The sequence below is a fragment of the Prinia subflava genome, chromosome 5 (genome assembly GCF_021018805.1).
Source record: "Prinia subflava isolate CZ2003 ecotype Zambia chromosome 5, Cam_Psub_1.2, whole genome shotgun sequence".
Classification (NCBI taxonomy): domain Eukaryota; kingdom Metazoa; phylum Chordata; class Aves; order Passeriformes; family Cisticolidae; genus Prinia; species Prinia subflava.
The window spans coordinates 61,049,455-61,284,419 of NC_086251.1; the positions used below are offsets into that span (position 1 = coordinate 61,049,455).

The window sequence follows — 234,965 nt, forward strand, 5'->3', positions numbered from 1 at the left end:
TGGATCTTTGCCCTCAGAGCTGCCTCTGCCTGAGGTATTTATGATGTGGATGGCACATGTGGGAGCTGCAGAGGCTGAACTGCAGTTAAAATAGCCAAAAGCTGGGGCTGTGGTGTGGGAGAATCGTGTTCTGGGTGTAAACAGATGTGGCAGCCCCAGCCTAGAACAGTGGCTGGAGCTGTGGGAACCCCAGAGGTCCCTGGCTGGGGGAGAGGGTGGCTCTTCTCCCAAATTATATTTATTTGGGCTGCTCCTTCTGTGAAGGCATTGGGAGTTAGGATTCTCTGCCGGAGTTAGGGATTTAGGAATAATTCTGTAGGGGGAAAAACAAAGAAAAAGAGAAGGGAAGAGTGGAGGGAAAACAACACAAACAGCCCTGCAGTGAACCAATATCCAACCTTCAGATGGTGGAAAGGACCTTGCTTCAGAGTGGATCTGTGAAAAATTCCATCTGGCCTCTGGAGGTCTCCTGCCTGACCTGTTTACCCTGGTGGATGAGCAATCCCAGGAAAGGAAAATAACCCCCTGAGAGGAGGAAGCCTCTGCTCCAGCAAACGGCCTCGTGTTTACAGCACTGCGCTCTCCAGATAAGTTGTTTAATCAGCTCCTCCTAATGAGGACAACCTAAACACAAAAAGGAGAATCTCTTTTTACATTTAGAACGTGCAAAACGTTTCCAAATGTGCATGGTTGGTGTTTCAGGGCTTTGAGCTGGGTTGTGGCGCTGCTGCCTCCTCCCTTTCCACCACTGGATCCACACTGGATCCTTTTTTAAGGGCTGTAAACAAAAGGGGTTAATTCCTGCAATTCTTGTGGTCTGTGGAAACCCTGCTGTTGTCCAGGACATGTTTCAGATTTATGGAATAGCTGTTCCCCTGGCCTCAGAACATGCTGGTACTTGCTGACTGCTCTCCATATAAGGGAGGAGATCCGACTCTCAGGTCTGTGCCCCTTGGAAAATCGGGGAGAAGGCAGAGCTGAGGAGTAAATCATACTGCTGGGAGGAGAGGGATAATGAGAGCCAATACCTGATGATCCCTTTGTGTCTTTCCCGAGTTAATGGGTGTGTTTATTTGTGATTCTCTCCTAATTAGCAGCTCCCCGGACCACCTACTAATCTCCCAAGCGAAATTCCGAACATAAAACACACCTTGGAAGAATCAGTGGAGATTTATTCTAAATTGTATGCAGGGATGTTAAACAGGTTTTCGTCTTTCTAATCCTCAAAAAATACCCCTCATCCTGCTGCAAAGGTGAAATCCTCTTTGCAAAGCAGATGGTGAAGGTGGTGGAAGGGTTGCCCCTTTTCTGTTGCCTGGTGCAGCACAGAATTCAAGTAGGGTCACGTCTGCTGCCTCAAACTTTCTGGTCAGATGCTCTGTGGCATAATATGGAGCTGGAATGTCCTGGCTGCCAATTACTGACTTGTTTTCCTCTGCAAGGATGATGTTGAGCTTTCCAAGCTGTGTTGACTGGTGGTTTTTCTTGAGAAACCAAGATAAGGGCAATGCTCCTCGCTGCTGTCACTCTCCTGCCTGATACCGACCTGTTTTCCAAACTTGGCCTTGAGGTCTTTGTCCAACTTTGTTGCTTACAATGGTTTTGCTTCAAGGTCATTTTTGCAGATAATGAGCATGAATTTTATTATTTTTCTTAATTCTGTCCCTTTGCTCCTAATTATTCTGTCCTGGTTGTGCTGCAGCTTCCTCTCCATTTGCATTCACTCCCTCCCTGCTTCAGTGCCAGATCCTGGAGTCAGACATCCTTTGCTTTATTTCACTGTGGACAGTCTGGCTGGCCAACTTCAATTATTTTATATCCTTTCCTAATTAGTAGTATCAGGCTGAGCTGAAACATATTTCACATTCCCATACTTACATTTTCCTGGTTGCCACCTGTTTTTCCTGGTTTCCTGCTGTCCTGGTGCTCCTTTCCCACGTGCTTGGCTCTTGAGCTGATTCTGCTGTACCTGAATTGTTGGGAATTGATTTTTTTTTTTCAAGCTGAGTTCATGAATCACTGTGTCAACTGTTTGCACTGAGTTAGTTAATGTCTATTTGTGTGCCCTCTGCCAGGCGAGTTTATTTGGGATTCCTTGTTCCCCATTTTTCTGTTATTAGCTTGGAGATGAGATTTCTGCTTCCACACATCATTTTCTGCTGAATTTGGACTGCAGGTGATTGACCTGTCCAGGGTCACCTGCCCAGGCTCTGCTGAACATCTTCAGTCACCATCAAAAACTTCTACACACCAAGGCCCAGTTTGAGCTGTATTTAATAATTTTCCTCCCCACAAAAAATCCCCCCATTTCTCTTGGTTTGGCTTTGCCCTCCCTCTTCCACAGGTGGTTTTTGTGCTTTTGTCTCTTCCCCACTGCACTCCAGCCTGTTCTGAAGTGCTGGGATTTCATTCCTGCTGGATTCCTGCCTGCTGGAATCAGCGTCGGTTTCGTGCTTGTCTGAGCATCCTCAAGACTTTTTGGGGAAGTCTTGGAACCCGTTTGAACCCCAAGAAGCCTGTCCCACCACTGTGACCCCCAAGACTTGTGCTGAAAGCTCAGCATCAGCAGATCCCATCTGGACGTGTTCAGCCCCCAGGATGGCTTTGCAATGTTCTCCCTGGCTGCCTTTGTGTCGCTCTGGCTGCTGCTGTCAGCTCAACCCCGGCACTGACAAAGCACTTTCTGTCCTTGTCAATGAATTCTGGCACTCCAGCCAGCAGTGGAGCTGGGCTGGGCTCTCCCAGGGCCGATTCCTTGCTCCTCGTGTTTCTCCTGCATCCCTGGGGACCCATTTGACCCCCACTTTGCTATAGAAATCCAGTGGTTTGTGTTTCCCTGCGTGCCTTTGCAGAAGCTCCAAAACTGGCAGCGCAGCTCAGAGTGTGTCAACACTTCTCCTCTTGCAGGAGAAGTCCCAATCCATGCACAGAAATACCTGGCTGTGAAGTTTCAGGTCACCCTGGGGGTCAGTGCTCTGGGAAGCAAATTCCAGCATCAGCCTCTCTCCCTCTGCAGCTCTCCAGCAAACCTTGGCCAGTCCTTCCCCTTCAGAAGTGAGGAGCTCCCTCAAAAACAAGCTGTCCCAGGGGCCATCTCTCATGGTTTTGAAATCCTCGATGATTTATCCAAAAAGAGAGGGGCTTCATTTGATGGTTCTGCGAGCATCTGCCACGGATTAACTCCTCTCTTTGTTTCCTAAATGAAATAGCAGTTCTTGCAGCCACGCTGCCCGTTCCCTGGGGCCTCACTGATTGTGGGCATGGCCAGAGAATCCCAGAATGGTTTGGGAAGGGACCTTAAGGATGATCTGATTCCAACCCCCAGTGGGGCTGAGATGGGAGAGGGGAAGCCCAGACTTCTCTAGCACACTCCAGCTCCAAGGACTCCACATCCAGTCTGTTGTTTTTGCTCATTTTATGGCTCTTCCAGTATCTCCAGAAAGTCAGGATTTCATCTCAGACCGGTCCCAGACTGAGCTCTTAAAGGGCAGCTCTGTCTCACCATTTCACTGCTCCATTCTGGTTTTCTGTTCCTGTTCCTCTGCCTGCAAAGCTCAGACTGGTTGGAAACCAAAGCCACGGGAAGAGGGGAAGGAGAGAAACTCTGCTGACCGTGGATTTGTGGTCTCCTTCACCTGCTGGTGTCTCTCACACCTTCCCACAGCTAAAATTGAGGTTGTGCTGCACCAGAGAATCCCAGAATGGACTGAGTTGGAAAGAACCTTAAATCCCATCTCATTCCAAAGGCAGGGACACCTCCCACTATCCCAGGCTGCTCCAAGCCTTGTCCAGCATGGCCTTGGACACTTCCAGGGATCCAGGGGCAGCCACAGCTTCTCTGGGCACCCTGTGCCAGGGCCTGCCCACCCTCCCAGCTGCGAATTTCTCCCCAGTATCTAAACTAACCCTCCTCTTGTGAAACCTGGCCGTGGTTTGGCGCGGGGCTGCCCCGATCCCTGCCCTCTGTCACTGAGTCCAGCTGGGCAGGAAGAGCCCCCCCAGCTCCCGGGACAGGGGTTTCCTGTTGGAAATGCAAAATGGCAAAAAAGCCCTGAAAGATGAGAGGAGCCAAAACACGCACAGATGTTTTATCTGCCCACCTTCCCATCCCACTCCTGCCGTGCTGAGCTGCAGGTCCAGATGAGGAACTTTGAGTCTTGCAATGCCAATGTCCTGCTCTGATGACTTTCCAGGATGTTTATGACTGCAGGATTTGTCAGAAATTTACACATTCGTAATTGCTTTTAAGTGAACACTACCGAAGTTTAAAAATAACTGTACTTTCAGCTTTGCAAGAAGCACTTTCAGTATGGAAATTAAGTTAGAGTAATTTGCAAAGAGGGACAGACCACTTCCAAAACAAACTCCACTTTCTAAGACAAAGGGGAAGGGTCTTCAAGAGGAGAGATTTAGATTGGATATTGAGAAGGAATTTCTGGCTGTGAGGGTGGGCAGGCCCTGGCACAGGGTGCCCAGAGAAGCTGTGGCTGCCCCTGGATCCCTGGCAGTGCCCAAGGCCAGGCTGGACAGGGCTTGGAGCAGCCTGGGATGGTGGAAAGAGTCCCTGCCATGGCATGGGGTGGGACTGGATGGTTTTTAAACCATCCAACCCAAACCCTTCTGCAGTTCTGTGATTTCATCTTCCAGTTGCTTCTTTACAGCCCTTTGTTCCAGCAATCCCACCGCTACATTCCACCAGTGTTTTCCCAAATAGTTTCACAGCTTCTGGGCTCCGTGCTTTGGACAAGGTGAGATCCTGTTGGAAAAGCAATCCTTGAGAGCCTGGGATGTGGAACTGGTGTGTAGCCCTGAGTGCTCTGCAGGGAGGGCTCACACTGAGACAGCAGCTGAATATTTTGTGTTTCCGAAGCCTGTTCAGATGGGATGTCTCTGTCTCTTGGCAAGCTCCTTGGGAATTCTCCTTTCTGCCTTCCAGGCTGCCCCTCCTCGCATGCAACTGAGTGGGGGGGGTGGTTATTTTTGTATAAAACTGAGATATTAAAAAGCAGCAGGAGACGGGGAGGGAGGTGAGGCTGCTTTGTGGTGGCTGCAGGAAAGGGAAGAGGGCAGAAATGTTCCTCTGTCACGGATCCACCTTGGCGTGTGAGACACCACATCTGCCCGGGGAGGGGAGGAGGGGGAGGCAGCCCAGGCAGGAGAGGAGCTGATTAAATCAAGGAGCAGTTTGGCAGCGCTGGGGAATGGCCTGGTGGGGAGCAGCACGTGTGCAACACATGTCAGAGCTTGATGCTCCCAGCCGGGGCTGTGGGCAGGGAGCAGGGTGGAAGCCACGGGCCTCCCTCCCACCAGGGCTCAGATCTGCCCACAGCACCTCTTACTCCTGGAATCCTGGAATGGTTTGGCTCGGAAGGGACCTTAAAGCCCATCCAGTGCCACCCCTGCCATGGCAGGGACACCTTCCACTGTCCCAGGCTGCTCCAAGCCCTGTCCAGCCTGGCCTTGGGCACTGCCAGGGATCCAGGGGCGGCCACAGCTTCTCTGGGCACCCTGTGCCAGGGCCTGCCCACCCTGTCAGGGAAGAATCTCTTCTCAATATCTAATCTAAACCACTCCTTTTTCTTCAAATCCATCACCCTTTGTCCCACAAATTATTCCTCTGTTATTCTACCCACCGTGAGCCCACCTGAGCAAAGGAACTCACCCAAATCGTGGCTATCTCAAGGCTTGTCCTGGTGGGATTTAACTCCTCCAGTGACCACCCTTGGCCCAGGCACGGTCCTGCACAGCAGCTTAGGTCCTGGCAGCTTAGATGGGATCTCCCAGGGCCCACAGCACAATCTGTGTCCAGGGAAGTGCTGGTGGCTGCTCCCAGAGAACAAGGGACAGGACAAGAGGAAACAGCCTCAAGTTGCACCAGGGGAGGTTCAGATTGGATATTAGGGAAAATTTCTCCATGGGAAAAGTTGTCCAGCCCTGGCACAGCTGCCCAGGGCAGTGATGGGGTCACCATCCCTGGAGGGATTTAAAAGCCACGTGGATGTGGCACTTGGGGACATGGGCCAGTGGTGGCCTGGGTGGACTTGGGGAATGGTTTCGCTTGACCTTAGAAGGGTTTTCCAACCTAAACAATTCCATGATTCTGGGCCTGTCCCAGCCTTGCTGCCCATTTTCAGTGGGCAGCCTCCAAGGAGCAGCTGATTCCTGTCCCAGAGCCACCTAAACCCAGGCTCTGATGGATGCCTTCATCCAGAAGGGGCTGCTGTGGCAGCTCCCACCCAGCATCCCCAGGCTGCTTTCTAGGCATTATTCACTCCCTGAGAGTTACAGCTTTGCCATCTGCAGCCACAGAGCCTTGGGGGGAAAAAAAGGTTGAGGTTTCACAGCTTCTTCCTGCAGTGGATTTCAATTCCAAGTGGCCTCAGGCAGTGCCTGGGGATTCCCGGGAAATGTGCAGCCCCTGTCAGCCCCGAGCCCTGCACTGCGTCCCCAAAGAAAAGCAGAGTCATGTGGACTTTGCTGCCAGTTTCTAGTTCTCCTTCACAATCCTGATGGCATCCTTGGCCTCCTTGGCTCCAGGATTTATGGGGACACGTTCCCAGCCTCCTGGGGGAGGCAGGAGCTCTGGCTGCAAGCTGTTCCCAGGTTGGGATCAGGCTGCTCCTGGGTTCAGCCTGTGCTCTCAGGAGAAGCTGTGCATGGAATCTGAGCAGGGATGGATTTATTTTGTGCACCAGTCACATCTGCAGCACCCACTTGTCACTCCACAGCCAAAGCTGTGTTTAAATCAGGCCTTTTAAAGCCTAAAACCTGCTGCAAGATTTCCCCCTCTCCAAACAATTTAGTTAATTAACCAGCTAACTCAGCTCTGGCTGGCTCTCCCTGCAAATGCCCCGTCCTGAAGGAGATTTTTCCTTAGATTTGGATGAAATGCAATGATTGAGTCATGATTTTTTTTCCCTGGCTGGGTTGCTGGAGCAGGGAGTGTTGCTCACAATACTGCCTGTTGCCATATGCTTTTTTCATCAAGTTAAAGGGTGCAACTTTCTTTTTTGCTTCCCCCTCCTCTGACTCATTCCCCAAATATGTTTCTGGTTAGGATGCCTTGTGACTTCTTCCTGACATCAGGTTTTCTAGTTTGCAGGCAGCTTTGGGAATCGTCTCTGTGAGTTCTGAGAGGTCCCAGCTCCCGGGAGAAGGGTCCTGGAGAGAAGGAGTAGCGAGATGCTTGCCTGGACTTTGGGTGCTTGCAGTCTTTGGGAGCTCTCCTGCTCCAGAAATGGTTTTCCAGAAGCCTGGAAGTCCCACTGCGATGCCCTTTGCGTGAGGAATGTTGTGCCTGGGGAATGCCTGAGGGAATTCTGAAGGAGATCTCTCTTCTGGATGCTGTGCAGAGCCAGGATTTGGGCTGGACGATCCTTGTGAGCCCCTTCCAGCTCAGGATATTCTGTGATTAGGTGAACTTGGCCTTTCATCTGTTTGCTTTCAGGAATGCTGGGAGTGAAGGATGGGAGATGCTGCCTGAGAATGACCTTGGAGGGACAGACAGACAGACGTGGCCCTCCTGGAGTTCCTCTTTAAGGCCTTGCCTTCAGGCCACTCTTTGCTGACCCCCTGATGCCAAATTCCCTTGGAGAAGGTGAGTGAGGAGCCATCCCTGTCTCCCAGCTCCCATCACATGGCCAAGGGAAGGAAACAGCTCCCCAAAAATAAGGAGGCTACAAATCATTCCAGAGGAGTTTCCTGAGGCTGACCCTGCCCCTGTGAGCAGGGGACTGCCTGGCTGAACACCACACTTGAGGATGTGCATCCCAAAGTCCTCACAGCCCAGGAGATGCCAGAGCCTGGGAGGAAAATCCTGCCTCTCTCCAGCTGCAGGAACTGAGATGCTGAGAGTTAAGCGGCTGGCCTGAAGCCAGAGTGCCTGGAAAGGAGCCCAAATCTTCCCTGTATTAGCTGGGATATGACCCTGCAGCGTTCCTTGCCCTGCTGGAAATGTCACCCATGATCTCTGGAGCAGCTATCCTGCTAAGAACATCTCCTGCCTTTTTTTTTTTTTTTTTTTTTCCTTTTGGAATTGCTTTTCCTCCCAGGACAGCCCCCATCTGTTTGATCTTGTGGGATGCAGGAGGGCAGGGATGCGCCAGCCTCTCCCTTGTAGCACTTCTCATTTCCTACAGCCTTGCCTGGAAAGTTGACTCCGGGCTCCTCCACACTGGGAATGCTCCAGAGAAAGTTGTTCCAGCTGAGTGACTCTCCAGCAGCGTGTCCCTGGGTGGCTTGGTGGCAGAAGACACAGCAGGACACAGCAGGGTGGCCCTGCCTGATCCTGACACCTCTCTCAGGGGACAGAAATTTGGGTTCTCCTTCTCCCTGCACCTCCTCAGAACATGGAAGCTGCTCTTCCCTGTGCCACCCGGGGTGTCACCTGCCACAGCCACCAGCAGGTCGGGTGTGGAAGGTGGCAGCTGTGGTGTCACCTGCCAAAGCCACCTGAGGTGCCAGTGCTGCTCCCAGGGTTTGGGTTCTCCTCAGGAGGGGCTGGTTCTGCTGGACAGCAGGTCCCACCTTTCCACTGGGGTCTCTTCCAGGAAGAACAGGTCATTTATGACCAGCCCTCCACATGGAGGCCTCTCCTTGGAGCTCCAGGGGTGAATCCTGCAAGGTGCTGCCTAATTTCCATGTGATTTGATGGAATTTTGGGGGGTTTTACTGTGTTTATTTTTTCCTTATTCTTTCCAGTGCTGCTATCACTGTCTTTTTCTTGTCCTGGCTCTGTCACCATCCAGTGTCATCACTTGGGAGATGGAGGGGGAGGCAGAGGTGTTTCCTTGCAAGGAACAAATGTTGGAATAACCCATCCTCGTTCAGCTGGCAGCATCTCCACTGTCCCAAACACTCTGGAGAGCTGGAAGCAAAGCCTGGCCACTCCACAGCCCTGCAAGGAAGGACAGAGGTTGGAAAAAATACTCTGACAGTACAACCTCATGGATTTTCCCTTGAGGAAAAAAAAATCTGGACGTGTCAGGATTTTGGTTGTTGGATGGGGTGTCACTAAGGCAGCCAGTGATTGGTGCAGAGAGTTTTGGGAGCCAAACAAGGTGATAAATCCCTGCCTGTTCATCATTGACATTCCAAGGTGGGAAAGCAGCAAGAGCCTGGGTTGGGATCCCAAATCTGCCCAGTGCCCCCCTGGTGGCACTGAACTTCCCACTTGCTCCTTCAGTCCCTGGTCCCCGGGAACTTGCAGATCCCAGCTGAAAGCACGACATCCATCATGGGGAATAACCATTCTCCGTTCTGATGGGCCGAGGGGTGATGGTTTTACACTGCCAGAGGGCAGGGTCAGATGGGAGATCAGGAAGGATTTCTTCCCTGGGAGGGTGGGGAAGCCCTGGCACAGGGTGCCCAGAGAAGCTGTGGCTGGCCCATCCCTGGAAGTGTTCCATGCCATGGTGGTCATGGCTTGGAGCAACCTGGGCTAGTGGAAGGTGTCACCCATGGCAGGTGTGGAACAAGATGGGATTTAAGGTCCTTTCCAGCCGAAACCATTCCAGGATCCTACAATTCCATGATCTCTGCCATGATGGCCTCGTCTCACCTGAACCAATTCTCCTCTCTGTGCCATTCCCCTTCCCAAAAGCTTCCTGATGGCTGCTAAGCCACTCCAGAGCATTGACCTGATTTTCTCCCTGTCTCCAGGATGTTTCCTATCCTGCTGCCGTGGGCCTTGGCTTCTCCTCCCACCCTCCCACGGCCGCACGGCCGCGTCTCGCGGCGCATTCCTCCGCGTCGGAGTCTCCGCCTTGCTATCTAAGGAGCTGAAGGATATTTCCAACCCAGCACTGCCAGAAAATGCTGGCATCCACCTCCATCTCCCGTCCTCCTGCACACACAGCCAGCTCCTGGAGCGCTCTGATTCTCTGCCATGTTTCAACAGCCATCACTGACAGGCAGCTCTCCATCCAGCAGGTTATTTTCTTTCCTGGCTGGAGGGTTTTTTCCCCCCTTTTCCAAGCCTCAGCTGGTTCCTGCAGTTTCCTCTCCTAGTGACTGGGTTGGATTCTTCCTGCTGTGTGTCCATGCTGAGATCTACCTGCAAGTGGGACTGGAGCGAGGCTGTGCCTGGCATTAACCTCAACCCACCTTTGCAGAGAATCGCAGAATCACAGAATGGTCTAGAAAGGACCTTAAAGATCACCTGGTTCCACCCCTGCTGCCAAGGGAGGGCTGCCACACGAAGCTGGAATGAAGCTGTTGCAGCTCCAGCATCCTCCAGTTCAAGCAATGAGCTGTCAAAAGGTTTTTTTGGACAGAGAAAGTGGGAGAGTCCTGCTGGCACAGAGTGGGCACAGCGACCATCCAGGACTCCTCTTTCTGGCTTTCAAAACCCTCTGATGGTGGGGTCACCCCGTCACTCCCTCACATCTGAACAGCCTCCCCAAAGAACCAGTCTGAGTCTTTCTCCAGGTGATTTGTCCACTGCTTTTTGCCCATCCCTTGTGGAAAGGCAGAACAGGGCATTTCTTCCCTCTTCCATCCCTCCCTCCTTGGATAAACCCTCCTTTATCTACCTGAAGATGTTATCATCATTCTTTCTTTCTCTAGGGTAAACAGCCTGAATTCTTTCAGCCTTTCCTCATTGGTCACTCTGCTGTCCCACCAGGATCTGCTGAGGAACTGGGGCTCCTCAGTGGGGCCCTCCAGGAGCCCACCTGACCCTGATTTTGCAGGGAATTTTGGGGCTGCACCAGGAGCACTGCAGGACCCTTGGCCACAGATACCAGGAGCTCACCAATCACCTCCACTTCATGGGATTTGGGGGATTCCCAACATGATTCCCCATTCCCAGCCAGCTGAGAGCCCACCTCCCTTTCCTAGGGGAGCAGCTGATCGCTCCAGAGTGCTCTGCTCTGAGACAAAGTTCATACCACCCGGCTGATTCAATCACATCGACCTCATTAAACCACTCTGCCCTGCTCTGGCTCTATTTTTCCAGCACTAACTGCATTACCAGCCCACTCGCATCCGATCTTTCCGGTGAGGCTGGAGCTGGAGAAGCACAAAGCCATGCAGCTGTCTGGGCATCATCCATCTCCCCTTTCCCCCAGCACCACAGCTTCCCAAATGTGCTGCAGCTTCTCGGGGCATCTCAGGTGTCTGAGGGGCAAAAAAAAGGTATCAACCCCATCCATAGATGGATTTGTTTTCTGATTGTGTTCCCCAAATCCCTTTTTTCAGCTCTGAACACCTCTCTGAGAGCCAAAGCAATCCACGGTGGGGAGATGGGGATGTGACCAGGAAATCTGAGCTTGGTGTCCATCAGGGCACAACCCCCCTGTTTCCCTGCAGCCTCTTGGTGTTAATTTCCCTTCAAAAGGAAGCAATTTGGGGTTATTTTTTAACCAGTGCTGCACACAGGGGCTGTTGTGCTTTTTCACCACCCCAGCCATCCTGGGCAGTGTGATCCCTGCTCCGGTCGGGATCTGCATCCTCAGGGCTTGTAAGTCACTGCCGTGTGTCCAGCCTGGACTTCTCCATCTGGAAAATGGGAGAAAATTGCTGTGATTCCCTTGGCTGCAGCCATTCATTGCAGGATATGATCAGGGAATTAATTTGGGTGACCTGTGCTCACACACACCCCCAACACGGCAAGAAGAGCCAGGGTATAGAATCCCAAAATCCCAGAATGGTTTGGGCTGGAAGGGACCTTGAAGATCATCTCATTCCAACTCCCCTCCTATGGGCAGATATCATTGATTGTGGTTAAAAATGAGACAGCAGAGATTTTGGGGGGCTTGAGAGCCCCATGGACACCTCAGTGAAGAGGTTGTAGGGGACAATGCCGAGTCACTCCCCCCAGACCTGCGGCTTGGGATCTGGGGCAAATTTGGGTGCCTCACACAGGGTGAAAGTGTCTCTCTCCATCAGGGCTGTGCCCCCAGACACCCCAGGGAGCCCCGTGGTGTCAGTGCTTTGCTCAGAGACCTGCTCTGAGCCAGCTCTCACAGAGCTCTGATGTGGGAATCAATAAAAACTCTCCTTCGGTGCTTTTCGGTCTTGGGCAGCGCATGAGCACAGGCAGCCAAAGCCCAGCGGCTCCGTCCTTGGTGCCCTCCTCCTCCTCTTCTCCTCTCCTCCTCCTCCTCTCCTCCTCTCCTCCTCCTCTCCTTCTTTCCTCCTCCTCCAGCCTCACAGCTTCCCACAGCAGGGGTGGGATTTATCCGGAGGGTGTGATTTATAGGACAGGGGTGATTTATGGGGCTGCTGCTACACTCGGGGGGCTTTGCAGCCTTGGAGAGCTCCCTGCACCGTGGCTTCCTTCAAGTCCCTTATTCCCAAGGTTTTGGAAGTTTCTGGGATCAGGCAATGGGAACAAGAGGTGGTGTTCATGCTGCCAGCCTCTCCTTCCTTCTGGCTGGGCTCGGGGGGCAGCTCCCATCCTTAGGGAGCTCGAGGCCACATGTGTCCCTCTCAGGATGCCACATGAAAGGGAGATGTGGGATTTTGAGGGATAACTGATCCACAAGTGTGTCCCAACTGCTCTCCACAGCTGAGTGTTCCCATTCCCCTCCCTGAGCTGCTGCTGTCATACCCCTGGTCATGGGGGTGAAGAATAAACCCAGCTCAGAGCATTTGGGGGGCTGTGGGGTGGGGACAGGACCCAAGCACCAAGTGGAGCCAGCATGGAACATCCCAGTTCCATCCAGAGGGGATGGGTGGCCCAGGCTGGTGCTTCTGGGGGTTCCACAGGAAAATCCATCCCCATCCTCATGTCCCCTCAGCACCGCTGGGGATTTCCTTCTTCATTCCACAATTTTGGGATTTTTGCCAAGCTCCAGAGCAACACCAGAGCGCATCCATAGAGTGAGAGTTGTCTCAGGGATGCCCCAGGCCTCAGTTCCCTAAAAAAGCCTGTCAGAGCAGCTTCACCTCCCCCTCAGAGAGGGAAAACTGATGGGCTGGGAGCCAATTTCCCGAACCGTTGGGGAGGGAAGAGCTGGGGCTGGGGAGATAACGGGAGGTGTCAGTGCCAGGGCTGGGCTGCTGCTGCAGCACTCGGCGGTGCCAGCTCTGGGGCTGTCCCTCTGCAGTCACACAGGCTGCTGGGGACACTTTTCCTCCCCTCCTTCATGACCTGGGAGACCTGCAGGGTGCTGGGTGCCAGGGTGAGTCCCCACAGCTCCACTTCCCATCAAGTGGCTTCCCCCCTGAAGAGCAGCTGTGAATAACTGCTGCTGGAATTTGGGTTTTTTTATTTTATGTTTTTTATTTTTCCCTCCAGTAAATCACTCCCAAATAGATGTTTCCCACTATCCGCCCAGAGAAATGTCAGATCCATCAGATGAATTATTTGGGATTTTTGATGTTTCTTCTTGCTGACTAACAGTGGATAAATGATTCAGGGTGTTACTTCTGACACCCCAGAGCTGCCAGCCCCAGGGATGATGATTGAGTGTTGCCTGACATTTGGATTTGCTTTGAGCCCCAGCTCCAGGGGAGAAGTCCAGCCTCTCCAGCCTTCCAGCCTGGACTTGGTATTTGAAAAGGCAGAAGAATAGGAGGCCTTCTGGAGGTGGAGAAAAGCCAGAACGGGAGTGGCAAAGGCTCAAAAAATCTGATGGACAATAGAAAGTGGTTTAATATGTTGCACATTGTGGGAGAAGGGGGGGGTGTGGGAGATGTTTGAGCCTTTGGGCTGGATGGAGGCAATGGTCCAACATCCCTGAGGGTTCTGGAGATATCTGGGGACACCTCTTTGTCCTGAGAGGGACAAATTCCTGCATCCCTGTGCAGCATTTCCCACGGGAAGTCACAAGGTGAGGATGATGAGTGGTCTCAAAACCCCCAGTCAGGCACAGGTGATGCAGAGGAAGATCAGAAATGGGAGGAATTCCTGGGCATGGCTCTTGGGACACACTCAGACACCAGGCAGGAAGGTGCAGGGATATTTTGCAGCCCTGGGAATCAGCTTTAGGAGAATTTACCTGGGATTTATCCAAATTCTCCATCACATGGACTCAAGTGTTCAGCTAACAACTCCCTTTGACTCGAAGTGATGTTTTAGGATGATCTAGAAACTGCCAGCCCTTCCAGAAGGACAGAAAATTCAAGGACACTTCTGACACTGGGGACAACCAACCAGAAATTGATTTGGGGCACGTTGCTTCCTGTGAGGGCCAAAACAAGAGTCACACTCAGTGGAGGTCACTCCTGGCAGCTGGAAACATCAGAAGGACACAGAAAAAGGCTGAAAGATAAATGACAGCACAGGAATTAATGTCAGCAGGAAACCAATGCCTGACACAGGCCCAGCCAGAGAACCAGTGGAGTGCTGTGTTATGAAGAGCTGATTGCAGAGGAGAAACCCTCCCAGCCTGAGGCTTTCAGAGCTTAATTAACCCAAATACCTGGAAAGAAGGTGAACAGGGGACAGAGAAGAGCCCTGCAGGGAGGTTTGTCCTGCAGCACAAGCCTGGCAGGCTCCAGTGCACCGTGGCTGATTTCAGGAGCTAGAAGCAGGAAAATAAGAGGGAATTTGTAGCTGTAGGGCCTCGAAATCTCAGCTTGACTTGCCAAGGAGGAGGCAGCTCAATCCACCTCGGTGCCTCTTATCTCAGCATAGCTATCTCTTCCAGCCTAGGATTTATTCCAGATCCTGCCAGGGAAGCTGTAGATGCCCTGGAGGTGTTCCAGGCCAGGTTGGATGGGGATTGGAGTGACCTGGCCTATGGAAGGTGTCCCTGCCCATGGCAGGGTGGGATAGAGATTATTTATAAAGTCCCTTCCAACCCAAGCTATTCCAGGATTCTGTTCTATGATTCTGTAACCCTTGGGCATGAAGGAGCAGGCTGGATGGTGGTGACAGTGTTGAGTCCTGGTCCCTGGCTTCGTCCCATGTGGCCTTGGCCATCAGGAAAGGGGCATAGACAGGGGATGGAGTGACAGGATGAGAGAAAGGGCTTCCCACTGCCAGAGGACAGGGTTAGGTGGGATACTGGGATGGAATTCCTGGCTCTGAGGATGGGAAGGCACAGGATGCTCAGAGCAGCTGTGGCTGCCGCTGGATCCCTGGAGGTGTTCAAGGCCAGGTTGGACAGGGCTTGGAGCGACCAAATCACAATCACAACCTAGGAAGACTAAACCTCCCCATCTCCTGTGCCTCTTCAAGATCCTCACCACAAATATCCTTCATCCTTTCATGACGGGAATACTGGATTAACTCCATGCACGACCCAGTGGTGGCACATTTGTAGGACACCCAGCCACGACAGCGTCAATGCTCTGCCTTTACTTCCAGAAAAATAGAAGAGCCACGTCGTGTGGATGTTTCTGAAATGACAAAATCAGGGAAGAACTAATGTAGCCAGGAATAAACAAGGAAGCAGAGTTACCCAGTATGTTTCCTTTGGCAGGAGTGTGACCTTGTCCCTGCTGGGAAATGGTCATTTGTGAAAAGGGAGCCTTGGCTGCCTCCAAAAGACACTGGGAGGCAGAAGGGGATGAAGAGTTTAGGGACTGGAAGGAGATGGTCTTTAAGGTCTCTTCCAACCCAAACTATCCTGCAATTCCACGATTTTGTGCAGTAAAGAGCTTGCAAACCCCACGTGAAGAGTGGTACCAGTGGCAGTGGTTTGGAAGGGAGACTATGGGCTGGGAAGTGTTGGAGACACAAAAAGTGGAGGGAATAACAAGCATCTGCATTTCTCCTTTTTGGTTGGTTTTTTTTTCCTCAAACCTCATCCTTTTTAAGGAAGAAGCTGCAGACAGGGAATATCAAGACCCAGGTGAAGCAGAGAGGTGACAGGAGCCTGCTCACCACCAGGTCAGAGCACGTTGTGCTCATAGCATTTGAGGAAACGGAGCATTTGTTTACACCGAGATTCGGGGAATTTCTCTGTCTCTGTGTATGGAGACAGGCCGGGCACTCAGTCCTGCTGCTTTCCCAGCTCCAGTCACCCAGCACAGGCCCTGAGTTGCAGAGTTCCATGGCTGGTCACCCTGGGAAGAGCCAGTCTGACCGGCTAGCCCGGAGCAGCCAAGCAGGAACACAGGCAGGGAACGCCAGCTGCTTTCAACAACTGCCCATAACACTCTAAAAATCAAAATAGAAGTCACGAGCTAAAAAAAAAAAAGGGACTAAACTAATCGGGGACAGGGAAATTGTCACGCAGCTTCATCGCTGGTTTCCCAAGGATGCCCATGGAGCTGTTTCACTGGAAAAGGATCCTGATTTCCACGAAGGGGCAGACGGGCCGGGAGCTGCGGCGTGGGCAGGTCTGGTAGGTATCATCCCGATCCCGATGGAAGCAGCCACGCGTTTCGGCACCTTATTTGGCTATGGCTGCTCGTAGGGAGCGAGGACTTGTTGCAAACACTGGGAAGAGCCCTGGGGATGCTTGGCTGGCTCTGACGCAAGAGCTGCGCCGGTGCATTTTTGACCTTGCTTTGCCTCTCGGCCGAGCGCTGCAGCTCAAGGAGCCTCTCCTTCTGCATAGGAAGGGAGCCCCGGGATGGAGAGGGCAGGGAGAGGGGCATCCTCAGGGAAAGGGAAACTCCGCGAGTGGGTTTAGGAGCAGAAGGAGGCGGCAGCCTCTCCTCAGCGCGCAGCCAGCTGTACTGAAAGGTTACCAGCTCCGCGGGGCCGTATCCAATTGCATCAGCTGGGAACCTCGTCCAACACGCCGGGCCGAGAGTAACCCTTTCTATTTATTGCCCTATTGTTTGAGGCTGGAGGAACACGGAGATACCATCTGGGAAAGCTTTGTTGTCACAGACCGGCTCTCGCCGGCGCTCCAGAGCCACCCTGGAAATCACGCTCCGGCTTCCACTTTTGGGGGCATGGAATGGGGGCTCCTCTGAGCAGGGACTGAGGCCCCTGGAGGGTTTGAGGGGGAGGTCACCTGCTGCAGCATCACCCAATTTCCCTCTGGCAGCATCAGCCACGTTAGCAAAAACCCTTGGATAGAGCCCTGCTAAGTCTGCCCAGAGTGACTCAGGAAAGGTTTTATTGGTATTAAAGGTATATTAGGTATTAAAGGTATATTAGGTATTAAAGCAGAGGAATAGCCTTTGTAAATATCTCCATTATAACAGCAAAGTGAAAAGTGGAAAAATTTTACCATCCTGCTAAGAGGTTTTGTTGCCTCTATGGTGCCAAAGCAACCTGGTCTAGTGGAAGCTGTCCCTGCCCACGGCAGGGGGCTGGCACTGGATGGTCTTTAAGGTCCCTTCCATCCCAAACCATGCCATGATTCCATGGCCCTAAAGCTCCCACCGGGAATGTGGGAATGGTGTTCACGGAGACAGTGCTGGGCTGGCTGGCAGGGCCATCCCCGAGGCTGCCAGGGCGGGCACAGCTCGGCCGGGATGTGATTCCCATCACCTGGAGAGGGGCAGGACACATCCACAGCGCCGGAGCTCAAAGCAGAGCCCCTTCCGCGGGCTGGATTTTCAGGAAGCGCGCTTGCTTGGCGGGATGTGTGTATCACTGGGTGGAGGAGCTACAGGAAGCGGATAATATTTTTTTTCCTCCATTTGTGCCGGTTCAGACCCTTTTATTTAAATACAGTTCCCATTTCCCATATTCACACGGATTATGAGGATGGAGGGAACCAGCCTATCTCCCAGCCTCAACGGGGGCACAAGCTACTATGCCCAGGTAGGGTTTTGCCGAACGGGAAGGATTTTTCCTGTGAATTTGGGTATTAAAAAAACACCGCAAAGGGTGCAGAGGGGGCACGGCTGCCGTGGAACCCACGCGTGTTTAGGATGCCAAGCACTAATGGATGCTCTCCGGGCTGGCTCCCGAATTTCCCTCTCGGGATGTCCTGGGACCAGTGGCCACGATCTGGGCAGGGCTGAGCAAAACCGGGCACAGCCGGGCCGGGGTGAGATAAACCGGGATGAGCTGAGGCGGGATTACGTGGGCCGGGCTGGGCAGAGCTGGGCCGGGCTGAGCCGGGCCGAGCCGCGCAGAGCCAAGGCGGGATAAGCCGAGCTGGGATGAACCGGGCCGAGCCGGGATGGGAAGAGCCGAACCGGAATGAGCCAGGCAGAGCTGAGCCGGGACGAGCCGAGCTGGGCTGAGCCGAGCTGTGTAGAGCCGGGCTGGGCCGGGCCGAACCGGGACAATCCCAAGCCGGGCCGGACCGATCCCGGCCGGGCCGCCCCCCGGCGATTCCCGGATGTTGGAGCGGCCCCACTTTCCCCGTCCTTCGCTTCCATAAAAGGCCAGGTGCCCGGCAACCACAGGCGCGCGTTTTTCCTTTAATTATTATCCCCCTCCTCCTCCTCCTCCCCCTCTCTCCTCTCTCCTCCCTCCCCTCCCTCGCCGCGCTCCCTCCGCCTCCCGCTCTGCCCGCCCGCGCTGCTCCTCCCGCGGCGGCCCCTCAGGAGCGGCGGCGGCGGCGGCGCGGCCCCGATCCCGCCCCACCGCGCCCCCAGCCCTGCCCCGGGCCGCGGAGCGGGCACAGCCGGGCCCATCCCGCTGCCGCTGCCGCTCTGAGCCCGCTCCCGCTCCGTCCGGCGCAGGAGGCCGGGGCCATGGCGCTGGACGGGATCCGCATGCCGGACGGCTGCTACGCCGACGGGACGTGGGAGCTGAGCGTCCATGTCACCGACCTGGGCCGCGACGTCACCCTGCGGGTCACCGGCGAGATCCACATCGGCGGCGTCATGCTGCGCCTGGTCGAGAAGCTCGGTGAGTGTCCCGGGACCCCCCGGCCAGCCCGGCATCCTCCCAGTGCTCAGCACCCTGCTGCAGTGCTGGGCTGTTGACTCCCAGCACCCTGCTCCAGGACTGTGCCCCAGCCCCCAGCACTGTGCTCCAGCCCCCAGCACCCAGCTCCAGGACTGTGCCCCAGCCCCCAGCACCCTGCTCCAGGACTGTGCTTCAGCTCCCAGCACCCTGCCCAGTGCAGTGCCCAGCTCCCAGCACCCTGCTCCAGTGCAGTGCCCAGCTCCCAGCACCCTGCTCCAGGACTGTGCTGTTGACTCCCAGCACCCTGCTCCAGGACTGTGCTGTTGACTCCCAGCACCCTGCTCCAGGACTGTGCTGTTGACTCCCAGCACCCTGCTCCAGGACTGTGCTGTTGACTCCCAGCACCCTGCTCCAGGACTGTGCTGTTGACTCCCAGCACCCTGCTCCAGGACTGTGCTGTTGACTCCCAGCACCCTGCCCAGTGCTGTGCTGTTGACTCCCAGCACTCTGCTCCAGGACTGTGCTCCAGTGCAGTGCCCAGCACCCTGCTCCAGTGCAGTGCCCAGCTCCCAGCACCCAGCTCCAGGACTGTGCTGTTGACTCCCAGCACTCTGCTCCAGGACTGTGCTCCAGCCCCCAGCACCCTGCCCAGTGCAGTGCCCAGCTCCAGGACTGTGCTGTTGATTCCCAGCACCCTGCCCAGTGCAGTGCCTGAGTACCCCAGTTTAGCCCCCAGCACTCTGCTCCAGTACTCTGCTTCAGCTCCCAGCACCCTGACCCAGCACCCTGACCCAGTACCCTGCTTTAGCTCCCCTGCTCCAGTACAGTGCTCCAGCCCCCCGCTCCAGGACTGTACTTTTGTCTCCCAGCACCCTCTCCCAGTACTGTGCTTTAGCTCCCAGCACCCTGCCCCGGTACAGTGCCCGAGCACCCAGTGCTGTGCTCCAGCACCCTGCTCCAGTATTGCAGTTTAGCTCCCAGCACCCTCTCCCAGCAGTGTGCCCCAGCACCCTGTCCCAGTGCTTTGGCTCCCAGCACCCTGCCTCAGAACTGTGTTTTAGCTCCAGCACCCTCTCCCAGTAGTCTGCCTTAGCTCCCAGCACCAGCGAGCACGCCAGATCCCCACACCCTGCCCTAGCCCCCCATCCCAGCCCCTCTCCCCCTGCACCCTTGCAGGTTCTCCCTCTCACCAGCCAGACCTCAGCCCCCCGGGGCCTCAGCCCCATCCACCGGCTGCTTCACACCCGGGATTTCACCCAGAGCTAGGAAACAGCTCCCTGCTCGCCTTGGGGGTGGGGAGGGTTTGTGGGCGCTCCACGCTTCACAGCAAAACTTCATCCTGAGGTTCCGTGCGAGCAAAGCGCTGCCGTGGGGCGATCCGTGGGGTGATGCGGGCGAGGGGACCTTGGGGACAGGGCGGTGTGCGGTGGCTTCGGGCGCACACCTGGACAAAGAGCGCGTTTGTGCGGGACGCGTGGGAACAAGGGGGGGACGCGGCCGGGGCTCGGTCCCCGCCGAACCTCCCTCCCCCTTGTCTCTTTATCGGCTCTTTATGGCTCTGTGTTGACTCAGCGGTGCAGCCCGGGTATTGGTGGCTGTAATTGCTCAAATAAAATATTAATTGCGAGGTCCCGCGCGTGCCTGCGGCTGTGGGAGTAGCGGAGCTGTCAGCTGCAGGTCCCGCTCCGCTGCGGAGCCCGCCTGTGGCTCCAGGAGAGCCCTTCTCCCTTCGGCTGTGATTTATTAATTATCTGCAGTCGCAGGAAGGAAGGGATGGATATAAATGCGCCGGGTTTCGAAAGGAAGCGAGCGCTCGCATCCAAGGTCTCATGCTGGAGGTAGCCTGAACTCCCCGAAAACTTTATTCTGGTTTGTTGTTTTGTTGTTTCTTTGTTTTTTTTACTTTAACGCTGGAGGTGCAGAAAGTTTAGCTGAACTTGAGCGCTCTGTGGCTAAGGAAAAAGCGAACCAGCTTTCTAGAGGTGATAAAAAATCCACCCGTGAGTGAAGGAGCGATGCTGGGAGCCGGGAGATGCCGGAGCAGATCCAGTGTGTGGAAAGCCAGGCATGTGCGCGGGGCCGGAGCCCGGCGAGGACCTAAATTAGCTCCTGACGTAATCCATCCCCCCCGAAATGTTTGCCCGGATCCTCTCCACTTGTTAAATTAGGGATTGTATGAGAGGGAAGGAATGCGGCGGCCGCGGCAGCGTGGGGAGAGGGGCTGGAGCTCCCGGGGGGCTCAGCCCCAGTGCCTCCCTTCCCGGGATGGTCACATCCATGGATGTCTCTGGCTGTTGCCTTCCCTTTCCCCTTGGCTTTCGTCGCCCAGCCGAGCTATACGTATTTAGTTCCTTTTAATCTTCCTGCGTGTCAGCTCTTCCAGCCCTCTCATTATTTTTATGGCTCCTTTGAGCTCCTGCCAGTTGAGCGGGGTCGGGTTGAGCGGAGCGGGGTGGGACGGGGCTCGTTCCTCATCCTCTCCTCAATGCCTCCCTTCATCCAGCCTCTGCCTTGCCTCGGCTCCACATTAATTCATTTTGCAATTTTTCCACATTGAAACCCTTTCCCTGCATTTTTAACCTTTTCCTCCCTGTCATTGCTCTGTTTTAATTCCTTACTTCAACAACTTCCAGTGTTTAAAAAAAAAATTATTCTTCTCCTGCCAAGCAGGTTTTCTGCGGTGAGTTTTAAGGAAATTTCCTAAAAATAAAGTTTCCTTGCAGTTCTGTGTTTCCCTGTGGGCTGTTCCACTTGCACACTGTTGGGGAAGGAAGGAGGGTCAGTGCCTTGGGCTGGGGTTTGCCTGCTCCATCCTTTGGGACAAATCCTGCAGGCTTTGGAAAGGAGCCTTCTGTGGCCTGCCTGGAGGAGTTTCAGGGAGGTTTAAGACATCAGTGGGGATCTGCAGCAGATCAGCCACTCTGTGGATGTAGAGTGCTGGTAGGAGCTCTTCACCATCAGTGAACAGGGGGGAAAAATGCCTTCCCTCCTCCCAGCAGCAAGGAGAGCTCGGAAAAGGAAAAAACCTTGATTTACATCAGCATTTATTGATGCTTATAGGAAAAAGAGTGCAGTAAATATCCCGCTGGGATGAAGCAGGAGTCCAGCAAAGTCTCTCCTCCTTAACCTCAGGGCTGCAGGTATCCATAAATCCCCTGGGCTCGGTCCCTGCCTGCGCAGAGCGGCTGCAGTCGGACTCTTTGGGAACAGGCAATTAAAATCCGTGGCTGATGCAGGGATTGGAGGCAGCCCAAGCAGCAGATAGGGATTCTGGTAACTCAAGTGAATTGCAATGACCTGTTGGCTCCCCTGTTATTCATCACCCGCTGGATTAAGCCACTCCGTTAATTGAGCTGTGCCAAGTTCTTGGCAAAGTCACCCCTGAAAAATAAGCAAAAAAAAAAAAAAAAGTGCTGAGGTTTTAAGAGCAGCAGCATTTCATTGCTCCGTGAGGGCTGGGGTCTGTATTGGAAACTCCTGGTGCTCTCTCAGGGTTTTTTAGGAATTTTGCCACTATTGACTTACAAACAAAAAAAAAATAAAGCCAGGCTTAAAGTCACTGGGAGCAGAGGAAGGAAGGAAGTGAACGCAGGTTATTGTTGTTGTCAACTTGAGGCTGTTTTAAACACATGGAATTAAAAAAATTCAGCTTTTTTTGAAAGGAGCTCTGTGGGGTTTGTGGAATTCCGTGGGATATATGGGGGATGCTCTGTCTGGTCATGGGAATAAAGAATAACTGACAGAAACAGGGCAGGGGGGACAAATGGTGTCTGGCAGAGGCACAGCCTAAGACAGATGACCTAAATGTGCACTGAGCAGATTCAGAAAGTCCGTGGATAGAAGTTTTGTGATGGACATGTGGATTTCTCTCCAGGGATTCTTTTACAGGCAGGATATGGGTGACAGGCAATTCCAGCTCCTGGGGTTTGCTGGGAGCACTGAGAACTTTTTGGGGTTGTACCTCAGGCAAATAGATAAGTGGTGAGTGAAAAAAACCCGGCAAGATTTGGAATTATAGGTGTCCTTGTGGACCAAAAGGGGTTAAGGATGGGTAGTGTGGTGGCAGCCCTATTTTAGTGACCTGGGCTGGGCAGGAGAACTGATAAATGGATAAATGTCAGAGCAACCCCCCCTCTGCCCTCAGAGAGGCTGACAATGGCAGGCAGTGATGGCATCTCCTGAAGCCTTGGGGTTTTTTTGTGAATTGAAGCTGGGATAAGGGTTTGTGCAACTGGTTTAACCTCCATTGTTCCCTTTGGCAGCTCCTCCTCCGTCTCCTTTGTGTCACCTGGGTGAGGGTGGGATGTCACCTGAGGACTGGCACAGGAATTGTCCATGCAGATTTGGTTGTAGCACTTAAGGCTCTTTTTTAAAGTGGTTTCAGCCTGCAAATGTGTCTGGGATTCACCCCAGGGCCTCTTTGCACCATCAAATAGGCTTTGCTGTGTTATCTTCCAAGGATTTCAACCCCATTCCTTGTAAGATCAATTCTAAATATTAGTGTTGTTCTGCCTGTGAAGGTTTCCTCTCCTTAATGGACCCCTGAAAGGTTTATGAATAAAACACCAACAAAGTGCAGCGTCATTGATTTGCCCAGGTTTGTGTTTGAGGCTTTGCAGTGCTTATAAACACTCCAGGCCCTCGTGAGACTCACTGGGGAATTTTTTTTTTTGCCTTGCAACTGGAATGAACTCTTGGAAACAGCTTAAGGCTATGGGAGAGAATACAGAGTCCTTGTCCCTGCTCATTGCTGTTGTAAACACAAGGCAGGAGGAGGCTGCAGGGCTTGTCTTGGAGGTGGCTTGTTCCTTGTGCTTTGGAATTTGCTGGAATGCTGCATCCAGATCTGGGGACTCCAGCACAGGAAGGACATGGATATGCTATGGAGCAAATCCAGAGGAGGACCATGGAAATGCTCCAAAGGCTGGAGCCCCTCTGCTCTGGAGCCAGGCTGGGAGAGCTGGGGGTGGCTCACCTGGAGAGGAGAAGGCTCCAGGGAGAGCTCAGAGCCCCTGGCAGGGTCGGAAGGGGCTCCAGGAGAGCTGGAGAGGGACTGGGGACAAGGGCTGGAGGGACAGGACACAGGGAATGGCTCCCACTGCCAGAGGGCAGGGATGGATGGGAGATTGGGAAGGAATTCTTCTCTGTGAGTGACTGACCAAGGGTGCCCAGAGCAGCTGTGGCTTCCCCTGGATCCCTGCAAGTGTCCAAGGCCAGGCTGGACAGTGCTTGGAGCAGCCTGGGATGGTGGAAGCTGTCCCTGCCCATGGCATGAGATGAGCTTTAAGTTCCCTTCCAACCCAAACCATTCTGGGATTCTCTGATTGTGGCCATACCCAGAATTAGGTGGTCCTGAGCATCAGTACCTGGTGCCTAGGAATGACTCGGGGCGTTTCTCCAGCCTGTGCCCACGATGTCACCTGGGCACCTTCACCTGGGACATCCAAGGTGCTCATCTGCCCATCAGTTGGCCACCTGAGATGAGAAGGATTTTTTCCTTCAGAATCACCACTGGTCACTCTTCACTGTTGATTTCCAAGTGCATGAAGGCCATGAGAGGACTCCAAGTGCCATTCAATCCTCAGGGAGCTGTTTGTGTTCCCTGTGGGGCTGGGTGCCGAGAGCTCGTCCCAAATAATATCACAAAATGGGGGTGGTGTTTGCTGTGATTTGGGCAAGCACTGACCCCACTCCAGATTTCCCTGGAAAATTTCTTCCCAAGCTTTTAAACAGCAAAACTTGCACAGCTGGCACACGGTGGGATGGTGAGCACAGAGGGGGATCTGTCACTGCTGAGCACCAAAGTCCTCCTGCTCCAGATCCAGGCAGGATTTTGGGCTGTTCTCAGTTGGAATTGGTGCCCTGCTGATGCTTCCACTTCAGCAGCATCCTCAAGGAGACCAGCAGAGCTGCTCCTGTTCCCTGCATTTCTGTATTGCCACTTGATTAATCCCTTCACTTGTGGCCTGTGTGCTGATCCTCACCCTCCAAACAGCACATTTTTGATGACATTTAAGTTCCTTTCCTTTCCTTTCCTTTCCTTTCCTTTCCTTTCCTTTCCTTTCCTCTTTCCTTTCCTTTCCTTTCCTTTCCTTTCCTTTTCCTTCTTTCCTTTCCTTTCCTTTCCTTTCCTTCTTCCTTTCCTTTTCTTCCTTTCCTTTCCTTTCCTTTCCTTTCCTCTTCCTTTCCTTTTCTTTCCTTTCCTTTCCTTTCCTTTCCTTTCCTTTCCTTTCCTTTACTTTCCTTTCCTTTCCTTTCTTTTTCTTTCCTTTTCCTTTCTTTCCTTTCCTTTTTTCCTTTTCCTTTCCTTTCCTTTCCTTTCCTTTCCTTTCCTTTCCTTTCCTTTTTCTCCTTCTTTTTCCCCCTCTTTTTTTCCTTTTTTTTCCTGTTTCCCTTCTTCATTTACATCCAGCTTTGGACTCCAGGAAGCTCCTACGTGGGCTCAGATTGATCGTGGCTCAAATAAAGTCCTCTTTGTGAGCCTGAGTGGAATATTCAGCTGAGCTGCCAATGACAGAGGAATCAGGGTGGGGGGAAGGTAAAAGCCACATAAAGGCAGCTCCAAGCTGCCAGTTCACGGCAATTAATATTTGTACTCAGAGCAGTGACAGTTCTTTAGGGGGTTGAGACAATTAAGATTTTATTTTATTTTTTTTAATTCTGTTGGTTGTGAGCCATCTGATTTGGCTGGAGAGAGAGCCCAGCCGAGCTCGCAGGGGTCCCGGTGGGAGGGGAAGGAGCGCGGGGGTGGGGAGGAGGTGTTGGTGCTCCTGCAGATCCCAGGGCCTGGGTTTGTCCACACCACAGACAGGAAATTGTTGGGTTTGCTGCTCCCACCCAGCCCAAATCAGTAGTTTCCTCTCTTCCAGCTCCCTCAGGTTTCGATTTGACATAAGGCACGTGGGGAAGCCGGTGTGGGGAGCTGAAAAATCATAGAAAATCATCACATTCACACACTTGCCCTTTTTTTCATCCTTTCTTTTTTTCCTTTCTCTTTTTCTTCCATTTTCCTCCCCGTCAGGGCTTGTGTTTCACCCAGGCATCAGCTGAGTCTGTCTAAACCATACAAAAACTCAGAGAAATTGTACTCAGAATAGAATCCCTGGAAATGTTCAAGGCCGTGTTGGGCTTGGAGCACCGTGGTCCACTGGAAGGTGTCTCTTGGGGTGGAATTAAATGGTTTTTTAGGGTCCCTTCCCACCCCAGCCACTCTGTGATTCCATGATTCAGCAAACCAGGCACCTGGATTTTAACCCTTGGTCTTTGATGTGATTAAAAAAAAAAAGATTGTGGATAACTGCCTGAAATTGTGGATGTGGGGAATGTTTACTGAGTTGGGAAAGATGAGGGATTGTTTGCACTGCAAACTTCAGTTGTTTCAACATCACCAGGGATACCAACACCACCAGCTCCTGGTTTGGGTGTTGGGGGAGGTTTTTTAGTGGTGGTTTTTCTGACAGATGAGGGGAAGGAAGGAGATTTACAGCCCTTGTGGAGCTCACTGACTTCAACCCAGCATCCAGCCCTGGGTGTGCTTAGGGGGAGAAGTCTGGTGGTGTGAAAACATCTTGAAGAAGCTGCATTTCCTCATTCTCATTCTGAAATGTGAATTAGCTGATTGCTTGGAAAGGGGCAGAGAAACAAAACTGAGCAAAACTCAACTGGCAGGATTCAGTTCTGAATGTTCCAGTGGCTTTCAGGTGTGTAACGTGGAAAAAATGCTGAGATCCTTGCCCCCTAAATTCCTGTTGGATTGAATTTTAGCAGAGTTGCTGTAATTTAGTTTTCTTGCCCAGGTTTGCTTTTGACACATTGCTCTCATCCAGGCTAAAGCAGTTAGAACTGTTGGGACAGACAGTGAGAAGTGCCCAGAAAACCAGAGGAAAGCGTCTTTATTTATTCATTCTTTTTATTTCTGGAGAACTGATCTTGGTTTTTCTTTCACTCACCCATTTTCCAGCGAGGCTGCAACACCTCTGGGTGCAGCTCCCGCTCTGTGGCCATTCAGATGTGAACCCTCAGCTGGGAGCTGTGTGCATGGCATGGCCCCAATCCCACTCTTCCACACTAGGAGGGATTTTGGGAGACCTCCACTTTTTGGTAAAACGTGGCTGAATTTGGCCAACAGGTTGTGAACAGTTCTGGGAGGGGATGCACATAAAAATCTACCCACACCAGCAGCTGCAGAAACCTTCCCCTTTACACCTCAGCTGATTTTTAGCTTGCAGAACATCCTGACAGCACCCAGAAAATCCATCTTGCCAATGGATTTTAAATCTCTTCCCAGCCCATTACACCTGCCTGACTGGTGGTGGTTTTCTTTCTTTTCCCCTGCTGCCTGCAGGCGGGTGTATTTTGGGAAGGGTTAATTGCTGAAAGTCCAATTCAGTTAGAAAGTTGGGGCTTTTTGAAGTTCCCTGGAAGAAGCTTTGTCCCTGTCCCTTCCTGGCTGGTGCTCCACAAAGGTTTGTGGAGCTTTTTCCAGCTCCAGAGCTCCTGCAGCAGGAATTGTCCCCATCCCTCATGTCCTGCCCCAGGGCTTTAGTGCCAGGACTTGGGCCCGTGATGGGTGAGGCAGGTCCAGGCTCAAGGCTGGAAGTGTTAAAGTCCTTTAAAAGTGTTTTGTGTTCATTATGAGCTTGGGGCAGCATGCAGAACCAAAAAGGAATCATGGAATGCTTTGGGTTGGAAGGGACCACCTCATTCCACCCCTTCCATGGGCATGGACACCTTCCACTATCCCAGGGTGCTCCAAACCTTTTCCAGCCTGGCCTTGGACACTTCCAGGGATCCAGGGGCAGCCACAGCTTCTCTGGGCACCCTGTGCCAGGGCCTTGTTCTTCCAACCATGATCCCACGTGGATCTGTAAGAGGACCAACACTGACAATTATGGAGTGAGATGTCCTCAGGGCTCCACACATCACCTTCCAGGGATCTAAGCTTTAACCAGGGATCAACCATCATTAAAGCACTTGGGGAATTGCCTGGTGAGAGGTTGGGAATTCAAGGTTGGGAATTCAGGTTGCCCATCATCCTCCTTTCCCTGCCTGATGCATCATCCCTCCCAGTATACATCCTCTGGCTCCCTTACTGGGTGTGATGTCTTTTTGGCAGGACCAGCTCCTCTGGCTTGCACATTCCTTGGGGATGAGTCAGGGCTGCAGGCTGCTGTCACCCTGGGACACTTGTCCTTTTCGGAGAGGGAAGGAAGGGTGAGGGAGGCTGGGCTGCTCCTCAGGACAGCTCCCTGGAGAAGTGCTGTGCTTTTCCTTCCTTCCTTCTTCCCTTCCTCCCTTCCCTGCTGCATTTCTGCCCGACGCTTCCTATTTTGTGCTGGATGAATCATGGAAACCACACTCCTTAATCGAGTTTTCTGCCATTTCTCATGATTCCATGGAGGCAGGAGAAGCCAGTGAAAGCCTCCCTCCTCTGGAGGGCTGCTTGATGAATGGGGGAACAGTTGGCAAAATCAGGTTGGGAAGATCCTGTTTCAAAAAAAATCCAATTAAAAAAATACTAATCCACCCTTGGTTTCCTTTGTTCCATGGCACAGAAAAATGAGTAATCCACATTTCTCTGAGGTGCTGGTGCAGGGATTTAAAGGAATTCTGCACAGCACTGGCAAAGACCTTCCCGAGCCCCTGGGGGTGTTGGGGAGCTGAGGTGGCCTCAGCTTTCGGCTCCTCTGGAGAGTTTCCCGATATTCCAGCTGGATTCAGCATCACTGGAAAACCTCTCTGCCTACTCAGGTGTTTAGATAGGAGTGGGTATGGCTGTGCAAACATTTAAATGGAACATAAAGGTACCAAATACCCAGAAAGCTGAAAATTACAGGGAAGATTTTGCAGGAAAATGTGATGCCACATCCATGGAAGTGTTTCAGGCCAGGCTGGACAGGGCTTGGAGCAACCTGGGATAGTGGAAGGTGTCCCTGCCCATGGCAGGAGGGTGGAACAAGATACAATCCAAGTTAATAAACTTTCAAGTAAGCTAATTGAGCAATCCTATTAATGCTGGGAAGAGCTTCCTTCCTCGAGTTTACTTTAGAAAAACAGTGGCTTTCAGGCTTGTTAGGATTTGGTCTTCCTCCTGTATCCCATGGGCTGAGCATCTCGAGCCCTGCACGGCCAGGAGCAGCATTTGGGGATAGTTGGAGTTGATGTATCAGCTCTTCAGGACTCCAGTTACCACCCCTGCCTCGTCCAGACATGGATTTTCCATTGCAAAGCTCCCTTAGAATCCCAATAAAAGGCAATCAAAGAATCCCACTTGTTTCTCCAGCAGCGCGCTCCCTCATTAGCAGCAGACGCTCCGTAATTTCTCTGAGCAAGGACAGACACATGGAACATCCACATGCAGCATTGCATCCCAATGTGCTCAGTCTCTTCCACTGGGCTTTTTTTTTTTTTTCTTTCCCCTCCCTCCTCCTTTATTCCTTGCCCTTGAATCACTCTGTGCCACTACACGGGGGCTTTGACGTCAGGACTTCGCCACGAGTGTGTGCCCTGGCACACAGGGATAAGAGGGAGCTCTCCTGAACTGGGTCGTGCTCATGGAATCACAGAGTTGGGAACAAGGCTCTTTTTGTCCCTGTTTGTTTGGTGGTTGGTTTTTTACTTTATTAAATCAAACTATTTTTCATGCAAGAAAAATTCTTCTCAGGCTGAAATTCCAGCTCAGGTCCACCCTTTTTTGGGCACCTCCGTGGATGGGTGTGGGGCTTCTCCTGAACATTTGTTTTCCTGAAAATAAAGTAGGATGAAATTTTTGCAGGGGCAGAAAGGACAAGCGGGAATGATTTTGAAGAGAGATTTTTAGTCCCAGCTCATTCCTGTTGTAAACACAAGGCAGGAGGAGGCTGCAGGTGTCTTGTTCCTTGTGCTTTGCACTTTGCTGAATCCAGATCTGGGATTCTCATGGGAAGGTCATGGAGCTGCTGGAGCAAATCCAGAGGAGGCTACAGAGATGCCCAAAGGGCTGGAGCCCCTCTGCTCTGGAGCCAGCCTGGGAGAGCTGGGAATGTTCCCCTGGAGAGGAGAAGGCTCCAGGGAGAGCTCAGAGCCCCTGGCAGGGCCTGAAGGGGCTCCAGGAGAGCTGCAGAGGGACTGGGGACAAGGGCTGGAGGGACAGGACACAGGGAATGGCTCCCACTGCCAGAGGGCAGGGATGGGTGGGAGATTGGGAATTGGGAATTCCTGGTTGTGATGGTGGAGAGGGGCTGGAATTCCCAGAGCAGCTGTGGCTGCCCCTGGATCCCTGCAAGTGTCCAAGGCCAGGCTGGACAGGGCTTGGAGCAGCCTGGGATGGTGGAAGGTGTCCCTGCCCATGGGGGACTGGATGAGCTTTAAGTTCCCTTCCAACCCAAACCATTCCCGGATTTCACGAAAATAATGGTGAGGTTTGCCCATGGTGGCAGATCCAGGAGAATTTCAGGTACCATTCTGTGTTATCCATGGATAAAATCCCTTCCACAGGGTGTTTTCCATTGCATGTGTCACATTCATGTGGGAGATGTGATTAAAACTCCTCTCAAGTCCCCTTAGCTCTGGGAGCATCAGCTTGTCATGGCTGCAGCTTTACTGCATCAACCTGATGATAATTTTATGGGCTGTTTATCTCCCATTTCAAAGTATGATTTTTCAAGTGTTGTGACCACAGGCTGGAGGGATTTTTGTTCCATTTTGAACTTTGCTCTGCAATTAAATCCCCGTTGGGGAATGGAGGGGACTCTACAACAGTGCACTCCACAAAGACTCATATTTTCCTAAAATTATAGATTTTGCCCCAGGACAGTGACTGTGTCACCCAGCAAACACATCAGCATTTCTGCTGGACTCATGATAAATGAAAATAGCTCTGTTTTCACTTTTTTTTTTTTTTCTCCATAATTATCCTGGAAGGAGTGGCTTTGGCATGTTTAAAGGAATCTGGGTTTCCAGAGGTCAGTGGGAGCAGGGAGGAGGTTGGAGGGAGGGAGCAATGGGTTCAGCTACACAGATATATGAGTGTTAACACTTGATAGACATATGTATTCATATAAAATAAATATATAACCAATATGAATAAATACAAATTTAAAAATATATATGTATTTTTAAGAAAGATCTTCAGCACCTTTGGGACATTCAGTAACTCTCTTGGCTGTTGTGGTGTCCAGGACCAGGAGTTGGGCTTGATGATCTAGTTTGTCCCTGCCAACTCAGGATATCTTTTTCCTTTCCTTTCCTTTCCTTTCCTTTCCTTTCCTTTCCTTCCCTTCCCTTCCCTTCCCTTCCCTTCCCTTCCCTTCCCTTCCCTTCCCTTCCCTTCCCTTCCCTTCCCTTCCCTTCCCTTCCCTTCCCTTCCCTTCCCTTCCCTTCCCTTCCCTTCCCTTCCCTTCCCTTCCCTTCCCTTCCCTTCCCTTCCCTTCCCTTCCCTTCCCTTCCCTTCCCTTCCCTTCCCTTTCCCCCCTGTTCCCCTTTTTCCCCCTTTTCCCCCTTTTCCTCCTCGTTATCCTTGCCCTTCCCCATCACTGCTGTCCTGCTCCATGCACCAAATTAGCTTCTTTTTTAGTATTTCTGAATGTTTTAGGAATATTTGCCCTCCTCCCTGATTTTTTTTAGTGCTGTGAGGCTTTGCCTTCCCCCCTCCTGCACAAACAGAAAAGGAAAACCCACCAGAGCAACCACATGAGGTTCTGTGCAATGAATTTTGATGGTTGGTTGTGGAGGATTTTTCTCTTTTTTTTCACTTTCAGCCTCAAATTTCTCTCCTTCCCAAGGTTTTTTAATAACTTTACCTCATTTTCCATGCTCAGTGGGCATGCACTGCATCCCGAGGGAGCAGGAGAGGGTATCCCCCATCCTTGAGCTCACCCAGGGCATTCCCAGCTATTTATTGCTGGAAGTCTCTTTTCTTCTGAAGGACTTTTTCTCCTCCTCCAGCTTCCCGAGAGGGGTGTGGATGCAGCCAACACCCAGCCTGGGCCTTGGAGAGCCCCTTGGAGCTGTGGGGGCTGGATTAAGGTGTTATCAGCAGGAATTTGTGTTTAAAGGTGCTTTAATCAGCTGCCTGCACTCAGGGCTTTTTGTCCACATCTGTGTTTTTTCAATTCAGTGTGAAGTGCATATCAATTTTAAAATCCAAAACTCACCAAAAAAAATATATAACCACTTTCATTTTAATTTTTCATATAAAACCCCTCGAGGAGTTTCAGCCCATCTGCACCAAACTCAGTGAAAAGCTGAAAAACTTGGGGTTGGTTTTGTGTAGGTTATCAAATACAAAAACAACTTTTTGGAAGAGGAAATGCTTGGCTTGTGACTTGGTCTCAGTCCCTGCACTGTATCTTAGATATACATATATCTATATATGTATACATACACACATATGTATATACACACGTGTGTATGTGTGTGTGGCATTTTTATATATATATGTATGTGTGTGTGTGGATATGTGGATATGTTTTATATGCAGTTATTTTGTGTGTTTATCTATAATTATATGTGTATAATTTGGGTTTGTCTCTCTTTTATATAGGCATATATATATATAGGGTAAATGTTTATGTGTATGTTTATATGCATTATACATCTTATATATTTCTTATATATGTATGTATAAAATATATGTTTAAACATATATATTTGTAATTTTAAAATTTTTATATATATAAATTTGAGATAATGGAAAGGCATTTTGCCACATCAGCTTCCCAAGTGTGCCTAGACCAGAGCAGGGATAATCCTGATTAACCCCACCCCTGGGAGAGAGCCAGGGAAATGCGGAGCTAATTCTGCTCCTGTGGAAAACCCCCCAGTGGGATGGATGGGCCTTGGCTCTGGCATCCTTTGCTCCAGAGGGGGATGGTCCCCGTGGATTGTTCCTGTGGGAATGCTGAAGGTTTGCATCCATTGCTCTAAAAGCCATCATTTATAATTAAGGAATGAGCTGCAGCCTCTGCTCCAGCTGCTTCCGCTGCCTCGCCAAAGGTGGAGAGAACTCCAGGGAAAGCAGTGTCAGCTGCAAACCCTCACTTTCCATAAATCCACCAAAAATCCATGCTCCAACCCAGGCAGGCTTGCAGAATTCCCACTGTGCCTCCTCAAGCTCATGCAGGAGCCTTTGAATTATTTGTTATTAGCCCCCAGTGTTAAGTGATGGAGGCATTTGCAGGATCTTGGCTGCCCTGTGGATTTAATCCTGGATGTGGCTGTGGAAGGGAACCTGGGAAACCCCAGGAAAGGCTCTCCCAGAGGTGGGAGCCACACTTGCCTTCCAGATACCCATCCAGTGGGATTTAACCATGGGAAAGGGGGAAAAAAAAGAGATTTATTTGGTCATATCAGGGCTCTGTCGTCCTGAGCAGTGCAGGGAGGGAGAGCCCATCTGCAACAGGGGATATCCCAAAATAACAAGGAAAATACAGTGTTTACACAGCACTGGAGACTTGTATCCTACTGCTTGTGAGTCCTAAGCTGGCCTGGAGAAGCTGCCAAGTGACGGCAGAGCTTCTGCAGGAAGGAGCTTCAATAGCTGCTGCAGCAGGAAAGGCACTTTAAAAAGCCATGGATTGGCAGAGGGAGAGGGTTTGGGAGCAGCCAGGTCCTGGAATAAATGGGATAAATGGGATAAATGGGCTATCAGGCAGGGCTGCCTTGATTCTCTTTGCCCTTCACCCAGATTCAGCCTTGCTGCTTGAATGCTGATTGTGTTTGTGAGTCTCTGTGAGACAGAGAGCCCAGAATTAAAACACACCCCGTGTGCATCTCAATTCAGAGTTATTGCTGCTTGGATTCTAGATGGGAACTTAGTGGTGGCTGCGGGAAGTAAAATCTGCAATTGTAATTCATGCTGGACAAGCTGGCGGGACGCGACTGCGGCCAGGCGCCAGCGAGGATTGAAAGCTGAGGATATTTCAGGTTTAAAACACTTTACAGAGCAGCCCTTCACTCCTTCTCTCACTGTCCTCTCCTCACAGAGGTCTCTGCAGCCTTTTTAATGTGATTTAAGATGCATTCCCAGGACTGTCTGAATGGCTTTCCAAGGGGAACAGCTCCGTGGGTTTAGCTGTACAAAACATCCTGAACGTCCCTTGTGCACGTCGCTGCCTCTTGGCACAGTTCTGGGAGGCAAATGCAACACCAGGTTCTGCCTGGAAAAAAAAATAAAATAAAAGCACTGCAGGGTTTGCCAGCCTTCCCAGGCTCCAGAGGTTTGGGTTCAGGCTGCAGGGAAAGCTGGGGGAAGCAGGAGTAGGGTTTATTTTTGAGGCAGGGAAGGAAGCGCAGTGCTTCCCTTTCCCGAGGGTGTTGCTGCTGGGGTTGGGCTCCTGGAACTCCCTGACCCAGCCCACACTCCAGCTGATGCTGACAGCTCCAGCTTCCACATCCCTGCTGCCTTCACCTGGGGGATTCCTTGCCTGGAAGGGTGGCAGTGATTTCTGGTGACCCTGACATGTGCAGCTCATCCTGGAAGGGTTTGGCTTGGAAGAGAGCTCAAAGCCCATCCAGTCCCATCCGCCCTCATGTGCAGGGACACCTTCCACTATCCCAGGGTGCTCCAAGCCCTGTCCAGCCTGGCCTTGGACACTTCCAGGGATCCAGGGGCAGCCACAGCTTCTCTGGGCATCCGGTGCCACCCTCAGAGGGAAGAATTTCAGGGGGAGTTTCTTCCCAGTCTCTCATCTATCCCTGCCTTCTGGCAGTGGGAAGCCATTCATCCTTGTCTTGTCACTCCACCCTTTGTCAGTGGTTTCTCCTCATCTTTCTTGTAGCTTCTTCAAGGACTGGAAGGTCACAATTAGGTTATCCCAAAGTTTCTCTTCTCCAGGCTGAACAATCCCAATTTTCCCAGTTTTTCCTCACAGCAGAGGTGCTCCATCCCTCTGATCATCTTGGTGACTCTCCTCTGGACTCGCTCCAGCAGCTCCATGTCCATCACATTCGAACATCACTAAGATTTGCAACCTGTAGTAAACTTCTAAATTACAGGTCTGGGACCTCTGAGATGAATTTGTACGTGGAGACTTACCTGAGCTCTGATAAATGAGTGGCCAGCTGATAAATTGATAATAATTGATAAATACCAATAAGTTGATGAATGTGATAGGTCGTATAATATGAAGTGTCCAGTGACTGATGAGAGTAGATGGGAAGAGCCTGAGCTGAAATACTCAGCCTTGTTGTGAAGCTGTAACCTCAACAAATCAGTAACTCATTAATTGGTACTCTGGTGAAGGTTTGTAAACCTTTGATCAGATTTAAGCAGGCAGCTGGCATTCCCTGGCCTGCAGGGATTGCTCCAAGCAATCCTGGATCCCTTGCAAAGCACCCAAGGCTCTTGTCAGCATGTAAAACTCAACTCCACAAAGCAGCTGCTAAACATTTGCCAGCCTCTTTTATATATAACCACCCCGTGGGACAGGCACAGACCTTCCCCTTCCTGCTAGAGCCAACATCTCACTGTTAATTGAAAGTGTTAATTACTCTCAGGCCCAGAGACTTGTTTTTGTGCTGTGGCCTGAATGGTTAATCTGCAATGTAAACCCAAATCTCCTTCTGTTAGGCATAAATGTTACTGATTCCAAATGCCTTTGGTTTTTTCCTCCCCCTGATTTTTGGTGCCAATTCGTTCAGCTTTCAGTAGGGCAGAAGTTGGACTTCATTACCAGAGTCCATTGTAATGATATCTTGGATTTTTTTCTGGGTAGACAAGGCTTGTGCAAGTTTGCATGCTTTTCTATATTTGGTTTTGTTTAATTTGATTGTACAAAGCTGTTGAAAAGTCCAGCTGAACGTTTCCACTTTCTGCAGTCCTGACTGTGCCATTAAACCAGGAGTTCATAGGGAAAATCCAGCTCCTGCTGGGTTTTCTCAATAACTCTGAGCTTGAGATCCTGGTTTGAGATAGGCACAGACAAAAGTTCATTTGTCATGTTCTCATCTCAGTTAAACTCAGATGTGGCTCATGGAGATAATCCTCACTTATCACAGGATCATGGAATATCCTGAGCTGGGAGGAACTACAAGGATCATCCAGTCCAGCTCCTGTACAGGACATCAAGAATCCCAGCATGATGCTGGAGCATCTTCCTTGGTACCTTCAGGCCTTTTGGCATTGTGTCTGCTGGGACTTTACCTAATCCTGGAAATCCTCCAGTTCTCTGGAATTGCTCCTTTCTGACTGGTGCCCTGCGGTGCTGAAGGATGGAGACAGGAGCTGTTGGAATAAATGTCAGTTCATGGTTTTAGTAGGGATTAAACTGGTGCTTCGTGATGGAAATCCAGGATCACAGGGGGATCTGGAGCTGAAAACTGAATTATTCTATTACTCAATATATTATTATATTATGTATCACTCCATTGTCTTTTCCCTGTGTGGTGGAAGGACCTGGCACTGTTAGTGGTTGTCAGAGTGGAAGGTGCTCTGCAGGAATGGCAGGGCCAGGTATTAGTGAAAAATATTCCAGGTATTAGTGGAAATGCTGCACAGGGTTTGTCTTTTGGAGTTGTCACCATAGATTCCCCAAAGGCTTCCCAACCTGGAGGTGACCTCCAAGGACCCCACAGTTCCATTCCCTGCTGGAAGGAGATGTGGCTGTTGAGTTTTCTTGGTCCTTTGGAGGGTAACTTTTCATTTCAGTTGGGAATTTTCAGGCTTTTTTTGTAGAAATTGAAGGTGCCATTGAATTCTCCTTGCAAACTTTCTCCCGGTTCTGTTTTCCATGTGTGCAAGGTGCTTGGGCTCACCTTTGGATAGCACAGGTATCCTGAGTGGTGGGGAAAAATCCAAGAATTGATAGTTAACCCCAAAAACTGTGCAAAATCCCTGCTGGGGGAGATGTTGGGTCACTCACGACCCCTTGGCTTCGTGTTCCAGGCGGGATCACTGCCAGGCTGGCGATCCACGGGCAGTTGTGTCTCATCCTCATTCCCCTTTGGTCCTTCCCTGCTTTTATATCCCATCAAAACAGCAGTGCAAACAAGCAGTTATTTGTATCCAGAAAGAGCTGTTGGAGTTTTTTGGATCGATAGTTCCCTCTCAGCCCTAAGCACATTTTAAAACTTCTTTTGTCCTCCGAAGGTCCCGCTTTTAACTGGGTTGAAAATGGGTTCTTTGTTGCAGATGTCAAGAAGGACTGGTCGGATCACGCGCTGTGGTGGGAAAAGAAGAAAACTTGGCTCCTTAAAACTCACTGGACGTTGGATAAATACGGGATCCAGGCGGATGCCAAGCTCCAGTTCACCCCTCAGCACAAGCTGCTGCGTCTGCAGCTGCCCAACATGAAGTACGTCAAGGTGAAAGTCAACTTCTCCGACAGGGTCTTCAAAGCTGTTTCTGACATCTGCAAAACCTTCAGTAAGTGCTGAAAACCCCCTCCCAGGAGGCTTCCTGATCACTCTGGCTCCTGCCTCTCCTCTGGTGCACGTGCTTGTCCTGTAAATTTGATAAATCCTCGGTGTTTTCTGGCTTGGAGCACCCAGGAGTCACTTGGACATCAAGCAGCCCATTCTTTTTCAAGGTCCATTCTTTTTCCCTTCCAGATCTACTCTTTTGTGTGTAAATACCTAAATAACAGAACTAATTGAGCCAAAAAGTGGTTTAAAAAATGCATTTTTTATGCTGAATTCTGTTTCATAGCAGAGCTGTCCTCGGGTTTGTCACAGGCGAAGCGGCACCAGCCCTGCTTGATATTCAGGTGTTGGGTTGTGATTTATTTATTTTTCCCCCTGCAAATTTATGTGTTGGATGAAAAGCAAACCCTGAAATGGGAAATCTGCCAGCCCTGTGGGTTCTCTTCTAGTGGAAAATCATATTAGAGGTTAAGTGGTGATGCTCCACTGTAGAACTGTCTGGTGGAAGGAAGGAACCAAGTTCTGCTATCTCCTCTTCACCCTCATTTCCTGGTGGAGGAGAAGTCCAGGAGAAAGCAGGGATCATTCCCTACCAGGCATAATTTTTCACCCATCTTCACAAATTCCTCATCCCAAAACCTGGTGTTTCTTCCTGCCCACCAAAAAAAAAAAAAACAACCCAATGAGGAGATGGCAGCTCCATCCCAAGGAAGCGCTCCATATTGGAATTCTCCCCTCCAAAAAGAGCCTGTAACCCACCCTCAGAGACAGCAAATGCATTCCTGCTCTCAGAAGGCAGCTGAGGTTACTCTTGGCTGACCCAGTTGTTTGGGGAGGTAGGAAGAGCTCATCCCTACGTGCCGTGTCCGGCGCACCCGTGGTGCAGTTGGTATTTTTAGCTGGTTATGGATCTTTGCTGTTCCTTTCCTGCTTCGTTGGGTTTTTTTTTAAACGCAAATATTGGGCAATTTCTCCTTAAAATAGAAGAGGCTTAGCCAGCGTTATTTCTGAGTGGGTTTTGCTTCCCCCACCCCCGTGTCCCACTGGCATTTGGGACGTCGTGCTAGACAGGGAGGTCCCAGGCTTGGACGCTGATGAATCTCCCCAGCAGTGACTCACGTCAGGAAATTCTGATATGGTTCATCACGGGACAGGAGATCTGTCACTGATGCTGTCAGAACCTTGCGTGGGCCTCAAGCAGCCTTTCCTTCCAACTGCAGAGCTTTTGGGGTATTTATGACCAAACCAGCAGAATTGCCCTGATATTTACAGGTTTGGGAGAGGGGAAAAGCCTCTGGGGTAGCAGAGGTTGGAGCTCTGAGCAGGCAGCAAGGACACGTCCATCAAGGGTGGTGCTGACTTCCTCCTGCAGCATCTGAAGTGCTGAAATGAAGTTCCTGATTTTGGGGAGAGCAGGGCTTTTACTGAAAATTTCACTTTCCTTTGAGTGACTCTAGGCAGCCTGAGCTGTTTGAGGACAGACACAAACTGCAATAAGTGATTGTTTAGCCCTCCCAGTTGTGTTTCCTGGGAGCCAGATGTTCAGCAGAGCTGCTGGGAAGATGATACATGAGCTTGGCATCAGCTTGAGGGAAGAGGGATTGGGATGTGGGGATGCAGAAGTGCTGGAGATGGAGGGGCTGGGATGCTCTTCCCAGGACCACAGAGGTATAAATACAAGTTATGTACAAATACATTTTATATGAGAGTTAAAATACCACTATTCATATCTAATGTATTTTAACATTTATATACTTAATATATATAATATAAAAGCATATATTATACATTAATATAAAAATGTATTATTAAAATATATATTACATATTAGGAATAAAATCTTGGCTATGAGAATGGTCCAGAGAAGCTGTGGCTGCCCCTGGATCCCTGGAAGTGTCCAAGGCCAGGCTGGACAGGCCTTGGAGCAGCCTGGGATAGTGGAAGGTGACCCTGCCATGGCAGAGGGTTGGATGGGATGATCTTTAAGGTCCCTTCCAACCCAGCCTAGTCTGTGATTTTGTGATTCTGTGATTCTCCTTTTCCCCTCCCCAGTTGAGTTTATCCTGCCCCGTTTTTCTCCGTTGCCTTTCCCTGCCCTCCTGAGCACCCCTGCACAGCGTGGCTGCAGAGGGCTCTCATATCCCATGTTAATCAAGCTGATTGTCTCTGCAAGGAAAACTGAGCAGTATTTCAAGGTGGAAGGGAAAAGTGATCCCAGCATAGTCCTTGTGTCTGAAATCCCTTGATTTCTGGGCTCCAGGGAAATTGGGACACAACTGTGCCTGGGAGTTGCTCATATTTTGTACCTGTTTGCTGTCATTGCCCTGGATCATTTAATTACACACCTCAGTAACTCCAGCACAAAGCATCATTAATGAGTAATTGGAGTAATTCCTGATGTTCTCAGGACTCTGGCTGGCTGCATTTTATAAAATCCTCGCTACACAAGCAGGAGCACTTGTGGATGGATTATTTAGAGCTGTCCTTTGCTTCTGTTCCCTTTAAATTGTTACCCAGAGGTGTGACCCTTGCAGAGCGTGGTTGATTTTTAAAGAGAAGTCTCTGTTCTTGTGCAGAGGGAGGTTACTCCAAAGGGCAGCTCCCCGGGGCTCCCAGGAGGTGCCTGTGGGAAGACGCTGGAGCCACTCACACATCCCTCACTCTCCTGGAGGTCGTGTGAAGCAGGAAAAAAACCCACTCTCATTCCCAGTGGCTGGATTGCAGCCCCTCGATTCCCACAGCAGCCAGTCAGGGGGGTTAAAGGCACGGATTGACCCCGGCACGCATGAGCAGAGGAGCGGGCAGTGCAGGGATGGGCAGCCCTCATCCAAAGGGCGGCCTGGAATCCTGCCCAGGAGCAGCTGCTGGCAGGCAGCTCCAGCCTGAAGGGCCAGCTTTGATCTGCAATTAAAGACCAGAGAAAGAGAAAGTAAAACTTCACTTGTTTTCTTTTTTTTTTTTCGGAGTGACAGGGATTTGTGCTTCCCGCCTGGAAGCAGGACACGAGGGTTGGGATGGGATGTCCCCTTGTGCCTCCCTGCTCTCATCATCCCACTGGGACATCATTCCAGAAATCTGCCCATCAAATATCCAACTGCAATTTGATGAGGCTCACTCAGCAGTTTAGTGGTGTGGGTGGGAATATCCTCATTGAAAGTGGGATTTGGGGAGGCAGGACATGCTCACACGTGATCTGACGTAACAACAAATGGAAAAATCCTCTTTTCCTACATGAATAGGAAGGAATTCCTGGCTGTGAGGGCAGTGAGACACAGGGTGCCCAGAGAAGCTGTGGCTGCTCCTGGATCCCTGGCAGTGTCCAAGGCCAGGCTGGATGGGACTTGGAGCAGCCTGGGATAGTGGAAGGTCCTTGCCTATGGCAGGGAACTGGATGATCTTTAAGGTCCCTTCCAACCCAAACCCATTCTGGGATTCTGGGATGGCTTCACTTGATTCCAGCCTTGCAGCTGCTTCCTTCCAGCATTCTGCCTGCATTTTTTTCCATGTATCCCAGGAGCTCCAAGGGATTTCAGGCAGGCTCTGCTGCTGCTCTGTGGGCACGTGGGACAGGAAAAGCAAACAGCAAGATGCGAGTGTGAGAGTTTTTTCCCAGGCCTCAGCGTTTCCTGCCCCGGCAATGTTCCTTCTCCTGGGGACACAACTTATGTTGGAGCTGCAGGGTGAGAGGAGATGCTGTGACAGCAGAAAAGCTCCTCTCCTTCTCCTCTTCCCCTGGCTGTGAAGATCTGGGACCTCTGCTGCCCTCCAGCCTGAGAAGAGGAGCAGGGGAAATTGTGGTTGATGTTCATGGGAGCACAGAGAGGACAGCTCAGCCCAGAGCTGGGAGGAGGCAGCGCTGGGAGGAAACACTCCAGAATTCATCCCCAATCCCTCCCTACCCACCCTGAGGCTGTGTAAGACACAGAAATTCCCTTCAGGCTCTTCTATTTCCCCAGAGCCTGGTGGAGCCTCACACCCAGCTCCTGCCTCATAATCCATGTGAATTAGTCACCTGTTTTGGAAAACCGAGTCTGGGGAGCGTCCTGTGCCCAGCTGTGGCACTTTCCATGCCCACATTCCATCTGGCTCCAGTCCCCAGCTCCCCTCCTTGCACAGGGTGAGGGTGCTCTGATCCTGGGGAGCTTGTGGAGCTGAGGCTGCAGAGTCCCATGAGGGTGAGGGGCTGCTTCCATCGTCCCAAAAATCAGGATGTTCCCGAGAGCCAGCGAGTGATGGGAAGGTGAAGCCAGCCTTCCCTGCCTCGGCCTCCAGCCACCAAATGCAACCTGAGCTGAGGTGGCAGTGGCATTTGGTGACAGTGGCATTTGGGAGTGGCAGGACGCCAGCCCAGCCCAGGGAAGGCGACACTGTCTGATCCCAGTGCCAAATGTGACCTTACCTTTTTTTTCCCCTTTCCAAACACTCCCTGCTCCAGGACAGAACGTCCTCTGACTCCTGAAATATTCGCAATATTTCCACGCCCTCCGTTGCCAAAAAGACTTCTATAAAAAGCCACTGTTTGTTGTTTTTTGGGGTTTTTCTTGTGGTTTGGGGTTTTTGTTGGTTTTTTTGTTGTGTGTTTTTGTTGGTTTTTTTTCTTTGCAAAACTGAAACCCTTTGGTGGATGATGTGCAGTGTTCCCAGGGCTCTGTGACAGGCACGTGGAGCTGCTTCCCTGGGCCAGCTGCTTTCCAGGAGGCAAAGCTGTCTGGAGTTTGTGGAATGATAGGATATCCTGATTGGAAGGGACCCACAAGGATCATCAAGTCCAACTCCTGGCCCTGCACAGGACAAGAATCCTGCCATCCCTGGCCACTGCAAATCTCCTAAGCCTTCTTTTCTTCCTTCACACCCTGCTGGTACATAAAGGAGTATTTTCCCTAAAATCATGGAGCTGAAATCATGGAGTCCTGGTAGATGCACATGAGCATCTCAGGGGGAATTTGGGGAGCAAGAACAGCATTCAGGAGGAATTTCTTTATGGAGAGGGTGGTCAGGCACTGGCAGGGGCTGCCCAGGGAGGTTTGGATTCCCCATCCCTGGAGGTGTCCAGGGAGGGACTGGACGTGGCACTCAGTGCTCTGGGCTGGGGACAAGGTGGGAATAAATCACAGGTTGGGCTTGATTATCCTGGATGTCTTTTCCAACCTAAAGGACCCTGGGATTTTGGGATACAGGCTGTGGATGCCCGGGAGCATCAGGAGGATGCTCAGGGATGACGTTCACGGGGAGACAGAGGCAGTGAAACACCGAGGATGGATTTGCTGCCTTTCCCTGCCACGAGCAGAGAGGTTTGGCAGTGGCACAGCTATTTCTAAATATGTCCAGGGAATGGGTGTGGAAGGAAATCTTCCCATTTCGAGAGCCGGCCAAATTGCAACGTCCTCAGCTTTTTCAACTGCAGGGCCCAAGTGTTCCACTGCCAGCTGCGGCGTTTTCCCCTTTTATTGCCTGCCCAGGCTCAGCTGTCGTGCAGGATCCAGACCAACCCCAGGAACTGGGGTCAGGGAAATAGCCAGATTTAATTACAACGTGTCTGAGATGGAGAAAAAAAAATCCTCTCCACTCAACCCCCCCATCCCCACCCCAGTCGTGTTCTGCGTATGGAGGAGCATCAGGTTTTATGTCACCGTGTGAGTCAGTGAATTTTTTCATCCTTACTCTGCTGTTGACTGAGACCCTTTAAATAGAATTCCATGCTGAAGACATTAGGACATGCTGGTCAAGCTTGGCCAAGTGCTGCTGCCTTCCTTGTAGTTGCATTGTTCTTTTTGGGATGATGCAGAGGGAAGGGTATAAGTGGATCCTCTTGTTTGTGGGATTAAATTAATGGAGTTTAATTGGACTGGAGCTGCAGTTCAGCCACTTCAGGGGCAAGGCTTGTAGTGCTGCCTGTGCTCCAAGAGGCATCCAGATAACGGGAGCCTGGGGATTTCATCCCACTTATGGAAAAAAACATCCAAACATTCATGTGTTTGTTGACTCTGCCTCTCCAGTGGCTCTTTTTATTGGCCTTGCAGTAATGCTTGGCTCCATCACCACTGCCTGCATCCTCCTGCTCCTCCTTTTCCTTCTCCTCCTGGGTCTTTCTGGGCTGGTGGTGCCCAGTTTCAGTTCTGGGAACCACTGCCACAAACATTCACACCCCTCCAAACCCCACTGACCCCATTCTTGGGTGATTTTTGCACATCATTGCTCCCTCGACAAATCCATAAGTCAACAGGCTCTTGGATTTTCCACCCACAATTTGGGAACACTCCAGCAAAACCTCTGCCAGGGTCAGCCCCATCTGATTTCACCCATAGCACTCCTTGGGCATCTCCAGAGGCTCTGTGGGATGCCCTGAGAGAGCTGCAGGGCCCCAGGCAGTGAGTGGAGAGCTTGGCTTTTGCCCAGATAAATATTTAAGTTCCTGGGCATCTGAAGAACCCATAATAAAATGTACTGAATGTACAAACCCAGCAAACTGTGCTGGGGGGTGAGGACTTGCTCCATCAGATACTGCCCAGCGCCAGCACAACCACAGCCTTATCTCCAGGCACTCCTCAACTTATGTAAGTCCTTCTTTAGTTTCTTTTTGGGTTTTTTTTTCCCCCTCTGGTCTGTTTTGCAGAACTTTATCTCCAGAGAATTTATGTTGCAGATAAGTCAGATGCTTCATTCTGTAAAATTACGCTGTGAAAAACCATCCACAGAATTCACTCATTCCAAGAAAAAAAAAAAAACCAATTTTGTTTTTGGTTTTAAGTCTGAAATGGAAGAAGAATGAGGTTTGAGGTCTCGTTTTTCTAAGACTCGTCAGGGTGATGCACAAAGGCTGTAATTTTTATGAGTCATTGGCTGGAGGGAGCAGTGATGGAGTGCAGAGAGATCCCACTTCCCAGAGATAGCCCACTTCAAAACACTCTTCCTGAAGGAGGGTGGCTGGATCAGCATTAAAGAGAGGATTTCCCCTCAGTGCTGTCTGTGCTACAAGTAAATTTATGGCGTTTTTATGTTCAAGAATTAAGGAGGTGAACCAGCCCTCTGGCCTTTGGGGAAGCCAGAAACAGGGAAGGAAATTGGATGCTGGAAGCCTCTTTGGAACATTAATTTTCTTTCTGCATCAAAATTTTCTTTGTATCTCATACTATTATCTGTAGTTATGAGAACGGAATACAGAAGGAAGTGTGATTTCCCATCATTTCAGTTTTGGGGGAAGTTGGTCCATACTCAGCCCTTCCAGTCAGTGATGTCATGTTCTATATGTGGGTAAGAAAACCATAAATCTGATTTCTTGTGGGAATGGGAGCCCCTGGATCCCTGGAAGTGTCCAAGGCGAGGTTGGATGGGGCTTGAAGCAACCTGGTATAATGGAAAGTGTTCCTGCCATGGCAGGGAGTTGGAATTGGATGAGCTTTAAGGTCCCTTCCAACCCAAACCCTTCTGGGATCCCCATCACAACACACCTTGGTGGATAAACACGCAGCAGCTGCAAGATTTACTTGGTGGATTTAGTGGAAAAGAGCATAAAATGGGAATTTTACACCCTGTGAGGAAGATTTTTTTTTTTAAGTCAGTTTGCAGAGTGCAGATGATGCTTGGTGAAGGAAGAGGGTTTAATCCCAGCTCTGGAGTTTGTCTCTGTGTGGGAGATAAATGAGCACAGCTGGGCTGGGTGAGCTGTACAGGGACTGGATGAGAATGAGGGATTAAACAGGAAAAAAAGGCCAAGGACTTCCCTTCAGCCAGAGACAGCAGACACGGGCAGGATCTTGCAGGCAAATGGAAGAGGAGATGCTGCAGGCAGCAAAATGGCTTCATCCAAGAGTAGGAAAAAATTCTCTTGGAGATTCAAAGCCGCCTTTCTGATCATATTTTGAGCTCCAAAATTCTTCCTTCCGGGCTCAGGCCATTCTGTCTCCTTCCCATAGAATCCCAGAATGGTTTGGGTTGGAAGGGATCTCAAATCCCATTCCACCCTTTCCATGGGCAGAGACACCTTCCACCATCCCAGACTGCTCCAAGTCCTGTCCAGCCTGGCCTTGGACACTTCCAGGGATCCAGGGGAAGCCACAGCTGCTCTGGGAATTCCTTCCCAGCCCCTCCCCACCCTCCCAGCCAGGCATTCCTTCCCAAGATCCCATCTAAACTTTCAGTTTAAAGCCATTCCCTCAGCTGCCTGGGTGGGTTTGTAAAGCCCTGGTGTCTGTGAATCCATCGGAATGCGGCGGGAGGAATTTGCCTCTCATCCATAGGATCCCTGCTGGGATGGATGTGCTGCTCCATGCCCTGCAGCCATGTGCTGCCTGGGAGCAGCTGCCCAAAACTCACCCTGGCTCCTCTGGATCCCGCCAGGAGCATCAGGAATAACTGAGGGGCTATAAATAGTCTCTTTGATATCAGATGGTCAAGCCCTGGGACGATTCCAGGATTGCTTCCAGAATCCGAGCCTGGCCCAGAGCCTTCTCCTGGCCTCCCTGAGAGCTTCCAGCTGAGAGGCTCCAGCAGTTGCTAATGCACCATAAATAAACCTCGGAGCCTCAACCTTGCTCCAAAATACCAGGGGAACTCCTCGATTTAGGCTGTGCTGCCTCTTGTCCCCTGTGCGTGGCCCCGGTTGTCCCAGCAGATTCCTGCTCCATGAGGTAAGCTGGCTGGGATAAATGGGAATGCGTGGAGCTGGCTGCACTCTGCTCGGGGTATTTATTGCTAGAAATGGTCAAAAAGTTGGACAGGGAAACTGGAAGGGTGAGGGATGCGGGTTAGTGGGATGATGTGTGTGGAGTGATAATAAATTAGGGTTAAATGAAAGCTGAAATTAGATAAAGCTTCTGTATAAAGAGGAATAAAAATAGACAAATAATATGGGAATAAATATCTCTAAATGCAGAAATAAAACTAAATTATAATGAAAAATTTATATATAAAATAAAATATATGTAAGTCTATATATTTTATATCTTTTTATAGATTTAAAATCCATATAGATATCCAAATCTGTATATTTTTAGCCTGCAAGAGTTCAAGGGCAGATTGGACAGGGCTTGGAGCAACCTGGGATAGTGGAAGTTGTCCCTGCCATGGCAGGGGGTAGAACAAGGTGAACTTTAAAGTTCCATCCAACCCAAACCATTCTGGGATTCAATGATATTAAATAAATAGATATAAATATAAATATAAATATAAATATAAATATAAATATAAATATAAAGCTTAAAATAAATGATGCTTTCTAAAAGTAAGTATCTATTGATATATACTATATATATAAATATATAAATAAAAATAAAGCTTAAAATAAATGATGCTTTCTAAAAATAAGTATATATCGATATATATACAATATCTCTCTAGATAAATATATATATATATAAATATCATGTGGAAGTAACTACAAGAATATAAATAAAAATAAATTAAAGCTAGATAATGGTTTGGGATGGGATACCTATAATATAAAAGATGGTTCAATCCAGAAGTGCACAGCCCCTGGATTCAGGAATGCCAGGGCAGTGGAATCCATTCCTGAAGATCCCCTGGATGGGGCGAGTTCCCAGTTTGTGTGCAGGAAGGAAAGATCCTGGTGTGGGTGGCAGTGTGGGGCTGTGTCCTGCTGGGGACCAAATTCCAGTGTTAATTATGATCCTGGGAGTGCTCGGGGAGCTCCCACTGCTGCCAGCACGTGGGGAGATCCCAGCCCTGGAAGTTCTCCTGGCTGGGATAAAGGCTGACTGTGTCCTGCAGCATTCCTGGGGTGGGAAAACCCAGCCTGGCTGCAGCCAGCTCCTGTCTCCATCTCTGCTGCAGCAGGGATGGGACCAGGGGCTGCTTTCCGTAGGGAATTCCAAAGGGAAGGCTTTGCACTGAGCATTTTGACAAGAAACAACACAGGAGCTTCAGCAGGGACGGCCAGCAACAGAGGAGACTCCAGAACTCCTTCCAGGCTCAGGCATGTCCGTGATCTCCATAGAATCATCAGAGAATCCCGGGATGGTTTGGACTGGAAAGGACCTTAAATCCCATCTCATTCCACCCCCTGCCATGGGCAGGGACACTTCCCACTGTCCCAGGCTGCTCCAAGCCCTGTCCAGCCTGGCCTTGGACACTGCCAGGGATCCAGGGGCAGCCACAGCTGCTCTGGCAATTCCAGCCCAGCCCCTCCCCACCCTCCCAGCCAGGAATTCCCAATTCCCAGTCTCCCATCCAGCCCTGCCCTCTGGCAGTGGGAGCCATTCCCTGTGTCCTGTCCCTCCAGCCCTTGTCCCCAGTCCCTCTCCAGCTCTCCTGGAGCCCCTTCAGGCCCTGCCAGGGGCTCTGAGCTCTCCCTGGAGCCTTCCCTTGTCCAGCTGAACACCCCCAACCCTCTCATCCAGTCTTTTCCCAATCCAGGCTGTATTCCAGAGCTCTCCAGGCTTTTTGCAGCCTTTCACTGCTGCAGTTGGATGGCTCCATGCCCTGGTGGATCCTTTTCCATGTCAGCTCCCACACACTGGCCGAGCACAGGGACTCCTGGTCCTGCTCCAGTCCCTCCGTGGTTTCAGTGGTACAACAGAGCAGGCTCTGCTTTCCCAGGAAACTCCTTCCCACTTGGAATTGGGTGCAGCAGGCCCAAAGCACTGCCTTGGTGGGAAATGAAAATTGTCTTTTTCCTTGCTCCCCATATTCCCATGGCTTGAAACACAAACACAGTGGGATGCTCCTGATTTGAAATGGGTTTTACATTGTTCAGGTTGGTCCCAGGCAGGAAAATGGGAGAGGTTTGCTGTGAAAAGGAAACACTTCGGCCAAAATCTCTTTAAAAAGTGGATAAATTACAGGCTTTAAACTTTTCAGTCTGATGTGTAAATAAATGGCTTAACTCTTGGATTGCTCCTGTGGAAGTGAGAGGGTCTGGCCTGTTACCTACATGGCTAAGTAGGGATTTGTGTGCTGAGTTCTATTTCTATTTCTCTATATTAATTATATATTATTTTGTATTTTTTATTATATATTATTTATAATTTCATATTATTAATGTGGAGAGTTATTGTTTTATCATTTATATTTAATGTATGAAGGTGTTACTAGGTTTCTGTCACAGGGCCTGCCAGTGCTCACATTTACATTTGAGTGGCTGTGCCTGGGAAATTCCACATTTTATCCAAATGTTGTGTTCCCTTTTCAGCCAAGGACAGTTCTTGTTTCCAACAGGCTTGCAGGGAAAATGTCCTCAACTTGATTTTTAACCATTACAGGGCAGGAAATTCATCCAAGGGAGATATTGGACACTGCTGGATGTTGTTCCTAATGGAAAGATATTCTTCTTTTTCTCCTTTTTTCCCATCCTGCCATTATAAAAGTGGTGCATTTTCCCCTCCAGACATCAGGCATCCAGAAGAACTCTCCCTTTTGAGGAAACCCAGAGATCCATCAAAGAAAAAAAAGAAGAAGTTGGACGATCAATGTGAAGACGACACCTTCGAGCTGGAGGGGCCGCTGATCACGCCGGGGTCCGGTGAGCTGGGGAAAAATGGGAGCAGGGGAAAAACTGGCACAGCAACGTGGGGCTGATGGAATTTCCTAAGGTCTGTGCAAGGAACAGACCCCAAATCCACGGCACAAGTCCTGGCAGGCTGCAGCACTCGGTGGCACGGATGCATGTCTGGAGCTGGAGCTGTCACGCATTCCCGGGAGCAGGGCAACCCCAGGCTGCACAGAGCAAACCAGAGCCCCAGCGTGGCCACTTGAACACTCAGATCGTGTTGCTGAGAGCTTTTCTTACCCTGCTGAGAAAGGAGTTAAATGGAAAATCGTTCCTAATGTCACATTCCTGGCGTGGTTTAGGCTGTGCCACCGTTCTGCTCCGTATTTGCAGCCCAGCAAGGGCAGTGTTTCATTAATTGCTTTAGTGTTGCCTTACATGAGCGGTGTAGCTGTAGATTGTGATGCTAAATAAATCCTTTTATTGCTGGGGGGTGGTTGGCCAGTGTGGATTCCAGATCCAGGGCAGGATGGGGAAGGGAATTTCTTTCTGGTGGAGTAACATCCCTGATGGAGTTACCACAGGCAGAAATTGGTGCAGTTGTCTGCAAGCAGAGAGGTTTTTCAGCTTTTTTCCGTGGCTGCTGGAAGTCTGGTGTCTGAAGGCAAATGGCAGGAGTCTAAACCATAATTTTGCCAAGTGGGAGCACTTTATCCCAAATGGATTTGTGGAGAAAGCTGCGGTGGTGAGCAGCAGAGACACGTCTGGCTGCCAAAGCTCTTGGGTCTAAATCCAGCAATCCAAGGGCAGCAGGGCAGCTTTAATTAAAAAAAACTACCTTGGAATTGTAAAGTTGTATTAATTGATGTTAAATCAGCTGCAGGGAAGGTTATGGAGTGTGGTTAATGCCAGTGGTGGCACAGGGCTTGCAGAAAGGAAGGTTTTGGCTGTGCAGGATGATGTGCCTACAGGTCTGGAACAAGGAAAAATAATCCTCCTTTTGCTCTGATCCTGCTCTTTCTCCTCTCAGCTACTTAAAAATACTTCTGAGCTTGTCCTCTTCCACTCCTGGCTCGGAGAATTTGGGCAAGGCTCCAGTCAATTTTCATTTCCATTTGGCATTTTCATCTTGAAAGTCCATTCTAAGCCTTTCCAACAGCCAGTGTTCACAGAGTGCATCTCTGTTAGATTAATAGGAGAGACTTGGCCTCCTTTGGGGGAAATGTATGCAAAAGCTGGGGTCTGTTTTAATTATTTATGGCTCTTCCAGTGAGTCACTTGGCTGGTTCTGCTCTCCTTGTGAATGAAATCACTCACAGCAGGTTGAATTCCTGCCTGTTCAGGTGCCATTCGATAAAAGTCGTGGGTTTCATCTGAATAAATCATTTCTAGTGTTGTTCCAACATCAGTTTGTGTGCTGAAAGCTTCTGGAAAACTAACTAATAATTCAGGAGGTGCTGATTTCAATGTCTTGGGAGTGTTTTGCCACTGAGCACCCCAAACCTGGCAGTGAAACCATTTAAATCCCGGTGGGCAGAGTTGTCAATACACCCACAGGATGTGTTGCCCAACACTTTCCATTAGAAGACCTGTAGTCACTTGTTTATATAAATTAGCCAAATTTGTAGCTATTTCTGCTGGAACTTTCCATGACACTGCCTGCCTGGGGCAAATTTTTTAAGGGAAGCTTCTTTTGAGATGTTTCAGGTGTTTGGAGAAAGAGATGAGGAGGACAGTGCAGGGGAAGCTTTACTGTGGTGGAGCAGACACTCAGCCAAGGAATGTGGGGGATATTCATGGAAAAACTTGCCCAAATTTTGGGGCAAAAAGTGGGATTTTCCTTTGTTGGTCCAGCTGATGCTCAGCCTTGTGTGCTCGAGCCATGTGAAGGCTGAAGCCGCAGCAAGGATGGATGGGGAGGAGGGAAGAGCTCTTGTGGGAAGTGGTTTATGGATGGTGATGGGGGTTTAGGGCTGATTTTTGTTGGAGTTCTCTGCTCCAGTGCTGTAACAATCCATGGGGAGGGCACCTTTTTGCTGCCTTTATAATCACAGCATAGCTCAAGTTGGAAGGGACCCTAAGGATCGTGGAGTCCCAGCTCCCAAAGTGCAAGTGCTTGGTCTAAAAACCTGGAAATCATCCCTGGCCTTTTCTTTGCAAATGGAGGTGGATTTTTCCATCCCTTGACCATTCCCACTGCTTTTTTGCTCATGCCTGGTTTGCTGGATCTGTCTTGGTGACAGGTACCCATGGTGGTGACAGGTACCCGTGGTGCTTACATGTCCCCAGATGATTCATCCAGACTGCAAAACGAGCAGGAGCATTAAAAGCATCCTTGTTTGCTGGTTTTCACTTACATTTTCCACCCTGCCAGGCAGTTTGGAATCAGGTTTGTAATTATTTGGAGTTTCTTAGCCATGATGTTGGCTGTCACTGATTCACACGATTCTTCCTGCTTCTTGAGATGCCCATTGTGAAAAATGAGGGTCCAGAGAGGTTTTTCCAATGGTTTGGTCTTGGACTTTTCCAGTCTAGCTCAGTTTTCTGTCATTCCTTGGCCATGAGGGTGAGGGGATGGTTGGAGCAAGGAGCTGGAGGTGGTGGCTCGGTGCAGCAGCAGGAGGTGGCACAGAAAGCCTCGTTGGTGGCACCTCAACTGTGTCACCATCTTCAACACCCTCAGCAGGGCTCTGGGAGGGAGAGCTTGGGTGCACTGAACTGCAGGCTCGTGATTTAGGAAGGACACAGCCCTTTCCCAGAAATGCAGTGTGGTGTTGGACCTGCTGGTTTTGGTGGTTGGATTTGTGCCCAGCAGGTGCTGCTGGGTGAGCTCCTTCCCTGATGTGTGTGCAATGTGTGTGCAGTGCAGTTCCTGGCATTAGGAGACAGTGCTTGGTCCTCCCTCACTCTGAAAATCTGGGGTTTATATAAAAATTCAGTGTTCCTGTGAGGTGGAGAGGGATGTTTCATTGCATGGTTTGGGATGGAAGGGACTTGAAAGGGACTTCTCATTCCACCCCCTGCCATGGGCAGGGACACCTTGCAGAGACCAGGTTGTCCAAGCCCCATCCAAGCTCTCCTGGAACACTTCCAGGGATGGGGCAGCCACAACCTCTCTGTTAAGCTCTCAGCTATTTTGAGCTATGAGATACCAAGCTGGATTTGGGGTTTTTTTCTCTTCAGATTAACAATTTTTGAACGTTTGGGTGTTTTCATGTCTGCTCTGAGTCGGTACGAGCTGTGAAGCTTCAAGAGGCTTGGGGGTAACATGTGCTTTGGGATCAGTCTGGCACCACATCGCACCACTCAGCACATTAATCCTGAATTTGTGTGGCCACCTCAGCAAGCTTTTCCATCCGGGAATGCCACGTTTCCACGCCCGGCTGCCCTCGTAACGCGAATAAAATAACGGGAGGTCACTTCAGTTGCTTTGCTGCCACCAGCGCTGCTGCAAACGCTCCATTACAGGGGTTCAACTTCACCTGTGCTGCTCTGCCCTCTTCCACAAACGCCCATTTTTGGCTTCTGTCCTTCTCCTGCTCTCCGGGTGACTTTCTCTCGCCTTCTCACTTCCCTCCTTTCTTTCCCTCTCTATAGGCACCGATATTCTTTACATCGGCCCCGTCAAAGGTGAGCTCCACCTCAATAGGACTTTTGCCCTCTGCCTGTGGTCTCTTTGGCTGCACCCTTAGTTTATTTTCCTGCTCCTCTAAAACTTTTGACTTCCAAAATCTTTAAGCAACAGGTAATACCGGTAAGTGGGGGGCCACTCATGTCCCAGGTGCCACAGAAACTCAGGGGGCAGGAGCTTCCCGGTGTGGGAGACCTGAGTCTTTTCCCATCATTTGGGCTGGAATGAGCTTTCCATCAGTTTTGCTCTTGGAGAAGAGCCAAGAAAGAGGCGAGGGACAGGTTTTCACGGGAGAACAAGCAGCGTTTTCCCATTGCAGAAAGATGAAAAGGGAAGGTTTTCCATCCGCCGGCTCTGGGTTTACGCGGAGCCGGTGCGGCCGGGAGCAGGCAGGGCTCGGCCCTAGGCTAATTCCCGGCTTTTATTCCCCTCACTGGTAGGAAATATCTATTCAAGCCCAGGACTCTATAGCAAAACGATGACGCCGACCTACGACGCCCACGACGGCAGCCCCCTGTCCCCCACGTCTGCCTGGTTCGGCGACAGCGCCCTGTCCGAGGGCAACCCGGGAATCCTGGCCGTGAGCCAGCCCGTCACCTCCCCGGAGTCCTTAGCCAAAATGTACAAGCCCCAGACGCTGCTCGATAAGGCCAAAATCAACCAAGGGTGAGTTCAGGAGCCGAGGATGTGGGAGGTTCTTTGGTGATTTTTAATTGTGCTCTCGAGAGCGTCGTGGCGGCTCCACCGGAGCATTCCCTGTGTGTTATCCCATGTTGGCAATTCACAGGTGGCTGGACTCGTCCCGATCCCTGATGGAGCAGGAGGTGAAAGAAAACGAGGCTTTGCTACTCCGGTTCAAGTACTACAGCTTTTTTGACCTGAATCCAAAGGTACAGAGCTCCTTGTTCTGCTTGCACTTTGAATTTTCTATCCTTTGGAGCAAAGGATGCCTGGATCTCTAATATGCTGTTCTGTTGGTAAATCTCCCAAAGAACGTGGAGGTTGGAAAATTGGTTCTGCAGGGATCAAACCCAGGATTTGTGCTCCTACATACCATCGTTTTTTAGGTGTTGCTAGTGGTGCTTAAATAGTTCTTAAAGCCACTCCTTGTCAGTGGCAGAGGATGTTTAATCTCAAATCAAGGTGTTGTGTTGAGAAAAGAGATCACAGAATTCCGGAATAGTTTGGGTTGGAATAGGCCTTAGAGACCATCTCATTCCAACGCCCTGCCATGGGCAGGGACAGCTCCAGTGGATGGGGAGGTTTGTGCTGAGCTGGGCTCCTGGTTTTCCACGCAGTACGATGCGATCAGGATCAACCAGCTGTACGAGCAGTCCAAGTGGGCGATCCTGCTGGAGGAGATCGAGTGCACGGAGGAGGAGATGATGATGTTTGCAGCACTGCAGGTGAGAGGCAGCCCCAGGCGCCCCTGGGCTGGGCTGGACTTGATGGTGTTCGCAGACTTCTCTGCTCATTAATCTCATAAACAAAATTATGGAGTCCTGGAATGGTTTGGGTTGGAAGAGACCACAAAGCCCATCCAGTTCCAATCCCCTTCCACTATCCCAGGGTGCTCCAACCTCGTCTTGGACACTTCCAATGGTGGGGCAGCCACAGCTTTTCTGGGCACCCTGTGCCAGGGCCTCCCCACCCTCACAGCCAAGAATTCCTTCCCAACATCCCATCTAAACCATCCCTCTTTCAGTTCAAATTTGTGTTTTAAGCCTCACCTTGTCTCTGGTGGGAGTTTGGCCTTCTCATGCTGGTGGAAGCTGGATCATTTCCCATCTCCAGATCCTCACTTGAGTTTATGAGATAATTTAAATATTTGCCACTGATAATCCCTCATGAAAAAGAGCTTGACCTGCTTTTACCAAACATGTTTATATCAATCTTAACTTTTAGTTTTGTCCTTCTTAACCCATCCCATACGAACACGGGGTTACTGAACTGTGCCTTTCTGGCTCTCTGCCCCCAAACCAGCTGGGGATAATCTGTGGCTTTCCCAGAACTATTTATTTATCTGGTTTATGAAATACTCAGTGTCATTTGGCAGAAATGCTCCACCTGCTATTGACTTCCATGAGAGGGATGGCAGGCATTTGTTCTGTGTGGTCTGGCACACCTTGGAGCTGTAGGATGCAGAAATATCCCCCTCAGGAGCAGGGCTGCCTGCTCCAAGGGCCCCTCCCAGGAAAAAGAAGAGAGGAAAGCAGAAGTATAATGACTCAGTTTACATCCAAGTGCTCCAGAGTGGGTTGGGCACGGTCCTTCCTGTGAGATTTTATGGATGTTGTGGTTTTCTGGGATGAAAACAGATGCAAAGGCGTAGAACCCTACAATGGTTTGGGTTGGGATGGGGTTTAAAGGTCATCTTGTTCCACCCCCTGCCATGGGCAGGGACACTTCCACTCTCCCAGGTAGCCTTGGACACTTCCAGGGATGGGGGATCTTACCTGGTGGGAGACAGGAAAGGGGGTGGACAGAGATGCCCAGTGGCAGGAGCAGAGGCCATGGGCACAGCCTGAACCACAGGAGGGTCCCTGTGCACATCAGGAAGCAGCTTCATACCAGGAGGTGACTGAGCACTGGCACAGTTTGCCCAGAGAGGCTGTGGAGTGTCCATCCCTGGATGTGGTCCTGGACATCAGCTCCAGGTGGCTCTGCTGGAGCAGGGAGTGGGACCAGGTGACCTCCAGAGGTCCCTTCCAACCTCAGCCCGGTGATAAGAGCAGCTCTGCCCTGTGGGGTCCAGAGATCTCCTTCAGGGATCAGGGCCTGGAGACTCCTTGGACTGGAAACATCCAAGATGGTCATTCCTGACCCAGCAAACTCTCCCAGTATTTGCTGGCCTCTGCTCCTGCTTTCCCACTCGGCTTCCCACGCGTGGCGGCTGTGTCACAGCGATCCCGTGGGATCCTGGGGTGACAGGAGCATCCAGGTGTGACCCTGGCCTTGCCTTCCAGTACCACATCAACAAGCTGTCCATCATGTCCTCGGAAAACCACCTGAACCACAGTGACAAGGACGTGGACGAGGTGGACGCTGCGCTCTCGGACCTGGAGATCACCCTGGAAGGTGGCAAGACATCCACAATCCTGGTGAGGGCTGCAGGGGGCTTTTCCAGGCATCCAACCTCAGTTATTTCCCTTCTTTTCTTCTAATTCTGATGAGAAAGTTGCCCACACCTCGATAATATTTTCTTTGAAATACAGGGATTTTAGATACCAAGGGATAGTTCTGGACAGAGGGAACCCTGGCAGCATCTGGGAAAGTCTTGGAGGAGCCAGGATTTTACTGATCCCCCCCTGCACCAAGCCACCCTCCTGATGAAATAATGGAAAACTAAATGGAAATTAAGTTATTTTTTATCCTCACTACTGACTTTCCCAAATAACTGAGTTTTTCACGTTGAGGTTCCTCTTCCACTGTTTCTAATTCACGTTTTACAGCACCTAAAGCAGCTGCTGGATTTTCAGAACTAATTTAGGCTCATGAAACCCTATTTTTATTAGGCTGGATTTTAGCCTAGGTCTATATTTCAGAGCATTCGGGGGTTTTTTCTTGATATTGAAGCCATTTTAACACTGGTTTTCCACCTTTAAAAATATAAAGCCTGAAAATTAAAGTGCATTAAAAGGACTCAGTCCTGTCAGCCTTGGCCCAGCACAGCTTTTCCAGGCATTTTGCACATTTAAACTGTCTCTTTCCAACCCTAAAATCTCTGAAATTTTCCACTTTTACACTTCATATAATTTTTTAAGTGTTTATGACAGGTCTTTTCGAAGCTACATCCATCCTTAGATGCTTTATTGGCATTAACAACAGCAGAGCTTTGCAGTATAAACCAGAAATAACAACAAATCTTTATCACCAAGACATATTTTCTAATTCCTTTTGCAAAACCAGATTTGGAACACATCACCGAGGAACAGTCCCTGCCAGACAGGAGCGAAGAGGACAATGATTCATCCAAAAAAACCCATCCCTTTCCGTAGGGCTTTGTAGCAGGAGCCATTTCCAGATGCATTCGAGTAATTGAATACGGATAATGGGCAATTACTGGATTGTTTGTTTAGATTCTGCATTTTTTTCCCTGTGGTGTCTGTAAACAGTTTCTCATTGCAGACTGAAAGTAAACTGTCCTGCTACTGGAAGCTCCTGGAGCAAAACTTCCTTTCCCTGTCCCCTGAATTTTTTTTTGACTTCCAGTTCCTGGGAATTGCAAGTGCCACCCTGATGCAAAAAAAAAAAAAAGGGAATTTAAACTCAAAAAAATCTGGGGAGAAAAGAAAATCTTTTTAGGCTTAGAAATCCCTTCCCCAGTCAGTTCTCTGCGGAGGTGCCTCTTCCCCTTTTGTTTGGAGCATCAGGAATAGCTGAAGGGAGGAGAAAATTCCCTGTGCAAACGCTGCTGCCGTGACCGCCGGTGACCCCGCGGCTGGGAATTGGCTCCAGGAGCAGCAGGAATTCCTCAAAGGAAAATCAAGCCTTGTCCTCTGCTTTCAAAACAGCAGAGCTGGGCCCTGGATTTTTCACTGCTCCTGGTTCCCTCTCCTGCACCACATCCCTTCCCTCCCGTCCCACTGCTCAGAGTGAATGGGATGATCTTTGATTTGCAGGGTGACATCACTTCCATCCCGGAGCTCGCCGACTACATTAAAGTCTTCAAGTAAGTGCTGATGGGAAGAGCTGCCTGTGGAACTGGTAATGGCTGTGAATAATTAATGGTCCTGCCTCTTCATTTCCTTTTTTTATTTATCTCCCCGGCCTTACGGTATTCAAACTATTCAGCACTTAAGTTGATCAGTTTTTAAATACAAAACTCAAGGTGTTTTCCTGCTCTGGTGCATCCCATAGGCAGCAGTGTGTGCTGGGATGTTTCTTTAACACATTTAATGCCCAGGAGAGAACAAACCATCCTAAAATGAGGAGTGAAACCTAAAAACCCCCCTCAGAGACTTCTCCTGGCCTGCAGGAGGCTGGAGGAATTCTACCCAGCCGGGGTCCCGGTCTCTCCGTGCCAAAAGGAGCAGGTTATGTTGACTCTGCCCCTCTCCCAGCTTGCTCAGGATTTAGGGGTTTTTTTAGCTTGCTTTGACTCGGTTGGTGGTTCATGGAATTGGGGAATGGCAGTGTCTGGACTTGGAGGAACATTTTTGGCAGCCACGACCGTCTTTTGCAATTTATTGCGTGCTGCAGTGAAAGTTCTGGAAGCTGGAAGCACTTGATGGGATTTCACAGCGGAGCTGTAGGATAGTGGGGGGGGGAAATGCTGCAGACAGTGAAGTAGCTCTGGAACAAGCCTTTATTTTATGAATTGTTTGGTTCTGGAGCCAGAACCTGGCACTCTCTGTTCTGAAAACTCCTTCTCCCTCTGCGGAGGTGAATTAACGAGGTCTCTGCCTCTGTCTGGGCTTGTGGTCTGGCTTAATTGGGGCAAAGTTTCCAGGCTGTGCCTCAGTGGGTGTTTCTTCCCTCCCTTGAACAAACAAACAAACAAAAAATCTTGTTCTTCCCCTTGATCTGCTGATTTGCCAATCAAATTAGGCACCACTCCGGGAGCTAATTGCCTGCAAATTGGAGCGCCAGGGGATGGAGCAGCCAGAAGCTGCTGGTTCCTCACTCAGTGCAAGCCCTGAACCTTGGGGCTGGGGTTTGAGGCAGTCAGACTAAACACAGAATTCCATTTGCTCCTAAAAGTGGGGCTCAGGTGGTATTTTAGTGCCAGAAATCCAATGTAAATGGTGCAATGTTTGGAGCTGTCCCAGCTTCGGATGTGCCTCTTGTCACACTTCAGCTGTGGAGGAGAAGTGGGGGAGCAGTGTGTGTCCCTTGTATTCCATATATTGAACTCCTATAAATGTGTCCCAGGATGTGCCTGGTGTGACTGTAGAGGTTTGGAATGGTTCTCTCTCCCCTGCCAGCCAGGTTACTGCCCTTGCCAGCTAAAATCACAGAATTCCAGAGTGTTTTGGGTTGGGGTGGACTTTAAAGAGCATCCTGTTCCAACCCCCTGCCATCAGCAGGGACACCTTCCACTATCCCAAGGTGCTCCAAGCCCCATCCAACCTGGCCTTGGACACTTCCAGGGATCCAGGGGCAGCCACAGCTTTTCTGGGCACCCTGTGCCAGGGCCTCCCCACCCTCACAGGGAAGGATTTCTTCCTAATATTCCATCTAAACTACTCTCAGCCACTGTTTCTGAGATGAAAATATGAGAAATGCATGAGAGGCTGCAGATCCAGCCTTAGAAAGATGTTTACAAACCAGGGAAGGTTAAAATATTCCAATACTTGGAGCTCTGTGAAGGCTCTGGGCTTGTGCTGGGATGAGTTCAGGGTGCTTCACTTTGCAGGGCCATCAGTTCTCCTGCAGAATCGAGCAAAATCCATGTTTTCTGTAGAAAAGAACAGAACCTTTTGTGCTGTGGAGTGTTTAAAAAGAAAACAAGGAGTGCACTCAGGCGTGTGCGTGACCGACACGTCCTTGGAAGTGCTGCTTCCCCTCGGAGCCTGAGCAGAGTGGTTCCAGTTTCATGTGGTGGCTGGAGAGGCAGATTTCGCAGTGGTTCATGGACTCCTCTGTTTTTGTAGCACAGTCCTCCAGCTCCCCCCACCTTGCCCCAAATTATCTCCCTGGGATTGAGCAGTCCAGACTTGGAACTGGAGCTCAACTCCTTGAGCCAGCAGTGAAGGGATGGCTGAGCCCCCAGGCAGGGGTGGGAAAAACCCTGACAGCAGCTTGTCAGGGCTGAAATTCTGAGGAAATACTGAGGTTTCCTGGGGAGCAGCTTGCTTTAGGAGCTCAGACCAAGTGAGATGTCCCTCCACGTGTCCTGCAGGCCCAAGAAGCTGACGTTGAAAGGCTACAAGCCCTACTGGTGCACCTTCAAAGATACCTCCATCTCCTGCTACAAAAGCAAAGAGGAATCCAACGGGACTCCTGCTCACCAGATGAACCTGAGAGGTAAGAAAAGCAGAAGAGAAGCTGCTTTTTATTCCAGGAATAGGCTGCTCCTCCTGCATCTTGTTTTCCCACTGCTTTATCGCCTCGGAATTCCATCCCAGGGTTGGGTAAAGGTGTGTAAAAGAATGAGGTGGCTGGGTTTGATATCGTGGCACAGACTTTAAGTGTGATTACATGTGATCCCATTGGGGAACCACCAGCCCCCCAATAGCTTGGGAAGAGAGCTTGGAGAGCCATGGAATGGTTTGGGTTGGAGGGGACCTTCCAAATCTTGTTCCAGCCTTCCACCTGCCCTTCTCCTTTTTGTCAGTTATCCAAAGGATTGCACTGACTCCCACAGCAGAAAATGGGAGGAACAAACCATTTTCTTCTGCTGCTGCCTTTATTTCTCCTCCTCTCCCTGCTGCTGCTTGGGAGCAGCCTCACTGGAGAGCTGAAATTCCTACGGTGGCCGCCTGTCCTTATGTCAAGTGAAACATTCCTGCTCTGGCAGCCACGGAGCTGCAGTGAGCTCGTCTGTTCTCCCCATGGAGGCAGGAACAGGGGGATGCCAGGTGACCTCAGGCTGCTGTGGGAGCAAGGCCTGGCCCCCAGGACCTTTCTGGGAGCTTTTGACAAATCTGCTGTGACGGCACTTTGCAGAAATCCGGGAGGCAGCGTTGGCTGTGGCTGGGTCAGTTCATCACCCCTTGTGTTTACACAACCACTTGGAATTCTCTCCAGGCACCGGGAGCAGGATGATCACACAGCCAAATCATGGAATCCCTGAATGGTTTGGCTTGGAAGGGACTTTAAAGCCCATCCAGTTCCACCTCACTCCCACGGGCAGGGACACCTTCCACTAAACCAGGATGGTCCAAGCCCCACCCAGCCTGGCCTGAAACACTTCATGGCATCCCATCATTCATAAATAACATTGAGGGGTTTCAGGGTGACACTCAACACCTGTACAGTCACCTTTTCCTATCCTTTCGTGAAGATTTTGGGGTGTTTGCCAGCCACTGGATCCATTTCTGATTCCAGGCACAATCCAGGAGTTCTGTGGGTGCACATTCACTTTGCCTTCACTACTTTCAGATCAGGTCTTGCTTTTCCCCCCCGTTTTCCTGATGCTTGGAAAAAGGGACATCTGACACAGGCTTTTTCTCTGCTGTGTGGAGTGTTCATCCCATTGGAGGTGTGGGACAAACCTTTGGCAGCACTGAGATGCCACCAGAGACCCTTGAGTCAGGGAGCTTTGCTCTTTCTTTTCCTATTTTCGCTTTCTTTGCCACTTTTTAAATCGTAGTTCTTCACACTCCTGCTAAACATCATCTCCCTCATTGCAGGATGTGAAGTTACCCCCGATGTGAACATCTCTGGTCAGAAGTTCAACATCAAACTCCTGATTCCGGTGGCGGAGGGGATGAATGAGATTTGGCTGCGCTGCGACAACGTAAGTTCATCTCTTGGACTGGCCACCTCTTTGCCCTTTGCCCACTGTCCTGCTCCTGTTCTTTAAAAGAGAAATAGAAAATGCTCTCACCTGTCTGATCTCAGCATTCCAGATGTGCTGCAAGTCACCTTGGAGCAGAAAATCAGCCTTGCCTTTGTCGTGTGGTTTTTGGCCACACCTGGGTTGGGTTTCTGCCCGTCTTTGTGCATGTTGGAGTCTCCTGAGGCTGGGAGGGGAATGGGGGCTCCACGGGGTGGTTTTTGAGGGGTCTGGTGGTCCCCCCGTGGCTGTGACAGACACATGTGCCTGTTTTGGGGGGCAGGAGACGCAGTACGCCAGCTGGATGGCCGCCTGCCGCCTGGCCTCCAAGGGCAAGACCATGGCCGACAGCTCCTACGGCATGGAGGTGCAGAACATCCTGTCCTTCCTGAAAATGCAGCATCTGAACCCGGACCCGCAGCTGATCCCGGAGCAGATCAACACCGACATCAACCCCGAGTGCCTGGTGTCTCCTCGCTACCTGAAGAAGTACAAGAACAAGCAGGTAGGTGCTGCAGTCGGCGTTGGTTGGGCTGGACGCGCGTCCCGGCAGCGGCTGGTGTTTAACACGGCGTGGTTTGGATGTTTTGGATGTCCTCACTCACCGGGATGCACGTGGTTACTAAAATGAGGTGGGACTGAAGGGTGTGGTTTGGATCCAGCACCTGGGGATGGCACCCAGCACCGGGATTCTGCCACGTGCGGTGCGAAACGCACGGACACGGCGGGGGACCTTCAATTGGAAACACATTTGAAATTGGTCTGTGTTTATTTTAAACACATTCTGGGAATGGTTTGGCCCCAGCTGCCCCATCTCTGCCCGGTGCTGGGGTTAAAACCCCTCCCCCTGCACAGAATCCATGGAGAAATCGCCGGGATCAGTGGAGTTGCAGTTGCTTGCAGTGCTTTATCCACACTTGGCTGTAACGTGGTTTGCATATTTCTATCTTTGCTTTTCCACCGCTTCCAAATGCCAGTCCTTGGAACACTGCTTCGGTTTTGAGTTGCTGTGACTCGTGCTTGAACTCCATCCACGCTCCATCCGATCCCTGCCTGACAGGGCTGAACTGTTCCGCACTGGGAATAAATGCAGGATTCTCTCAGAGAGAATTATATGTCAGAACAGCAGTGAAAATAAGGAAAGCATTGCTCCGTGGCCTTTTGGTGACTTAAATCCTTCAGGCTGTTGGCTGGGCCTGGATATGATTTCTCCAAGCCCAGAAGAAGGCTGCAAGTCAGAGAAGCCGGAAAAATATAACTTTTTATTGGCACAGCACGATGATTTCCTGGCAGTGGAGTTATATTTTATATAGCCCTTATTATTCTCCTGAATAAGCCTTTATATCCACTTGGATGGAGGAGAGGCTGCATAAATATACTATTTTAACATATATATAGATACATATATTTATATATATAAAAGACTTTCTAAGTTTCCGGTAAAAGAGAGGCACCTGGAAAAATATTAGCTTGGAAAACTTGCTTACTCTGCAGGTATCCTGGTTGTAAAAATAAAATCCGTGGAATGGGAGGGATGGGCATGATGGGGATGATCCCAGTCAGGACGTGGCCATGGTGTGGACACCAGGGCCCTCATAGGCATCAGCTAAGCAGTGGATTTAGGATTTTGCTTGGTGGCCAGAGGCAGAGCTTGGAGCAGCAGAGGATGTTTGCTGAGAGGAATGAGGGATGGAGGCTGCAGGAATGTCAGGAATCCGACCACAAGGGTCCTTCAGTGGCCCCAGCACAGGGAAGGAGGAGGAGGAGGAAGAGGGGGAGGAGAAGGCTGTGCAGCCCAAAGGAGGTGCTGCATGGGAATTGGCCATGGATTTATGGAGCCTCTGCGTCCTCACCAGCCCCAGACCCACTGGGGTGATGTTTGTCTCCACATTCAGCAGTGTAGGGTTGGCAGGTTGGGCTTGGAAGCACCAAATCCTAAATGAAAATAAACCAAAACCAACCCAAAATAAGGATTTTCAGACCTCTCAGGTGCCCTGCCAGAGAGGTGTCAGCCAGCAAGGGCAGACACATCCCTGGGAAGCACAGCTGATGTTCCCTTCATCTGCTTGTTATCCCAAACGGCATCCCAGTCATTTCTCCACATATCCCAAACAGAAAGATCTGCTGAGCTCAGAAGGAGCTCCTGAGATTCCTCTTGAGCTTCCCTAGCCAGAGAGCAGCCTTGAGTTTGTGCAGAGACATGGAGAGGAAAGTGAGGGCATGAACCCACCTCTGAGGTGGCAGCTTCACCCTCCCCTTCACCCCCCAGCAGGACCACAGAATCACAGAATATCCTGAGCTGGAAGGGACCCCCAAGGATCAGAGTCCAGCTCCAGCCCTGCACAGACCCCCAACAATCCCACCCTGGCAGAGCTGTCCAAAGGCTCCTGGAGCTCTGGCAGCCTCGGGAGTGTCACCATTCCCTGGGGAGCCTGGGCAGTGCCAGCAGCCTCTGGTGGAGGAATCTTTTCCTGAAACCCATCCTAAACCATCTCAGGACCAAAACCATCTCTCCACAACCCCAGAGCCCGGCTGGGATCACTCCAGTGCTCCAGCAGGGCCGGCATGAGTGGCCAATCTCTGCTCGCTTGTCCCTGCTCACATTCCCTTTGGCTGCTTTTCCACCTAAGGAATTGTGCATGTGGTTTGTTTTGGTTTGGTTTTATTTTTTTTTTTTGCTTGAACTTTGGTTTGCAGTTAATTTACACTTTTCTTTGCTTTATTGCCATATTTCTGATTGCTTTTTTTTTCTTTCTGCCTCCTTCTTTTTTTTTTTTTTCATTTCGCCTTGCCATCTTCAGCCAGGCTATGTAAGAGACTTGGTAAGTGACAGCAACAACAAAACTAAGATAAACTTAATCTAGAACCCCTTTGGTTTAGAGAGCAGCGGTGAAAGCACTAACAAAACCTGCATCCTCCCCGTGACACTTGGGCCCTGGTTGGTTCTTGTAACAGTCCCCAGTGATTTATGGGGTGAAACTAGAAACCCTACACCAGAAATTTGCCTTGTTGTTTGCTCACATCCTTAAAGTTCCTGAGAGCATGAGTGGCTCTTTGCCTCCAGACAGCTCTGATCTATATTTGCTTTCCTGTATCTGGAGATGGGAAGCTGCACGTGGGCTCTGAGCAGTCGGAGTGAAATAAAACCTCGGGGGAAGAATTATTGATTATCTGTGCTCGGATCCGCGGTGGCTCCTGAACGCCTCCGGAGCCGCTCCCGTGCGCGTGACACCGGAGGTGGCACCGCGGTCCCCGTCCCCTGACCCCGCTGTGTCTCGCCGCCCGCAGATCACGGCGCGCATCCTGGAGGCTCACCAGAACGTGGCCCAGATGAGCCTCATCGAGGCCAAGATGCGATTCATCCAAGCCTGGCAGTCGCTGCCGGAGTTCGGCATCACGCACTTCAACGCAAGGTGGGTGCGGCTGCGGAGCTGGGCTGGGGGAGTTTCCTTAGTGGGTACAGGGAGTGGGTTAAATGTCCTGGAATCATCGTGGAAGGGAGTGGGTTGGATTGGATTGGATTGGATCAGATTACGTTGGGTTGCGTTGGATTCGCTTTGGTTGTGTTGGATTGGGTTGGGTTGGATTCACTTGGGTTGCGTTGGATTGAGTTGGGTTGCATTAGGTTGGGTTGAATTCAGTTGGGTTGGGTTGGATTTGGGTTGGTTGCGTTGGATTGGATTGGGCTGGATTGGATTGGATTCGATTCGATTCGATTCAATTGGATTCGATTGGATCAGATTGGATTGGATTGCATTGGGTTGCGTTGGATTTGGTTTGGTTGTGTTGGATTGGGTTGGGTTGCATTAGGTTGGGTTGAATTCGGTTGGGTTGGGTTGGGTTGGATTGGGTTGGGTTGCATTGGATTGGGTTGGATTGGATTGGGTTGGATTGGATTGGATTGGATTGGATTGGATTGGGTTGGATTGGGTTGGGTTGGATTGGGTTGGGTTGGATTGGGTTGAGTTGGGTTGGGTTGGGTTGGGTTGGGTTGGGTTGGGTTGGGTTGGGTTGGGTTGGGTTGGGTTGGGTTGGGTTGCGTTGGAAGGGACCTCAAAGATCATCTCATTCCAACCCCGTGCCATGGGGAAGGGCATCCCTGTGCACATCCTTGGCTGGGGAAGCTGCGCTGCAGCTGAAATTGAAAACATGGGCTGCGCTGGTTTATGAAGATGATTTCACAAGTAAACTCTGCTGCTGGGTTTATCTCTCACAGAGCTGTTCTTATCAATCCCTCTGCCAGGTTCCAGGGCGGGAAGAAGGACGAGCTGATCGGCATCGCCTACAACCGCCTGATCCGCATGGACGCCAGCACGGGCGACGCCGTCAAGACCTGGCGCTTCAGCAACATGAAGCAGTGGAACGTGAACTGGGAGATCAAAATGGTGAGCTGGTGTCTGGCACCCCTCCTCTCCCTGCTCCTGTCAGTGGGACAGGCACCGCTCCCAGAGTCCTGGAATCCCAAATGGTTGGCTTGGAAGAGACCTTAAAGCTCCTCTCGTTCCAACCCCCTGCCATGGCAGGGACACCTTCCACTATCCCAGGTTGCTCCAAGCCTGGCCCAGCCTGGTCTTGGACACTTCCAGGGATCCAAGGGCAGCCACAGCTTCTCTGTGCCAGGGGCTCTCCCCTCTCACAGGGAAGAATTCCCAGTTCCCAATCTCCCATCCAGCCCTGCCCTCTGGCAGTGGAAGCCATTCCCCGTGTCCTGTCCCTCCATCCCTTGTCCCAAGTCCCTTTCCAGCTTCTCCTGGAGTCCGTTTAGGAACTGCTGAAGTTGTGGGTGACCCTCAAGAAAAAAACCTGAATCTTTCTGTCCTGGAGACAGGAATTATTTTTTCCATTCTCTGAACCCCACACAATTAAATGAGGTGAAACCTCAGCCCCGATGCTTGGGCTCCATCCTAACCCATAACACAAATACACAGGGCCTTATCCATACTAAAATTCCTTTCATTTGCTGTACTCAGACTTTCATGTAAGTAGCAAACAAACCTGAGTTACTTCCCCGGGCTCTGAGATGGGATTTTCCCCTGCTCTTGCATTTGGATGCACGAATATTTGGGCTCCTTTTTGGCAGAATACCCAATTAAAATTGCCAGGGATACATGAGGGCTGTTCTCCTGCAGTTTGCAGCTCATTAAGAGTTGCTGGAAAAGTTATTCAGCTTCCCCCTCTGCCTCAGAGTCATTGTTTTGACTCAGTTGCAAGCCCTGATATCCCAATTATCCAGCTTGGATACTCCGCTGGGAATCCCATCCCTCCTGCAGAGCTGTCAGTGACAGGGGGACAAAAAGAGAAAGAGCATCGATAAATGAATGGTTTGTTCAGTCACTCCAGAATTAACTCCCCCCAGCCCCCATAAAGTATTTCTATGGCCAAAATTCAACTTAGAAAACCAGGGAAAAGTGAAAAGAAAGCCCAGATTTCAACAGGTCTGTGCCCAATCCCTGTTTCTCTGGAAGCAGAGAAAGTGTGGCCACCATGGAGAGGTGGAAATACAGATGGGGATTGTTTCGGAGTCACAGGGGAATACAAGGGGTAATGGTAATTTAAATAAATAAATGAATGCATAAATAAACAGAAAACAGTGAAAAGGCAAGAAAAGGTATTTCAGCAGAGTCATAGGATATTTAAAGGGGGAAGGAACTCAAGGCCAAATCATCATTCAGAGAGTCCCAGAATGGTTTGGGTTGAGAGGGACCTTAAAGATCAGCTGATTCCAACCCCCTGCCATGGTCACACCTTCCACCATCCCAGGCTGCTCCAAGCCCTGTCCAGCCTGGCCTTGGACACTGCCAGGGATCCAGGGGCAGCCACAGCTGCTCTGGGCACCCTGTGCCTCCCCACCCTCACAGGGAAGAATTCCTTCCCAATCTCCCATCCATCCCTGCCCTCTGGCAGTGGGAGCCATTCCCTGTGTCCTGTCCCTCCAGCCCTTGTCCCCAGTCCCTCTCCAGCTCTCCTGGAGCCCCTTCAGGCCCTGCCAGGGGCTCTGAGCTCTCCCTGGAGCCTTCTCCTCTCCAGGTGAGCACCCCCAGCTCTCCCAGCCTGGCTCCAGAGCAGAGGGGCTCCAGCCCTCAGCCTCCTCTGGGCTCACTCCTTCACTGGCACCACAGAAAATCACCCAGACACGCAGGAATTTCAGGGAGAAGGGAAGGAGCAGCTCCCTGGGGCACTGCGGGCGGGGCTGAGCCGTGTGTGCCCCGCAGGTGACGGTGGAGTTCGCGGACGAGGTGCGGGTGTCGTTCATCTGCACCGAGGTGGATTGCAAGGTGGTGCACGAGTTCATCGGGGGCTACATCTTCCTGTCCACACGGGCCAAGGACCAGAACGAGAGCCTGGACGAGGAGATGTTCTACAAACTGACCAGCGGCTGGGTGTGAGCCCCACAGCCCGCCCCACAGGAACCCCACGGCCATACTCATCCTTAACTTTCCAAAGCTGTCCCTTGACATAATGCTGCTTAATAAAGTAAGCTTGAAATATATCTTTTTTTTTTTAATAATTGGGTTTTTAGTTGGTTTTTTCTTTTTTTTCCTCTCTTTTTTTTTTTCTTCTTTTTTTTCTTTTTTTTTCTCTTTTTTCTCTTTTTTTCTCTTCTTTTTTTTTTTTTTTTTTTTTTTTTTCTTTTTTGCATTACCAGACCAGTTAATCTGTGTGCACTAACGAGCACTTCTGTTAATTTGCTATAACCAGACCGTGTCTGGGCAGAGTGACCCGCAGATCCAGACTCCTATGGGCAGATCGGGATAAAGATTTAACTGACTTTAAAAAGCCAATTTTTGAAGAGAACTCTAAGCCATCTTCTTGTAAAGCCATCCAGGGCTAACCTATATGAAGTCTATTTATCATGTTTAATGCATGAGTGTTCTATTTCCTTTTTTTGTGTGTTTTTATTCTGTACATTTGACCTGTTTGAAGTCGTCCTGCTCCCGAGCAGAGCTGCCATCTCTCCTCTCACACTACACCAGGACTCTGAAGGTGCCTGACATGACTATGAGGATAGTTTTGTGTGGCCTCGAAGATGATCTTCTGTTAGTCTGTTACAGCTTGGTTTTGTTTAACTTGCCTTTTGATAATCATTTATATTGTCTTCTTTTTTTTTTTTAATTTTATTTGTACACCGTATTGTATTATGACACTTTTAGTATTCACCAGCATAGTCACTGTTCTGCCTCTGATATGCAAATTTTTTCATTATGATATGAAGTAAAAGGTTTATGAAGTAAAGGGTTTTGTGTAACTAATGTAAAGAACCACAAATTTTATAAAGTTGTACAGTTTTTGTAACTAGTCTCACAAGCCAGCTAGGATACTGCATAGACCAGCAGTAACTGTAGGATGTCTGCAAGGGGTACGGGGACAAACCAAGGAATAAAAAACCCGCAAAAAATACAATTTCAGTACGGTAAATTTTGATCTAAGTTCAAGGGGATGCCAGAGCTGTGCCACAACTCCCTCAGTAGCTGATCCCTGGGGCCAGGACTGCCAGGTTCATTAAGCCATTCCCGCATTAACGCTAACGAGGAGGGATCCCGTGCCCACCTAATGCCAAGGAATAACCAGTGTTGCGTTCCTGTAGTCCGTGGTATCAAGACTATGTTCAAATACATTTTATTTTAAATAAAAGTCAAATCTTTTATTTAACATTCAGCTGCCACTCCTGGTTTTTGGGGTCTAACTGTGCTATGGAAAGGCCATAAACAACTCCTGTAGGGTGGGGCCACCCCATGCCAGCCTTGGGCTCCCTCCTGCTGCCTTATTTGCTGGAACAAATGCCACCAAAAAGCAACAAAAAGTTATAAAATTGTGGAATGGTTTGGAAGGGACCTTAAAGATCAGCCAGTTCCACCTCCTGCCAAGGGTAGAGACTCCTTCTGCTATCCCAGGTTGCTCCAAGCCCTGTCCAGCCTGGCCTGGAACATTCCAGGGATGGGGCAGCCACAGCTTCTCTGGGCACCCTGTGCCAGGGCCTCCCCATCCACACAGGGAACAATTCCCAGTTCCCAATCTCCCATCCATCCCTGCCCTCTGGCAGTGGGAGCCATTCCCTGTGTCCTGTGACTCCAGGCCTTGTCCCCAGCCCCTCTCCAGCTCTCCTGGAGCCCCTTTCTGCCCCCTGCAGATGCCACTCCCTGGCCAAGCAGTGGGAATTGCCCAGGGATTCAGGGACACACAGGATCTAAGACCACTAAACTGTGTCCCCACACCCACCCAGGTTTTACACCCCTGCAGTGACTCCACTGCCACCCTGGGCAGCCTGTTCCAGTGCCTGACCATCCTTTCCAAAAGGGAATTTCCCCAAATATCCAATCTAAGCCTCCCCTGGCACAAATTCACCTCCCCATTTCTGCACCGATCCTTTCACACCCCGTGCCCCGGGACAGGCTGCACCCTTGCTCCATAAAATCCAGGATAAGGGGTGGCTTGGTGGGGCCGGGTGATTCCTCCCACTCCAACGGGAGCACAGCCAGGGTGGGGCAGCACCCAGGACGTGCCAGGGGTGCTCCCAGTCCTGCCCCACACCCGCGGGCTCGTTCCTTGGGATGCGGCAGGTCCGGGCAGCTCCAACACGCGGCGAGCACGCTCCTGGCAAGCAGCACCAGGATCAGCAGCCCTGGAACAGCTCCAAAGCTGGGGCTGTGATGGGGATGGCTCCCTGAGAAATCCTGACCTCCTCCTGCCCAGCCTGAGGTTAGGCAGGATGGGGAGGTGAAGATGGGGAGAAGATGGATCAAGTGCCCTCGGTCCATCTGTCCCAGGCTCGACCTGGACATGCAGCTGGGGGAGGAGATGAGGCAGGAAACGGAGCAGAAAGGCTCAGGGAGGTCGGGGAAGGGCCATGGGAAGGCAGAGGCTGCTGTCAACCACAGCCCTTCCCCACACGGCCCCCCGAGGGTGGGAGCTGGGACAAGCCGGGTGGGAAGCGGTGCTGGAGCTGCAGGAAACAGGGAAGAGGTCACGGGGGGTTCGAGGTGATCCTGCTGGGTTCTCCAGGATCTTTCCTAGATGAAAATGTCCTTTCTCCTTGGAGGAAAAGATGCAAGTGATAATGAGATGGAGCGGAGCAGGGTAAAAAAAATGATGTGGTTTTCCTAAAATCTGGAGGAACACCAGATAAAATATAGCACAGAAGGGAATGGCCACACGCTGAGGATGGACAGGGGGAGGAGGAAGCGTGAGGAGCACACTGGAAAAGGGATAAAGGGGGAAATGGAGGGGGGGAAAAAGGGGGAAAAAATTAAGGGTGAGAGCTGGAGCCCATGGGATGAAAGGTGGAGGGATGATCCACCTCAGGGCAGCAAGGACAAGGAGGTTTGTGGTTGTTGGTCCATGATCCTGAGCCAAAGGAAAACCAGGATGTGGTGGGCACAGAGGGTTTCCAGTGATGTGGAAATCACAGGCCTGGTGGGTTTGGGATGTTTGGGGATTAAATCCAACAGCAGAGGATGAGGAGGGTCTTGGCAGGACAAGGCACAGCCAACCCCAGATCCTGCAGCTCCAGCACTGCAAAAAGACACAGAGATTGATTTTGCTGACACAGGGAGATGTGGCTGTGGTTGTTTCTTTTGGGTAATCAAGGAGTAATTCAAATTAAAACCCAAAGCAAAACCCAGGAGAAGCCAGCCCGTGGGTGTCCCCTCGGGGTGACTCAGCCTGGCATCCACAAACCAGTGGCTGTGCTTGGGAAAGAGGAATTCTTTCCAACTTCCAGTGATAAGCACATGATGGGGAGGGAGATTCAAAGCCAACAGGGGTGCTCCAACCTCGCTTTAACAAAATAAGTGGCAGAGATGCCTGAATCTGGGACACCTCCAGCCCTCCAACAGCAGCAGGGCCAGGGGGATGATGTTCCTCCCTTGCTGACCCTGTCCAGGACCTTGAGGAGGGGAAAAGGAAAAAATAAATCACTTTTTGGCAAGCTACTGATGCAAACCGGCTGCCAGGCTGAAAATGCACTTCTTCCAATGCAGCAGGGGATTTGGATGCCTGTGTGAGCCAGGCATGGCCTGGGGGGTCGGTCGGGATTCCTACGGCGTTTTAAGCCCCGAGTAATTTAATACCGTGCAGATGGGCGAGTGCAGGAGCGGGCTGGGAGCGGGATCGGCGGGGTTTTGGATGCGGGAGAGGTTTGCAGGCACAGAGATATTTTAAAAACACAGCAATAAAAGAAACATCTCCCCAGCAGGGCTGTCCCCTGCAGCAGGGAGGGGGTGAGAGCTGGGTATGGAGACATCCTGCTGACAGGAATTGATGGAAAAGGAACATTTGAGGAAGCTTTGGTTTGTGGGGAGGGGGAGGACAATCATTCCCCATCCTTGGAAATTTTCAAGGCTGCGTGGATGGGGCCTGAAGCAACCTGGGGTAGTGGAAGGTGTCCCTGCCCATGGCAGGGGATTGGAAATAGATGATGTTTAAGGTCCTCTCCCACCCAAAACATTCCATGACTGTGATCCCCGAACGCAAACTGACCCCCAAGCACTCCAAAAGGAGCTGGGTTATTCCCTACACCCAGGACACGTGGGTTTCCAAAAGCCCTCCCGTTCCTCCTGCCCCAGGGGCTTTCCTTTGGTGGGCAGGGGCTGAAAAAAGCTCCTTAAATGAATCCATGGTAAACCCAAGGCGGATGAGTCACTGCAGTGTCTCGGGAAGCACACTGGAGACTTTCCAGCCCTCAGGCCGGGAAGGGGCTCCTGGGTGGCCACCAGCAGCATTCCCTGTGCACAGACACCTCCCAAATTCCCGGTGCTCGCACCAAGGGAGAATTGTGAGAGCTTTATCCGACCTTGCCCTGCCTTGTCCGGGCTCTCCAAGGCCCTCATGGGGTTGAGCAGCCCAGGGCTGGGATCAGCAGCATCTTCCACCCTCTGAGGGCACTCAGGACCTCCAGGGATTCTCCTGGAATCGATTGGGGATGCAGGAAAGGCAGACCTGGTGTCGCCAGAGCCAGGATCCAGGAACCACACACGGATGTGGCTGTGCCTGGCTCCATCTGGCTCAGACAACCCTCATTTCCCAGGTGTATTATCCCTCATCTGCGCTGCAGGAAGGGCTGGGGAGGATCCAGAGCCCTCCAGAGTGACGGCACCAGGAGTGGTGGAACGGGTCTAATCAAATTCAGGCGGATCAGTGACCGCGCTCATGCGGCTCCAAACCTTCCCAGACACCAGCGGGGGTTTTATTTGTTTGCTTTCAGTCTCACAAGAGCCCCGGGTGCTTTGATTTGCAGCCCCGAGGCACTGAAGAGATAAAAGATCCATAAATGGATGTTATAGATCTGAAACAAATAAAGTGAATAAAGTGCCCCCCCTGCCCGCAGCTCTTCCCGTAAGCAGCAGTGCCATGCGGCCCCTGCGCCTGCTCCCGTTTCCAAAGGCATCCCAGCCCTCCCTTTGAAATCCCCTGCATCCCTCCAGCTGTTCCACATATTTCAGGCTTCAGTCTCCCCCCAGGAACTGCTCCTTTAAGCTCTCCCGTCTGGTTTTCATCATGCCAGGATGCAAACGGGGACTTTTCCCAGGCCAAAGGTCTGCGATCCCTCGGGATGCAGACCTGGATCTTCCCCGTGTGGGAGCTGGAAACAGCCCTGCTGATGGGCTGTGGGGGCAGAGGATGGGAAACTCCAGTTTAAGAAGAACTCGAAATCCCAACATGCCAAATTCATCCCAGAAAAGCTGCGAGGGAGCTCACATCAGTGTGATCAGCATTTGGTCTGATCCGAGGAAGAGGCTGTGGAGCTGCATTTCAGGAGTTTTTCTTTTTTTAGTTTGACACAGGAGCAGCAAAACATTTCCCAAATTCCCAAGTGACTCAGAAAGGCCAATCCCATATTTCACAGCGGCTCAAATAGGCAGGAACCTGTCAGATACTGAAATCATTCAGAAAATTTTCCCTTTGATCCCCAGCTAAGACAAAGAGTTGGTAACAGAGCTCCCCTGTGCTGTCAGCTCCTGGTGAAGCTGCAGATTCCCAGCTGGTGGGAAGCCTCTGCTTGGAAAACTCCCACTCCCCCTCCTCTGAGAATGCAGCAGTTTGAGCAAATAAAGCATTTGCTCTGGGTTTTATTTTTGGCTTTTGGTCAACAGCTGGTCCGTCCCTAATGAGTGAGCTGGGCTTTGATTTCCTGCCTGGAGAAGGGGGTGAGAAATGAGAGAGGATCTGGGTTAGAAATTTGACTCACACCAGTGATCCCAGCTGGGATTTACTCCCATTAGTCCTTTGCCTGGGGACATGTCCCAAAGAGAGGCACTGGAACAGCTCAGGAACAAGCATTAGGGGCCACAGGGGAACTGCAGGGGTGCCCAGAGAAAGTGAAGCTGCTGATGCCAGGCTGTCCAAGGAAAGGCACTGCACTGCCCTCCGAACTGGGCTCAGGGAATGGGATGACAGTGGCTTTGTCGTTCCCTTTGTGCAATTTCTTAATCATCATCACAGAATCCCAGAATGGTTTGAGTTAGAAGTGGCCCTAAATCCCATTTTATTCCAATCCCCTGCCCTGGGCAGGGACACCTTCCACTGTCCTAGGTTGCTCAGAGCCCCATCTGACCTGGCACTGAAAACTCCCAGGGATGGGGCAGCCACAGCTTCTCTGGGAAACCTGTGCCAGGTCCTCACAACCCTCACAGCCAGGAATTCCTCCCTATTATCCCATCTAAACGTGCCCTCTTTTCCACATCTTCTCTTGTTTCAGAGCATTTGAGCCCACTCCCACCAGTGGGAGACGGGATGCTGGTCCCAGTGGAATGAGCCCATCTAATTCCTGCTCACCCAGGGGCAGGGATGGCCAGACCTCACCAGGGACACCAGGAAAAAGCAGGTTCCTGCTGTCCCTAATGGCTCCCAGCAGATTTAGGCAGGAGGGCAAAGAGCTGCTGTGACCCTGAGTTTTGTGCGTTTTGCTTTCCCCTGAGGAGGCAGCGAGGGCAAGGAGAGTTCTTGGGAATGGCAACCCTGGGAAGAAGCCTGCCCATCCTTCCAGAGGGACAGGGCTACCCCGAGGCCACCTCCAGCCCCCCTCCATGCTGTGTCCCACCCTGGGTGGCCCTCTGGAGGGACCACATCTGATTCACATCATCTCCCAGCTGAAAATCCCGTGTCAGGCATTTCCAAGGATGCAGCCTCACAGCCGGGGGCTCCCTGGGACTCAGGACGAGCCGCAGGGTCCGGCTGGCAGCCATGGGCAGCTGCTTCGTGTCCTGAATGTTTTTCCCCTTGCCATAAACAGGAGGAGAGGATGGGAATGTGTCTGAGATAGGGAAATGATGGCAGGGAGGGAGAGGGATGTAAATCTTGCAAAGCACTGAAGTGCTGCGTCCTGGAACTGGAGTGAGAACAGGGAATATCGCTGCTGGGGAAGGTGGAGGATGAAGAGCCAGGATGTCACAGCAAGGCAGGATGTGGCCCTGGCACAGCACGGAGCAAAGGGAAGAGCCCAGCACCCACATTGTCCCAGATGTCCACAGGGCCTGGAAATGAGAGCACCTGGAACCTTCAAGTCTCAAATTGTCCTTCAAGCCCTCTGTGACCAAGCCAATCCAAACGATGCTGTTAATTTGGCAGAGTTCAAGAACAACCCTGCGGGATTTCCTGCCTCTTCCTCCTTCCCTACAACAGTGCCACAAGGTGAGAGAAAGGAGGAAAAGCTCATAAAGCACAATTAAGGGAAGATGGAGCATCCCTGATTAATCATTTTCCTCTCATTTTGAGGGACTCCCATCCTCCCCTGGTCCACACACCCCCAAAGCACAGCTCACCTTTCCCATCCCATGCATGCAACACGTGTGAGCTCTCCGAGGTACACTGGGCTTCATTAAATTCAGGTCACTAAACTCCCGGGAAGCACTCAGGCAGTGGCAGGGATCCCTCACTGTCTGCACGGCTGCAGGAGCAGCTGCAGACACTGAGGGAGCTGAAATCTGATGTGTAATAACTCCACCTAGAGGGAAAAAGGACTGGGAGAGAAGGGCCGCGGGTGAGCACAGCAGGGCTGAGCACATTCCCAATCCTGGCACAGAGGAGGGATCGCTGCCTGGACACAGGGATGGCCACTGGGACAACAGTGGCATCATCACAGAACTGTGGTATCCAGGATGGTTTGGGTTGGAAGGGACTCCAAAGCCCATCCAGTGACACCCCTGCCATGGCAGGGACACTTCCCACTGTCCCAGGTTTCTCCAAGCCCCATCCAGCCTGGCCTTGGACACTTCCAGGGATCCAGGGCTTCTCTGGGCACCCTGAGCCAGGGCCTCCCCACCCTCACAGGGACAAGTTTCTTCCTAATCTCTAATCTAAACCTCTCCTTGTTCAGTTTAAATGCTCTGTCCCTTGGGTGTGTCTGAGACCATCCGTTCCCAGTGATCCCATGGCTGGCTCAGATCCCAAAGCCACCTGTCCCCTTCCAACCCCAGGAACAGCTGCCCCTCACTGGGGTCACACAGAAGATTCTTCAAGTCCTTCACTTCAGACACTTAAATACATCCCTTAAATATATCCCCCAATCCCCATGGAAGGGGAGGGCAAGGGATCAGGGCTGAATTTCCTTTGGAGAAGCTTCAATCCTGAATTTAATGGAGCTCATAGAAACACAACCTTTGGGAAACACAGCACTCCTTAAGTGTCCCACTGAGGGACATCAGGTGACAGCGTGTCTGGGCAAAAGCCATCTTGGTGCCACCTTGGTGGAAAGGAAGAAGGTAAAAGCTGCTATTTACTCACCAATCCAGGAAAAACAGCTTCTGGGATCCACAGTGTGCTCATGTTGTACAGGAACATCTGTCATCCTGAGTGCTCTGCCTGTGGCTGATGAGAAAATGTCCTTTTACCCCAAATCTCCGGAGTCAGCCCTGTACCTGCAGCACTTTGGGATCAGAAGCACCATTTGGGCTTCATCCCCCATTTCTCACTGTGCCAGATCTGATCCCAGCTCCAGTTTTTTGGGATAAGCAGATATTACTTTACTTCCTCTAAAACAGCCACATCCAAAGGAGGGTGAAAGCCATAATTAAGTTTCTTCTTAGACCTTTTTTTGTTTTATTTTTTAAGCCTTGACTTGGACTCTGAGCCAGGATATTGGAGCATTAATAAGGGGAGATGTTGTCAGCTTTAGGTAGGGATTTTCTCCATGAAAAAAAAAGTGGGTTTGGGACACAGGCAGGAAAGATGGGAACACCTGAAGACACCAAACACTTCCAGCCTCTGTGGATGGTAGGCTGGGGCTGCAACAGCCCTGTGGCTCTGAACACTTTCTGGGCAGTTAAATTACATTTGGCTGCTTGCTTAAAGATGGGATAATTATTTCTAGTGAGGCAGACACGGTCCAGATGCACTTCTCCTTCCATAACTGCACTAACACTATCCCAAACCCCAAGGAAATGCCATTTCCCAGGCCCAGGAGGCCATCTGGATGGCGGCAGAGCTTTGCCAGGTTTCCTCTTGACTTTATTAAGCTGCAGCAGGTATTTAGTTTCTCATTATGTGTCTGCAGGAAACACTTGGGGAGACACAGCAGCATCTTTCTCTCCAGGAGATAAACAGGCACCGGATCCTCTGCAAAATCCAGGTGCTGGAGCTGCTTTGTGCAGCTCTTCAGACATTTCCACCCCTCAGGATTTGTTTGTGGCTGGATACAGCCCTGTCCAGGAGATGTTAAAAGAACCAAAGGCTGATCCCTGGGTATTCCAAGCCCTGAGCATGTTTCCAAAACAGAACGTAAACACTTTTATTGTGGCAAAGTTTCCTCCGTTCTTCCCGCCTTGTGTCATGCAGCCAAAGGAAAAGGAGAGCACTTTTTCTCTCCTCATAAAGCAGGGTGTGTTCAGGCTCTGACATTTACATCAAACAAGTGCATGGCTCCCTTTCCCATCTTTCTGGCTCTCCTGCAGTCATGGATTTGCAATTTCCCTGCTGGAGCAGCCAAAGGAGATCGCTTTGCTGGAGTTTTGGGGTTTTTTCCCTGCTGCAATAGAAAATGCCCCAGTGGAACTGGCAGAGAGGAGATGTGGAAATGAGGAGAGAGAGGAAAGCTTGTTACTTCAACTTTCCCCTTGGTCTTCAACAGCCAAATCCTGGCCTCGGAGATAGCAGGGAGCTGTGGATTTTGTTAGCCTTGGAAAGAATTACAGAATATCCTGAGCTGGAAGAGACCCCCAAGGATCAGAGTCCAGCTCCAGGCCCTGCACAGACCCCCCAACAATCCCACCCTGGGCATCCCTGGCAGTGCTGTCCAAAGGCTCCTGGAGCTGTGGCAGCCTCGGGAGTGTCACCATTCCCTGGGGAGCCTGGGCAGTGCCAGCAGCCTCTGGGGGAGGAACCTTTCCTCATACCCAACCTAACCTCCCCTGGCACAGCTCCAGCCCTTCCCTGGGTCCTGTCCCTGCTCAGCAGAGAAGAAGCAAAGCCCATTTCAAGTGTGGACTCAGCAAAGTGGCTGATCCCTGATGCAGATTTTCACATTCTGGGAACACCAATCAATGTAATTGAGCTGTTGGAGTGAGTCCAGAGGCCACCAAGATGATCAGAGGGATGGGGCAGCTCTGCTACAAGGAAAAGCTGGAAGAATTGGGATTGTTCAGCCTGGAAAAGGCTTCAGGGTAACCTAACTGCAGCATCCAGTGCCTGAAGGAAGCCTACAAAAATCATGGAGAAAGACTATTTACAAGGGCCTGGAATGACAAGGAAGGTTTTCCCATCAGATCATTCCCCTGCTCTGGTTTAGACTCTTGCTGCTACAAAACCCACATGTAAAAAATTTTGCAGCACCTGTGGTGGGAAACAGGACAGCACTGGTCTCCAGGACTGACAAATTCAACCTTGCAGGGGAAGAGCACAAGTTTTAACCAAAGTAAAGGATTTTTCCCCTCATTTTTCAGCATTCCACTGCTGCACAGGAGCGCTGGAGGTCGGAAGCTGAGACACACACAGAGAGGACACTGCTCAGCTGTTAAATTCCAGATGCACCTTCTGGGTCGGGATGTCCCTCCACAACAACTGCTGCAATCTGGGATAAGGATTGTCCAAAAGTCTCTGCAATTCCAGGGCCTCTGCTCTGAGCCTCAGTGGGGAAAGCTGGGCTGACCCCATGTGGCCATGGCCTTGTTACAGTGTGGTTTTGGTTTTAAAAAACATTGACTTTCCACACTTACTTACACAAAGTTTAAAATCTACCTCAAACCCATAAAAATCTTCCCATGGAGGAGAAGGCACTGCTGAGGGAGTTAAGCTAAACCTCAGCCTGTCATTTTTCAAACCATGGAAATGTGGCCAGACTCCCAGTGTCCCTGTTCAAAGCAGAACAATTCATTTTTAGCATGGATGGGGGACATTCCCAGTCCTCTGAATCCCTCAAAACAAACGAGAAGGGATAGGAGGGGAAACTCACAGCCAGTTTGTGCCTTTCCCTTGCAATAAAAGGTTAAATATTGCAGTGGTTCTTCTGGCTGCAGTCTGGGAGCTTCGCCCCCAGATTTTGGGTGTGCCTGGACTGAGGGAGGTTGGTGTGTGTCATCTGGTCACTCTGGGCCTGAAGAAGTCAAAAATAAGGAATGTTGATTGTTTCCACGGTTACAGAATGATTCATTCTGATGGTAAAATAACAGGGGAGATTAATGGAAAAATGAGCATCATGTCTCAGAAGCATTTTGTGTCATTATTGCGTTCCTCAGTTCTCCTGCTGCAGGCTACACGCGTGCCCTGACCTCAGCTATTCATAAAACTGAGTCTTGAGATGATCCCAAAGTTGGGTTTATTATTGAAAAGGAATTGAAACCCTCACTTGTGGAGTCTGTCAGCCTTGGAGGCTGAGCAAGGCCCGTCCCAGCAGAACAAGTCTTGTCAAAGCATAAGAATGGAGCCTCCAAAAACAATCCCACTGAGATAAAAATTATCAAAGTGAGGGCCTGGGGGACCAGGACAAGGGGCAATGGCTTTAAATTGGAAGAGGATGGGTTTAGATGGGTTATTAGGAAGGAATTGTTCCCTGTGAGGGTGGGGAGGCCCAGGGTGCCCAGAGCAGCTGTGGCTGCCCCTGGATCCCTGCAGTGTCCAAGGCCAGGCTGGACAGGGCTTGGAGCAGCCTGAGATAGTGGAAGGTGTCCCTGCCATGGCAGGAGATGGAACAAGATGATCTTTAAAGGTCCTTTCTTACTCAACCCAGTCTGGAATTCCACGATTCCATAATTCCAAATCCATCAAAACCCTCAGCCTGAGGTGGCTGAGCCTCAGCCTGAGCCTCCACTCCTGAGGTGGAGCGAAGAGGGTGTGTGTGGGAGCTGAGGCCTGTCATGCCCCGCTGCCCTCGCCCTTCCCTCCGCAGAGCCCACTGCGGCTTCTCTGAGTGTGAAAAGCTCTTTCAGGCAGCGGGAAGAGCGGCGGGAGCCCCGAGCCAGGACACGACGCGCCATCACCACACGGCGCCCTCCGCCATCTTGGCGGAACCGTGAGGGCGGGCAGGGGCGTGGCCTCTCTGACGGAGGGGGCGTGTCCACACCGTCCCCGCCCAACCCGCGCGAGGGGGCGGGGCGGGACCCAAAGGGCGAGAGGCCGGCGGGGCTCTGATGTGGGCGTGGCCAGCCGGCTGAGGTCGGCGGCGATTGGCTGCGGTTGGCGGCGGTCGGCCGCGATTGGCTGTGCGCGGGTGGGCGGGCGCGCGCGCGCGCCGGGGCCGGCACGGCAAGGCACGGCCCCGCCCACCCTGCCACGTCCGTGCGGCGCGTGCGGCGGGGCCGGCGCGCGCGGGTGAGTGCGGCGAGGGGGCCCTGAGGGGCCGCGGCAGCGGAGCCCCGGGAGGGAAGGGTCGGTCTGGGGAGGGGTCCCAGCCCCGAGGGGTTGCTGCAGCTCAGGGGCGCTGTGGGGACGCCCCCGAGGGGCTGCGCCTGTGTGTGCGGTTGGTATGACCGCCCCGAAGGTCTGTGTGTGTGAGGAGACAGGATGCCCCTCCGCCGAGAGGCTGCGGATGGAGTGAGGGGGTGCCCTCCGTAGGCCATGTGTGAGTTGAGGGGGTGGTTTGGGGAAGGGTTCTACCCTGAGGGGCAGCTCCAGCTGAGGGGAACTGTGGGGACCTCCCGAGAGACCGTGTGTGGGGTGAGGGGGTGTGGGACCCCCCCAAGGTGCTGTGTGAGGTGTGGAGAGCCCCCCGAGGGCTGTGTGTGAGTGGAGGGGTTGAGGGGATCCCCTCGAGGGTGTGTGAGCGGGAGCCCCTCGGGAGGTTGTTCTGTCCCAAGGGGCTGCTTCAGCTGAGAAAAGCTGTGGGGACCTTCTAGATCTGGGCTCTGTAATCCCATCTCCTAAAAAGGGGAGAACTGGCAGAGGTTTGCCAAGCACCCACTGACCCTCCCAGGGGTTTGGGGGTGTCCCCCAGGATGGCAGCTCAGCTCAGGGGATCCCTGGCCATACCCTGCTCCCGGCACGTGGGGATCCCGGGATGCTCCAGGGAAACTTCAGCTGTGCTCCAGGCCAGAGCTTTTCTTCCCTGTACCTTAATCCTTTTTATTTCTAATTGACATTATCCTCAGTCATGTTCCTGCCTCAAGAAAATAGCTTGGAACTCCATTCTGCTCCAGCTGTGCCGGAAGTAGTTGGGAAAATGACTCTTAGTTGGTCACTAACTGCTCATAGAGCATCCAAAATTTTATTTTCTCTATGTGCTTTCACCTTGGTGTGCTGTGACGCTGAGCTGGAATTTGAGGTTTGCTTTATTCTGTACAGACACGGTTTGAATGTTGATATGGACACCTGGGAGTTCTGGGGGACAGAGGAAAAGTGACATTGGACTAGCTGAGCTGTAGGAACAGAGAAATCTGTGGAAATGTTTCTCTTTGCAATTTGTCTTTCTCGCTGTTTCATTTTGAAAGTTCACACAGGATGAGAGTTTGTGTTGCTGTTTAGTTGCTATAACCGCAATTTTTTTACTTTTATAGGCAAAATTAGGATGACAGCTGGGATTCCAAAGGCCAATGTGTGGCAGGTGGCATTAAAAAAAAAGATATTTGTATTGGGTTTTTTTTTTAGTTAAGAAGTTTCAGCTGGGTTTCTGGAGCCACTTTCACTTTTGAGGCTCATTACACTGTGATGCTTCTCAGCAAACATTCTGTTCTTTCTCTGGGCTGTGAGGTGTCTTGTTTTAAAATGTGTCATCCCAAACACTTTTTTCTTTCTGCTGTTTATTTGGCCTGACCATTCGTGTGTAATTGCTGTATCGTTCATGGTGCAGCTAAAGCTTTATAAGCTTTAAGTCTTTAAGATTTATCAAAAATTAGAAGTTTTCAGGAGCGCTGCTCATACCAGCACCCTAACCAGGTATTCCACAGGGGACAGAGTAAGAATTATTTTCCTTTATCATAGAATTCCAGGTTGGAAGGGACCTTAAAGCCTGTCTCATCTCACCCCCTGCCATGGGCAGTGTCACCTGCCACCATCCCAGGCTGCTCCAAGCCCTGTCCAGCCCGGCCTTGACTGCAATGAGGAAAATCATCCCTTTGTCCCCAGTCTCTTCAATCATTAACAGGTGTCTCCTGTCCCTTGGCACTGCTGCTTCCCCTGTTAATGGGCCCTGTGGGGCTGTGCTTGGCAGCTGGGCTCTGTCAACACACGGAGCAAACAGGACAGGCAGGCTGGGCTGTGGCTGGGCCATCTGCTGCTGTGGGATGTGGCTCCTCGTGCCCGAAAGATTAAATATTTGTGGGGTGGGAAAAGTGTGTTATTCCCACTGCAGGTTTTAAATTGAACAGGAGTGCCAATGATGGCTGGACAGGTTGTTGGGAGGTTCCTTTCCAGAGAAAGTTAAATGTCCTCCTCAAAGCCTTATCAGGTGGATTTTCCAGGATAAACACACAAACTGTGGGTGCTGACATGCGCCGTGTCCGGGTGCACACGCTCTGCTAACCCGGCAGGTGAAGGCTGAGCAGATAAAGTGAACAGCAGTGTATTCACCTCTCTCAAAACCCCCTGGCAGCCACAGGGGAACACTTTATTTGAGATTAAACTGTGCCTCACCCCTTCATTCCGCTCAGATCTCCGCTTGCAGCCATGATGCCCGTGGCCACCGTGATGCCCGATGACACGCCCATGTTTGACCCCAGGATCCTGCAGGAGCTCGACTGGAGTGAGAACACCGCCACCTTCTCTCCTGCTATTTCTCCACTGGACCCAGGGGATGGGCTGGTCCTCAGACCACTCTGCACTGCTGATTTAAATCGAGGTACAGTCCTGGTTTATCATCGCCAGAAATGACACCCAGGGCATGAGTTGGTAACTTTTTCTGCAGGAGCTCTCAGTAGAGACTGGGATTGTTCACTTTCTCTGATTTGGGTTTTTTTTATCAGTAAACAATTTGATGGAATTTTAGAACATTCTGAGTTGCAGGGAACCCACAGGAATCATTGAGTCCAGCTGCTGAACCTGCACAGGACACCCCAACAATCCCACCCTGTGCCTTGTCCTGACATCCTTTGGGCTCTGGTAGCTTTGGGGCTGTGATCACATCCCTGAACTTGAGCTTTTGGCATCATGGACTGGTGCTGTATTGGGTGACCCTGGAAATTTGGTTTACTGTTTTAATCCTAAAATTCAAGTAAAATCTTCCAAACAATCCACAAGTTCCCATTCACCATGGCTTTGGAGAGGGAGCACAGTTGTTCACACTGCACCCTTTAATACCAAAGCACCATGAACAAGCATCTTGGTGCATGAATGATCCTTTAGTTCTGGAATTTGGATAAAAAGGTTGGTTTGGATTCATTTTTCCCCCTCCTTCCCTGACAGGCTTTTTTAAGGTTCTGGGTCAGCTGACGGAAACAGGAGCTGTGAGCCCGGAGCAGTTCATCAGTGAGTACCTCATTATCCCATGGCATTTCCGTAGGGTTGCAGGGAATCAAAAGGATCCTGGTGCTGCCAGCAGAGCAGCTCAGGTGTGAGGCTCTGAGTGCCTGATGCCAGAGGGAGGGATTAGTTCAGCTCCCCTTGGCACTCAGCCTTGGATCCAGTTGCAGCTATCCCCAAGGGCTGCTTGGCTGGGAACAGCCTAAATTGTGAAACTCGTTTTTAGACTGAGCTTTAGATAGCTGGTAGGATGGATTATCTGGGCTACATTTGCTCCAGGGGTTGCTCCAAGTCCCTCCAACCTGGACTGGAACACTCCAGGATGGAGCAGCCACAGCTTCCCTGGACAACCTGTGCCAGCCCCTCATCATCCTCTCAGGGAAGGATTCCTTCCCAGTATCCCATCTAACCCTGCCCTCTGGCAGTGGGAAGCCATTCCCCTGGTGCTGTCCCTCCAAACCCTTGACCAAAATCCCTCTCCAGCTCTCTTTGAACCTACTTTAGGTCCCCTTTAGATCCTGCTCCCGGGCCAGACAGGCAGGGGAGAAGCATCCCAGGGATGCAGGGAATCACAAGATCCAAGCCAAACCCACCACTAATCCCTGTCCCCAAGTGTCACATCCACACAGCTTTTAAATCCCTCCAAGGATGGGATTGCACCACTGCCCTGGGCAGCTGTGCCATGGCTGGACAACTCTTCCCATGAAATCCTTCCCTGGGAGGGAGGTGAGGCCCTGGCACAGAGCAGCTGTGGCTGCCCCTGGATCCCTGGAAGGCTCCAAGGCCACGCTGGACAGGGCTTGGAGCAGCCTGGGATGCTGGCAGGTGTCCCTGCCATGGCAGGGGGTGGGATAGGATGAACTTTAGGGTTCCTCCAACCCAGAGCATTCCATGATTTGATGTTGTCACGGCCATGTGCACAGCTGCTCAGCAAGGAGGGTTCTCTGGGCAGATAAGGAAAAGGAATTTGTGCAATTCCTGCTTTTCCATGGCTTAGGCTGACTCTGGGGCTTTCATTTTCTGGTGTCTTGGGTGCATCGACCCTGTGACCCCACAGTGATTTGCAGTCAGAGACTGCTGCAAATATCAGATTGAACTGCGGTTTGCTGTGAGCCTGAATTGCCTGTTCCACTCTGTGCCTGCTCCCACAGAAACCTTTGAGCACATGAAGAGGTCTGGAGATTACTTCGTCACCGTGGTGGAGGACACAAACCTGGGGCAGATCGTTGCCACAGCAACACTGGTTATAGAACATAAATTCACTCACTCCTGTGCCAAGGTAAATGCTGCAGCTGGGAAGGAGGAAAAGATCCTCTCCTTCACTCTGGCCGTGCTGCTTTTATTGGTGTTACTGTGTGGTGACAACCTCAAGTTGTGTCACAGGAGGCTGAGGTTGGATATTGGGGAAAATTTCCTTGTGGCAAAGGGCAGTGGTGGAGTGCCCATCCCTGGAGGGATTTAAAAGCCATGTGGAGGTGGCACTTGGGGACACGGGGCAGTGGTGGCCTTGGCAGTGCTGGGGAACAACTGGGCTCAATGGTCTTGAAGGGCTTTTCCAACCTTAAAAATGTAAAGATTTTAAAAATACATTTTTTAAAAGATCGAGTATTTTGCGTATTTAAAAAATATATCACATCCTTGAGTGCTGAGCTGATAGAAAAAGCAAGCTTTGGCTTTTCCATAGGAGGATCTGTCCCATTGTCCCAGTGAGCTCTGAAGGAGTCAGACGTGGCTCTGACAGAGCAGATGGCTCAGGATCTCCGTGCTGGGAGCCCCAGGCAGGCTGTGAGCACGGGGAGCTGGAAGGGCAATTCCAGGGCTAACAAACACTTGTCTGTGTTTCAGAGGGGCAGGATAGAAGATGTGGTGGTCAGCGGGGAGTGCAGAGGGAAGCAGCTTGGAAAACTGTGAGTATTCCCTTTGCACCTCACACCAAGAGCTCAGCCAGCAGGGATCACCAGCTGGGCATAAAATGATCTGCAGGGAAACACAGAGAGCGCTGTCAGCCCTCTGTGATAACACAACTAATTAATTACTCACTGACCCAGCATTTAACTGCTGATTTTTTGTCTTTTCCAGATTAACGTCCACCCTCACCTTGCTAAGTAAGAGACTGAACTGTTACAAAATCACGCTCGAGTGTCTGCCCAAAAATGTGGATTTCTACAAGAAGTTTGGCTATTTGGTATCTGATGAAAACTACATGTTCCAACGGTTCTTTAATTAACAACTTCTGGGTGTTCTGGGTTCCTGGTTTTTTCTTGGAAGGACTGTTGGTAGAGGAGCTTGTGCTACAGACATTCTCTCCGTGGAAAATTTCTATAGTTTATTGCTGCATATATAACGATCCCTATAAATCACGAACATCAAATGTGTAAATCTTGGGGGAAAAAAATTACTGAGATTTTAGAAAGGGTCCTCTGTGTTAGGAAGTAAGTTTAGAACTAATTTTTGCTACTGTTGAGTCGAGGTGAAGCGTTTCTGTTCTAGCTAAGTTCCAGAGGACTCGTTAAAGAGATGGTTTTTAACCAAAGGTATATATTTTTATCTCAAATCTTTTCTTGCATTGTATTTTTCTAAAGGTTTGTGCTTCTTCTCTCAGCAGCCCAAGGACAGCCCCTGGGACTGTCCTGCTGGCTGTGCTGATGGAGGGATGACGTAGCTGGGGAAGGGCTGAGGCTTCTCTTGTGCAGAATTAGTGACACAGAACAGCCCTTAGCTCTGTTTTTTTCCATGACACCTCATGCAAGTGCTGGTGGTGCAGCAGAAGTTTTACAGGCACTGTTTTCCAGACTGGATTTGTTACTGTTGGTGCAGTTGGGGAGAATCCTTAAAGGCTGTGCTGAATTCCCAGTCTAAAGAATGGATGTGCCCTTCTCACTGCAGGGCTCCTGCACTTTAGCTGATAACTTGGTTTTCAGGGTAATTACTTTTTCCTCACGTAAATAAAAACCCCAAATGTGGTTTACAACAGGGCCGAGGGTACCTGGGAAGCTGGAATGTCTGAAGGAATTATATCCCATATGGAGTGGGGTTCTGGCAGTAATCAATGGGAAAGGGATTGGGATGGGCTGATGGAGATTCACCTGAGGGAGCTGGGAGTGTTCAGCCCAGAAAAGCCTCAGAGCCACTTCGGTACCTAAAAAGGAGGGAGAGGGACTTTTGTATGGACAGGACACAGGGAATGGCTCCCACTGCCAGAGGGCAGGGATGGATGGGAGATTGGGAAGGAATTGTTCCCTGTGAGGGTGGGCAGGCCCCTGGCACAGGATGCCCAGAGCAGCTGTGGCTGCCCCTGGATCCCTGGCAGTGTCCAAGGCCAGGCTGGACAGGGCTTGGAGCAGCCTGGGATGGTGGGAGGTGTCCCTGCTGGAATGAGATGAGCTTGAGGTCCCTTCCAACCCAAACCATTCTGGGATTTACTGAGCACCCCTGGCCCAGCCAATGAAGTTCCAGAGGGGCTCTGGTCTTGCCAGGAGGGATTTCCACCTGTGGCACTGCAAACCAGGAGAGAAATTCCCCCCTTCTGCTCCTGAAGGAATTGCTGCTGTTGCTGCAGTTTCTCTCTTGCTGCAAGACTGGATCGATGATTTTAGCGCTTCTGCCAGGGGTGAAAAGCGAATAACATCCCAAGCCCTGCTGCCAACAGTGGTGTTTTGTGTGGGGAGTGACAAATCCCACAGCCATGAATAGGGCATTATACCCAGCCAGGGCTGTTTGTGGGCAGCCAGGCCTTCCACACTGTCCTGCTTTGTGCTCTGGAGAGCAACTCCACAGCGCTGGGGGCTCTGCTTGATCTTCCTGAGGGTTCTCCACTCCATCCACTGTCTCCTTGGTGATGTCTGCTTTATTTATTGATTATTTTTTTAAAGAATGTCTTTGTTTAAGCTGAATAAATGATTGCCACCTGTATCTGGACTGTTTTTCATGGAGTGAGGATGTGCTTGTTGAGCAGCATCACCTGCTGCAGTTACCTGTTCCCCTTCCCTGGGCTGAAGAGAACACTTTGAGCAATTCCATGTGGATTTCTCCACATGGAGAAATTCATGGATTTCACAGGGATTTCTGTCCCAAGAGAAAGCAGCTGTGCTCCTCTGACAGCGTCTGCATGGCTCAGGCCCTGACTCTCATTCTGTAAAGCAGCTCCTGCTTTCTGCTGGCCCAAATGACTGAGGTGGATTTTCTTGCCTTTTACAGTTTTAATTCAGCATTTCCACCGATTTCAAGTGGATTATTTGAATTCCATGGTGTCTACAGCATGTGAAGAGCCGCAGGCCTTCATTAAGAGTTAATGAGAAGATGAGAGTGAGGAGCAGGTGCTCAGATCATTGTCAAACGCATGAATGGGGCTGGAAGCTGGGCCTGTGTCACAATGGCCCTGCCGGGCACCCTCAGGGCAGCTGCAGAGCTCTTTGTTCATCCCGGGGTGACATTCCCACCCCTGGAAAAACAGGGGCTGGAGAGCTGCGAGTGCCTGGGCTGAAACTGTCACAGGGACAGGGACAGTGCCACAAGGGCCAGCTCTGAGCGGCCACAGGGGAGGGAAACACAACTGCAGCAGTTCCTGGGAATTCACCCACAGTGCCCAAACACAGACCTGCAGCAGTTCCTGGGAATTCACCCACAGTGCCCAAACACAGACCTGCAGCAGTTCCTGGGAATTCACCCACAGTGCCCAAACACAGACCTGCAGCAGTTCCTGGGAATTCACCCACAGTGCCCAAACACAGACCTGCAGCAGATCCTGGGAATTCACCCACAGTGCCCAAACACAGAACTGCAGCAGTTCCTGGGAATTCACCCACAGTGCAACAGGCTGAAGAGGCCTCTATATATGTATTATGTATATATAAAAATAAAGCTAGAATATAGACATAAATATGTATATTATATATGTGCATATAATATATATGGATATCTATTTTATATCTATATAAAATCTAGAGATCTCCATATGACATATCATGTATACATATTTTTATACATATATACACATATATAGAGAAAGTATGTGTATGTATATATATATATATATATATATATATATATATATAAAATCAACCATGACCTCCTCGAGGCAAACACCAAACCTTGCACAAATAAATGTCTTCCCCCTGGGAAGCTCTTCCCTGGACCACAGAGGCACCTGGGTACCTCTGGTTTAGATCTATATAATTATATATAGCTATACAGATATCTTTATACATATATGTAAAATCAAATTATATATATATAAAAACAGCAGTATTTGGACACATAGTTGATTAATACTGGAGAATTCCAGACTGGTTTGGGTTGGAAGGGACCTCAAAACCCATTTCATTCCAGCCCTTGCCATGGCCAGGGCCACTTCCACTACCCCAGTTTGCTCCAAGCCTTGCCTGGAATACTATATATTTTTTTTGTCAGAATCAGCCCTAACAGCACTACCAGCATCTCCAGAGGTTGAATGTTACCTCTTCCCTGTGATTTAATTTTTTGGCTAAGCCCTTTCCCACCCTGAGGCAGAGATCTCCAGCTCCCTCACGCTGCCTCTCCTAAACTGGACAAGGCAATTTCAGCACCTCACTGAACAGCTGTGGATTCCCAAAGATTTGGGTGTTGCAGTTTTGTGTTTGAAGCTGGGAAATAAAAATAATAATTCACCCTTCCACTTCTCCTTCCAGCCCACAGTGAGGGACCCTGCTTCCAATTCCTGCCTTTAGTTCAACCCTCAAAGCCAAATATTGAAACACCTCCTGGCAGTGAAACTACAGCAGACAGACACAGGAAGTTTTAAATAGACGGCTTAGTAATAGAGCTGGGGAAAATTAAATCTCAGAATCCCTTAGGATCTGACAGGCAGACAGAGCAGAATGACTGTAAAAGGCACCAGGAGGGGGTAATGCCAGGAAAAAAACTGGATTGATTAAAAATCCTTAGTCATGGAGCTTGTCAGTAGGAAGGGAGTGTCCCCAGGACCCCAGGGAGAACAGACCCAGCACGGACCAGCCTGGAGGGATGAATCAGTGCCTTCCATCTGTGTTTCATCCCTCCCTTCCCCAGGGACCTGAAACAGAGAGGGATTCGATGCCTCCCAGCCCATTCCAGTGGCTGGCAGTGTCTGGGGGCTCTGCAGGGCCAGGCAATGCTGCCATGGGGGAGCCTCGTGCTCCCATGGCTGGGAATGCATTTCCCACCAGCCCCAGAGCGTTCCTGTGTGGAGGGTCAGTTCAGAGCAGAACAAACCCTCTGCAACTGCAGCACCACCGAGCTGGACACTGCCACAGTGCAGCTCTCCAGGAGATAAATCACTTCCTCTTTTCTGGCTGGAAAGTCCCTAACCAAGGCATCACACTATTTACTGCAGATTTTTTTCCCCCTGAAGGAATTACGCTGCTCCATTGCTGCTGTGGGTGGCAGAGGCCATCAGCAGGAACAGGAATGTGCTGCTGAATGCTCTGATCCCAAAATCCTCAGCCCGTTTTTTTCCCCTGTTAAAACAGTCTGCTAACCAAGCTCAGACTTCCCAAAGACACAAATCTTTCTAACAGCCTTGCTCAGTCACCACAGAGCTCCCAAATCATTCCAGCTGTAGCTTTTAGGCAACAAACATTGGGAAATAAAGCAGATGCAGAACCAGGATTGTGCTTGCACAACCTCTGTGCTGCTGAGACAGGAGAGTTACAGCTGCACAAACCACCCTGACAATGCCCAATAGGAAAAGCTTAAAGCACCAACAAGTGTTTCCTTAGCTGAGACTAAGGTTCTACAAAAGCTGAGGTGAATCCTTTAAGTCCTAATCCCATTATGGGCACTGCCCTGGGCCTCAGCTTTCAAAGACAAATCCAATTTTTACCTCAAATGATGCCATTACTGCCTTGCAACAGCAACTACTCCTTGAAAACCAGTTTGGGGATATTCTAGGTGGTTCCACTCGAATTAACCTTTATGTTCCTAAAGCACATATCTGCCATAATACATACTGAGAACAAAGTGAATTTTAGCAAACTTTTTCTTTACTAAAGTCTCTTGTTATAAATTACACAAATAACTTTATAAACAAATCCCCCCCCGCTTGCATTTTGTTTAAAGTAATAACTTTATATCATACAAATAAAGAAATTTCAAGTATGAAAAGTGCATTATTGCAATAATACCTCTTTGCAAGTCCAAAAATCTTGGTTTAGAATAAAACTGTAAAGTGTAAAAAAGGAGTAAAACAATCAGTGCCATCTATTCATTCAAGAAGTCCAACATCTTAAAAATGATGCTTAGTGTGTTGCAGAGGCAGACTTACATCTGAAAGCAACATGTAATTGAAAAGAAGCTATGTGTGTTCATTGTTTTGCATTAATTGTTTTGTGTTTTGTTTGTTTGTTTTCCCTAGTTTTCTTCACCTTTCTTGGCAGGAATTCTCACTACACCCAGTGCTTGTCCTCGGCCATCAGCTGTTCTGTGCTGCTGCCACCTGCATGGTGCCAAGATCTTCATCCTCCTCATGCATCCTCTTCAAACTCCCTGCAGGAGGCGAGAGGGAACTTCAGCCACGGCAAACCAGGAGATTTAAACACTTCACACTGAAGGTTAAACTCAGCTTGCACACCAGAAACCCTTCCCAAGAGTTTGGGATTCTGCTGGCTTAAAAATCACCTCACCCCCCAGCAGGAGAAGCTGCTCACCTGTGCTGCCAGGTGGGACTGAGAGGGATCTCTCCAGCTGCAGAGGTGACATCATCTGGATGGTTAATTTTGCTAGATAGATGGCTTCATATTCCTGCAAAGGTCCAAAAGCATTGATTGGAATTACTTTGGCATCAAACTTTGCTAATTCAGAGTGTGTCTCATATTCAGGCACAGATTTGGGAGGAGGAGAATTCTTTGTTGCTTTGACACGAATGACAAAAACCATCAGGAAGTCAGGGGAAAAGAAAAGTTCACGGATGACTAAAGAAATGGTTTTAAGGAACAAACAGCATTTCCTTTGCAGCTCCTTCAGCACCAGCCAAGACATTTCAGAGCCTCTTAATCACTGCACAAACCAGGATTTTTATTTCTCCTCCATTCCTGGATTTGCTTTGTCCAAAGCTTAAGTCTGAGGTGCCCACTCATCTTCCTCCCAAGCTTTACTCCAGCTCCTGACATTTCCTTGAAGCATATTTGTGTAAATGTCTGTTTGGCAGGAAGATGATTCATTAAATGGCTTTTCAGTTATGATCAGGAATATTAAAAAAAGTCACCTGAAGTTGATGGACAAATCCAGCATTAGGATTAATACAGAATCTTCTTTCTTGGACATATGTAAACGCATCCCTGAAAAAGAGGAGAAAACACTCGAGTGAAAAATATATCAAAGTCTCAGTGGTTTGAGTCTTCCTTCAGATTATCAGTTTTGCAGCACTACAGAACCTCTAAACTCTCCCCAGAACTGTTTTTTACAGCTGAAATTGCTTGGCCAAAGCAGGAAGCAGCAGCTGTACAATTCTGATTGCCCACCCAGTGCTCAGCTCCTGTTGAACCCAGGCTCAGCCCAGCCCCTGGGGCCTCTCCCAGGGTTTTATCCATGGATGGAGGCTGATGCCCTGATCCCCTGAGCAGCAGTTGCCTGATTCTTAAATAAAAAAAAGGTGTAAACACAACTGCAGTGACATAAAATGTAATAACCAGCCCCTGGTAAAGTCCTAGGTAAGGCACTGAGTGAAAACACAACAGTTTCTGTTCCCTCCAAAATCATTATTCACTCACACCACCTGAATTAAAACATGAATAGCTCTTCCTACCTGTACTTCACCCCAAATGTTTCCATTATGTATGCAATAACTAAGGCAGCACTGGAAAAACAAAAACCAAAAAACAAATACAAATCAGTAAAATATCTTTCAGTTGTTTAAAAGTATTGGTATCAGGATGGATCATTCCCTACCTTCTGGAAATCCCTGCATTCCCATGGACAAGAACTTTCCCTGAGAAGGAAAAAAAAACCCAAATTAACCATGTTTGTATAAAGTGAATAAAATTCTTTGGAATGTGGTTTTTCCTTGTGATGGAGAATGAAGCAGCTGCAAGGCACATCCAGGAAAAACAGGAGTTGTCTCCCTTCACCCTGAATTTCTGACTCCACCCTGTCCTTTGGGACACAGGAACTGGATTCCTGCTCCTGTGAGGACTCTGAGTGACAGAATGGCCCCGATGCAGATTTCAGGTCCCACATTAAAGAAGGGACAAGAAAACCTCATGCACACAACTCAGTTGTGTTTTGGGTGAAAAAACTCCAAAACCCAGAAGTTGATTTTCCAGTTAGAGGCAAAAGGAAACAATACTTTGCTCTGATTTTGCCTAACAGAGTTCAAACCAAGCATAATAAACCCCCAAATTTAAGAAAAGCTCATATTTAAGAGCCTCTAATATATACCCTAAGTTAGCTTTAAATCTTTAACAACACCTTAATAAATGAGGGAAAAGTTAATATAATTTTACCTCCACTTTGTAAACTTCCATCAATGAATTCTTTAGTCTGAAAAGAAAAAAAAATAGAAGGCTCAAACTTTCAGATTATTTTAAGTTCAAGTAGTAGTAACACCTAAATTTGGTATAATTTTGATATCAGTCTTTATTTACAGTAACAATAATGCACCTTTATGTAGACTTCAACCTCACTTCAACTGGACATTTGTGTTCCTTTTGTACTTTTAAACTCTTCCTAAAATTGCCAGTGTAAAATCAGTGAAGGCACTGTTGGGTGTTTTGGTGGAAGAATGAACAAAATCCTTTTGTTCAGTTGCAAACTGAATTAAAATAAAGATACATAGCTCAAAACCAGGTGTTTGTTCCAATAATGGGCACTGCTTAATTTACAAGTTACTTTTTAATCCCTCTGTAGCAAACAGGCTTTAAGAGACTGAAAAACTTAGTTACTATTTTGAATTTGATACAAGAAATGTAAATATTCGTGGGCTCAAAGAGGAATTTTTGCCAGGTCAAGGGCCCCATGACCAAATCTCTCTTTTTTGAGGCCAGCCTTTTTTAATTTTAATTTCCTTTTTTTTAATACCATAACAAGAAGCAGCTCTTACAACTCCACCTGTTTCCATACTTGTAAAAAGGAGTTAATTACACTTATGAAAGTGTCAATAATAAAGTCAAGAGCTGGCAGCACTTCCAGGTGTTTCAGGCTGAGTATCCCAAATGTGTAACTGATATTTGTTAGTCCAGAAAACTCCTGGGCAATTCCCAATCCATCCACTCACCATAGGGAAAAAACGGATTATATTCTCCACTGGATTATCTGCTATATCCAAGACTAAATACCTGCAATGAAAATTTCCTGTGAGTTCACAACACCACAGAGCTGCTCCAACCCCTCCAGCTGCAGGAGGAACCCAGCACAACCCCCTGGCTTTAATTCCTGCTCTGAACTCCAGAAATTCCATCAGGAACCTCTACCCACACCCCCTGACAGATTTCCCCTCTCAGAAACCACTTTACACCTAAAACAATCACTGCAAAAAATGGATAATTCCAATTTACAGACTCATTCAGGATGAATAAAATTCATGGTTTGCATTTCAAGTCTTTCTGCACTTCAGCACATTTTTCAAATGATTCTGACAACGTGAAAATATTTGGAAAGAACACATTCACACACACACAAAGGAATCTTGATCATTTCTCACCTAAATAACTGCTGGAAGTTTGGTTTAATAAAATTTGCTTCAATGTTTTGCCGTATGCATATTACATGGGTTATTCCATGTTTCTGGAGTATAGGTAGCTGTGGAGAAAAGAAAAAAAAATCTTTTTAAAATTACAGATTCACCTATTAGACAGTAATAAAAAGAAAAGCTGCACTTAGATACAAAATAGGGCTACATTAGGGAAAATCTGAGCTGGTTTTCTAGAATTCAGAGGGTGCAAATGTTGTTTTTCCAGAAGAAAAACCGAGAAAAAAGGAAGATATTCAATGAACTTGTTTGTCTCTCCCCAGCTTTCACTTTGCCTAAAATTTCAAGTCCCTACATGAGGGAGGAATTTGCAGCCAGTACTGGATTCTTGCTGGAATCAGACCATGAAAATAAGATCATTTAAACCAGGAGGCAAATTTGCAGAGCCAAGCTGTGCCTGAGCAGTGTTTGACTTTATTGAAGATTTAATTTTCCTTATTTTAATGTCTGTGTGTAAGTGACCAATTCTATTTGTCTTGCAACACTTAGCAAAGGAAACAGACACTGGTGAAGTGTCTCAAATGGATTAAATTTTCTAAGAATAATTATATTTAAGACTCAATTTTAATACTAATAGCTCAGACCATCCCACAAAAAGCACCACATATTCCTTCCACTCTGGCATTTTTCACATTCCAGTTCAGAACTGCAACCAAATTTACACCTCTATAGATAAACTTGAGCAGATCTCCACAGTAACAAATCAAATCACCACAGCAAAAGCTTCCCTGAGAGAGAATATTCTGAAAATCATACCTTGCTTTTCATAGCTGAAGAATATGGGCCTAAAAATAACCCAGGTAAGATTTCCTAGGGGGTAGGAGAAGAACAGACATTTAATACCAACTCCAAATGATTTGAAATAACACATTTCACTCACCTCACAACACGGCCATGGACACAAATAATTTACGTATTCCTGAAATGTGTAATCAGTCTCATTTATAGCAGGACAAGGGGAAAAAATGGTTTGGCAAGATAAAAGAAACATGATCCTGGTGCTGGAGATCTTATTTTGGTGCAGGAACAAAGTCCTTGATTTGGACTAAGCTCCAGGTTGACTCCTGCATCTCACCCAGCCCCAGATCAAGTGAACTCTTCACTTGGTTTCCAATCCTGTCTTGTAATTATTCCAAATTGCTCTCATGAAAAGAGACACACGTGGAAATTCTTCAGGCTTTGGCCTAGCAGTGGGAAAATAGCAGTTTTTAACCATTTATCTCCCCACCAACGAAGACATGCAGGTGTGTAGATTTTATCTTGTGTGAAGGCCTGACTGACACCGTGGTGGAAAAATTTTAATTGTCCATCCCACTGGAGAACAATTCCAAGTTTAAGGTGCGAGGCAAAGCTCTGCTACATTTTTAGGAATCATCTAAAAACATTCAGAAAGACAAAAATGTAATATTTGGGGGATTTCTGTTTTAGTATCTGCACAACAGAGATGCAAACACACCTGTATTCCAAGCTGGAAAAGCCTCACCTTAATTAACTAATTAATTCTGTCTCCTCCTATGGTGCTGCCTGACACTTTACAGGTAAAGATTGATTTTGATACCAGCTCTTTTTTCTCCTTATTAAATGCTCCATGGGTTTGGCCTCAAACAATAAATAAAAGTGTCCTACCTGCATCTCTCTCCTCATGGGATAGGTCCAATCCTTAAAAAAAAAAAAAAAAAAAAAAAAAATTATATATACAACAAACATTCAGGCAAAGGTGTGTACATGCATTTTATAAAAAATAATCACAAGTTCTGTACAAGCTCCCTGCTACCTTTCCACATGGATGCCAGCACCACCCAAGTGCAAGGAACAGTATTTGGAAAGTTAATGTGAAGAAACCTCAAGTATTCTACAAAGAATCCTTAAGGCTGGAAAAGATCCTAATACCTCGACAAACTTCCCTCTGAAGTGAGGAGGGGAAAAAAAAGAAAGGAAAAAAGCTTTAGAACATTCTGTACTGGTCAGGGAAGCAAAAGAATTCCTTTGGCTGATGCATTCCTGCAGCCACTGAAATAACAGAAGATAACAAGTGGAGCAGGTAACTCCCTTAAAATCCACACTGCCTCACCTAATCTGCTGTGAGTGAATATTCAGGATTCAGCTTGAACAGTTCCAGAAATTTGTGCTCTCCATGACCACAGCAATTCCCCATCCCACAGTGGAAGAGGGAAGGTTCCTCACACAGTAAATAAAACACTCTGTCCTTGATGGTTTTGGTCATTTACAGCCCTTGCACACAAGCCCAGAGCCCGGGACTGGGAGGGTTCAGCTCCCATTCACCAGCAGCAGTGCCCAGAGCAGGCGCCAGGATCAACATTTCCACCCTCTGCTCCACTCTGCAGCTCTGCCAAAGCTGCACAGAAACTGCTCAGGCACAGACTATTCCTGTCTTCCCTTCCCTGCAACTCCCACTGGCCTCTATTAACAGGCTCTTACTCATTCCTTGACCCTCACACACGAAGGAGTTGGAGCTGAGATCCCAGTTACCATCTGGAGGTAAAAAAAAACCAGGGACTAGTCAAATATATCCAATGGGCTGCATACATTTGTTTACATAACTCTGTTGTTTGATTCACACACACACACCAGCAGCTAAGAAAAAAACTTCCCCTATGTTCTGATGTTAAACTCCAAATATTCCAGCTGGGAAGGGAAGTCTGGATTACAGCAGGAAGGATCCCTCAAACTGCAGCACTGTTCACCTGAGCACCTACACTTGTCCCAGTAGCATTAATTTCACATTAAACCTCTTTTTACCAACACAATAAAAATCCTGTGCTTCCCTCAGACACCCCCACAGTGCACAGGGAGGATTTTCCAGCTCTTGGAAGTGGAATTAAGAAGGATTTTAGTATCAGTAAGGTTATTCTGGAAAAGAAAGCAAACAAACATTAAGCCACTCCAGACAACCCTTTGCATAGCACCTAAAGTGGCAGCACAAACAGGGAAATAAAATGCACTGAAATGGGCTTTGCTGAAGACAGAAGTAGCTAAATTACTTCTGCATGTTCCAGCTGGAATAATAAACTCCTGGAAGCAGAAAGGAGAAATGCTGTGACAAAAGGATGATATTTACAGAGCTGCAGCCTTTGAAGGGTGACCTGAGAGAGTTCAGCACAACTTTCTCTGTACACAAAAGCATCATTCAGCCCTCAAAAATCCAGAAAACCCAAGGTTTGTCCAAGTTTAAAACCAAGCCTAAGAGCAATAAACTGAAAAGCTTAAACTGCATTCCAGGAATATACAAGCACTTTAGTGGGTTTATTATTCTGTTTGTAGAATTTAGAAATCTTAATCTGGAGCACAATGAAAACACAAATTCATCACTGTTTAGGCTTAACAACACATTGCAAATATTCCTTTCAAACATATCAGAGGCAGGAATTTTTTAGCCCCAATAGCTGTAAACTGTGCAAAATAAATAGGCAAGAATTGAGCAATGCAAGTCCAAAGGGAGCCAAATCCCAAAAGACAGCACAGATGTTCTGAAGAAGAAAAAAATATCACTACAGGCCTCAGACATTGGTCTTCAGTGCCCTCCAAGAAGCCAGAAAGGTACAGTGTCCAATGGGATTTAATCTGCAAAATAACTCTCTGAAAGACAGCCTTTAAGGAAATCATTTAATCTGAGACAAGTACACAAACTACTGAAAGAGTGATTTTGGTGACTGCTGGCAGCCCTTCAAGGCTTTCAAAATCAACAATGCCAGATTATTCAAATGTTATGCAAAGTTATGTAAAAAACCCAATCTATTAATGGAGGCTGAAGCCAAGCACAGGTTCCATTTTAAGGAATTCATTCACCAGCCAGGTTTTCCACAGTCTGGAGCAAATAACAGCTGAAAGCTTCTCTTTTGATCAGATCAAATGCAAGAATTTTGCTAAGAAAACAAAGGGTGATGCCAGAGGTGGAGGGAAGAACAGCATTCCTTGCTGCCAAGGATTTGGGAGGTTCTCCAGAACAAGTGACAACTCACTGGAAGACTCAATCATCAATATTTGCAAGACACCAAAGAGGTGGAGTGGGAAAAACAACCCCTAGAACTCCAAAGGTTTAAAGGTGAGCCACTCCCCTCTGACAGATCTCAAACATGCAAGACAAGGGCGAATAAAGCACATTCCAAAGCCCTCCCTTCCCCAGCCACGGCCAATCTCCAGCTGAAATAAATGAAACTGTGAATTAATAGGTAAGACTTGTCCACACTACAAAGAGCTTCTTGGTATCCAATATCCAAACTCCACCACAAGCAGCTCTGCCAGCAGTTTGGGTTATTTTGTCCGTATTTTGCCACAGTTACACTGTTCTTCCTCAGAACAGTTTAATGGCAAAAAGTGACGTGGAGTGTTTTTTGTAACAGTGATCTTGGCTCAGACTTAATCTAAAAAATTATATTATGATTTTTTAAATTAGTTTACCAGCCCTGACATTGAGACTGTGTACCAAAGCAAAGAGAGTGGTTTTTAAACACAACAGCAAACCTGCCCGTGCCTCTCCAGAAGGAATGCAGGGAAATGCATCCATGTGACACAGCTTAACTGATCCCTCACTGACAGCTGAAGTCTGCAGACCCATCTGATTTTCACACAAAAAAGGACAGCCCCAGTCTTTGTCAAAGCTCAGCTCTGGCTGAAAAGCAAGCACAGTTTGGATGGTTCAATTCCTGCTGCCTTATAATTAGCAGAGCCTGCAAACCACAGGCTGGCCCAGGTGAAGGGAGGAGCTCTCAGAGACGCTGCAAAAACCAGCAGGAAAAGAAATCGGATCATTAGTTAGAGGAGATGACATCAGGAAATCTCTTCTAGATTTTCACTGCTGCCTTTCAACTGCTCAGCATCACCCAGCCCCTGCAATGATTCCTCCTGCTTCCCAGACCTTCACTCAGCTCCCAGGAAAAGCCCCTGACCAGGTCTGACCCTTTCCCAGCTCCCACACAGCTTTTTTGTGGCTGATTTACAGCATCACTTCCCTCTCCACACAGATCCCTCTTCCCATCACAGTTCATCCCAGCAGGACTCCTGCACGATGGATTGTGCACCTCAAACATCCAGGGCTGGCAGAATCCTCCTCCTGAAGCTGTTTCCCTGTAGCACTCCAAGCCTCTCCTCCAAAGCTGCTGCGAGGTTCTCCCACAAGTTGTGAGGCTGGAGCAGCAGAAATTGTTACAGCAGCGCCAGCCAGGGGCTCTGACCTGCTCCAGCTCCCGCATCTGCTGTGGCCGAGTGAGCTCCCGGCTCTGCCTTCACCCACTGCACAGGAAATTCAAATTACAGCCTGATCCTGTTATATCAGAGCACTCCGAGGGCAGGACTGCACCATCATCCCCTGCCCAGGCTGCCCCAGCACTGGGGCTGATCCCACAACAATCACCTCCACACAGGCTGGGATTCCCAGGCAGCCTGAAGTGTCATTCACACCACGAGATGAGATCACACCTTGGGTTTGAAAGCATTTTATACATTTATTTTACATAGCCCGACAAAGTGGAGGAGAGGGGTGTTATCATCAAAGACTTGCACGAAAATCTAAAGCAATTTGTAAAATGGAAAAACTGCAGGAGAAATCTTGAAATATTAAAGCAGTAGCAGAGCACGCTCACTTGGCATATTTTAATAAGAAAGCAGACAAATTAAATGAGGCACTGAAAGAATATTTAAGGAAAATATTTGACTATCACCAAAACTTGTCACATCTATCACTGTGAAATGTGGCACTTAAGAGCCCCAAAATTAGCTACAAACAGGAATGAAGTGAAAGGTTGTGTTCAGTCATGTTTCATGTTCTTGGACAGTTATATTAAAAATGTGGGGATTATTATACAAATAGAATTATTTAATAAATAAATAAACAATTATTTCAGCTGGAAGGGACCTACAACAATCATTTAGTGCAACTTCCTGACCAGTGCAGGCCCAAATAGATATACACACTCTTCCCCAGGTAGAAATCCTGGTGCAAGTCTACAAAACACACAAAACTAAACCAAATCCTTTAATTCCCTGAAGGTGTGAGCGTGGCACTACCACGAGCAGAGCTAAAGGAATGCTTGGAAAGTGCTGAAATCCCAAAAGTGGCTGAGGGCTGGAGAGAAGGGCAGGAGAAAGGGTGAGGTGACACTGCCACCCTCGCAGAGCTGCTCCATCCCATGGCCACCACACTCAGGAAACCACGCAGGTTTTACAGGGAATTCTGTGTTTGTCAAGAGCACTCAGACAATGGGAAGGCCCCGCCAGAGAGATTTTTGCTGTTGAAAATACAAAGGAATACAAAAGCAGGAAAGTGGAGAAGAGGAATAATAGCAGGTGGGAATGACAGAGCACATGGAGGAAGGAAGGAGTGAAGGACGACAGGGAAAGAAATGTTATTTTAGCAAAGAGAACCATAACTGACAGAAAAGGATAAAAGATAAAACTAAAGGGAAAGTTGAAATGGAAAGCAGAAACAAAACAATTCCTATTTGCCCCATTCTCTAACACTGGTCCCAAAGACATCTCATTAAATACCATCAGCACACAGAATCAGCAGCACTGATAAAAACTTCCATCGTGTCATTTTTTTCCCAATAAAATTGGGAATAAAGCAGTGGAGGCAGAATCCTTCAGCATAGAGGAAGGACAAAGCCAAGTGAAGTGCCACACTCACAGAGATTATCAGAATTGTTTATAATGGCCTTTTTCATGCCCCTCTTTTTTTAATTCATGAGCTGGGCTATACAGAGCCAACCCTCACGTAGCTAAAAACCCCCAAAATGCCTTAATTCCCAAATTCTGCAAACTGCTCTGTGTGGATCCCACCAGGTCCCCCCTGGATGGGAGGCACAAATTAATCAGGACTCAGAGACTGCTCAAGCTCAGCTGCCACGGAGCACTTTTCTGATTTATGCAAAGCAGTCTGATAGTATCCCACAGAGCTGTGATCAAAATCTGTCACCTGATTTACATTTCCCAGCACAACACTGCACTTGTTCTCCATTTTTTGGGCTCTATTATGTGGGCAGGTAAAATAATTCTAATGACACAGGCTTCCTACTTATTTTAAAGAGTCTGCAGAGGAGAGGAAAAGCTGTGTTTTAAGGGGTTTATTTGTGTTGCCTATCAAAAGTGAGAGGAAAAAAAGTTTAATAGATTTGTTCCACCTTTAGATGGGCTGCATCACTTCATAGTTAAAAAAAGCAGTCAGAAATACATTAGCATTTCAGACTAAATATAGCTGTCAAAAATGTAAATTTCTTTTTTAGAAAAACCCCATGTGCTAAAAAGAACTCAGCTTTTATGCATAATAAAAAGGCAAATATGTCTGCTTAGTCAATAGGCTGCTAATTTAATTACAAAACCCATGGAGAGTCCTAAAAAAATTCTAAGTACATCATGAATACTTGGTTTGCTCAGCCTGATTGCAAGCAAATATGTTTTAACAAAGAAATAAACTGGTGATTGTTGCTGTGTCCTCATTATATATATATGCTATCTTTTTATTGTTTAAAATTTAATGGGAAAATAATTTCTATTCAATTCCTTCAACTTTTCCAGTCCTTACTGACCTTCTTTCCAGAAGTACTAAGATGTCTCAGTACTAATAAGCCAACATGTGCTAATTGTTATTAACCTGACCCCTTTTAATGGGTTTTTAGCTGTATTTTTTCCTCCCAGTATAAACATGTAAAACAGAACTTCTGAAATTCAAGGAAGTTTGCAACCTGATCTTGGAAAATGTGCTGATTTTAGGAAAAAAAATCTAAGCTTAGAAATGGTTCCACATCACATATAATCACTATTACCCATAATACTGAGATATTCACCATCACCAGACTGTAAAAGAACACACAGTTCACAGAAATTCCTGGTATATAAACCAGAAAAGCTTTGCCACAATGATGAGTTCCAGGTTTTCTGGCACTTCCCAAGCTCCCAAAAGTATCAACAGCCAAGAGGTTTAAAAATGCAGCAATCCCAAACGCCACACTATGGATTAGGGACGAGGCAAACACCATCCAGGCTGGCAAAGTGACCTATTTATTTATCCAGAGCACATCCCTGCAGCCTGCCCCAGTCAATGCAGGCTGCTCTCAACACTCCTCCTCCATGTGCCAGGATGGAAGGGGATGCTGTGCAGCCAACCAGTGATTTGGCTTCATTTTTAATTATTATTATTATTATTAAAGCTGTGACATGGTTACAAGTGTCAGCTCCGAGAAGGGAGCTGGGGGTGTTAAAGAAGTGACAAAGCTGCACTTTGAGCAGCAGGAAGTCACTCAGGGATTCCCCAAGTTCTCCCTCCTCCCCCTCCCAGTGTTTCAAAATCAAATTTGCCAAGCCAGCATTAAAGCATCCATCACCAACTTCCTGGAATATTAGGGATTAATATTCCTCATTAAAGGCTCCTCATTAAAGAGCCTCCTGGCTGCAATGCACAAGAGAGGATCTTCTGCTTTCCAGGAAAATCTACATTTTGTGGGCAGAATGATTTTAGTTCCCTCATAAGAACTGGGCTTAAGTCTCCTACACTTTGCTTTTAACAAGTTTCCTCCACAAGAACTTTGACAGTCACCACTGGCTTTCACTTTCCTGTTCCCTCCACATACTCCAACTATTTATTATCTTGTATTCAGAGCTTGGAATTTGTTTACTTGATCTTCATTAAGGTCAAGCCAGACACAAATGTAGCATATTGAAAAGAAATTCCTACAGTTTTTAGAATCAGTTCTTGAAAATCCTCACTATGTGAGGTTCTAACACACTACACATCGCATTATTTACAGATAGCCCAGAAAAACAAAACAAAAATAAAAGCTACTCTGAAAGACACTGCATTACAATCTCGGTTTTCATCAGTTAAGAGTTGTTACACTGGCACTGAGCTCTGGTTTCATTTTTATTTTAACCCCACATTCCTCTTTAGCCGTTTTAGATGAAAAGCCACCCAGGCTAATTTAGTTAACCATTCTCAGACAAAGCTGTGGATAACAGGATTGGTTTCTCCAGAAAGAAAAGACATTTAAAAACAAATTATAAACCTCACAGGGTGGTAGATGATTTGTGTTGAGAGACAAAATGATTACAATTTTGTGAAAACAACTAAATGACTTGTAAGGACTCCAGAGCTCTGAAGTGATGACAACAAAAACAGAACAAAAAGAGTCGCTCCCATATTTCAGGTAATTTACCACCATAACAGCGCTGAGCAATGCTGTTCAAACAGAAATAAATGCTGATGTTTAGAAATACACGACAATCTACAGACGTCTGAAGAGCTCCGACACTCTCAGCTTCCCTCACACGGGCTGTGACATTTCGCATTAAATATCTGAGGCCACCAAATGAGGGGGGACGACACTCGGGGATTTTGTTTGTGGCACACAAAAACAAATCAGCAGCGCCCAGGGTCAGCGGCGGGGAGTTCAGCCAAGTTCAGAAAGCAGACACCGCGCTGCCCCGGCCCCTGGGACACGGCACGGCTCAGCCCGAGCGCTCATTGCCACCTGTCCTCGTCCGCACAGAGCTCCTGGCTCTGGAACGCCGTGAAAATTCCTCCCCGATGGGCTCACCGAGCGCCGGATCGCTCCTGAGGAGAGGAGAGGTGCCAGGGACACAGGGGGACCCGCTGGGGCTGCTCACACAGGGACACGGCCGGGCCTTACAAAGGCAGAGCGAGCGAAAGGGCGGGTGACAGACAGGCTGTGACACACCGAGCGCAGAAAGGGGCATAAAAAAGAGAGGGGGCCGCTCTGGGTGGGCAAAAACCAAAGGAGATAAAGCGGGCGGGCTCCGTTCCCTGAGTGTGAGGGGGGCGAGACCGCCCAGAGAAGCTGTGGCTGCCCCATGGCTGGAAGTGCTCAAGGCCGTGTTGGACAGGGCTTGGAGCAGCTGGGACAGTGCGAGACTTCCAGGCCGGAGGCACCGGGGACGGGAGACGCCGGAGGGCCGGGGGTCTGCGAGGGCCACGGAGGGAGCAGAGCCCGGCAGCGACCAGGGGAGGGAGGATGAGCTCGGTGGTCGCAGGGGTGTCACCAGCACAGGGCGGGACACGGCCCCGCGGCCTGCGATGGATCCCGGCGGGAACCCCGCGGGAAGCGGCGCGGGAGGCACCGCAGGGCGGGCAGGGCTGTGAGGGGAAGCCGGGCGTGTGCGGGGGGCCGGGACCGGAGCTCCCGCTCACCTCAGAGTCCTCTTTGGCCTGCGGCAGCGCGGGGAAGGCCGGCTTGGCGAGCTCCATGGCCGGGCGCTGTCCGGGCGGGGCAGGACCCGGGGCAGGGCGGCTATTTGGGCAGCGGGGCCGCGGGCTCCGGCTCGGGAGCGGCAGGAGATGGAGGCGGCGGAGGAGGAGGCGGCGGCGGCGCGCTCAGCCGCTCGCGCCCGGCCGCCATGCTGCTGCTGCTGCTGCCGCCTCTTCTTCCCTCCTCCTCCTCCTCCTCCTCTTCCCACCTCTCCCTCCGCCCCCTCCTCTTCCTCCTCCTCCTCCTCCTCCCAGCCTCCCGCCCGCCCCCGGGCCCCCGCCCCGCTCCGCCTTCAGCGCTCCGCCGTCCCCTCACGGGTAGCCCCGAGCTCGGGGTGATTCACCGCGGTGTCGGTAACGGGCAGGGCCCGGCGGGCAGCGCCTCACGCCGGGCGCGCTCCCGCCGTGGCGCGGCCATTAACGCTGCCTGTCGCCGTCCCCTGACACTCCCGAGGGCTCCCTCTCTTTGCCCGCCCGCTTCCATCTCGGCTTTATCGCCCGCGGGGATGACGCTGCTGCCTCACGTTTCGGCTGGCAGCGCCAGGCGGGTCATGTCTGCCCTGCCCCGGACGTGCGGGAGTCCCCAGCCCTGGACGCGGCCTCGGTGCTCTGGGCTGGGATCAGTCACAGGTTGGACCCGATGAACCCAAAGGTCTTTTCCAACCTCAGTGACGCTGGGATCTCCAGTCTGCTCCTTTTTGTGTAAATGATGCCTTCAGACACCTCGGTGTTGGGGCAAAAACCTGTTTTTCTGCTTTTTGAGGTGGAATGCTATGAGAATTCCAGGAGAGCAGGAGAGGGACTTGGGACAAGGGATGGAGGGACAGGACACAGGGAATGGCTCCCACTGCCAGAGGGCAGGGATGGATGGGAGATTGGGAAGGAATTTTCCCTGCCAGGTTGGGGAAGCCCTGGCAAAGGGTGCCCAGAGAAGCTGTGGCTGCCCTTGGATCCCTGGAAGTGTCCAAGGATGGGGCTTGGAGCAGCCTGGGACAGTGGAAGGTGTCTCTGCCCATGGCAGGGGTTTGGAATGGGATGGTCCTTAAGCTCCCTTCCAACACAAACCATTCTACAATCTATGAGATTTCATTTTAAGCTGCAGTTTTTGATTCCTTTGCTTTTCTGTGAACCAAAGTTCTACACTGGTTTCACTGGAATTTCTGAGGGAAGCTCAGTCAAAGCAAGCAGAGTCAATGGGTTGGTTCCTTAAATAAAATTGAAGTGTCCTTTTAGAAATACTAGCCCTGGAATTTTAGTCTCATTTTTTATTTCTGGTGCACCTTTCTGCTGTTTCCACTAAATAAGACTTTGAGAAACCTTCAACAATCAGTTTCAGCAACCATTCCCTCAGCCAGAGGCTCAGCTCGCTGTTTCCATCTCTGTTCTGCTCAGAAATGGATTTTTATTTCATGTTCTCGTTGTTCCAGTCACATGGGCTGTATGAACTGCGCTCAAAAAACTAAACCTGAAATTTGCATCTTTACACTCCTGACACAACCACAACAGGGAGAAAGGTCTGTATCAGCCATATAAACAGGGAAATATTGTTGCCTGTCCTGTTTCAACTGTTCTACACCTTACACCATCTGTTTTATCCATGATGGGAAAGGAAATACAACTACAGCTGTTCATATTGCCAGGGAGATGCTGTGTGTTTCCAGGGAAGTCAAGAGCTAATCTAATGTACTTGCCTGTCAGCTGAGCAGGCCCTGAGTAATCCAATTAGGATAATTAGAAGTAGCCAGAAGTGCAGTTTAGTGCTTTGCTGCTCCAGTCCAACATTCAGGTAAGCTGCACAGTGCAAAGGGTCTGTGTGCACCCCTTGGGATGGAACTGCTTGGAAAATTAAAAATAAAAATAAAGCAGATGCCCTTCAAAACCACCACCACCACCTTGTTTACTTCTTGCAATAAATAAACACCAGCTCAGGTAAATCCTGTTTCACGGATTCAGCAGCAAATGAGTGTGCCCAGGTGGGCAAAGAGGCCACGGGCACCTGGCTTGTACCAGCCACGGTGTGGCCACAGGAGAGGGCAGGGACTGTCCCCTGTGCTGGCTCTGCTGAGGCACCTCCAGCCCTGGGGACAGCTCTGGGCCCCTCATGACAGGACATTGAGGGGCTGGAGTGTGTCCAGGGAAGGGAACAGGGCTGGGGAAGGGTCTGGAGCACCAGGAGAGGCTGAGGGAGCTGGGAAGGGGCTGGAGAATTCCTGAGGGAGCTGGGAAGGGGCTGGAGAATTCCTGAGGGAGCTGGGAAGGGGCTGGAGAATTCCCGAGGGAGCTGGGAAGGGGCTGGAGAATTCCCGAGGGAGCTGGGAAGGGGCTGGAGAATTCCTGAGGGAGCTGGGAAGGGGCTCAGCCTGGAGCAAAGGAGGCTCAGGGGGACCTTGTGGCTCTGCACAAGTCCCTGCCAGGAGGGGACAGCCGGGGGGGTCGGGCTCTGCTCCAGGAACAGGGACAGGAGGAGAGGGAACGGCCTCAGGCTGGGCCAGGGGAGGTTTGGATTTGATATCAGGGAAAATTTCTTCATGGAATGGATTTCCAGACCCCACCAGTCCCTTCTCGCTCCAAGGGTTAGGCTGCCTCTGTTTAGTATAGGAGGCACAAGACTCCAATCCTTACACCAGTGAAAAGCTGCTCCTCAAACTCACAAGACACAAAATTCTCCTCTCTGTGAGAGCTACACACAACGTCCACCAGGATAAACAGATTTAAACAGGTTTTATTCATAAACTGTTTGGGGAAAGGAGATTTACTGATATACAAAAAGTCAAGAAATGAACTGACTTCTGTTTGTGAATCCCTTCAGGCACGTTTATAAATTCCCACCATAATTGCTAAGAGAAAACACATCTCCACACATTTTTACTGAGCCTGGGCTGTAATGAACATTGCATTTCGGAATTGTACAGAAAACACACTCCTGTAGCCAACTTGCAACTAGCATTCCCAAAATTACTAGCTACATGCTACACAAACACCTGACAATGATAATCAAGAGGTACATTATTTCTCTCCTTTTTTTATGCATTAACCCAGTAGGATGTGTACAATCAATCACAAATTCTATGGTTGATTTACACAGGTTTGTAGTCGAGCTTGGACTCCAGCTTCTTGGAATCAGCCACTTTCCTGACAGCTTTCATGAAATCTTCCTGAACTACGAAGTCATGATCAGCACGGATCGCAAACATCCCTGGGAGGGAGGAGTTAACAGTGTGAAGACAGAAGGTGAAGTTTCACTCAAATTCAAATGAAAACTGATCCAGGTTACACTATCTACATGCCTTTCCCATGTCTTGGATGTTGGGAAGAGGAGGGAATTTACCTTTCTGAACTAGGGGATTACTAGAATGAAAACCTGTTTAAACTCTGAGTGTGCATTTACTCCCATGCGGGCAAACCCCAAATGCACAAATTTTCATGTGGAAAAAGCATAAAATAACATCAACTCTGCAGGCACATCGGTACCAAGAGCCCTGAATTCTCCACAAAAAGTAGAAAAATGGGTATAATCCCTGTTTCTGGGATGTATCTGGTTCTAATGAGACAGTGGGACACATCATGATCAGCCAACAAGCGGCTGGCTCAGATCAGCTCAAGTGAAATGTTCCAGCAGAACGTTTTTGAGCTCCTGGGTTTAATCCACAGAGGAAGAGCTCCAAGATTCAGCATTATCCAAGATTTAGCACATCCAAATGAAGAGTTAAGGAATTACCTGCTTCAGTACAGACATTTCTCAAGTCTGCTCCGTTGAAGCCATCTGAAAGCTTCACGATTGCTTCATAATCTGTTCATAAAACACCAATGCCCATTAGAAATAAATCATCCTTCCTGTGAGAGATGCCAATAAAATACACATCCAGCTACCAAACTTGGATTTCAGTGCAAGCAGAGAGCTGCCCACTGGGCTGATAAATTAACTAGAATCAGCAGCCTGATCAGCCCTTCCATTAAAACAGAAATGTGTGGCAGCCAAAAGCTCATGTTGTATAATTAAATCCCAAAGTTACCAACTTGTGGTTACAAGAATCAACAAGAAGTGCAAAAGCTCCATCAAAGCAATGTTCTTATCATTTAAATGCTGTAAAAACCCAGAAAACTTATCTCCAAGTGGTCATAACTCAGTCCTTTTCCACTTCCAACACTCCATCTAATAAAGGCACTTAGAGCCTTAATATATTAAGCCTGATCTTTTATGCACATATATTTACTAAGAGAGTGGCCATGGTTATAATTCAGTGGAAATCAATTTCTAAACCACTGCTGAGCCTCCAGCAAGCTCTGATTTTTTGCAAGGCTGCTTATTAAAATTATCAACTCCCTGGAAAACTTTTCAGTTTCCCTTCTGTATAAAATTCAAAACGTTTGAACTGAATGTTTTTATCTCGAGAATCCAAAAGCTCCTAAAGATGAGACATTCTTCAGCTGTATTTTAATTCCATCTAGTACAATGTCATATAAAAAATCTTTTAATAACTGGAAAGTTAAAAAACGTGAGGGGAATGAACAAGGTTGAACAGTGCAAGGTTTGTGAGTTCAGGGTTTTCAGTAGACACCAGGATTGAAGCAGGAGAATTCTCATTCTGGAACCTGAGCAAATCCTTATCTTTGGATTTTAACCCAATTTCCACCTCACCCTGCTGCTAAGTTCAGGCCTTTCTTTTGGGGTACCAAAGCTGAGCATCACAGTCTTTCCACATCACATGCAGGAATTGAGCAAGGACCTGACACCTCACATTGCAGGACGGCAGAAGGAATGATCCCACCCTGCTCCACTCCAGTGCCACAGACACGGGAACAGGATGAAGTCGAATTCCAGAACCCCACAATGGTTTGGGTTGGAAGAGACCTTCAAGACCATCTCCTTCCAACCCCTGCCCTGGCCAGGGGCACCTCCCAGATGCTCCAAGCCCTGTCCAACCTGGCCTGGAACGCTTCCAGGGATCCAGGGGCAGCCACAGCTTCTCTGGGCAGCCTGTGCCAGGACCTGCCCACCCTCAGCCAGGAATTCCTCCTCAATATCCCATCTAACCCTGTCCTCTGGCAGTGGGAAGCCATTCCCCCCTGTCCTGCCTCTCCATGCCTTGTAAAAAGTTTCTCTCCCAGAACTTCCCCTCAGGTTCATGATTTGCTTTGGAGTCCTTCTCTCTCAGCCTGCAGTCACGTGCAGGTTTAAGCCAACACTGCTGCTGAGCAAAGCCCTCCCCCAGCTCACTCCTGCTGTCCCTGAGCTGCAGCTGTTGGTGCAGCCAGATGGTGACTGGGATCAGCTCCAGGGGCTGCAGGAATCGCTGCTGTCAGCACACAGGGGGTGGGGGTGGCACGGGGCCCTGGGGCCCTGCTGCACTCCCGGGCGGGCAGAGCTGCTTTAAAGGCAAATCCCAGCCCCAGTTCCCTCCAGGAGTCACTGTGAAAGCTCAGAGTAACACAGTCCTTCCATAAACCTTCCCTGTTTTATCCTATTATTCTCCCCTTACACTCCTGAGAGAAAGATCCACACCACTACCAGACAACAATTTTGCTTCTGCCATCTCTGCAAGGTTTCTCCTTGACTTTTATAGATTGTTGCTTTCAGACTTCCTCATTAACAATATTTCTTTCATTGAGGGGTGAATGAAAACACTCTTTACTTGCACTAAGCCACCCCATTAGAAACACGAACTGCCTGATGAGAACCACGTTGATTTTCCAGTTTCCAGCTGGGCTCCAAGGGTTTATAGTAGGTTTTCCTTTTCAAAGACTTAACAACAGTTCAATCAAATTAACAAATAAGCAGAATTCCAAGAGGGGAAGCTGTGTGGGCAGTGTAAAGGTGGTAATACAGTCAGAATCACCTCAATAACTCAGCCCCTTCCCCTCTCTCCAAACAGCAGCAGGAATGACATCCAGGGAACTTCTACTCACCTATCTCACCGTGTTTAGTGATAGGACCCGCATGAATCTTCAAAATATCTAATCTGGCTTGTTCATTTGGTAGATCGATATCTAGAAAGAATTACAGCTTCAGTAAAAGCAGAAACCCACAATTCCCATGGATCACATCCCCCTTCCAGCCAGTGGGGAGCAGAAACTCACGGATTTTTCTATCCAGCCTTCCAGGCCGCAGCAGGGCAGGATCCAGGGTGTCAGGTCTGTTGGTAGCCATGATCATTTTAACTCTGTGCAGAGTGTCAAATCCATCCATCTGATTCAACAACTAACAGGGAACAGAACTTTGGTTTTAAACAACCCCAAATCCTCCCAGTCTGATTTGTTTTCCTGCCTAAGTATTCTTCACCAAGATAAAAAGCTCTGAAGTAAAAAAAAAAAAATCCTGCAAGGCCTTGAGCTCCCTGAATATTCCATCCCAAGCAACGAAGGGCTGAAGACACACTGAAAATGCTTTGCCCAGAGAAAAGGACATTGAGCAAAGCTGAGCTCAAACATGAAACACTTGACTAAAACAATGAGGCGAAGAAAATAGTCCATGGACTAAAGGAGCCAATGGCTGCCTGACACATTTGGATTGTAGTGCACCAAGGCCAAGACATTCCAATTAGACTTGAAGAACAGCCTCTGGAATACTAATCCACACACAGGAAGGCGTTTCATTGTGAACTCTCAAAGCACTTGCTCTTTGATCACACTGATTTAATTCTCTATGGAAGGCAGACACATTCTTTTGAACCAGGCAAACTGTTTGCAAACACAGGCCAAGGAAGGTTCCCATCAGCTTCAGAATTCCTAATTGTCACCGGTGGTTTTAATATTCTCTTCATGCAACCCAGTTTATCAGAGCAATTATTACAGAAACAAGGAAATACAAGTGCTCCTCCTAGCTTTGAAAACCCAACTGCAACAATCCAAAAATGTTATAGACTGGGTGTCTTTGGGACTAAAGGAGACAGAAATGGGGCTTCTCCAAACCTTCAAAGATGCAGGGAGCAGCAATAAGCAAAAGAAAATATCCTAAACCATTTCAGCAATTTAAAAGATTCAATTAGTCTCCACACTGATCTCATGGCTGAGTTACCAGGATGTGCAGCTGCCTTTGGTAAAAGCAGCACTTAGTTCCCTTCTAGTTTATTAATCCAGAAAAGGTTCTGCAGAGCCAGATGCCAGCTAACAATTCACACCTGTATTATTGTTTAACAACAATAATCCCAGGCCACAGTGAGGAACTGGACACTCACCTCCATCAGAGTCCTCTGAATTTCTCTATCAGCTGATGTGCCTTCGGAAAAGCGGCGCCCACCTGCAGCACACCAAAACCATCAGTTTGATTTTTGCCTTTTAAACGGGGGGAATTGGCTTTACAGCTGACTCCAGGCTTAAAAAGAGAGCCCAGCCACCCCCCAGGCCAGCCGCTTTACCAATAGCATCGATCTCATCCATGAAGATGATGCAGGGCTGATGATCTCGGGCATAATTGAACATCTCTCGGATGAGGCGCGCGCTCTCTCCGATGTATTTGTCCACTATGGAGCTGGACACCACCTTGGGAAGGACAGAGGATGAGGGGGCTGGAGAGCAAACAGAAGCCCTGGGTGTGGGGCAGGGCCACTACACACCTTGAGGAAGTTGCAATCCAGCTGGCTGGCAACTGCTCTGGCCAAAAGGGTTTTTCCTGTACCTGCACAGACAAGAGATTGAAGGTGAGTAATTACTGATTCAACATGACTGCCAGGGACTGAGGAAGGAGGAAAAGAAAAAGGGGAAAAAAAAGAAAAAAGGGAAAGGAAAAGGGGTAAAAAAAGAAAAAAGGGAAAGGAAAGGGGGAAAAAAAAGAAAAAAGGGAAAGGAAAGGGGGAAAAAAAAGAAAAAAGGGAAAGGAAAACTGAGAAGGAAAATGAAAAAAGGAAAAAAGAAAAAGAAAAAAGAGAAGAATGAAAAAGGGAAGGGAAGGGAAGGGAAGGGAAGGGAAGGGAAGGGAAGGGAAGGGAAGGGAAGGGAAGGGAAGGGAAGGGAAGGGAAGGGAAGGGAAGGGAAGGGAAGGGAAGGGAAGGGAAGGGAAGGGAAGGGAAGGGAAGGGAAGGGAAGGGAAGGGAAGGGAAGGGAAGGGAAGGGAAGGGAAGGGAAGGGAAGGGAAGGGAAGGGAAGGGAAGGGAAGGGAAGGGAAGGGAAGGGAAGGGAAGGGAAGGGAAGGGAAGGGAAGGGAAGGGAAGGGAAGGGAAGGGAAGGGAAGGGAAGGGAAGGGAAGGGAAGGGAAGGGAAGGGAAGGGAAGGGAAGGGAAGGGAAGGGAAGGGAAGGGAAGGGAAGGGAAGGGAAGGGAAGGGAAGGGAAGGGAAGGGAAGGGAAGGGAAGGGAAGGGAAGGGAAGGGAAGGGAAGGGAAGGGAAGGGAAGGGAAGGGAAGGGAAGAAGGTTCTTGCCACAGTCTGAAAGCAACATGCAAACAGTTGCTGCCCTCTGCTGAGACTCACCAGGGGGGCCGTACAGCAGGCAGCCTTTTGGAGGGATAATTCCCACACGCTGGAATAACTCTGGGTTTGTAAGTGGCAATTCAATGACCTGTGAAGGGACAGAGAACAAACTGAGCCTCTGAGTTTTAGAACAGTTAATGATGCACCTGCCAGCCTGTTTTTCACCTAACTGCATTATTTATTGGCAGTGTTTTTGTGTAAGAAACAGTTTAGTAAGAAGAAAATGTGAGAGATCCTATGGATAAATCCACTCCCCTGCCCTGGTTCTGCAATTGCTGCTTCCTCTCAATGTTCTTTGCTGAAATCACATCCCTACTGTCCTAATTCCATTCCCCAGAGCAATCTTGGTAGCTTTTGAGCAAAATTAAAGTCTGCTTTGCTGGCCCTCCCACTTGTCTTCAAAACACTCCCAAGGCCTAAAGGGTCTTGGATCCTTTAAACCCTCTTCTCTAAAGGATTATCTTCTTTTTAATCCCAATCCAAGTACTTCAAACGAAACATGGCAAGCACTGATCTGAGAGGATCCTTGAACAGCCCCACGGTGGCAGAGGACAAACATCAAAAAGGAGTTTTAGCCCTGAGAAGCTTCACTGAGAGCAGTGCTCAGTATCTGACGGGGGTGGAGGCACTGGTACCTCCCGCAGCTCTCGGATTTGTTCCGACAGGCCTCCGATCTCAGAGTAGGAAACATCTCCTGGGTCTTCATGAGACATGTTATACACCAGGGGATCCACTTCCCTGGGCAGGTATCTGGAAAACAAGAGTTAACAGGAGAGGTTTTTATTGTGCAGAGACATTTATAAATTCATAAAGTTATTCCCATAAATTTTACAGCAATATGAATATTATTTCTTCTCTTCCCACCTCACGTGCTGAAAAAACAGAAAAAAACCCAAACTAGCAAACTTTTTAAAGTTCCAAAACACAGCTTAAAGCATGGCTGAAGATAATGTAATTATTTTTCTAAAGAACAACCAATTTCTTTTCAAATCATATAGAACAGACACACAGGTCTTCCCTCAAAGTATCTGCCCTTACTTAAGCATTGCTTTGCAGAGAACACTTACAAAATATTGCAGAAGTGATTATTCAAGTCTTTGTGTAATGTTTTCTCCCCTTTTTATGATGAGAAGAGCAGAATCTTACCTCATAATAGTCAGAGTGGTCATGTCCAGAGCAACTCTCGTCCCTGGTTTCAGCTTGCTCTTGTCAAGCTAATCCCAAAAAAAAGGAATCCTGTTAGAACCCCACTCCAACACAATCCCTGATTTTAGCCAAAATATTCCCTGGAGTTTACCCTCCTTGCTCCCCCACACACAAGAAAAAACAAGGCTACAGAGTGACACACCAAGCAGCCATTAACTTACCTCCACCACTTTATTAAAATGAAGGCTGCTTTCCAGCCCATCATTAATTTTTAATGTCACTGCTGTCAATCTGACGGGATCAGCGGGATCTGATCCTCCCCTCTGCTCCACACAGGAACAGCTGTTTCAGAATAACTAAACAACCCTCACAAAAAGCTGAACATTTCCCTGTGTCATTACCTCTTCTCTCTGAAGTCAGCTGTCAATTGTTACTCTTTCACCTCAAATGCCTCCTCACCTGCCTCAGCAGCTTTTGTCTGCTTATTCCATTTTTATGGCATTTTTAAACACATTCCAGTACCCCCTACTAAATTTTGCTAGAATTAAGAGGATTTTGACAATCCTTTTCCAGGACTGCTGGAAGCTTCCCATTGTCCCTGCTGGGGGATTTGTAAGGTCCCCTGCCACGTGGGTTCTTGTCCCTCAGGAAGGGTTTGGGATCAAGCTGTCCCCTCTCCCTTACTGGGGTCACTACCAAGGCCTCTTTCCAGCCTCCTTATCCAAAGAACTTCATGACAGCTTGGAATTCTCTCAGATTCAACTCTGCCCAACACACTGAAGTTACTTTGCAGTGAGGAGAAAACAAAGAGAAACCACTTGACCTTCTAAGCTAATGCACTTGAGATAGGGAAGTAATTTTGCTCCCACTTGAACAGCCTTGCTCTCCTTCCTCCTGAGCAGCAGCAGCTCAGCCATGAGGGCTTTGATCAAAAACTTGTCCTTCCAGTCTGGGAGAAATTGTTTGTCTTTGATATTTTGACATTTTGAAAACAATCAGGGTAAATTTTTTTTGAGCCTCTGGTAGCGAATCAAGGATCTTTTAAGATAAAAGAGTGTTTTTAGCAAAGAATAAACTCCAAAATGCTGGTTCATCCAAGGACAACCTGTCCCTTAGGATTCACCTCTGTTTCAACACAGAACATCAAGATTACCTCACATGCCCCACAGTGGAATTGAGTTTACTTATGTCCCAAAATTCTGCAATGAACATCAGTTTCTCTCCAGAAAGAGAAAAAAAAATAAAGATATGGATAAAGACAATGGTTTCAAACAGACAGAGAGTAGGTTTAGATGGGATATTGGGAAGAAATTCCTGGTTGGGAGGGTGGAGAGGCCCTGGTACAGGGTGCCCAGAGAAGCTGTGGCTGCCTCTGGATCCCTGGAAGTGTCCAAGGCCAGGCTGGACAGGGCTTGGAGAAACCTGGGACAGTGAAAAGTGTCCCTGCCACGGCAGGGGGTGGAATGGGATGGACTTTAAGGTCTCTTCCAGCCCAAACTATTCCATGATTATGATATACAGTGAAATAACATTAAAGCTCAGCACTATGACAGCAACAGTAACATTACACAATTATCAATGTTCATGATAATTAATTTTCAGATACTCCAAAATCAGGCAGAGGGATAGAATTTCGACTCAATAAAAGTCATAAAACACATGCAAGGTCCTGGGAATGCTGTGGATTATTTTGTCTCCACCAGGAAGCTACACTGCAATCACTGCAAAGGGAGAGAGGAGCAGGTTCCAGTGTAAAATAGTGGTGTGCACATTACAGAAGAAAAAAAACCAGCCCACTAAGGAGCCAGAGGATGAAATGCAATGCTAATATTCCACACCAAAGCAAGTTTTTAAATGAATATTCACACAGATCAATTACCTGACGGCGACAGCCAACCACGTATCTTGGTCCATTTGTAGCCTTCACAATGACTGGGGAAAGAAAATTAGAGAAAAAACCCAAATTTACTCAATGCACCCTGTGAGCTGTGATTCTGAATTAGCCAGAATGTTCTTTTCTGCCAATAATCTGATCACCAATACTTTAATTCTTTACTTCTCCATAAGTTTAATAAGATTTAAAGTTCAAAAGCTTATTCTTTTGTGGCTGCCCCATCCCTGGAATTGTTTCATGCCAGGCTGGACAGGGTGTGGAGCAGCCTGGGAGGGTGGAAGGTGTCCCTGCCATGGCAGGGTTGGAATGGGATGGGCTTTGAGGTCTCTTCCAACCCAAACAACTCCATAGTTCCATGATTTTCACCACCTCAGAGAATGTAACAGCTCAGTGTACTCACACTTCTCCTCTGTCAGCTGCTTAAGGACCTCGCCAACTATCTGTAGAAGAGTAAATACAGCATTAGCCTCGAGAGAAATTAGCATTTAATTAACAATTAACTCAGACACACTGGAACCCATCCCTAACCCATCAGCTCCTGATGTCAAAGTTAGTTTTACCTGGACTGTTCCCACTTTCTCAATGCTAAAAATGGATGTAAAGGCTACTTCCACATAGATCCACTGTCAACACCTCGTTTCCCTCACGTACCTGCCCAACGCTCTGCAAGGCCTTGAGATCATTTTCTGACTTCTCATACTGCTTGGTGAGTTCCTTCAGCTGTTCCCTTACTAGAAGAGGAAAGAAACACGGGATTTTCGTTACTTTCAACCCCACAAGAGCACGGGACCAGACCCTTTTCCAGCAGCAAAGCTGCAGGTAGAGTGAGAGTGGGAGACCAGCAAGGACCCTTGGGCTAATGTGGAGACGGGAACGGGGCTGGGGAAGGGTCTGGAGCCCCAGGAGAGGCTGAGGGAGCTGAGAAGGGGCTGGAGAATTCCTGAGGGAGCTGGGAAGGGGCTGGAGAATTCCTGAGGGAGCTGGGAAGGGGCTGGAGAATTCCCGAGGGAGCTGGGAAGGGGCTGGAGAATTCCCGAGGGAGCTGGGAAGGGGCTGGAGAATTCCCGAGGGAGCTGGGAAGGGGCTGGAGAATTCCTGAGGGAGCTGGGAAGGGGCTGGAGAATTCCTGAGGGAGCTGGGAAGGGGCTCAGCCTGGAGCAAAGGAGGCTCAGGGGGACCCTGTGGCTCTGCACAGCTCCTGACAGGAGGGGACAGCCGGGGAGGGTCGGGCTCTGCTTCCAGGGAACAGGACAAGAGAAAACGGCCGCAAGCTGTGCCAGAGTAAGTTTAAATTGGATATTAGGGAAAAATTCTTCACAGAAAAGGTGGTCAGTCACTGGGGAAAGGCTGCCGAGAAAGACAGAGGAGTCTCCATCCCTGGAGGTGTCCAGGGAACGACAGGACTCAGTGCTCAGAGCACTCAGTGCTCTGGTCTGTTGACAAGGTGATGACACTCACAGGTTGGTCTCGCTGACCCCAGACATCTTTTCAAACCTAAATAATTCCGTGCTTCTGTGACCCCTCGGAGCCCTGCCAAGGGAACCGCGACCCGGCCGCGGCGCTGGCAGCGCCCACCCCCCGCTCCCCGGGGCCCGGCCAGGCCCATGACGAAGCGCGGGCAGCGCCGCGGCCGCCGCGCTCCCTCTCGGGGCTCCGCGGGGCGCTTCAGCGACTCCCACCTCCCATGCCCTCAGCGCCCGCCGTGCCCGCGCTCACACTCCTTGAGGCGCCCGTCGATCTCCTTGTGCTCCAGCAGCTTCTTGCGGTAGTCCTGCAGCGCCTTGTCTCTGGGGTCCGCCATGATGAGCAGCCGCCGCTCATAGGGAATGCCGGGAAGGGCCATGGCGGCGGGGCCGCTCCCGCCCGGCCCTCAGCGCCCGCAGCGCCCCCTGCCGCCGCGGAGGGCTGCGCCTGTCGCGACACGCGGCTGCTGTCGTGAGGGGCTCGCGTGTCACACGCACCGACTGCGGTGGGCACGGGCTGTGCCAGCGCTCGGAGGCCGCAGCGTGGGTTAAAGGGCGGCCGCGGAGCGTGGGTAGAGGCGGAGGGGCGAGGAGGTGCGGGGAGACCTCATGGAGGTCAGAAATTATGGAATGGTTTGGGTTGGAAGGGACCGTAAAGCTCATCCCATTCCATCCCGTGCCATGGCAGGGACACCTTCCAGCATCCCAGGCTGCTCCAAACCCCAGTGCCCGACCTGGCCTTGGACACTTCCAGGGATCCAGGGGCAGCCACAGCTTCTCTGGGCACCCTGTGCCAGGGCCTGCCCACACTCACAGCCAGGAATTCCCAATTCCCAATGTCCCATCTATCCTCCCCACCCTCACAGCCAGGAATTCCCAATTCCCAATGTCCCAGCTATCCTCCCCACCCCCACAGGGCAGAATTCCTTCCCAATATCCCATCTCTCCCTGCCCTCTGGCTCTGGGAAGCCGAGAACAACGTTGGGGTTTTGCTCCTGTCCCATGGTGTGTCCCTGTGACTCTGCAAGGGCCCTAAGTCAAAGAGCAGCTGCTCCCCCAAATCCTGCTTTACGCCAGGAGCCCATCCCAAAACGTGTGCCAGGGAAGGCTGGTGCCATGGGAAGCACTTCTGGCTGCTGTCACCGCCAGGGAGAATCAAACAGCTTTTCCTCATGCTGTGCCGCACAGTGGATGCACTCGGGGTGAAACCTGGAAGGTTTGGTGTCCTAGAATCCCAGCCTGATTTGGGCTGGAAGGGACTTTAGAGCTCATCCCATTCCAACCCCCTGCCATGGACAGGGACACCTTCCACTGTCCCAGGTTTCTCCAATCCCCATCCAACCTGGCCTTGAAAACTTCCAGGACAGAGCAGCCACAAAATAATAAGCTTTTGTAATTTAAACCTGCATAATGATTTTGAGGAGCAAAGAATTAAAGCATTGATGATCCGATTATTGGCAGAAAAACACACTGGATAGTTCAGAACCACCACTCAGAGGGTGAATGAAGTAATTTTTTTCCTTTAATTTTCTCTCTCCAGTCATTGTGAAGACAAATAAATGAACCGTGATACAAATTGGACCAAGTGTCCAAATGTCAGGTAATTGATATGTGTGAATAGTCACTAAAATTGGCTTTGGTCTGGAATATTAGCATTGCTTTTCATCCACTGGGTCCTTAGTAGGGTGAAGTGGTTTTTTTTCTTCTGTAACTGTTTTATATCGGTACCTGCTCCTCTCTCCCCTTGTAGGTGGCAGCGGTGTAACTTCCTGACGGAGACAAACCAACCCACGACACGCTCGGGACCTTGCATGTGGTTTCATCATTTTTGACAGTAAAACTTTGATCTGATATTCATCTGCCAGCGCCTCGGGGCTGAGCGCAGAGAGGGACAGCCCCGCCAGCCCCGCGTCCCGCCGAGTGACTCACAGCGCCGGGAAGAGCCGCGCTGTCCCCGGGCCCTGCCCGCGCTGTCCCCGGGCCGTGCCCGCGCCGTCCCCAAGCCCTGCCCGCGCTGTCCCCGCTCCGTGCGGGTTCGCTCGTAGCCGGCGGCGGCCGCGCCCCGGGCGGGGCGGTGCGAGCGGGGCGGCCCCTGCGGTGCTGCCGGGCCGGAGCGCGGAGATGGCGGCGGGGACGGTGCTGCCCGTGCTGCTGCTGCTGCTGCTGCTGGCGCTGCCCGCCGCGCTGCCCCGCGGAGCCGAGCGCCGCTGCTTCTGCCAGGTGGGCACTGCCCGGGCACTGCCGGGCAGCGGGACGGCGGCTGGGCTCGTGTGGGGAAGGAGAAGGGGTTTGGATAGGTTCAGTGGCCAGGTCTGCGGTGCCCAGCACGGGAAAGGCGTGGAGCTGCTGGGGAGAGTTCGGAGGAGGGCAGGGAGATGCTCCGAGGGCTGCAGGAGCTCTTCTGTGTGGAAAGGTTGGGAGTGCTCACCTGGAGAGGAGAGAAGGTTCCAGGGAGAGCTCAGAGCCCCTGCCAGGGCCTGAAGGGGCTCCAGGAGAGCTGCAGAGGGACTGGGATGGAGGTACAGGACACAGGGAATGGCTTCCACTGCCAGAGGGCAGGGATGGATGGGAGATTGGGAAGGAATTCTTGGCTGGGACGGTGGTGAGGCCCTGGCACAGGGTGTCCAGAGAAGCTGTGGCTGCCCCTGAATCCCTGGAATCCAAAGTCAGGCTGGACAGGGCTTGGAGCAGCCTGGGAAGGTGTCCCTGCCATGGCAGCAGGTGGGACTGGATAAGCTTTAAAGTTAAGTGGACTGGATAAGCTTTAAAGTAAAGTTTAGTTCTTTCTAACCCAAACCATTCCAGGATTCTGTGATTCTCTTCCATGCCATCTTAACTGTGTTCTCTCCCTGCTCCCATCAGAAGAGGAGAGTGCTCCAGCTTGTTGAGCATTTCTTTCTCAGCTCTCCTGGGATGTTTCAGGGGTATCATTGCTATGCCTGGGAGCTGCTTCATCCCCTCTCCTGCCTTGCTGTTCTCTAAGCTCTGCTGTCCAGGAGAGAGTGTTGGCTGCTGCCACCCTGCCCTGCCATGCCCAGGTGTGAGCTGAGCTGCTCTGCTCCCTCAAACTCTTCCAGGGTTAATTCCTCTTGTTGTGTGCCAGGTGTGTCACTGTGCTCTCAGTGCAGCTTCTCTGCAGGTACTGAGAGTAATGAGAGAACTGTACACAGTCAACCAAGCATCTCGATTTAAGGAAGAGATCACTGCAGTTCCTTCTGACACCACTTTGCACAAGCAAAGTGGCTGCCCCTGGATCCCTGGAAGTGTCCAAGACCACGTTGGACAGGGCTTGGAGCAGTCTGGAATAGTGGAAGGAGTCTGCCATGGCAGGGGGTGACATAGATGGTTTTTGAGGTCTCTTGCAACCTGAGTAATTCCTGTGATAAACACAGTTGCAAGATGAAGGAGTGAAGATGTCACAATGCCTTTAGTCTTTTATTTTGTCGCCTTTAAAAACAGGAAGCTTTTATAAAGGCTACTCTTGCTGTATTAAGTTTCTAGTCCTCAAATGTGGGTCAGGAATTGTGAGTGGAGAAAGAAAACATATGGAATTACACTCTTGGCTTTGGCTTTGCCTTCTGGGGTGGCTCTTGACACTTTCAGCTTCCTGTGGAAATGGTAAATAAAAGCTCTGCTGATAAAGAATTCAGAAACATGCGTTTAGATTCTGGATCTCTGCAGGGTTTTTCCTTGCAGCTTCCTGTAAGCAGAGGAGTTTGTCTCCTAAGGATTGAATGTTGAGTCAGGGCTGTGGAATGGGGTAAGGAGCCATAACCACTAACTGAACTGGCATTCTGGCATGGCACTGACTGGCATGGTGCTCTTTTCCTTGGGCTGGAGGAGCTGGCATGGTCTTTGTGCACTGTTGCGTTGTTGCAACACCCTCTTCATTCTGTGGAGCAGCCTGGTTTTCCCTACAAATGTTTAGGTCAGGATTTTTCATTATCTTTAGGACAAGGTGTCATGTAGGGCAGCATTTCTCAGCCTTTCTAACCACCAAACCTTTTAAATCACACCCGAGGGCTGCCTCATCTTTTGGTTAAAAATAATCTGCTGATCCTCTTGTGCAGAGCTGGTCTGGTGGTTTTTATTTGCCACCAAAGAAAATATAGGGCCAGCCTTAAACAATCTGGTTTGCCCTCCTTTGTTTAGCTCCTTGAAGGCCTGGTGCAGCTCTTGGTTTCCTCCTTGAACCACCTCCTGCTGTCTGAGGAGCTTCTCAGGTGGAGAAGAGCTCTGACTTGTGTGTCAGCCTGTGCTGGGACAGTTGACAAGGGACTCCACTTTTGGGAGTGCTGCTCCAGCAATATTCCAAGTGCTGACTTCAGCAGGCCGTGATTCTGGAATGGGTGTTGCACTCCTGTCTGTCTGCACCAGGGCAATGCCTCACCTGCTTTTTGTCACTGTCTCCCTTCCTTAGAGACCAAGCAGCCTTGAAACTTTTATTAGAAACATCCATCTGTTGCTGCAAACACTTGTGTTTCAAATACTGTTTTTCTGCTTCCCAAGCTCTGATTAACATTCCAATATCAAAATCCCCTCAAACTTTGCAGGCAGCTCATCCCCCCTCGAGATATTCCTGTTTGCATCACAGCTTTAGTCAGCCATGGATGTCTTCTGTATATTCCTGGTAATTATTGTTCATTTGCAGTTTACAGGCTGATGCAGCTGCATTAAGGATGTGCTGCAGGTGTTTGGCAGACGGGGATTTTGCCGAGGTTTCCAGTCTGGCCGAGGGCTGGTTCCCTTTGGGAATATTTCTGTGGGCAGGGCACTGTCATTAGGGGTGAGTCTGGGCATGGAGAGTTTCCTCCTTGGTACCTGGGCAGGCTTTCCAGCTGTCCTTGCGTTCCTGTTGAACTGGTGTTCACTTGGCAGCCCCTGGGGCAGGAATTCATCCCTAGCACAGTTCCCAGTTCTCTGGGGTAGCTCCAGGAGGAGTTTCCAGGTGGAGAGAAGCAGATCTTTGGAGGCAGATTGTGCCCCTCGCCCTGCTCTGGGTGAGATCCCTCCTGGAATGCTGTGTCCTGCTCTGTGGTCATTCCAGAGCAGGAGGGGCATGGAGCTGTTGGAGCAATTCCAGAGGAGGCCACCAAGATGATCAGAGCAGCTCTCCCGTGAGGAAAGGCTTGGGAGAGTTGGGATTGTTCAGTCTGGAAAGGACAAGACTCCAGGGCAGCCTCATTGTGACCTCCCTATACCCAAAGGGAGATGACAGGAAAGATGGAGAGAGAGGATTTACAAGGGATGGAGGGACAGGACACAGGGAATGGCTTCCCACTGCCAGTGGGCAGGGAGAGATGAGAGATTGGGAAGGAATTTTTCCCTGTGAGGGTGGTGAGGCCTCAGGATGCCCAGAGAAGCTGTGGCCGCCCCTGAATCCCTGGAAGTGTCCAAGGCCAGGCTGGATGAGGCTTGGAGCAGCCTAGGATAGTGGAAGGTGTCCCTGCCCATGGCAGAGGGTGGAACTAAGTGGTCTTTAAGCTCCCTTTCAACCCAAACCATTCTGGGATGCTGTGACAGCCCTTCAGGCCCTGTGGTTTGAGCCCATCCTGAGGCTCCCATGTGAGAGTCGCTTCTGTGTGAATTCTGGAAAACCCAGTCCTTGTTTTCTGGGCAAAAGGTGGGGATGAAGCCCCTGGAATGGCAGATAATGCTTCCAGGACAGGTGCAGGAATGACTGTCCTCAGCTGGCTGCCAGCAGCTTCCTCCAAGTGCACTGGCAAGGATGAAAGAGAAATAATTTCATAGAATCATAGAATATCCTGAATTGGAAGGGACCCACAAAGATCATCCAAGTCCAACTCCTTTGTGCCAGGAAACTTCTGCTGAGGGAGCAGGGAAGGCATCTGCTCACCATCAGCCTGGGACTGCTGGGGCTTGTCCAGAGGAGCAGGCAGTGCCAGGGATGTTGGTACAGCCTAACCCCAACCCCTCAGCCTCTGTGGCATTGCCTTCCCTGTGCTCTGATGTGGCTGGAGGGGAAGATGCAGGAAAAAGTTTTCCTTCTTTCCTGCCTCCCTGTGGTGTGGGACATAACGAGAGGAAATCCCAAAATCCACTGCTCAGGGGATGTTCCTGTGACTCAGGGGAGCAGAAAGAGGTGGGAAGAGCAGCCTGACAGGAGGCTGGGATGGAGGGGATGGAGGTTGAAGCAGAGACTAACCCAGGGATTGCTCAGTCCCTGCTGTTCCCAGCAGCCGAGGTGGGTCTGGAATTCGGGATTGCGAGCACGTCGCCCTGGGAGCTTACTCAGCACCCGGAGCCGCTCCTGCCGCGTCCGTCCCGGCGGCTCCCTTGCATCTCTTCCCTGTGGGAAAGCCCAGCCCTGCCCCTCAGCCTCTGCCAGCTGCTCACACCCAAGGCAGGTGGAGCAGAACCCCTCAGCTCGGTGATTCATAGTGCCAGCAAGCTCATGGCACGTGTTGGGGACGGGATCCATCCGTGGTTTATCTCAGTCAGCTGCTCTCATTGGCACAGGCTGGAAATGTAGGTAAATATTTTGTTTGTGGGGCTGGAGGAAGAGTTTTGAGGTACCACCCACTGGAGGGCACGTTTGACACGTTCCAGAGCTCAGCTGCTCTGGCAGCAGGAGGTGAAGATCCAAACCAAGTGAGTCTGGCTGCATCCAGGGCTGAAAAATGGATTCTGGGGTGGTCATGGAGCAAGAGGGAACCTCTGAAATAAAGACCAAATCCTGCCAAGTGATCTGACACTGCCACTTCCCTGAGTCTTCAAGTGGCTCAGCTTAAAGCTGGGGGCATCACTGAGACTTTTCACCAGGCTCTGAGGAGCCTCAGCTCGGGATGTTCTTGGTGCTGCTTCTCTTCTGTGCCCCTTTGGCTGTGAGCTTTGCCAGGCTGGGCACACACAGGCTGAGGAAATTGCCCATTCCTGCCCAGTCCAACTGAAATCCTTGGAGAGAGAAGGACTGAGCAGAGGTGGACTCTTCCCATCACTTCCCCTTTGCCCCTTGCCCCCATAGGTGTGTTCAGGGTGACCCTGAGGCTGATCCCACCGATAAACTGGTATGTGGAGGGCCCCAAAGCACAACCCCCACCCAGTCCTAAGGATTTTGGGATCATCTGCAGTGCTTCACTCTGGATTATATTCAGGATGAGCTTGGTTCTGGCTTGGCTTGGTCACCAGACATAAAAAACAGACCTGGCCCAAATGCTGCTTCCAGGGGCAGGGCTGGTGGGAGCTCCAGTGTGCAGGGGTGTCATTCCTTTGGAGTGACACCTTTGTCAAGCAGCAGGCAGCAGCTGAAGATCGTGCCCAAATCTTTTTGTAGGCCACTTTTGGACCCAACCTTTAAGCTTCCTGGACCCAATCTTAATCCTTCCTGTCAAGATTCCAGGAAGTAAAAATGTGGTTGGTCGGTGGCTTGCTGCGGTTTGTTGTTTTGATGTGTTTTTTTATTAATGTATATATAATTTTGAAGCAGCTTTAAATTGGGTAACTGGATTAGCAAATTGCTACTGTTTATTTTTACAAGGGTGATTCAGGTTAGTGGAAATCTTAAATCGCTGTTAATCTTCATTACCATGCAAAATGCAGGACAGAATTCAGTAAATGTGTGAGGGTGACACACTGAGCTTCAGTGTAAACACTTAAAATATGAGTGAGCTTCCAAATCATGCTGCCTCAACAAAACAGAGTTGATCCAGTGGGGTTGGGAATTCTGGCTATTTTTTCCCCCTCCTCCCCATTTCATGTGACTCTGTGCTCCATTTCTGCCATCCTCCTCTCAGCTCCATTTCCGTGGTGGTAAATATAAGTGTTTTATTTAAGTTATTGTGTAGCTCTTGCTGAATTATGAGAAGCAGTTGAGGGAGCTGGAAAGGGGCTCAGCCTGGAGCAAAGGAGGCTCAGGGGGACCCTGTGGCTCTGCACAGCTCCTGACAGGAGGGGACAGCCGGGGGGAGGCTCTGCTCCCAGGAACAGGGACAGGAGGAGAGGAAACAGCCTGTAGTTGTAACAGAGGAGATTTAAATTGGATATTAGGAAAAAATCCTTCATGGAAGGGTTTGTCCAGCCCTGGCACAGCTGCCCAGGGCATTGGTGGAGTCCCCATCCCTGCAGGGATTTAAAAGCTTGTGGATGTGGGGACATGGTCAGTGCTGGGGGAATGGTTGAACTCAGTGATCTTTCCCAACCTGAATGATTCCAGGATTCTGTGATTTCTCCAAGGACTCACTAGGGGTGTGGGGGAAGCAGAACTACTTCTGTATTGAGCAACTTTGTCATCAGCCAGTAATGGATGTGTCAGGAAACCACAGCTGAATTCGTACTAGTTCTTTGTTTTGTTTTTTTTTCCTTCAGGGCTTGCACAAAGCCTCTTGAGTTGTTCAGGATGATGCAAGAAGGATCTGTCAGATTTAGAACAGATGTTCTTGTGCCAAATGTCTCTGAGGGAGCAGAGGGACTGGTGCAGTTCATCACAGAATCATGGAATGCTCTGGGTTGGAAGGGACCTTAAAGCTCATCCCATTCCACGCCTGCCATGGCAGGGACACCTTCCACTGTCCCAGGCTGCTCCTGGCCTTGGGCACTTGCAGGGATCCAGGGGCAGCCACAGCTTCTCTGGGCACCCTGTGTGAATTCCAGCCAGGAATTCCTTCCCAGTCTCCCATCTCTCCCTGCCCTCTGGCAGTGGGAAGCCCTGCTGCCCTGGCACTCCATCCCGTGTAAATCCTCTCTCTCCATCTTTTCTGTCAACTCCTTCAGGGACTGGGAGGTGTCAGCCTGGAGCCTTCTCTTTCCTAGGCTGAACAATCCCAGCTTCCCCCAGCCTTTCCTCAAGGAGAGCTGCTCCATCAGCCTGCTGTGGTTCTGATCAGATCAAATCATTGCTGCAGCACTTCTGATGAACAGCAAGGACTTTCCTTGAGGGCTGTCACTGTGTCATTGCTGCCTGACTGGTCCCGTATGCAAACTCCAGCTCTGAGCTGTGTTATCCTCCAGGAATGGCTTCCTGAGGCTCATCCAGGAGGGAACCTGAGCTGGCAGCCCGTGGCTCACAGCTGGCTCAAAAGCCACATCCATTCTGCTTAAACTTAACTTGCTGGGAAAAGGAAAGAAAAGGATGAATTGTTTTATTGTCTGCAGTGTTAAAAACTCCTGGATAAGTTGTTTATATTTGATTTATTATTTCTGATGTTTTGATTTTGATTTTATTGTTTTTTTCTCCCCCAGGTTACTGGTTACTTGGATGACTGTACCTGTGATGTAGAAACCATCGATGCCTTCAACAACTACAAACTTTTTCCTAGACTGAATGAACTCCTGGAAAGTGACTATTTTAGATACTACAAGGTAATTCTCTCCTACAAGAATTCTATTTATTTGTTTGCTACTGTCTTTTTTTTTTAAGCTCCTATGAACTTACTGCTGATCTTTTTAAAATCAGACACATTATAACTCTGATCTTTTAAGGGTGCAGTCCAGCAGAAGCTGGACCCTTCTGTTATGAGGAGAATCTTAATAAGATGCAATGTACTTTTAAGAGGATTTCAAAGTATTTTCTTATCCATTTTTCCCTTTTAAGCAACACATTGGTGAGAGGACTTCCTCTGGTGAGCTGTGATTTAGAGATGTTGATGACCAGTGATCCACAATTAGAGGATTCACGGTGACTCCCCACTGACATGGAAAATCTGCATTAGTTACAGACACTCAGGTTCATTGATGGCTGTTGCTGCCAGACATTCCATGGATTAGATGCCATGAGATGGATGCTGCTCACATTCAGTCAGATTCCCTTTATCCTCCTCTCTTCCAAACCCACCAAACCTTGTTAAATGTTCATTGTTTTGGAAGAATGATACTTGATACCAACTCACGGAAGAAAAAAATTGGGATTTGTTAAAGAAGCTCATGTCCATTCTCCTTCCAGGGTTGGGATTTGTAATAGAAGTATTGAGATTGGTCTGAAGGAAGTGTAGAATCCTGGAATTCCAGAATGGTTTGTGTTGGAAGGGACCTTAAAGCCCACCCAGTCCCACCCCTGCCATGGCAGGGACACCTTCCACTTCCAAACCCTGTACAGTTTGGCCTTGGACACTTCCAGGAACCCAGGGGCAGCCAGAGCTCCTCTGGGAATTCCATCTCAGCCCCTCACCACCCTCCCAGCCAGGAATTCCCAATTCCCAATCTCCCACCCATCCCTGCCCTCTGGCAGTGGAAGCCATTCCCTGTGTCCTGTCCCTCCAGCCCTTGTCCCCAGTCCCTCTCCAGCTCTCCTGGAGCCCCTTCAGGCCCTGCCAGGGGCTCTGAGCTCTCCCTGGAGCCTTCTCCTCTCCAGGGGAACATTCCCAGCTCTCCCAGCCTGGCTCCAGAGCAGAGGGGCTCCAGCCCTCAGAACATTTTGGAATTGTGGATATGTCTGTGTGGGAAAGCACCAGCAGAAAGATCCCAGCAAGGATTAAAAGGATAACCTGTCCTGATGACAGGGTTAGGAGTGATGTTGTCACTCTGGGTCACCAAGGAGTTGCTGGTGTGGGAACAAATAATTACAGAACATGGATTCCTGTTGGAAAACTGGGCAGTGGAGGGTTGGCTTGGCTGCAGGGGGAGATGTGTTATTGAACAGGGTGATGTGTTGTTTGCAGGTAAACCTACAGAAACCTTGTCCCTTTTGGGAGGACAACAGTCACTGTGGAATGAGAGACTGTGCTGTGCAGCCCTGCCCCTCTGTAAGTACCAAATCCATTTTTGTACATCTTTTTTTTTATTATTTAACTTTTGCAGACCAAGAGGAAGCAGCAGACAAATGACTGAATCTTGTTATTTTAGTTACAGCAAAACTGGGGCTCTGATGGATCTTTCATGGGTGCAGAAACACTGGTGGCCATAAGAAAGGCCAAAATACTAAATTCTGAAAGTTTCAAGACTGGAATTTTAATAGCTGACCCTCTGCAAACAGCCAAAAGCTTCTCCTGGTCCTTTTTTTTTATTTTTTCCATTAGTAAGTAGCTTTTAGGGCAAATCCATTATTGGTTTTGTGTTGATTGACAGAATTTAACCCTGTTGCCCATGAGCTGCACTGTGATTTCGTTTTGGTTGATGAATTTGACTAAGAGCTTTCCAGCCCTCTTCTTGTAGGAGAAATTGCTCTTTCAGCATCCTATTGCCAAGGGCACTCCTGTCCCTGTGCCCTGGACAAAAGGGTTTTGTTCCCTCAGCTGTAAGAAAACATCCTGACTGCAGATACCTGCCCAAAAAGAAGGGGGTGAGGAGGTGAGGCAATCACAACTTGGTGGCTGCTGGTCCCTTTGGGGACATTTCATGTTTTGGTGTTGACAGCCAGCACAGACTGTTACTCCCTCACTCTTAGGTTCTAAAATGGAATGATGATTTTTTTTTTCACCTCAAAATAACCCTAAATGTTGTTTAAATACTTTTTCTTCCTTAAAAAAAATCTATTTTTGGTAGTGATTATGACTAATGTGATGGAGTTATGTTACAATTACCTAAGTTTTAGCTGAAAGTTGTTCTTATTTTAGAAAGTGACTGTCCCTGCTGTCCTTAATTATTTTGATATGGGTCCACTTCATCCTGAAATAAATGAAATTAACTATTATTGCTTAATTTTCCTCTTTGCCACTACAGTATTTGCTCCTGTAGAAGTGGTTCTATTGCCTTCCTACTCCTGGAGAAAATGGAAGTAGAGGAGAATTTCGGGTCTGGTTGTGTGGGGCTGGCAGGGCTGACATTCCATGGTGGAATGGTCAGAGGGAAGTTTGGAATGTCATGTATCAAGGGCTAGATGGAACATCTGAGGAGGCTCCTGCCAGGAAGGGGATGCCAGACCTGGACTGCCCAGAGGCAGCTCCAGCTCCTCTGGAGTTTGTGTTGGCTTCCCCAGATTCCTGCCTGGATGAGCAAAGCAGAACCTGATGGAGCAGCCATGCAAAGCTGCAGACCTTTGAAGAAGGGGAGCTTTGCAAAAAAAAAATCAAAATAAACCACTAGGAATGTTGCTTCTGCTTGGTGTGGGGAGGAGTAAGGAGTTGGATGTGTTGTAAGCTGGGCTGAGTGTTTTGGTCACCTTCTCACCTCTGGCAGCTGTGGTGGCATCCCAAACCTTTCCCAAAATAGGGCTGAGAGGTCTCATCAGCCCCACACGTCGCACGTGCTTTGCTTTGTCTTTCAGGATGAAGTCCCTGATGGAATCAGATCTGGAAGTTACAAGGTGGGTATAACAAAAGGAGCACAAAAGGATGAGGTGTATTTTGTGGTCCAGTTGTGTGCCATAGAACTGACAAGGTTGGAAAAGACCTTTAAGATCATCGAGTCCAACTCTCACCCCACCACCCCATGTCCATCACTAACCCATGTCCTCAAGTACTATCCACGTGGCTTTTAATCACTTCCAGGGATGGGAACTCCACCATCACCCTGGGCGGCTCCTTCTATTGCCTGGCAAACTTTTGGTGAAGAAATTTTCCCTAATATTCAATCTGAACCTCCTCTGGTACAACTTGAAGCTGTTCCCTCTCCTCCTGTCCCTGTTCCCTGGGAGCAGAGCCCGACCCCCCCGGCTGTCCCCTCCTGTCAGGAGCTGTGCAGAGCCACAAGGTCCCCCTGAGCCTCCTTTTCTCCAGGCTGAGCCCCTTCCCAGCTCCCTCAGCCTCTCCTGGGGCTCCAGACCCTTCTCAGCTCCGTTCCCTTCTCTGGACATGCTCCAGCCCCTCGATATCTTTTTTATCAGGGGTCCCAAACTGACCCCAGGATTTAAGCATGGGTCAATATTTGTCAGGGTGCTCTTTAGGCTTAAATTTTTACTCTCTTCAAGTGCTTGGGATGCCACAGAGCCTCTGAGGTGGCTGTCCTGGTGCCAGGTATCCCTGACACCTCTCCAAGAGCAGGTGTCACCAGGCACAAGCAGCTCCTGGGGCAGTGCCAGCGGCTGCCCCGAGTCCCTGCAAGACTCATCCCGGTTGCACAAGCCCTTGGATAGCTGCAGACACCCTGTGCAAACACAGGCTGGGGTGAATCATGGAAGGGTTTCTGGGGCTTAACCTGGATAGTGCATGGAAGGCTAAATCAAAACAGCAAAACCATTTCCTTTTTAATCCTCACCCCTTGGCTTTCCAACCCAGTATTCGGAAGAAGCCAACAGCCTCGCTGAAGAATGTGAAGAAGCCAAGAGGCTCGGAGCTGTTGATGACTCTCTGAGGTTTGACTTCTTTTGCCGTAATCCTTCCTTGTCCTGAAGCAAAGCTGGGATCAGAGCTCTCTCTCAGACGTGTTTCCTCATGTTTTTTGCAGCAAGGAAACACGGCAGGCAGTGCTGCAGTGGGCACAGCACGACGACTCCTCGGACAGCTTCTGTGAGGCTGATGGTATGGGGGCCTGGGAGAGCTGCCAGGGCTTGCACTGGGATTTCAGCACAATGGTTTGGGCTGGAAGGGACCTTAAACCATCTTATCCCATGGGCAGGGACACCTTTCACCATCCCAGGCTGCTCCAAGCCCTGTCCAGCCTGGCCTTGGACACTCCCAGGGATGCAGAAGCAGCCACAGCTTCTCTGGGCACCCTGTGCCAGGGCCTGCCCACCCTCCCAGGGCAGAATCTCTTCCCAATCTCCCATCCATCCCTGCCCTCTGGCTGTGGGAAGCCATTCCCTGTGTCCTCTCCCCACAGTTCCTGACGTAGAGCTCCTCTCCCACTTAGTGTAGGCTCTTCAGATCCTGGAATGTTGCTATGAGGTCTCTACATAACCTCCCCCAGGCTGAACAGCCCCAATTCCAGGCCAAAGTGTAATTTTCCACCACTTCTGCTCCTTTGCACCCCCCTGACCTCAGTATTTTGAAAATAATACACAGATATTTCTGATAAAGCTTCCTTGCTGCCCTGGGCCTTGCTGTGTTTAGCAAGGTGAGGAAGAAGTGGCTGGATCAGCCCTGGAAAATGTAATTTTCCCTTGGAAAATGGTTGTCCCTGACCCAGCACTCTGCTCCACAGACATCCACTCTCCTGATGCTGAGTACGTGGATTTACTCCTGAATCCAGAACGTTACACTGGCTACAAGGGGCCGGATGCCTGGAAAATTTGGAACAGCATTTATGAAGAGAACTGCTTCAAGTAGGTGCTTTGGGGGAGAAGTTCCACGAGCCTTAGGATTGTGATTTGTGCAGAGGGGCAGAAATGAATCCTCAGCCTCCTGTCCTTGCTCCAGGGCCTGTGCAGGGTGGGATACAGCAGGGACAAGTCATGTGGCTGTCCCAAAAGGAGACACTTGAGTCTTCCTGCCTGTTTTTTCTGAAAAAAAGAAGAAAGTACCACAAAAACCCCACAGAAACCCACATTTTGCTCTATCATTTCCCCTCCTGAGCAAAGCTAAAGCGTGAAAGGGGTTTTTAGATCCCCTCAGGCTGTTTGACTGCTGAAGTAGCTACTTTTGCTCTGCTCTGTTTGTGCACACAAGAGACAGTAACTTATTTACATCTCTTATTTAAATGATATTTTTTCCCCCTCCTAGGCCTCATAATGTAAAAAGACCTTTGGCATCTGGCAGAGGTGAGTCATTTATTTATCTCACTAAGTGGGTTAGTAGTGAACTGATCCCAGCTCCAGGAGCAGTGAATGTTCTCTGGGCTCCTGCTGGATGAGAAATATCTTGTAGCTCTTGAGCAAATGTAGAATTTGAGGGCACTTGGAAGTGGGTTTTTCTAGCATCCATCGTGGAAAAAGAATGTCTGATCTGGAAAAAAGGTGAGTTTTGGAGGGGCTGGGAGCAGGGCAGACCCCTGAGCTCTCCCTGGGTCCCTGGTGTCTGTGATGGATGGAAATGAGAACCTGGCTGGGATCCTCCATGGAAACCACCCAGCAAGAGCAGCTCTGCCCTAGAGCCAAGGCCAGGCAGTGGAAATGAAAGCAGGGAAGGGGTTTGGAAACATGAGAACATCATCAGCCTCCAGCAGTACCCTCTGCCACCATCTCATTTTCCCTAAATTATGGAGGTGTTTACCCCTCCTCTGAGCCTGCTGTGAAGGAGTGGCTCTGCTCCTGCTGAAGGAGATGTACAATGTCCCTGGCAGTGTCAGGTTTTACTTCCTTTGCAAATATTGATCCCTGCTGCATTGCTCAGGTTGCTCAGCACTGTTGCTCATCCGGTGTCCTCACTGCTGCACTCGGAGTTTTCTGTGTTCAGGACATTTCCAAACCTCCCTGGAGAGGATCCTTCTCTTGTCAGAGCAGATGAACAGAGCAGTGCTTGTGCTTTGGAGCTTAATTTTGGTCCTGTGTAATGTTTTTTATCCTCTTTTTTTCCCTTTCTCTCCACCACTTGTGCTTTTTTCCACCAGGAGACGACGGAGGTGAGTGGCACTGTTTGTTTTTCCTGATAACAGAAACAAATGGGGTGTCTTTATCCTGCTGTCACAGGCTGTGCCATTAGATAATGTACCTGGTTAGCAAAATTATTAATCAGGCAAACCAGAAATTGGAGTCTTGGCATCATAGAAAATCCTGAGTGGGATCACAAGGATCAGAGTCCAGCTCCTGGCCCTGCACAGACACCCAACAATCCCACCCTGGGCATCCCTGGCAGCGCTGTCCAAACCCTCCTGGAGCTCTGGCAGGTTTGGGAATGTCACCATTCCCTGGGGAGCCTGGGCAGTGCCAGCACCCTCTGGGGGAGGAACCTTTCCCTGAGATCCAACCTAAACCTGCCCTGGCACAGCCCTTCCCTGGGTCCTGTCCCTGGTGAGCAGAGTAAAGAGGAGATCCCTGAGCTCCCTGTCCCAGCCCATCCTCATGTGAAGAGCTTAAAAAATCCACCAGCATTTTTTTAACAGCACAGTTTGAAGGCAGTCACTCAAGTGTGAGAAGCCTTTGGGAACAGGAATTGTCCTGGGTTTTTTTTTTTTAGTCCTTATTACTGAGAAAGCTTTGAACAGACTCATGATCCCAAAAGCCTCTGGAGCTGTAGGAGCTGTGTGCCCAACGCCCTCAGCCCCTGGGAAGGGCTATTCCCTGGAGTTCTCCATTCTCCACAGCATCTTCTTGTCTCCAAACATTCCCCAAATCCTGATCTCCAGATCACTTCCCTGCACAGAGCAGGGACAGTGAAGCCCTGACTTGTGGCATTCTCCACGCTTGGCTGCCCTCTGTGGTTTTTTGGTCGGTTGGTTTGTTTGTTTTATAAAAATATCCCTCTCCCCACTCTGCCCAGAAGAGGAAAGCAATCCCTGCTCCTTGTTTTTCCCAGCACTGGGCTGTTCTGCCCCCACAGCCCCCTGGGGAAAGCCCACGTGCTGTTTTGAGCTCCTGCCGTGCTGTGTTAGAGAAGCATCAGTCACAAGGGTGGGCAGCAAAACTCTTCATGCTCTTTTAATGCTCCTTTCCCAATTTCTGCAAACTGGAGTGGGCAGAGGCTCCACTGGGGCTGCCTGGGAGGTGGATTCAGGGCATCAGGCTTGGGCTGTACCCTCACTGATGAGTTTTCCTTTCTTTCCAGGGCACACGTTTTACAAGTGGCTCAAAGGTAATCCTTGGTGTGAACGTGGCTGCTCTTCCTGGGATGGACAGGGAGTGGGTGGGAGTGGTGGCCACTCTCAGTGGGATTAGATTCCTGCCTCACAGCTGGGAAGATTGAAAATCCAGAGGGTGCTTTCAGTGTCTTAAACTGCCCTTTTCTTTGCAGGGGTCTGTGTGGAGAAAAGAGCTTTCTACAGGCTCATCTCTGGTCTGCACGCCAGCATCAACATCCACCTGAGTGCCAGGTACCTCCTGCAAGGTAAATCCTGCTTCCTGCCCCAGCTTTCCTGCCTCTCTCCAAAGCTGACACTTCATGGCTCTGCTAAAAGCTGCTTGGAGCCTTTTCCAGCAGGATTCAGGCCTGTTTGTGCTCTCCAGCACCCAGCTTGTGGGCCCAGGTCTGACAGGGGCTGGGCCAGGCTCTGTACCAGGACCTCCAGCACATATTCCCTCTGTTCTTCCTCCAGGGTTATTGGAGTGGGTTTCTAGCTGTGGCTGTCCCTTCCCAGCCTGGTTTTATGATGGTCAGTTCAGCAATAACCTCACCTGGACTGGGAGATGCTTGGCTGGGCTTTCCCAAGGCCATGGAGCCATTTCCATTTCCATTTCCATTTCCATTTCCATTTCCATTTCCATTTCCATTTCCATTTCCATTTCCATTTCCATTTCCATTTCCATTATTCCCATTTCCATTTCCATTTCCATTTCCATTTCCATTTCCATTTCCATTTCCATTTCCATTTCCATTTCCATTATTTCCATTTCCATTCCCTTCCCGTGCTTTGGTCCATAAATACCTGTCTGAGGAGTCCCAATTTCAACCCTGGGCTTGACAATCAAGGTGGTAGCTATTGGAATTCGGGCAAATCGTTTGGATTTAACTAAATAATTGTATTTAAGTGTCTACAGCCCACTTGGACCTCATCTGGATGGGAGTCAGGCCAGGTTGAAGTTAGGATAATGTGGGAAACATCAGAGGCAAGGATAAATTGGGGCTGCAGCATGAGCTTGATATGACTTTTATCTCTTCTACAATGTGTTTCATAGAATAATCTTAAATACATGGTAAAATGAGCATCAGAAATATTCTTTGTGGGCTTGAAAATGGAAAATAGAGGCCAGTTTCCCCCGTTCTTGTTTTCCCAAATCATCAGGAATTCTCCTAAGGTGTCCCTGTTTGTTAGGAAGTTTCAGGAATTACCTGGAAAAAGTCTGCAGGAGTTCTGTGTTTGCTGGGGTTTGAATTGAGTTAAAATCATGCTTCCCTTGAACGATTTTCAGGCAAAATTTCTTCACTGGAAGGGTTGTCAAGCATTGGAACATTCCCATTCCCAGGGAAGTGGTGGAATCACCATCCCTGGAGGTTCAAGGAACCACTGGATGTGGCACTTAAAGGTTGCACTCAATCAAAGGTTGATCTTGGCGGTCTTTTCCAACCTTAATAATTCTGTGTTTTTGGGGTCAGTGACTTGGAAAAGCTGGGACCTCCCTGGCTGGAATCCCATTTCAGCGTTTCCCTGGAGGGAGGAGATGAAGCAGAACTAAACCCCTGCACCTCACACCTTTGGGGTTTGCTTCTCTGGAGGGAGGAGATGAAGCAGAATTAAACCCTTGCACCTCACACCTTTGGGGTTTGCTTCTCTCCCAGATACGTGGTCGGAGAAGAAATGGGGCCCCAACATCACGGAGTTCCAGCAGAGGTTTGATGAAGTCCTCACCAGTGGGGAAGGGCCCAGGAGACTGAAGAATCTCTATTTTCTGTACCTGATCGAGCTGAGGGCCCTCTCCAAAGTGCTGCCCTTCTTTGAGCGCCCGGGTTTCCAGCTCTACACCGGGAACGAAAGCCAGGATGCAGAAACCAAACGCCTGCTGCTGGAAATTCTCCATCTGGCCAAGTAATTGCACTCAGCACCCGGGGACAGGGGCTCTGCCACCATCTCTGAGTGTGCCTAACCTGCCATGTAAAGCTCCTGGAAAGGCAGGTTCTGGGTTCTTTCCTGGAGTGATTTGTGCTGTGGAATCACAGAAACATGGAATGGTTTGGGTTGGAGAAGACCTTTGTAAAGGTCATCTAGTCCAGCCCCCTTGCAATGAGCAGGGAAATGGTACCAGTAGTGTAGTTTTGCTGGGAACACTTTAATATCTATATGCAGATTGCAGGATTTCAGTAATTAGTCCCACAGTTTAATTAGTCCCACAGTTTAATAGCCTCTGCTGCCTTTTGGATTTAGCAGAATTGAATTTAATAACTGCCTACGTGTCAGCCCTAAAATTGGCTACCTGTGTGACTCATCTGTGGGATACCAGGCCTGGCTTTGTGTTTGCAGCTAGAAAAACATCCTAAATATCTTGGTAACAGAGGTTTGGGCTGTTGGATGGAGTTTGGAGTAAAAAGAATGGAAGATACTGGAACCAAACAGAAATAGGTGTCTCCTGAAGTGATCCATGTTTGATTTATCTTGTCACCCTCCTGGGCTTCTATCAGAAAACAGACTGAAATTGTTTAAAAAACATTGAGCAATTGCTGGAAATGTCTCTGATGCTAGCTCAGGTTGGAAGAGAGAATAGAATCCCAGGGTGGTTTGGGTTAGGAGGGTCCTTAAATGATCCCATTCCATTCCTTGGGATTGGATGTCAGATTAAAACACCTCTGGAGGTGTCCAGTGGCTCCCACCTCTGTTTATGCCCACCCTGACTGCAGCCATCCAACCATCCGGGGCAGAAATCAAACCCTCATCGTTCCCTTGCAGGTCTTTCCCGCTGCACTTCGATGAAAACTCCTTCTTTGCAGGGAATAAAGAGGAAGCTGCAAAACTGAAGGTAATTTCTGCCAAGGACCCCACTGCAGGAGGCTCTTCCCTGCCTCAGTCCCACTGAATTCCAGCATTAATTCAGATTAATACCTGGAATGAGCCCTAATTAATGCATAACCATGACCAACATGAATGTCTTTCCCCCCAGGAGGAATTCAGGCTGCACTTTAAGAATATTTCCAAGATCATGGACTGCGTTGGCTGCTTCAAGTGTCGGCTGTGGGGGAAGCTGCAGGTGAGGTTTGTCTGGGAGCTCTGGGGCTGGGACTGGTCCTTGCTCAGACGATGCTGCCCTGGTGGAGGGAGGTTTGACTGCTGCTGTTCAAGGCCCCTCTCTGATCCCTGCACAGACACAGGGCTTGGGCACAGCGCTGAAGATCCTCTTCTCAGAGAACCTCATCGAAAAGATTCCTGAGAGCGGCCCTTCCTATGGATTCCAGCTGACCAGACAAGAAATCGTGGCCTTAATTAATGCCTTTGGGAGGTGAGTGTGAGACTTTCCCCTCTGCTTTTGCACAAGCTGCTGTGTTACATCCAGTTTCAGCTCTAATTCCAGTTAGTTCTCAGCTGTTTTGGTGGGGACTCTTGCTCTTGTCAATCTGATGGCAGATGTTGGTAAGGAGTGCAGCAACTGGAATGATTAAAAATATTCTTTATTTTCTACATTTCTGTAGGGAATTCAAGGAAGCATTTCTGCTAAGATACAAAGAATTTCATCCTTTTTAAGGGACTGTGTCACTCTGTCCTTGGAGCACATTGTCCCAGGCAAGGGCTGCTTTCCTTATGCCTCTGCACCAGTTCATTCCCAGATCATGATGGCATTTAACAGGAATCCATCAGTCCAGCCTCTCTGGATGAGGAGTTTTTGTCAGAAAAGGAGGATAAGAGGCCTTTAGGAGGGGATTTCAGGACACTCTGGTTATACATGAGCCCTTTGTGATGCTGAGAGACCAGGAGTTTCTGGCAAACCGGTTTTTCCAAGGATGAGCTCCTTAACATCTTATTCCCCTGTGATTCCCAGTGTTTGCTTTAAAAAGAGGCAGGGGAATTAGTGAAGGGCCTGGTTGTAACCTCAACCTAATTCAGCTGGAATTCCAAATCTTCCCAAGAGCTGCTTGAAGCTTTGCTTGATGCAGCCCCTTTCTCCCAGATTTTAAATAATTCACTACATGAATGTTGCTGTAACGTGTCCCTTTTGCTTTCCTTGCACACAGGGTTTCAACCAGCGTGAAAGAACTGGAAAACTTTAGGAATATCTTAAAAAACATGCGGTGAACTCAGTGGAGAAAGAGTGATTTGAGGACAAACACCATCATTCCATCACTGTGACTAAAACCATGGAAACCACTTGCTGGGCCTCCTGTCCTATGATTGTCTGTAACCTGCTGAGGAGATATTTTTTACAAGGGAAAAAAAAAAAAAAGCTATTTTTTTGTGTATAAAAGTGGGGACTATATGTAAATTTTATTTTATATATTGGAAGATCATTGGGGAGAACTCTTTGGAATATTGCTGTGCTGTTTGGATGGATCAGACCCGTGGCCTTGCCTTTGGAAGCTGGAGGTGGGGCAAGAACTGTGCCATTGAATAAATTTGGGGGAAATGCCTTGCCTGCTCCATCATTGCAGCCAGCCCCTCACTCACCGTGCCCACACCAACTTCCTGCTGCAAAACAAAACAACTTCAAGGGATTGCAGGAGCTGCTGATGGCCCAAGGTGAATTCCTCTTCTTCTTGTGGGAACAGGCAGTTCCTGGTGCTCCTGGCACCCACTGGAGGCTGGGAAGATGCACCAGAGGATGATGCTGGAGGAACCCCACCTCTTTCCCTGTGGCACCTGGGGGCTGCCATTCCTCACTTGGGAAAAGCAGAACCCCCCTCAGCTGTGCCGGAGTGTCCGTGGGGCAGAGGCTGCTGCCAGGACCCAAATCCCGCTCTTCTCCCTCCTTCCTGCCCCTCACAGCCTGTGCCGGTGGGTTTGGCCTCTTGTGGGATCCTCTCCATGGAGGCAGGGCTGAAACGGGCAAGGATGTGGTGCTGCTCCTCGGAGGTGGCACAGAGCAAGGGGCAGGGAATTCTGCTGCTCCAGGGACAGGCAGAGCTGCTGGAAAGGGCAGAGGGGCCCTCCTGGGCTGGGCCCACCCCTGGATCCCCCACAGCCATCAGGGTGGGATCCCCCGTTCTGCTCCCCACGGGGATGGAGCCAGCCCTGTGGCACCATCCAGCACCCAGCACTGCAGCTGGGACGAAGGACAGGCCTGGGTGTGGGCAGCGCTGCTGAAAACACCCCCAGGGCTGGGGCTGTGTGGAAACCCCTCTGCTTTCCACCCAAAAACCCGGGGAGAGCAGGGGAGGCAGCGTGTGCTCCAGCAGAGCTGCTGCTCCTTGGCTCAAGGCCGTGTGGATGTGGATAAACCTGGGAAAGGAATAAAGGAAGCTCCAGGTCTGGAGGTGGGGCTTTCAGCCCCTCTGGGCGGCTGGGGGGCAGTCCTGGGAAAGGACAAAGTGCAGCCCCTGGCCAGAAGTGTCCCTGAGCAGCCCTGGGAGTTGCTTTGAGCACTGCACCTCACCAGACGGAGACACGGAACCGTGGCAGAGCCTCCCTGAGCTGGGAGGGGTCCACGAGGGTCATGGAGTCCAACTCCTGTCCCTGCACAGACACCCCAACAATCCCATCCCTGGTAGCACTGTCCAAAGGCTCCTGGAGCTCTGGCAGCCTTGGGAATGTCACCATTCCCTGGGGAGCCTGGGCAGTGCCAGCACCCTCTGGGGGAAGAACCTTTCCCTGATACCCAACCTAAACCTCCCCTGGCTCAGCTCCAGCTGATCCCTAGGGGCTGCAACCAGAGAAACACCAAAGGACAAATCCCTGTACCACCCCCAGCTCGGCCCTCAGGTCCCGTTCCAGAGCTCCCAGCCCTGTGGCAGCAGAGCCATCGGATGTGCCAGGTCCTGGCAGGGCACAGGGGACCACAGGGCCACACCTGAAGCTGGCTGGGTCACCCTGGGAGCCACCCCAGCACAGAAAGTCTTTTTTTTTTAAATTTATTTCAACAGAGTAGTGCTTGGTTACAGTTTAGTGAAGAACAAATAGGTACATTCATTGGCCACAGCTCCCGGGGCAGCAGCTGCCGCCCGCCTGCAAAGCCAGAACACTGTTAAACCATACCAAAAAAAAAAAAACCCCAAAAAATCCCAAAAGAAAGTTTAATGAAAGGCAACTATGCATTAAAAAAGTCCTTGTAACTTCTCAGCTATAAATTACTTCAGTAAAACACGGGACCGGCCCCGGGAGGAGCGGTCAGTTCGGAACCCACCGGGCAAAGGAGTCAAACCCAAACGCTTGGCCGGTCGCTCAGGGGTCCATCAGGCTCACTGCCCTGACCTGCCATCCCAAATATTCCAGGAAGATCGTAGTGTGGGTGTGTGCTTCAGTGCAAGAGGAACAATGAGCCGGTAGCCCTTGGATTTTGAAGGTATTTTTTAATTATTCTCTTTTTTTTTCTTTTTTTGTTTGCACTACACTCCTTTCCCTCGAAAGTAAAACTTAAAGTGCTCCTAGTGCTTTGGAATTTAAGCAAGAACAGGGGCCACGAGTGTCACTTGCTGTCTTTGGAGACTTCTGGGAGCAGAAGGAAGGGTGACAGTGCCCATCACCAGCTTCGCCATGAGCCAAGCAGGGATTGAGATGGAGCAGCCTGTTCCTGCCAGGAGACAGGGGAGCAGCCAGGGCAGAGCTCCGGATCAGGAACTCGAGCAAGGGGTGTGCTGAGAATTGCCATCTTTGCCTTCTCCAAAAAAGAAGCAGGACTTGCTGCTTTTTTGGGCCAGCACGAGTGCAGGAGGTGAGCAGGGGGAGCACAGGCCACGTGCAGGGACAGGGCAGTGGGACAAAGTGACACCGAGCTCAGCACAGCCCCAGGGGCGAGGGGGCCAGGCTGGGGAGGAGAGGATGCCCCAGGGCTGGGGTTTCTCTCAGCTCTCAGCACTGAGGCTGCCCCGGGCTCCCTCCAGCTCCCAGGCTGTTGTCCCAGCACAGCATTCCCTGTCCCCAGTGTCACAGCGGCGCTGGAGCAGCACCAGGCAGGTTAAAAGCAGCCCCAGGGTCAGAGCAGCTCCCTCGCTGCACCAGTGCCTTTATCCAAAGCTGTACTGCTCATCCCCACAGCTGGCTCAGGGACAAGCCAGGAATAACACCAAGCCTCATCTCCAAAGAGCCCAGGCCAGGTCAAACTTGGCTATTTTGGTTAAGGAAAGACAGAGGGACCTGTCCCAGCCTGACCCAGCACTCCCCAGCTCTGGGAGGCCCCAGGTCCACGGGGAGGGCAGAGCAAGGAGCCCAAGGCTCAGATCCCTGTGGTCACTGCCCCTTCCCTCTCCAACAGCAACGTTCCACAGGCAGCCACACACCCCCTGCACCCCCGTGGGGACCCAGCAGTTCACATTCACTTCAGGTTAAAACTCTTGGTTATCTGCTAAATGCAATTTAATACTGAGGGGGACGAGGGGAGCCCCACTGTGGGCAAGGAGGAGGGGGAGCAGGGCTGCTCCCAGCACCCAGGGGTGCAGCAGCCCTGGCATCACACACATTCCTGCACACACACTCCTGCTGAGCCAGCTCCAGCCTCTCCCTGCAGGGAGAAGCCAGCCCTGCCCCTCTGCCACGGGCCAGCAGGGGGGTCATGAGGCCAGCAGGAACACTGACCTCACTCAGCTCTCACAGGCCCAGCGAGGACAGGGCAGCAGCCAGGTGGGACCAGCAGGCAGGGCCAGACCTCCCCGAGCCCCGGGGCCTCACCCAGCCCTGCCAGATGGGAATATGGCACAGTAAACTCGAGCATCCAGCGCCGGGGGCCCTGCCCAGACAGAGCTCCCCGCTCCCAGGGAGGCAGGATGCAGAGTCCTTCAGGGAACATGTCTTTGCAGGAAGACAGTGCCTCTCCCAGCTCTGGATGTGCAATTAAAAGAGTAACTAGAACAGTCTCAGGCCAAGCACAGCCCGAGCAAGATTCGTTCCTTCCAAGTGTGCAGATAAAAGTGCAAATATGCATTTGATGTTTCTTTTCTAGTGAGGAAGCTCTGGTGCATTTAGCTGCCAACATCTTGAAGACCAGACCAAGAAAAAAAAAAAGCTTCCAGAGAGTTCAGCTTCACTTTGCTACATGGTACCTTAAAGTCACAGTTCTCTGACTTAACTGCCTGCAGCCCTGGGCTCGGTCCCGCGCGCGGCTGCGGCAGGTAGTGGAATGTTTGTGTCATGAGTTAGATGCTTCGGGGGAGAGGAGGAAAAGAGGAAAACCAGGTTACAAATCCTATACACGAGTGCCACTCTGGGAAGAGAGGGAGCCTCCTCAGCTCTGCGGGGCGGGGTGGGAGCTGTGGTGGTGGTGGTTGATCTCCGAGCCGCCAGCGGCGCAGAGCAAGGGCGCGCTGTCCGCGGTGCTCCCGCTGTCGGTGCCTGCCAGGGAGCCGTAGCAGCCTGAGCACTGAGGGGTGGCCAAGCTGCAGGAGAGACAGAAAAAACACACTGAGCGGTGGCCAAGCTGCAGGAGAGACAGAAGAAAACAGGCATGGACTTTTTAGGGATGAGCAATTTGGCTCCTCCAGACTTCTGCTCCCAGCACTGGTCAGGGTGTTGGAGTTTGAAGGTACAGTATCTCCATGGAACCTGGCTTTGATGAGACAGCTACAAGGAGAAGAGCACTGGTCAAGAGGAGCCTCTGAAGTGCTCACTACACCCCTGGGCAGCAAGTGAGGTGTCACAGACAGGTAGAAAAATTATAAAAGAAAGGTCTTATGAAATCAGGCCTCGCTCTGCTAAAATTGCCAAAGCTGGCCTTTCATTTCTTCAATGTGCAGCTAACAAGCAATTTGCAAGTCCCCATATGAAGCCACTTTGAGAAGTTCATTTAATACAACAATCTATTCTGAGGATGAAAAACAAACGCACCTGTGTAAACAGTAAGATTTGTCCCACGAGAATCCACAAAGGAAAAATGTAAACATATCTAGAGAGAGAAAATTTGACAGACAGATACAATACAATAGCCCTTACTGACCAATTAACTGAGTTTGTATTGCTGAGTAGTTAGGGTTAACACAACACCTATTTCCTACAAATATGAGCTTTGTGAATAAAAAATTGGCTTTCTGCGTGAAGAAAATGGAGTCTTGGGTGATTTATTCCAACTTATGGTGACGCCAAAGACGTGACTGACGCGAGACAAACAGCCTGTCCTGAAAGGAGAAGGGGAAATGAGCCAAGCTGACAACAGGACCAGGCAGTGAGGCAGGATTTAGGGACAGAGTCACAAAAGGAAGATCACAGCCGGCCGTGGGTACAGCCGAGGCAGAAACAAACAGCAGCAAGACAGACACAGCATGGGAACGCAACCACCGGCAGCACCGCTGGCCCCAGGATCAGCACAACAAGAAATTCAAGCGCTGAAAACACAAAGTAGCAAAAGGCCAGGGCTACAGTCAGCCACAGGATGGGAGCAGAACAAGTAAAGACAAGAGACAGGCGGTGAAGTGCACGGGGCCACAGACAGTGTGGAACACAGGGAAAAGAACACAAATCCTGGGAGAAAGAACGCACCCAGTGAGAACAAAACTGTGAGTCACTGAACGCAAACACGGTCCCCGAACAACGGGAGATACACGGTCCTGAACCACGGAGGATACGCAGCTGAAACAGTCAGGGAAGGTGAGGCAGCCTAAGAGCTGCCGAGAAGGGCCCAGCGAGTCGTGGGGACAACAGTCTCAAGAACAGTGGCCAAGTACATCTGTTCAGGGGTGGGGAAACGTGGCAGAATAGAACCGTGACGAGGAAATGGCACGTGGGAGCAGCAAAGGCCCGTCTTTCAGATGTACACGTCACAGAAAGAAAGCCAAACTGTGAGTTAAAAGAGGCAAAATACGTTGAGAAAAGGAGAAAGTACAGTAAGTATATGCTGATCCCTTTGTTACCGTGTTGTGTGGTCCAGGGCTGGACCCCGATTCAGCAAATGTATGTAGTGGAGGCCGAGCCTACGCTCTGGTTCCAGGACAGTGCCTGTGTGTGTGTCCCCACGTTTGGACGCTCAGGAGTGTCACCCCCCTGTCAGTCATTTTCCCTTCTATCCACAGGCAGACGCGGCAGCGAGAGTCAAACCATGTGGAGAAACAAAGAACCAGGAGCCTGGAAGCAGAACCTCGTTGTGTGCTCTTGCAAAGTTACCTCTGGGGCAATTAAGATACCCCCAGAGATGGCGTGGGCAGGCGGCGCAGGGCCGGCCTCTGCTCTCTGGAGAACCATGGCGAGTGCAGGGGGTGGCGTGGCAGCCTTCTGAGCAGATCTCATCCTCCAGCAGAACTCCTAAACTGTGGGACTGGTGGTGGCCAGGCAGTATTTTTGTAGCAAAGCTTCTTTACGGGCCCCTCGGTCGATGGTCCCCCGCAGAACTTGCAGACTCCAGAACAGAAGAGGAGAGCTGCGGATGCTTTGTGCGTTTCTAGCATTTTCTACATTTGTCTTCTGGTATTTTTCCCCTTTGGTGTGCAGGTTTTAGGGTTTGTTTTTTTAATGCCTTTTCCCCTCCTCTTTTTCAACCGCAAGTGTTTTAGGGGGGAGAACAGAGGTGCAGCGGCGCAGGACAGTGCCACAGAATTTTCCCTGCCCATCCCCTGGGACCAGCTGACCTATATTTAATTGCTCTTCATCTAAGAGACCTCTTGTAGATATGGGACAGGGCAGCAGGCCTCCCCCCACCCCGGCATGCAGCTTGGCTGCTGCAGCTCTGTTCCTTCTTTTTTTTTTTTTTTTTTAAATTACAATGACTTGATTTTTCAAGGTATTTATTAACATAAAACAATGTCACAAGTCTACGGGGCTTACTATAAAGCGACTCTACAAACTATTCTTGACTATATTCATGCACATACAAAATCCAGATGATGAAGAAGTCAGAGCTGCTGCCAGATCCACTCCCTGCAGATGTGTGATCTTCACCTGGGGACAGCTACAGCAGCCCTTGGCGCTTCAGGTCTTCGTAGGTCTTTTTATTCACCACATTCCCACTGGAATCCTCATATTCCTCCTCTGTATCAGGCTGCCACCTCTCTGAAGTCTTCTGCTGTTTCAGCTTTGCCCACAACGAGACTGCATCCTCGATCTGTGTGATGTTGGCGAAGTGTGCGGTGTTGGGAATGTCCAGGCACATCATTCCATGGGCATGTCTCCACTCGGAAAAGTGCCTCTGGAATGCCTTGGGCCCGCGGTAGGTGTAGTTACCACAGATCTCACAGTTGTAGTTGATGTTCAGACCATTAAGTTTATACAACCAGTACGGGATGGGCTTCCCATCCCACCCAAGAGGCAGATTTTTAGGGTTATAAATGATTTCATTTTCTTCATCTCCTCTCTCGCTCTCACTGATCTGCTCTTCCTCCTCCTCTCTCTCCTCCCCTGTCTGCGCCTGCTTACGCTGCACGTTCTCGTGGGTGAGGTGTCTTTGTTCCCCAAGAACTTCCACATACTCATAAATCTGAGCTTCCAGGAATGCAAGCTCTTTATTTCTTTCAGTGTCTCTTTCGCTTCCTTTTTTCTTTGGATTCTTAACAAACAAGGAAGGATCAAGTGCTTCCAGGGATTTGCCTTCAGTGCTAAAAAGCCTCTGAGCACGCTCCACCAGAGTCCCGCCACACTTGAGCCCCAAAGCCAGCAAAGCTGATTTTAACCTGTGCAGTCCCAAGGAGGCCAATTCCTCCCAGGAGGAGAAGGCCAAGAGGTCCAGCATGGGTGAGGGCACTGCTGGTCTCTTTTGGCCAGCCCGGGAATGTGCCGTGCTCCCACTTCTTCTAAAACTCCATCTGAATTTTCCCAAAAAGTTCATTCTGGTCCAGTAATGGTTTCACTTGATCTGTGTAGTCTTGCAGGTACTCAAGGAGCATTTCAAGATACCTCTTATATTCAGCATTTTTTCTGTCTTTGGGAATATCAAAGAGCTGGTCAAACGTGGATAAGTGATATAATCCAATTTCTCTGATGATTTCAGGTTAATGTACTTGAGGTAACAATCATGCAAATCCAAGTATCGTCCATATCCTTCCTCATCTCTGAACTCCACCAGATTCTGAGCTTCTTCACTCGGGTTGTCTCTGGCCTTCAGCAACTCCTCACACTCCACTGACATAGGAACAGATATCTCATTTGGGTGCTTCCGGTGAAATTCCTTAATTTGCTTCAGTCTGTTGTAAAACTCCACAAATTCATCTGGCCCAGAAAGGGCAGCGAGTTCCTCCTTCCCTAGGCCGTCCTCGTCGCCGTACAGCTCCCTCAGGTTGCTGCTCACTTCCATGAACCTGTCCTGCATGGCACGGGTGAGGTGCTCCGAGTTGATCTGCTCATGGAATGTGGACTTCTTGGTGAGCATCTCCTTCACCATCACATCCACGAGCTGCTCCCGTTCCTCGTGGTACCAACGCTGCTGCTCCAGGATCGTCTCCATCCCACACACGGCTCCCACCACCTGCAGCTCTCCTCTTCTCCCAAGATTATTTGCAGCAATTAATTTTAAGTTATTAACTAAGTCCTATAACCTTGAATTTTATCTCCTGCAGTTCCTTAAAGTTTAGAAATAATTAGCTCACAAAAAAAAAATTTACTGCTGAAGCAGACAAAGTCAGAATACAACCTGACACCCTGTTGGTCAGGGTGTTGGGACCAGTCCAATTAAGTCCTCCTGCAGTGACAGATGTGGTTCTGTGGGAGCAGAGGTGATCCTGTAGGAGGGTGTCGTTTCCTCTGAAGGTCCAGTGGTGGGGAATGGGTCTGGTGTTCCTCTGGGAATGCAGTGCACACAGGCTGTCCTGGTGTTCTGACTCTCAGGTTTTATCCAGGTAGGAATGCTGGGCTCCTCCTACTGCATGGAGCATCTCACAATGGGATGATGGAATTTTATCAGTCATGCAATGAGCCTTAATGGCCCATTAACAGAAGATATCTCCTGGAAGGAGGATCGTTTGTGGAAAAGATCAAGAACACTGCCCCACCTAGTTTTAACAAGTGGCCCATTAACAGAAGATCCCCCCAAGAGGGATGGGTCATGGAAGAGATAAAGAACACTCCCCTACCTGCTTTCAACAGATGGTGATAGAATACTGCTGGTTACACCTTACATTGCAATCCAAGACAGTTAAACATTACTTTTCTACATTGTAAGCTATATAGTTGTTTTCTTTTAAGAGATAAGATGATTCCGACTAAAAAAGCTGTGATGAAACACTGATAAACACCTCTTTTGGATAAAGAAGATAAAGTGTGTTCACCCTTGATTTTGTTAAAGATTCTACTGCTTGTTACAATCCCTGCTGTTTTATCTCCCATAGATAACACAGAAGAGTCAGTTATGATTCTACATTATGGCTACATTATTGATTGTAAGCTGTTTTTGTGTTTTCCTTTGTTTCATTTTGCTGTCATAGGTACATGACTCTGTAGAAAGGTGTTATCTCAACTTCCTAAGATGGCTGATGTATTGATTAAATGATGTGAATTTACTGATTTTATAATAGGCAATATTCCTAAGATGTTATTACTGTATTTATAGCTGGCTTCTTATATGCTTTAACATCTATTTGTGTCATTATTTAAAAGACACGTGTCGTTTCAGGGTCCTTCTTTTTTGGTCTCTAGCTGCTTATGCATGTCTCAGACCAGGTTAGCTCTCTTGGCTAGTCCCTGCACTGGCTCTATGGTTTGACCAAATGATGTCTCATAATTTTAAGTATTTTTCAGATAGGGGAAAAAGTATCTGAGCTTTGTTGAAAGCCTCCTCCAAACTGCTAGTCTTGTGGTTTTTCCCAGTTATTATTACAGGAGCACTCCAGCAGTTTGCTGTGTTTGAAGCATCTCTATCCCAAAGAAAACTTCAGAGAAATCCAAATACTAGCTGGTTTCATCAGTCTTTAATCCCAAGGCCTTTACTCATAAATGCTGTTTTTAAGAGCCTTATTTTAAAATGTGTTTAGGGAATTCCCTCCCAGTTGGAGCTTGGGCAGTGGCCAGGCCTTGGGTCTACCTGGATGGAGAATTTCCCAAAAAACCCAGATGTTTTCTGCATCAAAACTAGATGCAGGTCACTTGGACTTGGCAATTTGACCCTTTATATATGACAGTTGAACCTATTTCTGGAGTGAGCTTGGGAATTATTACCTGGAAATAATTATCCAAATTATTATCCTCACTAAATTGAGGTTTGTCAGCTGTTCGCAGACTCTGGGATGATGGTGTAGTATTTCAGAGATTCCTAATTGCCTAATTTCACATGTATTATTAATTATGTGTACTGTCTGGAATACTCTTAATTGTTGTACCTGACTTATTCCTGATTGCTGTCAGTTTTTACCTTGCCCAAGCTGCCTCTTCCACCCAAGTTTTTCCTAGGAGCAGAAGCCAGGAGCTCTGTTGCTTCCCCAGAGGGCAGCAGAGCAGGAGCACAACCCCTCCTTACCCTCCTTCCCTGGCCCCGAGCCGTGACAAGTCATCGTCGCTGTCGTAGCGCCTGGGATTGTCAAAGAAATAGGCCCTGGAGCTGTAGCTGCGGCTGTTGACCATCCCTGCTGGAGTCTGCCAAGGAGAAAGGAATTAGCCAGAAGCAAAACATTCCCAAAAGTCATCCCAGGACACCTCCCAGCATAAGGGGACCAGCTCAGGCATACCAGGTTCTGGCTCAGTCTCTGAGCGCGGAAGAACAGCACCACGAAAGTGGTTGGCACCAGCTCCCAGAGGAACAGGACCACTCCAAACACCACGTACTCCTCGCTGCTCACCTCCACGTGCACCTGTGGGCACAAGGCAGAAGGGTCTGTGTCATCCCAGCCACCCACAGAGCTCCCAAAAGCTGGAACTGTGAGTGCAGAGAAACCTTCCCAAAGGCAGGAGTCCCTAAAGCAGCACAGTGACCTTCACCTGGCTGCTGCTGCTGGTTTGGGTGAGCTGGTTCTGCTCAGTGTGCTACCAGGGCACTGGGAGCTTGCTGCCCACACCAGTGACTCCCCCTCACACACAGCCATGCCCGATTAAGCATTGCTGTTCTGCTCTAGTTGAGTTGTCCCTCCTCTCCCTCAAAAGACGAGTTGGCAGGCTGAAAGGGAAGAGAACAACAGGGAATCCTTCCTGAAGAACTGGCTGAGGAGAGGAGGACTCAGGTTTGCTGGGTGGAGAGAGCAAGCAGAGCAGAAAGCAGCTCATGTGGGGGTTCAGCTACCCAGAGACCCCCCAGAGCCCCCTGTTCACCTTCACAGGATGAGGATGTTCCACCTCACTGGCTCTGGATTGGGGGTCACACACTCACCTTGTCCGAAAGGTTGTCCCAGCCATAGTTAAAAGGACCAGGAACATTGTCTGGAGATATGGCCACAGCTACCAGGTTATAGCAAGCCCTTGAGGAATACAGGAGGGCTACTACAGATCCCACCAGAATAGCCTGGCAGACAGATGTTCCCTAGGACAGGAAGAAATAAAAAGAATTTTAATAGAGAGCTGTGATGTTCTTTCCCTCTCCCTTAAATGCATGAGCAGCTGTGCAGGCAAGAATGACCCAGAACATTTGTATGTTGTTGCTAAAATATTCAGAGCTGGGTAAGAGCTTTCTCATGTGATGAGTTCATTCCAGGAGCCACACAGCCAGAGCTGCCTGGGGGCAGGGAAGGATCTGAGGCACTGGAGTGTCCCTGGCAGGACTTTGTCAGTCAGCTCCAAACTGGGGGTCCAGGGAGATGCTGTTCCACCCCCTGCCTTCCTCTAGGAATCTCCACAAGGGCAAATCAGCAGGAAAATCAACCCTGCAGAGGTGTTCACCCAGCCCTTTCACTTGCAGCCACCCAAGACCCCAACACAGCACACAGTGTCTGTCTAGGAAAGAAGCTCAAATATTTGGGGTGGGTAGCAAGACCCAGAGCTTGAAGCCCAATACATGAAGGGAGCCCAGAGGAAAGATGGAGAGAGACCATGGCCTGGAGGGACAGGACAAGGCTTCAAATAGACAGAGGGCAGGATTAGATGGGATACTGGGTAAGTTCTTGGTTGTGAAGGAGCTGAGGTCCTGGCACAGGTTGCCCAGAGAGGCTGTGGCTGTCCCTGAATTCCTGGAAGTGTCCAAGGCCAGGCTGGATTAGGCTTGGAGCAACCTGATCTAGTTAAATGTAGCCCATGGCAGGGGATTGGAACTGGATGAGATTTAAGATCCGTTCCAACTCAAACCATTCAGGAATGCTGAAATAAACCAGGGTTTGTTAAATCCATTAATGGCTGCTGGGAGGCAGCAAGTCACAGTGAGGGGGAAAACAACCCTCAGCACCTGAGCTGCCTTTGTGTTTAAGCAGAGAATCTGCTGGGGAAGCTCATCCCACTGGCCTGCTCCACATCTCAGCTCTATTTTCCTAGTTTTGGAGCTCAGGACAGTGTCTTGAGAGAGTCAGCAGGAGAGAGGTGCCAACAGACAAGTGACAGCCCTGATGCCCAGTGCTTTGGGTTGCAATGAGAGATGTAACCAAAAGCCTGTATTCTATTCCCATCTATTGAAACCATTTGGGGAGGAGTTTTCTTTGTCTCTTCCATGACCCATAACTCTGGGAGGGGAGGGGGGCAGGTGTCTTCTGTTAATGTGCCAGCTGCTAAAACCAGCTGTGGCAGTGTTCTTTATCTTTTCCACCACCCATCCTCCCTCCAAGGGAATCTTCTGTTAATGGGCCATTAAGGCTCACTGCATGACTGATAAAATTCCATCATTCCACTGTGAGAGGAACCAAGAATTCCTACCCTGGATAAAACCTGAGATTCAGAATCCCAGCACAGCCTGTGTGCACTGCCTTCCCAGAGGAACACCAGACCCATCTCAGCACCACTGGACCTTCAGAGGAAACTGCCCCTGCTCCAGGATCATCTCTGCTCCAACAGAACCACATCTGTTACTCCAGCAGGACATAATTAGACTGCTACAATACCCTGACCAAGAGGGTGTCAAGTCTTATTCTCTGTCAGTGTTTAGGAGGTTTTTGTTGTTTGCTTGGGTGGTTTTTTTGTACTACTACATTCTTATTTTTAATATTCCTAATAAAGAACTGTTATCTCTATTCTCATATCTTTGCCTGAAAGCCCCTTAATTTCAAAATTATAATAATTCAGAGGGAGGGGGGTTACATTCTCCATTCCAAGAGAAACTCCAGCTTTCCCTAGCAGACACCTGTCTTTCCAAACCAAAACACCCAGCACGCATCCTGCTGTCACTGCAAGCTGAGCTTGTGGTGCTCAGGCCACCACAACGAGGCACAAAGGCTGCTGAAGCAATCTCCAATTCACAAGGACCACAGGACAGGAGCTGGCTGCAGTCCAGCCTCCTTCCCACAGATCCAACATTCCCACCTTCCTTGTGGAGGCTGCAGCCTCCAGCCCTGCTGTGTGGCTTTGAGTTCAGGGGCAGGACAACCTTCTGGGGCATCTGTGTAACATTTCTGCTCACCCCACCCTGTTTCTGCAGCCATTTCTCACACACAACATCAGGGGATGCCCCCAAGGCAGGGGGGGAGGCAGAGACCTTTAGCAGACAGCCAGGGTAAGTATCCAAGTGGAGAGCAGAGCCTTCCCTGGAGCACGTTGTGCACAGCCCAGGGGCAGCCTCGGGCATGTGAGGAGAGGAAGCTCCTGCACTGGGGGAACTGGGTGAGTTAATGAGTGTCTAGAGCCAGTCAGAGCTGGATACCAGGCCCAGGCCAGCAGGGATGGGAGAAGCTTCTCTGCAACCTGCAGCCTCTGGACAGCTGTCACAGGAGCCAGGTAAGACACCAGACCCAGCCCATACATCCTGGATTCCAGGAAGCCACCAATGCCCTCTGCTGCTTGAGGAGCCAGACATCTCCTACAGGAAGCCTGTTTCACCTGGCTATGCTCAGGTGCTCTGGTTTTTCCTCTGGATGTTTCCAGGCACTCAAGTTGACGCTGACTGCAGCCTCCTGCCACACTGCTGGTGGCTTTCCCACTTTCCTATCTGCTGGAAAAGAGCTGTGTATGTTCAGACCCTCACCTGTCCTGCTTTGGGACAGGACCTACAGCAACTTCTCCTCCCATTCCAAAATGCTCATCTGAGACATCTCATCCTACCCGAGCAGAGCCCAGCTAAAGCTGGATTTCTGGGGGATACCCTTTGCAGGGAATCATGACACACCTGCTACAGGTAAAACACACAGCAACAAACTGCATCTGCTGCTCTTAGAGAACCCTCTCTTCAAGGCAAACCTGGGATTTTCTATGCCTGAAAAGCAGAAGTAGCTCATAAATGTGTTATGCCAAAGCTGCAGACAAAGTATTCCTCTAAGACATGTAGGAAACATCACTCCCACAGCAGGAGCGTGCACTTTGTGAAAGGGAGGGATCCAAGAGATGCCACCTCCCCACTGGAAGGAGAATTTGAGCAAGAGCAGCTCAGGTGCCACCAGGCCAGTGCTGCCCTGAGTGAGCACATCCAGATCCAGCTGAGCAGTGCCAGTGGGAATTCCCAAGGCCTTTACCCACCTTGGACTCGAGGTAGACGTTGGCTGAAGACATCTTTCCCAGTTTGCACATGCAGCAGGCCAGGGAGATGGCGCAGAGGATGAAGAGGCTGTCGTTGACCAGAGCCCGGGCCAGGACCGTCCACCTCAGCTGCTTCTCTGGCACCTCACCGTGGATCAGCATTGCACAGGTTAAATTCACAACTAGGAACAGGAGGCTGGTGAGGATGGAGCCCAGGTACAACAGGACCCTGGAGAGACGGTGAGGGGAAAAATGCCCAGGTTCATTCTGCGCCTCCCTCCTGCCTCAGCAGACCCCCCCAGTGCTCTGCTTGCAGGGAGGCTCAGGCATTCTAGCAAATTTCAGGGGTTGTATTGGCAGCCCAAGGCTGCAGAGGATTTGTTGGAGCTGCTCTCATAACACATGAGCAGCGTAAGCAGTCATGAGTTACAAGACTCATCTTCTGACAGTCAGGTTCTTATCTTGCAGATTTTAAGTGTTGCTCCAGCTCTGCATTAACTCCAGTCAATAAGCCATGAGTCATCACAACCACTGCAACTCCTTTATTGAGAGCCACTGGAGCTTGCATTTTCCACCCCGGGTTTCCCTGGGAAGCACCTGGGCTGCACAAACCTGGGGCTCACCTGCAGAGCTCAAGCTTTGTTCTGCAGATCTTTCCTGGCCTGGGACAGCTCAGAGTGACCCTAAAAGTCCATCCAGGGGAACTGGGATGCTTGAGCTCCCCTGGCACCCCTGAAGGTCCCAGTCCTGCTCCAAGCTCCAACTCTGCTCCTTTCTCAGGGCACAGGTATGGAATTAGAGCTCTGCTCAGCTTTTGGGGCCTGACCCTCCCATTCCCAGCCAGTTCCCCTGGGACCAGCTTTGAAGGGAAGGTCATGACAGCAGCACTTACTTGTACTTGTTGAATTCAGCTGCACATTTCACTTTGAATATGACCTGGAGGAAAGATTTGCACAGGGTTAATTTACATGCCCTACAGTTTCCTTTCAACTTTGTCAAGAGATTAACAGGGAAATCAGAATCCAGCTGGACATCTCCAAGGACTCTGGATTATTTATTAGCACCAAGTCTTAGTCTGGACCCAAAAGAATGGCACTTTTTCCTTGTACAAGCCCAGCCCAAATACAGGTTCCCAACAACCATAAACATATTTAACAGCCCGTATGTGACAAGCACTTTAAGACCACACTTTAAAGATTTCAAGAAAAGAAGGGAGTTTAGCACTTAAAAGTTATTTAAGTCCTTCAAAATACATCTCCTTTTCCCAATGTTTTTGGGCTGTTTTAGGACCTCAGCCATGCTGGATTTCCACATCAGAGAAGCAGGGACTGTTTAGTAAGGTGCAGATACTCCCAAGTCACAGCTCAGATGTGAATTCCTGCTGCAAAGGCACAGGGAACCAGTGCTAACACTGGTCAGGAGCTGGGCTGTGTCCATCTCCAGGCCCAGACCCCACCAGGAAGGATCCCAGAGCTGGGGTCACATTCAGCCACAGGCAAAGCTCATGTCCTGATCACAGACTTTGAAGAAACTTGGGAAGAGGCACAGACACATCCAGAGTGATGCCAACTCTTGTGTGATCACTGCAAAGGTGGATGTTCAGTTTCTCTTCTCCCACAAGGAACCCTCCCTGCCAGCAGTGAAGGATCACTCATCTCCTCCCAGGCATCCTTAGGCAGCTTTTACCCTGGTGGGATTCCTTGGCTCCTGCTTCCAAGTCAGCACCGAGGTAGAAATGGCACATGAGCTTCAGGAACCAGGCTGCTGCCAACGGGATTTCCAGAGACATTTCAGGATCTGAGAGTTGTCTGAGTCACTGCAGTGGTCCCAAGCATTTCAAAGGACATTGGACAGCTTTGGTGATTCTCTTCCAAGAGCCACTTCCACTGCCTGGCTGCTCTTCCCGAGGCCGAGGAAGGATGAGCTCAGCTCAGTGAGGAGTGAGACATGGTTCCTCAGCAGAGGAAGGTATCCAGCCTCGGGAATGTTCCCTGTCCCACTGTCCTGGCACACAGAAGTAAAGGAGTGTGGCACAACCCACTCTGAGCCCTAAAACTCATCTCACTTACAGGAAACTGGGCCTTGGAAGAGACTCCAAAACAGAAATATCCCTGAGTCCTCCTTTGTTTTCCTGTGGGTGACATTCAGGCACTTTGGGCTTATCATGGAATCACTGAATCACTGAGGCTGGAAAAGCCCTCCAAGGTCAAGTCCAACCCTTAATCCAGCACCACCACATTCACCACTAAACCATGCCCTAAAAGTGCCACATCCACGAGGTTTGGGAACACTTCCAGGGATGGGGACTCCACCACTGCCCTGAACAGCCTGTTCCAACACCTCACCACCCTTTCAGTGAAGAATTTTTTCCTGACATCCACTTAGGATCTAAATATTCCCTGGCACAACTTGAGGCTGTTTCCTCTTGTCCTGTCAAAACAGGCATGGGTGACGTCCAGCTGGGAAACTCCCAGTTCAGCACCCATTGCAGCAGCATGGAAATCCACTGAGGAATCCACACTCCTGCTGTAACCTCAGCCTCTGAGCAGCTCTGCAGAGCCCCTGGCTTGTATTCCATCTGGGAATGTTGTGAGAACAGCCCCTCAGCTGAGCAGGGAAGTGGCCCTGGCTCACAGGAAGGTTCTGTTTTGGGCAGGACTCTCTTTCCAAACCCTCCCCTGCAGCCCCGGGGATTAAGGCACACAAAGCTGAGTCAGGGTTAAGAGTGCAACAGCAATTCGAGCCTCATGCTTGGCCCGCTGCCATGGAAAGCAGAGGGCGACCACAGCTCCAGCCTTATACTTTTATTAGCCCCTGGATAGTTATTCCTATAACTTCAGGAAGGGAACAGACACCGCTGCTTTGGTGGGTTTGGTTATTAAGGCTGATAAGTTATCTGAAGGTTGCTTTTCCTTCCCAGGGACTGGGTCAGGAGGTGCCACCAGCAGTGTGCACAGGCTGTCTCTGGGTTCTTATCCTTGAGACGAGCTCTGAGCCTCTGCTGCTCTCAGAGCCCAAGGACAGCTCAGGCAGAGGGTTCTGCTATGAAAAATCCAGCACAGAGAGCTCTGGAGCAGTCCTGTTCTTCAGAAAAACAGGAAAAATAGACCCCTGTGCTTCAGCAGGTGCATTAGGCCAAGCTGTGAGCAGCAATCCTTGCAAAATGAACGGTTCCTTCAAATCTGAGCTGAGCCCAGCTCCAGGAATCAAGCATGAAAACAGGGAACAGAGGTCTCAGCAGCACAGAGCAGCAGGACAGGGAATATTTACTCCTGAACAAGTCTCTTCCAGCAGTTTGGAATACTCAGGTGCCTTTCCAGATCCCTTTGTGCACTCCACATCAGCCAGAAAGTGAGGCTGAAATGAGCTACAGACCCCAAAGCCCTGCGTGATGCTGGAGGCTTTTGGGTTTACGATGAGTGGATTTATTCCATAAAAGTGAGAGTCCCTAAGAGAGTCCCTAAGGGTGTGTTCACGAGACACACTCACCCCTAGAAGGTGCCCTGGAGGTGTCACAGCTGCTAAGGGAAGATGAGTGACATGTCCCAGATCCCACAGATGAATCCAAGGACCCCTTCCATTACCTGCACAAGGCAGGATCTTAACTCTAACAGTGAGGCACTTAGGCTCGACCAAAACTGGTCCTTAGCAGACCTGAAAAATCCAGGAACTTGTTGTCCACTGGAATCAAATTCCTTTTTTGCTTCATAAAAACAACGTGAATTTGGGCTCTGCAGATACAAGGCACAATCATGCCCTGCCCCAACACAGCTCAGCTGCAGGAGCATCCCCAGACAGATCCCTCACCACACAAGATAAGGGGAGCACAGCATGGACTATTTTGGGATCACACCTTGTACCAGCAGTGTGCAAACCCCCGGTCCTGTGTTCAATCCACAGAGAAAAAGCTGGAGCTATCCATGAGGATCCCTCATATTAATATCGAGATTATTCCCCGCCATCATGAGCACAGGCTGCAATTTTGCATGTTCCCTCCTTTCCTAGAATAGCTGGTCCCCAGCAGGGCCACCTGTTCATCTGGGAAACATGGGAATCAGCAGCTATGGGATGGAGCAGTTTGGAGTGTCAGTGATCCCTCACCAGCTGTCCCTCCGAGCCACAGGGCACTGCCAGGTCTCTGCTACACAGGGAAGGGGAAAGAGGGAAAGGAAGGATGGAGATTTTTCCAGTTTTCCATCTGAGAAGGAAAGGAAAGCAAAGACAAACATTCCTCAGGCTGGATGCTCTCTCCATGCCTGTTTCCAGTGCAATTAGAGCAGGAAAGGATGAAAGGGGCTGATGTCATCTCAGATGGAGCACTGAAGGGCTCTGGCCACACCACCAGCCCAGCATTCCTTACTCATCCCTGTGCCAGCTGCTGATTCCCAGGACAACCAGGGCTGCCAAGGGCTCAGGAAGGTCTTTAAGATCAAGGTGGTTGTGGCTGCATTTCACAGAATCATTTGGGTTGGAGAAGACCTCCAAGGCCATCAGGTCCAAGCTGTGCCAAATCCCTACCTTGTCACAAGCTCAGAGCATGGAGTGCCACCTCCAGGGATGGGGACTCCAAACCTCCCTGGCAGCTCCTTCCAATGCCTGACAATCCTTTCCATGGAGAAATTTTCCCTAATATCCCATTTAAACCTCCCCTGGCACATCTTGAGGCCATTTCCTCTTGTCCCTTGTTCCCTGGGAGCAGAGCTCAAGCCCCCCTGGCTGTTCCCTCCTGTCAGGGACTTGTGCAGAGCCACAAGGTCCCTCCTGAGCCTCCTTTTCTCCGGGATAAATATCCTGAGCTCTCTCCATGTATTTCCATTTCCATGTACCATGCTCCTGACAAACACCTGGGGAAAAACAGTAGTGGCAGACTCTTGGGAAAGGTGGCATTATTCAAGCAGCACAGGAGCTATTCCAAAGGCAAGGCAAAGCAGCATCCTAGGTTGGATATCAGAGTTACTGAGGAAAGACTGGGAGTGGATCTGAGGAATTCTGACCTCATGGACTGTGAACTGCAGTAAAGATCAAGCTGAAGTAGAAAGGAAGAAATGCTCCCAAGCTGAAGGGATATTCCAGGTGGAAAAAGTATCCCAAGGGAGCCTACAAGAAAGCTGGAGAGGACAAGAGCGTGGAATGAAAGGACACAGGGAACGGCTTCCCACGGCCAGAGGGCAGGGATGGATGGGAGATTGGGAAGGAATTCCTGGCTATGAGGCTGGGGAGGCCCTGGCAGAGGGTGCCCAGAGAAGCTGTGGCTGCCCCTGGATCCCTGGAAGAGTCCAAGGCCAGGCTGGAGCAAGCTGGGACAGGGAAAGGTGTCCCTGCCCATGGCACGGGGTGGAATAGGATGAGCTTTGAGGTCCCTTCCAAGCCAAACCATTCTGGGACTCTATGAAAAAGAAACATACATCCCACACTCATTCTGTCAGGTCTCTGCATCCCCTCAGCAATCTCAGGGGCTAAGATAGGGTAGGAAGAGGACAGCCTGTCCCTACAGAAAGGAGGAACACCAGGCAGTTCAGCAGATTTGAATTTCAGCCCTAAAACAGCCTGGAGTGTTAAGTAATACCAGCTCTCCACAGGTATCTGTTTCCCAGAGCTTCTTCCCCACCTCTGTTCCATCCTCAGCCTCTACACAGCCTGAGGAGCTCTGTAAATCAAGCAAGACCAGCTCAAATATCAGCACAGGCCATTTTCTTCCCCAGATGCCATTTCTCCAGCATCTCCACAAAGGAGGCTCTGTGCACAGGGACAATGAGCCTCAGCACAGCAGCAGCCCGTGCTTTTATCCGAGGACATCTCGGATCAGGATGCCACCCCCAGGGCAGCAGAAGCTCAGTGTCCTTCCACAGGCTGCTGCCAACAAGGGGCCCTTAAAAACTGGGACTGGATGGGCACGTTCTGCTGGAGTCACACCAGTAAACACACCTCTACATCATGGGAGCCAGAAAAGCTCCAGAGGCTTTCCATTTTTTTTCTCCAAACTTCTGGAGCTTCACCACTGAGATCTCCCAAAAACCCCATGGAGTGATGGACATCCCTCCTGGTTGTTCCAGGGAAGTGTCAGGCCCTCCCCAGAGCTGAGCAAGCAGACCCATTTTCATAAGTCACTTTATCCTTCCCCACTCCAGATTCAGAGCTCTTATTTCCTCAGACAGGATTTCCCTTGGCTCTAGGTCTTCAAGGAGAAAGAAGTGGGATATATGCAGAGTTTACTGAAAAACAGATATCGTGGGAAGAGGAGAAGCCTGGGAATCTATTTGGATTTACTTTAAGAGGACCTTTAAACAAGCCTGCAGAGAGGCAAATCTGCTGTCAAATCCAGTGACCTAGAGGAAAACAGAAATCCAGCCACTCTGTGGAGCAGAGCACAGAATCCCTGCCTTTCAAGGGACACAAACCCCTCCTGGCTGGAGCAACTGGGAGGTCAGGCTCCCTTGAGCAGGCAAGATGGATTTGTGCACTCTGTGCACCATTTGTTATTCCACTGCCACTCCATCAACAACATCTCCCAACAGCTTTTGCAACAGGCAGCTCACCCCCAAAGCCTCCAGCTGTTTATTGGGGGGAAAGAGAAGGGGAAAAATAACCAGAACAGCAGAACAACCCCACTGCTCCAAGCATCACGTGAACATCAGTGTCCTGGGGAAAATGAAATCATAACTCCCGTGGGTGACACGTTGGAGCCACGGAGTGATTTTGCTGTGTGCTAGCGATTCCTTTGTGAGGCTGGGGAACAGCTGAGAGCTGCAGAGCAAAGAATCCCAACAACAACAACAAAGCTGGAAGGAAAAAGTGGTGACTTGTTTCATAAATAGGCAGCGAACCGGGAGGCAGGCGAGCAGAGGGCTGCTCACGAGAAACTGGAGCAGAAACAAAATATTCAGGAGGAGGATGGGGAGGGGAGAGCCAGGGCTTTAGGAGATAAAGGCAAGTGGAAGGACTAAGGAAAGGAGGCTTAAAATCACCACACGAGTGATGGGAAACCCAGAAAAGCAGGGACACGGCTCGGTGACAATAACAAGCGGCTCGGCACTGTCCCAGCAGCGATGCCGGTGCTGGGAAGGGGCCCCCCTCGGCTGCCCCGGGCTGTTATGTGAGGGATCTCGGGGTTTTTTTGTCTGACAAGCTGCGGAACAACAAGCCCGGTTTGCAGCGGAGCGATGGAGGGAAGGAGGGAGCGCAGCAACAATAGCAGAAGAGGCTCTGGCTGGTGACGTAATGGTTGGCATCACTCCAGGCCAGAGCAGCCCCTGCTGCTGCCACTTTCTGGTCCCCTTTGCAGAAGGGAAATCAATTAAAAAAAAAAACAAGATGCAAAACAGTCCCTCAAGTGATGTCCCCCCCCACCATCACAAACACCCCGCCGTGGGTCTGGGTTGCAAAGAGGAAAACCCCACCTGGGAGCAGGGCATCTCCCCGCACCCCCAAAATCCCAAATTCAGGGCATGTGCCTGTCCCCCCCATGCGGGGTCTGCACTCAGGGCACAGCCCTGCACCCCAAACCCCTGATGCTGGGATTCTGGGCACACTTCTAGCTCACACCATCCCCCCCAGATCCCACCCCGCCCCCCAAGCTGGGATTCAGGGCACAATCCCTGAGCTTCTCCCCGAGCCTGGATTCAGGGCACAATCCCTGTGCTTCTCCCCTGAGCCTGGATTCAGGGCACAACCCCTGCATCCCCTCAGCGTGTCCCAAAGTCTGTACCGAGGGCTGGATTCAGGGCACGATCCCTGTGCCTCCTTCCAGCCGCGATTCAGGGCACAGCCCCGCATCCCCCCGGGCTGTCCCAAAGCCCGCACTGAGGGCAGACCCCAGGATCGCCTCCCGCCCTCACCTGGACGCTCACATCCCCATCCCGCCCCAAAGCCTCGGCTCCGGGGCGCTCCAACTTTGGAGAGGCGGCTGAAGAGGAGCTTCCAGCCCCGGTGTCCCGCAGGGTGGAGGTTTGGGAAAGGGAATTTCGGAGCGGTTTTGCCCGAGAGGCAAAACTTACCTCGGCGAAATAGAGGTTGAGGAGGCAGAGGCTGGAGAAGAGGAGGCAGCCGGGCAGGCAGTACAGGAGCCAGTGGGCGAAGGGCTGCTGGAGGCGGAGGGCCTGCAGGGAATTCTGCAGGTAGAAGGAGAACAGGGTGGTCCTGAGGGCTGCCCAGAGCAGGCAGAGGAAGAGGCAGAGCGTGTGGTAACTCAGCCGCCGCTCGCGGTAGTAGAGCAGCAGCCAGAGCTGCAGGTAGGCGAAGAGGAAGAGCGCGGCGTAGAGCGCCGTGTGGAGCACGGTGAGCCCCAGCTCCACGGCGTAGGGCACGGCCGCCCCCTCAGCGAGGGCCATGGGGCAGCGGGAGGCACCGACCCCCTCCCTGCCTTCCCTCAGCCCCGGCTGGACACCCCCATGCAACAAAGGGGAGCTCCCCCCGCTTTTCCCCTTATTCTTCTTCTTCTTCTCCTTCTTCTCCTCCTCCTCCCGCCCGCCCGGCTGCACCGCCCGCCCGCCCGCCGCCAAACAACTCCGTGCCGGGGACAGCCGGCTGAGCCCGCTGATTTGAGGGGCGGCGGCGCGCGTTCCCCATTGGCCGCCCGTCGGCCACGCCCCTCGCCGCGCCCACCCTCAGCGCCCACTGGCCGGTGCCGCCTGTCAATCACCCGCGCGACGCCCCCGCCGCGCAGCCGCTTTGCTTCTTGGGTTGGCAGCGCCGCCCGCCCGCCATCCCCCCTTCTCTCCGAGAGGCGGTGAGGGGTGAGAAGGGGAGAGAGGCACGGTGAGAGGGGAGAGAGGGGCGGCGAAGGGGTGAGAGGGGCGATGAGGGGAGCGCTGAGGGGCCTCCCGGAGGAGCCGGGAGGATCCGGGCACCCCCGCAGGCAGAGTCAGGGTGCGGGAACATCCCCGCCTCAGGCTGGGGCCGCGGGGATGTCCGGGTGTCGCTCATGGACCGTCGGTGCGGGAACATCTCAGGCTGGGGCTGCGGGGATGTCCGGGTGTCGCTCATGGACCGTCGGTGCGGGAACATCTCAGGCTGGGGCTGCGGGGATGTCCGGGTGTCGCTCATGGACCGTCGGTGCGGGAGCATCCCCGCCTCAGGCTGGGGCTGCGGGGATGTCCGGGTGTCGCTCACGGACCCTCTGTTCCATGCAGGCGGCCATCCCTGTGGGTGCAGGGACAGCTCCGGGACCCGCACTGCGAGGAGGTCTCGGCTCCGGGTGGAAGCCCTGAGACCGGGAGGCCTCGCTCGGCTCGGGGATCGCTTCCCCCGGCTGGCACAGAGGCACCCGCGCTGCTTTGGGCATCCCGGCTTTTCCAGCCGAGCCGCCGGCCCGAGGGGCAGCCGGGGCCGAGGACGCTGTCCCAGCACCGCGGAGGAGGGATGAGGACATCCTGAACGCTCGGGACAGAGGTAGGTGACAGCCCTGAGCCGTCCGGAGCTTGCTCGGTGATGTGCACCCAGTGCCCGCTGCTTTCCGGGGACTTCGCGGGGCTGGTTCCCAATGGGGCAGCAGCAGCAGTGGGTGATGCTGGCTCCACCAGGGGTTCAGCAGTGGTGATCCCAGCGGATGGTGATTCCAGCGATGCTGCCAGGGAAGGGGTGGATTGATCATCCTGGGGAGTGTTTGCAAACCATGTGCATGTGGCACTTGGGGACACGGGTTAGCGGTGGCCTTGGCAGTGCTGGGGGAATGGTTGGACTCGCTGGTCTTAGAGGTTTCTCCCGACCTGTATGATTCCGTGCTGCAGGCTGTGTGCTGTGCACAGGAATCAAAGCCCTCCTCTCGTTGTGTGGGCACAGGCAAAGGCTGCAGTGTGTCCCTCCTGCAGCCCTGGGCAGAAAGTGAGACCTAGCTGCTGGGAAGCTGGACCTGGAAGTGAAAATGAGAGTGAAACTCTTGTGGAAGTGGCAGTATAAAGGGCAGCATAAGAGCATCAAAAATCCAGGCAAAAAATCCTGCAAAAATCCAGCCGAAGCACACTGGGTAACAGGCTGGGATGCACTTGAATGTTCCCAGAAAAGGATCCTGCCTAGGCTGGGTACGGGTATAAAGTCTCTAAAGATCTTACCACATCTTGATATCTAAATAAAGTAATTTATTTATACAAAAGCACATATCTGAAGGCATAAGAGTTCTGAGAGCGGCCTTATTCTACAATCAATTACAAACTTAGGCAAACAAAGTCTAAACAAGACAATAACTAAAGCATAGAAATCTTAACACACAACTCTAATGAAACAGCAAACAAAGCATAGAATTCCTAACAAGCAAAACTAGTAAGACTATAAGCAAAGCACATATCTGACATTACAGCCTCTAGGTAAATCAGCCTCCCATCTGACCTCATGCAGGATTTTCCAACCGTGGGGTCACAATCACAGAAAGGGAACACAAGATCACAGATCCCAGACAGGGGTCCCGGCCGCGGGGATCACAGTGGCAGTGGAGGGGTCCCCAACTTGGCAGAGTTCCCGAAAGCAGGGTCACAGGGACAAGGAGGGGTCCCGGGGTCCCAAACCCTTGCAGTTCCCGGTTGCAGAGACAGGAACCCTCACAGACTCCCCAGCAGCCCCGAACAGAGTCCCGGGGCAAACGCCACAGGGGAAAAGGGAAGGGACGGGATCGCAGGGGCCAGGAGGGATCCTTGGGGTCCCGAACCCTCGCAGGAGGAAGGGACGGGACCCCAGGGCCCAAATCCCAGGCTACCTTTAGATGATACCTTTAGAATCCCATTTGGCTCCCTGGCAAGACTCTTTCCTCAGGCTGCAGGAGGTGGAGGTTGGATCGATTGATCAGATCGATCACTCGACCAATTCCTCCAATCCGTCCCCCTGACCGACTGACACAGAGGCTTTTTATCTCAAATTGCAAAATGCATATCATATCTTTTATCTACACACTAACCAATCTAGGTACAATTCTAAAGTTCGTAAAACTACGAAAATCAGCGTCAAAACCTACGCACAAAGCATATCTATTAACGTAAAACTCTATCTTACTAGCATAAGGTTCTACCTTGTTGTACATAAAACTCATACTAAAAATTATAAACAGTACTCTACTCTGTTTTTGTTATGTCTGTACTCTAGGCCTAAAGCTGTGTCCTTCTACACTGAACTAGAACTTAGGGCATGTAAAGCTTAAAGCTAAGGGTTAGATTTCTACTTTATGTATCTAAAGCTTTTATATATTCTAATTTTTCTAAAGGCTTTAATTCTATCTCTGTACTTTTCACTCTCTGTAGATGATCCATAGAAACACAGACTCCGACAGGATCCCTGTGCTTCAAGGTGCTCCCACAGCTGCCCCTGTAGGCAGTAGGGAGATGGAGTGAGTGCAAAGAGCCAGTGGTTATTTCAGTCCCATAATTGCAGGCTCATCCCAAAGTTCTGGAGAAGCATCTCACTTTTTCCAGCTCCAAAATCCTGAGGAATTGCAGCTCTACTACCCTACTCAAATCAGTTGTGTCCAAAAACTTGCCTTTGGACAATTTGAAAGGAGTTGGGTTGAGCTCTGTGCCAGCTAATTGGGTAATGATAATGAACCTGTGATAATTACCATGAGTTTGTGATAATTAACTTGTCAGCTGTGTAGGAAAAGTCTGGAGCAGGGAAGGGATGTGTAGTGAAAAATATGAAAAAAAAAAAAAAAAAGAAAAGTCAATACAATTCCAGACAAGGAATTATGAGTTGGGTTGGAAGGGACCTTAAAACTCAAGCAGTTCCACTCCTGCCATGGCAGAGACACCTTCCACTATCCCAGACTGCTCCAAGCCCCATCCAGTGTGGACTTGGACTCTTCCAGGGATCCAGGGGCAGCCACAGCTGCTCTGGGAATTCTATTCCAGGGTCTCCCCACCCTCACAGCTAAGAATTCCTTCCCAATATCCCATCCATCCCTGCCCTCTGGCAGTGAGAAGCCATTCCCCCTTAGGTAATGATTGGACTCAAGGATCTTAGAGGGCTCTTCTGACCTTAAGGATTCTGTCATTTTTCTGGATCACCTAATGGAATCTCGTTTGCATGGACAAAATGATGGGAAGAGCCGTCAGTGTTCCTCTCTGCCTTGCATTTTGGAGCAGCAGCAGGAGGGATATTTGTGCTGGGGCATCCAGGTGAGCTGGAGAGTGAGCTTCAGCCTGTCCATCCTGCTGTGGCTAAGGGACTGAGTCAGCTCCATGTGGATTTGGGGTCTGGTTTGTGTCCTCCCTGGAGGAAATTTGGGAGAGCAGCTCTCTGGTTAAGTGCTGCCAGAAGGGCATGGAAGGCAGGTGAGAATCACCCAGCAGGGTGTGGGGTGAATGTCTTGCTGCAAAGAGAGGCCTGATTTGGGTCAGTCAGCACAGGAGAGTTTGAAGTGGCTCCATTTAGGAGCATCCTAAATGCTCCTGGTTTAGGAACATCAGCCTAGAGAGTTAAAGCTGACCAGCTGAGGCCTCTGCAGGCTGGGAGGGGATGGAATGGGATAAAATTAACAGGAGTAGTGTATTTCTGGGAGACACTGGCACAGGATTCCCAGAGAAGCTGTGGCTGCCCCTGGATTCCTGCCAGTGTCCAAGGCCAGGTTGGGTGGAACTTGGAACATCCTGGGACAGTGGAAGTTGTCCCTGCCTGTGGCAAGGTTGGAACTTTGGTTTTTAAGGTCCCTTCCAACCCAAGCTATTCTGAGATTCTGTGATGATATTTGGACAAGACAAAGTGTAGATTTGGCATTAAAATCCAGGCTGGTGTGGTTTCTGCTGAGTCCAAGGAAGCCCATGGATGCTGGAGGTGGCACCAGCAGGCTGTGCAGTCCCTAATTCCAGCAGGACAGCAGTTCATCCTTGTCTTGTGACTCTTAAATCCCACCCCACAACACCCTCCCTTGAGGAAGCTCATTTTCCTCAGTGGTAAATCTTGGCAGCTGAGATGTGTGTGACAAAAAGTGTCAGGGAAAGTAGCTGGGATCAGAGTGGATCCCAGCCCATGGATTCCACTGCAGCATTCCTAGGAAAAACTGATGTGGCACAAGCAATTTCTGCCCTCACAAGAGTTTGGGCTGGATATCTCTGGTGGGTTTGGTTTCACTTCAGGTCACCTACAGTGACCTTAACCACCTTGCCTGGCTCTGCCTTGGATTTATGACAGTGGAAACATGAACTAGGCCTGGCATTCCGTCAGAGCTGTGCTAGGCTGTCCCTTGTCCCTGGGCTTAAGGTTTCCCAGCAGTGACACAGAGCTGGTTCACACATCCGTGGTATTTTCACACATCTCTGGCAATCCTGTGAGTGTCAGTGATACAGGGGGCTGGCTGTTTCCAGCCCTGGGGTGTTAATTTTCCACTGATGGAAAAGAGGTGGCAGAGGAAATGGCCTAAAAGCTGAATATTCAGGTGTGGGTTGATGTGGAGCAGTGGGAAGCTGCTGGGCAGGATGGAGTGATGAGGAGCTGAGAGGAGTTGAGCAGGGAAGGGGTGAGCACACATTTTTCACTGGACCCCAGAATGGTTTGGGTTGGAAGAGACCTTAAAAGCTCACCTCATTCAAACCCCCTGTTGTGGCAGGGACACTTTTCACTGTCCCAGGTTTCTCCAAGCCCTGGGACACTTGGACACTGCCAGGGATCCAGAGGCAGCCACAGCTTCTCTGGGCACCCTGTGCCAGGGCCTCCCCACCCTCACAGGGAACAATTCCTTGCCAATCTCCCATCCAATCCTGATCTGAGTGAAGCCATTCCCTGGGTCCTGTCCCTCCAGCCCTTGTCCCCAGTCCCTCTTCAGCTCTCCTAGAGCCCCATTAGGACTTGGAAGGGGCTCTGAGGTCTCCTTGGGGGCTGGAGTTATGTTCTAAACTGCTGAGCCTCTCTTCCAGGTACAATCCTGTGACATCTTTGACTCCTTGGAGGCTGCTCCTCTTCCTTCCTTGACAGTAAGCTCTCCCATTTGACCTGGGCTCGTTCCCACGTGCCAGGACTGTGTTTATTTTTCCATCCTGCCGTAGCCAAGTTTGTTATTTAATAAACATCACCCCCCCAGCCTGATCCCTGTCCCCTCTGTAAGCCAGGGGAACAGATGGGAGGGCACAGGACCAGAAACGCCTGACACTGCCCGAAGCTGGAAAGGAGACAACTGGAGATTTTGAGATGGAAAGAAAAAAATTGATGTGTTTCCAGCTCTGTTATGCCTTCAGGCCTGATCCAAACCCCTCAGCCCCTGGAGAAGGAGCCTGTGAAGGCTGAGAGTGCCTGTCAGTAACTCCTCACTCCTGGAGCATGGCAGAGGGGCTCTCCCTGCTTATTTTTGGAGTGTTTGAGCTTGGGTTGATCCAGGGCAGCCGTGGTGAGCTGGCAGCCTCTGCCAGGGTGTTGGAGGCAGTGACAGCCCATGGACACAGGGGTGTTTGTTGAGGGCAGCAGCTGCAGCTCGTGATGCAAATTCTGCATGGATTCAGTCCCAGCTTTGTCCCTTTGTTGAGCAGGGAGCAATCCCTGAGGAGCAGGCTGGGGAGGAATGGAGTGGGAAGAAGGTGTCTTCTCATCCTTTAACCTCCTCACATCATCTGCCATGGCCTCAAGTGAGCAGAATCCCAAAATACCAGATTGGTTTGGGTTGGGAGGGACCTTAAAGATCATCTTGTTCCATCCCAGGAGCAGGGATGCTTCCTACCAAAATCAATCTGTTCAGAAAAATTCACACTTAATAAATGTATTTTCTGGGAAAGTCAAGGTGGCTGCTAGGAAGTGGCAAAATCAGTAGCCAGAAGCAGAAAAGATTTTACAGGATTCTTGTCTGACTTATTGCTACGTATATTTTAGGTCAAGGGTAATCTGATTTTTTAATTAATCCTTTAAAGGTTAAATTGTATAGAATGTCTGATCACAGAGTAAAGAAAAAACCCAGCAGTACATATAAAAATAGCATCCATTTAAGTTACATAAATCCTTATAAATATAAGAGAGAAATCAGTTATTCTATAAAAAAAAAAATTCGGAACATGTGTTCCTGAAGCACCAGCAGAACATCCTCATGCTGAGGACTTCAGCTAGAAAATCTTTATAAATATACCTGCAAAATTCTTCCTCACTCTGACTACAAACAAGTGTCAGAAGATGCACATTTCTGTTTTGCACTGAAACAGGAGCTCTCCTATTTGAATCTCAAATGGCCATTTGCTTTTTGGCAACCACAACATGTCCCATCCCTTTGCAAACACCTTTCAGGGCCACATAAATTCTGTTGGCATCCTCGAAGCTTTTGAGCAGGAATTGAGACAGTTTGGGCGGGGGTTTGTGGATGATGCTGTCACTGCTTTGATGCCTGTGCGTGGAATTTTTCTTTGACTCAAAAAAAGTAAAGAGGAGGAAAGAAAACCAGACCAAAGCTGAAAGCACTGAGGGTCTGTGCACTTGAAGGTGTCACTCAGAGGGAAGAGAGTGGCTTCTGCTGTCCTCTTTGCACTTGTCTGAGTCACCTGTGGATTGAGTGACTAATTCTTAATGTCCTCGAGATGTTTGTGTCATATTAATAATCATTTCCACAGTTGGAAATTATAGCCATGTAACAGAGACTGAAACAGAGAAACACTCATATATGTGTTTATGTATGTTTTTTTTATTTTTTCCCCCAGTTGTGACTCTGCTGTGCCTGTAGCTGGGAATAGCCATGGCAGCCCAAAAGGACAGATGGGTTTCCTCCTTGGTTTTCCTTCTCTTCTGTGCCTCCTCCATCCCAAAATGTGCACGTGCCAGCCTGCAGCAGGAGCCGAGCCCCCAGCACTATTTCAGTGGCCTGGAAGCTGGAAAAACATCCCTGGCTTTTTTCACCCCCAGTGGTACGTGTTTAATGTGAGTTTCCATCAGCCTGGGGGGCTCAGCAAGGCTTGGGTGGGAGTGGAACAATCACAGAGTCATGGAATGGTTTGAGTTGGAAGGATCTTAAATTCCTTTCCATGGGCAGGGACACCTTCCACCACCCCAGGCTGCTCCAAGCCCTGTCCAACCTGGCCTTGGACATTTCCAGGGTTCCAGGGGCAGCCACAGCTTCTCTGGGAATTCTGTCTCAGCCACTCCCCACCCTCCCAGCCAGGAATTCCTTCCCAATCTCCCATCCATCTCTGGCAGTGGGATCCATTCCCTGTGTCCTGTGACTCCATCCTTTGTAAAGAGTCTCTCTCTGTCTCTCTTGTTGGCTCCTTCAGGCACTGGAAGGCTGCAATTAATTCACTCCAGAGCCTTCAATCTTCCAACTCTCAGCCTTTCCTCTAGCAGGACTGCTCCATCCCTCTAATCAACTTGTGGCCCTCCCCAGTGAAGAGGAGTTCTTGAGATTTTTAAACCCAAAGGGGTTTTAAAGAGCTGGCCAAGTGCTGTGTTTGCACAGTTCCAAGTGCTCCTGACAGGCAGAGACCTCTTGGGATGGGTTATTTTCTGGCTGTGTCCTCAGGCACAGTCCTTCAAACATCTTCATTCATTTTCTGGATTATTTTCTGGAGATACTGTGGAGGACAAAGCCAGTTTCCTAAGGAATTTTCCCTCTTCCATAATTCCTGCTAGAAAAAGGAGAATCCTTTCCGTGAATGAGAACTAAAGGCTGTCATGGATCAGGAGAAGATCCTTGACCTTGCTTTTGTTTTGTGTGGTTTCCCAAAGACATTGGGTGGGCTGAGGAACATCTCCCACATCTCAGTGTGTGGCAGAGGATGCTCTTCATCCTGAGGACTTGCAGAGGATATTTTTATTTTGTGTTTCAGTTTCTCCTGGTGCCCAGCCCTTCCTGGAGCATGTTGAGAGCTCAGCTGAGGCCCTCCAGGACTATGGTGTTTCCGTGGTGAGGGTAAGTGGGGCTCAGGGAAGCTGCTGGATGGGATGGAGGCAGTAGGAGATGAGCAGGGAAGGGATGAGCACAGATTTTTCATAGAATCACAGACTCACAGAGCAGCTTTGGCTTTCAGGGGCCTTAAAGCTCATCTCTTTCCACCTCACCTTGCATGGGCAGGGGCACCTTCCATTGTCCTGGGTTTGCTCCAAGCCCTGTCCAGCCTGGCCTGGAACATTTCCAGGAATGGAAAATCCACAGCCTCTCTGGGCACCCCATTCCAGTGTCCATGTTCCATGGTGGATTAGATTGGTAAACTTCTTTTCAGCTCAGTGCAATAAATATTTGATACAAAGGAGTTCTTAGCTGAAATCTTATGCAGATTCACGTGAGGAAATTACAAATTCAGGCAAGTGTAATTAGACTCTAAGAAGTGCTTATATATTTATATTTGGATTTATTTAGTTTCCCCCAGCTACAGACTAAGTTCAGTAAGGATGCACACATCTGTCACTTTGAATATGCTCATGGGGTCTTTTGATCCCATGTGGCCCAAATCAGCAGGCTGAGCTGGAAAACTGAAGTAGAAACTCCACTCTCCATCTCTGGTCTCCATTTTGGTGGATTTTTCCTCCCAAAAGGTTTGGAAAGGCTGGATTTACACTCTTGACTGGAAGAAAGCTGTAGGGGGTGTGTGGTCATTGTGGGGCTGAATCTGTACAATCTGTAATTGTACATATTTGCTTTCTAGGTGAATTGTCCCAAAGAGGATGTCTCAAGATATTGTGGGAAAGAAAATGCATTAAGGAAAGCCTTCCTGTTCAGGTGAGGGGCATTTCTGGGCACTGCACTGGGGTTTCTTTCCAGTGCAAAAGTTTGAAGGAAACACTGTCAGCAGTCAGAGATGTCTGTGGAGGAATGAGAGGAGCATGAGGACAGCAGTGACCTGCATAGTTCAGCCAAAGGTACCCCCAAAATTCCAACACAGGCATAGGAGATGCTTTGTCCTCAGTGGGAATTCTCCCATCCTGCCCCAAGTTCCTTGGAGCAGCAGAGGGATGAGCTGTGGAATGAAACCACAGGAGAAACCCTCCATCAGTGTTCTCCTGTTCCTCTGGCCTCCCACCCCCAGAGCTACACTCAGGCCACAAGATTTTGGGCCTAGTCCAAGAAAGAAACATTTTTAGGTGCTCTCCTTGTTGGTGAGGTTAACTCTTCTGCCCTGGATGGGAAGGTTCAGCTCCTGGTCTCTGCAAGAGCTGTCACCTGGAAGCTTTTCCATGTATCAGCTCAGTTCTCACTGACTGTTTTACTGATAATCATGGAATAGTTAAGGTTGGAAAAGACCTTTAAGGTCATCAGGTCCAACCATTCCAAAGACCTTCAAGGTCATCAGGTCCAACCATTCCAAGAACCTTTTAGGATCATTGAGTCCAGCCCTTCCCCCAGCACTGCCAAGGCCACCATGTCCCCGAGTGCAGCAGGAACCTGCTCAGCTGGGCTTGAACGATTCCCAACTCAGACCAAAGACATCTCCAGTGTGTTCTGCCATTTCTCCATCATCCTCCCTCTCCTCCTGTGCCTGCCTTGGCCCCCTTTTCCCATGTGATCCATGCAGTGAATCCTCTTTTCCTCCTCAGAGGAAACCGACTGATCCGAGAGTTCCCCACCGATGCCCTGTTCGATGTGGACTCCATCGTCGCCAACGTTCTGTTGTAAGTCCAGACCACATCCCACTCCCCAAAATCCTTTTCCTTTCTGCTCCCACTGAATGCCAACCCCAGGTATTCCAGATGCTGCTCTCTCAGTCAAGCTCCTCTCTTCATTACGGTTTGACCCTGTTAAATCTTTTCCCTTAACTCACCAGCACCTCCAGCTGGCTGTGAATCCTTAATCTGCCAGCAAGAAGCTGGAATTTTACCCTGTTTTTCCCACCATGGTTGTGTGGCTGCAAATTTACCCTTCAACCAGTTACTAACAAGGTTTCTTCTGCCTCCTCAGTGCCCTGCTCTTTAATGAAGTTAAATACATTGAAACACTGGCAGACCTTGAGAACATTGAAAATGTGTTAAAAGGGAAGTCCAACATGGTCTTTGCCTACGTACCAGCTACTGGGACAGCAGGTATGGACACGCAGCTTTCCATCTTCCCTCTCTTCCCCCAGCCTTCTTTTGATAGAATATCCAGGAGCTGAGTTTCTGACCCAAAATCCTGCAAATGCAAACCTGCAAGGGCCACCCAGCCACAAGATCTCTACTTCCATGTCTTGCTTTGTTTCCAAAGGGATCAGTTGCACCAGAAAAGTTTTGCTGGGAGCATAAACCTTGAGAGGACTTGGAGAGGGAAAACAAACCAGTGGTTGCTGTCTTAAAAATAATAAATCCCTGGGTAGATCTCTGGCTCTGCAGTGGAATGGATTCACACACAGCACCTGTTTGCTGGATGTTTTCAGACAGACTCTGTGATGTTGTACCAAGAGTTTCTGAAAGCCTGGGAATTGATATTTGCAGGTGGGAAGGCTGAAACAGGAGATGTGGAGGGAACAGAGCTGATTTCGCCTTGCCTTTCCCTTTGCAGAGCACAGAGCTGTGATGGAGGCAGCCTTTGTCTATGGCACCATCCACCAGTTTGTCCTGACAACTGAGGCAGCACTGCTGAAAGCCACCAGGTACCTCCTGGACACTGAGGGGCTGGAGCGTGTCCAGAGAAGGGAACAGAGCTTGGAAAGGATCTGGAGCCCCAGGAGAGGCTGAGGGAGCTGGGAAGGGGCTCAGCCTGGAGAAAAGGAGGCTCAGGGGGACCCTGTGGCTCTGCACAGCTCCTGACAGGAGGGGACAGCCGGGGGGGTCGGGCTCTGCTCCCAGGGAACAGGGACAGGAGGAGAGGGAACAGCTTCAAGTTGTACCAGAGGAGGTTTGGATTGGATATTAGGGAAAATTTCTTCCTGGAAAGGATTGTCGTGTCAGAACAGGCTGCCCAAGGCAGTGGTGGAGTCCCCATTCCTGAAGGGATTTAAAAGCCATGTGGATGTGGCACTTGGGGACATGGCTCAGTGGTGGCCTTGGCAGTGCTGAGGGAATGGTTCGAGGGCTTTTCCAACATCAATAACTCCATAATGAGTTATTAAAATCACATAACCTGGGATTTTGTCACAGGTGACACCAGGGCAGGCACCAGGGTGGCCCTTCCCGAGGTGCCTTTCCACCCTCGCAGGGTTTCGGGGAATTGTGCTGTGGCTCCCACTAGATGGCACAGTTGTCATTGCACAGGACTCGCCTTAATTCTCCTTAAAGCAGCGTGGCCACCTCCCGAGCTGCTGAAATGGTGGGAGCTTCTCCAGCAGGAACAGCTTCCAGCCAACCAGGGTTTGAGGGCTTAACAGGGCACTTGCTCCTCCACGGAGAGCTCTGGAATCCTGATCCAAAGAGGGTGATCCCTGTTTTAGGGGTAAGGAACAGGTGCATTAGAAAAGGAAAGTGACTTCCCAAAGTTACCCACAGGCCAACAGACGGTGTCACAGCTAACCAGGGACATTTTCTGCTATCCCAGGTTGCTCCAAGCCCTGTCCAACCTGGCTGGAACACTTCCAGGGGCAGTCACAGCTTCTCTGGCACTCTGCCTGGGCCTCACAGTCAAAACTTCCTTCTCAATATCCCATCTATCCCTATCCTTTGTCAGTGGGAAGCCATTCCCTGTGTCCCTCTGTCCCTTGTCCCTCTCCAGTTCTCCTGGAGTCCCTTTAGGCTCTCGAAGGGGCTCTGAAGTCTCCCTGGAGCCTTCTCCTCTCCAGATGAACACCCTCAGCTCTCCCAGCCTGTTCCACCACCCTGCCAAACCCTGAGCTTGAGGATAACCTGTGAAACACATCAGCAAACCTGCTCCTTCTGTCGGGGCACTCTGAGCCCCTGCTCAGGGTGGGTTTTGTTTCCTCTGTCACAGCCATGATGACCCCGATGTCTCCTCTGCCTGGCTCTTGTTCTGCCACTGCCAGCGGGCCACAGAGCCAGCCCAGCCCTGCAGGAGGACAGCCCTGGCACAGCCCCTGACCCTGCTCAGCATCCACAGGCACCTCAAGCTCATGGGGGCTCCCTTGGTGGTAGGACTGGGGAGGAGGAGCTGGGTGGGAGGGCAGGGAGGGGTGTGAGGATGAGGGAGGTGAGAGCAGAGAGAAAGGCTGAGTGTGGGAATCTGCCCCTTCCAGGGTGGGCCCAGGCAAGGAGCAGGAATCACCTGGTGCATCTGCCTCACCAATTCAGGGCTGGCCAAAATGTAAATAAATTATTGAGGGCATTTTTCAAATGCCTCTTAAGCACTGCCCAACTCAATGTGAAGCTTGTTCCAGTGCTCTGGGTAAAGAAACCTTCCTGATGTTCTGTCTGAACCTCCCTGATGCAGCTTTGAACCATTTCCACATATTCTGTCCCTGGATACTCTGGAGATATCAGTGTTTCCTTCTCCACATCCCCTCAGGAAGCTGCAGAGAGCAATGGGGTCATCCCTCAGCCTCTTTTTTTCTTCAAATTAGACAACCCCAAAGTCCTCAGCTGCTCCTGTAGGCTCCCTGCAGGACTTTCAGCACCCTCTGGAATTTGATATCAGTCCTTCATGCCTTGGTGATCACAAGGAACAGGAGGTTCCCTCCACAAGGCAGAGAACTTCAGCAACCTCCTGTTCCCAGTGGCCATCCCTGCCCATCCAAAAGGAGGAGTAGATGAGCTGGGAATGTTCCTTCAGCCATTTCCCTGGATTCTTCCCGTGGAGGGAAAGCACTTCATCAGGCACCTCTGTGCTGTCATGAAGCAGCATGTCCAAGGCAGGAAGGGAAGGATTCCAGCTCTTGCATGTTGTGGCTGGGATTTTCAAACTGCCCCGGGGAATGGATGCCAGACAAATAAAAACGAGTGGAGATTTGACATCTGGAATTGCTAAACCACAAAAAGCCCCACACAAAATAAAGCCAGGTTTTTAACAGGGAAGTCGTGGCATGTTGGAACAGTTTAACTGGAGTTGTGTGGGTTCTGCTTCCATGGATGTTTTAGAATTGGGGTTGAAATCTTTTTTCTGAGGATTTCTGAGGTACCTTCAACTAGTGGAGCTGTGCTGCAGCATAACCCTGGCTGTTCTGCAGACAGAGGTCGCTGAGGACCCAGAGAAGATCTCCACTGTCCACCTGCAGCTCGGGCTGCCCCTGGTGTTCATCCTGAGCCAGAAAGAGACCTACGAGGCTGACAGGAGGACAGCAGAGTTTGTGGCCTGGCAGCTCTTGGGGAAAGCAGGAGTTGCCCTTTTGTCCAGGTATTCCTCTCAGGTGTTTTGGGGCTCTCCTTGCTTTTTGTGGGGTTTCTGAGCTGGGTTACCCCAACACCAGGATGAGTCAGTGGACTCAATCACACTTGGATGAGAGGCAGTAAAACCAGGCTCTATCCTGTGACAGGGTATTTCATATTTAAGGATTTGTCCAGAATTGTATTAATTTGGAGGTGTTGCTGGCTTAGGGGTGGAAAAATATTCAGAATAATTGGAGAGGAAACTTAGCACTGATGGAATTAGGGCAGAAAGAGCAGGGGTGACCTTCCATGCCACTCCATCTAATGTTCACCTTGTCTTTTGAAAGGGACCTCGTAGATCTGAACGTTCTGCAGCGGTCAAACGTCGCCCTCAAGACACCAGAGGAGGTTGGATACTGGATTCCTTTGTTGGACAGTTCTGGAGAGGGTGGTGTTGCTCATCTCTGGTATTAATGTGACAGCATTCACTGAAGCTCAAGGGGAAGAGTCTTTCCCAACTTGCACACCTGTGTGCAACAGGTTATCCAGAGAATCTGTGGATTTCCAATCCCTGGAAGTGTTCCAGGCCAGGTTGGACAGCGCTTGGAACAACCTGGGATAGTGGAAGGTGTCCCTGTCCATGGCAGGGGGTGGAACTGGGTGATCTTTAATGTCCCTTCCATGATTCCATGATTTGGGTGCTGCAGAGCCATTGTGCCTGCTGGAAAGAGAAAATAGTGAGTTTATTTTATTTATCAAAACATCGAGTGACATCTCCACTACACCTTGAGACAACACAAGGCTGTGAACGACATCCAAGTGCAAATTCCCCAAAGATTTGGATTTCTGAAGGCCTTAGGAAAAGTCAAAAGATGGGAGAGGGACTGAGTGTGAAACAAAGAGCAAACAACCAGAGGGCTGAGCTGAGCTGAGCTGAGATAACCCAGTGCCTCTGGCAGTGAGCTGGGAAGAGGGCAGGGTGTGAGTTAAATGAGGCTGATCAAGATGAGTTAAACCCTGGAGGGACCTGACCCAGCTTGTGAGGCAGGCTGGGGTTGGGTGCTGGCAGATGCCAGGGAGCACACGGTGGCCCAGATTACCTGAAGTGTCACATTTGTGATTTCTGGTGCAGGATCAGACCTGAGCATCCCCTGAGGCCTTCCCGTGGCCTGCTGAGAGATGTGCACGCTGGGTGGCTCTGGGAGCCCGTGGGAGGTGCCAGCACTTTGCCATTTCTCTCAGCTCCTGATGAACTTCCCATTTTCTCTCTAGTGCCTTTGTCTGAGCTGGTGCCAGCAATGGTTTTAAGCTGACAAGGTCTCATTTCTCAGAAACTCGTGTTGCTTTTTTGCTTCTTTCCATGGGTTGGCAGTCCCTGTACACTTGGGAACGTTTCTGCTGGCTGAGCTCCATGAGATAAAGGATTTTTTGTGCTGGTTTCCCAGGCTGTGATGGGCTCCTCAGACCCAGCCTGACCCCTCTAAGGAGGGGACATCCAAGTGTCCCCTGTACTTCCCTGCTCTCTTCCCCTTCTTGGCCACTGGAATTTTTCCTGCAGTGCTGGATCTGAGTTAAATTGCTGGGAGATAGGGCTGATGGCCACATTTACTTCCTGGAATGAGAAAAACTCAAGCACAGCAGAAAAAACAGGGTCAAAGAAATGTAACCCAGACATTCCCCTGTTTGGCAGCTTCAGGGATCTGTGGCATATCCCAAAAATAAGGAGCTGGGAGATGGTGCTCCATCAGCCTGGAGTTTGGTCTGCAGACAAAATAAGCAGAGGGGATGTTGTGCTCCCACTGATTGATTGTTTTCCTCAGGGAATGCCAATCCAATACCTGGTCTTGGAAGACACTGATGAAGTTATAACCCTGGTGGAAGATAAGAGCAAGGTCAAACAAATCCAGGAGGATGAGCAGGAGGAGGAGGAAGATGAGGATGAGAAAGAGAATAACAATCAAGGTGTGCAATTAATCAGTGAAAAGCTGATTGTCATCAGACAGAAGGTGCAATCAGCATCAGACATGGCAAAGCAATGAGAGAACACTTTGAACACAAAGCCATTAGAGAACACTTGCAATCCATCACAGTCACTTCATGGTGGCCACAAAGTGGCTCTTTCATTCTCTGAGGTCACTGGGATATGATAGACAGGTCTGATTTTTAGTGGAAACACCAGGGAGAAAAATCAGAGCTGTCAGAGGAACAGTTGCTGTGTGAGGGAGAGGAAAATGCTTGGATGCACCAGCTCCAAAGGCGTGAGGGGTTAAAGTGCACCCAGCACTGTGTCCTCTACAAGCATCTGAAAATTATCCATCCCTTTGGAAGGATTTGAGACATGTTTTTGTAAGAGCAGAGCCAAACCTCTCTCCTTCAGGGAGAAAACTCTGGTCCCTGCAATGCAGAATTGAAAATGCACACTTCTTTGTGCAAAACTGGGGGTGTTTTCTTAAAAAAGGAGGACAGGATCCTAGAGGAGCCTGAAGAGAATTGTTCCAATCCATGGGCAGAGCTGTGGTGAGGTGGGATTAGGGCATTTTGGGGGTTTGTCTGGGTGGCTGTGCCTCCTCTCCCCACACAAGATTTCACTCACCCCACATCTCTGCTGAGAGGTTCTGGATTACAAAATCGTGCACTGGGGTGGCACAGGGGGCTGCAGTTCCCCCTGCCCTGGACATGACTGTGGATCCCTTGCAGATATTCAGGATGACCAGGTGGTGGAAGCAGTTTCCAGGGACAAGAAGAGAGAGCTGCCCCTGGAGCAGATCCTTGTCCTGACAGAGGAGAACTTCCACTCCTCCCTCTCGGAGGCTGCCCGGACAGTGGTGCTGTTTTATGCCAGCTGTGAGTATGAAATGTGGCCTGGCTGTCCCTTCTCTAACTTTGGGATGTTCTCTGTGCTTTCCATGATCCTGGAGAGATCCTGGAGACAAGTTTTGACCATTAATCCTGTCCCATGGGCAGTAATAACAATCAGCTTCAATCAGTTCTTCCCACTGGCTGATGAGAACAGGTGTCAATCTGATATTTAGAGACATTTAACCTTCATTTTATAGGAAAAAAAACACATGGGACAAGAGGGGAAATTAATGTAGCATGGACTCATGGGCTGGCCTGGACAGTTTGGCTGCTGTCTGCTGAAGCATCAAGTTAAATTTTCCTTATTTATTTCAAATCTTACAGAGCTTGAAGCACCTCAGGGTGCAGAGATTCCTGATGTGACATTGTCAGGGAGCGAGGTGTGGCTAGCTGTCCCCTGGCTGTCCCTCAGGGCTGTGTGTCCCCTCTCCTATGTTCCAGGGGAAGCTGTGTCCCTGGCAGTGCTGCGCTCGTACTCGGAGGTGGCCGCTCTCCTGAAGGGTAAGGAACCCCAGGGCTCAGGGCTTTCACTGCTCCTGTTGGCACCAGGAACCAAAACTTCATTAGTACCTCATTCCCTCACCTGGAATACACTCATTTTCCCCCCTCAGACTCCTAAGGAAAGTCATATCCACACCAGGTTGTTTAGCAATATTCCTTTGTGTCTTATTTATCTGGATCTTTGCAGAGTCTCTGCTCCCAGGGAAAAAAAAAACCACAGGACAGGAGGAAATGGCCTCAAGTTGCAACAGGAGAGGTTTAGGCTGGATATTAGGGAAAATTTCTTCATGGAAAGGGTTGTCTAGCCCTGGCACAGCTGCTCAGGACAGTGGTGGAGTCTTCATTCCTGGAGGGATTTAAAATGTGGCACCTGGGGACATGGGACAGTGCTGGGGGACAGTGATGGACTCGATGATCTTGGAGGGCTTTTCCAAGCTCATCATGATTTTATGATCCTGGAAACATTCAAGGCCAGGCTGGATAGGGCTTGAAGCAACCTGGGATAGTGGAAAGCGTTCCTGCCCCTTCCAATCCAAATTACTCTGTGATCCCATTTGGTGGGCACAGTGACTCCATGAGGGAGAATTTGGCAGAGCCCCAGTGCCAGTGGGTGACACAGAGCACAAACAGCAGGAACTGTGGCCTGGAACATGGAAACAGGGTCCTGTTTGTGGCCCTGTCCTGCCCAGGAGATGCCCTGCATATCAATGGTGTGGCACCTCAGCCCTGCTGGAAAAAGGAGCTGTGATTATCCCTGGCTTTGGAGGAAAACGGGACAATGTCACATTTCCAGTGTGGTGCCTCCAGGGCTTGCAGGCTGGCTCAGTGATGTGGGAATTCTCACAGAACTCCATAAATAACAGTGATGGTGAACAATCAGCAGCACTTAGAGCTGGAATCATGAGGGAATCTGGGGACAAAGGCAGAAGGGAGGGATCCCTCACGAGGCTCTGTGCAGTGTAAGCCCCACACTCAGGCCTTCAACCCCATCCCACTCTGGTTTGTGGAGAGAGGTGGGTTCTTGCATGGGCTGAATCTCTTCCAGAGGTGCCTTTTTTCTCCCCTTGGCTAAAGGGGACACTGAAGTGGCTTCATCCCACTGCAGCAGAGTGGGGGAGTCACGTGGATCTGGAAAAGAGCTATTCCAGCACCTTTGGATGTGGCTGGTGCCTTCTTCTGGTTTTTTTTCCTCCATCAAGGCTCATTTTTCCTGGTGCTGGCAGCCCCTGGGACTGGGCACTGTGTCCTGCAGGATTCAGCAGTGGGGATATGAATGGAGTGTGCAGAGCACCCCACAGTTTTCTGGGAAGCAGCTGCAGTGGGAATTGCTTACAAGAAGCTCTTCTGGGAGTGCTGCAGACAGTGCTGAGGGCTGGAGGAAAGCAGCTCTGCATTCATGGGTTTGCATGAAGGGAAAGTCACTGGCAGCTTTGATCTGCACTGAAATCCCAGGAATAAACAGGAAGGGACAGGAGAAGTTGTTGTTGTTAGGGATATTGGGGTTGGTGGTGGTTTGGGGTTTCTTTTGGACTTCCCCAGCAGCCAGACCAGCTAAAGGAGCAGCCCAGGAGAGTCTGTGGGTAAAACCCAGGCTCTTCCCAAGCCAGCAGCCAAGTCTGGATTTCACCATGTGTGTTCTGAATCACTTGATAACAATCTCTGCTCAGGGAAGCAGCCACAGACAGATTCTCAGCAGAGATCATGAACTGCCCGGGGTCAGTGATCACTGAGGTCTCTCCAAAGACTCCCAGGCCAGATGTGACCCTGTGGAATGACTCCAGTCTGGTTTCTCTGCCGTGACCCCAGAGCAGACACAGAACAGCTGCACTGGGGGATCTGGAGATCCTTTTTCCCTGCTGCTAAAGGAGCCTCAGGGAGCTGGGAGAACCAGAGGAGAGGAGCTGGAAAACCTCAGAGGATGCTGTTCCCTGGGCTCTCAGTGATGGCTGGATCAGGAAGAAGACCTTGAGCTGTGCAGGACTGAGAATAAAAAGTGGGCTATGGCTTGGGGCACTCTCAGTTCCCCAGAAGCACTGGTATTCCTGCCTGCTCCAGGGTGGAGCTTCCTTCCCAAGGGCTGGGAATCCACAAGCAGCTGTCCGAGGAGTGAATCACCCGTGCTGGAGGCACATTTTGAGTTGCAGAACCAGGTCCTGCTCCCAGTGCCAATTCTTTGTGCAAAATGGCACTGAGAGTAGGCCATGTGTGATCAAACACACGGGATGGAGGAGCCTGGAGACTGCAGTGACCCCTGAGTCATCCCATACCAGATGCTCAGCAGATCCTCACCAGTGGAGTTTCCAGCCCTCAATTGTATTCCATTTGCTGAGAGATGCAGTTTAGCAGGAGACAAAGAGGAGCATCTCTTCCTTGCTGAACTGAGCATGTTTTTTACCCTGGGATCAAGAATTTCCCAGTCCCACTAGGGCTCAGTGCTGCACCCCTGGTTTGCTTTTGCAGGATGGGAATTTTTGGAAGCAGCAGGGTTAAGAGCAGAGGATGTGAAGGTGAGACAGTGGTGAGCATTCCTTGGGTGGGTTATTGGCCTTTTTTTGCAAAGAAGAGAGGAAATCAGTATCTAAGAAGAGCAATATTTTGTGATGAAAAATGGTTCTGCTTCCCTCCTCTGAGCTCGTGGGGTCTTCTTGACCAGGGACTTACAAGGAGGGGGTGAAGTTGTGGCTCAAAGGTGGGAAAATCACCTGCATGATTTAGCAATGTACATCCATGGAGTGTAACTCTGGAGTGAGGATTTCAGGAAACATTGTGTGATGTTTTTCAAGTAGTTGTTCCCATTCTGTATTGGATTCTTCCTCTTGAAGTGCAGCACTTTGTACATAACTTCTCTTACATGTTGTAGCCTTTGGACCAGCCCTTCAAGTGAGCTGTTTCTTAGTACAATCATGGAATTGTTTAGGTTGGAGAAGCCCTCCAAGATCATCGAGTCTAACCATTCCCCCCAGCACTGCCAAGGCCACCACTGTCCCCTTGGGGACCCAAGTGCCACATCCACACAGCTTTTAAATCCCTCCAGGGATGGAGACTCCACCACTGTCCTGGGCAGCTGTGCCAGGGCTGGACTCTTTCCATGAAGAAATTTTCCCTAATGTCCTGCCTAAACCTCTCCTGGGGCAACCTGAGGCCATTTCCTCCTGTCCTGTATTTTTTTTTTTCCCTGGGAGCAGAGCCCGACCCCCCCGGCTGTCCCCTCCTGTCAGGAGTTGTGCAGAGCCACAAGGTCCCTCCTGAGCCTCCTTTTCTCCAGGCTCAGCCCCTTTCCAGCTCCTTCAGCCTCTCCTGGGGCTCCAGACCCTTTCCCTTCTCCATTCCTTTCCCTGAACATTCTCCAGCACCATACCAGTCCTGCCTTTCAAATAATTATAAGTTCAAATGATTATAAGTTCTAGGGATTCCTTATTTTTCTTGTTCCCTATGGCATTGATGGTTCATCTTGTCCTGGTTTCTAAGACCTCTAGGACAGAGGTTCTTGCTGTTGCTGGGTTTAGTAGCATCTAAAACCACAGGACAGGATTTTGTGTTCCTCTTTCAACTTTCTTGCCACTCAGCAGTGACCACAGGGCTGACAGTCCTTTGCTGAGTTCCTCAGTTCCTGAAAGTTCTGCTCGTTCAGTCATTAATGAAATGGTGCAGGTTGGGATGGGAGAGGCTCCATCCTGTACCAGATGATTTTCAGGCCAGATGGGGCTCCTTCAGAGCACGTGGTAGATATTCCCTGAGCTAATACCCAAATATTAAAATTCATCTTTGAAAGAGCTTCAACCAGCCTCACAAATCAGGATTTTAACAGGACTTCAAAGCCCCATTTCCTTGGAATTATGTTCCAGAGTTGGGCAAGACACAAGATGATGTGGTAAGAGATGATGAGAACCAGCTATACTGGATAGAGGTGTGAAGTAAATCTGAGGTCAGGCTTTCAGTCTGAGATCTTCTTGCAGAGCCTGGGAATGGCACAAACCATTTCTGCTCTCGTGGAGTGTTTTGACAATTCCTGCCTGTCTGAGTGGATTTGCAAGCCCTTCACTTGTGCTGCTTCCTGCTTTTTCAGCAAGAGTTTGATGCAAGGCAGAACAGCAGCAAACTCCTCCTGTAAACTGCAGTGCAGAACCTCAAATGGAGATTGCAGAAAATGGTCCTGTGGGAGGCCAAGGATACAGGGATAAGGAGCAGGAACTCGTGCAGGGGTCACCTCTGCCTTCACCCTCATCTACAAAAATCTTCATGGAATCCCAGAAGGGTTTGGGTTGGAAGGGACCTTAAAGCTCCATCCCATTCCACCCTCTGCCATGGGCAGGGACACCTCCCACTGTCCCAGTTTGCTCCAAGCCCTGTCCAACCCCTCCCAGAGGGTCCACAGCTCCTCCAGGCAACAAATGTTTGTGCAACACTCAGCTGTGCTCAGGAGTTTGTTTTAATGTTTGGTCAGCCCTCCTCACCCTGGCATGGGTTGCTGCTTGACCCTGCCCAGTGATCTCACTGCCCCCTCCAGAGCACCCTTGATGTGTTGTGAGATTTTATTGTTTCTCTCTCACTGGCCATTTCCAGGCAAAACTTGGTTGGGTTTTTCCTCAAGAGGGAAGTCTTCCAAACTACTCCAGATTCTCATTTGCTTAAACCTTTCCAGAAAAATGCTTCCCAGACTGACTTGCTGGGCTCTGCAGAGGTTTCACCAGGACAGAAGAACAGGATTTTCTTCCCATGGACTGCAGATTCTGTTGAGTGTCCTTTCCTGCAGCACTGGTGATGTTTTTGCATCCTGCTTCTCCTGATGCCTTAAGTTTTAGCTTTCATATTTTTCAGGTTCTGTGCTGCCTAAGGGTGCAGTTCTGAGCCTCACATTAGGTGCTACTAAGCTCTCTTCACACAGTAGGGGCACAAAACAAATCCTCTTCCAGATGGAGACCAAGGACAACTGTTACAAGTTTTCAGCCCCAAAAGCACAAACAACAGTGGCTGAAGAGAGAAAACAAGGAGGATGGGACTTCATAAACTGAAGCTGTAATGGGACAATTAAACCCCAATATGCAAATGGACCAAAACTTATAAAAGTGTGAGAACTCGTGACTGTTTGTCCATTTTGTGCCCACCTTGGGTGTAGCCCTGGCCAGGCTCTTGTCCTGCCCAAAGTGTGTCCTTACAGGTCTTTTAATAAATACCTACTTTATTCTCTCAGCTCTGGCTAGTCCTGTTCCAGGTCAGCCTTCCTAAGGCAGCACTCCTCATGGAATGCTGCTGGCCTTACACTTTGCCTCTCAAATTGCTTTCTGCCCCTCAAGGCTTGAGATCAAAACCAGATTGGATGTGTTTTATTCCATCAACCAGACCTTTAATGAAAATAGTGATCAGATAGAGACCCAGGACAGGGAGAGAAGAAAGCTTGGCTGGTTTCTCTTGAGAAACCCTCATCATCTGCCCCAGCTCTGGTTTCTGAAGGACTCTTTGCCATGGTCTGCCTCCATGTGTGTACTTGTCTCTAGGTTTTATCCCATCTTTCCCAGGCAGCTTTTGAGTCCTGTTCAAAGAAATTTAGGGAAGGAGTGAAGATTTCTGAGATAGAGCATTCCTGCCATGGGCATGGACAGCTGCACGCTGTCCTTGGTCAAGCCCCTGAGGCAGCTCAGGTGAGAACACAAGGGAAGGAGTGAAGCTGGTCAGGATTTAGGTCAGGCTTAGCCATGGACTAACAGCAGCAGCCTGTGCTGGCCTTCACCCAGCCCAAAGAGGAAAGAAAGGCTGGTAAGGTCCCTGGAAGTATCCAAGGCCAGCTTGGAGCAACCTGGGACAGTGGAAGGTGTCCCTGGCCATGGCAGGGGGTGGAATGAGATGGGCTTTAAGGTCCCTTCCAACCCAAAGATTCTGTGACTCCATTATTCTTTGCTGAAGGAAATGCTGGAGTTGCACGAATCTTAAGCTCGTAGAGAGCACTCAAGGAACCAACTTTTCATTTGTTTCATTTCTTACCAATCTCTCGAGTCTCTTACGTTGGTGAGACCCATAAAAAGCCTTTTTTAGGACATTTCCCAGGACCCACAGTTGGACTGACTGCTCTGTAATTCCCAAGTGCTCTTCCTTTCCCATTCCTTTACTTGTGAGTCCCCTTTCTTAAGGTCCTGCAGGTGTCTGCTCATGGCTTGGGTGGGATCACACGAAATCCTGAATTGGAAGGGATCCACAAAGATCATCAAGCCCAAATCCTGGCTCTCAGGACAGCCCCAAGAATCCCACCCTGTGCCTGAGGGCAGTGGAGGGGAGCATCTCTCTTCCATCCCCTTTGACTGGTCCATGTGCATTTGGCTTCATGCTTGAGGCAGAACAGAGACTTTTCAATATTGAACAACTTAATAAATGCAAAAACCTTGGCTGCATCCTCCTCCTCCATCATGCCAAGCTTCATCTTCCCTCTTTCCTGTAAGTGAGTGCCTGCATTATTTCTTTCTCTTGGCCTTATTCCTAAGGTATTTCCAATACCTTTCCCTACTGCCTTTTAAGCTCCTGGACAGTTGTCTCAGGATTTTGGGGTGTTGCTTGGAGTTACCAGTCAGATGTGAATATCTCTGGGAATGAGTGATTTCAAGAGGGAGATGGGCTGTACTCAAAGGGATTGTGGTTTTGGGGCTGGATTTTGGTGGATTTCTGTCAGCATTAATACAAGTACAGACAATAATATCCACCAAGCTAATAAAAACCTCTATTTTCTAACCAATTCATTATTGTTTCTAGTTTTTTCATATCATTCATGAGTATTTATTTTCTATTCTAGGAACCCCAGGGGTTTTGCTGTCCCGGGTGAACTGCTGGGACTGGCCTGGCCTGTGCTCCCAGGAGAATGTCACCCAGTTCCCCACCATGAGGATTTACAAGGAGGGGCAGCAGTCAGTGACATATGGTGGCATGTGGGGGACTGAAGAGCTGAGCAGCTTCATCCTGCTGTGAGTGACAAACCCCCACATCTGCCACATCCTCCTGCTGTCACCACCCCTGTCTTTTTGCTGGAATTCCTTCTTGGTTATTTTTAGTGGTGTTCCCAAGGCTCTCAGTGTGGCTCAGGCCGTTCTTTCCTCGCTGTAACCAGCTCCAGCACCTCCCTGGGACTTCCCAGATGATCATTTTTGCCTCTAGTGAGGTGTCACATTTGTCCCGTTGTGTTGGGGTGAGGTTGCCCTGTTTCTCTTCATCCCAAAAGCAGAAGAGACCACAGCCCAAGGTGTTTCTCTGCCTTTCCACAGGAGCCACCTTTCCTGCCCGCTGAAGCTGGCCACAATGGATGAAGCAGAAGGATATTTAAGAGGGGAGTTCCCACCCCAGCTCTCCTCCCACCACCACCACCCCTCACTGCTGGGAGTTTTCAGCACAGCCACCAGCGAAGGTTTGTTGGGATTGGTGGGTTAAGCACTCTCCAGCTTCATTCCTGGTGGCACAGGGATGCTTCCAGCTGCTGCAAGTTGACACACAGCCTGCCTGGCACTGCCTGGCACTGCCTGGCACTGCCTTTCTCAGTTTTACAGTGAGAGGGTAGCAGGTGATTGCAGGTGAGGGATTTCAGACCCTGCCTCAGAGGACATTCAGCTGCCAGCTGTGTTTGTTACACTCCCTGTGGGAGTAGAAACTTCCCAAGCCTGTTGTCCCTGTGGTATCTCCTGCCCCTTTACCTCGAAGAGTTTGGCTCTGTCCTCTTTAGGAGTCCCTTCAAAGTAGTTTTAGCTGGCATTAAATTCCCTCTTAGCCTCTGGTTTAGCCCAGATCCATCAGCCCCTTCCTGCAGCCCATGTACAACGTGTCCCAGCATATTCTTCCTTAAAAAAGGAGGAGATCCACTCTTGGATCTTGCTGACTTCTCCTGAAGAAGGGGTAGCCCCAGTTCTTGTAACACACAATCCAAACCCTTTATTTTTAAAAAAACAGAACAGCAATAAGGTAAAATAGAAGTTTCCTGCATCAGAAGGAATGAAATGTGAATAACTCAATGAAATCCACCTGTGGATTTTGGAATAGGTGGACACAGAAATGCAATGTGTTACCAAGGGAGAGGGAATAAAGCCAGTCTGGAGAGAGAACATCAGGCAAATCACAGAATCCAGGATGGTTTGGGTTGGAAGGGACCTTAAAGCCCATCCCATTCCACCCCTGCCATGGCAGGGACACCTTCCACTGTCCCAGGCTGCTCCCAAGCCCTGTCGAGCCTGGCCTTGGACACTGCCAGGGATCCAGGGGCAGCCACAGCTTCTCTGGGCATCCTGTGCCAGAGCCTCACAGTTGGGAGCTGAGATCTTCTAATCCCACAGACCCTCAGTTGCCACCTTCCCCTGGGAATTGCTGCTTTAAAAATAAGAGAACTTCCTGATCTTGCTTAAGATCAAATTTTCAGACTATTTTTCATTTTAAAGCTCCCTTGTGCCTCTAAACTTTGGTTTAATGCAAACCAAGCTTCTTTCTCACGTGAGAGGGTCCAGAGGGAAGAGGTAAGAACAAGGCAGGATGCCTGGAATCAAATAGAAAACACTTGGGCTGTGTTCCCTGAGCCTGCTGACAGCCAATTCTCTGCCTTCCTCTAGAGATCTAATCTAGTAAATACAGTATGAAATCCTAATCATCCCAAAAAACCCTTTAATCCAGCCCCTGGAAGAAGCCCAGAAAACCCTTTAATCCAGCCCAGAAGCTGTGGCTGCCCCTGGAAATGTCCAAGGCCAAGTTGGATGGGGCTTGGAGCAACCCGGAGTAGTGGGAGGTGTCCCTGCCGTGGCAGGAGTGGAACTGGGTGGGCTTTGGGGTCCCTTCCAACCCAAACCATTCTGGGATTCTGCAGAGAAGTTGTTCATTTAATTCCATGCAAACAAGGGCCTTGGAGATTTCCAGACAGCTCTTTGTGGATCCTGTAGGATTGCCTCTTCCCTCAGGGCACATTCCATCTGCAATCCAGAATGGCATCCTCAGGTGGGGGTAACTCAGCCACAGGGAGATGAAATTTGAGATGTCCTCTCCTGGGGGTGCTGGAGCTGTGATGCAGAACAGCCTGAGGGAGCAGGAACCTGGGGCCAGCTGTTCTGGCATCAAACCAGGCTGGAGTCAGGAGGGCCACACTGTTCCTCTTATCAACCTGCAGCTTTCCCAATCATTTTGTCATGCAGAATTCCTGCTCCAACCCCAAGCAGCAGTGAGCTGTGTCATTGCCATTTCTGGTGAACTGAAACAGAGCAATGAGATGTCCTGCTGAAAAAAATCCTGGAAATTTCCCAACCCTTAGCATCAGGACTATGTTTAAGAAGCCAGTTGGGGGGTCTGAGCTAAAATAGGCTTAGTGGAAAAATCCTGAATAAAATTTCCTGGGAAGAGGTGAATGTGTTATGAGGGCAATGAACGGACATTTTCCTGGAAACTCAGAGAACTTTTAGGACAGAAATCTGCTTTTGGTGCAGAAACTGGGAGCCTGCGGGGAAGTAAAACTGAAGTGAAATATTTGAAAATATCCCTGAGCTCTGGTGGCTCACGGGGCTTGGCAGCATCAGTGGAAGCCAAGTGAGAAAGGCACGAGAGATGCTACAGGAGCTGCTGTGCTGGAGTCAGAAGATGCCTCCTTCCAGAGGAATAAAGGGTGGGGCTCAGATCCTGCTTCCCAAAACTCTGCAGGGATTTTAGACCCTTCCTCATCTGGCAGCTTGATTCTTTCTTGTTCCCACATCAATGAAGTTGTGCTTGTGCAGTTCAGAGCAGCTGGGATTCCAGCTCAGGGAATGTGCTGATCAGGGCCCTCAGGGAATTAAAGTCATGCTTTCAGTGGGGAACTAATTTCCTAGGAAATATTTAAATAGATTTTTTGAACTGCTTCCTGTTTGCAGTGGAACTGTGTGAATTTGGGGGGGGTTTGGATACGAAGCAAAGAACCTGTCACTGGAGAAATATGGGCTGGTGTGTGGCTCTGGGTCTAGTACAGCCAAAAATAGGGAAAAGTTTGGAGCTGTGGTGGGAAAGGAAGACCTCATCAGGTCAAGGAATAAGCCTGGGATTGCTGGAGGTTGTCCTGATTTAGGAGGGAATTCCTCCAACCAGGGCTGATCCAAGCTCCTATCTCAAGTGAGGATTTAAAGCTTAGTGGAGGAGCTTGGGATGGGAACTTTTCTCTCAGCACTGATGAAATCAAGTAACCAAAGACCAGAAGAGCTGGAAAGCAACATCCAAGATTGGTTTCTCTGTGGCAGCTGGAGAAGGACTTTGGACAATGGCCTGGGGTGACAGGACACAGGGAATGGCTTCCACTGCCAAAGAGCAGGGATGGGTGGGAGATTGGGAAGGAATTGTTCCCTGTGAGGGTGGGCAGGCCCTGGCACAGGGTGCCCAGAGAAGCTGTGGCTGCCCCTGGATCTCTGGAAGTGTCCAAGGCCAGGTTGGAGCGGGCTTGGACAACCTGGAGTAGTGGGAGGTGTCCCTGCCATGGCGGGTGTGGCCCTGGATGGGCTTTAATGTCTCTTCTAACCCAAACCATTCAGAAATTCTGTGATAATGACTGAGTCCTCAATGAACCACTCCTTAAGGAACTCCTTTCATTTAAAAAGGAAAACAGCTTAAATGAAAGTTTATGGGCCACATGGGAAACAGTGGAAAATACAGCTTTGAGTGTAGCTGCAAAACAGGAATCAAAGAAGCAGAAAGTGGCCAGTTGTGAGGCAGCTCCATCTACTGAGCTCTGAGTCACTGGTCCCAGGAGCTTGGGCTGGCCAGCTCTGCTGTGACACTGAACCTTCTGAGGAGCAGTCACTGCTGTGTGACAGCAATTTATATAATGGCTATATCTGAGATACCCCCTGAATCTCAGGATAAACCTGGCTTCCCCAAAGAGTGAGATTTCTCCCTCTCCTTGGGTCAGAAGAACCTTTTTTGTTGCTTTCAGTTGCTCAATGCAAAGGAGGAGGGGGGTGGTGGTGTTGAAATCTCCCTGTTCTCACCCCACCTTTGGCAGCAGCTGTTTGGAGCTCTGATCTCTGCATTTCACAAGCTCCCCACCATGCCTTGCATGTTCCTACAAAGCTTGGCTTTCCCATGGATCCACTGCCTGGAACCACAGCCAGGCTGGACAGGGCTTGGAGCAGCTTGGTCTGATGGAAGGTGTCCCTACCCAGGGCAGGGGGTGGAACTGGGTGAGCTTAAGGTCCTTTCCTAAATCATTCTGGAATTCTGTGAAATTAGAGGCTTTTATAAGGGAATAAACCAGCTCTGCAGTCAGTTTTGCTTTGGAGCTGTGCTCTCAGTCTCAGCTGTGATCAAGAGAGCCCAGCCTGGTTTTTCCCCATCCTGTAGCAGCCCCAGTCTGCTGGGAGAAGCTGGTTAAACCAAGAGACACTTGAGGGAAAGGTTGGTTTATCTCCAGGCTCTTAGCCCTACTCCAGTAAAGCCGTCATCCATCATTTCCCAAAGGTCACTGGGATTTATAAGATTTCTGTTTAGACTTATAATTGGTCTCTTGTTTCCAAGAACGCTTACGGACTGTAAGTCCTTAAAGACATTTCATTTTCCAGCAGTGCCTCTGTCCTGGAGGCTCAGTGCTGGTGGCTGAAGAGCAAACACAGTTCTCATAATGGGAATTTTCCCCTGATCCTTGCTCTCTGCCTGCTCCTCCTCCTGTGGCCTGCAGCCCTGAGCTGCAGTAACTTCTTGCGAGCCACTAATCCTGGTTTAGTGCCTGAAAGGCTCCTCTGGCAGGATGTTTTGTGTGCAGGCATCGATCAGGTTTCCAGGAAAAAGCCTCAACACCTCTCTTTCGATTGTTTATTCTTGTATCTTTGTCTTTTTCCAGCCAGGGAAGCTTTTGAAGAGGCAGGAAACATCCTAAGTGGCCACGTAAGGATGGGGATGTATTTTGAAGATGATGCCTTGGCTTTGTAAGTGGTTTCTCTTTTTCTTTGGGAAGAATTCAAGTTGATCTGCACTTAGTGAAAGGCAAGAGTCACTGTGCTGAGTAACAGCTACAAGTGACTTTTTGCTGCAGGGAGATGGGTCAGGACTCATCCAAAGGGAATTGTCACCTTGGCTCTGCCATTGATTCTCAGCCTATCCATGGTCACCCTCCTGCTGTTCATGGTCACTCTGGGTATTTTCAGTCCTTCAGCCCCCGTGGATGTGCTTGAGCTCCTCACACAAACAGAGCAAACCTTTCTGAAAATAAAGAGCAGGCTGGGAAAGTTATACCATCAGTGTGTGAGGGAGAAAAAGTCCTGCCTTTCTCTTTCCTTGAGGAAAAAAAAATGATGGATAGTCACTGCAGTGCCTTCCCTTGCTCTGGTGGTTGCCCCCAGTTGCCAAGAACAGCCAGAAGAGAATCTGCTTGTGACTGCTTGGGCTAGGAGTGGAGTGGACATTGAGTCTGGGTGCTGGGAAAGGCTTTGGAAACTGGGAAATAAATGCTGGCTTGCCATGAAGCTGCATTCCTGGTGGAATTGCATCCCTGACTTTAAGCCAAGTGGGAGTTAATGGGATCTTACCTGTGTCATTGAGACTCCAGCAAGGGGCAAAGTCCTTTGGGTTGGAGTGTGAGAGGTGCTTCAGTGCCTAGAAATGCAGCTGGAGCCAGGGGGAATCTCCAGCTTGCCCTGGCATCTCATTTCCATCAGGAATTGGCTATCAAGGCACAGTTAAAAATCCCAGGAGGTCCTTGGCCTGTTTTTCAGGTGTGGGTTTAACAGGCTGCAGTGCAGCAGGGAATTCTTTTCATTAGCTCCTTAGAGGTGTGATGCATTCCTGATGAGACACGGGCATTTTTGTGGTCAGCACAGAGAATAAAAATGCAAACACCTTGGGAATACATCTCTATTAACCAAACTGCCCCAGGCATCATTAAGACTTTTCTTCCCAGAGAATTTCAGCCCAGCTGATGGAAGGAAGAAAAGCAGAGGACAGGGTGATCTCTCAGGTACCAGCAGAAGAAGCCTGTGCTCTCTCAGAGCTGACACATGCAAGAATTCACCTCCCTGCTCCTGCTCCAGGAGCCTGCTCCTGTTTAGCAGGAATATTTAGTGCAGTTTATATTGATAGTCCTTCTGCCAAATTTGGATTTTGGCTGTGATTTGTGGGTGAAGCTACTGTAGCTGATGGGCTTCTCAAGTGTAAGCAGAAAGTAAACACTTACAGGAATTCCTTATGCAAGAGCCAGACTCACTTCCCTTCAGAAAATGAAAAGCCATTCTTCAGCTCAGTGCTCACAGAGAAAATATTTGTGGCTCCCAGGTCACAGAAAGCTGATTCCCCTTCTGTGCATCCTGTAGACCTTTTCCAGAGAAAAAGAGCTGCAGGATACACAAAGGCTGTTGTCAGCAAAGCTGTTTGCTCAGCAGGCACCTGCTGGGCTGGTCACTAATGAAGGGGAAAAAGGCATTGAGGAAGAAATGCTTTGCATGAGGTTGTTATTTATTTCCACGTCGATGTCAGAGATTCCTGCCAAGTATTCGTTTGCAGATGGTTTTGATTGAAATGCAAGGCTCGTGTTACCCTCTGAATGGTCCTGCTGTATAAATAGAAAGCTGTGGTGAGCAACAGCACAACCCCTCAGTACCAGGAAGAGGAGAAGGGATTTCAGGATAGAGTGTAGCTGGGGAATTTGGTGATTTTTTGGCAGTATATAAGATATTTCCTTATAGAATCATAGAGTAGAACCCCAGAGTGGTTTAGACTGGAAGAAATCTTAAAGGTCATCCAGTTCAACCCCCTGCCATGGGCAGAGACCCCTTCCAGTATCCCAGGTTGCTCCAAGCCCCATCCAGCCTGGCCTTGGTCCCTTACAGGGATGGGGCAGCTTCTCTGGAATCCTCTTCCAGTTCCTCACCACCCTCACAGATGCTTACCAAAGGCTGCTGAACAAGGTGATGTATTTTAGACACAGGGAACAAGAGTTCTCACTCCTCTGAGCCATAACCAAGCCAAAGAATCTCTGTAAAACCCATAGAAATTTATTAAGTTCAAAATCCCTGAATTAAATATTTTTTAGGGCTTTGCCAGCCGTAATCAACTGTAAATACATCAGCTCATGGTGAAGTTTGCAGTGGATGCACCAGTCCCAGAGAGATAAATGCTGTGATGGAGGATGGGAAAGGGCTCCAAAAGAGTTAGACATCATGGAAATAAATTATCTGCAGTTCCCTCCACTTGCTGTGTCATTGATGATCTAAAGAAGCTCTTCCCTGTGAGGGTGGGCAGCCCTGGCACAGGGTGCCCAGAGAAGCTGTGGCTGCCCCTGGATCCCTGGAAGTGTCCAAGGCCAGGCTGGACAGGGCTTGGAGCAATCTGGGACAGTGGAAGGTGTCCCTGCCATGGCAGGGGAGTGGAACTGGCTGAGCTTTAAGGTCCCGTCCAACCCAAACCATTCTGGGATTCTTTGGTGTCACAGCCTTTGAAAAATTGCCAGGAACCTTTGAAAAACAAACCAAGACATGCCCCCAAGAGCTGCAGAGGCAGCTGATTTCCCCTGTCACACCCTTCCTCTGGGCAGTGCCATCTGCAGCCTCCAGGCCTGAAGTTCCTCAAACTTCCAGAAATTGCTGTCCTGGCTTGCTGTCCCCCCTGCCCTTTCATTGCTCAGACTTCTCTTTTTGCTTTTCCCACTTTCTCAGCTTTTCTTTGAATACCTCGAATCCTTTTACCAGAAGGACATGGGGTAACAAAGGATAATCTGGCTACTCCACCAAGAGTGGGTGGCTGCAGCCTGTGTGTGTTGCTGCAGTGTGGGGCTTGGACTTCACCACCATTTTTGGGTTTGTTCACTGAGACAAAAGTTGGATCTCCTGGAGGATCCAATGTTGTTTTGTGTGGGTTGTGTCCCCTGGATGGGATCTGACCTCAGTGTGCCTTGGCTGGGGAGGCAGAGTGAAGGCCTGGGTGTGTGTTTGCATCAGCTGTAAGTGTGAAAATGAAGGAGAAGTAGGAATGAAATCCCAGAGTCCCAGAACGGTTTGGGTTGGAAGGGACCTTAAAGTTCATTTCATTCCACCCCTGCCATGGACAGGAACACCTTCCCTATCCCAGATTGCTCCAAACCCCATCCAGCCTGGCCTTGAACGTTTCCAAGGATGGGACACGTCTCCAGGAGGATGCCAGCTCTGTGTCCAGCACATTTGGGATGTGTCCAACCCCTCTGTGCCCATCCCTCTTTTCCAGATCCCGAAAATACTCCGTGTCCCCCCCTGCCCTGCTCCTGGCCCGGAGCGGAGGCCGCAGCGTGGAGGGCATCGCTCTGTCCAAACACAGCGTGCAGGACATGGTGCAGATGATCAGATATGAACTGCTGGACGTTTTTGTGAGTAAAAATAAAATCAAAATGCCCTTTTTCCATTGCAGTCATTTGCAGAGTTCTGATTATAGTGTGGAGTTCTGCGGAACGGCCATGTCCGCTCGTTATTTTTATCGTGCTGAGTTTGTTTTTAAATTTTGTGACTTGGAGCAGGGAATCTGGACAGAAATCTGCTGTTTGCTGTGTGGTCTTGGAGCAGGAGACCCTGGAGTTGAGGGATTGGCCTCAGAGTCACTCACCTGCTGTAGCAGGGGCTTGGCCTCCAGCCAAGTCTGTTCCCTATTCCCAGGGTTTTTTCCATGTGCCTTTTGCAGCCTCTGCCTGCTCTGCTCACATCCCCATCTCCAAGCTGACAGCTGCTGCCACACACTTGGTGCACTTGGATTGGGCAAAGTGCACCAAAATCCAGCCCTGTTCCAGCTTCCCACGTTCCACACAGACACTGCAGCCTTGATTAACCCCTGCACCCTCATGTAAGAGCAGAAAGTGGGATTTTCTCCTATTTTCTCCTCCTCATAACCCCAAATTTCTTGTTTGTGACGTCCTGCAGCCAGAAATCACCGTGACAAATCTGCCCCAGTACTTGCAGCTCAGAAAACCCTTCCTCATCCTCTTCAGTGCTGGTGATATCAGTCAGATGGAAAGCAAGGAAATGCTGAAGCTGGCAAAAGGAAGACGCCAGCAGGCGTTTGTGGCTTGCTGGTTGAACCTGTGAGTGTTTGAAAGTGTCTCCTTCCCATTAACTCGCTCTGAGCTTTGCAGAAAAAAAAACCCTGAGGCTGCAATTACTGAGAAAACGAGCTGGTAATGTCATTATTTGATCTGAAATCTTCAGGAGCTGGGAGGTCAAACCGTTGAGCAATGGTTCACTCAGTGTTCTGGGTAACTGCAAAAATTGCCTGACAAAGTAAAACTAGTAAATATTTAATTGATTGCAGAAATCGTTTTCAATACAGGAAAAAGTTCTCTAGTGCCTGTAGTAGCTTGACCCTGGGTCTGGTGTTATTTGTATTTTTGTTGCATGTGGGGATAAAAAAACCATGGAAGTTTGGCCTCCTGGAATGTCTTGTGGTGATTTTCCACCAGCAGTCAGAGGGAATGACTGGTCATTAACTGGGGAAGAAAATTATCACTGGAGGGTTCAACCAGAAGCCCCACAAATGAAACTTAAAAAATATTCAAGCAACAACATTAATTCAAGACCTAGGAAATAGAAGATTGTAGGAAAGGTTTTTGGTTTTTGTGGTTATTTTTTTTTTTTAATGCTCCTCTTCTTAGTTGCATTTTGAATTTTTGGCCTCTGTTTGTTTTGCCCGAGCCCAGGGAAACTTCAGTGGCTTAATCATAACGAGCTTTGAAGTCTGGGAAGTGCCGTCCAGCGTGGGCTGGAGTTTAGCTGAGAGGGAAGATGCACATGTGCTCAGGGAGGATTGGCTGCCAGTAATGCAGCAGAAACGAGAGCCCTGGAACTTCCCCACCTACACATCTGCCTTTGCTCTGCCTCCCTGAGACACAGAAAGCACTGCCACAAAACAGGGCAGGATCACAGAGTGCTTTAAGGTGGAAGGGACCTTCAATATCTCATTCCAACCCCTGACATTGGCAGGGACACCTTCCACTATCCAAGATATCCCATCCAACCTGGCCTTGGACACTTCCAGGGATGCAGGGGCAGCCACAGCTTCTCTGGGCACCCTGTGCCAGGGCCTGCCCACACTCACAGGAAACAATTCCTTCCCAATCTCTCATCTCTCCCTGCCCTCTGGCAGTAGGAAGCCATTCCCTGTGTCCTGTCACTTCATGTCCTTGTTAAAAGTCCCTCATCCTAGAAAAATGCCCTCATTCCCAGGACAAGAGCCAGCTCAGACTTGAAGCCTTAAAATAGTGCTGGAATGTTTCAGCACCTTTGTGGGCTTGCTGTTGCTCTGTCTCAATGCCCTGTTTCCTTGGTGCCACTTGAGGAATTTGCCTTTCCATCCCTGTGGAATTGCTGTCACCGTGGGGCAGTGGCAGCAGCTGGGCTGGAAGGAGCTGGCAGCTGTCCCTGCAGACAGGACCTGACCCTGGGGGGCTGCAGGACCTGTCCCACTCTTGTCCCATCTGTTCTTAGAAGCTTAAGGGGGAAAGCATCTCCCACCTTCCTCCAGAGTTTGTCCTGCTCAAGGATTTCTTCACACGTCCAGGCTGTGCTCTGCTCTCTCTCCATCGGATCCTGACAGGTTCCCTAAGCATCAAGCTTATTTACAGTGCCTAGAACCAGAGCATCCTGGAATGGTTTGGGTTGGAAGGGACCTTAAAGCCCATCCTGTTTTCCCATGGGCAGGGACACCTTCCACAATTCCAGGTTGCTCCAAGCCCCGTCCAGCCTGGCTTTGAGCACTTCCAGGGACGATGTTTCTGCAGTCTCACCAAACCGTGCTTTGCTGGATGCGACCCAAGGGCTTTGGTGGTTTGGGGCTTTTTTTGGTTGTTTTTTTTGTGTTGTTGTTTGGTGGTTTTTTTGGTGGACATCTCAGTCCTGTCATGCTGCCAAACCTGCATCTCCTCTTCCCCAACAGGCAGAGGACTCCAGTGGGACACGGGATCCTGAGGAGTTACTTTTCCACCACGCCTTCCCTGCCCGTCCTGCTCTGGGTGAACCTCCATGCCGGGGGTCAGGTGTTCAGGTTCCCCCCAGAGCACTCCATCACTGAGGTGAACGTCTTGTCGTGGCTGGAGAAGCTCCAAGCAGGACTGGAGATCCCCAGCAGTAAGTGGACACAGGTTTATAACGTTCCTGAGCACACACTGTGAGCTCCAGTCTGTTTATGAGAAGGTCCTACGTGCAATAAATTGTCTGTCCTGGAATTTAACGATGGAAAAACCAGCTCTGCTTGTTAGAGCTGGAGAAGTACAAATAGTCCAGCCAGGAGAGAATGCCCACACTCACAAGTTTGCTTTGGGACTGTTTAATGCTCAGAGCCAAACGTGGATAGTTTGGAATGGACATCTTTTCCCTGTGATAATCCCCAAATCTGGCTGTGTTTTCCCATTCCCAGCCACAGCTTGCTCATAAAAAACCTCCCAGCTCCCAGCTGTCAGTGTAAGAAGTAGCTGCACTCTTTAGGCACCTTCCTGCATTTCTTTTTGGATGGGAAAGGTCGAGGAAGCTGCTGTTTGACTGGGGGCTTTGGGAAATTAAGGGTTGGCTTGTGCTGTGAAGCTTTTCACTGCATCCCTCCTGTCTTGATCAGCCTGATGAGGCTTGGGAGGAAGCCAGCATGGATCTGCCTTCCTCAAGGGAGCTGGAGAGGGACTGGGGACAAGGGCTGGAGGGACAGGACACAGGGAATGGCATCCAGAGGGCAGGGATAGGTGGGATGTTGGGAAGGAATTCCAGGCTGGGAGGGTGGGCAGGCCCTGGCACAGGGTGCCCAGAGAAGCTGTGGCTGCCCCTGGATCCCTGGCAGTGCCCAAGGCCAGGCTGGACAGGGCTTGGAGCAGCCTGGGACAGTGGAAGGTGTCCCTGCCCATGGCAGGGGTTGAATGACTTGATCTTTAAGGTCCCTTTGACCCCAAATTGTTCTGTGCCTCTATGATCTTTCAGAAAAAAATTTTTAATTTTGTATTCCTTAGAAAGTGGGGGGGAAAGCCATAATTCCTCGGAAAGGGAAATATCCCTTGGGAGGTGGGGCATAACTCTTCACCAGCTAACTGGGACTGTGTTTGCTGCTCAGGTACCTTGTCTGAGGAAGACTGGAAGCCACCACTCCCTGCTTACAATTTCCTCCAGATGATGGAGCCAGCCATGCCTGAGCTGTCCCCCCACCCCGGGGACAGCCCTGCTCAGCACCCACCCAACAGCCCCGGAGGGGACACTGCCGGAGGGGACACTGCCACCCGGGAAGAGCCATCCCAGGAGGGCACGGCAGAGGAAGTCGGCTCCCCTGGGAGGGGCCTGCGGGGGACAGCCCCGAGGCTGGCAGCCAGGGACAGGCAGGGCAAGAGGCACAGCGAGCTCTGAGAGAGGGGTGGGGAAAGGTGTGGGGCTGCCCTGGGAAACCTCGCACCTTCCCAGCCTGTTCTCCAAGGAGAGAAATGGTTTCAGCTGTCAAGGAGTGGTGAAGGGAAAGGCCACTCCCTGCTGCAGAGTGCTGGGGGCTTCTGACGCCAGGGACGTGTCTGTACATCCCACATGTTGTTCCCTGGCTGCTGTTGGGAGCTCACCGAGCAACAAGCTACACTGGAAAAGACAAATTAGCCCTGCTCTGTAGATTCCCCAAGTCTCAGAGTCGCCCCTGAGCAGGAAGGGGTGAGTGACTCCAAGATAAAAAGCCCAGTTCTCTGCTCCCTGGTTGCAGGAGAAGCTCTGCTAATGTGTGACAGAATATCCTGTGAGTCCATCTGCGCTGGAGCCGTGTGGAGCCAGCATTCCACCACTCCAGAGCTGCTCCAACCAGCCCCCAGTTGTGTTTACACCTGACTTGTGACCCGAATTCGTGAGCGTGTTCATCCTCAGGGGGAAGAGGAGGATCTGGTGGAAGCAGATTTATTCCAGAGGCCAGAGCTCAGGTCACACAACAGTCCTGAATAGCTGGGACCAAACTCTGCCAGCAAATCCCGAGGGTGGGCAGGTTGGGAGATGGCTTTGCTCACTGCTGGCATTTTCTTGGTCACAAGCCCAGGGGGTTATTTGCAGCCTCCATTTGTCTTTGCTCTCGGTGACAGCGGCGAGGTTGGTGCCTCCTGAGCCAGGAATGGTGCAGGGAGCAAGGTCTGTGGAAAGCTGAGTGCTGTGGGAGAGGGGAGGGAGATGAAGGGCAAGGCTGGACCCTTCCAAGGTGGGATGGAGCTGCTTCACATCCACAACTTAAGTGGGGAGATGCAAAACGTGGGGAAGTGGATTTCCAGCCTCTGCTCATCTCCTGGGGACAAGAAATGTCAGGGGGTTAAAAGCAGATGATCTTTAAGGTCCCTTCCAACCCAAACCATTCCAGGATTCCGTGATCATCTCACTCCCTCCAGTGAGATGATCACATCTCCCTTCCACAGCACTGCTGAGATGTGCTGGAGAGTCAGATCCTTCTCCTACTCCTTAAGGCTCTGAAATTAGTGGGGAGAGGAAAAACTGCTGTTGAGGGTCTGCTGAGAATGTTGCAGACTCTGTATTTCTCATTCTGCAAGCAGCACACATGGCTGTGAGCCTTTTGAAATACCCAGAAATAGATCATTAGTCCTGGGCTCTCCTGGAAGGCCTTAATTGAGAGAGAACATTTTTGGGCTGAGTGACAGGCTTTGAGCCAAAATGTATATATTTAAAGGAATAAAGTGCAGCCTGCTGATCAAAGGCATCATTCCCAAGGGAAGGGCGTGAACAGATCCTTCGTGTGTTCCCGTCATTTCTCTGCTCCATGAGCTCCTTACGCTGCTGAATTCCATGAGCTGCACATTGGTCATTTCCCATCCTGTCCCTGATCTCCGGCATCGAATCCCAGAATGGGTTGGGTTGGAATGGACCTTGAAGCTCATCCCATCTCATCCCACCCCTGCCATGGACAGGGACACCTTCCACTGTCCCAGGCTGCTCCAAACCCCATCCAGCCTGGCCTTGGATGCTTCCAGGGATCCAGGGGCAGCCACAGCTGCTCTGGGCACCCTGTGCCGGGGCCTCACCACCCTCACAGCCAGGAATTCCTTCCAGTTATCCCATCTCACCCTGCCCACTGGCAGTTTGAAGTGCAATAATTGGATTTTTCATTGCATTTTAAATAAATTCCATCTCCAGTAGGCTCCTCTGGATCTGTTTTGGGTGGGGGGAGCAGGGGCCCTGGGTCGGGTGCCCCTCAGCAGCAGGATCCTTTCCTTCCACAGGGTTTGTGGAAGACTCGGAGCATTCCCACGTCCCCACTCTTATCCACGTGTCCTTTTGCAGGCACAGCCCTTCTCCCGTGCAGGACTGGGGCAGGAGTTTGTCACTAGGGGTCAGTGCCACATCTCCGTTGTGGCTTCCCAAGTCCCTGCCTCTCCCAGTGCCGCTGGATTGAGGCTGGAGCGTCACCAGCGGAGCGCTGGGGGTCAGGAACAGCTTCCCAGTGGGATCCCGTGGGGATGCTGGAACGGCTTCCCAGTGGGATCCCGTGGGGATGCTGGAACAGCTTCCCAGTGGGATCCCGTGGGGATGCTGGAACAGCTTTCCAGTAGGATCCTGTGGGGATGCTGGAACAGCTTCCCAGTAGGATCCCGTGGGGATGCTGGAACAGCTTCCCAGTGGGATCCCGTGGGGATGCTGGAACAGCTTCCCAGTGGGATCCCGTGGGGATGCTGTGGCGGGAGGGGCCGTGCCTGGGGAGCCCGGGCTCTGCTGGCTTCATCCCCAGCGGGATCCATCAGCTCCAGCCTCCCCGGCTGGGTTGGGATGCCCAGAGCCCTGAGCTGAGTCCACCTTGCAGGTGGCAGCTCGGAGACTTGGGAAGGGATGTGCTCATCCACATCCCATCACTGCCAGAATCCAGCTGGACTGCCAGCTGTGGGTTTGCTCTGGATTCAGGTCATGGTCCTGGACTGCTTCAGGTGTCTTTGAGTTTATTGGGGTTTTATTTTTCAATACAAAATGTCTTTTCCACTTTGTAGCCCAGACAGGGACTCAGGGAAATCCATGGAGGCAGAAATATGCCTGGTTATGTAAGGACAGGGGGGAAATGTTAGGGATACTGAGGGCAGTATGATGGGGGTCTGCATCCCAGAGTTTCCTCATCCACCAGAGGAAATGCTCCAGCACTTGGCTGTTCCAAACAACTCTGGCTCTAGGGGCAGAAAAAACACTCAGAGGGAGTTTATGGAATCAGAGCCACGGAGTGTTTGGGTGGAAAGGGACCTTTAAAGGACATCCAGTCCAACCCTGTCATGGACAGGGACACCTTCCACTGGACAAGGCTGCTCTGATTCCCATCCAGCTTGGCCTGGAATTACAGCCTTGGATGAGGAGTGAGGCAGAGAAGGCAGAGCTCGTGTTCTGGGGGGCACCTGTGAGGGACAGAGGGATTCCCAGGAGGCTGGAGGAGCAGGATCTGTCCTGTCCCAGGAGGCTGGAGGAGCAGGATCTGAGGATCTGTGCTGTCCCAGGAGGCTGGAGGAGCAGGATCTGAGGATCTGTGCTGTCCCAGGAGGCTGGAGGAGCAGGATCTGTCCTGCAGCAGGGTCTGCATGCTCATCAACCTCCCTGTGTCAGTGCTGCTGCTCAAGTGTGGTGAGATCACCAGGGCCGCTGATGTTATCAGCTCCCTCTTCAACCATTTAACAATAAAAGCCGTGTTTGTCTGGATAAACCACAGCTCTGCCTCCCTCAGGGGTGCAGGCTCAGCTGAAGATTTCCTGGCTGATATGGATCAACCTTGGCTTCAGACCAAACTCCTCTTCTGGTGGGACTCCATTTCAGTGGAGGTTTGGATGCACTTCAGGAGCCTTTCAGGGGGTGTTTAAATTATCAGAGGCTGTTTAAATTATCAGAAGATGAAACAAAGATACACACGCACCCAAAAAAAAGGATGATGTGCTTGTCATGAAACCAAAACAATTTATTGTCTAAAACAACAGGAAATTCTCCATGCACTCTTCTCCTTGTTGGCCCCTTCCAGCTCAGGATATTCTGTGATTCTCTGGTCTGTCCCCATCCTTAAGGAATCCCATGAAGCCAGACTGGCAGCAGTGCTCACTGCAGGGCAGAGGGAATATTAAAAGGTGAATATTAAAAGTGTCTGTTGTGTTTGCCACTTTTAAAAGCTTTTAAAGAAAGTGGTCTCAAAACCATGGGACACTGGAAGCAATCATTTCTTCCAAGAAATTCTTCAAGCATTTCTTCCAAGTTTTTCACCCTTGGAGCAGAACCAGGGTGGTGAGAGACAAGCCCTTGTCCTGGAATGTGGATTTTCCAAATTGGCTGAGAGTTTCCAAATTCCCAGCCCATCCTGGACCACTGATGGGCAGCCACAGCCTGTCCTGGCAAGCCTCATTCCATGGCTCTGGCCTGGGATACAACTGCAGGACGGCAGCAGGGAGGAGGCAGGACAGGACAAGGTCCCCAGGAGGGAAATGCTGCCAGGCAGGAGCAGGGCCACGGGAAGGACAGATCTGCCTGGACAGATTCCAGCAGCGCTGCCAGGATGTGGAGCAGAACAAGACCTGGTGAGCTGGCTCACGTCCCCTGAGCTCATCGGTGCCTGGGGCGGCGTGGGGACAGGGAGGCTGGCAGTGACAGTGACAGTGACAGCCATCCCTCCAGCCCATCTGGTGGCTCAGCCTGGCAGAGATGCTTTCCCTGCAGGGCAGGTTCCTCTCCAGCAAGGCTTGGCCGTGATCCCTGCCCTGGAGCGCCACCCCTGCCACAGAGCCCTGCCGGAGCCGTGTCCGGGAGTGTTTGTCCGGAGTTGTGGGGCTGGGCTGCTGCCGAGGGCGTCTGCAGCAGCCTCATCCAGACCTCAGCCCACCCCCGGGGACATCCAGAGTGATTCAATCCATCCCGGTGCCCTGGATGTGTTCCCTGTGCCTTCGGCATCGCCTGAGGGGATGGAGAGGGATCCCGCAGCCGCCCGGTGTGTCCATCATTGTCACTGTCCCCTGTGTGTCCCCTCCCAAAGCAGCTCCCACACAATGCCCCTGCTGCCTGTCGGTGTGTGCCAGGTGGTGGGGCCCAAACAGGGACAGACAGACAGACACAGACAGACAGATACAGACAGACAGACAGACAGATGTTGGTCCAGGGGTGGGACAGGGAGTGATTGATGCCCTAATAAAGTTGGAGGTGGCTGAGGAGCTGTGCTGGGGAAGGGAGGGTGCAGGTGCAGGATGGAGCTGGGGTGTGAGATAAGGGATGGGGTTCATCACGACATAGGGTGGCTCCTCCACCTGGCACCTCCATTGCTAAAAATACAGATGGCCCAGGAAATTCTGAAATTTGACCCCCAGGATGAGCCTCCATCCCTTCTGCCCCATGCCCAACATGGGCAGGGGTTGGGTCTCAAGGACACCACTGCCTCCATCCTCCTGGACAGGGATTGGGATGGAGCTGGGAAGATCAATCCAAACCAGTTCCTCATGGAACACCTTCTGTCTGTATTTTCCCTTCCCACAGACCTGCTCCATCTCCAGCCCGTCCTGGCACTGCACCCACAGCTCTGCTCTCCTGCTCCATTCCCAGACCAGCTCCGTGCAGGGTCCTCACTGCTGGTGACTCACACGCAGTGGTTGAAGTCAAAGTCCAGGCTGGAAGAGCAGCAACCACCATGGACCATCCCACGGTAATCCCGTCCCAGTGCCTGTCCCACTGCTCCCAAAAAGCAGGAGCCCTCAGGGTTCCATGGGGCCGTGGAGGGAGCAGAAGTGGCACGTCCCCTTGGGGACATTGTTGTTCATTGTCCATTGTTCCCTCTTGGCTCTGCGGGGAGCGATAAGTGGGGACAGGGCAGCGCGCGGTTCCTGCTCCCCGACAGGTTATTTCCCGACCTCTCCTTAGGTAAACTCAGCCCTTCACCTCCCTGAGAGTTTGCTTTGCTCTCCCTCACCCCTCCAGCACGGCGTGGGGCCCAGGAGAGCAGCCTGGCTCTATTATTAGCCCGTGGAATTGCCAAATCGCTCCTGTGTTGAAAGAGTGGCCGCGGGCCCATGATTCAGCTCCGTGGTAACACACGGGACGGTTCCCCAGCACGGCTGTGGTGGAAAAGCTCCCAGCTCTGCTCCAGCCCAAGCTGGGCTCTCCAGCAGGGAGGGGAGATAGGGGAGAGCCCATCAGCTGGGATTTCTTGGCTTGCTGGCAACACAGATGGTCCTATTGCTAAATTTGGTGGTGTTCTCTGCACTGGACACTGCCCGAGCTCGCTCTGCACATGGATCCACAAAGAGTGAAATCCAGGAGCCTCAGAGAGGGCAAAGCCTCGGAATTGTGGAATCCCGGAATCATTTAAGTTGGAAAAGACGTCTAAGATCATTGAGTCCAATAATTCCTCCAGCACTGCAAAGTCCCACCAAATCACATCCCCAAGTGCATCCATACAGCTTTGAAATCCCTCCAGGAACCGTGGCTCCACTGCTGCCATGGGCAGCTCTGCCAGTGCTTGGTAACCCTTCCCATGAAGAATTTTTCCCTAATATCCAATCTAAACCTCTTCTGGAGGAACTTGAGGCTGTATTTTCTTGTCCCCAGAGCTGAAGCAGGCTCTTGGGGTTGAAATCCCTGGTTTCCCTATCCCAGCCTTGCTCCATGAGCAGTCCTGCCTGGAGGAGAGAGAAAAGCAGAACCTTGGTGCGTGCATGGAGCACCTCCTCAGGCTCCCGCTGAGTTTGAAATCTTGGAGTCTCCTTAAGTTGGGCTTGTGAGTGGCTCACATTGGGGAGTGGGAGCTCTGCAGGGCTGCAGTGACTCCCTGTGGGTCCTGGACCTGCTGTGGGAGAAGTGATCCACGGGGAGAGGTGGGATCCTGGATATGGAAGTACAAGGGATGCTGCAGCTTAGCACAGCAGGGAGCAGGCAGGGAGCCCCAGCTGTAGGCAGAGCCAGGCACCAACAACAAAGCAAATATTTGAAAAGGCAGTTGCTGCCCAAAAATAGCTGGAAAAACTTTCAGGAGCAAAGCTGGCACAGTGTCTGTGGGCAGCAGCCAGAGTCTCCCAGCCCAGGGCAGCTCCCAGACACAGGGGACAGAGATGGGAAAGGGGAATGACCAACATCTGTCCATGAATTACCCTTCCTAAGGCAGGGGGTGGATCTGTGGGGTTTCTTCTGGAGACATCTCATCCCATGGACCTGGAGGCTGAATAGGGGAAAAGTAGCATCATCCTCCTTGTCAATACAGGGGTGCTGAAATGTGGGTCCCAGCATCCAGATAATCTCATTTGCTGCCAGGAATCAGCACCTTTGGATTCAAAGGGGCTGTGTGCTTTTGGAGGGCACAAGGTGGCAGAGGGATGGAGCAGATTCCCCACTCCAGCTTGGAGCTCAGAAACCTCAGCCCACTCTCACTGAGCCAGAGCTGGGTGGAAATCCAAGCAGGCAGCAGGGACAGGCACCAGGAACATCCAGATGGGATTCCTTGCCAGGTGAATGTGTCCAGAGCCAAATCCTGCCTCTTCCTGAACCATCCCTGGGGTCCTGCATTTCCCTCCTGCTGAATCCCACTGCCTCTCCCCGAATCCCTACACATTCCCCAGGAAGGGCACGGCCCCCAAAAGGACACATGGTGGGTGACAAAAGCCATCTCCAGGCATTGGGAATGAGCTAAGAGGACAACCAGGGTGGGAATGACCGGACTGAGTCACTTGGCCACTGTCCCCTCCTGAGTCCCCACCCTGGTGACACTCATCCTTCATCCTCCTTTCAAGAGGAGCATGAAAAAAGATGAGCTGGCAACTCTGCCACACCATCCTCAGGGGCTCTGGCTCCGAGGGCCACCAGCTGAGGACCCCAGAGGGACAAATCCCAAGAGCTCCAGGTCTCTTCCCTCTCCTTGCGCTTCCCCTGGGGCTGGGGAGGAGGCAGCAGTGAGGCTGCACAGGCTCCAGGTGCAGGCACGATCCTGTTTCATTCCTTCTCCTGCTCTGAGGCCAGACTGAGCTCCTCACCAGGGTCATCCCTACCAGGGATGCACTCAAAGTGCTTTTGGAGCCTTAATTAAGTGCTGGCTTAATTATAGGGCTGGCTGTGACATTCCTGTGTCCCTGCATCCCACCTGGCAGTGCTCCATGTTCCCACTCATCCCTGTCCTTGGGGCATCAGCAAAACCCAAAATCCATAAATAAAAAAGCCACCAAACCCCAACCTGTCTGTTTATCCTCACTGCATGATTTCCAGTGCTGTTGGAGACAGGAGTTGGGAATATCTGTGGTTCCCAGCTCGGACACGGTGCTGCAGCCTTGTGCTGTTGCATGTTTGAGTAGGAGATTGGTCCCAAAAGGTTTGGAGGTGCCAACACCAATGCTGGAAATGGGTCACCTCCTGTGAGGCACCATCCCCATCCCCAAGGACACCAGGGTGACCATCCTGGGTGGCACCTGCAGCAGAGACCCCCAGGGCGAGGGTGGCATCCAGCCTTCCCTTTCCCTGTCCACCCAGAGGGACACCCAGTCCTTTCTCCCAGTTGCAGCTGGTGTGTGCAGCTTTCTGCACTGGGGACAGACAGGTCCGTCACCCACCAGGACTGGGACACCCAGCAGGGACTGTCCCCACTGCTGGGAGTGGCAAACAGGGATCTCTCTCCCTGGGAGTGAAGCAGCTCAGGAGAAATCCATGGAGAGTGAAACGGGAATGATTCAGGCTGTGTCACCCCGGGGCTGCCCTGGCCAGAGGAAATCCCTCTTGATTCATGGCCTGGGAAGTGCTGTGGCTTTTTGGGAGCGCGGTGACCCAGCCATGCCACCCCAGAGCAGAGAGGGCTCTGGGTGATGGGACCCTGCCAGGCTGGGGCAGCCTGGCCACGGGGGATGCAGGAAGGCAGCGAGATTCCAGGGATGACACACAGCTCACCAAAACGCTTCCTGGGCTGGGCTGAGTAAGAGAGAAAGCTGGAATTCTTCCCCAGCAGGGATTTCTCTCTTCCTTCCTTGCAGCCAGCAGAACGGTTTTAAGGACTCTGCTCCAGCTGGGACAGGTCTCACGTATTTTTCTTTATCTGACTTGACTCTGCAGTCTGGTTCCCAGGGAATGGGAAAGGCTTCCCAACACAGCCCAGCTGGCCCTGCCTGCTGGTGGCAGAGCTTCAACTATTCCCCATGTTCTGCCATGGCAGAGGGGCCTGCTGGCTGTGATTCCCAGCTTTTCCCCCTGGGAGGACACCCCCTATGTCCCTTGTCCCCACAAGGTGTGTTCCCCACCCATGGGTAAATCCCTGGATAGCCCCAAGTGCCTTGGGGGTGGGGGTCCCTTCGGAAAGGGGCTGGGTTGGCTTTTGGGAACCACTGCCAACGCCAGCTGAGCTTGTTCTGGCTTCCCTTGTCCTTGGACTCATTCCCTAAATCCCAGCTCATGTCTGCTGGTGGAGACAAGCTACAAAGAGGCCTTCAACGTGAGCCAGCAGGGCCAGCCCTACACATTCCTGTCCCCAAACAGCTCCACAAGTAGATCTATGTCTTTAGGATATGAGTTAAAGCCATTTAATCACAAGCCTCCTGTTGTCCATTTCCTCTGGACGTCCTCAGCTTTCCATGATTTTTTCGCTTGAGCAACATCCCTGAGATCCTGGGGATGGTTGGGAATTGAGTCATCGGATGCAGGGACGGTGTAACCCTGCTCTGCTCTGTCCCACTCCGTGGATCTGCCCTGATCCACCATGGTCCAAACTCCTCTGTGCACCCACCCTGCTGTGCAGGGAAATCGAGCGCTCCAGTGGGGCTGGGAACGCCCTGCTGCTGCTGGATATCCGGGATGTGGAGCCAGGCTGGGAGAGCTGGGAGTGCTCCTCTGGAGAGGAGAAGGCTCCAGGGAGAGCTCAGAGCTTCTTCCAGGGCCTGAAGGGGCTCCAGGAGAGCTGGAGAGGGACTGGGGACAAGGGCTGGAGGGACAGGACACAGGGAATGGCTTCCACTGCCAGAGGACAGGGCTGGATGGGAGACTGGGAACTGGGAATTCCTGGCTGGGAGAGTGAGGAGGCCCTGGCACAGGGTGCCCAGAGAAGCTGTGGCTGCCCCTGGATCCCTGACAGTGTCCCAGGACAGGTTGGACAGGGCTTGGAGCAGCCTGGGACAGTGGAAGGTGTCCCTGCCCATGGCAGGGGGTGGAATTGGATGAGCTTTAAGATTCCCTCCAACCCAAACCATTCTGAGACTGGCATTCTGGGATTCTGAGATATTTTTTCTTGGACTTACAGCCGGGTCCATTTTCTTGCCCAGATGGAGAAAAGTGACTTTTTGTCCCTCTCAGCCCTCATTCCCAGCTGGCAGTGCTGACATTGGTCACTTTATTCTCTGCAGAGCTCAGATCTTGCTCGTCCCTCCTTGCTCTCCTGGCCATTGCCCTCTCACAGTGACCCCTGCCTGCCCTGTCCTGCCCTAATATCCCCATCATGAGGCTCTGTGGGATTTTCCAGACCACAGCAGCTGTTGGTCTGTGTTGGGAATGTCCCACAAATTGGATTTTCAGCCAACTCCTTGTCCCCTTCCATCCTGCCTGTCCCCCTTGGAATGTGGCTCCCCTCAGCTGCTGCCATCCCCTACAGATCCCCTAAGAGGACAAGGATGTCCTGCTCAAGGACAGCGACCTCCTAGGAGCACAAGGACACTCTAAAAGGGGTTTAGACCCTCTAGGAGGATGAAAATCCCACAATGACTCCCTACAAGGACAGGGATCACCCATGGGAGAACAGGGACCCAGCTGCCAGGACAAGGATCTCACAGTGATTCCCTTCCTGGGTCTTCCCTGCAAGGATGGGGACCCCAAAAGTGTCCCCTGTTAGTTATGGCCCTGTGGACTGCCAGCAGCCTTCCACTCCCAGGAAGGAACCAGTGAATCCAAGCAGGGGTGAAAGGGCAATTAAATAGGATTTTAAAAATGCTCTGGGCACTGCTGTGTGAAGGAAAGTCTGAGAGAAAACATGCCTGCAAGAAGAAATCCTCCCTGGCTTAGCATGTCCTTCTAAAAACACACAATGACTTCAGAAAAATGTGAGAAAACACATTTTCTCTCCCCAGAGGGAAAAAAAAACCCTAGAGAAAAGCAGCAATGTGATGGTGCCTAGACCTCAATCCTCGTCCTGGCAGGGGGTGGGGAATGTGCTCCAGGGGCTTTGAGTGGGCAGGATGGGGGTGTGGGGGCAGCAGATAGCCCTGAGAGCATCTCTGCAATGCCCAGGCAGAGCTGATCCCCCTCCAAAAATTGCCAAATATTCAATATTTGCTGCACTGCTCCCAGACAGAAGGGATGTGCCACCCCTGGGCCCTCCAGCCCCCTCTCAAAGGGAGATCATTTATTGTAAACGCTGTAAATCCTGATTTATTCCAACAACATTAATCCCAGTCATGAATAATTAAGGCAATAGCTCTTGTGGAGCTCTGGAGAAGTGTTTGGCACCAGGGGAGCGCTGGCTCCTTGAAGCTGAGCCCAGTTTCTGTGTGCACCAGTGGGATGCACTGGCAGGAAAATGCCGTGCCCAGGGAGGCAGAACTGGCCTGCCTTGAGCAGAAACTCCAGCAAGGAGGAGAGTGCTGAGCAAACCACTTGTGCAAGGACCTCTCTGAGGGGGAGAGAGCTGCTCCAAGCAGCAGATGTCCTGCCCTGGATGTCCTGGTGTTCGGGTTTGGTCCCTGAACCCTCCCAGGCACATCAGGGGTGCTGCCCCGGGATGCTCCCAAACCCCTCGGCGGCACCAAGCCTCCCATTCCCAGAGCATCTTGCAGGGAATGCTGAGGTTTCTAGGGCTGATTGGTGCCGAAATTGGGGAATTTAAAAGGTAATGAATGGAGGGACGATGGCAAAACTCCACACACTGAGAAACCAACCAGGCACAGCAATTCCAGTGGTCAGACACACCAGGACAGAGCCTTGAAGCTTTTCCCTTGTCCTCTTTCCCCTTTGGCCTTTGCCCTTTCCCCTTTTCTCTTCCCCTCTCCCATTCCCTTCCCCTTTTCCTTGTCTCCTGCCCCTCTTCCTTTCTATTTTCTCTTGCCCGTTTCCCTTTTCTCTTCCCCTGAGCTCCTTCCCCTTTCTTTTGTTCCCTGTCTCTTGTCCCCTTTCCATCTTCTCTTGCCCCATTTCCCCTTTCCCTTTTCTCTTTCCCCACCCCCTTCCTCTTTCCCCATCTGCTTCCTCTTTCCCTTGTCCCCTGCCCCCTCTTCCTTTCTGTTCTCTTGCCCCTTTCCCTTTTCTCTTTCATTCCCCTGACCCCCTTCCCCTTTTCTTTGTTCCCTGTCTCTTGTCCCCTTTCCACCTTCTCTTGCTCCATTTCCCCTTCCCCATTTCTCTTGCCCCTTTCCCTTGTCCCCATCCCCTTTTCCACCCCCATTTCTCTTTGCCTTTCCCTTGTCCCTATCCCCTTTTCCTTCCTCATTTCTCTTTGCCTTTCCCTTGTCCCTGTCCCCTTTTTCCTTTTCCCATTTCCCCATCCCCCTTCCCAATCATTTGTCCCTTTTCCTTTCCCTTTTCTCTTCCTTTCCCCCCATCCCCTTCCCCTTTCCCTTGTTCCCCATCCCTTATCCCCCTTCCCTTCTCTCCTGCCCCCTTTCCCCTGTCCCCATCCCTATTTCCAGAGGGTCCCTGCTCCTCCTTGTCCCCATTGTCCCTCAGCAGACAGGAGGGATTCCGGGAACAGCCCTTGGCAGAGCCCCTCCGCAGGGCAGGGGCTGCTCCTGCCTTCCCCACGCATTGATTTGCTGGGAGTAATCCCAAGGACTCATCCTGATGGATCTGCAGCTCGATCCAGGCTCTGCAGGGCCCTCGGAGAGGCCTCACAGCTCAATTCCCAGCCCTGGCCGCATGGAAAAGCTCTGGAGCAGAGGAAGCAGCAGCTGCTCATGACAAATAAATGTTGTCTGGTGTACACATCCACTCCCCATGACAAACCCCACGGCTGTGCAGGGCCAGAGCTCTGGTAGCACGAATGTCCAGGGATAAACAGGCTCCAAACCTCCCTGGAACGGCTTCTTGTAAACAGAGGCTTTTCTTTTTAACTCCGTTCAAAACTCTGTCTGCTTTTGATGTTTCACATCTGTGCTGGCCCTCACCATTTCCTCCTGCCCCCACATGAGCAGACTGACAGAACCTTGTCCCTGCTGTGCTCTTTGGGGATAGTGGGGTCCCAAAAAATGGCATCCAGAGTGGATTTATCCATCCCACTTCTGCCAGCCACTGCTGGGCTGCTGATCCAGCCCCTTCCAGGTGAGGGGCGTGGTGCTGGAATGGGTTTGGGGAGGTTGATGAGCTCTGGGATCTCTGGGGGTTCTCCCAACACCATTTCCAGCACCATGGAGGGGAAACTGAGGCTGAGCAACTGTAGAATCCCAGAATTATTCAGGTTGGAAGGACTCTTAAAGCTCATCCCATCCCACCCCTGCCATGGCAGGGACACCTTCCACTAGCCCAGGCTGCTCCAAGCCCTGTCCAGCCTGGCCTGGGACACTTCCAAGGATGGGACGTGCCAGACCTGAGGCCTGGAATTTTGACTATGGCAGGAGCTCACTCACAACCCTGCTGCTCAGAAAAACAAGATTTCCAGGTGGTTTTTCAGAGGGTTTTTAATTCAGCCACAAAATGGTACCTTCTGCATCTGGGACAGCCACAACGAAACCAGAGCCACAGCGCTGGCACGGGAAACCCTACAAAGATTTATGGCCTGGCTTGCTTGGAAGCCCCAGGACCTTTGCTGTGCTCCTCACATGAGCTCAGCTCACCAGGCTGCTGATGGGGTCCTGATTTTTAAGTGGATAAAAAGTAAGTGGATAAAAAGATAAGTGTGGGGTTTTTTGGGAGAGGTCACAGGTTCATCACACGGGGCAGGATGGTGAGAGATCCACGGTGCCTCAGAGCTTTTATGGTTGCTATAAAATCCAGATGCTCCGTGTGAGTTTGACACTGTTTATTCTCTTGGTTTGGAAGATTTAGGTCGCTTTGGGAGCAGCCCCAGCGCTGGCAGATGGGCGACATTTCCCTGCGGGTTTGATGGATGTGGATATTTGCACATTTCAGGGAAAGACAGATTAAAAAATAAAGCAGCCCGGCATGGGAAACCCTGGAGACTTCCAGGAGTGTCCCCAACACACTGCCAGCCCCAGGCTGTCAAACAGGGACACGAGGTGCCCCTTCCAAACCTCTGGAAAAGCCCGAGGGCACCGGGGAAGCGCCTCCCCGCCCTCCCTGCCGGACAGGCAGAGGAGCGAGGATGGAAATTCCCTCACACCATGAGCCACAGGGAGGGCAGGGAGTGAGGATATAAATCCCCTCACACCTCATCTGGATGCTCTTCAGGGACAGGACTTTCTCCGGGCACAAACAGGCGGTGGCCTCGGACAGCCGCTCCCTCCCGAGGCACAGCCGCTGTATTTTTAGCCCCACGTCCCAGTCAGGCTTGTAAAACTTTCCCTTCTTCCTGTTTTCAGTCACTCGTGGATCATCTTGGGGCTCTGGCTGGATTTTTCCCAGTCCTTCTGGTTGGTTTTCTGGTTGGATGTCCCCTGGCTGGAGTGGGGGGGATTCTGAGGGGCTCTGCTCCATCCAGGCCTTTGCCTGGATGTGGATTTTGGATAAAGGATGGGTCAGGGAATAACAGGGATTCAGGGATTTAGGGGTGTACCGAATCAGGGATACAGGGATACAGCGATACAGGGATTTAGGGATATAGGAATTCAGGGATTCAGGAATTCAGGGATTCAGGGATTCAGGGATTCAGGGATTCAGGGTTTCAGGGATACAGGGATTCAGGGATTCAGGGGTTCAGGGATTCAGGGATTCAGGGATTCAGGGTTTCAGGGATACAGGGATTCAGGGATTCAGGGATTCAGGGGTTCAGGGATACAGGGATTTAGGGATTCAGGGATTCAGGGATTCAGGGATTCAGGGTTTCAGGGATTCAGGGATTCTGGGATTCAGGGATTCAGGGATACAGGGATTCAGGGATTCAGGGATTCAGGGATTCAGGGATTCAGGGTTTCAGGGATTCAGGGATTCAGGGATTCAGGGTTTCAGGGATTCAGGGATTCAGGGTTTCAGGGTTTCAGGGTTTCAGGGATTCAGGGTTTCAGGGATTCAGGGATTCAGGGGTTCAGGGATTCAGGGGTTCAGGGATACAGGGATACAGGAATTCAGGGTCTCAGGGGTGCAGGGATGCAGGGATACAGGGATTCAGGGATTCAGGGGTTCAGGGTTTCAGGGATACAGGGATTCAGGGATTCAGGGGTTCAGGGTTTCAGGGATACAGGGATACAGGGATTCACGGATTCAGGGTTTCAGGGATTTAGGGATTCAGGGATTCAGGGGTTCAGGAATACAGGGATGCAAGGATTCAAGGATACAGGGATACAGGCATACAGGAATACAGAGATACAGGGATGCAGGGATTGAAGGATACAGGGATACAGGATACAGGAATACAGGGGTACAGGGATACAGGGATTCAGGGATTCAGGGATTTAGGGATACAAGGTCCAGCCCCATCTCAGGATCCTCCAGCTCACCCTCCCAGCACACCCAGCTCCATCTGTGAGGAAAAATGAGCAGCAGGAGCTGCAGCTCCATGGAATTGTGGAATATTTAGGTTGGAAGAGACCTCACAGCCCATCTTATTCCAACCCCTGCCGTGGGCAGGGACACCTTGCACTAAACCAGGATGTTCACATTGTTGTTTTTGTGTCAGAGCAAGAGAAAAACAGAGTTACATGAGAAAATGTCTGGGCACAACCCTTCCAAGTGAGGAGGTCACAGCCACAGCTAAAAAAGCTAAAAAAAAAATTGTTAGGCTTGAGAAATGGACAGTTTATGGTGATCTGGGGAAAAGTCATGTGAGACCTTCACCCCCTGCAATGCTGAACCCAAAAGCCAGAATGAAAATTGTTGTTATTATTCATATATTGTAAAAAAGCTCGAAAATCCGAGGCTCTACTGGGAGAGCTGGGAATGTTCACATGGAGAAGATTCCAGGCACCCTTTAGAGCCCTTCCAGTGCTTAAAGGGGCTCCAGGAGAGCTGGAGAGGGACTGGGGACAAGGGCTGGAGGGACAGGACACAGGGAATGGCTCCCACTGCCAGAGGGCAGGTCTGGATGGGAGGAACTGGGAATTCCTGGCTGGGAGGGTGGGGAGGCTGATGCAGGGATCCCAGCCCGTGGATTCCACCCCAGGATTCCCAAGTAAAGCAGGATCCTCAAGTGGCACAAGGAATTTATGCTCACACAAAAGTTTGTTCTGGATCTCTCAGGTGTATTTGGTTTTGCTTTGGGTAATTCTGCCCAGCCCTGCTGCTTCCAAGGTCTCACAGCCCCTCACAATGACAGGGGACAGGCCACAAATCACTCATTTTGGGTCTCAGTGTTGGGTACTAGGCTCTGACTTCAAGCTTATGAAGTTTGGGATAGCACAAAAAACCCTGGAAAATGCTGATCCCTCTTTCAGAGTGGGGTCATTCTGATGTGGGATGATCTGAAGGCCTCAGAGGGAAGGTTTCACATGAATATGTGGGGATGAAGAGGAGCAAAACCAGCTCCAAAAGCAGAAGGCAGCTGTGGTAAAGCCAAATGTGGCTTTTTCCTGTGTCATGGGAAGCCCTGGAACCACTGCAGTGCCCAGTCATGCCATGTCTCTGTAAGTCACTTCCTTGGCTAATTAATTTAATCCAAATTAACATGGGTCACACCCTCTGGAGCCCAGGGAGTGTTCCTGTGCCTGGAAAGGCAGCTCTGCTCTGCTTCCAAAGGACTGGAGGAGAAGTGCTCTGCAGGAATGCCAGGCTTGGACACACCACTGCACCCATCCCATTATCCCATCCCACCCCATCCCATCCCATCCCATCCCATCCCATCCCATCCCATCCCATCCCATCCCATCCCATCCCATCCCATCCCATCCCATCCCATCCCATCCCATCCCATCCCATCCCATCCCATCCCATCCCATCCCATCCCATCCCATCCCATTATCCCATCCCACCCCATCCCATCCCATCCCATCCCATCCCATCCCATCCCATCCCATCCCATCCCATCCCATCCCATCCCATCCCATCCCATCCCATCCCATCCCATCCCATCCCATCCCATCCCATCCCATCCCATTATCCCATCCCACCCCATCCCATCCCATCCCATCCCATCCCATCCCATCCCATTATCCCATCCCACCCCACCCCATCCCATCCCATCCCGTTATCCCATCCCATCCCACCCCACCCCATCCCATCCCATCCCATTATCCCATTATCCCATCCCATCCCATTATCCCATCCCATTATCCCATCCCAGCCCCACCTTTGTAGGGCGTTCCCAAATGTTCTCACGTTTCTTGATCCCCCTGAATGGGGCTGAGGGGCTTTTGTGGCTTCCAGTAAAACCACGTCCAAAAATGAGAATTTCCTCCCTGCTGACAGCACAGAAATGAGGAGGGGGTGTTCCAAACAGGCCAGGAAAGGAGGGAGCAAAAGGGAAGAGCTTTTCCTTTCTTCTCTCCTCTCCCAAAATTCCTGTTTCCCAGAACCATGGTGTGGCATCACATCGTTTGGGAATGGAGAGGGATGATTTACAAGGGGCTGAAATGCCAGAATAAGGGGTTTTCCACTGACAGATGGGATATTGGGAAGGAATTCTTGGCTGGGAGGGAGGGGAGGCCCTGGCACAGAGAAGCTGTGGCTGCCCCTGGATCCCTGGAAATGTCCAAGGCCAGGCTGGACAGGGCTTGGAGCAGCCTGGGACAGTGGGAGGTGTCCCTGCCCATGGCAGGGGGTGGAACAGGATGGGCTTTAAGGTCCCTTTCATCCCAAATTATTCCATGATTCTACAGGCAGATTTTGGAGAAGATCCCCCCTCCCTGCATCCCTCCTGTGGAATGTCTCACCATTTTTAAGAAGTCTGAGGGGCAGTTGATGGAATGACTTCTCCCTCCCTCCTCTCCACCAGCAGATTCCCAGATGGAAATGCAGGATTAAAGACCTGCCTGGAGCTTCCCTGCACCAGCAGGTTTCCGGTGTGGGAATAAAAAACTCATTAAGGGCTGGCACAGACAGTGAAATGAAACTTTGTCATCTTGTATTTGAGCCGAGCAGACGCTGAGGGAGCTGACGAGTGGCAAATTAATTTGCTTTTTCCAAAGGCTCCTGCGTAAGGTTAATAAAAGCAGCCTTTTGTGCAGACTCATGGCTCAGGATGCAGAGAGTCACGGTCCTCCTTGTCCTCACAGAGCTCTGCTGGAGGCCCTTTTCTCCTCTGGAAGCAGGGAAAGGAGGAGGTTTTTGATTCCAGAGCTCGGGGGTAATCCCTGGCCAGCAGCTCAGGATGTGTCCTGGCAAAGGGACTCAGGTTGAAGGAGTTCCTCTCTTTGCACACACCAATTTCTCTTTTATTTTGGCATTCAGTTTGATCCAAATCTTTTCCCTGAGCCCACTTGCCAGGATTTCTGCCCTGATGGTTGGGAGAGCAGCAAAAAGCAGATCCCAGGGGATGGATGGATGGATGCAAGGTTCTCTCCCAGCCCTGCATTTCCTGATGGGGAACCACAAAGGTCCCAAAAAAACAAGCAGCTGCCAATTAGTGGTCAGCAGAGGAGCTGGGGGCTGGCAGGAGTCAATCCTTGGCTTCTGGGAGAATCCTCCCTCTGAGCTGTGCCATGGACCCTGCTGGGTTCTCCTCCCACCCTGTCACATTCCTTGGTCCCTGCAGGATGAGACCTCCTTGCCATTCCCAACATTTTTCCCTTATTTTTTTTTTATTTTCTTTCCATCCTCTGCACGCCAGACACCCCTTCCCTCTGGCTTAGCAGAGAATTAGGCAACTGGTCCTGAAATTCCAGCGTGAGCAATCGGGTCATGACCATCCACATAAATAAAGCTCAAGGACCCCAGGCTCTTCTTCCCAAGATTTTTGGCTCCTTTTCCAGCTGAGCACACCCTGAGACACGATGGGAGCCCCAAAACTGAGCCCAGAACGTGCTTTGTGCATGGATGAGGGAATAATTTGGGGACAGCTGTGCCCTCCAAGTGCTGGGTGGGATGGTGCCAAATTTGGGTTCTTCTCAAGGTTGGCACCAGGATTAATGACGTTCCAGTGGTGTGGGGAGCACCCCAGCTTCACCCCCACGGGCAGGCACTTCTGGAAACCCCATCCCTAAAATTCCACACCCCCTCCAAAGCCCCCCAGCCACGGGGTGCTGCCAAAAACCCGCTTGAGCAACAGCAGGCCCTGTCTGACATCTGCCCACACGCATTTGGGAGGCCAGGAAACTTCCTGTGGACATTGGCTGCCTGACAGGAGTGACCTCAATTCTGCCTTTTTTTAGGGTGGGTATTTTGGGGGTTGTGTTTTGATAACAGGTGGCAGCTCTGCCTGCTTTTCCCTGGCTGTGGGATGGGCAGGTTTTGGGGAAGAGCTCAGAGGTGTGTGGGGGGGGGGATTTCTGTAGCTCCATTTAAAAAATGTCATTTTACATCTGTACAACAGTTTATTGCCACTTTTTAGGAAATTGGGGGCACCCACATCCCCCTGCCAGCCTCTCCTGCTGCTCTTTCCCCCAATCCCGTGGTTTCATCCCACATCCTCCAGGAGCCACATCTGCCCCGAGGAGCATCACAAGCACAAACCCACGCATGATTCAGCAGGCTCCTTTGAGAGACATTTATTATTTAAATAATAACTCTTTTTTTTTTTCCTTTTTCACATCACCTCGACTCACAAACCGTGGGAAAGCCCCAAATCTCAGCACCTTTGGGCTCCCTGAGCAGAGCTGCAGCTCCCAAATAAGACTCCACACTCAGAACTGCACAAATGCCACTGGGTGTGTCGGGTGCTGCTCAAATGGGAGCCACAAGAAAATTCCTAATGGCAGTGGTGGCCTTGGCATGTGGAGCTGGATGCTCCTCATCCCAGTGGGAACCATCCTGGAGTCCCAAAGAGCAAGAGGAATCCCAGCAAATGAAATAGTGGTGTTGAAGGATGCTGCCCAACGGGGCAGGATTGATGACCTGGATGCTTTTGCAGTTGGTTTTTTTGCTTTTATTTGGGTTTTTTTATTTATTAAAATAAATAAATATTTATTTATTTTAATAAATAAATAAATATTTATTAAAATAAATAATTTTTTTTTTATTTTAAGAAAATATTTGTCCCAATCAAGGACAAACCCAAACCCCACCAACAGCAGCACCCTGGGTGTGGGTGAAGCTCATGGCTGTGACCATTCCCTGGTCAGGCTCTTTTGTTGCCTCCCTTGGCTCTTGCAAAAACCACGGGGCAAAGGGAATTTCCAAATGGGTGCTGAGGAGGGGCTGCTCTGCTCTATCACAGCACCAGGGAAGTGCCAAAATTTGGCTTTTTCAGTACCCTGGTGCCCCTCAGGGACTCATCAGTGCCTAAAATCTCAGGGGTGTGGGACAGACAGACACACAGACATGAGCACGCAGACGTGCCCCTGAAAAAGTGCATTTCTTTAGGCAACCAGCCTAAAAAATGAGGATTTTTTTTAGGATACACTGCTCCCTTCCTCTCCTTCCCAATCCTCATGGATCTGGGGGCACAGACGGGTGTTTGCAACCACCCATCCCCATCTCCAGGAGCTGTAGCCCTGCCTGTATCCCCAAAAAATCCCACGGAGACCTTGCTGGAAGCACAGCAGCAGGAATCCCTGCTTCCCAACACCCCCAGATACGGGGTCACAACAAAGCCCCCCCAGCTTCACCCCCGCCCCTCCCCAGCAGCGCTGAGCCCTGCTCCAGGCGGGAAGGCAGCAGCACCCAGGGACTCATCAGCCCTTCCAGCCTTGTCCTTCTGTCCCTGCGAGAGGCTGCAGCGCCTTCCCAGGTGACACCTGAGCCATCGCCACCTGCGGCTCTCCGGGCGAGCCCGAGGGCGGAGCAGCCGTGCGGGGCCGGGATGCCCCGGGAACGGGGCCGGGATGCTCTGGGAGCGTGGCTGGGATGCTCCGGGAGCGGCGCCGGGATGCTCCGGGAGCGTGGCTGGGATGCTCCGGGAGCGGCGCCGGGATGCTGCGGGATGCTCCGGGAGCGTGGCCGGGATGCTCCGGGAGCGGCACCGGGATGCTGCGGGATGCTCCGGGAGCGGGGCCGGGATGCGCCGGGATGCTCCGGGAGCGATCCCGGGATCTACCGCCCGCAGAGGCGCGGCTTGGGCGCGGCGGGCCCGGCGGGGCTCAGGCGGCAGCGCAGCACGGAGCGCAGGAAGCGCAGCACGGGCGGCCGCAGGATGGCGAACACCCAGGGGTCCACGATGGAGTTGATGGAGAGGAAGCGCAGCGCCAGCAGGTCCCAGCCGTGGTCCGCCTCTGCCCCGCCGAACTTGTTCACGTAGGCGCGGATCTGCCACAGCAGGGAGGGCGGGGGGTTGGAAAGGGGCTTGGAAATTATCTCCACACCTCCCTGCCATTCCACACCTCCCTGCCATTCCACACCTCCCTGCCATTCCACTGCCCCAGCCCAGCCCCATCCAACTTGGCCCAGAACCCTTCCAGCCACTGCTTCTCTTTCTCTTCTTCCAGCCAGGGCCTCCCCACCCTCACAGCAAAGAATTTTTTCCCCGTATCCCATCTAAACCTTCTCTCTGTCAGTCTGAATCCATTTCTCCCTTGTCCTTTGTAAAGAGTCTCCCTCCATCTTTCCTATAGTTCCTTTCAAGTACTGGAAGGTCGTAATTAAGTGACCCCAAATCCTGCTCTTTTCCAGGGTGATCAATCCCAATCCTCCCAGCCTCTCCTCACAGCAGAGCTGCTCCATCCCTTTAACAAACTTGGTGCCTCCTCTGGATTCTTCCCAACAGTTCCAGGTCCTTCCTGTGCTGGAAGGACCCCAGAGGTGGACTCAGCGCTGCAGTGGGGTCTCACAACCAGGGAGAAATCACAGGCAGAAATAATCCCGAGCCTGGGCTCCCAAGATCCGGCCCCCCGGCAGCTCTTTTGGGGCCATTTGGGCTGTGACAGCAAATTTGCTGACTCCGTGGGTTTAAATGAACTTTAAACGAAAGCCAGCCCCGTGTAGAGCCACAAATAAACCCGCGGCTGCCGGGGGAAGTGGCGTCTCTCACCTTGAGACCACACGGGAGCAAACAAACGTGGGAGAGCGGGGAGGACGAGCAGTGCGGGACCTCGCCGGTCCTTCCTGCGACTGCCGACTCATCCCGGCCCGCGGGGCTTCCTGGAAGGGTGACTCAGCTCCCCTTACTCACTCGGGTCACCCGCCGCCCCCTCGCTCCGGCCCGGGAGATGCTTGGGACAGGGACCGGCAGCCGGAGCATCCCTGCCCTGCCCGGGACCCGCCGGTACCGCCCCGGCACGGCGGGGGGAGCTTTTCCGAGCTCTGGGGTGTTTTGGGAAGGAATTTGTGTCCTGATGGCTTCGTGTGCCTGGGAGGAGCGGTGGCAGCCGGGGACAGGGGAGAAAGTGTCACCCCAAGCAGGCAGCCGGGTTTGAGCCGCTGCCAAAGCGCAGCCCCGCACGGGAGGGGGGCGGTGGGAAAGGGAAGCTGGCTCTGGATAAGGCTCTATCTGCCACCGCAGGGCCCGAGGGATCCTTTCCCTCGGCCGCTTTCCCAGCCCCTCTGCCCCCAGCACGCTCGCAGGGCCCTGCCCACGTGTCCCCACCGAGGGGTTCCGCTCCGTGCTGACCACAGCGGCCGAGCCAGGGCTTTTTTGGGACACAGGAAGAGCTGTCCATCACGTGTGGCTTCATGGGCAGGAGCTGAAGTGTCTCTCAGGGCATTGAGGCTCCTGGGATGCTCACGAGCATCTGGACATGGTTCCTTTGTCCTAAAACCCCGTCTCGGCTGCATCCTGTGGTTATTTCCTTTCCCCTTAGGAAAAGCAAGGGAGCACGAAGGGAAGGTGGAGTCCATTTAACACCAAGAGTGTGAAATTAGCCCTGGCTGAGCTCCCAGCCTTGCTGGGGTCACTCCTAATGGGACCAAACTGACTTCCTGCACTGGGGGACTCACACACCTGGACAGGGGCCATCAGTGCTCCTGGAAAAGCTCCTGGATGGATGAAGAGTGGCCCTCGAGAGGGAAGAGCCCAGCCAGAGCCAGGGGATTGCTCTCTGCTTCCTCACTTGGCTGTTCTGATCCCGGATTCCTGCTGGAAGCCTCGTGCTTGGATGGGGCACGGGATGTGGGCACATCCCTTGGGATGCCACGTGCTGTGGCTGCTGTGCCAGAGCTCTGTTCCCAGAAATCTCCCATCCCTGTGCCTGCCCCTCGGTGCTGCTGCAGAGGAGCAGAAGCCGCTGTCTAACAGCGAGGCGGGTGCAGCCTCTGCATCTCCAGCTCCATCCGCAGGAATCGGGGATAACTCATCCTGCCCAGCACGGGGCCCACGGCCTCCAGGCCAGGGCAGCTCTTTCATCCCCTCTCTAGAAGTGCAATTGGTTGTTTTGCCATCCCTCACACCTCCACCATGAGCTCCTGGATCCTGGGAATCGCAGTGATGCTGTGTGGTCCAGGGGACCTCCAGCCTGTCCCTGCCCCAGCCACATGGCCTGGCCTGGGAGCCTCTGTGGGGTGGGAGGGCACCTCTGCTCCTGTCACTCCATCCTCCTGTCACCCCATTCTCCTGTCAGACCATCCTCCTGCCACTCCGTCCTCCTGTCACACCATCCTCCTGTCACACCATCCTCCTGTCAGACCATTCTCCTGCCAGACCATTCTCCTGCCAGACCATTCTCCTGTCACTCCATCCTCCTGCCACTCCATCCTCCTGCCACTCCATTCTCCTGCCAGACCATTCTCTTGTCACTCCATTCTCCTGCCATCCTGTCCCCCTACCACTCTGTCCCCCTGCCACCCCATTCTCCTGTCACTCCATTCTCCTGCCACACCATCCTCCTGCCACACCATTCTCCTGCCACCCTGTCCCCCCGCCACCCTGTCCCCCTGCCACCCACGCTCCTGCCCCCATGATCCCGACACCCCGTCCTCCTCCCGGGATGCAGGCAGTGATTCCCCCGCTCCCCAGTGATGTGCGAATTGCCGAGCTCATGCCCGAGCTGGGCTCTCCCAACCTTTGGGAACAGCCAAGCTCTCACCTCAGCCCTCGAGGGTTTGCCCGGCAGAGTTGGGGGAAGCCTCATCAAGGCCAGGAGAGAAAGGTGGGTGCAAGGGAGAGGGAGCCCACGCTGGGGACAGGCGGCGACACTCACCGTGAAGGGCAGCGAGCAGATGACGAAGGTGATGGTCATGATGGAGAGCAGCAGGAGGTGGTCGATCTCCTCGGCCATGGAGAAGGCGCGGCGGCCGCAGGCGGCGGCGGCGCGGGGCGGCCCGGGGGCGGTGGGGCGGCGCGTCCGCTGCCCGCGCCGGTGCATGCGGGCCAGGTTCACGATCACGCTCAGGTTGCAGAGCAGCACGGCCACGATGAGGAAGAGGAGCAGCGTGGCGTAGAGGAGCGAGAAGGCGACGTTCAGCCCCGCCGGCCCGCCGGGGCTCTGCTGGTGCATCTGGATGAAGCACCAGGTGCCGGGGCAGTACTGCACGTAGCGCCCGAAGCCCAGCAGCGGCAGCGAGCACAAGGCGGCCGAGAAGGTGTAGATGGCCGGCAGGGCCACCAGGCCCGTGCGGGGGCTCAGGAAGCGCTCGTAGAAGTACGGCCGGCCCAGGGCCAGGCAGCGCTCCAGCGCCATGGTGAAGAGGATGAGCATGGTGGCGAGGCCGAAGAAGCTCATGGCGAAGCCGAAGTAGAGGCAGATGTGCCCGCCGCGGGCCAGGGCGGTGAGGGTGAGGTTGCGGTGGTAGGACGCCAGCACCAAGGGGCTGACGGAGCAGGTGCCCAGCAGGTCGGTGACCACCAGGGCCAGCACCAGGACGTGGAACAGCGCGGGCGGGCGCTGGCGGTGCCAGCGGCGGCCGCGCAGGAGCAGCCCCAGAGCCAGGAGGTTGCCCAGGAGCCCGGCCGAGAACATGAGCGCGCTGATCAGCGGGCGAGCCCCGGCCGGCAGCGCTGCCCCGTCCCGCCCGCACGCCCGGCCCGTCCCGTTCATCCCGCGCCGCCGCCGCCGCACGCCCGACTGCGCCACCGCCCCCGGCACCGGCACCGGCACCGCCCGCCCCGACGGCACCGCCCCGCCCGCGGCCCCCGGCACCGCCCCGGGCCCCGGCACCGCCCCGGGCCCCGGCCCCGCGCTCACGGGGATGGACCGAGCGGGGGCGGGGGACGCGCACGGAGCGACCCTGCCCGGACCGAGAGTCCCGGTACGGGGCTGGGAGCCCCGGACACGGCCAGAACCGGTACCGATCTGGGAGTCCCGGTACCGGGCTGGGAGCCCCGGACACGGCCAGTCCCAGTACCGGGCTGGGAGCTCCGGGCACGGCCAGTCCTGGTACCGGGCTGGGAGCCCCGCTGCCGGCTCGGGAGTGCTGGGGCGGCCACGGGATCGCTGGGACAGTCCCCGGTCTGACCCAGCCCGGCTCCGGCACGTCTCTTACGATCGGCTCCGGTGCCGGTCCAAGAGCCTGTGCGGCTTTGGGAGTCCCGGGGCACGGCCAGTCCCTGTGCCAGACCGGGAGCAGCTCTCACGGCCAACCCCGGCACAGCTCCAGGAGTCCTGGTGCCGGTCCAGGAGTCGCGGTGCCGGCCTGGGCTCGCTCTCACGGCCAGTCCCGGTGAGTCCCGGCGTGGCTCCAGGAGCACGGAGTCACACCGTGTCCCAGTGCTTCCCGGGAATCCCGGTGCCATCCAGCAGCCCCTCGGGGGCAGAGATTCCCGGCGGTGCTCTGGGAGCCCCGAGGCACGGCCAGCCCCGGTGCTGGCTCCAGAACCCCAAAGCCCTCCGAGCCCGGGGTCCCAGACAAGCCCAGGGGAATTCCCAGGGCTCCAGAGGAACCCACGGAGAACTCCCTGCCCCATGGCTGGCACCATGCCATGTCCCCATTGTCCCCCTCTCCTACACGTCATGGGAGGTCCCCAGGGGGGTGCAGCCTGTCTGGCCATGACCTTAAAGCCCAGGGACACTTTCCACTATCCCAGGCTGCTCCGAGGCTCATCCCATGTGGATGGGAAATCCACATGCTCCATCCCAGTGGCCTCGGATGCTCTCTCCATCCTCCAGGACAGCTCTCACTCAAGCTGCTTTTATTGAAGCTGTTGGTGCTTCACTTCCAGAACGCCTCAAGGACACAAAATCTTTTACCTCCTGTGGCCCTGGGGCTGTCCCAACAGCTGTTAACCATTTAATTTTTAATTTACTCCGACCCTGGCCCCCCAAACCTCAGTGGAACCTGCAGCAGGGATGACTCCAGCAAGTTGCAGGCCCACAAGTGGCTTTGGCTGTTATTTTTCAAACCACGCTTTTGTAACAGGAACCTCGTAAAGGAAACACGAGGCACAGCAAAACCGAGGGGGAGCTGTGGTTTGTGACAGCACCTCCACTCCTGGGGGGCCACTCCTGGCTTTGCTTTCTGCTCTCTCACAGCTCAGAGGCCTCCTGGACGTGGTGGGGAGGGCGAGCTGAGGGAGAGGTGGCAAAGTCACAGCTCCAGCTCTGTTCCCTCTCTGTAAGCAGTGGCTGAGATGGAGGGGACAGTGTTGTAGCCACCTCACACCACCTCAGCACGGCTGGGCCAGGAAAACACATCCCAGGGGCTCCTTTAACCCTCTTCCAGTCCTGATCCAGCAGAGCACCGAAGCCCATGGACACATCAGCTGGTGGGAGCCATCCTGTTTGATTCCAGAGGGTTGGGTGGCAGCCTGGCACTTCCAGCCCTCCCTTGTGCCACCCACAAATCCAGCTGGGGCTGAATCCTGTCCTGATCCATCCAGGCAGCTCAGTCTGCCCCTCCAGAGAGCTTTTCCAAGCAGCAGGCACCCCGGAGGGTGCTGCTCCCAAGCTTTTCCCAGCCTCCCTTTCTGGCATTCCGTGTCACAGCTCAGGAAGGGGTTTTGGCTTCTCCTGGAGCTCATTTTCCTGGCAGCTAATGGAGCCTTAAATACCCTTCTGGGGCTGCAGCCTTCTCCACTGACAGTTGTGTCTGATGGGATTTTTCTGCAATAATAGGAAAATTGCTGGGCTTTTGTTTTTTCATTCTCCCTTCGGAGCTCAAAACCAGAAAGAGACTGCTGGGTACAATCTGTCCTGCCTGGGGAAGGGTTTGTTTTCTTCCCTTTGCTTCCATGTTTAGCTCGTGTCTTGCCTCTAGCGAGGGCCGTAACAGATCCTAGAATTATTTAAGTTGGAAAGTTCTCTAAGACACTGAGTCCAACCCCAGCACTGCCAAGGCCACCACTGACTCGTGTCCCCAAGTGCCACATCCACACGGCTTTTAAATCCCCCCAGGGATGGTCCAGCACTGCCCTGGGCAGCTCTGCCAATGAAGAAATTTTTTCCAGTATCCAATCTAAACCTCCCCTGGCCCAGCCTGAGGCCGTTCCCTCTCCTCCTGTCCCTGTTCCTGGGAGCAGAGCCCGACCCCCCCCGGCTGTCCCCTCCTGTCAGGAGCTGTGCAGAGCCACAGGGTCCCCCTGAGCCTCCTTTGCTCCAGGCTGAGCCCCTTCCCAGCTCCCTCAGCCTCTCCTGGTGCCCTTCCCCACTCCTTTCCCTTCCCTGGCACCTCATACATCCTCTCAAGGTTTGTTGGCATTGTTGTTTTCCCTAAAAGAAGATTTCCAGGCTTGGCCCAGCTGCAGAAAACACTGTAATGAAAGGAAAGTTTCATTAAATTCACAGAGAGGGCTCAGCCTCTGCTGCCTGTGGTTAGGGAGGGTGTTGGGATCCTGCTCCATCCCTGGTGGATTTTAAAGGACGGCTCTGGCACCAGGGACCAGTCCAGTCCAGTCCTCCTGTTTATGGTGAGTGGATTTCATCCCTTTTTAACCAACCCCCCATCCTGAGTTGTATTTAACCAATCCAGACAACACTTCCAAAGCCTTCCCATCCTTTTTCTCATGTCCCAGTGCTTCCAGCAGCCTCACTGCCCATCCTGGGAAAGCAGGGCTGAGCACCGGCACTGCAGGTCCAGGTTTTGGTGCCTTGTCTTCTTATCCTGTACCAGCACCCGGGTGCATGGGTTAAAAAATAAATGAAGCCACTCCTGGGCTGGCTGGGGCTCCTGGCAGCCCTGGCACGGGGCTGTGCCTGCCCAGGCACGCGTCTCCCCGCTTCCAGAAGAGCTGAAAAATGCAGGCAGGCAATAAAAAAAAATTTTAAAAAAAGAAAAAAAAAAGAAAAAAAAAAAGAAAACAAAAAAAAAAAAAAGAAAGAAAAAAAGGAAAAAAAGAAAAAAAAGAAAAAAGAAAAAAAAAGAAAAAAAAGAAAAAAAAGAAAAAAAAAGGAAAAAAAGGGCTCTTTGCAAGAACGAAACAATTTGTCAGGAAATGAGCCTGAGCAAAGTTGTGCCTGGATTTTGTGAGCTGAAAAAAAACCCAGAAAAAACCAAACAAACAAACAACAAAAAAACCCCAAGCAAACAACACAACAACAACAACAACAACAACAACAACAAAACCCCACAACAAACCAAAAAAAACCCCAGAAACAAACAAAAAAAACCAACCCAAAAAAGCACAAACAAAAAACCAAAAAACAAACAAACAAACAAAAACAAAACAAAAAACCCCAACAACAACAACAACAACAACAAAACCAAAAAAGAAAGCAAAAAAAAAAACAAACAAAAAAAACAACCACCCTGCTAGTGATTTGTGTGCAGGGCAGGAGCGGGATGCAGGAGAGGTGATGCTGGTGGCAGTGGGACGGGGCAGCTGGCAGTGCTGGAGGGTGACAGGGACATAAAGCAGCCCCCGGAGAGCATCGCTGGAGCCCAGCAGCGCCTCCCGATTGCCTCCATCGAGCCCGGGTCGGTCCCTGCGGGCGCGGCTGCCACACGAGCGGCTGGCACGGGGGTCCCGGGGGGATGGCTGAGCAGGAGCCGGGGGGGGATGCGAGCAGGGAGGGCTCCACAGCCGCTCCCCTCCTCATTTGGAGCTCCCCGAGCCTTTCTGGGTCCTATTTAGCAACATTCACAACCAATCTGTGAGTTGTGAGGATTTTTCATTTCAATTCTTATTTAATTCATATTTTCTTTCCCTTTTATTTTGGTCGTTCCCAGGCTCAGTAAGGAGGAGTTCTAAGCTTTGATAAGGAGGGGTTCCAAGCTTTGATAAGGAGGGGTTCTAAGCTTTGATAAGGAGGGGTTTCAAGCTTTGATAAGGAGGGGTTCTAAGCTTTGATAAGGAGGGGTTCTAAGCTTTGATAAGGAGGAGTTCTAAACTTTGATAAGGAGGGGTTCCAAGCTTTGATAAGGAGGGGTTCTAACCTTTGATAAGGAGGGGTTCTAAGCTTTGATAAGGAGGGGTTTCAAGCTTTGATAAGGAGGGGTTCTAAGCTTTGATAAGGAGGAGTTCTAAACTTTGATAAGGAGGGGTTCCAAGCTTTGATAAGGAGGGGTTCTAACCTTTGATAAGGAGGGGTTCTAAGCTTTGATAAGGAGGGGTTTCAAGCTTTGATAAGGAGGGGTTCTAAGCTTTGATAAGGAGGGGTTCTAAACTTTGATAAGGAGGGGTTCCAAGCTTTGATAAGGAGGGGTTCTAACCTTTGATAAGGAGGGGTTCTAACCTTTGATAAGGAGGGGTTCCAAGCTTTGATAAGGAGGGGTTCTAAGCTTTAATAAGGAGGGGTTCCAAGCTTTGATAAGGAGGGGTTCTAACCTTTGATAAGGAGGGGTTCTAAGCTTTGGTAAGGAGGGGTTCTAAGCTTTGACACAACTCCTGAAAACCCCGAGCTGCACTGAAGAACGGGGTGCCCGAGGCACCAGCTTGGGGTGGAGAACATCCGTGGGCTCCCGGCTGCTTGTGCTGGGGCAGGAGGAGCCCGGCCCTGGCTGGGGACGTGCTGCCATCTCTGGCGAGGACGGGGCCACGGCAGCTCGGCCCGGGAGCAGCCGGGAGCGGGGATTTATCGGCCCTGGCTGCAGCCCCGGCTCCAAAGCTCGCCCGGAGGCGGCAGCCGAGACTCCCAGTCTGTTCCCACAGCAGGCAGGACACCGGGAAGGGCAGAACCCCGATTAAAGGCGCTGCCCAAGCCAGAGCAGCGTGTCAAGGTCGCTGGGAAACGTGTGGTCCCAGCCAGGGAGCGGGGATGCTGCAGGGATGGGGGGTCACTCGTGGCTCCATGATTTGTCTCCTGAGGGGATAAATTCACGGCTGGGTCAGGGATGTGGTGTTTGCACCCTCTCGGGGCTCAGGTGGAGTCTGGTTTTGCCCCTTAATAAAGAACCTGATTTGGTTTGTGTCAGTTTAATTGCTGATTTCCATGGATCGTGGCTGCCCTGGGATCCAAACACACACATCACGGGGCAGGGACTTTTCCTGGGGCAGGGATCTCTCCTGGGGCTGGGACTTTTCCTGGGCCAGGGATCTCTCCTGGGGCAGGGATCTCTCCTGGGGCTGGGACTTTTCCTGGGCCAGGGATCTCTCCTGGGGCAGGGATCTCTCCTGGGGCTGGGACTTTTCCTGGGCCAGGGATCTCCCCTGGGGCAGGGACTTTTCCTGGGGCAGGGATCTCTCCTGGGGCTGGGACTTTTCCTGGGGCAGGGATCTCTCCTGGGGCAGGGACTTTTCCTGGGCCAGGGATCTCCAGGAGTGAATCCTCACAGGCATCACGGGCAGATGATGCCCTGCACACCCAGAGTGCCCTCAGCCCCGTTAGTGCTGGATCCATGACCTTGGCAATCTCATCCCACGTCAGCGATCACTCCATGATTCCACAGTTCCTGCTCCGTCTGTCCTGAGCGGAGCACGGGGCTGTTTGGGGGAGGAGATCCCAGTTTAGGGGGGAGAACAACAAAGTTTTCCGGGGCTGTTATCTCATCCGGCCGCGGCGGAACAGATCCCGGGAAAGGCACGGAGCAGGCTCGGAGCTGTTGACTCTGCAGCCCCACGTGAGCCATCTCCAAGTCGATACCACGCCAGTAACATGAAACCAATCCATGAACCAACCCTCAATCCCCTCTTTCTCCTCGGAAAAACCCGAGGAGAGGCACCGAGCTGGCGGTGCCCCCAAAACATCCCCAAACACAGCTCTGCCCTTTTCTCCAGCTGGGAGAAACAGCCAGAGCCAACCCCCACAGGTCACCTCCAAAAAGCTCCGAGATATTGTTCCTTCAAAACCAGAATGTGTTTGACACCAAGAGTAAACATCACGTGAGAGCGGGCAGGAACACGGCTGCACCTTGCAAGGCTTAGCTACACAGAGGAGAGAAATACTCCCTGTCTCCTCCAAGGGCACTAAACAGTTGGTCATCGTGATTTCTTTGGCCTAAATGGTCACTTGAGGCAAAAATTAAATCCAGTTAATACGTGTGGTTGAGAGGAAATGGATCTTCCATTAAAACAATCGCTGTCTTGCACGCTCACATCGAGAGCTTGTGCGTCCCAGGCTCTGTGTTCTCTCAATTACTGCTCTCATTAAGGCTCAGGACAGTCGTAAATACCGAATTGAAATAATTACAGCAGAGCAGGTATGGCTGAGGAACACAAAGGCAGCATCAGCACTTGGAGTTTTCCAGAGAAGGGCGAGATAAGGGTGGGTAAACCACAGGAATAGGGGAGATCCTGGGCAGGGATGGAGGGCGTGCCAGGGGGGGATTCCACCTGCATCCAGCCCTTCCTCACACCAGGAACTGCTGCTCAAATCTCTGAGTCCTTCCTGCCCCTCACTCACCTGGGGACGCCCCAACCCAGCTCTGGATAATCCCTCTCGCCCTGGAACGGGATCACGCACAGGACGAGGTGATGAAACACTGAACCACGTTTATTCCACGGGGACACAGCCACGCCTCTCCTCCCTGTGTGTCCCCACCGCCCTGAGCCTCACTCCAGACCCCTCCTGCCTTCCCGGAGCCGGGCACTCCCAACCCCTCTGCAAAGCTGCTCGGAATATTCCCGGATCCCCGGGAGCCGCGCCCCGGCTCCTCTCCGGGGCAAACCCCATCCCGGGCAGGGCACAGAAACCCTTCTCAGCGTCCCTGGCAGCCAGCTGGACGCTGTCCCCGCCTCGCCACCGCCCTGCCCCGCCTGGGGATGCTCCAGGGCAGGGCTGCGGGGCCGAAGGCTCGTTCCTCATCCTCGGCAGCAGCCGCTGGGGATCCTGGCGCTCAGGGGATGCCAAGCTGCGGCGGGTCTGTCCTGCGCCAGCCCGGGGGGCTGAACTGGCCGTCCCCGGGGGGGCTGGAGCCCTTGAGGGAGGCTCTGCGGGAGCCCAGGCGGCGGCAGACGCGGCGCACGAAGCCGCGGAAGACGGAGGTGCGGAAGATGATGAAGACCCAGGGGTCCACGATGGAGTTGACGGAGAGGAAGCGCAGCGCGCTCAGGTCGGCGTTCTCGTTGAAGTCAGCGGCAAAGGCCCCCAGGTACGCCCGGATCTGGCCAAAAAAAAATCCAGAAAATGAAGAAAATGAGGGAAGGTCAAGGAAATAGGGGGAAATTAGGGGAGGTCTTGCTGCGGTGGGGGTTAAAGTATTCCCGTGAGGGCAGCAAAGGGAGTTTTAACCCCTCTGTATCCCCGTGGATCGCATCAGGATGGGCTGTGGGTTATGGATCCAGCTGGGATCAGGGATGCTTGTGGCTCAGGGATAGCACGTGCTGTCAGGACAAGGATGTTAGAGCTGGAAATGTGGTCCCAGCGACCAGGATTTTTTCATGGATGAAGGAATCATCTAACTTTGGCAGGTGCTGCTCTGTCCCCAAGGCTCCCCACTTGTGCTGCCCCCTCACCATGGAAATTGGACCTGGCATCCACTGGATAACTCAGCAGGGATTCACCCTGGCTGGGGACCGCTGGGGTGGTCCAAAAACCAGAACGAGCCCAGGGTGCTGCTGGCTGATACCTCGTGGTGTGGTTCCAGAGGTGACATAGGTGACAGAGGTGAGAGGAAGAGGATGTGGAAATTGTCACCAAAGGCAGTGGCAGCCACTCCTGCACACCCCCCACCCTGACTTCAGGGTAGGCCCGCCTGTGGCACCAGCTCTGCCTGCAGAGGGGCATGGAAAGGTGGAACTGCAGGATCAGAGCCAGGAATGGGGGAGAAAGGGGGCAGCAAGGGCTCTCTGCTGCCGGGGGTCTCCCATCCCTGGGGGAGAAGGGAGAGGATTTTAGGACATAATTCAGCGGGGCCCAAAGGGAGACGGATCCACCCAGCAGCTTTGGGACACAGGGGTGGGAATGGGGGGTAATTGAGAGATCTGATGGGGTGGGAATGGGGGGTAATTGAGGGATCTAATGGGGTGGAAATGGTGAATTATTGAGGGATCTGATGGGGTGGAAATGGGGAATTATTGAGGAATCTGATGAGGTGGGAATGGGGGATTATTGAGGGATCTGATGGGGTGAGAATGGGGGATTATTGAGGGGTCCATGCAATGAACTGATGACCCCCTCCTAAACTTTAAACCCTTCGGGGGCAGCCTCAGAGGAATTGTGATGGGGTGTAGGGGGGTGTTATTGCAATAGAATTAAAGCAGCAAAATGATCCCTGGGATGGGGTGGGGGACACTCACTGAAAAAAATGGGACTAAAAAAATTACCCGAGCCCTCCAACAGCTCTGGGACAGAGTGGGGATGATGGGGGGGTTGTTTGAGGGGGTTAAAAACAATGAACCGAGCCCTGGGGATGTGGTGCTGGGATTGGGTATTCCAGGGAGGAGGCAATGGAATGACTCTCCCCGGGACAGAGTGGAGTGGGGGGCAAATATTCCAGGGAAGTTTGAGCAATAAATAAACTCCCAGGACAGGGTGATGGGTGTGTTGTGGTTATTCCAGGAGGATTAAACAATGGAATAATTTCCCCCATCCCAGGACGGGTGCTGGATGTTATTCCATGGGGATGAAAGCAACAATCAGATTCCTGGGACAGGGCTGGGGACACTCAGAGGGGGGACAAAGTAATTACCTGACCCCTCCCCAGGACCTCTGGTACTTCTGGTACTTCCCCCCCTCTGGGGGGTTATTGTATGAAGGTTAAAGGATAATCTTTAATTTGAATAAATTTAATTTCTTTAATGAATTGAAATAAATTGAGGACTGAGGATATGGTGCTTGTGTTGAGGGTGGGCAACCTCAACAAGAATGGGATAGTGGGGCCAGGGGGGGGCCTTTTTCCAAGGGGATTAAATGGGACCCTTGGAGAGGATCCTAGAGGGTGGCAGGGGTGGGTTACTCACAGGGGACTAAAGCAATGAACCCCCCCGGGACATCCAGGAGTGGGGGGTGGTTCCAGAGTTTATTCCAAGGAGCCAAAACAACCCCTGACCCCCTGGGAGTGGGTGTGAAGGGGATGTGGTTATTCCAAGGAGTTTTAGGCAATGACCTGGTCCCCGTGGGCAGAGCAGGGCAGGATTTAGAAGGAGTCAAAGCCTTGGCCCCTAGGAGCTGGTGGTGGTGCCAGGGTTTATCCCAAAATCAGTTCTCTCACCCCCCCAGGACAGAGTGGTGCTGGTTTTGGGGACATTCCAGGGCGCTTAAACACTGCCTGACCCCCATGGACAGGGCGGGGGACGATTCCAAGGGGGCCAAATCAGCGACCCAAAGTCCCTATGAGGAGATGGTGCCAAGAAGGGACATTTTCCAAATGGGTTAATGCAAGGACAACCCGGGGCATGGGGTGATGGGTATTTGAGGGGGGCCAAAGGAACCCAGGGGCAGGGGCTGGTGGGGAGGGGGGATATTCCAGGGTGCCTGACCCCCACGGACAGGGAAGAGGACTCTTCCAAGGGGGACAAATCATCAATCCAACCTCCCCGTGGCTGAGGAAAGGACATTTTCCAAGGGATTTCACGCAAGGACCGACCCCCGGCCAGAGAGCAAAGCAACCACCCGCACTCCCAGCGGCAGGGGGGATTTTCCCGGAGGAAAAAACTCGCGGAAATACTCACGATGAGCGGCAGGGAGCAGACGGTGAAGAGGACGGTCATGAGCCCCAGCAGCACGAGGTGATCGAGCTCCTCCATGCGCGGCGCGGCGGCGGGGGCCGGCCCGCGGCGGGGCTGCCTGCGGGCCATGCCGTACAGGTGCCGCATGCTGCTCACGTTGCACGCCACGATGGCCAGCACCAGCACGCCCATCAGGCTGGCGTAGAGCACCGGGAAGCCCAGCTGGGCCGGGCCGCCGCCGGCCATGCGGATGAAGCACCAGGTGCCCGGGCAGTACTGCATGGGCGCGCCGAAGCCCAGCAGCGGCAGCGCGCAGAACAGCGCGCACAGCCCCGCGGCCGCGGGCGCCAGCGCCGCTCCCAGGCGCCGCGTCAGGTGCCGCCGGTAGAAGTAGGGGTGGCCCAGGGAGAGCCAGCACTCCAGAGCCATGGCCAGCAGCAGCAGCGTGGGGGCCAGCCCGAAGAAGGCCATGAGGAAGGCGAAGAGCTGGCACAGCACCCCCGGCTCGTCCTCGCCGCGGCCCCCCGGGCCCAGCTCGCTGAGGCTGCGGTTGTAGGCGTAGGCTGCCAGCACGATGGGGCTGAGCAGGCACTTGCCCAGCAGGTCGGTGACCGCCAGCCCGCTGACCAGCACGTAGAACGCCGACACCCGCGGCGGGCGGCCCCCGGGGGAGCGGGAGCGCCGCCGGTGCTGGCCCAGCAGCAGCAGCGCCAGGACGTTCCCCAAAAGCCCGGCGGCGAAGAGCACCGAGCTGGGCACGGCCGACTGGCCGCTCTCGATGTAGCGGCTGCTGCGGCAGCGGTAACCCCCGGGCTCCATCGGGGTGGGCTGCGGGGGATGCCCCGCTCCGCCTCGGGATGGCCCGCGCTGCACCAGCGGGCGGGAAACGTCCCCCGCCGCACCGGGATGGGAGAAAATCCCGCACCGCACGGGGGTGATGTCCGGCGGCGAGCCGGGATGCGATGGGATGCGATGGGATGCGATGGGATGCGATGGGATGGATGTCCCGCACCGGGATGCGATGGGATGGATGGATCGCACCGCTCCGCGCCGCGGCTGCCGGCGGAGACTGTCCCGGCGGGGCGGGCGGCCCCCGCCGCGCAGAGAGGGAGGAGGAGGAGGAGGAGGTGCGGTGCAAGCGGGCACTGCCCCTGGGACAGCCCCTTCTGGCCGCCCGGCCCGCCCCGGCCGCCGGAGCTGCCCTGCGGGGCGGGGGGGCTGCGCTGCTCCCCCGGGAGAAGCGAGGCTCCCGGGAAGAGGGAGGGGAAGGGGCCGGGGTGAGTGCCGGGGGTGAGGGTGAGGGGCTCTGGGATGAGACACCGGAGGGGAGGGAGCCGGAGCTGAGCCCCTCGGGGCTGGGGGGTGCCGGAAAGGGAACAGGGCTGAACCCCGGGGGGGTTGTGGGTGCGGGAGCTGGGTCCAAGCGCGGTGCGGGAGTTCCGGGGACTGAGCCCTTGCAGGGGTGACAGGGCCGAGGGCTGGGGCTGATTCCCTGCGGCTGTGTCGGGTCACAAACCAACTTAATGCGGGGAAAAGTGTCCCTTGCCCGTGGCAGGAGGGTGGGAACGGGATGATCTTTCAGATCCCTTCCAACCCAAACAATCCTGGGATTTTATGGTATGATCCAACCTCAGCAGGTGCCACATCTACCTGCAGCCCATCCCACGGGTGTGCCGTGTGCTGGTGCCGCTGCTGATCCCCCAGCCCCCGGCAGAGCTGCTCCGTCCCACCGGCAAACTCCGGGAGAAGCCCCCGGGGCTTCTTCCAGGAACAGCAGTTCCGACCGCAGCAGCACGGCTGCAAAACACACGCAGCGCCTTGCAGGGTGCATGTGATGATGAATAAGCCTGAAACCGAGCCTGCCTGCTCTCAGACCGCTTTTCGCTGCCCTGGGTGAGTGTACAAGAAGCACAGGCAAGTATCAAGATGACAGCAGGGGTGGGAAGGGAGGTTTGAGGGGCCAGGCACCGGCACGGCAGGGTTTAGTGATGGGCTGTAGTTCTTACAGATTTCTCCAGCAGTGAGGGCAGCGGCTGCTGGTGGCAGTGCAAGTGAAAGTGCCAGGTCTGGAAGAAATCGAGATAAAACTCGTTGCAGCTCAGCTCTCACCCACGGTTGGTGTTGAAGTGCTGCCCTCATTAGGGCTGAGCGTGAACCCAGAGGCTGCTTCCTGCCTGGGGCCCCGGAGAGAGGAAATTCAGCCTGCCCCGGGGAGCAATCCGAATGATATCCTCCAAAAGAGCTCCTGGAAAACACCCCCTGCCCTCCTTGGCTGACCCTGCACTCTGTCCCACCGACTGCAGTCAGCTCCCTGTGGGAATGCCGGCAGCAGGGAAGAGGGGGAGGGAAGATGCGGTGGGATGCCTCAGGATTTCCCCAGGATTTCCAGGAAGGAGAGCCCAGCACCTCTGGAGAGGTGATTTACCGGGAGCACAGTGCCTGTCCTGATCCCTGCAGGAATTGGTGCCAGCCCTGCTGTGATGCTGCAGATCCCTGGGAGGATGCACTGGCACAGGGTGCCCAGAGGAGCTGTGACTGCCCCTGGATCCCTGGCAGTGTCCAAGGCCAGGCTGGATGGGGCTTGGAGCAGCCTGGGATAGTGGAAGGTGTCCCTGGCCATGGCAGGGGGTGGGAATGGGATGGGCTTTGAGATCTCTTCCAAGCCAAACCACTCTGGGATTCTGTGACGATCCCAGGGATGGGATCAGCTGCCGGCTGAGCTGTGACCCCGCACACTCCCACATCTGCTGTGATGGGGAACAGACTGAAGGTCTGGGCTGCTCCCCCAGCACTGGAAAGTCCCTTCACAGCCACCAGAAGATTAAAATCAGTGTCAATTCAACTCTTGGCAAGAGGAGGAGGAAGAACTGTGGCAGAACCCAGCCCCTTCTGGAGGTGGGTGCCGGCCGTGGTTGCACCAGCTGCGGCTGGAAACCCCGAAGGACCGGGGGATGCTGCTGCTCCTGGCCTTGCACTGCTCGATGGGGAAAGCCTGCATGGAGAAGGGACTTTTTGGGACGGTCTGGCCGTGGCTGTGATGCCCTGGGAGCAGGCACAGGGGCAGTGCAGGTGTGGCTGGTGGTGTCAGAGAGGTGGGCAGGGGGAGGATTTCACCTGGCCCGGATTTCCCCTGCTGCTGGAGGATCTGATGCTGAGGATGGCCAAGCACAGCGTCCATCCTTCTCTGTGGGGAGGGATGGATCCCTCAAGCCAGGCTCGGGGCTGGGATAGGTGTCCAGCCGGGAATGTAACCGCAGACTCCTCTCCCTCCTCCAGCCAGGTCACACCAAATCCCCGTTTAGCTCCTCTTTGAGCTCATTTGCATAAATTGCAGCTATTAGGGGAGGGGAAAATCATTTGGAGAAAGTCTCATCACCACGGGTGACGAATCTCTCCCCCTCATGACCCTTCTGACGTGACCCTCTCCTGGCTGGTCACATTCCTGGTGGAGAGGAGGGGGCAAAAACCGGAATAAAAACAACCCAAAGCGGAAGAAAAAGCAGCCACAAAACCCAGAGACAAATGAGGGACTGGAAAAACGTGAAGCATCCACAAAGAATTTTAGGTTTGGGGTTTGTTTTGTTTTGTTTCCAAAACTTTTGTTGACTCCCTACGGCTTCTCCTTGCCGGATTTTGGTGAGGAGTGCCTGCTCTAGTGCTGTGCCAAGTTTTTTTCCAAGGCTGGCTTTTCCCAAAGAGACGCTGCTGCCCGGAGGAGCCGTGTCCGCCTGCTCTTTGTCAGGAGCACGGCTCGGGGCGGCCGCGCTGGGATTTTCCTCCTCCGGCTCAGCGCTCCCTTTGGAAGTGTTTGTCCTGCTGTGTGAATACCCTGATTTAGAGCCCAAGGGTAGTGAGGCTTTGGCAGCTCCTGCTGGACATTCCCGTGCGGAGCAAACCCAGCTGGGAGAGTCCTGCAGGGAGAAGCCTCTTCCCTCCCGGGAGCGCTGGATCTCCCATGCCCGGTGCTTCCAGACCCATCCTAAACTCCCTCCCCTTCCTGGGCATCCTGCTCCTGGAGCAGAGCCGTGCCCTCCCCTCCCCGGGGTCCTTCCCCAGCTCTGGTTTCCCCAGACTAAACAGGATTTAAACCTTTCACTCTTTCCAGGCGGCGGGATTTGGGGATTCGCAGCTTCCTTGGCGGCGCTCCCGGTACCAAAAGGATGCACTGAGAGCCTGGGGGGGCACAAGGACGGGGAACCCTTCACCCTGGGGATACCCCGGGGTTTTTCCTCCCTCGGAACAGTGGGGTTTTTGGGTCTTTTGCTGGGAAAACACATCATAAACACGCCCACCCCCGCCGATTTAAATCGATAAATGGGGACAGGGCTGCTCCCCGTGTCCCCCGTCCCGCCTGTGACAGTGTCGCCAGCAGAGGGGGGTTCTGGTGCGCGGTCGCTGCGCTTTGCGAAGGCAGCACACCCGCCCTGAGTCACCGGCTGCCATCCCGCCGATTGCTTCCAGCTGCGGGCTCAACCCGGAGGGAAATAAAGCCCCGGGAAATTGGGAATTGTGCCCGGGCTCGTCCCGGGGCTGCTGCCACCTCCTCCTGCCGTGCTCCCCGGGGCTGCCGGCATCGCATCCCGCCAGGGCCAGGGGAAGGGAAGGCTTTGGGCGGGAAGGGGGCGATGGAGCAACCCTGCCCGGTTACACAAGCCCGGCCCGGGGTTTGTCCCAGCCGTGGGATGACCGGAAAGTGCAAGGAAAGCGGTTTTGGGCTCGGGGGCGTTTCCAGCACAGCCAAGGGCGAGTCACGGGGAGGATCCGGGCAGGGCGGGGGCAG

At 51.2% G+C, this 234,965-nt stretch overlaps 10 protein-coding genes and 1 pseudogene across 19 annotated transcripts; 4 read left to right on the forward strand and 7 right to left on the reverse strand.

Moving 5' to 3' along the window:
* The first annotated feature begins 17,209 nt into the window (after nt 1-17,209).
* Nucleotides 17,210-68,173, forward strand: FERMT2 (FERM domain containing kindlin 2). Of its 5 annotated transcripts, none has more exons than XM_063399696.1 (17): nt 17,210-17,620; nt 18,493-18,661; nt 36,771-37,004; nt 48,342-48,476; nt 52,041-52,073; nt 52,515-52,740; nt 52,862-52,964; nt 53,373-53,480; nt 55,041-55,175; nt 56,697-56,746; nt 58,919-59,043; nt 60,372-60,478; nt 60,801-61,022; nt 63,319-63,339; nt 63,806-63,930; nt 64,761-64,902; nt 66,730-68,173. In XM_063399696.1, the coding sequence occupies exons 1-17, from the start codon at nt 17,558-17,560 to the stop codon at nt 66,901-66,903; spliced, it is 2,172 nt and encodes a 723-aa protein (XP_063255766.1). In that variant the 5' UTR covers nt 17,210-17,557; the 3' UTR covers nt 66,904-68,173. The 5 variants fall into 5 exon arrangements, 4 of the variants coding, with proteins under 4 accessions (XP_063255766.1, XP_063255763.1, XP_063255764.1 ...); XR_010080671.1 differs by lacking the exon at nt 17,210-17,620 and having other exon boundaries at nt 66,730-66,991; nt 67,442-68,173; XM_063399693.1 differs by lacking the exons at nt 17,210-17,620; nt 63,319-63,339.
* LOC134551739 (uncharacterized) lies at nt 39,694-42,568 on the reverse strand. Its single transcript, XM_063399701.1, has 2 exons — nt 41,013-42,568; nt 39,694-40,770 (listed from the first exon to the last, which is right to left on the reverse strand). Exons 1-2 carry the CDS (start codon nt 41,323-41,325, stop codon nt 40,148-40,150), a joined length of 936 nt encoding a protein of 311 aa, XP_063255771.1. The 5' UTR covers nt 41,326-42,568; the 3' UTR covers nt 39,694-40,147.
* Nucleotides 68,174-79,164: 10,991 nt separating the features above from the next.
* Nucleotides 79,165-86,245, forward strand: GNPNAT1 (glucosamine-phosphate N-acetyltransferase 1). 2 transcript variants are annotated; one of them, XM_063399670.1, is made up of 6 exons: nt 79,165-79,252; nt 81,526-81,713; nt 82,277-82,339; nt 83,485-83,612; nt 84,179-84,240; nt 84,413-86,245. In XM_063399670.1, exons 2-6 carry the CDS (start codon nt 81,542-81,544, stop codon nt 84,558-84,560), a joined length of 573 nt encoding a protein of 190 aa, XP_063255740.1. In that variant the 5' UTR covers nt 79,165-79,252; nt 81,526-81,541; the 3' UTR covers nt 84,561-86,245. The 2 variants fall into 2 exon arrangements, with proteins under 2 accessions (XP_063255740.1, XP_063255739.1); XM_063399669.1 differs by lacking the exon at nt 79,165-79,252 and adding an exon at nt 79,269-79,502.
* Nucleotides 86,246-89,493: 3,248 nt separating this feature from the next.
* STYX (serine/threonine/tyrosine interacting protein) lies at nt 89,494-103,473 on the reverse strand. The gene is made up of 11 exons (XM_063399671.1): nt 103,189-103,473; nt 94,659-94,691; nt 93,789-93,842; nt 92,985-93,082; nt 92,559-92,619; nt 91,789-91,825; nt 91,235-91,274; nt 91,092-91,142; nt 90,552-90,624; nt 89,995-90,088; nt 89,494-89,833 (listed from the first exon to the last, which is right to left on the reverse strand). The coding sequence occupies exons 1-11, from the start codon at nt 103,243-103,245 to the stop codon at nt 89,760-89,762; spliced, it is 672 nt and encodes a 223-aa protein (XP_063255741.1). The 5' UTR covers nt 103,246-103,473; the 3' UTR covers nt 89,494-89,759.
* Nucleotides 103,474-105,949: 2,476 nt separating this feature from the next.
* Nucleotides 105,950-116,564, reverse strand: PSMC6 (proteasome 26S subunit, ATPase 6). Its single transcript, XM_063399674.1, has 14 exons — nt 116,406-116,564; nt 115,341-115,420; nt 115,090-115,129; nt 114,675-114,727; nt 112,796-112,863; nt 112,285-112,399; nt 111,650-111,737; nt 110,799-110,860; nt 110,601-110,724; nt 110,421-110,482; nt 109,324-109,444; nt 109,153-109,233; nt 106,964-107,035; nt 105,950-106,441 (listed from the first exon to the last, which is right to left on the reverse strand). The coding sequence occupies exons 1-14, from the start codon at nt 116,530-116,532 to the stop codon at nt 106,323-106,325; spliced, it is 1,212 nt and encodes a 403-aa protein (XP_063255744.1). The 5' UTR covers nt 116,533-116,564; the 3' UTR covers nt 105,950-106,322.
* Nucleotides 116,565-118,176: 1,612 nt separating this feature from the next.
* On the forward strand, nt 118,177-137,061 carry ERO1A (endoplasmic reticulum oxidoreductase 1 alpha). Of its 2 annotated transcripts, XM_063399672.1 has the most exons (16): nt 118,177-118,372; nt 125,351-125,470; nt 126,766-126,849; nt 128,310-128,348; nt 129,259-129,335; nt 129,428-129,501; nt 130,124-130,244; nt 130,642-130,679; nt 131,468-131,479; nt 132,622-132,648; nt 132,808-132,900; nt 134,290-134,536; nt 135,392-135,461; nt 135,603-135,689; nt 135,805-135,938; nt 136,669-137,061. In XM_063399672.1, the coding sequence occupies exons 1-16, from the start codon at nt 118,274-118,276 to the stop codon at nt 136,727-136,729; spliced, it is 1,383 nt and encodes a 460-aa protein (XP_063255742.1). In that variant the 5' UTR covers nt 118,177-118,273; the 3' UTR covers nt 136,730-137,061. The 2 variants fall into 2 exon arrangements, with proteins under 2 accessions (XP_063255742.1, XP_063255743.1); XM_063399673.1 differs by lacking the exon at nt 131,468-131,479.
* Nucleotides 137,062-138,484: 1,423 nt separating this feature from the next.
* Nucleotides 138,485-159,488, reverse strand: GPR137C (G protein-coupled receptor 137C). 2 transcript variants are annotated; one of them, XM_063399675.1, is made up of 7 exons: nt 158,998-159,486; nt 151,896-151,939; nt 151,004-151,232; nt 147,789-147,938; nt 147,154-147,276; nt 146,946-147,061; nt 138,485-140,955 (listed from the first exon to the last, which is right to left on the reverse strand). In XM_063399675.1, the coding sequence occupies exons 1-7, from the start codon at nt 159,328-159,330 to the stop codon at nt 140,805-140,807; spliced, it is 1,146 nt and encodes a 381-aa protein (XP_063255745.1). In that variant the 5' UTR covers nt 159,331-159,486; the 3' UTR covers nt 138,485-140,804. The 2 variants fall into 2 exon arrangements, with proteins under 2 accessions (XP_063255745.1, XP_063255746.1); XM_063399676.1 differs by lacking the exon at nt 138,485-140,955 and adding an exon at nt 145,202-145,439 and having other exon boundaries at nt 158,998-159,488.
* LOC134551727 (splicing factor 3A subunit 3-like) lies at nt 140,975-145,010 on the reverse strand (annotated as a pseudogene).
* A 156-nt stretch (nt 159,489-159,644) lies between the features above and the next one.
* On the forward strand, nt 159,645-197,029 carry TXNDC16 (thioredoxin domain containing 16). Of its 3 annotated transcripts, none has more exons than XM_063399677.1 (21): nt 159,645-159,757; nt 160,132-160,390; nt 166,585-166,788; nt 167,707-167,789; nt 168,523-168,596; nt 169,412-169,486; nt 169,773-169,894; nt 170,349-170,439; nt 171,711-171,867; nt 172,900-173,066; nt 173,386-173,446; nt 174,859-175,000; nt 175,736-175,882; nt 176,339-176,398; nt 183,177-183,345; nt 183,643-183,782; nt 188,202-188,286; nt 191,552-191,690; nt 192,235-192,395; nt 194,243-194,433; nt 195,401-197,029. In XM_063399677.1, the coding sequence occupies exons 3-21, from the start codon at nt 166,620-166,622 to the stop codon at nt 195,685-195,687; spliced, it is 2,520 nt and encodes an 839-aa protein (XP_063255747.1). In that variant the 5' UTR covers nt 159,645-159,757; nt 160,132-160,390; nt 166,585-166,619; the 3' UTR covers nt 195,688-197,029. The 3 variants fall into 3 exon arrangements, with proteins under 3 accessions (XP_063255747.1, XP_063255748.1, XP_063255749.1); XM_063399678.1 differs by having other exon boundaries at nt 159,647-159,728; XM_063399679.1 differs by having other exon boundaries at nt 159,683-159,735.
* Nucleotides 197,030-216,299: 19,270 nt separating this feature from the next.
* PTGER2 (prostaglandin E receptor 2) lies at nt 216,300-220,391 on the reverse strand. Its single transcript, XM_063399681.1, has 2 exons — nt 219,468-220,391; nt 216,300-216,642 (listed from the first exon to the last, which is right to left on the reverse strand). The coding sequence occupies exons 1-2, from the start codon at nt 220,302-220,304 to the stop codon at nt 216,430-216,432; spliced, it is 1,050 nt and encodes a 349-aa protein (XP_063255751.1). The 5' UTR covers nt 220,305-220,391; the 3' UTR covers nt 216,300-216,429.
* Nucleotides 220,392-226,817: 6,426 nt separating this feature from the next.
* On the reverse strand, nt 226,818-231,337 carry PTGDR (prostaglandin D2 receptor). The gene is made up of 2 exons (XM_063399682.1): nt 230,189-231,337; nt 226,818-227,679 (listed from the first exon to the last, which is right to left on the reverse strand). Exons 1-2 carry the CDS (start codon nt 231,002-231,004, stop codon nt 227,413-227,415), a joined length of 1,083 nt encoding a protein of 360 aa, XP_063255752.1. The 5' UTR covers nt 231,005-231,337; the 3' UTR covers nt 226,818-227,412.
* Between the last annotated feature and the right edge of the window lie 3,628 nt (nt 231,338-234,965).

Bases quoted from the DNA above. Each gene is read 5' to 3' on its own strand.
- FERMT2 (XM_063399696.1), top strand. From the start codon at position 17,558: ATGAGGATGGAGGGAACCAGCCTATCTCCCAGCCTCAACGGGGGCACA. The intron at 52,965-53,372 runs GTACAGAGCTCC...TTTTCCACGCAG, and splicing joins TTTTTGACCTGAATCCAAAG to TACGATGCGATCAGGATCAA. The intron at 60,479-60,800 runs GTAAGTTCATCT...TTTGGGGGGCAG, and splicing joins TTTGGCTGCGCTGCGACAAC to GAGACGCAGTACGCCAGCTG.
- LOC134551739 (XM_063399701.1), bottom strand. From the start codon at position 41,325: ATGCCACTGTCACCAAATGCCACTGCCACCTCAGCTCAGGTTGCATTT. The intron at 40,771-41,012 runs GTGACTAATTCA...TCCTCTTCTCAG, and splicing joins GACTCGGTTTTCCAAAACAG to GCTGGAGGGCAGCAGAGGTC.
- GNPNAT1 (XM_063399670.1), top strand. From the start codon at position 81,542: ATGATGCCCGTGGCCACCGTGATGCCCGATGACACGCCCATGTTTGAC. The intron at 82,340-83,484 runs GTGAGTACCTCA...CTGCTCCCACAG, and splicing joins GAGCCCGGAGCAGTTCATCA to AAACCTTTGAGCACATGAAG. The intron at 83,613-84,178 runs GTAAATGCTGCA...TCTGTGTTTCAG, and splicing joins TCACTCACTCCTGTGCCAAG to AGGGGCAGGATAGAAGATGT.
- STYX (XM_063399671.1), bottom strand. From the start codon at position 103,245: ATGGAGCTCGCCAAGCCGGCCTTCCCCGCGCTGCCGCAGGCCAAAGAG. The intron at 92,620-92,984 runs GTGAGAAATGAT...TTTTCATTGCAG, and splicing joins AACTTCCAGCAGTTATTTAG to GTATTTAGTCTTGGATATAG. The intron at 89,834-89,994 runs GTGAGCAGCTTC...CGCCTCCTGCAG, and splicing joins AGTCCCACCTGGCAGCACAG to GGAGTTTGAAGAGGATGCAT.
- PSMC6 (XM_063399674.1), bottom strand. From the start codon at position 116,532: ATGGCCCTTCCCGGCATTCCCTATGAGCGGCGGCTGCTCATCATGGCG. The intron at 110,483-110,600 runs GTAAAGCGGCTG...GGTGTGCTGCAG, and splicing joins GGATGAGATCGATGCTATTG to GTGGGCGCCGCTTTTCCGAA. The intron at 109,445-110,420 runs GTGAGTGTCCAG...GTTCCCTGTTAG, and splicing joins TTCAGAGGACTCTGATGGAG to TTGTTGAATCAGATGGATGG.
- ERO1A (XM_063399672.1), top strand. From the start codon at position 118,274: ATGGCGGCGGGGACGGTGCTGCCCGTGCTGCTGCTGCTGCTGCTGCTG. The intron at 132,649-132,807 runs GTAATCCTTGGT...TTTTCTTTGCAG, and splicing joins GTTTTACAAGTGGCTCAAAG to GGGTCTGTGTGGAGAAAAGA. The intron at 132,901-134,289 runs GTAAATCCTGCT...CTTCTCTCCCAG, and splicing joins TGCCAGGTACCTCCTGCAAG to ATACGTGGTCGGAGAAGAAA.
- GPR137C (XM_063399675.1), bottom strand. From the start codon at position 159,330: ATGGCCCTCGCTGAGGGGGCGGCCGTGCCCTACGCCGTGGAGCTGGGG. The intron at 147,062-147,153 runs GTATGCCTGAGC...TCTCCTTGGCAG, and splicing joins AGAGACTGAGCCAGAACCTG to ACTCCAGCAGGGATGGTCAA. The intron at 140,956-146,945 runs GTAAGGAGGGGT...TCTCTCCTGCAG, and splicing joins CTCGGGGCCAGGGAAGGAGG to CTTGGCCACCCCTCAGTGCT.
- TXNDC16 (XM_063399677.1), top strand. From the start codon at position 166,620: ATGGCAGCCCAAAAGGACAGATGGGTTTCCTCCTTGGTTTTCCTTCTC. The intron at 168,597-169,411 runs GTGAGGGGCATT...TTTCCTCCTCAG, and splicing joins AGGAAAGCCTTCCTGTTCAG to AGGAAACCGACTGATCCGAG. The intron at 169,487-169,772 runs GTAAGTCCAGAC...CTGCCTCCTCAG, and splicing joins ATCGTCGCCAACGTTCTGTT to TGCCCTGCTCTTTAATGAAG.
- PTGER2 (XM_063399681.1), bottom strand. From the start codon at position 220,304: ATGAACGGGACGGGCCGGGCGTGCGGGCGGGACGGGGCAGCGCTGCCG. The intron at 216,643-219,467 runs GTGAGTGTCGCC...CTGCTGTGGCAG, and splicing joins TCTGCTCGCTGCCCTTCACG to ATCCGCGCCTACGTGAACAA.
- PTGDR (XM_063399682.1), bottom strand. From the start codon at position 231,004: ATGGAGCCCGGGGGTTACCGCTGCCGCAGCAGCCGCTACATCGAGAGC. The intron at 227,680-230,188 runs GTGAGTATTTCC...TTTTTTGGCCAG, and splicing joins TCTGCTCCCTGCCGCTCATC to ATCCGGGCGTACCTGGGGGC.